The 253,042-nt window shown below is 42.9% G+C and overlaps 9 protein-coding genes and 1 long non-coding RNA gene across 20 annotated transcripts; 7 read left to right on the top strand and 3 right to left on the bottom strand.

Annotated features, from left to right (window-relative positions):
* Nucleotides 1–911: 911 nt before the first annotated feature.
* LOC114437358 (somatostatin receptor type 2) lies at nt 912–3,337 on the bottom strand. The gene has a single exon (XM_028408006.1). It carries the CDS (start codon nt 2,947–2,949, stop codon nt 1,930–1,932), a length of 1,020 nt encoding a protein of 339 aa, XP_028263807.1. The 5' UTR covers nt 2,950–3,337; the 3' UTR covers nt 912–1,929.
* A 4,045-nt stretch (nt 3,338–7,382) lies between these two features.
* Nucleotides 7,383–95,016, top strand: slc39a11 (solute carrier family 39, member 11). 2 transcript variants are annotated; one of them, XM_028408641.1, is made up of 10 exons: nt 7,383–7,463; nt 8,438–8,555; nt 8,867–8,905; nt 25,651–25,809; nt 62,650–62,791; nt 85,060–85,227; nt 92,563–92,632; nt 93,840–93,938; nt 94,022–94,180; nt 94,262–95,016. In XM_028408641.1, the coding sequence occupies exons 2-10, from the start codon at nt 8,448–8,450 to the stop codon at nt 94,338–94,340; spliced, it is 1,023 nt and encodes a 340-aa protein (XP_028264442.1). In that variant the 5' UTR covers nt 7,383–7,463; nt 8,438–8,447; the 3' UTR covers nt 94,341–95,016. The 2 variants fall into 2 exon arrangements, with proteins under 2 accessions (XP_028264442.1, XP_028264443.1); XM_028408642.1 differs by having other exon boundaries at nt 62,650–62,770.
* A 210-nt stretch (nt 95,017–95,226) lies between these two features.
* LOC114437761 (ankyrin repeat and SOCS box protein 12-like) lies at nt 95,227–97,015 on the bottom strand. 2 transcript variants are annotated; one of them, XM_028408644.1, is made up of 3 exons: nt 96,929–97,015; nt 95,655–96,422; nt 95,227–95,517 (listed from the first exon to the last, which is right to left on the bottom strand). In XM_028408644.1, the coding sequence occupies exons 2-3, from the start codon at nt 96,415–96,417 to the stop codon at nt 95,366–95,368; spliced, it is 915 nt and encodes a 304-aa protein (XP_028264445.1). In that variant the 5' UTR covers nt 96,418–96,422; nt 96,929–97,015; the 3' UTR covers nt 95,227–95,365. The 2 variants fall into 2 exon arrangements, with proteins under 2 accessions (XP_028264445.1, XP_028264444.1); XM_028408643.1 differs by having other exon boundaries at nt 95,655–96,425; nt 96,929–97,009.
* A 1,320-nt stretch (nt 97,016–98,335) lies between these two features.
* pkd1b (polycystic kidney disease 1b) lies at nt 98,336–115,638 on the top strand. Its single transcript, XM_028407857.1, is given in 40 exon segments — nt 98,336–98,460; nt 98,778–98,958; nt 99,038–99,189; nt 99,264–99,382; nt 99,565–99,712; nt 99,782–100,047; nt 100,119–100,847; nt 100,936–101,063; nt 101,169–101,321; nt 101,423–101,559; nt 101,839–105,470; nt 105,756–105,911; nt 105,986–106,268; nt 106,351–106,453; nt 106,641–106,769; nt 106,877–107,027; nt 107,193–107,330; nt 107,528–107,672; nt 107,748–108,428; nt 108,690–108,843; nt 109,021–109,186; nt 109,308–109,503; nt 109,585–109,752; nt 109,837–109,977; nt 110,056–110,266; nt 110,338–110,461; nt 110,735–110,878; nt 110,956–111,358; nt 111,439–111,541; nt 111,615–111,799; nt 112,052–112,254; nt 112,332–112,529; nt 112,607–112,761; nt 112,841–113,026; nt 113,187–113,361; nt 113,439–113,625; nt 113,848–114,018; nt 114,101–114,287; nt 114,528–114,639; nt 114,718–115,638. Coding segments are annotated over 40 exon segments (11,988 nt in total). The 5' UTR covers nt 98,336–98,357; the 3' UTR covers nt 115,603–115,638.
* Nucleotides 115,639–116,168: 530 nt separating this feature from the next.
* On the top strand, nt 116,169–118,386 carry LOC114437265 (pepsin A-like). Of its 2 annotated transcripts, XM_028407858.1 has the most exons (10): nt 116,169–116,261; nt 116,332–116,397; nt 116,585–116,735; nt 116,820–116,937; nt 117,032–117,150; nt 117,251–117,447; nt 117,532–117,648; nt 117,725–117,866; nt 117,971–118,069; nt 118,154–118,386. In XM_028407858.1, the coding sequence occupies exons 1-10, from the start codon at nt 116,203–116,205 to the stop codon at nt 118,289–118,291; spliced, it is 1,206 nt and encodes a 401-aa protein (XP_028263659.1). In that variant the 5' UTR covers nt 116,169–116,202; the 3' UTR covers nt 118,292–118,386. The 2 variants fall into 2 exon arrangements, with proteins under 2 accessions (XP_028263659.1, XP_028263660.1); XM_028407859.1 differs by lacking the exon at nt 116,332–116,397 and having other exon boundaries at nt 116,195–116,261.
* Nucleotides 118,387–119,345: 959 nt separating this feature from the next.
* LOC114437291 (PI-PLC X domain-containing protein 1-like) lies at nt 119,346–139,187 on the top strand. Of its 2 annotated transcripts, XM_028407905.1 has the most exons (7): nt 137,475–137,576; nt 137,662–137,781; nt 137,866–137,990; nt 138,064–138,195; nt 138,292–138,459; nt 138,549–138,732; nt 138,806–139,187. In XM_028407905.1, exons 2-7 carry the CDS (start codon nt 137,706–137,708, stop codon nt 139,039–139,041), a joined length of 921 nt encoding a protein of 306 aa, XP_028263706.1. In that variant the 5' UTR covers nt 137,475–137,576; nt 137,662–137,705; the 3' UTR covers nt 139,042–139,187. The 2 variants fall into 2 exon arrangements, with proteins under 2 accessions (XP_028263707.1, XP_028263706.1); XM_028407906.1 differs by lacking the exons at nt 137,475–137,576; nt 137,662–137,781 and adding an exon at nt 119,346–119,414.
* Nucleotides 124,211–130,922, bottom strand: LOC114437289 (zinc finger protein OZF-like). Of its 6 annotated transcripts, none has more exons than XM_028407900.1 (6): nt 130,613–130,922; nt 126,624–126,881; nt 126,248–126,433; nt 125,868–126,128; nt 125,252–125,673; nt 124,211–125,167 (listed from the first exon to the last, which is right to left on the bottom strand). In XM_028407900.1, the coding sequence occupies exons 1-6, from the start codon at nt 130,674–130,676 to the stop codon at nt 124,508–124,510; spliced, it is 1,851 nt and encodes a 616-aa protein (XP_028263701.1). In that variant the 5' UTR covers nt 130,677–130,922; the 3' UTR covers nt 124,211–124,507. The 6 variants fall into 6 exon arrangements, with proteins under 6 accessions (XP_028263701.1, XP_028263703.1, XP_028263700.1 ...); XM_028407902.1 differs by having other exon boundaries at nt 124,211–124,834; nt 125,084–125,673; XM_028407899.1 differs by having other exon boundaries at nt 124,211–125,673; nt 126,672–126,881.
* LOC114437290 (pepsin A-like) lies at nt 134,356–136,497 on the top strand. The gene is given in 11 exon segments (XM_028407904.1): nt 134,356–134,448; nt 134,519–134,584; nt 134,772–134,922; nt 135,007–135,105; nt 135,108–135,129; nt 135,220–135,338; nt 135,434–135,630; nt 135,715–135,831; nt 135,908–136,049; nt 136,162–136,260; nt 136,345–136,497. Coding segments are annotated over 11 exon segments (1,209 nt in total). The 5' UTR covers nt 134,356–134,389; the 3' UTR covers nt 136,483–136,497.
* Nucleotides 139,188–139,235: 48 nt separating the features above from the next.
* On the top strand, nt 139,236–167,425 carry spata20 (spermatogenesis associated 20). 2 transcript variants are annotated; one of them, XM_028407959.1, is made up of 16 exons: nt 139,236–139,540; nt 140,306–140,425; nt 140,507–140,571; nt 141,891–142,045; nt 142,132–142,275; nt 142,342–142,543; nt 142,639–142,769; nt 142,874–142,978; nt 143,325–143,399; nt 143,970–144,182; nt 144,392–144,584; nt 145,255–145,423; nt 149,495–149,703; nt 152,878–153,077; nt 155,027–155,107; nt 166,666–167,425. In XM_028407959.1, the coding sequence occupies exons 1-16, from the start codon at nt 139,338–139,340 to the stop codon at nt 166,858–166,860; spliced, it is 2,460 nt and encodes an 819-aa protein (XP_028263760.1). In that variant the 5' UTR covers nt 139,236–139,337; the 3' UTR covers nt 166,861–167,425. The 2 variants fall into 2 exon arrangements, with proteins under 2 accessions (XP_028263760.1, XP_028263761.1); XM_028407960.1 differs by lacking the exons at nt 155,027–155,107; nt 166,666–167,425 and having other exon boundaries at nt 152,883–153,055.
* Nucleotides 167,426–183,755: 16,330 nt separating this feature from the next.
* Nucleotides 183,756–186,061, top strand: LOC114437878 (uncharacterized). Its single transcript, XR_003670940.1, has 3 exons — nt 183,756–183,852; nt 184,084–184,264; nt 186,006–186,061. It is a non-coding gene; the product is annotated as an uncharacterized LOC114437878 (long non-coding RNA).
* Nucleotides 186,062–253,042: the final 66,981 nt, after the last annotated feature.

Below are 253,042 nucleotides of genomic sequence, written 5' to 3' on the forward strand. Positions count from 1 at the left end.
GATTTCCGAGTTAAATGACAGCTCTGTCAGGTGGCAGGCTACAGAATGAGATGAAGGAAATACTCTTCTTGCAAAAACAGATTTATTCCATTAAAAGATAACATTATGAGTAGCATTTGACTTCCACGATAGATGCAGTATGTTCTTGACTCATCATACAGACATTAGAAACACATACTAAATGCAATAAACAGTATTTATTTACAACATAAACAGACAGCACATGACATGCTAAGTATTTGTAATCCCAGCTGAGCAACATGTTTTGATTCACAACCTCAATAACAAAAAAATTGTGTAGTATAATTGGATTTCAGTGACTTTTGAAATCAGGCCCTCTCATCTGTGATGCACATTTTAACGTGATCCAATCAAAACAACAGAGATTGTCATTTTCCCCCCTCATGCATATTTACATCACTGATGCTCAGCATCCGTTCTGAGAACTCATCGTCTTCTGTGGATTGTTTGTGTGTCTTCAATGAAAAGAACAATGAAAGCCAGGTGAACACCTTCATCTGCAATGATTTATCATACAGCGCATATTTTATTACACGTCTCACTCTTGATCTTTTGTCTGAAAAGCAGCAAATTACAAGAACAATCAGATACTCTATGACCTCAAAACACAGAACCTCCATGTACATGTGTTCTTAAATAGGAACATTATTTATACCCAAAACCACTTTATTGCAGCCAAATATTATATTTTATTGACTGGTATTCAGTGGATTTTCTTTAATTAATTTAACATAATTATCTGGAAAAGTTTTTTTAATTGTTAAAAATTTTGTTTTTTTCTGAATTATTTCAGAAATTAATTTTTAAAATGATTTTTTAAAATTATTTAACAAGAATAAAACAAAATTATTTAAAAAAATAATGCATTCACTAACTGTCAGTAATAAAAGTTTTTTTTATGCCTAATGCCTCAAGCCCAAATAAAATTACAAATTAATCAAATGTAACATTGCAGTTATTATAGACTTCGAGCTTCTTGGGGGGAAATAAGAAGTGATTTGTTCTTCTAGTCTGGTTAATTAAAAAAAAAAAGAAATGTAGGTAAAAAGAAAAAATGTCAATTATGGAATGTAATACTGCAACAATGATCTACATGGTAGGTTTAAAAACATCAAACTCAGAGATAAAGGTGGAGTATTGGGTGGATATTAACAGACAGGTTGTAGCATGTTTGCATTACACACATATATATATATTTATATACACACAGGAATAATATACAGTTTATAAAGTAGAAGACTTGTTAGACTTTTCATTTCTTCATGTGCCTTTTGAATGTCAGAATCCAGCCTGCAGCACATGTGAGACATACCAAGGCGCGCCTCGCTTATCATGGCCACCCAAGCACAAACACAGTCGTCTGCTGGCCCTCCTGTGGTGGAAGCCGCTAATCCAGCTGTGAGACTTGCGGCAATGTTATTTGTAATGTGTTTACATTCAGCTGGAGGCATGTGCCCTGCACGATTCTGTTTGTCTCTCCACACTTCATCCCTCTTGTGCTGCATTTTATTAGGACAGGAGCTGCAGCGCAGCGCCCTCAGAGGTCTGAGACACATTATACAAACAGGTCTGAGTCACAGATGACGGAGACACGGTTATGGAAATCGTCTAAAGGAAATGGAGCTATGCTGTCTGATAAGTGTGTTTATTTAGCCTTTCTTATATTGTGGGAAAAGAAATTACAGCGTGCAAAGTGTTGTGTTCCCCCGCTGGGAGGTGAGAACAGACTTTTCAGACAGTCGGTACTCAAACAGTGAAGTGAAGTGTGTGTGATCAACAGAAGTGTGATGAAAAGCCAACTCTCTGTCAACACCTGCGACCGAGACAGGGATGAAGAGGGAGCATACACACGACCATGACAGCGAGGCTCAACAATCTCCAGGAAAATAAGTCCAAAGTAAAAATCACTTATGCCGGAATTGTGACATCCCGCTCGGCTGCATCATTCATGTCGTAGCGTTCTGTGTTGCACTGCATGCTGGGAGGCGACTTAGCGACGGGGCAGAGTAGGGTGTGGAAGTGCTTCCTGAAGGTGTCAGAGAGACAGGCGTAGAGGATGGGGTTAGCACAGCTCCACGAGTACGACAGCAGGACCATGAACTCAAACGCCCTGGCGAAGGTCAGAACCAGGCCGCTTTGATACAGCGAGCAGAAGTTGAAGGTGTAAAACGGCAGCCAGCAGACGCCGAACACGACAACCACGGCCACAACCATCTTGGTGACCTGCCGCTCCAGATGATGGCTCTCGTAGTTCGGCGTCGAGGTCCGGAGCCGCTGGGAGCGCAAGGTGACCAGCAGGGCCGCATATGAGGCCGTCATGACGGCGAAGGGCAAAGCGAAGCCCATGACGAAGGTGTAAGAGAGGACGCCGAGCCACCAGGCGTCGGAAACGATGTCCGGTATGCACAGACCTCGTTCTGCTGAGAAGTGGAGCGCCATTGGGAGAATGGTGAGAAGGGAGAAGAGCCACAGGAAGGACGAAACGATCTTAGCGCAGCGTGGCGTCCTCCAACGTGCAAACCTGAGCGGCTGGACCAGCGCCATGTAGCGATCGATGCTCATCACCGTCAGGCAGAAGACGCTGGTGAACTGGTTGATGCCGTCCAGCACCATGACCGCTTTGCACGCAACGTCCCCAAACATCCATTGATTCTGGAAGTTCTGGCTCGCTATGAAGGGGAGGCCGACCATGAAGAGTCCGTCGGCCAGCGCCAGGTTGAAGATGTACACAGTCGTGGAGGATGATAGTTTGTCCAGCTTTAAAATGGCGACGATGACGAGAGAGTTCCCGGCTAGCCCCACGATGCAAACCACCAGGTACAGGATGGCCATGGTGATGCCGAACCCATCGATATTGTCTTCAAAGTAAAAATGCTCGTCCACAAAGGTGTGATTGAAGTCAGAGTCTGATTTAAACGAGGCATCCATCCTGCCTGGACGACTGATCGATCGAAGCGAGAAGATGAAGATACAAAATCACAACTCAGAGGGAGACGATCGCTGCTCCTGTTTAAATTCCTTTGCAAGCAGCTCCACAGTCACCTCTTGGAAGTAAAACAAAAGTACTCCGAGGGAGTAAACAACTCAACCGAACAAACAAAAATCAAAGAGAGGTTTCAGGTTCACACTCCCCCCATCAGGTTAATCGCTTCTCATCTTCTGAAGAAAGAAAAAATCAAGTGTAAAAGTTTATTCCTTTGTGCCGTGCGCTTCTCTGATACCCACGTAAACACACACACACCCACACACACACACATATATATGTATACATATATTCACACACACACACACAGAGAAAGTGCAGGAGAGCCGCTCTGATGCCTGCCTGGCCGCTCTTTCTCCCTGGGAGCCCTTTTTATATCTCTTCCCCCCACAGTGTGTGAGGAGTGTGTCTGGCACTATGTGTGTGTGTGTGTGTGTGTGTGTGGGGAGAGGGGAGAGGGGTGGGAGACCCCCACCCCCATCCCCACCCTCCCACACACACACCTCCCACTCTTGTTCATCAGTCTCCAAAGTTTGTGATAAACTCCAGCTTGTTTCCTCTGCCATGATGAGGTTTCCAAGGTAAAGCCACTTTTTGTTTTTATAACTTTTCTCTGCCGCCCTCCTCCTCCTCCTCTTCTTCTTCTACCATTTTGTCTCCCCTCCTTCATAGTTTAGTGACAGAGAGGGGTCATACTACTAAACCTAAATAATAACACTCCAATCTCATGGCCTGGACCACCCACCTTTCCAGCACCAGACTGAATAAATCTGCCAACGTGGGGGAGAGAAGTCTTTTGTTTTTTGACATTTGACATCGGGATGCTGTTTTTGTTTCTCTCAATCATCCAAAAGAGGAGTGAAGGGAGGAAAGAAGAAGAAGAAGAAGAGGAAGAAGAAGAGGAAGAAGAGGTGGTGGCGGGGCAGATCGGGGATAAGTGATGACCTCCGTCCTGTTGCCATTCCGACACGCATAGCTGGAATACCCAGGGAACGTCCCCCCACCCCACCACCACCACCACCACCCCTCTGAAAATCCACCACCTACCGTCAACAAAGCTCAATCAAGACACTTTCTTTAAACCTTTGATTGTATCTAATTACAAAGATGCTTCTTTTGTGGCTCAGTTTTTAGATTTCCTCAGAGATCCCTGCATGCTCTGGCTTTTTAACTGCTTCCAATTAACCTGAGAAAAAAAATGTCTTTGTAGTCTAAACTCCCGATTATGTTGCGGCTTAACTTCCCCCCCGGGGAGCGACACATATGACGAAGCCCACCGCCGAACCCCGACCCTTGTAAAAAAAAAAAAAAAAAAAATCACTTGAAACACTTTGTTTTGTGGCGCTAAATTTGGAGACGCTTGACAGCTTCATATTTCACAGGCAGTATTTCACTGTGATGTTCACAGACGGACAGACGCTGGCGTCCATGTCCACGTGCTGCAGAATAGAAAGCCATTAAAGGGGATGGGATGTCAGGCTAAGGGCCTCTACTCTTCGCCCTCGGTCAGAAAAGAAGCTTTTAAGACATCCTCCTTTTCTCTGGTGTTACTTTTCCTCTCTTTGCAACATCTTGTGTGATTATGGTTAAGTGACAAGAAGATTTTTTTTACACCCATTGGCAGAAAAAGTGTGATTTTGAACTCTGCATTCATCCCCAGCACTCACGTGCTGCTCTGATTCTTCAAGATTCTTCTTCTGTGGAGATTAGATGACCCTGAGATTGTGACGACAACCCGACAACACAAAATGCAACATGTTCTGTATGCACATGAAATGAAATGTGTTTTTACCCTTTAAGATAAAACTAAACATGCCTATCGCCTTGTGCATAGCTTCACACTAACAGATGTTGCCATAGCAATAAACATGGAGGTTGGCTTGTAGTTCGTCAATGTATTACTCCGATTGGCTTAAATTAGCTTGATGTAATTAGCCAATCACCTTTAAGGTACTCTTTGAAATGTGATTGTCCTTTGTCAAAGGAATATTTTATCGCTATGTGTTAGCTAGCTAATGCAAACATAATCTTACTTGAAATCTTTCTTGAATTTTTCATATTCAGGGACATCTCCCTGTCGCCCCCTGCAGCTGATGGGTGTTCCCCCCTGCGGCTGTTGTTGGGGTTAGCTGTTCTTTCTCCAGCACATGTCCTTCCTCCTCAGCCAGAGCCTACTCAGGCAGCTCTTTGGCTTCCTTCTTTGGCTTCGCTCCAGGCAGTCCTGCGTCCATCAAAAAGCGTGTTGTTGACAGCCCCATGTCGCCACTTATGGAAGTCTTCCAGCCAGCCAGCCATCCGACACTCAGCAGCCAGCTCAGAGCCTTTTTTTTGCCCATAGGCGACCACGATCCACTGGTTTATTTTGTGTTCTTGCCTCTTATTTTCTGCATGGTCTATGTTAGCTCTGTGAACAGCCATGTTTGGTTTTGTTAGCACAGCGCTAGTAGTTTTTTTTTTTCAGACAGGTCAACATCCAACAGAACTATGCTGCTGCCAGTGCTAAAATAAGAAAACCCACCCCAACACAAAACCCATCTGCAGCCTGTATGCACTGTTTCATTAGAGGGCATTTTCAGTTTCACATCGAGTGCCGTGCTGCACCACAAAGCTGAGCCACCGAAGAAATCTAGAAACTCCACATGTCGTTAAATTGTTTGTATCAGGCTATTTTCATCCTCTCATTGTTTCCCAGCAACGCTGTCTATAAAGACTCACTCATGAGTAACAGCACAGTAAAGCAATTGCAGCACAGAAATGTAAAACATTTAAAGAACGTGTGTCTCAACAGCATCTGTGTTTCATTAACTACAGCAGTGGATGGATTTATTGTGTCTTTAACATCATCCCTGGTGGTTGTTATTTAAAAATAAAAAAAACAAAGCATCCGCAGCATGTATAACACGGCATTGTTTGCCGATGTGTTTCTCTTATCATCATGCAGAGCAGTTGAAAAATATGCAGCGTGATGGGGTGTTTGCAATGCAGGTGTTTTGAAGTTGCATTAGCATAAAACCGCAGGGATGGAAAACATCAGAAGTAAACATCAATATTTGATGTCAGTTCCTCGGAATCAAAGCTTCTTTCTTGAGCCGCCATTTTGCACATATACTGTATGTCCGATGGTTCTGGAACAGAGAGGCAGAAATACAGTGAAAACACTGATTTTAATGGGAACATCGTTACATTTACTGGTCTTACTCTCATCGTACGTGTAACATTTAGATAAGATATTGCGACTGCAGTTCCTCAAGTGGCCACTTGAGGCTGGATTTAAAAAAAAAAATCAGATATCAGATATGGAAAATGAATGCACTGAGCAAACATCCAGCTTTACAGACTTCCTAGGACACTATGTCTTTTCCTCCCTTTTGACCCTGTGTGACTCTGAAGCATTTTGATGTAATCAAGCATTATTTACTGGAAAGACAGCATTAGTCAACTTTCTGTGGAAACACAGAAACAAACAGACAAATAAGGAAAAGATGTTTGAAATGCATGAACGATGGCACAGCCTGACGGACAGGATCAAGTCGTCTTTTCCTTCCTGATTATTTCAAGATTCGTTATAAAAAAGAAAAGAAACAAAAGAATCTGCAACAAAAATTCATAATGTTCCTGATTTAGTCTGCAGGTCAAAGGTTAACTTTCTCTCAGGAATTCCTGCTGAGAGATAATTGACAGCAGCAATACCGGAAACTCCAACTACTGGGAAAAGAGAATTCCCCAGCGGCCTCCATGGAATCTGTTCCTGGTCAAAGTGCAGCAAAATATCCTCACATGTACACACACACACATGTGTATTCAAAGGTAAAATATGAAAATATCTTTAGTAGTGTGTTCATATGAAACATGTTCAGATCAGATGTTTTATGTGTTGATTTTTAGGGCTACATGGAGCATTTGGATCTCTTTTTTTTGCAGATGGATGCCCAGAAAATGGTCACAATTGAGCTCCTTCTTTCATTTATTGTAGAATTATGAGTTTGAGGGTGATAAAGAGAGGAAAATAATCACATTCCTGGACGGCCATCATCACCACTGTGGACTCAGAAATTGCCTCACACATTATCTAATACAATACACATTTTTATTTACCTCACAGTCTGAGAGAGAGAACTACATTAAAGTGTTAGATTTTAGGGTGAACTGTCCCTTTAATTGTGATCCTACCACTAAAAACACATTATTATGACTCAAAGGTTATAAAATGCTAATATTTGTTTTATATATCCTCACAAAAGTATTAAAACAACCACAAAAGTTGAGTGTTTGAGCAGGATTTTTTATGAATGAGCTCTGTGCAGCTGCCACTGCGCAGCTACTGCTGCTTCTGCCGGCTCTGCCGCTCAACGGGACTAACCAATAGGCTACGAGGAGAGGCGGGACTTCCGACGTCATAAACACGTGTACCGGGAAGCAGGAAGTAAATACAGAGAAGTCGAGGTGTCAGTGGAGACAAGTGAGTAAACCTCAAAACATCGATTCCGTTAGCGTATTAATGAAATTAAACTAAGCCGAATTAATTATTGATGTTTCCTAACACTGTAAATAGCTGTGTAGCGAAGTATGACGTTGTAATTTTAATACAGAACGATAAAGAATTAAACTTAGCCGGTTGGCTCTGGCTTGCTTACAGCTGGTGTATAGTTTTGCATTGTATGTTTATAATTACACGACCAGTTACAACACACAATGCAGCGCTGTTAAATTTACTTTACATTAAAGCATTTTGTGTGCGACAGCAATGAATGAAAATAAAACATAACGTAAGAAACACATAAACTTCTTACAAATTCTTCACTTGTTCCAGTTCATTATAAAAGCAGCTAGTAAATATTCCCATTGCTTAAATTAGTGTTAATTTAATGTGCTCATAAAATATGTCATTTGATGGCTGCATGAAGCAGTCTCCACAGTTTACACTCATAAATATTTCTAGTGGTTGCAGCTCATGTTTATTGTATGTGAATGTGTCGGGTTTCTGTTGAGCCTGCTTTGGAGTAAAGTCATGTATGTGTATGTGTGTATGTGGAAAACATAACGTAAATTGTGACCACTTTAGTTCCTTTACTCTACACTGAACTTTACAGATTATTTATTATCAATATACTGGATTACTTATGAGCCAATCAAAACTAGTCTGGCTACAGAGATGCATATCCAGGATGTCAAAATCCTGAGCAAACAGGATTTGACGCACAATAGCTTCGATGTGTGCAGAAACAAACACAGCGGGTGTGTGTCAGACAGGTAATATAAGGGCTTAAATGGACATGTATTGATCTGAGAAGAGTCAGCCTAAGTGCATTCACCATCTTGTCTTATTTGTTGACTTGTTATAGTCCTTCGTGGTGCGGATAATAACAAGATATTCTCTGCCAGCTCTTATATTGCAAAGGTGTTCAGTGATAACTTTGACTGTTGTTTACCCAGGTCTGGCACCATGCTGGAAGGCTATACCCCCGTGACCCAGGCCCTGCTGGGGACTCTGTTCACATGGGGTCTGACCGCTGCTGGAGCTGCCCTGGTGTTTGTCGTCTCCAGCCAACAGGTACTAGCTTTACCTCACTTTAGAAAACAATATCATGTCTGTATGCAAACATTAAGCTATGCTGGTTGTCTCCTTTGCTTGCTTAATAGGCAGATAGTGATGTCAATCTCAAACCCCTTCTATTGACAGAATACTTTAGCTGCACTAAATTGTGCATTTTTGTCCTCTGACCCTGTCGCTCATGGGCCATGTTGCAATTTTGCCAGTTAAGCCAGCCGTTTTGACTTCACCGACTGCTTCACTCTGGAGGTTTCAGGATATTGATTGGACTGACTTACACACAATCTCTCTTCTTATCTGCCCTTTTCCAGAAGCGCATCTTGGATGGAAGTTTAGGCTTTGCGGCTGGGGTGAGTTAGATTTTCTATTGAACTCACACACACAGGATTCAGGATTCCTTACAGACTTAGACAAAGTCTGACACTTCCACATGATTTTATATGAGTCTGAGATAAGTGTTCTCCCCTAAAGGACAAGTTGGCCTTATCATGTCTAAAGAGGTATTATGCTGTGATCAAAACACATCTACTAAACCTCACAATCTGACTCTTACAATTACATTTCCTGATTTCCTGGAGGGGAAGCAGCTCATAGCTGATATGTATCAAGTGTCTCAGTGGCAAATCTAAAAAAGTGACAGCACAGGGTGATGAGTGCTAAAATTATATATAAATTACTTGTAGGAGAGTTGCATAGCTGATGGAACTTTTCTTTTAAGAACTAAGTCATGAGATAAAAGTACTTTAAACCTTTCAGCTCCTATTTGGTCTCACTAATTTAAAAATATCTGTCTCTACCTCATACACTATTATGATCATGTGCTAGAATGTCCCCCTTTAACAAGTAATTAAAAACTTACTTGAATCCGTGCCTCCATATTTTGGCAAAAGCCACTGAACTATGCTTCTTGGCATCTCATTAGAACTTTGAATGCCTCTTTGTGAGTGAACACAAATCCCTCCCGGCACAGCAATAGAATAAAATTATTGCCCCAAGAGAAGATATGCAGGGAGTCCACCTCCAGTCCTGTCAAAACACTGATAACATTATTATTGTAGTCAAGGCTTGTGCTTATTAAAGCTATGGGTCAATGCATTTCTTAATTAAGTTCTCCAGTTATAATTGAAGGTGCGGTGTTGGATCAAAGTCCTCTGTGGTGGGGGGGTTGACTCCCTTTTGGCCTCAGGTGGCCACTTGTGGAACTGCAGTTTTTGGCATGTGCTGAGGTTGCAGCTTGAAAGCAGCTCTTTAAATTTACTGCAATAAACCCATGTGGTATTGATGCCTTTTTGTTCTGTCCTGGTGAAACCCAATTGCAATTCCTGCTCGTTGTTCCGAGCTTGTTGATCATTACAAACTTGTATATAAAAGAACAGATAAGGCTGATGCCAAATAACGATAAATTGTCCACACTCCTTTCAGGCGGATAATGGCAGGATTAATCTCAGCCGTTTCCTCCACCGTCTCCATTTTTTTATCCCGCTTTTATATACGCTGCTGTGCGTATACATTTAAATGATGCACAACACAGGAAGAAGTGTTTCCTGAATTTCTTTTTTTGATCTAAAAAACCTGCATTTTTTATCAGCATGGCCACTCAGCGAGAACACTGTGAATTATTGAAAGAAACTGGCAGAGTTTCTCCAACTTTACAGCCTCTTGTTGGCATTAAATGCCTTTTCAGTAATTTATTTTAATAAAAAAAATCAATTTTTCATACTGTCCCTTGCATTATGTATATATGGAAGCTTTTGGTCCTGTAGAAGTTAGGTCCTTTTTCTTACTTTTGTTATCATTCAGTTGGAGAGAGACAAAGTGCCGCCACTCAAAGTAGCCAAATTTAAGTCGTGTTTGTTGATCTGGTTGTCCCTTTAAGCAGGATTGCTGCTCCATTTGGCTTTTATATTGGACAAATTCAACTATTCAGCCACATCAGCTTCTGAGAAAAGAATTACTAGATGGAGCTGAGTAGAAATGGAAAAAGGATGAGACTAGATTGCTTCTCCCTTTTTTGTTACGTTCAAAGCAGAAGGGCCTGACCGGCCTTGGGATTACTCTTTGGCTGCAGATGGAGAGTGAAAGAGGGTCAAACAGATAGGGGGGAGTTTATAGAATGGAGGCAGATACAGTGGGAGGCATTGTTACATGCATTAAGTGATGGTAGGTTTTCACGGTGCACGGCAGCAGGAGCAGAAATACTTTTTTAAAATCCTTCTTTAAGCCATTTTCCTTCCCTGTTACTCCATCATATTGTTTCTTACATGGTGAGAAATGGTTAAGAAATAAAATGTATTTATTTTGTTTATGTACACACAGTAAGCTGCATGCAACGTCCTATAAGCTGTGGGATGCAGATTTTTGTGTCATCCCTTACTCGAAGTTGGAGTCTGAACCCTGCAGAGGATTTTACTATTTATCTATTTATATTGCTTGTTGTTTATCTTTGGTAATTGTCAACAAAGAAATTATGTTAGCATCATAATTCTACTGTTGGGTCTTAATGCTTGGAGCTTTGCAGCCGAATGAATAATTTTTCTGCACTGTTGGAGACATACCAATTATAGTTGGGTAAACCGATTCAGAATTGTTTATAACCCACTTTAGATTTAAATTGAAAAAAGCAGAACACCATTCAGAACAGATAGGATTTCCAGCAGCCCTGTTGGACAGAGGTATATTTATCAGCCTGCTGTTACGGCAGTTAAAAAACTCTCGAGATGACTCACAAAGACACTGTGCTGTGTGAGAGAATGTATAGCATTATTGTTGGTAAGATGAAAAGCAGGTGGAAAGACTATAACAGATAATGGTCTCTACTGTGATGAACAAGTAGATTTGATGAGACCTACGGAATGGAGAGGACTTTGTCACACAGCACTGAGCAGAGATAGAGGGCCGCTCTGACGCACTCGCCGCACTCTATATTTAAATATCTTTCGCACAGAATGGTGTTTGGACTGCTATGGTCAGTACTTTTTATGTCTGACCAGTAAAAAAAAAATCAATGCATGTGGAAGACTCAGTGGGTGTTTTAAAACCTGTTTTTACATCTCATGATTCAGACGCCATCCTGTTCCCGAGCTTTGCATCTGCCGACATGCCCCCAATCTAACACATGCACGCAGATTTAGATACAGATGGACACACACAAAGAGACCATCACGTCATGCTGTCACAGAACACAGCGTCTCTCAGCTGTTATTGTTGGCGAAGTGTCATCACAACTTTTCTTTGTTTCCATGTCTCTCTCTTTTTTTACTGTCGTCTCCCTTTATTCTTGGACACAAGTGTTAGAGAATGCAGTTACAGCCAGTGACGTTAATGGGCAACACTTAAAGCTAACCCTCTGTTTCTGTAAGTTAGCAACCAGAGCAATATAAATAAATGTCATTTTTCTATTCACGGCTCAGTTGATGTAACACAACAGTAACTCTGCTTCGTTCACTTCATCGTGGCAGACTCTTGTGAAGTACGTTCGCAGACTAATCATTTTCATTGGCTGGTAGGTTTTCACTGCTGTGTAAGAACGTCACACCGCCTGCTCCATTGGAACAAACTCCTGCCAGTGAACATAATCCGAGCACCGTTACTTTTCCTCCAGAAAGCATCAGGCCAACATCAACTACTTTTACAACTTAATATGTAGAAAGACAGGCTACTATGGGCGTTGGGCAGCCATTTTTTTTTTTTACTGTGTTTCTGGATACTGTGAGGGGGGAAAAAAACACCCTTTTATTTACAGTACAAGTGCCATAAATTCACAGTTACCATGCAAACATGTGACCTATCAGATAGAGCCACCATGGGATACACAGGCCATGCATTCACACACCATTTGGCCAATTAGATAAAACTGTCAGCTACTCTCTGAATAATTGGTGTCAGTGTGGTGGAGAAGGCGCTGCAGCAGCCGAGGGAGGAGAGAAGAGTGAGGAAAATATTGGCACCTTTCAGTGCAATATTGGAAAATGTTATTTTTACGTCACAGATGGTCCTCATATTGTCGCAAACCCCAAAATACACAATGCATGTAGGATTTAGCTCAGCATTATCTTTATTGATATTGTGGTATTGCCTGTTCTATGGAGAGACCTGACTGTCACCCCTACAACTAGCGTGTTCAATTAATGTGATCAAAAGCCATCGTGACCACAGGCACGGCACAGCATGGCACTGTTTTGGTAGGGAGAGGAGGGACAGCGATTGGCTGCTGTAACAAAGGACTTTTTAAACTGTTTGCCAATATTTCCCCACCAATCAGAGAATGGAACCTGCCAAGGAGTAACAGAAAACACACAATGTGCACCCCCTGCTGGCAGGGAGGGAGAACAAATCAATAAACATCAAAATGTTGATTACAAATTCAATTTGGATGGTGATCGCCCATAGCAACAGTCGGATCTGAGAGTCGGAATCCACTACTAAACCAGAGACTGATGGACCTATTTATTCTGTCTTAGATGGCGTCCTTCTCGAGTGTTTCGAGAAGTTTTGAAATTCACTCCCATATCTTGTCCTCATAAAGAAGTCATTGCACCGTGATATTTATGCCGTCCTTGTTTGATAATCAATCATTAACTCTGCATGCATTTTGGACATTTGTTGCCCTCTGTTCCAAAACCATATTTTGGATTTACAAATCTTTGGTCTAAAAATAAAACAGCAGGTGATAAAGAGCTTTCTCAGCCAGAAACGAAGCAATTACTTTCACAGTTGAGCTCAGTTACCTGTGGCTGTGGGAGCAAAATAAATATAGTTAACTTTAGTCTGGCCCCTCGATGTATTGAATGTGATCACAGACGGTATAGCTCCATCCATAGAAACTTTTTCTCACTTCCTGCAGTGAGGGACTCACAATTCGTGCCATTATTCTGGTTCCACCTGATTGAATGGCCTCCCGTATGGATGACGCTGAGCTTTTTTTATAATGCCGAAACACAGGAGAATGGTTTTTGTTATTCACAAAGCCCTGTGAAGGAGCGGGATTTGCCAGTAAACTGTGCTTTATTTAATTGCACCATGTGGGTTTTCTTAGCATATTATATTTTACAGAATTCAGCCCACTGCACTTCTGCAAAGCTCTGCAGTGGTTGTGTGTAATCAGTGCACAGACATAGAAAAGGAGCTTGAGGAATCTGCTTCAGGGGTGTATGTATGTGGACATTAGTGCATTTTCTATTGTGTCTTATGTGATTGAGCATCAGCATCCCGAGGGATGGCACATGCATGTTACGTGGTTTTGAATTGACAATTTGACAGGATAATTGTATTGTTTATTGATAGTGCACAGAATATTTAGCAGAGGGAAGTATTAGAAAAGCCTGTTTGCTGGTCTTAATCTTCTGGTGCTGCTAATCCTCCCAGGGAATTCAAATGAACCGTCTACCTTTTCACCACAAGGTTCTCTCTCACTGCATCGGACTGATTGAATTTACCAGTTAACATCACATGCTGCACATGAAGACTTTTTATATGTGAAGCAGGACGAGGGACATTCCAACAGTACAGAAACTAGTGTAGGATCATGCACACAGGGATGCTAAAGGGAAATCTGTTGCATGCACATACTGTAGGTGTGGTGTGGTGTGGTGGGAGGTGTGGATTACTGTGCTCTTAATGTAGTGGAGCTGACAAAGATGGAAGCTGCTTTGTGATCTTAGTTAATTTGGATACAAGACCTTAATGATAAATGGAAAACATATCGAACTGTTGTTGTTCAGGATGACCTGCAGTGTCTTTGTGCACATATACAAACATGTCCTCACTGAGAAGATTGACACAACTCTTACTTTTGCTGTTTTTGGCAGGCTACACTGCCTGACAGCACCTCTCCAGAAACACACATTGCTGAGACATGGACTGCAATGACTGGTCTGCTAACAGACCGTGACTGCTTGGTAACATGCCATGTCCTCCTTCACATTTTTAGCTGATAAACCAAGTGGATCACATTGAATTTGCTGGTACTAGAAATGCACAAATCATTTGTTTACCTAGTTTGTGTCTCTCAGAGGTTGGACAGGCACATTTTAATCTCCTCCATCATCTCTCTAATCTACACTGCAGTAAGTTCAGTTAAAGTGAGTGTGGTTCAACTTTAATCAGTTCCAATTCTGAACAGGATCTGATCAGTTTCAGTCTGTATGACAAAAAGTAAACAAACAGAAAATCCATACAGCAGCACAGAAATGTTAGCCGCTGGCTAAAACCTGCGTCTACAGGGACATAAAACTGCAACGGCCTCGGCTACAGCCAAAAATATGCATATAGGGACAACACAAAAGCATAAATCAAGCTAAACTTGTCATCTTATATGGAGCATTTTTCTTAATTTAAATAGTTTTGACAGTTTCTGCCTGAAATCTGGTATTTAAAGTTATAAGACGTAACACTTTATCATTATTTATTCTCCATTTTACAAAATATTTTTTTACATCCAAACATATTGCATCTTTAATCAGTTTCCAGGCATCGACACCCCTCGAATAATGGAGACCTGGAGCCTCTATGCCTCTCACTGAATTCTCAGCCAACCTTGCTGTCACGATCTGGTGTTTGTTTATGGTTTTGATTACTTGTTTTGGGTTTTTAGTTTAATCTGTGTTTAGTTATAGTTATTTTTCCTGTAGATCTGGGTCTTTGTTTAGTCTTGTTCTAGTTGTCTAGTCTTGTTTTGTGTTTCTAGTTGTCTAGTCTTGTTTTGTGTTTCTAGTTGTCTAGTCTTGTTTTGTGTTTCCTGTTTTACTTTGGTAGTCCTGTCCTCCCTGTGTATTGTCTTGAGTTTTGCTTCCTGTGTTTTCCCTCCTGGTTGATTACCTGCCCTGCCCTCATGTGTGTCACCTGTGTCTCGTTGTCTTCCCTGGTCCCTGTGTATTTAGTCTTTGTCTTCCCTGCACTCTCTGCCAGTTTGTCTTGTCGTCACCAAAGGGGATTGTGTTTAGTCTTGTCCTTGTCTCTGCCATGCCCTGCTACCGCCATGTGACCAGGTTATGCCATGCAATGCCTTTAGACCTTGTTTTTGCTATTTGTTAAACTTTGGACCTAGCCTAGCCTTGTTTTTGATCCTGTTCTTTCTGTGCTAAGTATGTTGTTTTTGCCTCACCTAGTTTTGCCACAAATAGTGTGATTTTTAGTTTGTTATTTTGTACTTTACCTTCGACCACGCAAAGTGTGATTTTTAGTTTGTTTTGTTTGCCCTCCTGGCATTTAAATAAAAGACTGCTTTTGAACATTTAAACCGCTCTGCGTCCTGCAACTGTGTCCTCATCCACCACAACTCCTGACACTTGCAGCCTTACAGCATCTGGAAAATTGGCACTGATCAAATTAGCATTCGGCGATAGAAACACTGCGCTTAATTTTAATTTATATCCCCACGAGCAAGAGCGGAGAGCTGTGAGAATGGCAGTATCCCGTAGCCTCTGGAGTCTGCTATCTGGCCTGTTAGACCTCTACTCCTCCTCCCATGACATTTGCTGAGTAATCTCTGTTCTCTTCTTTGTCAGCTTTGGATTACCTCTTTGCTCTCAAGGTTAACACCTTTACACCCACGTGGAGAAACCAGCTGGAAATTAACAAGCTGAGCGTGGGCTTGTGAGCAAAGGCTTCCCTTTTAAATTGTTTCTGAGGGGGAAATAGGGAGAGGTCATGTTCATTCACTAATACATTGACACGACCTTGTAGCTCTGCAGTTGGAGTGGCAGAGGTAAACACTTGGAACACTTTCTTTCTATTAATTTTTCAGTGCAAGGATCCAGACTTGAACTGCGGTACAGTTAAAACACTTGCCTGACTTTCCTTAGATACTGGGACCTTGTTAACATCTGATTCTGTCACGACTGCACAGCTCTCAGTACATCAGTTCACACCAAGCGGCAACCTTCGGGGCTCAAAGTTGAAGCCCATGCGGAAGTTTCCCATAGACTCCCATGTTAAAATGGCCGACTTCACAGCAGAAATTAACATGTTTACGGCCTGGTACAAAAAACCACTCTGGTCTCAGATGATAGGTTCTCTTCTAGTGTCAATTGTACGGGGGGTGAATTTTTTTACAACTCACTCGTTTCAATGGTATTCTGACTTAAAATTACGCATAATTATGGGCGTTGCCGCTTGAGTGACAGACAGTTGACGTATCACAACGTGAGTTTCCTACCACGATCGCCCGCCCCCCTAAACCCCGCTCGTGCTCCCCCCTTTTGTCCATATTTGGAGTTTTGGCGGACGTGACGCTGCGGACGTCATGGCGGCGGTCATCAACGTCCTGGAACCTCCCACCGAGCCTCAGAACGGCTCTTCAGAAACAAACGGGTGACGTCATGGAAGCTCTGTCCATAGTTTTTACTGTCAATGGTTCACACCTGTCTTTAGAATGTGTCTCCACATGTGTTTCAAGGACCACTTAAGTCACTTCTCCACTCTATATGGAAATAGATATCCACTCACACGTTTCAGAGACGTACATGTTAATTGGAGATTCTAAACTTTGCTGTAGGTGTGAGTTGATGGTCTCTTTGTTTTAGCCTTTCAGTAGACGTGCAGCCTGTCTAGAGTGTACCCCCGCTTCATGCCATTGACAGCTGGGATAGGCTCCAGCCTCGCTTTGACCCTCCACAGGACAAAGCAGATTAAAGGAATGAAAGGATGGATGGAAGTCCAGATGCGATGGTGGTGTTTTGCTTGAGGCATCAACACACTGTATGTGGCAAATCTGCTGGAAATTCTAAACATACTCCGTTTGAAACATTTTTTGTGGGCTTGCACTTGAGTACATAGAGTTCCTGCTTTACTGACCAGTTGAAATTGTGAAATTTTCAAGATCCAACGTAGTGAAGAAAATGCAGAAGTTGCCTCATGCTTGGTTTCATACACACTATGACAGGGCTCCTCTGCAGAAAGAACTCCACAAGGACACTCACCAAAAGCAGCTTACATGGCTCATGAACATGAATATTTCACTACTATTTCTCTTTACTGGGCAGCACAGTGGTGAAGTGGTGCCTCACAGCAAGAAGGTTGGGTTCAAATCTAGCTCTGTGCGTTCTTCCTGTGCCTGTATGGGATTTCTCCAGCTTCCTCCCACATACCATAAATGTGCCTGTTAGGTTAATTGTAGGTTTGAGCATGGATGGGTGTTTGTCTCTTTGTGTTAGCCCTGTCTGTGATAGACTGTCAGCCCTTCCAAGGGTGTACCCCCACCTCTTATCCCATTGACAGTCAGAAACTACTGTTGACAGCTGGGATAGGCTCCGGCCCCACTGTGACCCTGTACAACAGGATAAAGCGTGGTCGGGAGATGGATGGATTCATGTTTACATGCAAAGTGCAGGTGTGAACATGTTCTTAAGTCTCCTTCTTGTTGTGATTTGTGCTTTTTTACTGTGATTTTAAAAGTTTCCTCTCAATGTGAAATGAAAGCACGGATCACCGGGGTTTGGAAGTCTTCTTTGTCTCAAAAGATGGTGAAGAGGTAATTCACTTCTCAGTGAGAACACCTTTGCTTTCTTATTTCCCTCATTTATTTCCCTATGCTTCAGGGGTGTTAGTGTAGTTGGGATGCAGGAAAATATATTGGTTTCGATAAGTCTTTTACAAATCAGCGTTATGCTGTCACACAGCAATGACCTTGTTATTTTTTGGTGCAACTACAGGTCTTGAGTGTGGGATACTGTAGCACCGTGCTGTATATTTATTTCCCTCTTCTGCTCTGTCTCTAATACAGTATAATTCTTACAATGACAGGCGCGAATGAGGATTGGTAGCAGTATGCTTTTCAGCATGCACAGAGAGCAGCGCTTTATGTTGTCTGTAGGAACGTGTGCTATTTGATATTATCTCCACACAGGTGACGGTCGCCTCCTCGGGATTCTACAGGGTCAAATGGTACAAAACACTGTGTCAGATTGCTGTTTTTTAAAATGATTTATGCCCATATAAGTTCATTTGTTTAGCGAAATAAATTGAACTGAAATATGTACTTAAGTCTCCAGGGATCCGTTGACATTGCCGGTGGTGAGAGCACATTAATTACATGACAAATTACTGGATGTGCAGTGTAATGTAGAATTTGCCATCAGCATAAATTGACCTACACATTTTGTAGCTAATTTTTCAATTTATTGGGGCACTTAATACAACTACAGATATAAATGATTATATATTTATAACCAGTGGATGAATAAAGCCTGATGTCAGGCTATTTGTGGGAAAACAAAATACATAAGAATTGCTAAAGTTTGATCATTATGCTTTTATGCCACTGATTGCTTGTGAACTAATCAATACAGCACTGATTGTAAAATTAATGATAACTTGACTCTATGCAAAAATATGCATGATGTATTTTTAGCCTGGAGGCAGCCCATCCTCACCTGGAAAACTGCAGTAGTCTTCAAGAGTGGTTGAAACGACCTTTATTGTGTCTTCATGTAGTTTCATTTAGCACCACTAGCATGTCAGCTCATTAAACACTTCATTATCAGCCTCACAAAGAAGCAAGCATTGCCTTATAGTCTTTAAAGTCACTCCTGTTGTCCTCTTGCTTGTTTTTTTTTATTTATCAGTGAACTGGATTTGCATCGCTGAGTTTTAGTGTTTCATGTTCAGCTTGGTTTCCTGCCACCCGTGGAATCATTAAATGGCCTACACGAATGCATGTAGTTTTACAGTGCAATTACCTCAGATGAAATGGCTCCATTTACAGCTATTGACTAATACTGCTGTTCTGCTATCACCAGACAGATTTCCATTTAAAAAAAAAAACACACACACACACTTGCGTAAAAATGGTCTTAGTCCAGAAATAAGTTGGGAAAGATTAGCTGAGAGATGAGACAAATGGAGAGATGGATGCAGGAACCGAGGAAACAGATCGATTATGACTTGAAGAGGAAGATGAAGTGGGAGAGGGTGGATAGATGTGAATGTCATTAGCCGAGGCACAGAGGCAGATGGATGGGATAGAAGTGATGCCAGAAAGGGAAGGTGACTTGATCAGAGGGGATAGATAGAGATAGGTACTTTTTGCTTTGACAATATAGGCCATTGCTACAGAATGATGAAATTGGGAACATGTATATGATGAGAGGAAAATCTCAGCAAAGGCCGCTTGAGGCTCAATTTACACTAATCTCTATCTGGAAAGCTGCTAGCCTATAGACAGTAAAGTGATGTGAGATGAAAACATGCATGATAATCTGCTTCGTCCCCTAGTGTACACGACCGGCATATTAGCTTTAAGTACTTCACAGTGCCGGTTAATGCTCATTTGGTTCCCTGTGTAGGGCAGCTATCAAGTCCCTATCATATCAATCACACTATCTCCATTTGCCACAGGCAGCAATTAGATATGCCACTATAACCACTGAAGTTATTTAAGTAGCTGTGAGAACTTAAGCATTCAGGAGGCGATGATTTGTCCGCTGCTGATTTTTGAGTGTCCTCATTTTAAAAAATCTCTATTTTAAAGGCATTTTCGTGTAAAACGTTCAAGCCATAACACCACTCTATGACTCACTGGTATTTATTTTTTTTAATTGACATTCATTGCTCACATGGAACCACCAGCCCGGCGGGGTTATCGCTGATTGTTGCATTGATTATGCTGTTCCCAGATGATTACTCTATGGCAAGGCTAAAGCGCCGCATGGTGTCGAGAGCAGAGGCTTTAATGATGAGCGCATTGATTAAGCTGCTTCATGATATCAGGTTCTTTTTTCTTTGTAGCTATTCATTTATTATGCGGTAAAACGGGAAAAAAATGATCACCATGTGTGTCGATTCTTGGCCAGCTACCTTCCAACTCACATTACCACCTATAAAGATATAAAAGATATGCTTTTTTTATATAATTGTGTGTCAATTCTCTCCTGCTGGTTAAGATAGTCAAGTCTCAGCCACTGATTAAATATAATAAATAATAATGAAGTCATAAAAAAACATCTTCTGGAAACCATGAATGTCTCCACCTAATTTTCTTCCTACTACAATGCACTATAGTAAACTTATGACAATGGCATCATCATCAAAACCAGGTTATATCCTCTGGACACCACAAATCGTATTACATAATTGTGTTAATTCTCTCATATCAAAGAGTTTAAATCGAGGCAACTGGACTCAAGGATTGTTTCGCCACTCCCCCGAGTGGCTTCTTCAGTTGCAGGAACTCACATGCCTAAGATCCTGCAAGATCCACCCACAGAGGTCCTGAACACACAAAGATTCCCAACCAGTATAGTAGCAGAACTGAAGAAGCCACTTGGGGGAGTTGCGAAACGTCTTCAAAAATCCTTGAGTCCAGTTGCCTCGATTTAAACTCTTGTAAATGACTATGACCTGGATGAATGAGAGCATCCACAGATATAAGTCTCTTACTTGTCGATGTTTAGTCTTGACCCACCCATCAACTGCTTAAAGAGTACAAAAATATGGATGTATCCTCTGGCAACCATGAATGTCTGCATTAAATTGTATGATCATGAATATTTCTACATAATCCTGTGGAATTTGTTTAACATTTAACAGTTTAGTCAAGTCGGGAAATGCCAGCCAAGTCATTTGAACTCATTTTATGTTGAGCCCCCCCCCGATATACAAATGCAAATGCATGCATATGAGATGTATCCAGGACCGTACATAGGAAAACGGGGATACATTACCATCTAAAAGAAGATGCAAAACAGCTTAGGGTTTGGCCTTGAGTGAGATTAAAATAATAATAATTAGTTACTGGCATCAGTGTTAGACAGGTGTTTCAATAGCCCCGAGACTGTTGGATTCAGACTTAATAAGTGAGAGTGGAGACTGTGAAATAGACCTGGGGTTTGGCTGCTGCAAATGCAAATCAGAGAGGAACTTTAAAGTAGGGAAGACTTTGCTAATAGTGGAAGGAAAATAGGAAATCACAGAAAAGAAGAGAGCAGGTAGAAAAAAAAGTGGATTCATTGAAAATGACCTGGATGACTGAGAATCTTCATCAACACAGGTGGAATCCTTTTTCTGTTAGTTTAACATGATGTTCTTTTTGACACTGAAATCCTCTGCATTGTTGTACGTCATCAAACATCATCTCCAGCCAGACCTTCTGTGGCTGTATTGATCCATGTGATCTATACGTCAACAATGTTCTGTTATGGCCAGATATGATGCAAGTAGCTTAAAGGTAGGGTAGGAGATTTTATTCTGATGCGCTTTTTGTTAAATTAGTGTAACTTCTCTTTACAATCTGATAGTAACCAATTAGTTCAGCAGTTTCGCATTAAAACGAAGAATATGAATCATCTGTGGAAGCTATAAAATGCTAAAAACATCAGCCAATCCTCCGGGTGGACCCTGCACGGAGTATTGGCTGGTTGTCACTCTCTTCCTGCTCTGCGCGCTCCAGAGAGGTACGTGCATGATGGCCGAAGTCACAGGTAATGCGCGTCCATGTGATTGGGAGGCGTGGCTTCGAGGTGAGCTCCGAGAGAAAGGGGCGTGTGTTTACTTTCTAAATCTGGCTGACTCTCACTGAGTTTTCAAAATCTCCTAACCCTACCTTTAAACCTCAGGCATCATTACAGACACTTTTGTCCATTTAGGGCATTTTTTTTCCTCTTTACCTGGCAACAATTTTATACATGTTGGTGCATATGGCACAGTTTTTAGAATTCAAATTTTATTTTTTCTAATACATCAATGGAATACTGTGAAACAAATTTACTACCCTTTCATGTCATTAAGGACAAAAATGCCCACTTCCAAATAACTCATTTTTGTTCAATTCTTCCTAAAAATATTAGCATTATGCAATTGAATTGGCATTTAAAGGGTTAAAATCCTGATAATTACTCAGTATTTGATAGTTTTCATCAGGACTGAAGTTGATCAAAATAATTTGTACTGTTTTAATAGCAGTTTTTTTGTAGTTTAGAGCAGATTTATGCAGAAAAAGCAGAAAAAATATTAATCTGTTAAGTTTAATGGCGCGAAAGGGTAAATTAAAGTGAGGTCTGAGGGTAAAAATGCAAGTTACTGCAGGGGAGATGCCATCACAAGCTGCGTATTATTTCTATGCCATGGTATGACATGGTTTTTAGTTTGGTACTGGTATATCTGTTCCTATTGGAATTGTAGGCAATCATAATATTCATGATATAATATTCTACCACCATTCCTTCCTACTTCAAGCGTGTATATATTTCTTGTTCAGCTGTATGTGATGAAGCCCCGAACCTTTGAAGACAGCTGTTTAACATGTGATTTACCTGCAGCTGAGTCTGTGTGACAGCTCACCTGTCTGAGGTGAAGATTCATCATTCGATCCTGATAGCTTCATTTAAATTTAATTAGCGCTTCAACTGAAAAATCCCTCAAGGGAAGCAGAAACCTGAAGCCGTCCCAAATATACTGGAGAAGCCAGAACCTCTGTGTCATTCTATCAGTGAACAGAGCAGCACCTTAACAAAGCTGATGCCAGCTGACATGATAAACTGCTTCAAACACTACTCCATTGCAAATTTCTCAATTAGGGCCATTCTTGCAAAGAGATGTTTGTGAAGTGATTGTTTTTTTTTGTCATAATCAAAGTAAATCTATATTTTGAGAGCTCTAATTAGTTACACGAAAGCAAAATTAATTGTGTGTAATGATTGTAATTATTTTAAGTAAAATGGTGATTCAGTTTATTTCCATGGCTTCTTCCATTAGTCTGAAACATTTGTGTGGGATGTGGAAATGAAAATCATTTGGTTTGTTTTCTCATTAGCGGGTATACGAGGACTTGCTGGACTTTGGCTGAGACTTAATAACAAAGATCAGTGTCCAGCCTGCAGCCAGCTTACCAAAAAAAAAAAAGAAAGGGAAAAAAGGAAACTTGTTTGATGAGATATGAGGGTCGTATTGATCTTATTCCTGACTTGGAGGATGTTTGATGTAGGTCTTAGCCCTCTCTTGCTCTCCTTTTTGACATCAAACTGTGTCTCAAGTAACTTTTCAGTACATTTTTTGCACCAACGAGGCTTCAGCAGTGTGTCAGAGTCTCAGTCTGCGGCTCGGGTTGTTGCTTAATTAACATGTAGGCACATTGATTGAATTGGAATAAGAGTACACAATGTTCAACGGATTGCAGAACTTGATTGGCTGATGATAACAAATCTGAAAGCCAGCGTGGAAGTCAAATAAAAATAATACCCTTAATGTGATGATGGCTTTTACCTGCTATACATCCTGAAGCCTTCATGTAACAAACGGCAGCATCGACGAAGATAAAATGCAAAATAAACTGTGTGGAGATGTGAGTCAGGTAAAAATGAGTCATCGACTGTCACACTGTACACTCACTTTGGGAGTATTCAGATTCAGAGAAGGACATATTGTGAATAAACCCTGACATTTAACAGGCAGAGGCTGCAGGGACATTAAGCAGACAGGCAGGAAGGGATAAGTGAAGGAGGGGGAAAAAAAAAAGTCACACAAACGTCTTCCTTTGTGCCTTTTTTCATTGCATAAACCGGATTTTAAATTGGTCAAAAAACACAATGTGAACTGAGCCATTTCAATATCACAGCTGGACAACCGACATTTTGAAATGTCTACTTCACAACTCTTCTGCAGGCTGCACACAAGGTGGACTGGTGCAGAAAACCATGTGTCATGTGACTTTAATCAAGCCTTCTCTCTGACTTCCTGTTGATCCTTTGGTTACCATGAACACATAGAAATAAATGCTTTTCTTTTCAAAGCGTGGTCACATCGCTGTCCTCTCCTCTGTGCTTATTCCCCCGTGCAGCCAACTGGGGATTAAGTTTGAAAGCCAGGAGTATGTGGCGGTCATAGAAATGTCACTGTAGATCTGTGAACTTGAAAGCAGCACAAAACCACGCTGGAACAAACGGTTAAATATTCTACTGAAGAGCCTCACATACTGTAGAAAGAATGGCATCATTTCGGCTTGAAGTCATGTTATAAACTGTAAAACAGTAAGTTCCTTTTTCTGTGTACAAACAAATCAGCTGCAAAACTTTTGCTTGAATATATACAGGGCTGAGGAGACTTGATGTTAGCAGTGCATTACTTTCAAGTGCCGGAGCGGACTGAAGCCAATAACAATATGCTTCCATTACTTTTGATTGGCAGGCCTGACTGCAGGCTCGTGTTTTGTGTTTCCAGTGCTGTTATTGTGTCGGGGAGCCGCTGTGAGAACCCAAACAGAATAAAAATTGGCATGTGGCAGATTGCTCTGTGATAAACAATAGAGGCTGCAGACACTGCTTGCACGCATGTTGCTTGAAAAGACACAATGTGTTTGTATTCAGGGACAGAAAACAAATGGTTTAGATTACTGCACCATCGTCTGTCTGTTATCCCTCCTTGATAATAGATTCTTTCCTATTTCCTTGCCTCCTTCTTGGCTTACTCACTTAAACCTCTTCCCATGCTTTCCCATCTCTTGCATTTCTTCCTTCCTTCCCTCCTTCCTAGAGGGATCCTTCCTGACTTTATTATCCTGTTCCTGCTTTCCTGCCTTGCCTCCTTCCTGCCATCCTTCCTGATTCTTCCCCCTCTTATTTCCTTGCATCCTACATTGTCTCCTCCTGTTCTTCTCGCTTTTCTTCAATCATCTGTCTTACGTCCTTGATTCCTTTATTCCTTTCTCGCTTCATGGTTCATGGTTTCCTGCTCATCCTTTCATCCTTTTTAGCTTCTTTTGTCCTTTATCCCTTCTTTCCTCACTTCCTTTGTTCATTCCTACACATGCAGCCTCACAGGGTAAACTCTATATAGTTTAATAAAGCCACTGATACATGCAAATGGTATTAATACAACTTCTGTATGTGGGCTCATTTGTAATTTTCAAATTTCCAGTGACTTGTTTGGTAATAGTGTCATCTTTTAATATTGATAATTATGAAATATTGTGTTGATTAATTGCTGCGTCTAAGGTCAATCCATATAATAATGTTATGAATTATAAGGATCGTTATTGTTGTTTTGTTACACCAAATTTTAAAGCCTCATGTGTAAGACTGGATACTACATTGCTTGGTAACTGATGTGTGAGACAAATGGACTTTTGCTCTAAATGTCCTTCCCTTTTCCATCTTCCATTTCTCAGGTAATGTTGGCTGCTTCCTATTGGTCACTCCTGGCGCCGGCGATCGACATGGCGGAGGATTCGGGGAAGTACGGCTCGTTTGCCTTCGTGCCTGTGGCTATTGGATTCACGCTTGGAGCAGCGTTCGTGTTCTTTGCTGACTTGGCCATGCCCATGCTGGTAAGACCTCATGCAGCAGTCTGCAGTATAAATGTCTGAAGAAAAGAGCAGATAGATCTGTATGTGATTACACACTGGTGACATGAAGATTCGCCATGAAGGGGGGGGGGGGGTTTCTTTGTATTTTTTATGTAATAGACATTATGACAGCAGATGGAACAAAATGCCTTTCTACTCATAAAAGACTTACCTGTCACAGTGAGTACACAAAACCTCTGTCTGCCTCCTTTCAAGAAGTTTGCAGAAAAACTTACCCGAGCTGACTCATACAGTAGTTACACTGAAAAAGGTTTCTTTTGTTTGCTTGCACAGGTCTTTTGTGTGGCATAGATAATTGCATAGTTGCTCCTGAGAGCAACCGCTAGCTGATGAATACAAAACACACCAGAGGAAGTCTGGGACAAGTGCTAGTAATAATGTTTTTTGGAGCTAAAACAATACTTTTGTAGATGCAAACATTGGTATTTACATCATTTTAGTTTGTTTTTTTCAAGTATATCATAAGAGCAGTTTAATTTGTATAAACAAATTAGATAAATAGAGACATTTCATGAAGCTTGGGCCCATTTTCTGTCAAATTAGAAGCTTCCCTGTAAAGTCTGTACGTCCTTTAGAGAGCAGTCTGTAATTACAGGATCCTTTTTTTGAGACAGGAAACTGTCTGGGTAAGTTTTGGTTTCCCATGTGTGACTGTCACTTTAGCCCCCACGCACACAAAAAAATGAGTTGGTTAAAATTATTTAAATTTATTCTTGAAATGGAGATGAGTTTTACTTTTTGATGTATAGATGATTCCAAGACTCTGCTCCCAAAAGTCAGCAACTGTTTTTTTTTTTTTGGAGTCTTCTTGCTTCACAAAATTAGCATATGGCTATAGAACCATCATAATGAATATGAATGGCTGCCAGAAGCAAGAAGTATAAAGTTATTCTTGAGGATGTAAAATATTCAGTGATAAGTTGTTATTAATATCACATTTTAAAGGCTCATAGTAAGTAAGCCCAGATAATACATTGGTCTCTTACTGTTATTGGCTTATAGTTAGCATCAGTATTGTTATCAGGACAAAAGCTCTAACATAAAATGTTCATTTTAGTGGGCTAGACTGGAAGTGTGTCAGTCCGTACTGATGGTACTGAGAGGGACAGAAATGTGAGGCAGCCGCTGCAGTCAGAGCAGCAGAGAACAGCTGTTGCCTTAAGCTCCTGCAGTCACACCAGGACAGCAGCAATGACATGAACTACATATGAAAGAGCGGATGACTTTGTCGTCATGCGCGCTCATACAAGATGACACGCTCATGTACACACACACACACACACACACAATGGAAAGTGAAAGGTAGCACACACAAACAAGCTACTATATGTAATGTAAGCATGTTTTTTCAGGCTTGAAAAAAGCTGCACTGATTATTAAAATAGGCTGTCGGCTGAGCTGCAAGTGGCTTTAGGGACGTTTGGAATCAGTCCAGAACTCAGGTAGACTACTGTAACTGGTTCCACAAACCTAATGCAATGCACGGACATGGAACATTTGTCTACGATCCACTAAAACGGCCTGACTGTATTATAGACAGAATTCCTTCAGAGACAAACATGTGCCAAGTACCAAGCTTCAGTACTTCCTCTAGTTGCATAAACCCAGATCATTTTGAAACCTAGACATAGATGAAAGAAGATCATACAGTGATTGATGTTGTTTGGCATTTTGAATGTAGGATAGTCCACTGTCTCTCTGCACTCATTTCATTTGAATTTTTAGATTTAAGTTACACCTTGAAGTGATACTTATTTAGGCAAGAGGAGATGATGTAAAGTCTGGATTTGTGAATACAAATGTCCGACTTGTGACACCTGACATTAACCATTCTTTAACCTGCTGGCTCCTCATTATTATCTCCGCGTAGTTCATGTCTGGTGGATTGGCAGTGGATGCGTGAGTGGGTTTTAAGGTGTTCTCTGTGCATGAACAAAAATTAGATGATAATACTGCAGGAAAACAAATGAGAAATTTGGACCAAAGAGACTTGAGGGACTGGAACCCGAGACTTTTGCAGCTGAATCGGTCCTGTGATTGGATATCGTCAGGCAATGTGTTCTGTTAGCATAAACATTAGCATGTGTCATATCTTGAGGTTGTTTTATTGACCAAATATGGTGTTAATAGTTAATAGTGTAATAGTGTACATAGTTTACATAAATATGTCAAAATGTTGAATATTCAGACTTCTCAGATTAAAAGGATCTAAATGAATCAGAAAGCAGTTTAGCAGAATTAACAAAGCACTTGGAAGAACTTCGTCGTTTCATGTCTACCAGTCCCACAGGAGAAAAACACTCTCTGGCTTTGAAACAGAAAGTAAACACACACACAGCACTACAAGTCAGCATTAGATCCTTAAGATCTAATGCTGTAATACTTCCTCTTCTCCCACCTCACCAGGGGCTAATTTAGGGGTCAGCAGCCCGCGGCTCCGGAGCTGCATGTGGCTCTTTTATCCCTCTGTTGTGGCTCCTGAGGCGTATAAGAAAAAAATAAATAATGTAAATAAATAATGGCCATTTAATTTAATGCATTTCTCACAGATATGGATAGGATACACTGTGCAGTGCAGTTCAGGAAATCACATTAACCAAGTGAAAGAAATAATTAAACGACCTAATATTTTCAGAATATATATTTTAATATCGGACCCTAACTTTTGTGAAAATATAAAAATAGACTTTAAAATTTAGTGTTATCTTCACTTTAGTGGTCAAATGGGTTTTGTGGCTCCGAGTGTATTCTTTTAATGCTGAAGGTTGCTGACCCCTGGGCTAATTGGACAGCTGACCTCCCTGTCCTTAAAACACCCATAGTAGCACATCAACAACCTGCACTCTACTGGTCGTCTGAGGCAGGAGGAGATCTGTATCAGCAGTGATGGACAAGCAAGCCATATGGTGTCTGATATTTAAATGAAGATGTAGTAGAGGAGTTTGGGAATGGAAAGACAGGCATGCTGCCTCTGACAGAACATTTATATATAAATTCTACAGCCCTGCATCATCAAACTCTTGTTGCTTGATTACAGAGTTAGTGATTTGTTTAAAGTTTTATTCAAGTTACTCTGCTGCTGCTATTAAGTCCCAGAATGTGACAGGTGTAGACTCAAGAAGTGACTTTATAAATGGACCCAAAAGACATGGTGATATTATAAAAACCACCTGGCAACTCCAAGTCATCAAAGAAGCGCAGTGTGGCAGGTGGTTTGATGTCCTGTAATCATTTGTAAGATGTTGATGAAAGAAGATCAGACAGTGATTGATGTTTTTTGTACTTGATTAGTCTATTCCGGGGCGATGTTGCTCAAATAAAGAGTTTTTTTTTTCATTTTATGCTAGATTTAGTTATTTTGTTTTTCTTTTTGCCTTGTAAAAAAAAAAAAAAAAGCAAAATGTTTGCTAGAGTTTTTTCAGTAAATGAGTGATGACGCTGAGCTTTGATGTCAGCTGCCATTTTTGGAACACATCTTCAGTTCCAGGTTGTTTGTTCACAGACAGTCAAAGCTAGATTATGGACCTCCAGCTGTTTCAGAGCTCTTAGGGGTGTATGTTTTTCTTCTGCAAATGTGAAGAAGGGCTCTACTATCTTTCACCTTGACACTGGCACTTACCTTTCCTCTGTTATGTCTCCTGATAGTACCAATTGCTGTCCTACAGTACATATAAACGACTCCTGTTTTCTTGCCACATTACATCGTTTATGTCATTTCATGCCACTTTGATTCCTGATTTGTCTCCTCCTCGGCCCCTTGCAGCCCTCATTTCACCACATTTTCAACCCATTCTCCTTCTTCTTCTTCTTCTTCTTCTTCTGCCCTTTCTCCTGTGGCTGCCATGGTGACACTAGAGGAAATGCTGAGGCGGTGACAATAGCTAGCATGAAATCAACTGGGAACCAGTCTTCCAAACACACACACAGTGGGGGGCCATCAGTGTTTGTACAGCTGCTGGTACCACTTTTACTGGCTCCTCAACAAACACTGGACATGAATGAGAAGAACCATATAGGGAAGGGCAAGATGGACAGAGATGGGGGGGGGAGGGGTTGACAAGGAGAGAGGGATGACAGTGATAAGGCAACGGATTGACACAGGGGAAGGATGAGAGACAGAATAAAGAGAGCCAGTGAGGTTAGCAAGAGCAGGAGGAAGGAGCTAAAAGAATGCAACCAGAAAACCAAGACACTGTAACGGCTGCAGTTATTACCACTGTTATTTCCACTTTTCCTTCCACCCATGTCTGTATTGTACTCTTTTGTACAAACATAAGGGATACTTAACATTGGGGCAGATGTATGTTTTCTCTTCAAGCTCCAGTGGATAAGTAGTTTCTGTTCCACAAAAATGAAAGTATTATTTCCGCTCTTAAACCCTCTGCCTTCTCCTGCGTTTTGCTTTTCACATTTTGTTTTTGCTCTAACATATCAATTTTTGCCTGTGTGCTTCTACTCGGCCTTTAATGCCTGTTTTTATGGGCCAAAAATAACAGTAATTTGACACAAGAATCATTGTGACATGCACTACACAATAGGGTCAAACCAAAGAGCACAGGAAATATTGACTTATACAATATAAAGAGGAGTTTGGAGCGAAACATCCTCAAAAAATATACAGTAAATCCACTGGAAGGAAGGTAATGCATTACACTAAGGTACTTGGTTCATCAGAACAACAATAGTAGTGATACCTAAACCCAACCAAACTGGCTCAAACAAATACCAAAAGATAGATCTGCACTGATATACAGAGTCCATCCTTCAGGATGAAAAGAAGTTCAAATAGAGTGAGAAGCTTAAACTTTCCCAAACCTAGTTTTTGTCTTTTATTTGTCTCTCGGCTGAGGACAGAGGATGTGGGTGCAAGCTGTTGCAGGATTAAGTGGTTTTAGAGAACAAGAGTATTTTGTACCTTGGAAGGATAGATGTGTAGTGTAAGGGATGGTGGAGACAGCTAGAAGACTAATGACAGAGGACAGGCAAACCCTGTTCCATTTTCACTTATTGTTTCCAAACTCTCACTTGTGCTCCCTCAGATAATATGTGTGAAGATCTTGTTTGCATGTGTTTGCAGTGATACTCAAAATACGGTACTTCTTTCTCACCGTATTATCTTCTGTCTCCCACCCTTCTGGCCATCACCATAACAACATATAGTCATCAGGGGGATTAAAGGGTGGGCATTGCATCATGGTATACAGTATATCACCATTCCCTGTCCACAGTATACAGGAGGTTGAGTACTTAGCTGCAACAATGTGGTCAAAGCACAGCAAACACGTGACATCTTCAGTGTGTACTGTATCTGGGGTATTGCTGTCTTACTGGAAATACTGAGTGGGATTTTTAGTCATGGTTACAAAGAGTGAAAGACTCACTCACCCACAGGGACTCTGTAACTGGGACACTAAAACGGTAAAATAATGCCATGCTTTTTGGGGCTGATCCTCCAGGAAGGTCAACCAAACCTTACACTTGTAACATGGCAGCAAACAAATTGCACCTACAAAATATTGTGAACCTCAGTGCCACCAAGAAGAAGGCATAGCTCACATGTGGCTGTATATGCAGGAAAGGAGGGAAGGATGGGCCTGTTAATGCAGACTTTCTGTGGCTATATCTAGAGAAGATTGAAGCAAGGCATCTGTACTTGTAGAGTTTTCTTGAAAACGTTTCGCTGCTCATCCAAGCAGCTTCATCAGTTCTAACTGTTTGGTGGGGAAACATGGTTTATATGTGGTTGCGGACCTCAGTGGGTGGGTCTGGGTAAAAACTTACAAACAATGGCACTAATACCCCGTTCACACTGGGGAAATAAAGCGGGATTAGGGCCGCATCCAGATGTATCCAGATGGTTTTTTTCTGAGTTTGACCACCTCAAATTCGGCTGTATTGTTTGATTTCAATCCGGCTAGATCCACCTCTCGTAGGTGGATCTAGCCGGATTGGCTCAAATGTGGCTCAGGTGTGAATGCAAATGTGGCTAGCGATGTGATACTTCCAGTTAGCGATGTGCTACTTCCGGTTCACGGGAAAACCGCACGATGCATGCACACACGCGGTCCTACCGCGGCCTGAACGGACTCTGTATATTACAAGGCGCCACCTAGTGGTTTGGAGGACTGCAAACAAGCCGGATTAAGCCGGATCGAGTGCCGACACGCTTGTGCGATAGCCAGATTTGAAAATAGGTCTGAACATATCCAGCTTAAAGAATATCCAGATACAATCCTACTCTAGCTGGAATTACTTTCTCCAGTGTGAACGGGGCCTATATGTTTCCATAATTACCAGTGATGATCTGGCTGACCGGGCCAGGTGTGTCTAACGAATGGCTAACGACTATGAGACTGCCGGAGAGGGACTGGTTTACCGCCCTTTGTTCTTGCTGTGAGTATGTGCAAACTACCTTGGAATGGATGGAAGCACTGTGGCTATATCATTCTGTGATTTGTTGACATCTGCCAGAAACAGTGTAAAAGAACACATGTGTCAGATGAATGCGTACATAGCTTAAAATCCGTAGTTACTGTACGCAAAATGTCACTAAAATGTGTCATTGGTTGTTGGGCACATCGTCTCCTCTAGTGCTGCAGTAATAAAGTTTTTATTAGTCCCAACATGATCCAGCACGTCAGTTGCCGTTGTGTGCAAAGTAAACAAAAGAAAAAGTCAACAAACTCTAGAAATGTGTTTTTGTGGTGAGTGTCCTGATAAATTCTGCTTGTCCAGAGGACGTGAGGTAAGTGGTCACACACATACTGCCTCTGAAGGAGGTCTGAGTGATCTCAGATCTCTCTGGTACTTAGAGCTGCTGCCCACTTGCAATCAGATTATCAAACGTTAATCTTAGACAGGCCCTAATGAAGCTGCCAAGTTGTTGTTAGTGGATATAGTAGCACCCTGTGTGGCCACTTAAACTATTCCTTGGTTCTTTAAAAGTAGCTGAAGAAAGTTTTACAAGTTTTTAGTAGAGACCCAGTAGAATCAGACAGGCTTAAATATCCCTTGTTGTTCCCTCTCATGTCTGCTGTCAGACAATTCTTCAAATCAGCTTGTTCGCATAGGGTACTATGGTGTATAATGAGGTGAACACGGTCGTCAGGAGATTTGAAACCTCCTTTTAACCACCCTAAGCTGATTCTTGGAGCTGTGATTACCACTGTCTGTCTCAGACAAACAATAGAAGAAATTTGATTAAGCCGACCCTTTATTTCTTTTGAGGTTTTGTTTCTTTCTTCTATTCAGCTGTGTTTATTGCTCTCTTTGTCTTCTTGGGACACAACAAGATTGTTGGTTGTCTGGTTGGAAGTATTCCAAGATGGGTGCTTACAGAACGTGATAACACACCAGACAATATTTTAATATATTATGTCAGTTGCACAGTGAGTTAGATACAAGTATTTTTCTTTAGTACAGCTCTTATAATATATTATAAGATATATATATATATATATATAATTATTATATATATATTATATATATAATATATATAATATATTATATGTGTAACTGTACATGTAGGACTCCTTCATCTGAAAACATGACTTTTCTACATGGTCAGAGCAGTAGCTAGCCAGCTCTGTCAGCTCAAGAGTCAGTCGCATTGAACGGTCTTACCCCAGCATTTGGTTCATCGACTTCCTTAACATTCAGGACCAGAGCTGAGCCGAGTCGGAGCAATGAACAGAATCAAGTGGTGCTGCTCTGTCTGCTTTTTCCGTCAAACATTTCTACTTCCATCACAGCTGAAAATCACAGTGTGTTGTACCGACTGGCAGCTAAAAAAAATGAATTTTTGACACATCCTCAATCAGTCAGCTTCTTCTGTATCATGTTTTTACACTATGATTGCAACAAAAACAATAATGTCTATTGATTGTCAGACTGACAAACACAGCAATCAGTCTGGTGTAATGTGTTTAAAGGCCACCACACATCCACAAATGGAGGTCAAGGGGTGTCATTTTTTTATAGTTTATTTCAAAACAAAACCGCCATTCGCTCTCATACACAGTAGAGTCCAAAATCACTGACCCTGACATTCTTTAAAGATAGATAAATAACCACACAGTCATTCGGGGGGGGGGGGGTCTTATATCATTAATGCAATATCTTAACAAAAGACAAGTCTGACAACTCTGTGAGCTGAAGGGAGTCGTGCACCATCACCGCCTGGACTTACTCCGTCTCTCCCACACAGACTCCTCTTAACTCTCCTGTCGCCCATTAAAAAGTCAAATAGCTGACACTGGGACTCGTACGCTGTGATGGATAAGGCTGCCGAAACACACTACAGATGGATAATGTGTCTGACCTAAACCAAACGAAGCTTTGATAATGTGGCATTTGCAGTTTGATGAGCTCTGTTCTCCCACAAAGCCTTGTAGTATTATGAAGGCATGCATATTTAACGAGGGTGGCCCTGGTGGGAATGAAACTAATAATCCCTGCAGGATTAATATGGGAGCTGCGTAGCCTCTGCATCTTTGTCAATGCTACACAGGGTACAGAAGGTAAAATGAATGAGGGCATGCTTACATAACGTCAAAACAAAAGAACTGGCTACGGCTGCGTTGGCTTTTTATTTGACGGATTCTGATGGCTTGGCTCGTATCTGACTCATGTCTTGGTAAAATAAAATAAATTAAATTCAGCGTCATACAGAATCAAAGAGACCGGAATAAATAATTGATTGTTTTGTGCCCCTGTTTCTTTTGAAGACTGTAGCATTTGGTGGACTGTCCCCTTAAGAAAAAAAAAAAAAGCTCAAGGACCCGTGCTCTCATCAAAGAGATGGGGGTCAGCTGTTACTCGGTGACCACGGCCAAGATTAATCTCATGCACATGCAAAATCACTGTGCACTTCTGTTTTCATTGGCCAGGCTGTTGTGTAGTAGACTTATAACTAGATATGATCCGTAAACACCAGTACAGACATATTTGGCATCTGTAAGGACTCTCTCTCTCTCTTCTAGTGTTTCTTGGAATACAACCTCAGACATGGTGTTAAATAAACATCTATATATAGATATTTTTTTACACTAGCTTCCATGTCATGTGACCAAGTTATTCCAAATTTAAGCTGAATTCTACAGCCAAACAAGACACACCGATTTAATTGGATTTTTGGGCTACTAATATTTCTTTTTAAGAAGGATTGCAATTAAAATCTTAAATTCAATTTTAAATCTTTCATCCCATGTGATCACGTAGCAACAAAATTACATTTTCATAGAAATACCTATCATCTTTGTATACTTTTTAATGGAAAAATGCATATTTTGATAAGAAATATTTCAGACCTTGAAAAGACAAATAAGAAACACCTCTTTGAATTGGGGGCCTTCTTTTAATGGCTTCCATGACCAACGAACCCCACAGTACATCCACCATTTTTAACCAGCTGTCACATTGTGTCATTGTTTACCCATTCCAACATGTCTCGTGACATTATATGTGCTAATGCTTTGTGTGCTGCTGCTTCAAAAGCCACTTATCTGAGACATCATGTGACATGTGATCTTCGATCATCCCCTTTTTGCTTGTATGTGATGACCCCCCCCCCCCCCCCCCCCCCACTTGACCGCTCCCCCACCGACCGCTGGGCTGCTGGGTCCATAATGGATTTTATGTGTTTTTACTGTTTCTGACTAAGGCTAAGGCACTCAAATGCGTACACCTTTGTGTAATTCCATTATTAGTTAAATTAATGGCACCGATGTCAAACTGTTGAATGCACCTGCCACAAACCTGTTACCGCAAATATTCCAATTAATTACGAAGCGTTTTACAAAATCCAGCAGCATTTAAGTCTTATGCACACAGAAGTATTGAAGCACCTTGAAAGCCCCTCCTGAGTGTATTTATTTGGATTCTTTCTCAGGCCACATATTTCTTCTTCTTTGATTGGCCTTGGTGGCTTTCATCATCCCCCCCCCCCCCCCCCCCCCCCCCCCCCCCCCCCCTCCTTGTGTGTACGCTGTTCCATTCAGCGACGTCCTTTCTGCCTCTTGCTCTTTGATTCACTCTTCCACCTGCCTTTTTGAAGTGAAGCCAGCATAATTGCATCTGTGAGCATCATTGCACTCTGCTGCCCCTTAATACATCATCAGTGTCCCAACTTCCACCGGAGCACAGTGACCGTTTAATGAGTATGCCACATCTCGCTCTGCTCCGTCTAGTTGGTTTGTAATCTCCTCTCTGTTATGGAGATTTATGTTGGCTTGTGAATAAGTGATGTCTCCCTTATCTGAGGCGTCTGGCTGGGCTGTGGAGCTCCTCTGTGTCTGTTTATGTTTAATGAATGACGCTGGAGAAACACTGATATGCTATCTCGTCAGTGTTTTTTAATAAAAGGGGGATGCCAGATGTTCCTTAGAGACATTTTACGGCATCAGCAGTTTGACACTTTTCACTGTGGCTACGTGTCCATGAGGGAAATTGATTGTTGTTTTCATTTCTAAATGCAATGAAAATGTGTGTTTTGTTTTAAGGACAAATCAATCATTTTATTTTTGTCTTTTAAAAGCAACTCAAGGACCACGCTCGGCATGAGTCCTGTGAAATGCTGCTCGGGTTTTGATTGCCTGACCAAGAGAGCATTGTTTTTAGATGAATATAGATTTTTTTAAAGCCCATATTTGCATAATACAAAACAGAATCTGATATTATGCCAAAGGACTTTCTCATAGCGGTGCAGAGAATGACCGCTCAATGCTTCAGCCTGAGCCCCCACCCCACTCTCATCTCATCTCTACTGAGTGTTTTAGTGTTTTCCAGCTCATTGATTTGCTCCTCTTCTGGCTCTCACCAGCATCATTCCTGCCACAGCAGACAAGCACCCCCCCCAAAAAAAACTCTGCCTTAATACACAGGCTTTTAAATGAATCCAGAAGGTTCTCTCTCGGAAGCCATTGCTTGCAGGTGGAAAGAACAGCAACAAGTCTGACATTTGTAGCTATGAATCAGACATGCATTTAGAATATGTTATGTGCATTTGAACATTGAACACAGCTCCAGATATTTTTTGGAATTTTTCTTGCTTTTACTCTTTACAGCATCTGTTAAAGGCAAATCCTTGATATTTTAGGTCATTTATATTTGGCATTTTTACATTTTGAGATAATAAACCTCTGCTACATGGAAAATGGTGCGTTCAAGGACAGTTTTCAGTAGTTTCTAGTTTATTCTCACTCATATTTAAAAAAAAAAAAAAGCATGAATGTCAAAACTGCCAGTGTATGTGGGGCTTCGAAGGTTAATGACTCAACAGAAAAATTAACGAAATTAATTTTTGTTGCACAAACAACAAGCTACGATGCAACAGACACAAACGAGGATTTAAAGGCCAAGACTGTGTTGGAATAGATAAAGTCGGCTTTTTGCTTTAATGCCCTCTAGCTTGGGTTAATTTAGATTTGGCACCAGTATTTTTGCAAAAAGTCAGAGAAGAGACTGGCTGAATAAAATAAACCAACTACAGCCACGCATTGACTGCCTGCCTAGTCATGGTGAGATAATCCATTCATTATGTATGTGTGCATGTCCTGCCGTTCTTCCCCCGTTGCTGTGCCTCTATCGATCAGGTGAGCCCATGCCACTTCCTTTCCAGTGTTTCTATTCTGGGCTTAGTTTTCTCTCCACCTCTGCTTTTCTACTTCACTCCATCTTCTGAATGTCAAAAGGTTGCATGTAGTGTCCAATATGAACTTAAGTTGGAATATCAATATCAGATTTGTCAGATGCCATTTTGCATTTGACAAACACAAATGGAAACTGTTGTGTGTAACTAAATATATTTTCAGGGAAAGGGAGCTCTCTCTGTCTCTCTCTGTGTGTTTCTCTGTTTCTTTCTAAATCCTCTGTTTAGTTACGCAGCACGGTCGAACGCACAGTTACTCTTATTTCCCCTAATTTTCCCATAATGCTTAAGCCTTGTTTGTATCCACAGTGGAGGGTTCCTAGTATCGGTCCAAACATTTCAAATTGATCCCCCACTTGCAGGCAGTGTCCTCTAAAAGCACCACAAATTTACTGGAAAATGTTCACCAGTGTGCAATTTGATGAGCCCATCAAAGCCACAGGAAAAATCCCTGCTGCATCTCCACACAAGTACCCAGAACGAGATTCCAAAGTTATATAATATAGTATAGTTATATAACTCTTTCCCTAAAAACCTTTTTTTAAAACATGAAAACTGTAAATAAATGATACTAATAAGTGCTGGGATGATGGGTAGATGGTATCAGAAAATATCCCCAAAGATATTCTTATATTGTGACTTATCATTAGGAGGAATCTGAGAATAAATAAGTTGTTTGCAGTAACAAGATTCCATCAAATGATAATTACAATTCTGCACTCTTCTGCTGTGTCAGGGGGTACCCACACGATCCCCCACCTGCTACCTTACTCTGACTTTTGTGGCTGTTTTGGTCCCATGTTGGCTTTACGTCCATAAGTTCTGTTAACATAGACATAGCCGGGTGTTTTATCTGCTTTCTGCTATTTCCAAAGACTCTATATTGTAGAAAAAAAGACTACAAATGTGCCAGCAATGTAAGATCTTTGTGTGGAGTTCAGATGGCTGAGGAGACTGGAACATGAGCAGTGAAATGATTTCCTGTTCACACGAGGAAGAGAGGACCAAAGTGAAAACATATCAAAGAGCGTCCCGTGTTTCCATTTTTGTGTGTAGTCCACAGCCATGTGTTGCTGTGATCCAAAATTAGGTGCAGAAAGAAAGTACAGCATCTTTCGCTCTCAGTCTGTTTGTAATTAGCATCTGATTTTCAGTGCCAGCAGCTGATTACACCATCAGAATCAGCACCTGGCACTGCCTGTGCTCCAGGCTGATTACCAAACGTCGTAGAATCGCAGTTCGGTCACTCTGTATAAATCGTTGCAAGACAAAACTGTGGCTATGTCACATGCTCATTTTGTGTTTGAAAACTTTTCTGTTGCAGTCTTTATTCTAAGAAATATCAGTGTCTGGTAGAATGTGGTTGTGTCTTCTTTTAGAAAACAGCCGCTCTAATGAACTTGGATGGACTTGTGTGTCATTTTGAATTGATTCCTGTCATCACAGGAGCAAAAGAGGGATAGAAAGAGAATTCTCAAGCAGCTGATCATTATTCTGCAGTCAATGTCTGAGTCTGTGAAAGCATACCATCAATTTTACTGTGGTAAACACGTTTTCAGTCCCAGTAAAATAGTTCAAATAAGCAGGAAAGTGTTCAATCAGCCTGTTCTATAGAAGGGGACTTCATTAGCAAGTATTAAGTTAATTATCACAAAAAATGCTGATCACATCTAAACAGTGTCGGGCTCGGTACTTAAAAAATAACTAGTTATAGTTACTAGTTACTTCTCCCAAAAAGTAACTGAATAAGTAACTGAGGTAAATAAATATCAAAGAAAGTAACCACTCTTAACAAATGTTTAAATATGTTAAAAAAATGTTTATTAACTGTGTTCAATTATTTGTAATAAAACTGAATATTAAGTATATCAAATAATTGGCATTCAAGGACACTCGTAACAACAACTCATTTTAAACAACACTACTTTTGGATTCACTGGACTTGCCATAGCAGCATGTGTCACTTCTTCTTCGTTGGTGTGTATGCCCCACTCTGCCTCTGATTGGATGAAATTGTCCTACCTGGCTGAACTCATCACCATGTTAACCAGAGGGGGAAAATGTCGGTCTAAACGGTTGTTTAGCACAGAATGCATTTTCTTCCATGTGGCTGTAGTTATTGGTGAGTCTAGCACAAGTATTTTCCTTCAATTTATGGTTATGAGCCTTTGTAATAGTTGAGGCATTACCTGCAATATCTGTGTGATGTAGACCGGCTATATACACTCAACAAAAATATAAACGCAACACTTTTGTTTTTGCTCCCATGTTTCATGAGATGGACTTGAAGATCTAAACTTCATTCCAGATACACAATATTACCATTCCTCTCAAACATTGTTCACAAATCTGTCTAAATGTGTGATAGTGAGCACTTCTGCTTTGCTGAGATAATCCATCCCACCTCACAGGTGTGCCACATCAAGATGCTGATCTGACATCATGATTAGTGCACAGGTGTACCTCAAACTGCCCACAATAAAAGGCCACCCTGAAATGTGCAGTTTTGTCTCACAGCAAAATGCCACAGATGCCACAAGCATTGAGGGAGCGTGCAATTGGCATGCTGACAGCAGGAATGTCAACCAGATCTGTTGCTCGTGCATTGAATGTTCATTTCTCCACCATAAGCCATCTCCAAAGGCGTTTCAGAGAATATGGCAGTACATCCAACCGGCCTCACAACCGCAGACCACGAGTAACCACACCAGCCCAGGACCTCCACATCCAGCAGGTTCACCTCCGAGATCGTCTGAGACCAGCCACTCAGACAGCTGCTGAAACAATTGGTTTGCATAACCAAACAATTTCTGCACAAACTGTCAGAAACCGTCTCAGGGAAGCTCAACTGCATGCTCGTCGTCCTCATCGGGGTCTTAACCTGACTCCAGATCGTCGCCGTAACAGACTTGAGTGGGCAAATGCTCACATTCGATGGCGTCTAGCACGTTGGAGAGGTGTTCTCTTCACGGATGAATCTCGGTTTACATTGTTCAGGGCAGATGGCAGACAGCGTGTGTGGCGTCGTGTGGGTGAGCGCTTTGCTGATGTCAATGTTGTGGATCGAGTGGCCCATGGTGGTGGTGGGGTCATGGTATGGGCAGGCATCTGTTATGGACGAAGAACACAGGTGCATTTTATTGATGGCATTTTGAATGCACAGAGATACCGTGATGAGATCCTGAGGCCCATTGTTGTGCCATACATCCATGAACATCACCTCATGTTTCAGCAAGATAATGCACGGCCCCATGTTGCAAGGATCTGTACACAATTCTTGGAGCTGAAAATGTCCCAGTTCTTGCATGGCCAGCATACTCACCGGACATGTCACCCATTGAACATGTTTGGGATGTGCTTGACCGGCGTATATGACAGCGTGCACCAGTTCCCACTAATAGCCAGCAACTTCGCACAGCCATTGAAGAGGAGTGGACCAACATTCCACAGGCCACAATAGACAATCTGATAAACTCTATGCGAAGAAGATGTGTTGCACTGCATGAGGCAAATGGTGGTCACACCAGATACTGACTGGTTCTGAGTCCCCAGACCGCCAATAAAGCAGAAACAAAATGCACATTTCAGGGTGGCCTTTTATTGTGGGCAGTTTAAGGTACACCTGTGCACTAATCATGATGTCAGATCAGCATCTTGATGTGGCACACCTGTGAGGTGGGATGGATTATCTCAGCAAAGCAGAAGTGCTCACTATCACACATTTAGACAGATTTGTGAACAATGTTTGAGAGGAATGGTAATATTGTGTATCTGGAATGAAGTTTAGATCTTCAAGTCCATCTCATGAAACATGGGAGCAAAAACAAAAGTGTTGCGTTTATATTTTTGTTGAGTGTACATCTATTATATTCTATAGATGTACATTATTGTATGTTTACAAGTAAAACGTGATGTAAATTGACATAAGTGATTTTTGAATTAACTGAAGTGACATAAAAGTGAAATTTATAGTTTGGTTCAACAAAACATTAAAATTCCAAGTTCATTCAAAATTTCCAAAATTATTTAAATAAACCTTGTGGTTGCTGAGATATACTTTATTCATTTAGGGACATTTTCAAGCTGAGGCATTAAAAATAAGCTTGGGGTGGAAAGGGTTAAGGCATTGAAAGTGACTGTCACAAGTGTTTCTGACTGCCATGTTGAGAACTGATCTAAATATGGTACTTTTATCTTTAGGATTAGGTATTTAGTGACTGAAACTTTGGGAAAAAATCATGGTTAGAGATTGGCATGCTACAAGACAAAAGCATGATGATCCAAAAGAGGACATGAGCTAACAGAGCATCAAATGACCACCAGTCATTTGTTGTATCCCTTTAAGACATCAGATATCTTAGTTAAGTATGACGTCACGTACCAGATGCTATAATACACACCTGTGCAACTTATTTTAGCATTTTTGTATTGCATCCTAATCATCATCTCTTATTATTTACATGGTCCGCCTATGAATGAAAGCATAGAAACATAATTCAAGAGGATGGGTGAATGGTGCCTTCCAGGTGTGTAAGTATGCATCTGAAGCAGCACATGATGCTTAGTGAAATTTGTCCCGTCGCTATCAGGGTGAGAGGGTGCGTCAGACGGCGGATGATGCTCGACATTGCATTAGTAATGCCCCCTTTGTCTTGTGTTTTGGTGCGCTCACGTCATTGGACAGTGTCTGTCTGCTCCTGCTGAGAGAAAGAGTGACAGGCACAGAAAAAGAAGAGATGGAGGGAGAGCAAAAAAAACCAGATGGTTCCAGCTCATAAAGATCAGTTTTTACTTTCTGTTGCAACTTAATAAGCTCATTTTATCCCAACTTGTATGAATCTGTTAAAATCAGATTAAAATACCCCCCGGTGGCTCTGAGATATAATAAAATCTGCCAGTTTATTAAACTGCTGACACATATCTCCCTTTAATTACAATCCTTGCTTATTAGTGTGATAATATTACATATATATGTACTGAGAGACAGTGTTCTGTGGCATTGCTTGTAAGAGGAAACACAACAGGAAGCTGCCAGCTGTAGTTTCTGAGGGTGAGTGTTTTTTTTTTTTTTTTTTTGGTCTGGTCAAACGGAGCCAATTAAATCCATCCTGCCTTTTGTGTATTTGGAAAATGATGCATGTGGGCGTGTGGGAGCCGTGATTGGGTCACACCGGACAAAGCTATAGAGGAGAAATCAAAGCGGTAATGAGGCGCTTCACCTCCATTTGTGTGAATTGTGAATAAACATCTATTTCTATTGAAAAATAAAGCAATGTGTGCAGAAGGAACTCGAGGCTCTTACGTTATATGTTCTGGAGTCCAGCACATATTGACAATAAAGCTGACTTTGACCTGACTTTGAAATGTTGGCCTGGATTGCAATTGCTTTGGCACTGCAGGAATCCTCATTCTGTGGCCTAATCGTGTTGACAGACAAGATAAAAGGGGGATCGACTCAGTCATATCAGCTCAGATGTTACTCTGCTCAAGTCTGGTCTGTGTGGTGTATGAGCCAAAATGGTTGAAGTCAATCATGATGGCTGGGTATGCCATTCGGCCAGCTAACTGGGGACAGTATACATGTCCCCATCTTCATTTCTAATCTTGTTTGTTTCCCATCATGGTTTAACATGCATGGGGCAGTGCATCATCCCATTATTTGATGTCATTCAAAGGCCATGGAAGTTTACAATAGGAGCTAAGAGAGGTGTCCTTCCATACGTCCATTTTTTTTTTTTATGTTTTCTAGCACCTGTTTGGTTGGTTTAAAGCAACACAACATCATTGTTATGTTGTTTTGGACTTCAGTTGCCATAGTAACAATCCATCCAAACCTTGATGATGAAGATGAGGAATGAAGGTCCGACCACTGTTTGGCAATGGTATAACGGAGGCTGTTCCTGATACTTAGAAAATTCTTAGCTACTGAGTTGTCACAAAAGTGGCACTCGGTGTATGGGCTTGTTGTTGTCATTCAATTCTGCCTGAAATTATAAAAAATGGTTCACAAAATGCCAGAAAAACAACAGCAATACTCATATTTATTTTTAATAACATATATTGAAACAAAATAATAAATACAAGGCTACACTGAAGATACAGCATATAAATATATTTCTGATCAGACAGGCATAACAACATCTTACACACCCCTGACCTGTTTCCTCTTGCCTGTTTGTGTCAACAATTTTGCATATCCTGTTGGTCCAGTAACAGGGAAAAGGGAGAAGGGCTGGACACCAGCAATAAATCATTTAGATTCAGTGTACTACATGGGCAGATGTGCCAGCTATCAAGAAACTTCTCTAACCTTGCAACCTTAGCAGCCTTCACTGATAATGCGGATTATTTGGCCCCAGCAGGTGCCGGCGGTAACGCCTGATGATTGCATTGAATGCATCCGTGTTGCTGTGTGTCTGTGTACTCAAGCTGTAGTGTTTTCCCAGCAGTTAGCTCCTGACGGGCTTAGCAGGTAGCAAAGGTCCAGCGGAGCCCCATGATTCATGCAGCCCACAGCGGTTCTCCACCTCATTTATTCACCACATGGACACAGAGCTCAAGCTCTACACTGAATATCGCATGACAAAAAGGCACGCAAGCCACCGTGTGTGTGTGTGTGTGCGGGGGTGGGTGTGTTTTTCCTACTGCGCTGGCTGCCGTCCGGCTTACCTATGAATAATCATTCCCTTTTCAAATGTCACCTTCCAAACTCAGTGGCCCCAAGCGGATCACAGAGGAGGAGCTGCGGTGACTCTGTGTGTGTGTGTGTGTGTGTGTGAGCACGATCAGCACTAGTGGAAATTGTAATAAAGTGCGAGGGATCCGGGCTCCGAGCTGAAAACACTTGAGATATACAAATGAGACAGGCTTCTTAAGTATATGTACACATGTGTGTGTGTGTGATAGCATCTCCGTACCCTGCTTCTTACATCTATCTGTATTCACACTCACATCTTAGAGGGAACCATGTCGCCATGGAAACATCATTTAAAATCTATAGAGCGTCTCTGGTGTCAGACTCTAGATGCAAAGAATATGACCTTTCAATTCATCTGACCAATATAAAAACAATAGGTTCCTGTTAAGTAGTTTACACTGGAAAATGATGCAGTCCTCCAGGGGTTGTTCAAAACTGTGCCGGCGTGGAAGAATTGCATTAATTGTTTATTCCTAAACAGATGCATACTTGAATGAGCGATTCTCTGGCTCTATTAGTTTAAAAGGATAATTTGAGCAGTTAATTGCAGTTTTTTTGTGTGTTAAATTAAATATTTTAATACGTAATGTTTAATTTCAGGCTAAAATTAACAAATAATTTGTCTTGCTGTGATAAATTGTGACCTTTTTGACCATGAAGACAGATTCATAGGAAGCAATGATAAGAACATGTATGTATGTACATGTCAGGGTTCAGATTTCATTCTTTATCAGTGAAGTGCAACGTCCTTTGTTTGCAGGTTCGTCCTCTTGTCTCTGTACAAAGTGTACACTCTTGACACAATGGTTCCTGTGGAGGCTCAATTAGACAAAGTGTCTCATCATCCTCTTCATGTACAACAATACTCAGATTATTCCATAACCTTAAACCTTCAATGCTCTATTTATAATATATTTTATTCCTGCAATCATTAACTATGATAAAACACAGTAATAAAATGGTTATTGTAATGTCCACAATTATGGTATTATAACAAAAACTACAGAGAGGCACAATAATGGTACTACATTAGTGTCTGATTACAGAGATAACCACTGTTTTTAAGACAAAATTGCTGATAATGATCTCAGTCTCCAGTGAAGCTGCAACTTCAGAAGTGAAATATTAACCTAACAAGAGAAACTAAGTGCAAAAAGTTGCTGTAGAAGTCGATTATTCCCTGTTAATCAATAATATTTTTGCAGTAGGGACATCCTGATCTATTTTTTGTCCTTCAGGCACCAAACGGTGGATATCTGCTTATCAAATTATGCATCTTACACATACTTGTTAAGCTAAACATCGGCAAAAATGCGATGTTGTACAGCAGAGGAACAAAATCAGTCACTGAATGATCATTATCTGTCGTTATCAAGGCAAAAATAATGAATCATAGAGCACTTGAGAGGTGTAGAAGGTTATTAGGTTACCTTGAGTGAGAAACAGAAAGTTACCTAGATTGATACTCTTCTAATTTAAATGAACATAAGAAAACTGGCACAACAAGGTCAAGCCGAATGAAGTCCTGCAAATATAGAAAACATTGAGGAACAGAAAGCACTGAGACGGGTGGGTAATGAATGTGTTTAACACAAACAGGATCCTTTCAGTTCTTTCAGTAGTTGAAATAGGTCTCTTCAGAGCGGGAGTGAAAAAAAAGCATCCTTCTTAAAGAAAAGGCTTTAATACAAGCGATTACTGTAATTACAGGGAGCACTCGACTTCACTGATATATATTTTCTTCCAAACAGCTGATTTTTATTAAACCTAATGTCCCTGTATAAGGAAAATAGAAAAATAAACATTTCTGAATTGAATACATATTCTACTGTCATATAATAAATGCGTAATCTTTATCTCCAAGTAGTATTTTTCCGTTGACCCAATCATTTGACAGCCGTCTTGACTCTGGGTAACACTGAGTACTGTTAAGTGCTTCATTAGTTTGGAGGTGTCGGCAGACTTGACAGTCATTTTCCTGTCACCCAGCATCGTTGCTGTCTATTCAGTACTCTGCTTCGGCACAAACGTTTGCTTCCAGACAGCTGGGAGACTTAAGGCGCTCTGACGTCTGGACAGGATTGTCTCTCTCTCGCCCATAGCGAGCAGCTGCTTGGCTTAGGATGCACCACTTTAAGTATCAAAATTCAGCACCGAGAGCATGATGTTGCATAGCATTATCGCCGTGACTCAGCGGTTCACACACCGCAGGACAGAGATTTCCCGTCGTAGATAATGTCTGCAGCAGGTCGGCCTCACAGCCACGTCCGTGCACGCCCATGCTGATGCTCGCAGTTGATACTCTTAGCAGGGCTTTCATGGGAAGGTATTGTGAGATCAAAGCTGTCCTCAAGGCCTCCTTGCTTAGGGAATACTAACCCGTGCCCTTCTGCAAAACTCGTTATCTTTGATCAGACCGAATGGCCAGCGGGTTGCTGAGTGGCTTTGTCGAGTCACCAAAGGGACTCACAGAGGGCTTAGTCCAGGGACGATGACAAGCAGGTTTTTCAAGAGAGCGTGCTAGTGCTGATAAGACCGTGGTGTGCTGTGGAGGTATGAATGTTAGATACTTGTCCACACTGAGGGGCTTGCTAATATTTATCCACTTACATTCGTCTCTGGGTGTGAATCTCTTAATTCCTGAGCTGCTGGGGTGCAAGACTGCAATTTTTCAATTAAACATGGTGTTCACACACACTTCAGATGGAAATGAGCCATGTTACATGTGAGCTTCTGAACAAAATGTGATGCTAAATCCGTCCTTGCTCGTCCCACAATGGGGAAACTGTTGAAGTCCTGCACGTACGATTAGAAATGTACACCTGATATGAACATACAAATTCAGCTAAAAGGCCACTGATGGTAAGCATCAGCATATGCTGGTGATGCTTTGTAGGCCGTAATATTTCCATTACATTCTAAAGTTACCGATCCAGCTCTGTGCAGTCAAGCCCTGATCTCTTGTTCACATTTTTTCCTCCCTTGTTTTGCTTTTGCATTTGACATTTTCCACGCTGTCAGGCGTTCTTAAGATGTAATCAGACAAAACGATTCAACAAGAAAACAAGACAACATATTTTTACACTTACATGATACACAACCTCAGTTTGCTCTCATATCTTTGAAGATTTTTTTTAATATATTCCCTATAATTAAAAACCATGAAGACAAGAGAGGAAATGAGCATGAGGGCTCTGACAGAATGGGATCAACTTAGAAGAGGTGTATCTACCAGAGTGGAGATCTCTTGTGGCTCCCTCCCTAAAAAAAACATCCATTATACCAGGTTTATTACCACAGGGACAAACAGTTGCCTTTTTCGCCATGATTTCAGACGCTATTTAGGCAGATTAGAGCCACAAATCTTTATTTTAAGCTGAACCATCTCCAGACCAAGCACAGTATGTGTGGAATTTCCTCCAAAATGCAGCAACAATCCTCCGTCTTTAATCCTAATGGTGCTTCAGATTCCTCGCCGCTTTTCACAACGGTATCATTGTACCAGGTGTTTCATTTTCAGACAGCTAAAGTATATGAAATGGAACTAGCTGCGATGTAAAAGGAAATGGCAATAAAACAGAAAGAAAATGAGTTTTAGAGTCTTACGTGTTCATTAGAGCCTTATTGTAGATAAATAAAGCAGGATATTTGTGTATCTTCAAATCAAGGCACCTAAAAGCAGCAGACGAGTAGAGAAAGGAGCCTCTAAAATACGTGCTGTGTCACATATAAATGTGTAAAAGCTTTTTTTTCCTTCTGACATTTTTTATTGAAAAAGCACCTGTGGATAGCTATTATTCCTTTGTTTACTTTAGCCTTTAATTGACGTTGATCTTCCGATAAATCCACTGAGATTGTGTCAACAGTGTATTTATTTCTTAGCGTGGTGTTGCTCTTGTGGAAAGCATTTGTAATAGAAACACAGCCTGCATAAACTTGTCGACTGGCTGTGTTTCATTGTCGCTCAGTGGTTTGGCTGTCAGAGAGGATTTGTTCGGTTTCTGCCCAGCACTGATGGGTTTCTGCTTGTTCAAATATCAGTGACCGAGTTGTTGCCCTTTGTGTTTTCCCTCAAGAATATGACATGGATCATGGGCAGTTCTTCATTGAGTGAGACTGTTATAACTGTATTTTAATTGATGCATACTCAAAATAAGCCTGTGAGGTTGCTTTTGGTCAATAATACATCGCTCCAGATATCACACATATTTAATATTAATGCTAAGAGATCATAAGGATGTGCATAAGGATCATAAGGACTTTTACTAAAGAGTGCAAGGTACAAGTCCCCCTGACACCATGAGCTGCTTTGCTTTTACTCGCTATTTAGTTTCATTTTCGCTTTTGTTTTTTTTTTAATTGCGGCTAAATTTGACCTGAAAAATCAACTGATTAAGGTTAGGCATTACAAACAGGGTAAAGGGTAAATTTTCAGCTACCCTCGGGAAAACGTTATCAAGGACTGAAGTATCGACCTCATGTTACGTTTTCCTGGTGAGGACCTGGCATTCCGGGTTTATGCATCCTGTCTGTCTATTCTTTTCTTCATTTTCCGATTTCAGTTTGCTTAAACAATACACACACAACAAGGCAAACCACTTCGATCTGCAACAAGCCCGACCATTTTCAAGGCTACCACGTGTGATTCAAAGACAGTTAAGGTCTTAAGGTCTGGTGGTCTCTTACTGCAGGGCACATATTGTTTCCTTTTACCCAGACACTAAGTTCATATCTGTGTCTCCAAAGAGAGTTCACACTATCTTGGAGGGAGGAAAGGAAGACTGTCTACGGTTACAAAAGAGGCTTAACCTTATGATGGCATCTACACAGTTCTCTGTCAAAGGTCAGTCTTGTTGTCAGTGGAGACAGCAGAAACAAAATGATGCCTTTGTACAGAGAAAGCTGTGAAATGACCTATAATTTGTTTTAATATTCATAAAGAGAAACAGATTGAATGTCTGAGAAGAAAAGAATGTAGATAATTCCTCCACACTATTCAGAAATATGGCACCACCAGTTAATTATACTATTATGGGTAATTATATATATATATATATATATATATATATATAAGTGGATCAGTTTTCTACAAGCCACATTAAATTAATTGATATAAAAGAAAGTCAGTGATAATATAGTAATATAACAGGAAGGCAGAATGAGCTCCTGGGCTGTGGTGCATAGCTTCCACACTGCCCTACACTTTTAAATGCCCAGCAAAATGGAAGGTCAGAAGAAAAAAGAAAGGTCAAGGAGAATATAAAAAGACGCCTTTGCCTCAAATACAGTCAAATTCTGCAACACGCTCACCAGTAAAGGCCACTAAAACCTGTTTAACAGAGCTGAGACAGAGTGCTCACTGGAGGGACCCAGGTTCGAGTCCACTCTGGGCACTGTGCTGCAGCTCATCCCCCCTTTTCTTCCTCTCTGTCTTGACTCAAAAGGCCAAAAAAAGTGAGCCTTTTCCTCATCTGATCATGATTTGAAAGTGAAATTTGGATAAACTACCTAAAATGTCCTACTTTCATTTAGCGCACGCACACAAACACACACACACACACACACACACACACACACACACACACACACACACACTGACAGCTGTTTAAAAAGCCCCTCTGGCTCCTCTCTATCTTAAATGTTTGATCTTAGTTTTTCTCCGGGGCCTATTTGATCCCTGAGACATGTTTGACTTTTTTATCTGCATGTTTGCGTGTGAAAACACTCCTTTAGGGCTTAATTTCCGATACATCCTCCACTTTGAAATCCTGTCTTATCTTTTCTATAATAATACTATGAGCTGGGCCCTGATGGTGAAGGGGGACTGGGACTACTAGAGGTAGTCTTGAAGATAAGTAAATTCCTCACACAACAGGAGTGTCACTAGTGATTCTGTATAACAATCAATGCAGCAAGGTGACTTTTCTTTGGACTGTCGTGTTGTTGAATCCCCGAGTGTACTCTTCACTGCCTGGAACATAAGATGTAGCAGGCAGGAAGTTCAGAGGGAAACTTTCAAGACTCCACAGAGAAACTTCAGTAAAAAAAAAGTCTTGTTTTAGAAAGCTCAGGTTGCAGCAGGAAAAGGGATCTTTGAGGACTGTAAATGTCAGACTCCTCTTGTTTTTTATAATACGTGTGGGGCTTCAGTTCATAAAAAAAAAAAAAAAAATGTGGTATTTCTAAATGTGGTATTTTCAGTGCTTTGCTTGTTGTGTAAGATCCTCCATGCCTGTGCAGATTTGAAAACTCCAGTATGGTTCTCTGTTGGTACTGTGTTGTTGTGCTTTATGTTAAATGGACTACTTACTAAGACACCAAGAGGTTGCCCACCAGTGGCTGTATCTATGTAGTTAACCCTTTCACTACTACTAACTACTACTAACAGTTCACCTTCTTTTTTTAATGATTCTGTCAAAAAATGTTCTTTGTATTAGTTATTTTACCTGTTTTTCTTGACAGATGAAATATAACTTTCAAAAGCTGGCATATTAGTTATTATGTTATAAATGCTCAGAACAGTGTGTAAATATACTAGTGGTGAGATTGCAGACTGTAAACCAACCTGGTCAAATGCATAAAGAATTACTTGCATTTCCTGAAGAAAATGCAAGTTTGGTTGCCACAGCAAGTTTGTTTTTACCAAAAAACAAACTGCTGTCACTATGGTAACAGCAGAAATGGTTTCTCTATCTTGTACTTTGTAGGAGGAGTAGCATTTTGCAGAAGACATGGAAAATGTTTAATATCTTATTATTGACGGTTTCCCCAAATGTCCTGAATGAGCTGAATCTTTTTGGTTGCATGGCAACATCATGTAACATCAAGTAGCATCAGTCTGTCACCATGGTAACAGAAGAAGAGACCTCAAAAGTCCCCGGTCATTTGAATATTTGCAATTATTATTGACGGTTTGTCCTGAATGAGCTGAATCTTTTGATGTTTGAATGGTTTGAATCAGCCCAAGCATTCTGAAGATATGCTGAGCCAACCAAAGACATGGAAAATGTTTAATTTAATATTATAATGTTTGCAGTTATTATTGACGGTTTCCACACATGTCCTGAATGAGCTGAATCTTTTGATATTTGAATGGTTTGAATCGGCCCATGCATTCTGAAGATATGCTGAGCCAAAAAACGTACAGAAAAATAATAATAAAGAAAAGAAGAACAAGAGTTTGGTTGCTGGGCAACCAAACATAATAATAAAGAAAAGAAGAACAAGAGTTTGGTTGCTGGGCAACCAAACTAATAACAAGATAACAAAATTAAACTCAAACTATTTTACATCAACTCTCATCAACTTTCATAATCCGTTGAGATCTTTTCAATAGTGCTAACATAACCAGAGCTACGGTAGTTTTAAACAACGCATGTCAATTTCTGTTGCCGACGACAGCTCCGTTTTAGGGGGGTTGAGATGTTCGCCATGGAATCATGATTGTGTGTGATATCAAACTACAACCTCAAACCTTAACAAGTACATTTAATGCCACAACCTGATCACCAATGAAAACAAAAGTGAAGAAATGTTTTTGTAACGCTCTAAAAGCAATGCAATGGGTTTTAATGCTGAAAATGGCTCCTTGGCTCCCCCTGTGGTTCGCATGTGCAGTCCTGTTGGGTTTTTTGTTGCTCCTACCCACAATAGTGCTGGTACAGGTGCCATGAACGAGAAAGTGATGGTCCTGCAACCTCGTCTTCCTCGTTGATAGTCCAGACAACAGTTATTAGCGTTAGCTACTGAGGTGAACAACCGCCTGAAATTGTAGCTGTTAATGATTGGATAAAGAAAAGTCTTGATTAAAATGACAAAATAAAACTTAGTATTAGCATCCATAGAAATTGCTCAATAGACCCCTAAGTGGCAGTGTTAATTTTGGCAGCAATTTCTGATTTAGTTTTTATTTTAATCTTGTGACTAAAATGTCATTTGATTTTAGTCACATTTTAGTCATCAACATTTTTTAACTTTTAGTCTAGTTTTAGTCGACTAAATATATATTTTTTCATGAAATAATTAAGGTTTGATTGTGCAATAAAAACAGGCACATTTAAGTTGTGTTATTTGAAACAAACACCTCTTTATTTAATTGCTGTTACCTTTTCACAAAAGAACCAATAAACAGTGAGCTGCTCTCCCTGAATACACTGTTCAGTCATGACCTTCTTCATGAATACTCCATAACTACAGCAAAATACTTCAGTGACAACTTAGAAACAGTGCGCATGCTGTAAAACCATCAGCAGCAGTGTCTTCATTTATAGATTTTGTCACGTGTATCTTTGAACGGAAGTTAAGACGACTCGTCTGCAAATGTCGCTTCACGTTTGTGTTTTTCGCTCCACACGGTTTGCAAACCGTCTTGTTTGTCTTGACATCAAACGTGTCCGTGTGTCTGTTCTTCTCCTGTTTTGTGTTACCATGCATGAGTACGCCTTCTTCCAGCATCGCGGGGTAACGTCCTTACGCAGAGAGATCACTTCTGATTGGCTCTCTGCCGCCGTCTCCTGATTCGTCCCTCCCTTCCATAAACAAAACTTGCTCTGATTGGTCTCATTTTTATCAGCAAAAAAAGGTTGTTAACGAAAACCATGACGAAAATGATTCGTCAACAAATTTAACACTGCTAACTGGAAAGCTTTAGGTTTGCATAACATAGCCGAAGCTGGCATGTTTACAAATGAATGTGTAAGTAATGAAGGCGAATCCCTGTACCTCCTTACTAAACATAAATAGTGAATGAGTGGGAAAATAAAAACATATAGGAACCCCTGAAGACACAGCACGTGTTTATGTGTGGTTGGGATGCATGTACACATAAACAGATGATGACAGCGCATGTTTATGAGGCATAAACAGAAGGTCGAGCAGGATATTGGACCCTGAAGATTTGTTGCCGTGCTGCACAAACACACTTTCATTAATCATTCCAGCCGGCGTTTCAATAATTACCCCTGTCAGCCCGGCTCCTGGTGTGTATCTGTGGAAAAAAAAGGCTGCGCTTCCCTTGATTTCAGCGTTTTGACTTCTCTCGAGCTCTTCCTTCAGATCACTCCTACGTTCTCATTGCAATAAGCAGAAAGGCATTAGGTGGCAGATCAAAGATATGTAAGTGTTTCACAGAAGAGCAATTTGAAGAGAATGTTCTGACCTTGTATGCTTGCTTCTAATTTCCATTTTATATTTTTTAATATTTTTTCTCTGCTGGTTTATTAGCTGAAGGTTTTTTTTTACCCCCTTATTGAATTTTACATAATCCTGAATATTCATGTTTTACTACCACAATTAATTAACACCAATTTATGACCTTAAATGATATTACTACTCACCTATTAGCCAGACTGTTATATTTTGCTGCAAACCAGCAGCAATGTATTTATATTCAATTGTCTTCCCAGCAGAGCACAGATATTTTTAAGGTGGTCTGTAAAGAATTCTATTATATATATTATGTTTTTATCATGCAGGTTGGCTAGTGATGTGCAGCAAATGTCCGCTTTTGGGATAGATAGTGTTTTTTTAAATACTGGGAATTGTCTACTTTGTCATGTACTGCTTTGGTATTAAAGGTAAGGTAGGAGATTTTTGTTAAATTGGTGTAACTTCTCTTTACAATCCGATAGCAACCAATTAGTTCGGCAGTTTCGCATTAAAACGAAGAATATGAATCATCTGTGGAAGCTATAAAATGCTCAAAACATCAGCCAATCCTCCGGGTGGACCCTGCGCGGAGTATTGGCTGGTTGTCACTCTCTTCCTGCTCTGCGTGCACCAGAGAGGTACGTGCATGATGGCCGAAGTCACAGACCGCGGCTCGTCTTCAGGTAATGCGCGTCCATGTGATTGGGAGGCGTGGCTTCGGGGTGAGCTCTGAAATCTGGCTGACTCTCACTGAGTTTTCAAAATCTCCTACCCTACCTATAAGTTTAGTGTATTTGCAAACTTGCATCAATCCATCACATCATCCATCTTAGACAAGTTGCAGCTGAACCACAAATGATCTGATCCAGTTGGCATCCTAAGAGAAAGTACTGCTAGTTATTGGCTTGTTTGATGTGAAACAACAACTAACAGAGGCAGACAACAGCAGGAAGTGACTGTTCACCTTTCATGTGCATGCAAGAATAATCTATTGACAAGCTAACCTCGACTTGATAACCTGCAAAGATCCTCAGAGACTCTTGATTTCTGACCACATGATACAAAAAAACACCCTATTTAGTCAATGTGGTTGTGTTGGGTTTGGTGAAGCTCGTCTTGAAACACACAACTTCATATTAAACACATTTTATGGGACAAATTGGGATGAGTCCCTGTCCCCATGAACACATAAAGATGCAGATAAAGACATGCGTACCCATGTTTGATTTTCAAGGGCTGAAATATTGACCTCATGTCAGAATTTCCCACTTTTGTCAATTGAAGTTTCCAACAGTGGACCTCCCGGATGGTTCAGCGTTAAAAGCAAAACAAACTCCCAGAATTAGAACACCATGTTTCAATAGATTTGACAGAGAACATCTGTATGTATTTTGAATTCGGATCAGCCTTCAGGCTCAGCAGGCCCTCCTCGACTGTTGTTTTTTGTCATTACATGGACCTGAAACAACATACTCCCAACAAGACAATCCCCTGCTGCATCCATGCTTCTGATCTGAACCACACATTGAAGAATCTGTTTGAAAAAAATAATCTGGTATGCAGTGTAATGTTTGTGAGGGGGGAAAAATCAATAAAATAACAGGAGTCAAAGGTAGTTTTACTACAGGAAGGACTGACTTTCAGCCTTCTGTTTCAGAATAATAGCATCAGAAACAGCAGGGTTTTCTCTTTTGTTGTCTCAAGACAAATTGAAGAAAGTAAACTTGGTCACGAGGACCGACAGAAGTGTAGCTATAGTCAGGGACTTTTTTTTTAAATAAAATTACACCTTATCAATGTATTTTGGGTGTTTTGAAGAGCAGCCATTATGGAAGAACACATTTTATCTATGAGAGACTTCTAGGAAACCTTGAAAGCACCTCAGAGGAATTCCTGTAGAATCCTGGACTCCTGAGCTTAAGTCCACTGCATTGCATACAGGCATATGTTGTATTAGCATAATGTCATGTGTGGTGGATGTATTATTGATCACATGTGGCATGTTGTATGCTCATTTAGGTGATCAAAGTAATCTTACATACCATGATTTTCGGACTATAGGTCGCACCGGAGTATAACTCGCATACCCAGCCAAAGGATGAAAAAAAGTGCGACTTATAGTCCGAAAAATACGGTAGTAGTCTGAACAGTAGACAACTGGCAAATCGCCTGTTCTTTGGTTCTTTTTTTAGTTATTGTTCCTTTAAGAATCACCTTTTGAAATGATCTGAAAGTGAGTCTTTTGAGAGTGAAACAGACTCTGGAATTTCACTGTAACCTTACAAAGCTAGTGGTGTTTCTCACGTCTCCGGGCTTTTTCACAGTGTTTAACAGGATGTCCGTTTGACATCATAATCATAATTATCACCATCCATACTCAACAGGATCCACACCTTATTACACACACAAATACTGTGTGTGTGTGTGTGTGTAGTAAGCTGTGTGTGTGTTAAGCTGTGTGTTATTCATGTCAAACCTCCAGTCTCTACCAGTTTAAAAGCTCATTAATTAAGAGCTCGGTGCCAGACCAGATGACTTCATCTCATGTGACAGGATGTCAGCCCACATGCACACACAATACACACTGTTCTAGGGCATCATCTGTTCATGTGCTGATCAATAATGACATGTCAATATTTTGTGTACGTGGTCCTTTTAACGATGACAAAACGGGTAGTGCTTCATCAGGACTGAATCCGTTGATCTCGTTATACTAATGTGAGTAAATGCCTGTGTGATGCATATGTGTGCACAGCTTTAGTATAGTTAAAATTTCATTTTTGAAAGCGCTGTAAAAAAAAATAGACAGTAACACAGTGCAATGTAAAGTGAGAGTGCAGAAAAATGTCACTTTGCAGCCTTGCAGATACAAACATTACTGTAAATACATAAAGAGATAAAATGGAGAGCCAGCTTTTAGAGCAGTATTAATTAAAAAAAGGAGTAGTGGATATAGTTTACAGTGTGCCAGTGTGCCCAAAAGGTTACTAAGATAGGGATAAGCAGCTCGCTGAGGCAGAAAAGACAGTCATTATAATCCTGGTTTTACCAGGGCCCAGTGAGGAGAAGCAAACATGGGAGGAAGACGATTTTTGTCTGCAGCATTTTGGAGTCTAGACCAACCTGGAGATGACAAATCTGTGGCATAATTAAACACACAGTGCAACATATTATCCAAATTAGATTAAAAATAAAACACTGAATATCCTGACTTTAGATGAGGCTATGATGTGCAGCCAGGGTTTGTAGTGGGTTCCACTGTCCCTCCTACTACTAAAAATAATGACTTGCATTGTGCAACATCCCAGGTTGTAGTGCTGTGGGCCCTCAGCCATGTTCAAATGGGTGTATTTTAAGTTTAAGTTAAGGACAATTGAGGAGAAGTCATTAGTCTTTAGACATGGCTGTCTGTAGCTGCAGTATCAGTCAGGGTCTCTCTGTAGTCTGTTTTGTTGATGCCTAGAACAATGTGGTTAGCAACATATAATCCATATTATCCAGCTTGTGCAGCTTGTTACAACACTCCCGATGAGCAGATAAAATGGAGAGGGGGTGTGTGTGTGTGTAGTGCGCTGCCCGTTGGCTTAATCTCTGCACTTTCTCACCATTCCTCCTCTCTATCAAAGGAGATCCACACACAGTCACTCAAGCATTGAGCTGCAGGAGAGAGTAATTTATCCTCCTCGTCTGGACGCTAACTGCTCCGTCTTTGTCTTAATGATATTTCAAACCATCCTGCAAAAGCTCACAACTCAATTTCAAGAGATTTACTTTGCTCTTTGGAGAAAAGCTAAATGGGGTGCACAGATATGTTGAAGTCGTATGAAACAACTTTGCCTGGTCTCCTGATATTATCATGCATTTATATATAATAATGTTGTAGAAAAAAAAGGCCATCCTTCCTTTTGATTATTTCTAAATGTCAGCTGTTCAGTCTGGGTAGAAAAGGCCGCTGAGCGGCCGTGTCTCTGCGGGCCGGCGTCGTCGGCTAAAAGGTCCACCCGTGAAGAGGGTGACACTGCGACTGGTAATTTAGAGGAAACAGAGCAGTGGTCTCTATTTATTAAGATGCAAATGAATTTATTAAAAAAAAGGCAAATGAAAGAGCGGGAATGCATTACAGCTGTCTGGTGGTAATACACGTGTGATATGGGGTGCATTTATTTTTAATAGCTTGTGTGAATGAAGAGGTTAATTACAGTGTAGAAGCCTCAGCTAATGACAGTTCTGCTGACCTCTCCGTCAGCTGAAAGGTGAACGTTTGAATCAGAGGGAGCTTTCTTTAGTCGCCAGCAGTCAGAATTAGTACAAAAGTTGGGTTTGAAAAGGGCAATCACACAGTGTGCTGTGGGGTAGTTAAAACAACTCAAATTAATGTAGGACTTTGAAACCAGGTGCCACATTCACAGGTGGGGAGCATCAGTCTGTGTGATCCTAGATGTAAGTTAATTTTTATTCTTTTTAAATCCTGGGTAGCCATGTTGGACGTTCTCAGCTGAACACAGGTGTTTACAGCTCCAAGCATAGACCTACATTTTGGCAAATTATCCATGATTAGATGTAGTTAATTTGTTGCTCTGCACCTGGATGGAGGTGTGTGTGTGTGTGTGCGTTCCTCTTTAAAAACAGAATCATTACAGAGAGGAAAGGCGCTTGTAAATAAACTGTGCGACATGTCTGCTCCTGAGAAATCACTCACGCTCCAGCTTTGGCACAGAATGAAACACATCAACATCAGATAGTTGGTGCACTTTCATCCCGAGTCCTGCTGCACATGTACATGAGGATGGAGCAGGCTCCTCACAAGTCAATGAGGAGTAGGCGGCTTCATCAGGCCAAGCTGCTAAATGTGATACAGCAAACCACACGTACCTTCTATTAAATATACTGTACATACATCTCAACCAGTCCTCTGCGTTACCACACTGTTAAAATGTTGTATTATATCATCAGTGAAGTATCAGTTGTGCCAAGATAATAGAAAAATCACACAGTTTGTTAAAAGAGCTGCCAGTAAAAATGCTTTAATTATAAGCCAGTGAGCCCCCACTAACACCACCACCACAAACACCACCACCACCACTAGCTGGGACGGTGTCCAAAACCAAGATCTGATATAAGTAGAGACAGGATACACAGACAATTTATTTATTGTTTGTAGTTTCTTTTTTTATATTTATTGTTGAATTGATTCAATATTTCAAATTTAAATATCCATTTGTGAACTAAGTAAAAATGGCAAAATGAGTTTATCTTTTGAGCAGGTTGGTTGGACAAAACAAAAATAAACTAGTTGCTACCTTAGCTTAGCTATTAGCTAGCCAGCCCATCTAGTGGTTGAAAGCGGTATTACACAAGGGTGCGATCCGCAGACAACTGTTTAGACTGCTAACATTAAAAGATGTTTTAATGTTAGCACTACATAGGGAGCTAATGTTCAGCTCCATAACAGTTATTTCTTCACAAACATATGAACATACAGTTCTGTTATTTCGTGACACGATGGTTCGGTGACTCATTTTTATTTTCTCCTCTTCTAAGGATTTATGCTCTTGGTTAATAATCACAAATTGGCATTTGGCTTTCTGTCATATCAAGCCGTGTCTTCAAACATGCTAATCCTAGCCTGTGTTGTGCACCTGCACATTTTGAAGTAAGGTGATCAAATGGTTTTTATCTTCAAGACAATAGAGCAGAAACATAGACAGAGACAGAGAGAAAGAGGGCGAGGGATGAACAGGACTGGACTGTCACTGCTGGAAGTGTATTTTAATAGTGAGACTAGACCTGCTGATGAGAGTATATCATGGGTCATCACCAAAGGCCAGAGTAGGTTAATAACATCCTCCCAAGACGGTGCAGGAACTGTTCTGTCACGCAGCACACACACACACACACACACACACACACACTTTTTCAGCTGAACACACACTTACTCAAACATGCCCACACACATATCACACAGTACATGGTGACAATTTGCACATAGATAAGAGACATTCTGGAGATTCTGCTCATACCATGCATACAAATGATCATTAAAGGAAGGACGTTATTATTAATTGAAATATTATTTTACAGATATATTTCAGATCAGATCAGTCTGGATGCACATTAACCCATTCTACAATGTGGTCACTTGGATAAAATGACCACATTTGTGCCTGGTGCAGGTGGCTGCAGTCAGTGTTTTCAGCCTAACAGTGAGACAGAAACATCCCTAAATGTCATGCACCAGCTCACTCATTAGTTCCTAAGCAAACTTCCTCCTTTCTTTTTTTCTTTTTTTTTTTTTTCTGGGCTGCATCCCACTCACACGCCTCATTGCCTCTGGCGTAAGTAATAACCTCAGAACAAGAAAGACAAATACGGATTGAATTGATTTCATAGCTTAGAGGAAAATGTTTCCATGACAATGTTTTTCTTTGTTTTTCCAGCTTTATGCCTCTTCTTATTAAAAAAAAAACATTGATTGTATTTTTTTTTCTTATAGGGGCCATTCATCAGTTTTTTTTTTATGTGCGATCGTGTTCAATCAGCTGTTTAAAGGGAAAGACTTCAGGAATTTCAGCCTGTCACTGATCGCCACCAGCCATATAATGCAGCTGCGACCTTGGTCACAGTATTTTCCCTGTGATATGCTTTGGCTGGTAAAATGAGTCAAGCTTTAAAAAGTCTTTAAACGCCTCCACTGTCAGCAGAACCTGTGACATCACAGTAGAGCTGCAACGATAAGTCGAGTACTCAAGTAATATTTGAGGGCAAAGTGTATCGACAAATAATTTAGTAGTTGGTGACTCGTTAGTGACGCCATCCCATGGCATGCAACCGTAACACATTTGCAGCAGAGAATGATTCTCTGGCTTGTGGGGTAGTGGGACAATTGGTGTTTTGGGTGCAAGAGGTCCTGGGTTCGAAACCCGGATGAGCCGTTTGTAGCTCGGTGTGGAGCAAGTGTTAAGATTTGGCAGTAATTTTGGGTAGATGTGGGAATGGGTGAGCACACACACACACACACACACACACACTTTTAAAGCATGAGGGTTTCGGCTCTAGGCATGGAGGTGGTTGCAGATAAAGCAATGACAAATTAGCGGTCCAAAGTAGTCGTCCACTATTGAAATAGTCATTAGTTGGAGCTGTACTTATGCGAAAATTACGACATATACGTGTAATCTGATTACTCGTAAGAATCGCAAAAATAATCGGTGACTATTTGATTATCAAAATACTCTTTTGTGGCAGCCCTACATCACATGTTCCCGTAAGGACACGAATCACCCACTGATCTGTATTTTGATACATTCAGACATTTAAGGATCAAATCATGTACAACTTGTAGCAGATGGAGGTCCAACAACAAATGAATGTGATATTTCCACACTGCTTTCCATACATTTGTCTGGTCTCCCAGACAAACACCTCCTGACAGTCACCCATTATGTTCTTGTGAGTAAATTTTTGTTGTGCTATTTTAGGAATTTTAAGTGCAGGCGTGACAACGGCGTGAAACGGTCTGCGTTTTTACAGGCAGCGTTTGATGTTTCGAAGTGTTTTTCTGGGAATTGGCAGGATTCACATATGGTTTTATTCTAGCGGTGGATCATACTTTAACACATGGAACTCTCCAGGAGGAAAAAATAAAAACAGCTTTTGTGCTCAGATCCCCCTGAAGGTGTTAAAGCTGAGCAACACACACACACACTTTGATTTTTAAATGTATTGCACCACGGTCGCAGTATAAATCTCTGTTGCAGCCGTTTCAGTAGTAATCAAGAATATTGACCTTGAACCTTTTAGGCATATTTGAACAGAAAACTAAAGCTAAAATGTACAATATACATTATCGATTGCCGTCCACTTCTGAGAGCTTGTGGTAGTAAGAAAACACTGGAGTGCAGTCCATCCACTCCAAAGTTTTCACAACACTCTACCTGCTGTTAAACCAGCCGTTTTTCTTGTTTCCGTCCCTTACATTTAGACATTACTCATCTAATGGTTTGCTAATGAATGTGTGGTCTGTTTTCATCAGAATGGATGGATGCAGCTAAATCAATCTATTTGTCAGGTTTAGACATTTGTCTGACGTTTTTATGTTTTTTTTTTTTTTACCTTTAATTGGTTTTCTGTTTAAGTAAGTTTTGTTTTGGAATAAATGGAAATTTAATGGCGGTATGTTATAATTAAACATGCACCAAAGTCGACAAAGAGCACCTTCTAGCAACGAAAAACAAACAGTTGCAAGCAAAGCAATTTAGAGCGCTCATTACTTATGCAAAGTAATTTCCCTGTCCTGTCAGGCTGTCTCCTCCTGTTAGTCTTCTTTTGCAGGAAGACGCTGTTCTAAATTAGTTCCTTCCACTTTTAAGCAATTAAACATCGGCTCTGTTCACAAACACAGATGATGTAAGTAGGTTTCCGTGGCAACGTCCCATCAATCAAGAACAAGCTGAATAAGATGTTTTTAAACAAACAAAATTAAAAAACGATGACTGATAAATGTCAAGTAGGATTGACTGAATGGGAGCTGGCTGTGAAAGCAGAGTGGAGCCACACCAGCAGATAACATTTACCTCTATTAACCTGCACCATTTAATTAAACATAGCTGGCTGCAGATACTATGCAGTATATCAAATAAAATAAAAAAATCCTCAGATCAGGGTCAGCCGGGGTGTTAAGAAGGGATTTAAATTTTATTAATCAGCTAACACAAATGAAGACAGCATGGCGCCTCTTGGGAAATGCTCTTTAGGATTTTCTAATCAAAGATCGGCCACCCCGGTTGACCCTTTTGCTAATAGAGTTCAGCCGTTTAGCCTCTGTTTTGGTACCTTTCACACTTACTGCAAGGCACATCATCCTCCTTTCTGCCTGCCCAGTGAGACATAAGAAGATGAGATGTTTACCATCTGACCAACCTATGCTTTGATGCAAGTCTCCTAGTCTATCGTTGGATCCGAACACCATTTCTGAATCATCGAATGTTCCTGCATGACTGCATGCACCTGTTAATAAATAGCCTTTTTGTTTTCTTTGTGGGGTGTTGAGAGTATTTAGGCCCCACATTGAGTGTTTTGTGTGATTATCCATTGTTTAATTGGTGTGTTTCCATTTAATAGCTCAGCTAAATCAACAGACTAATGAAACAGTTGAGCGATGACCTGTGGGCATACGGCAACGCTCGCTGTGTTTTCTGCCTTATTAAATAGCATTTGGTTGGCAGGCTTACAACACATTCAAAAAAAAAAACACAGACAGAAGTAGTCCCTGCGACGTTTTGATCTTTACTGCCCCCTTTGTTTTTTTCAGGGTGTTGGTTCTGACCCCCACACGGCCCTGGCTCTTCCCCCTGACGTCAAGATGGCCAAGGAGAAAGCAGAGGAACCCTCGTTCCAGTTTTTGGACTCTGATGAGATGACCATCAGGATAGGTAGAGCTGGACCTCTCTCAGGCAAGCCTCCCTTCATATACCCACAGTTTGTGCATGCAGGTGCAGCGACTGTAGTCTCATTTCTCTGCACTGCTATCAGTGCAGAATGAAGGACTACATTTTACCTGAAGCTTCTATGATGGCTATCTGTTCACTGTTGGGATTTTCTCCTATCTGGTAAACCTCACAGCCTGTCTTCCTTCGAGTGGTGTTTGTGTCTGGATAACTCTTGGGAAATTATTCAGGGTTCCTCAATCTAACCTATCCCTCAACCAATCCCTCACACAGAATCAACCTTTAAGTCACGTACATGTTGTACAACACGTCTCCACACTACACAAGACTGTTTAATTTACCTTTTTCTAGTGTGTACGTCAGGAAACAAATGGGATTTTTATTGTGACGGAAATGAACACACAGCTCCTCTGCCATCAAATAACAGCTTAATGAGCAATTACACACAAAATGCATAACCATCTTCATAAGCACAGCAAAGTGCAAAATCATGAAACAAATGAATGCACCAAAACAAATCAGGTAAAATGGGAAATAGGTTGTAAACATAGGCCACGAAAAGGTTTTAGATACGACACTAATTCATGCATCTCTGTGGCCATTAAATACAATTCCTACTAGAACAAACAGTGACTGATATCAAGACATTACAGGCCTCTGTCTGACCTGAAAGGAATAAGGATAATGAGACGTCCTTTATCATCATTATGCTCAAAGGGCACGTTTCATGTGTCAGTGAGGAAATGCAAGAAAATAATGTAACAACTTTGATTTCAGCCAACAATTGAGCCACATAGTCTGGTTTTAAAGGTAGGGTAGGAGATTTTGAAAACTCAGTGAGAGTCAGCCAGATTTCGAAAGTAAACACATGCCCCTTTCTCTCGGAGCTCACCCCGAAGCCACGCCTCCCAATCACATGGACGTGCATTACCTGAAGACGAGCTGCGGTCTGTGACTTCGGCCATCATGCACGTACCTCTCTGGTGCGCGCAGAGCAGGAAGAGAGTGACAACCAGCCAATACTCCGTGCAGGGTCCACCTGGAGGATTGGCTGATGTTTTTAGTGTTTTATAGCTTCCACAGATGATTAATATTCTTCGTTTTAATGTGAAACTGCCGAACTAATCGGTTGCTATTTGATTGTAAAGAGACTTACACTAATTTAACAAAAAGTGCATCAGAATGAAATCTCCTACCCTAGCTTTAACATCTAAACAAAGATGCATTAGCCATCTGTGTCATCACCAATGTTTAGGTGGAGCATGAGTGGGCAGCAGGAAGCCTGTGACCGGACACAGTGTTCACCTATAGCTCTATAACTTTAAGCCATAATAATATTTAAATATGTTTGATGAAAATTAACCCAGATTTTCTATTTATTTAAGTTGTACATCCGGTATCCTCATTAAGAAAATGTGACATTAGTTTGAAAAAAGAACATGCACGTATCTCTAAGTGTTAATGGGGTGAGGACATGTTGTTGAGATCTTTTAGGATTGATTCATTTTTGGAATCAGCCTCAAGTGGTCATGCAAGGAACTGCAAATCTATCGTCCATTTATTTATTTATTTATTTCGAAACAATTTTAGTTTTACCTTATCTAGTTTTTGGCGGGTATATTTACACCAAACCCTGATCACACATGGGCATTTATACTGAGTATCCTATGCGTGAAGTCACACAGCATTTACTGGATCTCTATCATCAACTCCAACTTTTGTATCTGCTGGGATGCAGACTAAAACAATGTAGCAGCTTTATCGTGAAACCAACACATATCTCTATTACACATTTTATGTGTGAGACCTGTCTGCCTTATGGTTGGCTTCTCTTTAGCCACTCCAGTAATGGTTGCTAAAGAGAACAGTATAATTCTCACATCTCCAGTATTCTAACACCTTATTTTACTTACATGCACAACAAAACCCGCAATCTCTATCAATTTGCATCTCCCCTGGAGTATCCCATCAGTGGCTAATTAACAATAGGAACAATAGGAAGAGGAAAGAAATGTCAGTGCCAGCAGGCATTGATTTTTTTTCTTCTCACACATATTTCCATTTAATTATAAGAAAAAACAAGTATGTCTATGTCTGAGACAGTTTTATATGGAGGGCACGCTGTAACCTGCATGTTTACGCGTTGGTTCTAATTATGTAAAGTGGCAGACCTTTCTTACTGCAGATATTTTGACATGTCGCAGCAGAGCATGCGTCAGTGGAACTAATATCATTAGGGTGATAATAAGGGGGTCCGGAAAGAAACCATTTGAGATATCTGTCTTTTGAGACTTCAGCTGAAATGGAATGCTGCCATTATTAATAATCTTAATCACACGACTGGGTAAATGCTGTCTGTTCAGATAAACTTAAGCAAGGCTCGTTAATCAAAAATAGCCGTAGAGTTATATTTGAGACTGCGTGTGTGCACATCTGAGTCAGTTTATCTGACTCACCACCCCTCCTCTTCATTTCCATTATTGTCACAGTGACCTCACATTTACACTGAGATTTTAAAAGGAGGACGATATACATGTGTCTGGTTTTAAATCTCAGGGGGGAGACGGTGCCGTCGCTGATGTACACACTGCTGTTAGATCTGGAGCCAATGCTGTGAAAACTCCTGCATGGCTGTGATGTTATTTTCAGGGACCTATCTGTCAGAGGGTGCTCAACTGGAAAACAAGCTAAAGAAAGAAGGCTTTTGAAACAACTCATGACTGTTCTCAGACAAAAAAAAAGCAAACTTTGGGCAGAAGCTGCAACTACTAATATGTCTACTCATTTACTCTTTCTGACTGCTGTTGTTTTACTGTCATATCTGTGAGTTTAGCTCAGTTCATTGCATCCCTGCAACCAGCCTGAGGTCATCAGCCAGCCAGGCAGAACGGTAAACACAAAGGAACATATACACTGTATATATATATATATGGTCGATGTGATTCCAGTGCTCTCTACTCGTTGCATAATTCAGTGCATGTTCGACCAAGTTCATTAAGTGGCTTAATCATCAAAATAGAGCGAATACTTCTTCTGAGATGGTTAAATTGCCGCACTGCTGGGAGCAGGGTTATTCAGAGGCTCAAGCAGAACAGCATAGGGTAAACTGACCCTAATTAGTCTTAATATTATGTATGTGATAAGCAAAAGTGTATGATTTCTATTTCATCACAACCCTTTAGCTATTTAAAAAAAAAAAGGTTATGTGAGGTCGCTTGGGTGTTAATTTCACCACTGCAGAGCAGGGCTGGCTCCGACAACAAACATGTAACCCTGATTAATAATGCAGCATGAAAAACTATTGCCTATGTAAATTAGGGTTGTGTTAGGGTAGAACATAGACAGAATATATGCATGGACGAAGCTTCTGAAGTGCCCGTTGTAGACAATCCCCTAGAGGCTGTGGGGTGAACTGCAATTTTCATGCCTCAACCACGGAGGTTGCAGCTTGGTTTTTAGAAGGACCCTATCGTGGAGACACTTTAATAAAATACAACAGGGACTGCCTGTTCAGACAGGAGCCACTTCACACAGGAGCTCATTGTTATAGTGGGTCTGTGTGGGCTTTTTGTCCAATGTGAAAAATAACTTGAGTGTTTTTTTTGTTGTTTTTTTTGTCTAGCCAAGCAATGACAATGAAAGCGATAGAAAAGAAATAGCACAAAATAAAGGTAAATAGCATGGGAATATGAAGAACTAAGGGTCCCACGTGGGAGTCAGACTCCTTGGCAATATGGAGCCCTTTCAGTCAGGCTCCCTGACCTGTCTGGCCTGCAAAGAAAACAGCCACCAGAAAAGCAATAAAAGGCAGTAGAGCTGTACCTGCTAACCCTGTTAGCTGTCAGGTCACCCACACACACAGGGCAAAAAGGGGAGACATTATATGATGACATGATCAGTGACACCAATATTAAGGTAATTATCATATCATTTATTTTCACAAACGACAGCAAGGGGAGAAAATCTGCTCCCTCGACTACAACCCGCCGACATATGCTCCTGCTGCAAACACTGATTCCTGTTTCAAAGTGGATCACAACAGTAATAGTATCTCATCATGTCAGCATTATAGCCTCGGGGCACACACTGGGCTGAATTCTCTCCGCCTCACCTCGTCGGAGAGAGAGGATTGTGATAAAAAGTTATGAATGCTGCTTATATAAAGCTCGGTGTGGATGCTCTCAAGGCCTGTGCTGGAATAGGATATAAGTGTTAGTGAACATGTTACAGCGGCGGTCCTGTCCTTCACCACACCATCCACTTTTTTATGCAACATTAATTTTCCTTTATGAATAGGAACCCACACTGGAATCTATAATTTCATTTTAGTATCCCACACACACACAGAGTATTCCACCTTCATCTCTCAGGATCTCAGTTACTTTTTAGAGATGTTTCTCCTTTAAATTATTCTCCATGATTGGTGGTGGCTGGTCTCTCTTTTCAATCTAAAATTTAATTTTGTGGCTGTTTCCTCTTGTTTTCACCTTCATCTTGAGTCAAATCTAGTGTCTTTATTCAAGTGTCCTCTCAGTTTCCTCTCTGAAGCCGCAGCAGTCGCAGTTTTTTTTTTTCCTCCAGCCATCACAGAAGCTCAATCCGGTCTTTCAGATGTGTGGTATATGAATGTGGATGGTATGTATTGCCATTTTTACTCTATTCTAATCTCCTAAGAAGGATGATGAAAGCTACTTAGAACATTTATTACTAATATTTCTTAAATTAAGACCCTGTTTCCACATACAGGTTATCTGTAAAAACAAAGAGTTTGCGGCAGTCTGCGCGTCAGTTCGTGCAACCTTTTTTGTGTAGTACGGCTGCCAGAGCAGGCTGTAGTCTAGTGATGGAAGCAATCCAGGTAGCGTTTGCATTTCTGTTGTTGTAAGCACTTTTTACGTGTTTGCATTTACAGCTCCTCTTACTATGTAGAGGAGCAGAGACATGTTAGATCTCCAGGTTCAGCAACTTTGGAACAACTTCTGACACAAAGAGCCAGACTGCGTCGATGAGGCTTCTGATTGGCTTGCACGGCTTTCTCCTTCTTCCTACACTGCCACCCACAGGCCTGGTGTAGTCATGATGGCTCTTGGGAGCGTTGAAAATGATGATGTGTGCACGATGTTATTTTGGAAAACAGAGGGAAGGAAATGTTCATTTTTCAAAATGAACATTTCAATACTATGTGTAAACGTAGCCTCAAGCAAAATATGGACATGTTTGTCCAGAAGCAGGTTTGTAAATAATCATTTCAGCCATTTACCTCCATTCATTAGTGCACCCTTTAGGTGAATTGCAGCCAAATTTGGAAAAATTGCATTATTAGGTGGCTTTCTGGTATACATTACAACTGAGGCCAGAGCTGTTTCAAAACCTCAAAAAGGATATGGCAGTGATAAATCCTATAGTCAGTAAATATTGTAAGGCCTTGGTATAGATTTTGAAGTCAGTGAAGGCTTTGATTTGCAAAAGCCAAAAAGTGTGTCTTTAAATCTTTTGACAGGCAGGTGAGTGTGTAATGAGTCATCCCATGAGTTTGCAAAAATTAACAAAACTTCAGACTTCAGTGATTAAAATAAAACATGCAATCTGCTAAAAGGTGATCCTGTGACATAAATACTGAGAGGGTCTAATTATGTAAGTGGATGCAGATGTGCAGGTGGGCGGGAATAATCAGCTGATTGACTGTGAGAGGCAGGTGGGAGTGGCTCGGTCAGACATAACAGCAGGGGGGTGAAGCGAATGGAAAAAAATCCAGGTGGAGCAGTAAAGGAATGGATTTGAATGGAGAAGCTGCTAAAAGCTCCGTTCATTTGTTCCGTCCCAGTAAAGCACTTGTGATGATTTGATCGAGATATAGTTCATCATGACGGCAACATGTGGCAAATTAACGATGCACGTGCTATAAACAGGCACGGCTGTGTGTACCGGAGGTGGCACGGTGGATACAACTTACCTGTCAGCAGGTTTGTCTGCATGTTTAGGAGGCTTTTCTTGAACACATTCTTCATACCTGCTCTGATTAGACAATCTGTGCAAAGCGATGATGGATGTTTAATAGATCAGTTCCTCGCCTCCTGCTGCTCTCCAGGTATTTGAAGTGACATGTTCCCACTCAGCTATGCATGTATTCACATGCACACAAACTATTCAGGTTCCCTCACATGGTTAATGCACTGCATTCTAAATGATTCAGTCAGCATTAGGCGCAATCAAATAGGTCCTCACGGAGTTCTGTTTATTTAACTCTTCATAATGAATTCTGGAACATGCTAGAAAATGGCAAATGGGATTAGATCTGAATTTCTCATATGTTCAGAGTGCCTTGCTAAAATGTGAACCTCTGTACTCTCGGTGTGCCCACTAATTATTCTTGCTCTTTAAAATATATCTTACAAGCCTCAGGGGAAATGCAGCAGCCAGCTACATTACCTATCTTTTATAATGAGGAGGAGGAAGTGATGCCATAGCTGTGATCAAAAGGAAGACCTAATGCATATTACCAGCCACATCAACCGTCTGTACATTAGATTTTATGGAACTACCCTGACGTTGCTTTAGGATTTAAAGGCAGAGTCATGCTAAATTCATACATCCATGTAGGTGAGTAGGGTTTAAGGGCACGGAGAGATGCGCAGTGTTCTTAAAATGACCATAAACAAGCTGTAACAGCAGAACTCCGGTGCTTTTAAAGCTTGCTAGCCTGCTGCACACACAGTTTTTTGCTTTATTTTCCTGAGGGAGAGATGATAATGTTGGGCTTGAATTTCTTTTAATGGAGACATTTTCTTTTATTAGATAATACTCGTAATCAGGGATGTTACACCAGCAGTTGTCTAGCAGGCGGTTTTCAGTTATTAGTGGCATCACACACAGACGTCTGATTGAGAAGTTCAAGATTGAGTTGATGATGTGTCAAGGCTTTTCCTCTCCTCTGTATTTAGACTCTCACAGAGGATTTTAGGATGGTGCTACTTCTTCTCGTCCTCAGGACTTCAGACTGCTACATCTTTTATTAAAGGGGAAATGGTACAAAAATCTCAAGTCTTTAAAAATGCAATGTGTAGCGTTGCTGTTCACACGTCTAATTCTTCCCTGCAGTTTTCTATCATTTTTGCATCCTGCCTCAATCAGCAGGGTGCGACTACAGAAGGGCACACAGCTACATAGTCATGCTATCTCGACAGATATCAGAAGCAGTACCAGGGATACGCAGTCAGTTGTGCTTCAAGAGGCACACTTCTTTTCTCAAGAGTTGTTATGAAAAGGATTCATCAGCTGCTTTCGCCAAAAGCCTCTGCTTCTCTAATCTCTGTTTCTCCTGCCGGTGTTTCTCCTACAGCTCATAGCTTTTTGATGAGGGACACTAATGCATCATCGTCTTCTGTTAAGCCTTCAGACGAAAGCAGGAGGAAGGTTTGATGAAGGTGACAGAGAAATTGATGCTTCCTGTAGAGTGAGATCAAAGGGGTAAACACTCAAAACTCTGTGACTGAGCTTATATTTCAGCACATGTGCATCTCTCCTCCTGTATTATTTACGCCGCTCATCTTCTGTCTGCCTCTCTCAGGCTGTTGCACATAGATTTTAAAAAGCAGCAGATGATTGTCTGTTTTTTTTTTCAGCCTACTGCCCCCCTTTTTTTTTTTTTGCAGTGTGTCAATCTTTGAGAAGTTCGGTAGGGATGGAAACTGCATCGGTTAATTAGGTATAGAAATCTGTGTGTCTTCATGTCTTCATAGTTCCTCCTTGCTCAGCAGCTTATTTGGCAGCCACTGAATCAGCAGGCTGCCCAACGTTAAAACGCCCGCGGCTCCACCATTTTTTTTTTTCTTGCTGATTGATTTAATCTTTTTTTTTTTTCCTTTTTTTTTTTTTTTTTACATAAACCTTTCCACATATAGATGCACAACTCAAATGTGAAACCGCTCTCATAATAAGTCTCTTTGATAATAACTAGAGGCATTTTCATTATTGATAATTGTTGGGGAAGCCAAGCTGATGGGAAAAAAACAGAGTGATGTTATCATGAAGCAATTTTCCAAGCCTTATATTTGTATATGTATTTTACATTTTTCATTAACATCATACATCCAGGGGTAATTAGTACCATATATGTGCAGCTTAGATATGCATCTTTTTCGTTAATTATCTGTGCATTCTTATCGGCTATAATTTGATTAACATCACCCTGATGCTGCCCGCCCTGTTTATCGGTAATTCCTCCACACTTGGAGCTGTTTGGCATTTACCGAGGCAGTAAAACACACAGGGGCTTGTACACTTGCTGACATTTGAGAAGCCTCATATTGAATATTTCCTACCCTCACACAACTAATTCATGCCATTAGCCTGTTAATTACAAGCAGTATTGATATGAAAGAAAAAAAAAATGTTTGTTAAATAAACAACATTAATATCTATTGACTGTGAAACATGGCCAAGCCTCCACCAGTCCAATAAGTCGACTGTGCTCAGAGGCTACATAGCTGTTCATTTGTTTCTAATGAAATTTTGTCTACATTTATCCAAATGGGTGTGGAGTGCACCAGCAGTCAGTCGCCATGTTGGGCTTCTTTAGTAAAATGTCTTGACAGCTGTTGAACAGATTGTTGTTAAAATATGGGCGAGTAGTGATACTGCAAGTGGAGCCAGGTTATAGTCAGATGCATGGAGATCTATGGGGATTGACTCACAGTTGGTGCCAGCCCCAAGTGGCCACTTGAGGGACTGCAGGCCATTAATAATTTGACCTTTGTTTTAAGTTAGATAGCATGCACACGATTTGGCTTTCAAATTCCCTAAAATGTAGCAAACACCCTGTTCAATAGTAATTCATGCATCCTTTCCAGTCTGTGTGTGTTTCTCTGCTCACTAATTGCATCTTTTTAGCACAGCTAGAGTGTGAGATTAAGAGGAAAACAGACATGGAGGCAGATGGACAGGCAGTAGTGTGCTGTACTCTCAACACTTCCCAAGCCCTTTTTGGAAAATAACTCTAATAACAAATTTAAATGGTCCGGCCAAATCTGCTGTTTACTACAGTTTCTGGAAGCCGTAGACAACATGCAGCAGGTGCTGAGCTGGTTTTTCTTTCCATCTTTACTAGTTCCTGATGAAAGACTTCATCATAAACAAAAATGAGCAGGGAGTCCATAGACGTAGTATAAAGAAGCAAACCCACATCACATCTCTTCTTGCTTTTCTGACCATTCAACACCCAGTGCAAGAATATATATTTTTCTAGACTTCAGTAAACAAAATGTACTTAACCACTAAACCAATATCCTCCACTTAAAATTGATACAAGAGGTTCTTCCTGTACCACACATTTTTGTTGATACAAAAAACAGAACAGACAGAGCCGCACATGAAAGGAAGTGAAGTGCAGTGACCACACATCTCTGGATTCTTCTTCTCCTCCTCCTCACATTGAGTCTCAGGGTTCACAGTTGAACTCCAAGGACCTGTGTGGCCGGGTGGTTCTGTAATTGTTGGAGGGGTAGCGTTGGGCGTGCGTCTAGGTGGGATGAAGTGGTCATGCTCAGAGAGTCCCTGGTCTTCGTCTCTCAGATATTCTGTTCCAGTAATGATGTTGGAGGCTCTCAGACATATTGTTCCCTCCAGTATGGATACATGCATTTGGTTGAAGTAGCAGTCCATTTCTTTCACTTCTGTGACTCTTTCTGGGTCCAAACCTTAAGCCTAACGAGCTCACACAGGCACTCTAAGGACTCCTCATCTCTGTTGTCCAGGAGTCTGTTCATACAGTGCTGAACCGCGGTGTCATTGTTGAATCTACATTTGAAGACTTCTGAAATGAAGTTGATGTTGTTTTTCTCCCTTTGGAAGAATTGCTTTGCAGCATTCTTACTAATAATACGTTGCTATGTAAACACACTGCTGTGATTACCTTAGGCTGATCAAGGCTATATTCAGAAAAACCCATGACAGAACACAGATTTCTGGACTATGTGGATCTCACAACATGTCAACACCATCATCACACTGTAGTGTTTAAACTGCATGAACGGCAGTTGTGTTGACTTTGTTGTTGACTGAGACTCACAACATGCAATTATTTTCTCTCCAGGCTGCGCCTGTGAACTCCACCATCACTGCACCTTCTCACCACTCCTGGCTGTCGCCTTTCATCCGAACTCTCCTGAGGTTTTTTTTGTGTAAATGGCAAGCTAACACTAACAACTCCCGTGGATATAATGCATGTAAATGTTGTCCTTGCCTGCACTCCTTTGGGATGTAGCTCCTTCAACACCAAGCGCACATACTCCATCCCCAGAGGTGTGTGTGTTCCAAGTTTTGTGAGAACTCTTAGGATCCTACAAAAGTGCATACAGCATTTTTTTCTCTCTCCATGTCCCTTATGTGGGTCTGCATCAGTACACTTCACTAACAAAAAAAATTGGTTTGTACACTTCAAAGACTGCAGTGTGAAGCAAGGACAAGGCACAGTGGACAGAGAGGGAATTTGAATTTAGAGTTTGAGGTGAACTTGTAAGAACTGTTGGTGAGTGTGTGGCTGTGCTGAAGGACTTATGGTGTGATGTTCTACTCTTGGTGCACAAATTATATGGAAATCACATTCTCCTTGCACCTTCACCTCAATCCCGTCTTCTCCACTCTGAAATACTGACAGAACTGAACTGGACTGAGAATCCTGCTGATGTCAACATCATGGTCTTGAGACCAAGTGCAAAAATGGACAGATGGATAGAATTGATTCAGTCTCTGAGATATAAACACCAATTTCATGGTATACATTGTATTATCCAGATTTTTAATCTGCTCTCTCAGAGTATTAAAAATCATTGATCAGGTTATGTTTGACGAGATAACAGCAAATGTGTAGGATTGCTATTGATGGCAGAGATGTCTCCAAGGAGAAGGTGTCATTTTGAAGCCTAATTGGATCAATAGCCCTCAGTGTGAGCTGTCACACACACTGTCTCTGTCTGACTGCCGCCGCTGCTTACTCGATTCGTTTTAATGAGTAACGACATTTTTCTTCAGTTTATCTGTGGTACACTTCATTTTATTTTTCTGTGTGTGTGTGTGCGTATGCATGGACTCCTGTGATATCAGGGTCAAACAGTTGCCTGGCAACAATGGGCAATGAACGCATTGAAGTCTAGCAGTTTACCCCCCCCCCCCAACATCTCTCCATCACTCACTGCTTCCACGATCTTGTCTCTCCGAACCCTCTGTGTTCTAGTAATGTTTGAAGTCACTTACTGCGGCTGTATAGGAATTCTAACATTAAACACTTCTAGTGTTAGTTACATATGAACAATCAAGATTTCCTGTATCTGTTGACATTGAGGTTGTTGTTGTTGTTGTTTTGCACAGATGTTCCTCTTTTCTGAGCAGGAAAGCTTGTCAAGGTGATGCAGCATTGAAGGCACATGAAACAAAACCTTTTGTGTGACTTGAAAGAGGGCATCGGTTAATGAAAACAAGATGAGATGGAGCGTGAAGGATGCTTTTAATGACATTCGTTTTTATAGCTATCATTATACATAGCACGACCACTGAGATTTTCAGCTAGCCTCTTGAGCTTAATAATGAGAAATAGGAGCTGCAAAACCATCAAAACCCATTATGAGTGGTTGTCGAGTGGTCTGTTTTTTTTTTTTTTTTTTTGCTTTTTTTTTGGGTATTGCACCCAAAACATCTAAATCACACACTGGGTCTGTCTCAGTCCAGGGGCTGCTTCCTTAAAAGAATACAAAACTGGAACTATGAATTGTTAAACAAGACAGTCTGGACAACCGAGGATTTATTACTTATGTCACCAGCTGTCACAAAGCTGGACTACTGTCGACAGCTGCAGTCGATACTCACATTTAAAACTTTCCTCTTCAGCTTCCTGCAGGCACACAATAAATCATGGGCAACTAAGCATTCAGTAGGTGGATCCATTGTGATGACAGAAAGGCTGGAACTACAAATTAAGACAGCCTTGTTGCGGTCTTGCAATGCGTTCTGTCTTCTTATGCAGCTTTTGGCCCCTATAGGGAATATGTTGCATCCTCTGCGTATAGTGTAAGCACCCATACAAAGAAACAACTCCAGAAACAACCAGAACATTCTGCAGAAGTGTTCATCAAGTGGTTAAAGGGCTTAGGAAAGCCCCTTATGAGCAGTGTCTTTATTCCATGTCTAACATTCAGCCCAATGGGAAACGTTAACTGGTCCGTTGTGTAAAGACCATAGAGGAGCCAGTGTTTCTCTGTAGAGCCCATTTCACAGAGAGGCAGTGTGACGCAAACCAACCAGGCCGGACATTAACCAGACTTCCATCCCACCCGAGGCAATTTAATGCTCAAATTGAGGCTTTCTGTGAAAATCGCAGGTAATTGTCCTGATAGTATTAGCACAGAAGCATCGTCATTATCACAGATAACGCCTCCCATTGTGCTTTTGGGCAAAGATACTGCATAGATGTGTATCACAGGGCAACACTGAGTGATGCCTGGACCTGATTGTAGGACCTGATTTTCTAGTTTTCGTTTTCGTTTTTTTTTTTCCATTTCTTCAATACCATGTCTGACTATACCCTAAAACAATGTCCTGGTTATATAAATATAAATATATGTAGTATTTTTAACTTTTAATTCCTCAAAACAAGACAACAAACAGATCTGACCCCAGCACTAAGACCCTGTCTAAGACCTGATAGAAGACTTTGTACTGTGACTGGAAAGCGTGCAGCTGTTGCTAATGACATTTAATGATGTTCCACTTAGGTGTGCCAGTAAGCCATTTCAGTGTGCCAGCGTGCACAATACCAGCTGGCACACCTGAATGGAATGCAGCCATTAGCTACACCTGCGTTTGCCAAAGGAACACGTACATCATCCAATTAGCCTAGCACGGACACGCAAACTGACATAATGTCCTCCAATGCGGCGGGTCTTATTCCGTCTTTCATGGTGTCCTCATGGTGTACATAGAATGAGATTATTTCTGAAAGCTAATGTGCTTTAATTGCATAAATGGTACTCGGTTGTGTCCACAGTGAGCCATGACTTTATGGGAAAGTGAGAGCAGCGACAACAATAGTAGTAACAACAAGTTTGGATTTAAGGTAGGACATAAGGACAGTATTGTCCTCATTGTGTCAGAATATTTACTTTGGATACCAAGATGGAGAGCATGGGACACAAAAGATGCGGAAAAAGTTTGAATCTGGGACAATTCGTGACCCCACAGTGAACAAACAGCCCTTCAGAAACAGCACTGGCCAAGCTTTGTCCAGCTGCTGTCCCCGTCACTGGATTGATGTAGCGGTGCTTTGTCTTCACAGTAATCAGTAGATTTTCATGCCAGGCTGAAATAATTTGTGGGCGCTGCTTTATTGGCTGTTCTGTTGGACAGTTAATCAGTACAGTGAGTGATCTTTGTCTGTGGCTGTTTCTCATGTTCGCCTCTCTCTCTCTCTCTCTCTCTCTCTCCAGGTCCTACAGTGTATTTCCAAGTTACTGTGACCTTTTCTGACCTTTTGACTGTTTGTTGGTGATGGTAGAAATCAGATCTTATCCGTACACACACCGTAAGAGAATCAACATGTATCGCACGCTCTGCTTTCCCCCTCCATTATCTTCTCCTTCAGTGTCCTCTACCTTCCTTTCCATCACCTCCTACATCACCTAATTCCTAATTTTTCTACCTCATCTGTCCTTGCTTCCACCTATTTGCTATACATTTTCTGTGAATTTCATTAATACCTCTCTTTGAATCCTTCTGACCCGTCCCTCTGAGGTCATTCATGACTGACGAAATCTGCACCAGCACCATGTAAAGGACCATTAGCTTCTCTGCCGTTGATAATGTCAGCAATCAAAGCTTTCCACCGCCTGCCTAACTATAATAAATGGAGGTTGTCAAAAAAATCCCACTGTGATTCATTTTCCAACACATCCTTCCTTTTTACCTCTTTCATGCAGGTGTTAGTGTCTGAATAATACTGTAGTTTTATAGTAAAACTGCTGGCAGCACCACGGAATAAATGTGCGGTCTGACCGTTCCGGTGGTTTGGACATTGCAGGTGAGAAAGCTCGATGAGGACTGACCTTAAACATGACTCCTGTGCCCCAGAGGCCGGCAGCAGAAACGCTCTGATTACACTGGGCAGCTCCCAGGTAGCAGTTAGTGGGTGGCTGGCATTACTGTTTAAAAGTGAAGTCATGACTGGATGTGAAAAAAATTCTGACCTGACCCACTGTAGTGTACTTTTTTTTTTTTTTGATTCAGTGTTTCAGGCTTTCAGTGCTCAATGTCAAGGTAGCTGCAGCCTTTGTAACTGTACTAAAGTTATAATCAGCGGTATGATGATTCAGCCGCCGTTGCTAATGACTACTCATGAAAGATGACAGGTGTGAGTGTAAGCTTTGTGCATGTGTAGGATCTGCTGTGGTAAGGACGCGTGTGTGAGAGAGCACGTACACATAGCAGGAATGCACATGGATGGATGCTTTCTAGTTTTTAAATATAATAGGAACTATGTGGAGCTGTATATATGAGTTTCACTGATTTCTTGCACAGTGATTGGACACCTGCTCAATACATCTATTGTGATTGCTGTAAGGGCTTTACAAGCTATTAGAAGTGGTGCTATTGTTGCCTGCGTTCTGTGGTTGTCTATATCCCATAGGCCAAGGATGTGTCGTCAACAGTATTCACTCTCTACTCACTTCCTGTGGGCAGCTGGAGCGTCACTGTATGATATAATCAGTAGAAGGAATCCTTCTATTCCTGATAAAGGGACATGCTGCTAGTGTGATGAAGAGGTGAGTTCAAAGTCCAAGATGACAGTGTGTGCCCCTTTTTGGGACGCTAAAAACTGGTTTAAAACGTGCTGTAGCACCCCCTACTGGCAAGGGGTAATCGCAAAGAAAATGGTTGTATTTTAATTGGTTAAACTGCAATGTTGTCATATATATCAATTAAATTTTTGGGAATAAAAGGTGGATATAACACTAGAGTTGCCAAAGCTCAAGGTTGTTAGTGACTGAGTTATATTTTACCTCTTTACCGTGTCTCAAAAAAAGATACTCTCTCTGTGTGAAATGGGTCTGGACTTTCTCTCCCCTTCAGATCCCCCTTAATAGAAACCCTATCCTACCAATCATATCCCCCCCTGGAAATCCAACTCGAGTCCACAGAGACCAGACCAAATCTTTGTATAGAAGAGAAAATGAATTAGGATGGCTGGATAGGCTACAAAAACACAGCAAATTCTAAAATTGGTCTAAAATGTTAACCATTAACACAAGCATTGATGTTCCATGGTACGTGATATGATGTATTGCTGTTCCTCCAACACAGTACTCCTGGCACTACAGTCACTTGATTGAAATTCAAGCCAACATAATGATTTATCTGTTATCTGTCATATGTATAATATATAATATATATCTCAGCCAATAAATAGTACCAATAAATAATACTTGAAGATTTACAAAGGGTGTGAAAAAAAATCAAGCAACATGCATTTTGTTAATCTGTGGAATCTTCACCTTTTCTGCACTGATATCCAAAACTTGTTTTTTTTTGTAAGTCTCAGCTGCAGAACCTTTGCAATCAATCATTCCTGCCAGCTTTGTCACTGAAAAAAGATTTCTAATCTTCTCCTGTGAACCAGACGTGCCCTGCTGCTCAGATCAATACTCACAAAAACGTCATGTGCATTTCACTAAGACGGGCCCCTACAGTGACCCCCATGTCTGTTTTCAGCACATTGTCCACGCTCTGAAAGTTATCCTAGAATGGGGAACTGTCAAAGTAATCATTGTACAGACAAAAGAACCACAGTTTTCTGAATGATGCATTTTGATTCTGATCATTAAAGCAGCTTGAAAATGTCAATGAAGGAGAATAGAATAATGGTCGTGGCACCATAGGGAATCCATCATGCCCTCTTTCAAAAACCACTTGTGTGTTTTAACGCAAATTATTGCATGCAACAAAAACAAGGGAAATATTTAATGTAGACATGTCAGTATATCGGTATTTAAAATGGCAAAACCCGAGCTGCGTAGGTGGAGCATGATGCAGATGAAGGTGAGGAGGTAGAGGAGGTGGATGATCACCGATGAGCACTGGAGTGGAAAAAAAGAAAGAATGATTTTAGGGTCAGCAGGCCAGTGGTGAAGAGGAGGGGTGAAGAGGTCTTATTTAGAAGTTCTTAAGGTAGAAATCACAATCAAAATGGACAGACAGAAGCAGCAGAAGACAGGGGGGACAGCGCAGATCTGAAATCTGATTGCCAGGCTGCAGGGCAGAGCTGCGAGAGAGAGAGAGAGAGGTGAAGAGACTGAGTCAGAGAGTGTGGGTGGAAGACAGAGGAAGACGACGGGAAAGGAAAAAGTGGAGATGAAGGCAGGTGTGTGTGGATACAAGGTGCTGGCAATAAATGACAAAAGTTCAGAATAAGCTGTGTGTATTCTGTGGCTATTGTTACCTTCATAGAGAGTGTGAGCAAGTCCACACGAGAGACTTCCTCTAATCACCTCAATGAAGTGTTTCCACCCACTTGTCACTCACAGTAATAGGCTGCTCTGCTGGGAATGAAATGTGTGTGTGTCCAAAGTCATGGATAGGGAGAGGTTTTTTTTTTTTCTTTCACCAGATCACATTGATGACACTCTGTCAAGGCACATTTGAATTTGTGGCTCTATTAACATGACCCGTGAAGACAAGGTTCACACACCCTGTGGTTTTTAAGGAACTAATTATCAGATGAATCACACTTTTTTCCTGTTATTTATCCTTGTCTGGTCGGGACAAGCAGTAATAATTATTTAAGGCTGGCTTGAATTTTTTTTTGGCTCAGGATCCATGGTTGATAGCTACAATATGTGTCTGTAGCTAATGACAGATTAGCTGCAGTTAAATCAGGCTGTTGCCATGTTTTTATTTTGCTGTTTGCAGTGGTTAGCCTTATAGTGAGAAGGTTCCCGGTAATAATCTGGCTGCCTGGTACATCCTTCTCTTGTCTGCATGGAAACTCCAGCTTCCTCCCAATTATCAAAGGGTATCCATGTTAGGAGCATGTTAATAGGGTCTCTAAACTGGACCCAGTGTGTAAGTAAGCCCTGTGAGAGATCGTCTCCGAGCCTCCCTGTGACCCTGCAGTACAGGGTTGGTTGAGGAAATGGATGGATGTTGGTCGTTAACTCAAGAATTTTATCTAGGAAACAAAGAATCTTTTGTTGAATCATTTTTTTCCACTTTATTACTTTAGCTCTTACATCAGATTTACACCGGACACGTAATATCCAGCACGTTTTGGTCATGACATTAGTTCACACAGTGTAGCATACCCACGCTTATGTTACAAGCTCCCGTGAGATTCACAACATCACGTAGTAATCTACCTGTTTACCTGATGGTTAATGTCCTCTCTACATGTATCAGGCTGGGTTACAGAGCACATTACTAAAACCTCTATTTACTCCATAAACACACGTACATACACAGTCCACTCTGAAAGCAGCTGCTGCTTCTCTTCCTGCCTTTTCCTTTCTGATGTGTATGTCTGTATAAAAAGCATGTGATATCATATGAAATGATGTTTCTCTGCTTCCAACATAAATCTCTCCTCGTACATGGCTGTGTTTCTCTGCCAGTTGAGATGTTAAATCAGCGAGAGTTCATTCTTACAGCATTTTCTCCCCTGGTGTTCTGGTGCCTCATTGACTTAAATGAAAGTGTTCAACAGCGGCTGACGCTACGCTTACATTACACGGCCGGTGTAAATTTCGGGGTGAGTACCTGAAGTACCTGGGTAGGCTTTGGAAAAGCCTTTACAACCATCCTCCACCATTTCTCTTAACAAAAGTGTGTTTAAACCCTTATTTTAAAAAATTCAGTCACCTCTGTTGGGTGTCCTGATGAGGACAGATTCACGGAGCACGCTAGAGCTAAGCGAAGTCTTTTTTTAATTTGTTGAATACTGTCAGACTTAAGTAAACTTAAAAGTGTACAAAATAAAATTTCACATGTGGTTTGAAGGAAAGCTGATCATTAAAAGCACCCTGTCAAGAATTAAAAGGCTTTTCCACATTGTATAAACAGCTCAGCAGTAAATCATGCTAATTATGCAGGGCCCCGGCTAAATAAATTAATGTGTTTTATTGCTGTATGCAAAAACAAAGGCCCCTCAGAGCACCTCTAAACATTGTTTGATGCTTTTGATATTAAAAGCTGGTGCACACTAAAAGGAGAAGCAGAAATCATAATTAATCTCTACTGACGGGTGTTGGCCTCCTATAGACCCACGCTTCTGGATATCTGCTCCCTGCTGGTTCTCAACTTGCATCCTGTTAGAAAACACACTTTAAGCAGCAAACAGCAAATCCAAAGAAATCAATGATTAATCTTTAATCCCTATAGAAGAGTCTGAATAGTATCATTCATCAGGAGAAGGTCAAACGCTGGTCAGATGTGTTTACTGCACTTACTACCCTCCTAAATTAGGCTGACCTTGGACAATAATGGACCAACAGATACACAACACCATTTATTTCTGCACTTCTGAAAGGAGTGAAAAATAATAATGCTGTCCTAAAAGCATCTTGCGACCTGTCCTTTCCTCTCTAAGCTTTACACTTGACCTGTGCATTTAAAAAAAACTGTTTGCAGTACAGTAAACAGTCAATTGTGCAACAATGTGTTTTTGCTATTTCACCCAGAAGCTCAGCAAACCTTTAATGATGCCCCAGCAAAACCGCTTCCCCTCATTAAGTCAGGTCAACCAAAGTGGAATTTCAAAAAAGGAAACAAACAATGTCAGAGACTGAGTCAATGAACTACACAAAATTTTAAATGTGTCACTGGGCAGAAAGAAGGAAGAAAATGCGAGGATTTCTTCTTTCAGCCGACAAATGAGCATGATTACATCCCCTCAGACGTACATCTGATGACACTCAGCTGTGTTTTTGTTAGGCTTGTATGAATCCTCACTGTGAGAATAATCTGATTATACCAGCATGTATCCAAATCCTGACAAATTTCTCTGTGCCATAGAGCCCCATTAGAATCCAGCAGTCCAGGTCCCCTCTCATGTAATCAAAGCAGCTAAGGGCTTCTGGCAGTAACTCTGCAGGTTGATGACATGAGGGTTGTGGCTTCCGTGTTGACTTATAGTGGCAACACTTTGAACTCGACATGTTCCTCGAACTACTCCAAACCTTCTTTCCAGATATAATGCTTAAAAGAGGGCTTTGCAATGGAGAGGTGTTTATGTGCTGATGATAAGGACGGTCAAAGAAGCATCATATAACTTCCAGAACCATGGCCATAGGCACCATTGAGAGGCTTCGTGCAGAAAGTTCTGTGAAGCTAGTTGATGCGATGATTATATGTGCTCATCTATACACAGTGTTACAGTATGGGTGGTCAGTGGAGCCAAAAAGGATGTAGAGTTTACTTACAGAAAGTCCTCTGACGTTTAATGACCCAGAGTGTTGTCTATGACCAGACAGATCTTGATGAATCTTTGGGCGGTTATTCATTCCTAGCCTAGCTACATGCAGTGTATGTAGTGTGCACCATTGGTGTGTAAATGTGTGTGTTTATGTGTGCGCAAAAAGGGTAACTGTGAAGTAATGTAAACACATTGAGTACCTATGAGTAGGTAGAAAAGTGCTACATAGGTACAGATAAGTACAATTTCTAGAACTCTAGAACTGCTAAAAACGTAGCTACAGCCATGGCTCAAACTCAAGGTTTCCATGGTTTGTTTCGACCACTGCTTCTATTGGGGATTTGTCCTCCCCAGCTGTACAGCATGCTCATCCTCTTCATGTTCTTCAGCAAGTTGTTTACGTCTGGCTTGCATTCCAGTGGAGCTGAGAGTACTTCTTATTTCCATTCCATGTCCAAAAATGAGTGTCCTTGTGGAAAGCAGGCTTCTGTATGGAGACAGTGATGAATAGTTTACAGAAATACATCTGTGTATGTTCTCTGCAGCCAAGTTTCTTTACATCATCAGCTGGCGTGTAGTACTCCAGAACTGTTTATCCACCTTTCGGCCTATGTGTTCCTCCATCTGTCACTTCTGTTTTGGTTGTAGATGGAAGATTGTAAACAGCTTAATTTTTGTCCCAGTATGCAACGCTGGAAAAAGATGGGGCTCAGGCTGTTTGTCTTTGGTTCTGGAGTCATACTGTGGGGGTTGGATTTTATAAGAGCTTTGAAGAATAAAGAAAAGAAATGTGTGTTGACAAAGGTTTTGCTATAGTTGATGTAGGGCGAAAATGCTTCAGCGTAATTATAGCTTCAGGAGGCCTTTTCATGAAATCAGCTTTATAATGCACCCTACCTGACACCTTATTATGTACACATGTATTTGTATTCATACATACAACAGATATACATGATTCTGTGCATGAAGGAACAAACCTAAGCTGATGTAGGCTTGTTTGATGTGCAGAGACAGGAAGTCAAAATTAATTATTAATTTATTAATTATGAAACAGTGGTTAGAGTGCAGTGTAGAAACATAGGTAAGAGCACAGAGGCAGAAACTATGTCAACATTTTAAACATGTACTTATACTACAGTGCCTTCACAAGCCTCTGTAATGACTGATGTTAACTCCATGTGATAGTTACATTTACGCTCGGTCAAACACACCACATCAAGTCTGAGTGAGCAGGAAGTCTTTTACTGACAGTCCACGTGATGCGGCGAGCTAGACAGGTGTTTCAATGTCATGGGGCTGCATCCTCGGAAGGGTGCATTTGAGGACCGATTGGATTGGACAGATTCCACAAACTGAACTTTGCAGTTGCGGTGAGAGGAGATGCTCCTTAGGCACAAAGGAGGATCTCTCATTTATCAATGCTGGGTTCATCTTTGTTGTTGTTGTGCATATGAAAAATAAATTATCGTTAATAATATTGCTTTGTTTTAGACATTAAGTTAACAGGACAGTTCTTTACAGTAGAATGGATGGAAAGACCTACAACAATTGTCGCTGCAGTGGACACAACAATGATCTCTTTTATATGAGGTCATGTCCACACTGCCGTGTAATGGTTTGGGAAGTTAAATTGGAGTGAAATGGATGAATGTTTGGGTTTTTTTTTCTGTCAGTCTGCTGACTGAGGTTATAACCGGAGCACCCCGAGCAAAAGTCCAGATCAGTCTGACCTTTACAGGCCAGATAATTCCAATTTACAGCCGCCTTCGTGACCAAAACGAGACACTTGGAACGCACTAATAGAGGTCAATTGCTTGCGTTGCAGAATGTATGTGAGGCAGAGAGACGAATGGACGAGGGAGGTGGTGGTAAAAAGAAGTGTAGAGACTGAGAATGTGAGTGTGTGTGTGAGTAAAGTAACAACCACTTAAACATTTTTTAAGTGATTATTTTAAAAATAATGGCACATTCAGTCAGATATTTATATGTATTTATATTTTAATGTGTCCACCAACATGTAATTTATTTGTAACCTCCAGCAGAGGGGTCGTGATAACAAGCTTGTCTTGGACTATTAACCTTTGGTTTCATGACGCAGGGATGGATGCTTAGAGGGCACTCGTGTCATGGCAGAGTTGTCAGGCTGTGTGTTTACACACTCCACAAGGACCAGGGCTTAGAACCTATACTGCAGCCAGCCAACAAGGGGACATATGAGATATTTGGGTCTCACATTTGGGGAGCTGTCATATCATCTATCTTTATGTACAGTCTATGAATGTTCTGTGACATTTTGACTTGATTTGTCTTTGGAGCTCTTCATTGGTTTGTAAACAGCAGGTCAGCAGATCAAATGAGGGTTTTGAGGGTGGGACAGGTCGGCTAGCACAGTCTTTCGCTTCTATCTGTTCACAGAAACTTTTTCATTGTGTTACAGAATATTTCAGTGATTGGAAAAGCACCATTACTCCGAGCGTGACTGGCAGTGTCGAGGGTTTTGTGTACATTTCCTTATGACATTCAGGATAAAATAATCGCTAATTAGCATTTGAAAGAATGTAGTTAACCTGATTATTGTAGCCCAAATGCATCACCTTCGTATCACCTTTTCCTGAATGCATCCGTGTGTTCTCGCCGAATGCTGCTCTCTTTGTCATGCAATTGTTACCAACTGGAGGCTGCCCAGTTTAACAGCAGTCGGCTCTGCAGGGTCACTGAGCCACAAAGGGCTTAATTAAATGTTTTTAGACGCCAGGGTTATGAATAACAATCCTGCATCCATTTACGAGCATCTGTGCATAAATGTCTCTGTCGTTTCTCCTCACAGACAAAATCGAGAACGGAGACGTGTACCAGAGGAGGAGAGGACCCCACACGGCCAACTCTGATGGACAGGAAACGGAAAGTAAACAACAGGAAGGGGCTGGACGGACAGGCAGCAGCTGGCGACGGATTCTTCTCCTCATCCTCGCCATCACCATTCACAACATCCCAGGTGAGGAGGAGTCATAGGACATAATGTTTAGGTGCAGCACTAAAAATATACTAAACTGAATGAACTACAAGGTACAATATCTTAAACCAATCAGATCGCTTGTCATGATCACCGCTTAAGATTATTGATGTGCCTGAAACGCACCACTTAGCTGCATGTTTTCCTCTTGAGCTAACACTTACTCACTCTGTGATGGAATGAGAGGTCTAAAAACAGAATCACAGCCTCTTCTGCCCTCTTCTCATTGGTGTAGACAGTCGCATAAATATTGTAAATGACCTCAAGGTGACGCAGAACAATAAAAGCACAAGGCTTAAGTTGCTATGGAAACATGTGAAACTAGGTCTGCAACAGCAAAGGTAGCAGAGAAATCCCACCGCTAATAACAAGCCCAAACGAGCGCTGCATAGCAGACGTGTCATGATTTAACCCCAAAGAAAGTTTGTGGAGATGAGTGCAGAGGGCGCGGGAGTTAAATCACTGCAGGGATAATAAGGATGAGGTTAATGTGAGGCGGAACAGTAAAACATGACGGCACACACTGCAGAATTTACAAATCCTGCCCTAAATCTTGTTTACACGCCCGGGCCGCTCGAATGCAAATACCACTTTTATTCCTCGCTTCCAGAGGATTGTTTGAATATTTATGATGAAAAAAATCCCATCAAATAGACAGGTTTCCTCCTGAAATTGCCTTTGAATTATTTAACACTACACGGAGGTCAGCAAGTCCCGTTTCTGCAAATTCTAATTAGACGAATCACCTGTCAATAAAACATCAAAAATGACACCCTGGGAAAAGCAGCATTCAGTATTTGGTGTCTCTTTTATCTTTTAGCTCCACCAAACCATCAAAAAAAGATTCACATGAATACATACGAAGTTTAATAGTATCTTTAGAGATGTGCGTATGGATCCTGCTGCTGTTGGATGCTGGATATAGTGTAGAGACCGCTGCTACTCTCTATCATCGTCTCAGTCTCTGAACAGATTTTGTGGAGTGAAAAGTGTTCAGCCCTCAGTCTGTGTTAATACAGCAAATGTCAAGTACAAACAAGGCCGCATGCAGCACACTGGCAGGTGAATTTCTAATGCAACATAGGGGTAGTGTTCAATATTTAAAGTTCAGCAAATACAATTGAAGTTTTGGCCGTTACATCTCAGCAGTGCAGGAAAAGCTGATATGAAAATCAATGGCTGCCATGTTGATTCAATAACAGTCTGTGCATGGCTGTAAAAATATGCATTTTGATTGATTTGTGTATATAAACATGGACAACACGAGAGCTGTCCAGCAGTGAGACCAAAACAGCCTAATCGCCCCCTGGTGGTTGGTTGCAGTATAGGTCATAAACCCCACCTCTCCCATGTTAGTGGAGGGTATGCACTTCCCCGTTCAACCACTACTCTACAGAATCTACCTCTTATATTGCGTCTATGGTTGTGAGCCCATATAGGTGCCTTGATTAGACGATTATTCGCGGGTCGTTTCTGCCGCCCGCAGTCTGTGAAATGCTGCCATAAAACTTCTGCAGTGCTGTGCTGAGACATCTCTCCTCTGCTTTTTTTTTGACCACTCAATTAAGATTTCATGAGCCTTCCCACATTTGACTTTACAAGGAAATTACTGCATTATTTACTCTGATGGATTCAGTGTTGAAAAATAGAAAGCAGAACATTGAGATGGAGACAGTTAACGATTCGCTCACATTAAAGCGCAGCTCACATAATTAATGAGAAAACGACACCTCATTTGTCGGAATGATTTTCTGCGTCAGACCTGATTGATTTCCATTTGTTCAATCAGTACCAGCAGTATTATATTCCGAGCGTGCAGCAATTGTTTTGCTCCATAAATTATAGATATGAAGCAAATTAGGGACACATGTAGTTTACAGAAGGAGAATCTATCATGGCGGCTGTTAGTGACAGGCTGCTGGGGGCGGAGGCTGGGTCAATGCTCTGTGCATTCACCTTAGCTCCATGAAGTGTGAATGCATAATAATAATAATAATAATAATAACATATGTATATGTAAAATTATTACTGTGATAGCCAGAAAAATGATGTAGAAGCTTGTCGATAATTTATTTGAATTTTTCTTAAGCTAAAGTGGGAGCTTCCCGCTCTGATAGCAAGCAAATGTGGCCCACGTCCAGCATTGATACGGCGCTGGTGGCCTTCATCTGGCCCTGATGAAATGGAGGTGCGCCTCTAGTGGTTCACATGTGGAATAGCATATGTGGCTAAAATCTCAGATTTAATGTGGGCCTCTTTTAGCTAAGACAGTGGTTCTCAGTGATTTGCTGCCATGTTATGGTATGCATAAAACAGACACAGGTCTTTCCTCATTTCCGACCGTATTCATGGTAAACCCGAAGGCTACGTAGGCTTCGTCGTGTTTCCTGGTCTTTTTTTATGCCGGTTATCGTCACTTTCCTTGACTCTAACGCCTCATCTGTTTTTCTTTTCGTTTCTTTCAAAAACTTCTCCATCTCTACATACACAGGTGCACCTTTGTGCTTCTTCTAGTCTACTGACACTGCTGCCACCTAGTGACTGGAGGCTTGTTTATCGTTCAAGCATGAATAAAGACATTAATACTATAGGTCCCCCTGCCTCTCACCCCCAACCCCCCCCCCGGCACCTCACCACACCCCCCACTATTTGAGAACTACTAGACTAAGATGTGGCATACTTAGCAAACTGCACAACCTGCCTGTGAGTCTAAAGTGGCCCAGTTGCTGTTTATGTGGTTGATTTAGGTGAGGATGTGGATGTGTTCTGGCATACTTGGCTAAGATATTGCTAAGCCCTTGAGTGCCGTCCTTTCATGCCATAAGTGGGCCAGATGAGAGCGCTGAAGTGAGCCAGATTTGGTCCACAACAATTTCGCTATCTGAGTGCTCGTATAGACAGACAGATTGATATATAGATAGACACTTTTTTTTAAAGTGGGGGGGCTTTAGAAAGCACTGGCTCCACATCCATATGCATATGCACATTTTGTAATAAGAGGGACCAGTTTGAAGTGCTTCTTCACCGAGTAATCATGTCATCTAACTGCTGCAAAACACGGACTCTGGATTAGTCATTTGACATAAAAATGTAGGTTCGATGCACATATTGAACAGTAATGTGCTGTGTTGTTCTATGCTCAATAATACCCCCCATTTAGTGCGAGCCTTTTTACCACAGTGTGTGATAAGTGCACTTATTCTTGACACCCGTCTGTCCCTGGGATAACGAGGCCCTCGGCCTGGAGGCTGAGGCTTCCACTTGAACCACACAAACAGCAGCTGCATAACGACACGTACTGATCTTCAAAGAGGCTCTGAACGCTGCGGAGACAGAGCCGGAGATTGATGGCCGTCTTTTTTTTCTCCCACCATTAGTGCTTATTCCTGTTATTTTGATGGCTGGAGTGAAGTCACTGGCAGTTACTGCTGGCTGCTTGGGTGACAGTAAAAAAAGAAAAGGAAAAGGTAGTAATCTGTGTGCTGCTGGACGGTTTCATTAAATTGCACACAACCTTGAAAACTATATAGTGTGTTTGTATCGGAGAATATCCAATAGACATGACTCTCTTTGTTGCAATCAATGCGGTGAAGTAGCATTTAAAAACACAAAGATTAAGTGAATCACATTGATTAACTCTTTCAATGACACCTTTCAAAGAGATGGAGATGTTATGCAACCTGGAGAAATGGAAACGTGTAAGAATATATGTGAAGTCTGGGGCATAAAGAGCAGGTTTTGCATGTTTTTTGTTCAGCAGCTACCAAAAATGGCTTAAGCATGAATTGGGGACCAATGCATGGGTACATGGGGGTCCGACTGAGCGCACAGAGAGAGTTTAAGTCCAGTTGTGTCCTTGATGGACACATGGTTGGAATGGGAGGCAGGTCTTCAGTGTCAGTCACTAACACTGGGTTGGTGTTGTAACCATGGTAACTAAGACTCTAGCCATGTTGTTTACTAAATTCTCTGAGTGAGCAGGAAGTGAAACTAATTCTCAACCTAACTTAATAGCAAAATCAGGGTGTGACTTTGACTTCAATGACCAGTTTCGGTCCCTTCTTTGTTGGTTTTAGAGTCATTCAAAACATATATGACATGTTGTTGTTTTTGTGTCGCGGGGGATTAAGGCATAGTTTACATCAAACTGATTTCTTCTGATTGAAATGCGACCATGCTAGGTCCAGTGAAGCAGGGATTAAAGGACAGTGTTACTGTGGTGTGTGGTTGAAAAAGCAAAAAGAAAGTGCAGTGATGGTAGGCTCAGTGGAGAAAGGAGTGTCAAGAGATAAAGGGAAGGTGCAATGGAAACGACTGGCTGCCATGACAATGGCCCGTCAGCAGCAGCCACTTAAAAGAGCATAGAACATAAAGCAGGAACCGAATGGGATGGGCACACACACACACACACACACACACAATTTATATCCAGACACTAGCACAAGATTCAAAGTTTTCTCCAAGGACCAAAGCAAGGACAGAAAGGCACACAGTATAATATATATTAGAATTAAGAGCCCATGCCTTGCTACATTAATTCATGGGATAACCTTGTTTTTAGCATTAACACTTTGTACATCCCTAAATTTAGTCAACTGCACCTCAACTTTAAAGGCCAAAAAGAGCAACATTGGGTGCTGCAGGATGCCTTCACTGCTTATTAATATCATGAACTGTATGCAAATATGGACCATCTGTGACATCATCACCTGTAGGGTTTTGAAGAGCTGTCTTGAGTCTCTGTTTGTTGCCATGTTGGCAGCATCAAAGTCCCGATACAGGCAAAGAGTCGGAGCAGGAGTTTTTAATTGACTCACTTTTGGAGCCAGCCCTCCAGTGGTCACAAGAGGATCTGCACTTCAAACCTACTCCAGCATTTCCATCTGCATGGTCTGGTTCTGCCTTTCTGTGAATCCTCTTTGCTCACTGTTCCTGGACGTGGCTTCTCTTTCCATCTTCGGCCTGTGCATGTCCCCGAGCAGCCTGTCCTCACCAGGAAAAAAGCTCAATATTCGATATTGATCCATTTTTCAGAACCTGTGTGCATGTTTCTCTGGTGGCGGCGACTCATCACAGTGGTAGCAGAAAGCAGTTTGGGGTGTCAGGGGGCTTGAACCCTGGACGTTTGAGGCTGTGTTGGTCCCATGGTTGGACGACATCAGGCATATTAACCATGTGTTGTATCTGGTGGATGTATTAACACTCAAATGTAGCATTTTTTTGTGAGGTGTTCCTTGAAGGTCGGCTGATCCCTGAACTTTTTTCTGCTATTCCATAAATGTGACTGCATGTTTTTTTCTAATTACTAATTAAAAGTGTTTTCTCTGTATTGTAACGATCCACGTGACGTGCAATCAGCTGTCAGCAAAACCCTTACAAAAGTGAGCCTCCTGAGGGGAGGGCTGACAGATGTGTGGGTGTTTAGTGCTCCCCTGCTTACCCTGCTCTCTGTTTTGGAGGGGAAAACAAAAAAAGACACTTCCATCTCAGCGGACTCGCAAAACTCCCCCCTAACCTCCGGCTCACATTTCCAACTGCGCAGCAGGGCTACTGGTGTGCAGTTGTTGTCGGAAAACACTTATTCTTGAGCCAAAAGAGAAGATAATACAACTGTTTTTCTCAGTATTGAATGACGATAATGATTATTTAATGCAACAATCAGAAATCAGAAACATTTTATTAAGTAATTTCCCTCCTGGGATTAATAAAATATTTGGATTATTGCAATAATCTGTCTTTTAAGGTTGAACATGATGATTTTCTATGATACAGACTTCTCACTCCTGCACTAGCCGTGCATCCACACAGAACCTCTCACAGCTTATGTTTTATTAAACCTCCACTGAAGGTTTTTGGTGCACACACCTTCTGCCGACTCTGTGTCACGTCAGACACTTCCAGCGGATTGAGACGGATCGTAGCGCAGACCCACAGTGCACCTGAAGGAGCCTTTTTCCTCTATAGTTTCTCTCTGTAATGGGTCGACGGGAGGTTTATTAGCGCCGCTGTGAAATGTTATGCAGTGGGAATGACAGGTGTTAGATGATGATGAAGCAGGACTGGTCTACTCCTGATCTGCTTTACCTGTGTGCCGTGCTGCGTCTCTCTTTCTCTTCACTTCACAGTTATTTTTGTCACCTGTGGACACTCCAGATGGAAAAACAGATCAGTGGCTTTTGAAGGGTTCGTGCCCGAAATGGGAGATGGAAACACATCCTGAGCATTAATCTCACGTATTCAAAGTAAAAGAAGGAGACAGACGACTGACAGACTCTCTCTTGTTTCCCATGATGTGCAAAATACTGACAAAATGGTTCCTCAGTCCTCTGAAGTGTAGGACAATTACAGTAATCTTATATAGTAAACAACTGGCAAGCTGCACTTGTTTTACTTTATTGCAACCGTCTTATCTGCTTCTGATAGATAAGACTGCTTCTGATACTGAGTTGATTGGCATTCAAAAGATTCGCTTCACTTTAAGTGGAAACCAGTGAAGCTTTGACAGCAAGCGTGCAGTAGATCTTTGCACGGTTGGCAGCACACTTAGTCGCTCCTGATGGGCAGACCAGCGCTCACATTGAGAAAAGTGCTGTTATATGGACACCATTTCAAGGTGAATTATCTGTCACTGTATGTCCATTTTTTAACATTGAAATAACGTCTTTTGAGAGTGCAAACCTTATGAAAAATCAGTGTCAAAAACGACCCAACTTTTTTCTATTATATAGTGGAAGTCATGAAATGGCGCTCGTGTCTCACCTGAGATGGAGATAAAAGACCACCGACCACCAAGGAGTGTTTGAATCTGTAGAAAAAGCTCAATCTAGAAGCTATCCCAGCAGGACCAGAGTCAGAGGAACTCACGTCATTAAAATGAATCAATACACACATTTTTATTCAGATGCTTATTTGTGACTCTGCAGCCAACCTGTGCTCAGTGATGTGTTTTCATTTCCGGCCACAGAGGGACACTAAAATATGAATTAGCACGCTTTAGTATTAGTAATAACCCTGCTGGTGTTTGAAGTAGACACAGGGATCTTTTTATTTTTTTTGTGGTATGAAATTCTACGCATCATCTACACACACACAGCAGATTCACTCTGTGACCTTTTCACTTTCACTTTTCACTGGTGTGTACTTTAAGTACACGTGACAGGCATGACAAATGAGACAAATGGGACATCAGAGCAGAGGGATGGTTCTCGGGGTGTGCGGAGCATGCAGAGGAGGACCGGCTCTGTAGTTATACTGAGCTCTTCTCTCTCATAGTAGACAAATTAACAAATGTTACCTTGTGTTTTTTTTTACTTGCAGAGGGTTTGGCTGTAGGAGTCGGTTTTGGAGCTATAGGAAAGACTTCATCTGCTACTTTTGAGAGCGCCAGGTAAGACCGACACAGAGGTAAACATGACACAAGACATCTTTATCTGTTAATGTATGTACTGAATATTAAATAAAACATAAGTGGACCTGACTGACATCCACACTATACACCTTTATAGTGACTACAGTGATACAGTTATTGATAATGACTCCAAGATACACAAACTATGGAGCATCTACGTGCCTCACCAGATATCATGGCATCTTTACCTGGAAATGAATCCAGTCAAATAATGAAGGACAAATTACATGAATAAACATCCCAGCTGGATGCGCAGGTATCATTCCCAGGTATCATGAGGCTCAGCGGCTAACAAAATCCTAGTGCTGTTGTATTCTGCTGACACCTAGTGGCTAAATCATTACACTGCAGGTGACACATACTTATCCATGGATTACAATCAGAATCAGAATTACTTTATTTATCCCCGAGGGGAAATTCTTTTTTGTTACAGACAAATAGAAATTAAATAAAATGAATAAATTGAAATATGAAATTGAAATATATAATAAATATCTAAACACCTAGATAGCATTTAAATCCCTGAGGTGTATCTAAAGAAGAACATATTTACTACTGTATAAAAACCTTTACATAGTAAAGAGCATGACATGAATGTACCAGTATGAATGTACAGTGTCTGAGTGACTGTTACAGTTCAGAGTTCAGTAGTTTGATTGAGACAGGCAGGAATGACTTCCTGTGTCTCTCAGTGGTGCATCATGGGAGTCGGAGTCTGTTGCTGAACGAGCTCCTGTAGCTGGTCAGCACAGTGTGGAGCGGGTGAGAGGGACAGTCCAATACGGTCTTTATTTTAGGACAACATCCTCCTCTGACACACCTCTGTCAGAGAGTCCAGGTCCTCTCCCACAACATGGCCGCCTTCCTGATGGTCCTGTTCATTCTGCATGGATGTCTTAGAAAGAAAATGAGATTTACAGCACCATGGATAAGCCCTCCAATGTGAGGACTTTAAGCTGCTATTAGTCCTGTGAGCTGGGTACTAAGATTAGTTCAGACCCTGCTCAGAAAGAAGAAATGTTAAACTACATGAAACATATGGTGCATAAAGAGCACAACAACAACAGTTCTACTGGTGGTTATATCTGAATGTTGGCATGGAGTCCTGGCTGAAGATTCTTTGAAAATCAGCTGCTGATATTTTTGCTTAGTAGATCCTGACTCTTCTTTGTTTGTGTCCCTACAGAAATCTGGCCATTGGTATAGGCATCCAGAATTTCCCAGAGGGCTTGGCGGTGAGCCTGCCGCTCCGGGGTTCAGGGGTATCAACGTGGACCGCATTCTGGTAGGAAGAGACGCGTTCGTTTCTAAAGACAGTCAGGAAGCTGAAGCACTCATTAACACGTACTTTGACATTTCCCCCCTCAGGTATGGTCAGCTGAGCGGGATGGTGGAACCTGTAGCTGGGGTGCTCGGCGCCCTCGCCATTGTTTTGGCAGAACCTCTGTTACCATATGCGCTGGCGTTCGCTGCAGGAGCCATGGTCTATGTGGTGGTGGATGACATCATACCTGAAGCTCAAGTCAGGTGAGAGATGAAAGAAAGAAAGACATTGAGGACATATCGATTGTTTTTCCTGCTAACTTCCTGTTTTTGTCTGGTTGCCAGTGGAAACGGGAAGCTTGCATCCTGGACCTCCATCCTGGGCTTTGTTGTGATGATGTCATTAGACGTAGGGCTGGGCTGAGGCCGCCATGGCAACCAGCAGACCCTCAGTGGCCGTGTTGCCACAGTGATGCTGACCTCAGTTTGTAAAAGGGACCAAATGAAGTGTGTTTTTTTTTTCAAACACATTTTGATAACTTGAAGTTCATTGATAAACTATTTTCTAAAAAAAACAGGAAGTTGGTACTTGAATATTTTTTGTAATTAACATGCTAGCAGTGATTCAGTAAGACATGTTTGACAGCGTCCAAAATCTTAATCAAAGTCTATATTTATGCACATTTTTGTCTGATTTCAGAACTGGTGAATGTTTACTTGCAGCTTTTTGGGGTTTTCTTTTTCTTAGCGAAACAAAAAATGATCAATTGAACATTTTTAGTAAATAAATGATTATATTTTGCTTCCTGTAATTCTGCAAAGCAACAAGGCATGACGTTGTCATGGTGTGCTCATTCCAAACGTGACTTTCTGAAGCTACATCTGTATAACAAACTTTTATTAACATGTTGATTTTATTCAGATTTCCTTTACTTGTATCTAATATATATATATATATATTGCTTCCAAAAGGTTGTGCCTTTTTCTACCTTCAGGTACAGAATCCTGCCCTCTGCAGGTTGGTCTGAGGAATCACATGTTGATGTAATTATTTAAGGCTGAATGATGTGAATTATTTATATAATTAAACAACAAAATGATTTTTTGATTTTTTTTCCTCAATATGTTGTAACAAATGTAAGAGCTGTACTTTCTTTTTATTTTTAAACTTTAGGTTTTTTTAACCTTTCATAAGAGCAAACATCTCTTCTCAAATAAATAACTTGTGATATCTGAGCTAGGAGCTAAAGGAAATCCTTTCTTCAGACCCACAGCTCCGGGGTAAGTACTAAGAATAAATCAGAACAAACTACTTATTCACACATTTAATCTTCTGACTGAAGACAGAACAGCACACAGACAAATGTTAGTTAAAAATAAAAAGACAGAAAAAATGGTTCAGAGTCCTCAAATGACAGTGAAGCTGAAATAAAATAAACATTTTCTCATCTACAGGACAGTGACCGGGACTGGTTTGTATTGCAGGAAGTTTTTCAGACTTGTTGGCATCTCCAGCTGCTCGATGCAGTGGATCTTGTTGATCTTTTTGAGGTATTGTCTCACTGCAAGACGGCACTGTGAAGTCAAGGCTTTTGGATTTCCTGGAAGTGACAGGGAGACAAAATATTACTACATATTTCAAACACTCACAGCAATACTTTTAAGCTCCAATGACTATGAGGATAAAATGCATTTCTGCTCTTTAACCCTAACCCTGAAACTGCAGGTTTTCCCGTACCTCTTTCCTGCAGAAGCAGCTCCACGGCTTCGTTCTGCTTCGTGGACTTCTCGATGATCAGTGTGGGGAGGTAGACGTTCGCTCCGAAGTCGATCAGAAGCTGGATGTACTCCACGCCACAGCCGTGCCTCAGGCACATCTCCAGCACAGTTTTGGGCTGCTTGACAGAACTGAGCAGCTTTGCGTCTGTGCAGTTGTAATCCGGGTCGGCCCCGTACAGGAGCAGCAGTTTGAAACACTCCATGTGTCCGTAAACAGCAGCCAGGTACAGCGGCCCGCTGGACACCCTAGCGCTGGACGTCCAGAGTAGGACCTTGGAACGGGTGTTGACCTCCGCGCCGTGTTTCAGCAGCTGCTTCAGTATCTCAGCGTCACCCTCCCGTGCAGCAGTGAGGACGGGGGAGCAGTTGTTGGCCGAATCACCGTTGGGGTTGGCGCCAGCTCTGAGCAGACTCAAAACACACTCCAGGTATTTTAGCCGCACAGCCGCAAACAGAGGCGTCTGCGCCTTGACGTCCACGCAGTCCACCAGGGCGCCATGGGCCAGCAGGACCTTCAGACAGCTGAGGTGGCCTTTAGACACTGCGGCGTGCAGAGGCGTGCCTGCGATGCCCCAGCCACCTCTGCAGTTGATGACCTTCTTGTAGATTTCTTGGCAGAGCATCTCATCAAGGAGTCTGTCATTGTTTTGTAACACTGCCTGTCTGAGTTCCAAGATTTCACAGCTTCTTTCTTCTTCTTCTGAAGTTTTTAGTTGGAGCATAGAACCTGCTGGAAGGATGGAGAAACATTAGCTACACAGGAAAGCTATTTGCTGTTGCTACAGCCTCATTTCCTGACCTTTTAAAAACTTTAATCAACTCTTAGCACATCCTTCGGCTCCTGATTAGCCTCTGTTTACATACATGAGGATGCAGAAAACCGGTATATTTCATGCTAGCTCCTTCGCCACCAAATCCAATTGAAAGTATTTACAATTCTGTCTTTTCGAAAGGAAAAAAATAGAAGAATTATCGCGACGTATTTTTTTACACCGCATAAATGTCGACCTTACTGTAGTAGCTGCTTATCCCATCTCATCATAACACACAAATAAAATGTCCCCTAACTGGGCTACTGTGCAGATGACACCACGGATCATTTCGGTAACACTTAGCTAAACTAGCTACTGTATTCGGTTCGATAATAAACGCACAGACTCGTCCTTGTGTTTAAACAAGTTGCGGAAGCTAAAAAATAATCATATCTGTTGTGTTTTCTTGGTGTTTTATTACCTAAGATGTGTCACCATCAGCTGTCTCCACCGTCTTCTTCTTCTTCATCCTGTTTCTTCTTCTTCTTCTTCTTCTTCTTCCTCTTTGTGATTGTGCGCAGGCGCATTGCTGCCCCTAGTGGTGAAGCCCATGCAGGAAGTTATTTATTATTAGAAAGTATGTTATTTACTACGACAAAATATTAATAATATTAGAAAACCTTATTTATCACTATTTTATTCTAAGAAAATAATATTTATTATCGGACAAAAATACATTATTTATGTATTTATTTATTTTTAAATAAGAAAGGAAAGAAAATCTTAACACTGGTCTGCATGGTGTCTTTTTCTAACATTGTCCTGAGGTCCACCTGATAAAAACAAAATATAATCATAAATAATATCCCAATTTTTAAATAAAAATATATTAGGCCACACATTTCAGTAAATGAGTGAGTGAGATTGCAGGTTTGGCCCCGGAATCAATGACGGCCTGTTTATTTGAAGGAGGCCTGGAGGCTCAGACACACCGCTGTGCACAGCAGCCACCGGCTTCTTGTTTGGATTCAGTTGGTATAATTAATGCTATTTTCGCATTGTTTGTAAGTGTAGCAGCCTTACGTTTTTTTTTTTTTTTTAGTTCACAGCAGTTCACTACAGTGTGAGGGACTTTGTGTGCTCTCACATGACCGAGATGTGTGTTTCACAGGTTTGATTTTTCAGCAGTCTTTAATAAATAACCCTAAATCAAATTCAAGCCTTGTAAGTACTGCAAATGAAATCAGAATTCAGAAGTGCCCTTATTGTTCAAAAGCCTAGTCTAATAAAGTGCAGTGAAATCAGCTCTCAGAGGAAAAAAATACTCACACAAAGAATAGGACAGTACAATTGTTTCCATGGCGACCGACTTGACAATACAGAGTTACGGCCTCCTTATCACTGCATTCAACTTTATCTGCCTCCTCTCCAGGCAACCCCAGATGGCATCCTCTGGTTCCAAACTTCTCCTCTGTTTCTTTGCATGTGCGTCACAGAGCCTTTGTTTGGTCTTGGTGTCGGTGCAGGCTGTGGACACAATGCAGGAGGAAGAACTTTAAGAGAAAAAAAAAAAACAATTTGCACCAAAAAAAAAAACACTGACAGCCCTCCTCTGTGTCAGAGGCTGCCTCCTGCCTGCTTCCAGTGAGTGTCAGAGGTTTTACAACATGTTAATGAGCAGTGCTGGCCTCCTCTGTCCACTCCGCTTCTATGGCTGTTGCTGAGAGACAAAGTACAAGTCACCCAGGCGCTCACAGAGAGCGGAGAAGAGGCCTTTAAAACAACGACACCACCATAACTCATAGTGTGCCTGAGGGGAGGAGGTGTTAGTGGAGGGAGGATCACTGAGGAAAGGGGTTTGGCGCTGGTAAATGCAGTGCAGAGAGTGCAACTGATGTCTCCGGTGCTGTATGGGAGAGTGTGAGTTCCTCTGCAGGATGACGGGCAGGTTTGCATCCCGACCAGAGGCGCTGATCTGGATGTTCTGTCTGGTTTGCATGAGCACAGCCGGAGGTGAGACGATTTGTTGATGTTTGTGAGTTGCTCCTCAAAACTCTGCTTTAAAAAAACTTTTCTGATGTCACGCAAGTGGAGAGGAGGTTATCCTGCAGATCGAGGCTTTAAAACTCTAAAAACATGTATTTCTGTCCTTTAAATCTGACACTGTTTTCAAATATAATGTTACGTGGGAAATTTGTATTGTCACTGATGTTCAGCTCAGATTTCCTGCTTAAAGCAGCAGGCGACCATCAACATATCAGGAGAAATATGAGAGTGTGTGTGATCACACTTTAATGATAATGGATAATGGAATTGTTGCTGCTTTCCAGAGGACGTTCCCTGTCCAACAGGAGGTCAGATCCACCTGTCCAGTCTGCGATGCTATTGGCTCTCTGAGATGTCATCATCGTGGTTTCAGGCGCAGGATTCCTGCAGAGAGACCCGAGGAGGAGTTCTAGCGTCTGCCGACAGCCCCGAGCTGCAAAGTTTTATCTTCCACTCCTTTCCACTGTGAGTCCTGTGGACGATGTCTTTACACATTTATATCGCCTGTTTGTCTGTTTGTGCTGATGTTTCTGTTTTTGTTCAGCAAAAACACACAGTGGGTGTGGCTACAGGGGTCTGGAGGAGAAGCACCTGACCAGAGGGGGTGTGCACAGATGGCCTTGGGGACACCAGGAAGGTGGAGGAAGGCTCAGTGTGCGGGCCACTATCGCTTCATCTGTGAAAGAGAAGTAACAGGTGAGACTTAGAAACACAAGCTCACAGGAAAATACACAAAAAACTACAATAGATCATTTCACTCTTTGCTGCAGAGTATTTACCATCGATAGACAGATACCTCACCGGACTGGTTCTCATGACTGGTGTGTACACTGACACCCGGATTCACCCTCTCCCCAGTGTCCCAGATGTTGGACAGCGGACAGTGGAGGTCAGTTAAGGCAGAAACTGTGATTCTTAACCTAAGAAGGGGACAAAGGGCCGTCTTAAAAATCAACAATGTGACTTAAAAAAGAGAAATTTGGTTGCTTGGTTTGTAGATATTTGTGAGTGCATTGAAATACAATTGATGCGTGTTTTATTCTGACTCCCCTGACCCCCCCCCCCCAACAGGTGCAGCTTTTCCCCGGCTTGTGGTTCAGCCATGCAGGTCAGTTAGTATCAGTAGAACTGGTGGTCCAGCCGAGTCCTGTGCCCTTCCTGGCCCGCGTCCAGATCCTTCGGCCATACTGCAGCCCCAACCACCACTTGGTGCCCCCAGGTACTGATCGGCAGTTAAAAGCAATGATCCTGTTGCTTCATCTCATAATCCCTAATCTTTACTTGTCAGGTTGCAGCTCTCTGCTTAATCCGTTCAGCTGCTGCTCAGCGGTGCCGCTGTGCAACACCACAGGAGGCTGCAGCTCAGGACAGTACTGGTGCCATCTGCTGGAGGCCTGCGTACCCACCACCAGTCCCTGCAGCACCTATGACCCTGCGGCGGGTGGCCGTGGCTTCGCTTCACCACCCAGGTACCTCGCACTGCCACCCTTCTACCACCTGGTGGCAGACTTTCCTCTGAGGATAAGTCCTACATCTGAACTGCAGCAGATAAGCGTGAGTTGGCTTCTGTTGAGTGTTTGCAGCCATCATGGAGAGAACTGCTGTTTATTTTCTCTCTGCAACAGGTGACTCTTCCGAAACGAGCCGTCATGGTGTACCCTGATGATATTGTGGCTGTACAACACACTCTGGACTCCGGAGCATTTCTGCACTGCCTAAACACTGAAGCCTCTCTTTACTCCCCCTGGCGCCAGAGCTACCTGTCCGTCAGAGGCACAGAGTGGGGAGGCTGGTGGGAAGGAGGCTTCACTTCACTCCCTCCAGGAAGTACGTGGGTGGATGGGGTGCTGTGTGACCTCCGGGTGCTCTATGTGGACACGCTTCCCAGAGCCACCGACGATGTCTTTGACAGTGCTCACACAGAGACGACCACAGCTCCTCCTAATCCCAGCCAGGGATCCAAATTCAGACTTCATGTCATCCACCCACTTCCAGATCAGAAAAACCAGATTCACATCCAAACCAACGTCCCGACTCTCATAGTCATCAAGGCCTTGTTTGCAGAGGCAGCCAGGAGCTGGTGGTCAGCCCCGGTGCTCCAGAATGAAGTCCCCTTTCTGCCGTCTTGCCCCGAGGAGGCGGCTCTGTCTTCACTTGACTGTGAGAACCAGGAGGGCTGGTTCTCCTCTGTGACTTTGGTGTCGTCCTCAGTGGGGGTGCAGATGTTGAACGTCAGCACGAAGGATGCAGACAGCTTTCAGAGTGTGAGCGTGAAAGTGTGTGTCTACGAGGCGGTGACGGGCCTGAGTGTGGAGCCGCACGGATGCCTGAGGATGCTCACAGACACATCGCTGGTAAGAACGCTAAAAAGAAGCAAACATCCATCACCATCAGGGTTAATGACATTCCCATGAGTTGCTTCCACATTGTTTTACTCTGTAGTCATTCACAGCCAAAGTGGAGAGCGGCTCCTCTGTAAAATTCACATGGGTAGTTGATAACCTGGAAAAGTTCACCTATGAAGGTGAAACTTACAGTGTAACATTCAAGAAGCCTGCCGAGTACAAGCTGCAGGTGAGACACTAAAACCCTGTTTTATTGCAATAATTCAACTTTATTTTGAGTATTAAAACCAGTAACCCCCCCTCCTAGGTGACAGCATCCAACCCTGTGAGCTCTCAAAGCCGCCAAATCCTTCTGACGGCTGATGAAGTGACACCACTGGCTGAGCCGGAGTTCCTGTTGGTCAGAGAGGCTGCAGCTGTGGATGCTACCCATCTCTACACAGTGAGGGTCAAAGTGGATGCCTCTCTTCCTGTCACCTTTAGGTAAGAGACTCATGTGTCTTATTGTATTGTTAAAAAAACACACACAACAAAAACAAGCTGGAATCTGGAACAGGCTTTACGTTGTGCTCCATGTTCTGTAGATGGGACTTTGGGGACGGCAGCAGCAGTGTTATCCACACCCTATCAGCTCCATGTCAGACCACAGAGAGGCATGTGGAGAGACGAGAGAAGCAGGTGTATGTCCAGGATTCAGTAAATCACACCTATTCTATCCCAGGTAAAAAAAATGCTGTGCATAATTGTTCTGTTTATATTTTACTGTTGCCTAAAGCAAAAAATAGTCAAATATATGGATTTAGTAGAGACAGAAAAAAGAGAGAGGCTGCTGCAGAAAAACCTGCATTCTACCCCATGACCAGCAGGTGGCGCCTCGAATATTTACCCTACTGGTAGTCTAGTCATTTGTCTAGTGACGAAAAAGACAAGAGAGAGAGACAACCACAGCTGATGGCTCTCTTTTTAACGTTTTCTGTCTTTGTGTTTTTGCTCACTCCAGAGGACTACACGCTTCATGTTCGAGTCTCCAATCAACATGACAACACTGATGCATCCATGAAGATAAACGTCCGCCCTCGGTTAACCAGCCTCATTATTTCCCCCTCCACTCCGGTGCCTCTTGTCATGCAGACTTTCCATTTGGAAGCTTCCACTGAACCCTCCACCTTTGGGGTTTGGTACACTTGGGACTTTGGCGACGGTTTCAGCGCTGTCCATAGCACCCATGAGAAAGTTAGCCATGGTTTTAGATCTGCAGGACTTTATAACATCACTGTTTGTGCCAACAACACTCTGACTTCCCTGACAGCCTGGCTCATGGTGGTAGTTATGGAAGAAATCTCTGGATTAACTGTCACCTACAGCGGACCAACTGAAGTAGGCTCGGCTGCTGATTTAGTGGCTAAGGTTGCCACTGGTACTGGTCTTATGTGGGATTTTGACTTTGGTGACGGCTCACTGCTGAAAAACCTTACAGATGGTGCCATCTCTCACATCTATGAGTCTCCAGGGAGCTATAAAGTAGACATAACGGCCTCTAATTCTGTCAGCCAGGCTCATGAGGCTATCAGCATTGAGGTCTATAGATTAACTGTTAGTGGGGTTCTCCCTGCAGAATGCATCATTAGTGGGAAGGACACACAGTTCACCGCTCTTGTGAATGGAAACATCCTCAGTCTGACCTTCCATTGGCTCTTTGGAGATGGCTCACCTTTAGCTGTAGTAACAGGACAGCCAACAGCCATGCATTCATTCCTGCACCATGGGATCTTCCATGTTAATCTGACTGTGTTCAGCTCTGTAACATCTGTGTCACTTAGTGCACGTGTCTGTGTTGAAAGTACAATCGCTGACGTTGAGGTGCAGCCATCGCAGGGTGTAGTAGCAGTTGATGAAGAGATGTGCATCAAAGTATTTGTTTCCCCTGAACAAGTGTCAGGTTATGAATTTAAGTGGTTCAGTAACTCTTCTGGTGTTTCTGCCACCTCTCAGAAATGTTTTGTCTTCAGAGAAGAAGGAGTTAAAGAGGTGTCCGTGATGGCAGCTAACAAAGTCAGCAACAGAACCGCCAAAGCTTACATCACTGTCCAAAAACCTGTGAGCCACCTCCACGTGTCGCACCACAGCCACGGCGACACACTGACAGTCAACACATTAGCGTCATTTTGGGTTGCCAGTTGTGTTGGCAGCAACGTATCTGTGCTTTGGGACTTTGGAGACGGGTCTCCTGTGGAGCAGAAGCAGAACGTGTCGCACGTCTTCCTCTCCGCAGGTCGATTCACAGTCACGGCTACAGCTTTTAATGCCGTCAGCCGCGACTCCACATCCCTCACAGTGAACGTTTTACTTCCTGTTTCAGATCTTTCGCTTCACACTGACCAGCCTAATGCTGCAGTAGGAGAGGAAGCTCTAATCACAGCAGTCAGTAGCACAATCAGCAGCACTAACTACTATTGGACGGTGGAAGGCTTAACAACAACAAAACAAGGAACTTATCAGTTTAGATTTATTTTCCCTAAACCAGGAGTTTATCAGGTGAAAGTCATAGCACAGAACCTAGTGAGTAGAAGAGAAGCAGCTATTTTAATTGAGGCATATGAACGAATCGACAATCTGCAGATTGAATGGTTAAAAAGGGAGAAATATGTACGGACGCATGAGAAGCTGCTGTTTATTGGTTCAGTCTCCAAAGGCTCCAACATCACTTATCACTGGCTACTCACACAGAGTGGAGCACACCAGCAAATCGAAGGCGACAGAAAGCTTTTTCATGTGTTAGTTAAAACTCCTGGTGATATTTTAGTTCAGCTTAGAGCCTCAAATGTCCTGGGTGATGCTACCAGCAGTGTTTCTTTAGTGGCAGTAGAAAGTGTAACAACTGCACACATAGAAGCACAATCAAGCATTCTGCCTTTGGGGAAACCAGTGAATATATCTGTGTTTGTTGATGCTGGCTCGGACCTGCGGTACAGCTGGTATGTGGGTACTGATATATCACCCCTGCAGACGCATGTGCCCTTTCTGCTCCATGTGTTCACAAGTCTGGGTCCTTGTCTTGTTAGAGTTTCAGTTCAGAATGTTGTCAGCCAAAGTGAAGACACCAAACTCTTTCTAGTTCAGGAAGAGGTCCAAGACGTTGACTTTGAAATCAACACCAGGAAACATCCATTCTACGTCAATGCGAGTGCTGCTCTGTCCTTTCATGGCTTCATCCATCGGGGAAGTGACCTGCACTGGGACTGGAACATCCAAACTGCCAGAGAGAACCTTTATACCTCCACCAATCAGAGCTTTATCTACACATTCCCACGCACAGATATCTACTGGGTCTTTCTGAATGTCTCCAATGGGTTCAGCTGGCAGACCATTTCACACAGCGTCACAGTTCAAGATCCAATTGAAGGTCTTCTCCTGAACATAAGCAAGTCTTCTTCATGCACTGAGGACCATGTTTCGTTTATTCCGACAGTCTCCAAAGGAAGCAATGTCAGCTTTGTTATCACATTCCAAAACAAAGACTGGATTCAAAGTGAGGATTTTGTCAAAGGTGACTTCATTACAACAAACCTTCCTGCTGGGAGACACACAGTCACAGTGGAAGCTTGGAACCGGGTCAGCAGTGCAGAAACATCTGAAAGCATCCTAGTTACTGAGCGTGTTCAAGGTTTACGGCTTGTAAACTGTTGCTCCACAACTCTTGAGGCTCAGAAAAGAATTCACTTCAAGGCAGAAGTTCAACGTGGGTTTCCGGTCAACTACACCTGGACGTTTAAGTCGGTGGGTTCTGGGCCCATGTGGCTTACAGGACAAGAAGTGATCTTTACTCCACCAGAGAGTGGGTTATTGTTTGTCAGTGTGCTCGCCAGCAATGGAGTCTGCTCCCAGACTGTACATGAGACTGCCACAGTTGAATGGCCCCTTCAGAACATCAAACTTCTCTGTCATTCGCAGAGAATATTTGTCGGACATGCCGTCAAGTTTTCTGCAACCGCAAATGCAGGAAGTAGGGTCAGATACCTCTGGGGCTTTGGGGATTCTGCTGAAGAGTTTGTGACAGATTCAAATGCTGTCAGTCACACATACTCTCACGCCGGGAAATACAGTGTTGCTGTCAAAGTTGTCAACAATGTCAGCCAGGTGTCTGTGCAACTACTCATAGTAGTGGAGGAGCTCCAGTGTTCCAGCCCACAGGCCTCCCTGATCCAGAGCCAGTCCTCTGTCTTTAGGTCCAGACCAAGTTTTTTTGAAGCAAGTGTGGACATTAAGTGTTCTGCCTACAAGACTACTTATCTGTGGGAGATATTCAGAGACTCGTGTCGTAATAGTAGCATCACGGATGTGTCTGTTTCTCTGAGAAGTCAGGAGGATGCAGCATCACCCTTCCTCTTACTACCAAAGCATACACTTGACGTAGGAAGCTACTGCCTGGTTTTCACAGTTTCATTCCAGGGAACCCCTCTGTTCATCCAGCTGAAGGCCAACGTCACTGTGGTCCACTCCCCATTAGTTGCTGTAATCAAGGGAGGCTCCCACAGACTCTGGCCCAGCCTCAGGGACCTTGTCCTGGATGGCTCTGAGTCATATGACCCTGACATGGAGCCAGGAGCAGAGGATACACTGCAGTACCACTGGGCCTACAGGACAGAGGTAAAAGGGTAGAAATGATCTTAAGCAGTAAAATTAATTCTGTTTGACACATTTCTCAAAGTGCTTCTTGTGTTTTTAGAACTCCACACAGTCCTTCGGGAGTACCAGCAGTAAGATGGGTATACTCAGCACGCAGCTGCGCCCAGGCACAGTCTACATTTTCACCCTCACTGTGTATAAGGAAGGAAGGACACCCTCCTCCGTCAACCAGACGGTATCAAGCCATCTCTTTTAAACAGTTCCTCTTGCACCAGCAGCTTCCACTCATAGCTCTGTCTCTTCCAGGTAACTGTGAGTGATTCTCCAGTGCTTCCTGTGACGGTGGAATGCAGATCCTGCTCCGTCCTCTCCTCCACTTACAACACCAGTTATACCATCCCTGTTGTCCTTGCTGGACAATGTAGAGAGTGTGATGATCAAGCTCGGGTAATCACATCATTCTGAATCATGACAAACAGACACACAAAGACAGCAAGACATTCAGTATGTCCTCCATGCAGTATAAATGGACAGCCGAGGACCAGAGCGGCCTGACTCTTCACCTCGATGAGGACGCCACCTCTACAGGGAGGCATTCTGCCATCTTGGTGCTGCGTTCAGGTGCCCTGCAGCCAGGGTGGAGTTATACATTTACCCTCAGTGTATCCCAGCCTGATCGTGGGCAGTGGGGCAGCGCTAGCCTGATGATATATCCAAACAATCCACCTCACGGCGGCCTCTGTGATCTGAGTCCAGAGTATGATTTACGCTTCCTGGAGACAATGGTCACCTACAACTGTTCAGGTATGATCAAAGGTGTTATGAGCCTCCTTTAAATTACATTTTTTAATTATTATATTTGAAAAAGTTTTGTTGATTTTGACAGGATGGCAAGATAATGAAAGCGTATCCTCTCAGCTGATCTACACCCTCCAGGTTGCACCATGCCAGCCCCTTAGCACTGTGTGCCCTTTGCTTACTCTTTACAGGTACATATCTGCTTCATAGTTAATTACTGACAAAGTGCAATCACAACATTCAGAAATTGAGGACTGTGTGGCCTTAAGTCACTATTTTAGCCCATTTTCTTGAGGTCCAAGCTGTTCAGCTAATGCTAAACAAGTGTATAAATGTCAGAAGGTCACTCATTTCAATTAATTTGCAATTATTCCCAAGGGGGACTCGGTCTACATTCAGCAGCCCAGTACCAATGGGGAGTCCTGGCCAACAAAAAAACACATCTGTTATCACAGTTATTCTACTGGTAGAGGACCAGCAGGGGGCAAAAGTCACTGCTCTAAATAGGTAAGAAGGAAAAAACACAATTATGTTTCTGTTTTTTAAGCACAGTGTACTTTAAAGTCGGAAAAAATATTTTTAACTCACACAGTCGCCATTCTTGTATTATTCAGAACACTGACAGTTGAAAATCCTGCAAAGAAAGAAACTGAGAGTCAGTGGCTCAAAAACAAAAGCCAAACAGAGCTTTGGGCTTTGGTCCAACATGGCAACCCTCAGGAGATCATCCCTTATTCCATCGCCCTCACCAGCAAACTCAATCAGGTAGCGTCTTTGTTGTATTTTTACATTCCAGCGCAATAAATGATCCTTGAAACTCACTGTAATTAAGAATAATTATCTGTAATTGTCACAACGTAACTGAACATTAAGAGGATAATGAATGTGACATTTGCACTATTGCAATATGAGTGGTTCCCTCATTAACAGATGGAGTTTGGATGGAGTGCGGAGGAACTCGTGCACAGGAGGGAGATTCGGGAAAATGTGACCCAAGCTCTGGCCTCTCTCCCGGTGTCGTCATTGCTGGACGTTGATCAGATCAGCTCAGCGCTGTCACTGTCTACAGTAAGAAAACACAACACTCACTCTTAGAGCGAGATTATTTCAAATATAAAATCAAAAGTTTGACCTGGATTTTGACGTGACATTGCCAGCAGCTTAAATAAGCTCATAGACTGGAAGGATGGAGAAAAAAACCTGCCTGGGTTTGCAGGTATCAAATACAAAATGACATCTTTCCCTTCTTTTTTTCCCCCTCCCAGTCTGTTCCTCGTGAGTTGGTGTGTGAGAGCTGCCATGAGAAAGTTCTGGAAGCTGTTGGGAAAATGATCCATGTCATAGAGGAACAGATGATCCCTGTTGTTTGGCCAGCTGTTGACACAGGAAGAAACATCCTCAATGTCATAGGTGCTTGGCCATCCCCTGCATGTTAACACTTATGTACTGGAGGTGTGATTCACCAAACGTTCTCTGTGTTCCTAGGTAGGACCTTGGCTGCCATGTCTGAGTCACTCAGTGCTTCCACTTCTCACCCAGCCTACTCAAGCACCCTGCAGGCAGCTTCAGTAACCGCCATGTCGGCACTGGACCAGGCTGGTGCTCTAATGCGCACCCTGATGCACTCGCGTGTTGGTGGCGAGGCGCCACTTTCACTCTCCAATGACTATATCAACACAGTTGGTTTCCAAGGAGATCCCGCTGACCTCCTCTGCACCCAGGACCAGATCTCTTCCTCTCTGTCAACAGCTGATGAATTCAAATGTCAGTTTCACATCCCTGCTTCCCTCACGGCTCACCTGAAGACTCAGACGTCTGAGGTGGTGCAGGTGCTGTTTGGTGTGGATGGAGCACTGCATTCTAACCATTTGGTGACTGCAGCTAACCCTCCGATCTCCACCTCTGTGGTTGCCATGGAACTCAGCACTCCTGAAGGTCAGCCCATACCCGTCCAGAACCTGGGCCCTGAGCAAGCCATACGGGTCACCCTGCCCAACAATCACCCTGTAGATCAGGGTGATCGGAGTGGAGATGTAGCTGGGACTGGGACATGTCTTACTGTAACCCTCCCCACTGAAGGACAGGTGAACTTCACAATAAAAGCCCTGGATGACGTGGATGTAAATGCAGGTTTATACATCTCATTCAACTTCAGCCTGGCTCCAGGTAGGTATACATTAATAATAGACTGTAGCTTTCTGTTTCAAAAAATTATGCCTTATTATTAATTAACCTTCTTATATATATATATATATATATATATATATATATATATATATATATATATATATATATATATATATATATATATATATGTATGTATATATATGTGTGTGTGTGGGTATGTGAGATATATCTGTGATTGTCTGCTTGAATTATACATTTAAAAGTTTTCAAGCTATATTATGCTGTGTTATGTATCTCTAGGGGCGACTCCAGTGAGTCAGGGACATGTCAAGGCTGGAGTGAGCTCTGCAGTGCCAGGGGCTAATGCATCCCATGATTCCCTGGTGAGAGAGTGGGCTCTCACCCTCTCTGCTCTGATAAACTCCTCAGAGGAAACCATCTTTCTGTCTCCCCTGTGAGTCACAGCTCATCTCCAGAGATCTGATTGCCCATTTTGATGAACACATAAATGATGATTCTTATTTTTTAACAGTTTAAACGGGACAGACAGGCCTCTCTCTGTCGATCTGACCTCATCTCTTGGTGGTGGCGGCGGTGGTGGTCCTGTTCGTGTGACAGTCTGTGTTTTCAGCTCTCTCTGCCAGTACTACAGCATGAAGGAGAAGCGTTGGAGCAGCGAAGGTCTCCGGCCACTGGAGGGCAGCACACTCCATTCAGTGCACTGTCTAACCCAGCATCTCACCATGTTTGGAGCCAGTTTGTTTGTTCATCCTGGGGCTGTTGTCTTGCTGCCACCAGTATGTGAATACACAATGAATTACAATGATTTTTGGAAGGATTTTTATCAGAACACACAAATAATATCCTCTCAGAAGGACAGTCAAAACTCTCTTTTTGTTCCTTTTGCTATGTGTGCAGTCAGAAGGACACATGCAGAACGTGGTAGCAGGGATTGTGTGTGCCGTCCTGGTTCTGATTCACCTCCTGGTGGGGCTCATCAACCACAAATTGGACCACTTGGACAGCTTAAGAGTGAGCCAAGTCCCTCTGTGCGGCCGTCCAGGGCTGTACCACTACAGAGTGCTGGTCAAGACTGGCTGGAGGCCAGGAGCAGGTCTGCTGAGGACAAATTAAGATTTGAAGTTTGATTTTAACAGTCAGCAGGGATGATTAATACTGTGATACGACCCATCAGGCACCACAGCACATGTTGGCATCAGCCTATATGGTGTGAACAAGAGCGGCTCTCGCCATCTGCAGAGAGATGGAGCTTTTCAGCGTGGCAACCTGGACCAGTTTCATGTGGAGACAGATGACAACCTGGGAGAAGTTTGGAAAATTCGCATCTGGCATGACAACACAGGTAAACATACAAGATCACGCTACTACCCAGATATGTCTGCACCTGTTACCTGGTACCTGAATGTTGCATCCACATGTGTTGTAGGTTTGGACCCATCGTGGTACATTCAGCATGTGGTGGTGTGGGACCCCCAGACGGACCACATGTTCTTCTTCCTACTGGAAGACTGGCTCTCTGTGGAGAATCAGAAAAATGGCACAGTGGAGAAAGAGGTTCTAGCATCATGTAAGTCTATACTTCCACCTCACACACACACACACACATTATGTCATTAAAAAGATATCTGTGTTTAATCCTCCCAAGGTCCAGAGGAGCTCGCACAGTTCCGACGGGTCCTCACCTCCCAGCTAGTATTCGGGATGATGGAGCGCCACCTGTGGCTGTCGCTGTGGCAGCGTCCCGGTCACAGCTGTTTCACAAGGGGTCAAAGGGTCACATGCAGCGCCCTCCTGCTGCACCTCTACCTGGCACTGGGAGCTCTGTGGTACGGAGCTGTTGGCGCTGAAGGGCACAGGTGAGGTGAATTAATATTTTACTCAGCAGGACTGACAGGATGAAACTGATGTGTGTTCTCTTTTTCATAAGCGGGCCCGTGTCCACCCATCTGCTGGTGAACATGGAGATGGTTGCCGTGGGGATGACCGTTGCTTTGCTAGCGTTTCCTCTCCAGTGTTTTCTCTGTTTCCTGTTTAGGAAACTTCACAGTCAGGTTAGTAATGCTTGTTATTTTTACAAGTTGCTTGTAAACAATTAAACAATTAATAAAGTATTTCTGATTCTGAGAAGACATAAGATGATGGAGTTTGTCCTCTCTCTTGTCCTTTGTTCTTGGCCGTACCTTCTGATTAGAGGTCGAGTTGGTTCCCAGCTGTATTTGTCAAACAGTCTTATCTGAGTATGGAAACAAGACAAGTGTTCCACATTTATCTGAATGTGCAGCTGTACTGCTGCAGGTATGTGTTTATGTGTGGCTGTAACCTAGGTAACCATGGACATGTCAGTTCCCCCGTCTCCTGTGTGTCACTCTGTGGAAATGGACGTCTACCTCGGCCAACCACAGCTCTCCGGACCTTCCTTCCTGTCTCTTCCTGATTCCTCCGGCCCAGTCCGAGACAGTCCTACATCGGTGAGAAGACACACACACACACTTGTACATGTCCTGTCTTGGAATCACATTCCCAGTGATCCTCTGATTATCTTTAGCTCCTGGAAAGCAAGGCATTAGACTCCAGCCTCTTGGACTTCTGGGCTGCCTCTGGCTTGGCGCCCCAGACAGATGGAGAATGTCCAGATGAGGGGGTGGTAGCATGGCCTTCCTGCGACAGCCTCCTCAATCTAGGCTCCATCCCCATCAAGACAGCCGTGAACCTCTCTAAGACTTCACCCAATCAGGTCCCTGCACGCCAGCTGAAGAGAAAGAAGGCCTTGATGCAGCTCCACCTGACCTCACCTGTGACCCCTGTTTCTCCCGGCACCAGTCTTTCTTCCCCTTGCACACCCTTAGAAGACGTTTCTTGTTCTGAAAAGCACTTAAACTCTCTCATCATGAACCCCAGTCCGGTGCAAGTTCACACCCACAATCTGACAACACTTCTAACTCTCTCTGGTGAGAAGTCAGAATGTTCCCCTTTACATGATTATCGTTAAAGATGTAGTCTGATTGTATGTGTTGTTGTTTGGCTCCAGAGGAGAATCTTCTAATGTCCATAGCAGCAGCACAAGATGTAACCAACAGCAACTCAGACAGTGGCTGGGACTCTCCTCGTACCACGTCCTCATTCTCAACCATGTAAGGACTCCCTCCATCCACTTTTTGTTTTGCAGAAAATGTACTGTATTACTGCAATTTTCTACAGTTTTAGGTGGAGCAACTCCTGCAGCAGCTGGTTGGAGCAGAGTGAGGATAAATCCCTGCCTCGTGATAGGTCAGATCATGGAGCAGGTCTCCACAGGTGTCCCTCTGTGCTGTCCGTAGACTCAGTGGCAAGCACCTTCCTGCCGAGCCCTTCGCCTGACTCGACACGCTCGTCATCTACAACACGTATAGGTACCAAGCCAGCAGCTCAAAGCCATGTTACATCCACCGTACATTTAACATGTCCAACAAATCCAGGTTATTCCTCAGTCACACATATTTCATACCCATTACATGCTGTATAACTGTATTTTTAAGGTTTTGATTCAACCTTCATTCAGAGATAAGCTACTCAACAATCTCACTGACTGTGGGGAGAAAAACATCCAGTCAGTATTTGGTGTCTTTGTAGGGAGAGTTGTTTCTGAAGTGTGTGTTCTCCAGGTGTTGCTCGAGGTCAGCCCGGCTGGATGCTGCCTCCCTGGGCCCTGTGTGTGATTTACCCGCTGGTGGCTCTGCTGCTGGGAGCCTGCCTGGCAGTTGTGGGACTCTATGCAAGTTTCTTCTCCAGAACAGTCCTCCTCATGTGGCTGGTGTCGGCTCTTTCTGCTTTTCTCACCTCTGCTCTGCTGCTGGAACCCCTCAAGGTAAACATGTTCTCTAATTAACTCGCTGTCTTTAATCGATAATCAGTCATATGTACATCTTCCCCTTCCTTCCTCAGGTGTGTGTGCAGGCATTGATCTACACAGTACTGTGGAGGCTGGTGGATCCAGAGGTGGAGGAGCAGCTGGCTCGGGAAGCCAGTGTGGTAAGATCATTCGGGGAGAACAGCGGGAAGGTTCGACCGCCCTGCGGATACGGACTGCTGCAGGCGAAAGAGGAGGCCCGAAAAGTTCGAGCTTTACGGTCACTCATGAGGGTAAGAATCCAACAAAGTGAAAACATCTCACATCCTTAAAAGCATCTTATTTTTATGCTTTCATTGTGTCTCTGAAGCACTGTGTGTGCCAGCTGCTGTTCCTGTTGCTGGTCCTGATGGTCAACTACCAGGACAGAGCAGAAAAAGTGCAGGGCCGACTGCTGTACTCCACCATCAGACGACACCTTCACACAGCACCCTCGGGACTTCCTAACCTCACCTCACTGAGAGAGTAAGAATCAGCTTCCTGCTGTCCTATCCTTTCACATACTTCACATAAAATGAGTCTTTCCTCCTCTCTCTTCATCCAGCTGGTCAGATACAGAGCAGTGGATCAACCACAGCTTGGTGCCGCACCTCCATCACAACCCCACCTTGGTGCTTGTAGGGCTGCCACAGCTGCAGTGCACACATGCACTCGGTGGTCGGGCAGTTTACATTCTGGGAAACAACAGTGAATCAACACGCCGAGTCCTAGAAAATAGGGACAAGAAACAGTGAGTGGATTTGTTAGAGACATGCTGAGTGTGTCTTTTCATTCATACTTTCAATCTTTTACTTATTTAAAAATAATGAGGCACGTCACCCCATTAAAACATGCCAAAAAAACTAATTGTGTAGACAAATGGAATAATTCACACATTTTTTTCATCCTAGGTTAAAAAGTCTATCTATAGACTTCACCCAGTACCACAGAGAGTCCAGTTTATTCATGTGTGTGTCTGTACAACTAGAGTGGGTTCAGACACAAGGAGTCACTCCTTCCCTCTCCATCCATCCCCTCCTCATCCCTCCATCCTCCTCAGGACTGAACCTCCAGAAGGTCCTAATGGTAACAAACCTATTTCAAACAAATTTCATAAAGAATCATGCACAACATTCACTAATTTCTCTGACTTTATGCTACAGATTTTTCTCCTCGTCTCTGCTCTGCTCATGCTGTTTGGCGAGCTGTGGTCTATGGCCACTGAGCGTGCTCAGTATCTGCGTCAGTGTCATCACTGGTTCCAGCTCCTCTTGGCCTTGTTGTCACTGGTGACAGCTGTGCTACAGCTCCACTTCCTGTCTCTTGCATCTTTATGTGTTTCCAAGGTAAGTTCCAAGCTAAGTTTGACAACTACACAACAGCTCAATAGTGTTTCATTCTGACTAACTGTGCATCATTTAGCTGCGGTCCCAACCAGACAGCTTTATAGACTTCCATGATGCTGCCCTGCTGACACAGAAGTCTTCTCAGTGCGCCGCCGTCCTGCTCACTTTCCTCGTCCTCAAGGTCAGTGAGGGCTCATTATCAATATTTTGGAACATTGGTGCACAGATTTTAGTGACGCATTTACATTGCTGTGTATTCCAGCTGCTTGGAACCTTAAGGTTTGTGAGGAGGTGGGTGGTGATAGGTAAAATCCTGCAGAGAGCCTGGAGGGAGCTGACAGCTCTGGCTCTTCTTCTACTGCTGCTGCTGCTCATCTGTGCTCACCTTGGAAATATGGTATGAGCAAAAAAAAAACTACATCTAGAAATTTCATATTCATTGTTTGATAAGCTTTGTTTTCAGCTGTTTTTCAGGTCAGTGGAAGGTTTCCTGTCAGTGCATCAGAGCAGCGTGTCAGTTCTGTCTGTCATGCGTGGCCGGATGGTGCTGAGAAGACTCTGCAGGGTGCACCCAGTCCTTGGCCCTCTCTATGGGCTGCTGGTGATGGGTGGGGGTGTTTGGCTGTTGGCTAGACTCTGTGGAGCTGCTCTCATCCGCACATACAGGTACAAACTTTTCCTATACTTTAGCAGTATGGCCACATTTGGTGAAACCATATTTTGTAATACCAACACAATTTTGGGGGCTAAAACTCAGTCCTGATGGTTCCAACATGGGCCAGTGTACTCTGTGTTGATGGCTGTACTGTACCCTTACCCTGAGTTTGCTTCATCCTCCTGTGACCCTCAAGTGTAAGCGGGTCATTTCCCAGTTGCATTATATAGCTTTCTGTTTGTGTTCTAAAGGGCGGAGCAGGCTGAGTTGTTTCATCCAACCATCGAACCACAAGACTATGAGATGGTGGAGTTCTTCATCAAGAGGCTCAAGCTTTGGATGGGACTCACCAAAGCTAAACAGGTAAATTAGTTGTGAAGAAATTCACTGGATGGATTGAATAAATCAGCCTAATTCTCCACATTTCTGTCCCCCTTCTAGTTCAGACACAGGGTGAAGTTTGAAGGCATGGACCTCCCTCCGTCCAGGTTCTCACGGGAATCCTGTCTCTCCACTCTATCATCCGCACTCCATTCCTCCAGCTCCCCATCCCCGTCTTCTTCATTCTCATCCCCTCGCCCGCTGTCCTCGGCTCTCTCGGTTAGGTCCGAGGATTCATCAGTATCTGAGCGAGGATTGGAGGGCCAGTCCTACCTGGACAACCTGCTGCCCTGCGTCACTGCTCTGCTGTCTCGTTTTGATCGGGTCAACCAGATAACAGAGGACGTTCATAGCCTGGAAATTAAACTAGAGGAAGCTCAGGCTAGGAGAAGGAAGATGTGGTTAAATAACAAGGAGAAAAGTAAAGAAGAGGTGGGAACGCTGAAGGAAGCAGATGAAGGAAAGGTAACAGGAGATGTTAAACAAAGGAGGACCGGTTTTCTTTACCCCAGGCCACGAGTCTCCCTTCCATCTTCATTTTCTTTCACTCCCTCCACTCTTCAGTTCTCTGCTGCGTCTATCTTTCCCCGTACACACAGCTCGTACTCTGAGTCTGAATCTGTACCACTCCACCTTCATCCATCCAGCGACACGGCATCTTCTGAGGCAGCCATGTCTTCATCTGGACCATGCAGTTTCCATGCATGTTCTCCAGGGTTTAACTGGTTACCCAGAAGAAGAGCATGGCATTCTGGGAGTTCACATTCAGCTGACGCTGTTCAGAGGGCCTTCCAGGTCTCAGCAGTGGCTGCATGCCAGAATGGAGAAGAAAACTTTGCATTTAAGAACACCAGACCCAGAAGTGAAGAAGGTGCAAGGAGGCAAATCAGTGACGGGGTTCCAGTAAAGAGGAAGGCCTGGATCTCTGAAGGACCAGAGACTTGATATCTGGTCAGGCAGAAAAGAGACTGAACATTTACTATATCACACGAGTTGTTACTTTTTTCTTCTAGGTTTCATTTAGGCTCAGATTCCTTCAAAATAAAAGTCCTAGAAGCTCCAAATATTGACCTTCAATAGGAAGTACTGTGACACAAGCTTTCTCTGCTGCCGATATTTGCACACAGTATCTGTACAGTGCAAAAAGAGACACTGTAGAAATCATTTTTTCATTATTATTCCTATAAACAGGCTGAAAATGCTGTGCGAGTATTGTGTGTGTATATACTGGATGTGTTTAGTTTATGTGATAACAGATACTTGTTATACTTCAAAACCTGAATATAAGTTCCAAGGTCATGTCATAGACATTTTGTGATGACATACAGCTCTGGTTTAGTTTTGTGTCATGCCACATACTGCTTAAGATTAAACAATAAAGGGAAACAATGGAAAAAAAGCAGGTATCAAGACTATTATATCATTTTTCTCTAAACATTTGTGCTTGACATTGTCTGAAGGTCAACGTCTTATCTTTCTTATCATCTCTGTTGGAACTTGAATGTGTGCCTTACCTTATCACTGCATCGTGGTAAATGTCAGTCCATGTGTATAAAAGAGGATGGAAGCCTCTCTGTGGGCACCCGGGTTGTTGGAGTCAGTAGGTAAGTCCACCATATGGAGGAGTTGTGTTTGTTGCTCTGTTCTATTGTAGTTCATTATCCTTCCCTGCAGAGCTGAAAACATGAAGTGGGCCGTTGTTATTTGTGCCATGGTGGCACTGTCTGAGTGCCTCGTCCAGTAAGTCAACCAGACACACATGTCTATACTTTTGTGATTGCTTCTTCTACCTACTTCATTAGACCTCACTTACACTGGAATTGCCAGGTCCTTTAAAATGACAGTGAGAGTTTTCAGATGAACAGACCTCTCACCAGCCACAGATAAAGAAAGACATTCCACATTGCACCCTTTTGTTGACTCTTAGTGTCCCTCTGGAGAAGGTTAAAACTGCCAGGGAGGTCCTAGAGGAGCAGGGACTGTGGGAGCAGTTCAGGCTTAAGTTCCCCTACAACCCCATGGCCAAGTTTGACCACCGCTTTGCTGTGGGTGACGAGCCCATGACGAACGATGCCGACGTGAGTAAAAGCAGCTGATTGAACGTCCAGATGAACAGACCTTCCTCAGAATGTGTGATGAGTTAATCCTGTCTTCACCTCCAGCTGGCTTACTATGGAATCATCTCTATTGGAACTCCTCCTCAGTCCTTTAAGGTCATCTTTGACACCGGCTCATCTAACCTGTGGGTGCCTTCCATCTACTGCAGCAGTGCAGCCTGCAGTATGTAACGCTATGCAACCTGGACACATTTATTAGGAGCATAGTGCTCCAACAGAAACTTCATCTTTAATATAAAACATGCTTTTTTTTCTAGACAACCATGATAGGTTCAACCCTACCAGGAGCAGCACCTACAGACAGGATGGCAGTTCTCTCAGCATCCAATATGGCACCGGCAGCATGACAGGTTTCCTTGGATACGACACCGTGACGGTGAGAAATACAAACATGCAGAATCACACAAAAAAAACAAATAGTTCTGGTCACTGATTTAATTAATAAATGCATGGACTGTCTTGACATTTGGTTTCAGGTGGGTGGCCTTGCAGTGAAGAATCAGATCTTTGGTTTGAGCCAGTCTGAGGCTGCCTTCATGCAGTACATGCGTGCCGATGGTATCCTTGGCCTGGCCTACCCTCGCCTATCAGCATCTGGTGCCACACCCGTCTTCGACAACATGATGACGGAGGGGCTGGTGAACCAGGACCTCTTCTCTGTGTACCTCAGCTCGTAAGGACAGATGTGACCTTGTAGCATCAGTCTCTGTTTGAAGACTGAGGCTAAACATCTGTTTGCTGTTGCGTTCCTCTGCAGTAACTCCCAGCAAGGCAGTGTGGTGACCTTCGGCGGCGTCGACCCCAACCACTACTATGGTTCCATCACCTGGATTCCACTCTCAAATGAGCTGTACTGGCAGATCACAGTGGACAGGTAAATCCACAACCTCACGTTAACGTTTTGTAAAGGTCCAGATCCATCCTGACGGGTACTGCACTGTGTCTTCCAGTGTGACTGTCAATGGCCAGGTTGTGGCTTGCGATGGCGGTTGCCAGGCGATTGTGGATACCGGAACCTCTCTGATTGTTGGATCACAGAGCGATATCAACAACATCAATGCCAGGGTGGGCGCTAGTAGCCAGAACGGTGACGTAAGTGCTAAAACAAATGAAAAGTTTAACTGCATGCTAAAGATGCAGCTAGCCCCTCTAGCTAGCTATGTGCAACTAAAAGCTGCTTTGCATCACTTCCTCAGTTTGTTGTGAACTGCAACAGCATTAACCAAATGCCTGACGTGACCTTCCACATTCACGGACAACAATTCAGTCTCCCAGCCTCTGCCTACGTCCGTCAGGTATGTGTTCGCTTTCAGGATGAGGATTTCCTTGCCTCATTTTTAATTCCCCTCTGAAATACATCTCCTAACTCTCTCCTTTAGTCCCAATACTATGGCTGCCGCACCGGCTTCAGCGCTGGAGGCGACAGTCTGTGGATCCTGGGTGACGTCTTCATCAGACAGTACTATTCTGTCTTCAACAGAGCCCAGAACATGGTCGGCCTGGCCAAGGCTAGATAATCGACCTGAGGTCACCAAGAGTAGTGCAAATGTAGGATTTCCAACCTTGTACTACTGTAGTCTACTGTAGATCCAATAAAATGAGTTAAACTGTACAATTGTTGTCAGCTGCTCCATCAACTTGCACCTCACACATGGGTCTATAATGTATAAGAGAATTATAAACATGAAACGTATATGGTAAAACATTGCAAATATAGTTTAAAATGCATGCACACACTCATTAAATGAACAAATGTTGCTCATAACCAGACTGACCTTACTGTCAGCCCGCGGGTTTAGCATTTTTGACTAAATATTCTGTGGAATATGGTGTAGCCCAGCTTGTATCTGTTGGGCTGGATGTACAGATGCAACACAAGTTTTACCGTAATGTCAAATCAAAGTGCACACTCCTGGTAGATCACTCTGGAACACACACGCCATGTTTAGAGGCTTCCTACTACTTCCAGTTGCATTCAGTATAATGCAAGCTTGCATCTTTTCCTAACTATTCTTACCCACAATTCTTTGCACAGAAGATGCATCATGTGACTGGGATGCAAAGTAATTGCCTGTAAGGAAACAAAAGCAGAACTCTACATGCTAATGCAGGAAAGCAGAATTACAGAGATTGAAATGCAGCTTATAAATTCTGAAGAAGTTACCATTTTGACAGCAATGATGGAGTTTTTGCTGCTAATTTCTGGATGCCCCATCACTTCCTTGCATGTTTACCTCATAGTGAACAGAGACACATTCTTCTTCTGTGTATTACAAGCATCAACAATTAAAAAACAGCAAATCTTTAACCTCATATTATTTAAAATTAATGTGTTTTCTGGCACACTTGTAGGTACACGGATGTTTCACCCGAGCATATCAAGTTCATTTTAACCAATCCAGGCTGACATGTTTTCAGATATTCCCAAACAATGGTCCTCCTGATAACAAAAACTGTAAGACGATATCTTTTTTTTGTTTGGTTTTTACCAGCACTTCCTCATTTAGCACAGTCCTGCCATGAATACTGTAGCCTCTTAATGTGCAGTCAAAGACTGTGGTGAACTGTGAGGTTCAGCTGTGACCATATCAGTTCCGTGTCGACAAATCTGAGGTAACAAAAGGCGGTTTGATGATCAGGGTAAGTGGTGTTTGTCTAAACCTATGACCTTTTTGTGTGTGTTCCTTTGTGTGTGCAGAGACAATTTTACATGCAATTAAGGTGTGTCTGAAAGCAGAAGTCATGAGCAACAGTAACACAAGAGGAAGGCCTGGATCTCTGAAGGACCAGAGACTTGATATCTGGTCAGGCAGAAAAGAGACTGAACATTTACTATATCACACGAGTTGTTACTTTTTACTACCTTCTAGGTTTCATTTAGGCCCAGATTCCTTCAAAATAAAAGTCCTAGAAGCTCCAAATATTGTCCTTCAATAGGAAGTACTGTGACACAAGCTTTCTCTGCTGCCAATATTTGCACACAGTATCTGTACAGTGCAAAAAGAGACAACAGGAAAGTTACAACCAAACTTTCCTGCTACCAGTAGGTGGCGCTATGACCGTATCATCCTATTAGCATATATGTCTGATCAGACTCAGGTCCATAGCAGTAGTGTAAGATTTTGTCCACATTGCATGAAGTATATGGGTAGTACTGCATAAAATAGAGCGAGTTCCGTTGCAATGGCGAATGGTCAACTTTGAGGCCACACCGTTTTGTAAGAGTTTTGGAATGCGTCTATTCCCCATAGTGTCCTGAGTGGACACAGTGACTTTCAGCTCAATCCGATGAAGTATGCGAGGCGTGAAAAGTTTTTCAGCAGGGTCACACATCGCCAAAAATGGCTACACACTTTCAAATGGTGGACTTCCTGTTGGGTTTGGAGGGGGGTTCCAAGAGACTTTTTTGTGCGTCTTGAGGTGATACATATGTGTGCCAATTTTCATAATCCTGTGTCAAACCGACCAGAGGGGCTATGCGTTGGGGGCGCTATAGAGCCATTTTCCTATGTGCTTTTCAAATGTCAGAAAATTTCTAAATTTTTCGGGCGAATGAATTTTTCTACCAAGTTTGGTGAGTTTTTGGGCATGTTAAGGCCCCCAAAAATGCGATCTAAGGGGGGGAAAGAAAAAAAATTAAAGCTGCAAGCAGCATTGCGGGCCCTCGCGCACCTTGCGATCCGCGGGGCCATCGCAGTCTTCTCTCCTATGCTCTCGTCTCCTATACTCTCCTGTCCTATGCTCTCCTCCTCTCATTTCCACAGATATACAACGAACACATGTTTACAACCAAACTTTCCTGCTACCAGTAGGTGGCGCTATGACCGTATCATCCTATTAGCATATATATCTGTTCAGACTCGGGTCCATAGCAGTGCTGTAAGATTTTGTCCACATTGCATAAAGTATATGGGTAGTACTGCATAAAACACAGCGAGTTCCTTTGTAATGGCAAATGGTCAACTTTGAGGCCACGCCCCCACCACACCGTCAGACTTTTGTAAGAGTGTTGGAATGCGTCTATTCCCTATGGTGTCCTGAGTGGACACGGTGAATTTCAGCTCAATTCGATGAAGTATGTGAGGCGTGAAAAGTTTTGAAGCAGGGTCGCAAATAGGCAAAAAATGGCCACAAAAGTCAAAATGAGGGAATTCCTGTTGGGTTTGGAGCGGGGGTCCAAGAGACTTTTTTGTGCGTCTTGGGGTGATACACATGTGCGCTAATTTTCATGATCCTGTGTCAAACTGGCCAGTGGGTCTACGCGTTAGGGCAAAAAAATACAGGGAGTTCCTTTGTCATGGCGACTGGTCAACTTTGAGGCCACGCCCCCACCACACCGTCAGACTTTTGTAAGAGTTTTGGAATGCGTCTATTCCCTATCGTGTCCTGAGTTGACACAGTGAGTTTTAGCTCAATTGGATGAAGTATAAGAGGCGTGAAAAGTTTTGTAGCAGGGTCACAAATCGCCAAAAATTAACAGAAATTTCAAAATGGTGGACTTCCTGTTGGGTTTGGAGGGGGGGTCCAAGAGACTTTTTTGTGCATCTTGGGGTGATACACATGTGTGCCAATTTTCATGAGCCTCCCCAAAACAGGCCACAGGGGCATGAAGAAAAACCTATGAAAACAACAACATTTTGTGATCATTCCGAAAACCTTCACTGGACCCGGACGTCTTAGGAAACTACAGACCGATCTCCAACCTCACCTTTATCTCCAAAATACTCGAAAGAGCTGTTGTAAGTCAGCTAAATGAGCACCTGCATAGGAACAGTCTGCTTGATGCTTTCCAGTCTGGATTCAGAGCCCATCACAGCACAGAAACAGCACAGCAAAAGTCACCAATGACCTCTTCATGGCATCGGACCGTGGACTCATCTCTGTACTCGTTCTACTGGATCTCAGTGCTGCCTTTGACACAGTAGATCATCGCATCCTGCTACACAGATTAGAACACGAGATCAGGATTACAGGAACAGCACTGCGCTGGTTTAAATCATATTTATCTGACAGATTTCACTTTGTTCATGCTAACGATGTTTCTTCCACAGGTACAAGGGTTAATCACGGTGTTCCACAGGGTTCTGTGCTCGGACCGATCCTGTTCACCCTCTACATGCTCCCTCTAGGAAACATCATGCAGAAGCACAGCATAAACTTTCATTGTTATGCTGATGATACCCAGCTGTATTTATCCATGAAACCTGAAGAAACGGAGCCGCTAGTCAGACTACAGGCGTGTCTAAAGGACATAAGGGACTGGATGTCCTCCAACTTTTTACTATTAAACTCGGACAAGACTGAGGTCATTGTTTTTGGACCTAAACATCTCAGAACTAGTTTATCAGATAATACTTTCTCTCTGGATGGAATTACTATGGCCTCCACTACGACTGTGAGGAACCTTGGAGTCATCTTTATCCAAGACATGTCGTTTGTCTCTCATATTAAGCAGGTCTCCAAGACCGCTTTCTTTCACCTGCGTAATATTACTAAGATCAGGAGCATCCTCTGTCAGAGTGATGCTGAAAAGCTCATCCATGCTTTTGTCACTTCAAGACTGGACTACCGCAACTCTTTATTGTCAGGATGTCCACATTACTCCATCAACAGTCTGCAGCTGATCCAGAATGCAGCAGCTAGAGTTCTGACAGGAAGCAGCCAAAGGGATCATATCTCTCCTGTCCTAGCATCTCTTCATTGGCTCCCAGTGGACTCAAGAATACACTTCAAGATCCTTCTTCTAACCTACAAGGCTCTTCATGGACTTGCTCCATTGTATCTGCAGGACCTGATTGTACCATATGTTCCTAATAGGACACTCAGATCTCTGAGTGCAGGTTTACTTGTAGTTCCTAGGATTCATAAAAGTAGAATGGGAGGACACTCAGGCACCACTATTATGGAACCAGTTACCAATCTGGGTCCGAGAGACTGACACTGCCTCCACCTTTAAGACTAGACTTAAAACTTTTCTGTTTAGTAAGGCTTACAGTTAGCCTTAGACCTAGTGTGTAGCATAGCTATGCTGCACTAGGCCTACGTTGTCAGGGGGCACAAACATGATCCACCGAGCAGTTTCCCTCTCACCCTCTGACCTCACCTTTTCTCTCCTTAGTCTGGCTCACACTGGTCTCAAGACCTGCATGCTGACCTGCAGTCCGGCCCCTGAAGTCTCTCTTGCCCTACGTTGTCGGGGGGCACAAACATGATCCACTGACCAGTTTCCAACTCACCCTCTGACCTCTCCTCTACTCTCCTTAATCTGGCTCATACTGGGTAATATCGTAGCATAATCTGTGTTTACTGTCTTCCTCGTAGTTCTGTGCCTCACTCTCGCTCTCTCTCTTTGCAGGTCTCAAGACATGCATACTGACCTGCAGTCTGGCCCCTGATCTCTCCTGTGCTCATCGACTTCACTAGCCCCTGCTGCTCATCTTTGCTACCAAATTACTATTACTACTTATGGACTGACGATATATATAGATATCCATTACAATATAATCACTGTTTCTTCTTGCTGTCATGTTTGCTCTGTACTGTATCATGTTTGCTCCTCTCTCTCTCTCTCTCCTTCATCGTCTCTCTCTCTCTCTCTCTCTCTCTCTCTCTCCCCTTCATCCTCTCTGACTAGCAGCAGGACTGGTTCCCCCTTAAGCTGACGGGTCCTGCTCAAGGTTTCTTCCTCTTAAAAGGGAGTTTTTCCTTGCCACAGTGCTCTTAGGGGGGTTCCTGTGAAGCACTGACCTGCTTACCTGTAGCACGGGTGCCCCTCAGGGGACTGTCCTGGCCCCCTTCCTTTTCACCCTCTACACGTCGGACTTCAGACACAACACTGACGGCTGTGTGCTGCAGAAGTTCTCTGATGACACTGCGATTGTTGGTCTCATCAGTGATGACGATGACGCGGAGTACAGACTGACGCAGAACTTTGTGGACTGGTGTCAGCGAAACCACCTCCTGATCAATGCAGGGAAAACCAAGGAGATGGTGGTGGATAATAATGGCCTCAGATTCTGCAGTCTACAGTGTGGACTCTCCAGTCCGGCATACAGCTTGCTAAATCCTAAATCCTGCTAGGGCTGCAACTAATGACTATTTCAACACGGTCCGCGACAATTATTTTTTCGAGTGTTTTGTGTGGTTATGTTTGATATTTTACTGTGTAAGATTTGAGACTAACTGGGTGAATTTGCTGTGAGTGTAGCCCATAAATCGTTTAAAGACATTGCTAGAGAAATGTTCATTTCATTCATTCATTTTCTACACGGCACACAACCGACCCGCTCCCCACATCGGATGTTTAGTTACGTTAGGTCTGGAAATTATTCTTAAAACATTTCCCAAGATCCCAAGTTTTGCAAGAGACATGCGGGTTCTTATGTGGACAGTTAAAGCACGTTTCGACTGAAACAATTCTCACACCATTACACTGGTTACATCAAAACTAAGTGTTTTTTTTTATTGGTTTTAGACATAAACACATAATTTAAAAAACACAATTTAACATGGCAGATCTCAGTCACAGCTGTCAGTTCACATTCAATAGTATTCATAAAGAAACCATATACCTAACAGTGCTGAAAGTAAATGCAAACATACACTTTTTACACGTTTTAGTCCATAAATGCAGAATGTGTGTATTTTGTATGCATTTGGTCATTCTTCAAGGAAACCCTCCCAAGAAACTTCTCCACACAAATGGTTCACCTGTTTTGCAAACATACGGCTTCTTATGTGTGTGTCATCATGTGACGACTACCACAGAAACTGTCACTGAGATGTTTGTTACCTGTGTGGGTTCTTATGTGGGAAGTTAAATGATCTCTTCGACTAAAACATTTCCCACATGTTTTGCAAGAAAATGGCTTCTCACCTGTGTGGATTCTCTTGTGGACATTTAAATGATTAATTTTCCTAAAATATTTCCCACATGTTTCGCAAGAAAATTGCTTCTCACCTGTGTGGATTCTCATGTGGTCAGCTAAATTACCTTTTGTAATAAAACATTTCCCACATGTTTTGCAAGAGAATGGCTTCTCACCTGTGTGGGTTCTCATGTGGACAGTTAAAAGACGATTATGACTAAAATATTTCCCACATGTTACACAAAAAAATAGCTTCTCACCCGTGTGGATTCTCATGTGGACAGTTAAAGTATCTTTTCGCCTAAAACATTTCCCACACGTTTTGCAAGAAAATGGCTTCTCTGTATGGGTTCTCATGTGGACAGTTAAATCACCTTTTTGATTAAAACATTTCCCACATGTTTCGCAACGAAATGGCTTCTCACCTGTGTGGGTTCTCATGTGGGCAGTTAAATCACGATTTTGACTGAAATATTTCCCACATGTTTTGCAAGAAATAGGATTCTCACCTCTATGGGTTCTCATGTGGACAGTTAAAAGACGATTATGACTAAAATATTTCCCACATGTTACACAAAAAAATGGCTTCTCACCCGTGTGGATTGTCATGTGGACAGTTAAAGTATCTTTTCGACTAAAACATTTCCCACATGTTTCACAAGAAAATGGCTTCTCACCTGTGTGGGTTCTCTGGTGTGTATAAAGTTTCCTCTGACATGTAAAGAATTTTCCACAAGACTTACATTTTAGACTCTTCTTTCCTGGAGAGCTGTGAGAGAGAACCACATCACAGCTTGGATCAGGTTTAATATGGTTACTTTCATTAGCAGCAGTCACAAAAAGTGGGTCAGATTCCTCATTCAACACATGCTGCGCTCCTTCGTGCCAGATGTAGACTCCCTGCTGTTCCTCTTTAACCTGTGGAGGTTCTGGTTCCTCCTGGTCCAGAATGGAGTTCTTCTTCTGGTTATAGAGCTGCTGGTCAGCTAGAATTAGCTCTTCCTCCTTACAAATGTGTTGTTGAGGGAGAACTGGAGGGACAAATGGACACAAAGACTGAGATGATGGAAACATCTAAAACCTTGAACAACCAAATGAATTAATGCATCATTAAAATACCAACAGAAAATATCATAATCATTCAGGTTCTGACAAAGAGAAAAACAAAACTTTTAATGTTAAGTTCTGACTGATATGGAAAATTAACATTTTAGAGACATTTTACCTTGAGGAGTGTTGTGAGAGAGAACCATGTCATAGTTGGGTTCTGGTCCTTCATAAGTAGCAGTTACTATAGAGGGATCAGTCTCCTCTTTCAGTACATGCTGCTCTCCTATATGACTGATGTAGACTCTCTGGTGTTCCTCTTTAACCTGTGGAGGTTCTGGTTCCTCCTGGTCCAGAATGGAGTTCTTCTTCTGGTTATAGAGCTGCTGGTCAGCTAGAATTAGCTCTTCCTCCTTACAAATGTGTTGTTGAGTGAGATCTGGAGGATTAAAGGAAACAAGAAAACAGAATGTGATGATCAGAAAATACGTTCTAGTTTAAAACAATTGCAGCCTCCATGAGTCACTGGATTCACTGCTTGTTTGTAGTTTCACATACCTGTTCTGTGTAAATTTATCTCAGGTGTCAGGATAATGTTTAGCAGTGGGTCCTCTTCTGGGATCTCTTCTTTAAATTGGATTACAGTCGGTTCAAAGTGGTCCAGACTGGTACTTTTTTCCTGGTTACAGAGCTGCTGGTCAGACAGGATCTCTTCCTCCTTACAGTCATGTTGTTGAGGGAGAACTGGAGGGACAAACGGACACAAAGACTGAGATGATGGAAACATCTAAAACCTTGAACAACCAAATGAATTAATGCAACATTAAAATACCAACAGAAAATATCATAATCAGGTTATGACAAAGAGAGAAAAAAAACTTTTAATGTTAAGTTCTGACTGATATGGAAAATTAACATTTTAGAGACATTTTACCTTGAGGAGTGTTGTGAGAGAGAACCATGTCATAGTTGGGTTCTGGTCCTTCATAAGTAGCAGTTACGATAGAGGGATCAGTCTCCTCTTTCAGTACATGCTGCTCTCCTATATGACTGATGCAGACTTCCTGCTGTTCCTCTTTAACCTGTAGAGGTTCTGGTTCCTCCTGGTCCAGAATGGAGTTCTTCTTCTGGTTACAGAGTTGCTGGTCAGCCAGCACATCCTCCCCCTGTAAATTGTGTTGTTGAGGGAGATCTGCATGTCAAAGGGACAGAAGAAAACAGAGAGTTTATGTGATCTCCATAATAGTAGCTCATTTGTCAAAAACTGAACCTCAATGATTCATTCAGGTCATTTCCTTTTAAAAGCTTGAAGCAAGACAACTGCACTTGTTAGAGTTTCTTGAAGATGTTTAGCTGCTCCTACATCTGCTTCAAGCCTTTGAACAGTTCAGCACCTTTTAATACTAAAACTAATGATACACTTAAATCTAATAATATTAGAGCCTTTATTTAGGTATTTATTCAGAAGTTGTGACTGTCAGTACTGCTTTTAATCAAACTCCACATCTACAGTCCACAGCAGCTCTCATTAACCCTTCAGAGTGCTGAAGTGAAAAATGAACACACCTTTACTGTCACATAATGTTAGTTTTTAATTAGTTAACAGCACAAACATTAATCTAGTTAATCTCTCCTGTTTAAGACTGCATGGTCTGTGTTAGCTCCTAAATATACACGTTGTGCTTCTGACCGCAACATAAATCTGTTCATATTATTTGTCTTATAGAAATATAGTATACATAAAAATTTTACCATTAAAGAATTGTGATATATTTTTGCCATATCGCCCACCCCTAACATATATATAGTCATTATTGATTTATTAGTTTACACATCATATCCAGATCATAACTGTGTTTAAGGTTACCTTTCTATAGAACAGGTCTATTGTTCTTTTATTAAACAAACTAGACAACATAAGAACCTAACCTTATGTTATTTGTCTTATTTCTTTCTCTGCATGGCCATGCACAATTCACTGCTGCTGTCTACACACAGCGCCCGATGCACATACTGAAGGATTTTTAATTTTGTTTTATTGAAGAATGCTATAAAATACAAAAAACTGCTGTGCTTGAAAGTATTAGATGAATTATTATTGTCAGAGAGAGAGAGAGAGAGAGAGAGAGACCTTTTGACCTTCTGATAAGCGTTACACCTCAAGTGTCTATTAATTTTGGGACCACATATTGTACACACCTCATTAAAGAACTCAGGGAGGAGACCAGATAACAATCAGGGGATCGCCTCAACGGTACACACACACACACACACACACACACACACAGACAGGCAAGTGTGCGCATCAGGCCGCTGCACAGACACAAACGCTTAAGCTGGACAAACGAAGGTGCTGCACACAGATGTCCGCACACAAACACATGCAGATACGTGTGAGTACAGGTGAGCACACTCAGCAGATAGAGAGCCTGTTGTTTTGCTCACTGTTGTTGTTGTTCACATGCTAGTTGAATAGACTGAACTCCATTGACTACGCTAAGCTAACGGTAGTGATGCCGGTTCTATGCTATTTGTTTTTTTCTTTCAATAAGTGAAGCAGCTCTTCGTAGTTTACTAGCAACACAGTAAATATATGGCCACAGGGCTATCTCCCAGGACTGTTGAAACTTCCAAAACCTTTGGCTTGGGGTCCTTCACAGCAACACGTTCTACTGCAACAATAACACAGGGCTGCCCACGGATGTGCCTGAATTTAAATCAGTGGGGATTCTGGCTTATGCATATATGTTTTTTAAAAAGAAATAGTGCCATGTGGCGATCTCAAAGTGCCATGCCTGGCTGTTTTAGTGGTATGTGTCGATCTGTGGCTCACATGCCTCTGTTTTTAAGCAACATGCCATTTTGTTGGGGGAAGTTTTGGTGCGTTTAGTGCCCATTTTGGACTTTATCGCTTAGACAGTCTGCTCTTATCTGTCCTTCAAGGAGTGCAGACGTGTTTCTGACTGCTCCCACTCTGCTCTGCTGTGTTCTCTCTTGTCCTGTCCTGAGATTTTTGTGTCTTTTTATTCCCTGAACACCCTGCTTTGCTATCCTTGGGATGCCCTGAAGGGACATTTGCTGGTGGATATGTCCGTGATTCCTGGGAAACCTGGCGTCTGGTATGTCTCCAGCCACTGACTCTAGAAGATGTGGAGGATGTATTCATCTATTGGACATTGGTAGTAGGCATACTTCTGAATTGCGTGGGAGCTGTCCTGCTGTACCGAAAAGTTGGAAAAGCCGCTGCTGGCAAATTGGCACTACCGCTAAGCGTGGACACAAAACAAGACCCTGGGCTCATGGGACCTCGGAACTCAGAATTACATCAGAAGATGGACCGGATGGAAGGGCTGATCTGCAACATTTCAGCCCGCTCCGGAGAGGTGGACAACATCGGAAGACAGTCCGACCATTTGAGAATCTCAATGGAAGGAATATCTGTCAAGCTGGAAGAGATGTCGAAGGTCCTCCATGCACCTGCAAGGGATGAATGAGCACTGAGGCCGGACTGACCGATTGATCACTGATCTGGGCAAATTAATCACAGATCAAAAATTGTTGTTATGATTTTGGTTGATTTTCTGTCTGTCCCTCTCCCCACCCTCCCTCTCCCGGCCCTGAAGTATAGCCCAGCAGCTGTGCTCCTATCTGACTCCTGTGCAACTCCTATCTCCCATCAAGGACAACTGGTGAACTGCCTGTAAACATCTCGGCGGTCTCAGTCATACTATCGCACACACTTCTCATGGAACTAACGCACATACATTTCCCTCCCTACTGTGGAACTATATAAGGTTACCTACGCACTGACATGATATAGAGCACATATGTACTCGATTGTATATGCTTACACTCAGAGAAAAAGGGAGTGTTTCACTCTCTGCACACACACACACACCCTTACAGAGAGTTAGGGAGGATGTTTACATTCCTGGAGCCCTTTTGTTGTGGTGAAGGCGGACTTAAGATAAATCATCCAACAGAGGAGGGATACAGAGTGTTTCACAGTCATAAATAACAGTATTATAATTGGTAGGTGGGAATAACAGGGCAACATGTCCCAATATGGTAATACCAACGAAGGTCTTGAAAAACTGTTTATCTATTATGCAAATGTACGAGCCTGTGTCCAAGGAGGGGCAGAACACTTATGGAGGGGAGTGAAGCAGACTGAAAGGCCTGAGTTCACTGAGTGTTCTCCCTTTGCAAAGGCGAAACTATACACCAAGTGTATTGTCTTTCACTCAATGTTCTGATTACAGAAGACAGAGTCTGACAATCCGGGGTGACCGGGGAAGGTCACGACACTACCCCTCCCTTTCTTCTTCTCGTCTCCCTTTCTTCTCGACATGCCACTGTCAGTCCGTGGCATGTCGCTGTCGGTCAGTGGCATGCCGCTCACAGACAGCGTCATGCCACTGTCTGTGTCTGTAAGCGGCATGAAAACAAGGAGCTGCACATAACTAAAACAGCAACAGTGATTGCTACGTACACCGAGTGATACAACGCGCTAGAGCAAAGATTGTCAAACTGATAAGGTCCAAAACGGGCATTAAATGGCACCAAAACATCCCCAAAACTGTGGCATGGAGCAACGAAGCGGCGCATACCACTAAAACACCCAGCACTGACACATCGGTACAAACGCCATATGAGTGGTACATATCGAGCAGATTGTCTAAGCGATAAAGTCTAAAATGGGCACTAAACGCCACCAAAACTTCCCCCAACAAAATGGCATGTTGCTTAAAAACAGAGGCATGTGAGCCACAGATCGCCACATACCACTAAAACAGCCAGGCATGGCACTGTGAGATCGCCACATACCACTTCAGCAAGCGAGGCATGCCAAATGCCACTTTGGGATCTCGCCCTTACTGTTCGGAGACGTTGTTGTTACGTGACATTGTCATGTTTACATACCTATTCTGTGTAACTTTATCTCAGGTTTCAGGAGGATATCCAGCAGTTTGCGCTGACGGTCCATCTCTTCCTCGTACTGGACGATAGTTTGTTCAAACACTCCCAATATTTCAGCAGCAGTTCGCCGCTCGCTGATTTAAAAAAAAAAATCAGAAACTTAACAGCAGCCGTTCAGATGTGACAATATACTAACAGCGAAACAATTCTGTTGAACTAACGACCATTACTACTTCTACTTCTTCTTCAGCTTTAGCTTTTTTAGCTGTAGCTAGTGTTCGTCTTTGGCTGTGTCTCAATTCAGGGTCTGCATCCTTCGGAGTGCGCATTTTAAGGCCGCTTACGTCACAAAGCTGCGCGAAGGCTGTCCCAATTCGCCAAAAGTCGAAGGGTCCTTCAAATGCGTCCTCCAAATGCGTCCTCCTTTTGCCTGAATTTGGAGGACGCATCGCTACCATCCTTCGTGGCCTTAAATATCCCACAATGCTTTGCGGGCCTACTTTTTGTCCAATAGTACGATGACGGACCAAGCGAGCGGCAGCGGCAGGAGTGCCGAATTCACATTTAAATGTAAGTAAAGAGCAGTAGTTCGAGAGTTTTAAAATGCTAGTAGTGACAGTGGCATTAAAAAAATGAGTTTTATATTTACAAACATGACGTCCTGTTGATACGAGGCGCTGTAAACTAAACGTTTTGATTGAATGGTTGTTTCTGGACTGTGTACTGTAGTATAAAGTATAGTTCACGTGAGGAGCAATATTATCGTTATTATATCAAACGGTCATTCTGCCTGTTGGCATTTTGTTGTAGGAGGAGCAGAGAGAAACAGAAGAAACCTGACAATTGATAACGGAGGAGATGAGACTGGAGAGGGAGGAAGAGAGAGAGAGAGAGAGAGGGAGGGAGAGAGAGATAGAGAGAGAGAGGGAGGGAGAGAGAGAGGGGGAGAGCAGAGAAAGAACGGACAGACCTCAGCTCATTGAGAGGATGGTGGACAGCAGTGATTTTATGTTCTGTGTTATTTAAATGTTACTTATTAAATTAAAGGATGATATTAAATCGTTCTTGTCTCTGTGTTCTTAAACTCTTCTAACCTTGTTACATATGTGTTTTCACCTATTTATAATTTAAGTAAACTTTTGAACAACTTCTCAGTGACCACAGTAAATCATTTATTGTGTGTGTGTTGTGTTATGTACAATATTTACAAAGACACAGTTTGAACATTTCTAACTATTTACCAGTGGGCATTATGAAAATGTGCAGTTTATTATTTATAAAAGATCAGCAGAAAATACTATTCACAAAGAACATATATATAAATGTTTGGCTGAGCAGGAGTCCTTGGTGCTGCTGGACTGGACGATGCCACGGTGAAGACCTTGGAGTCCTCTGGCTGTGAGTGGGACATCATCTGGGGGAGGGGGGTGCCTGTCTCCTCTGTCCACCACATCGTCCATCAGGGTTTGCAGAGCGGACGATCGGCGGCTGCCATGTTACTAAAGATGTTTTTAAAAAGGGCAAAAATAAAAATAATAACTTCCACAGAGCGGCTTCCAACGCAGCTTAAAATATGAAAAGCTATAAAATATGTATCCTCACCCTCCAAAGGTGATGATGGTCAGTACACCTCCTCCAGGACAGACAGCTGGTCCTGCAGGGAGCCCCACTCTCCTCCACCCAGCAGTAATTCTCTGGTGTAGTGACAGACCTGATGCTTAATGACATATTAAAGCAGTGGTTTCAGGGTTATTTGCAGGGTTCGTACACATTTAGCTATTTATTTAAAGTATTAAAATTACAAACAGACCCTGTATCAAGTCTTACAATTGAATCAAATATAAATTACATTTAATCATATTTGTCTACTGGTTATATATCTAGCGTTTGCTCAGTAACCGGTATATTAATTATGATCAATAATATGGTTAAACAGCAGCTTACCGTCACCTCCCCACTGCGCTCTCCCAGCCTGAAGAAAATGAGCCGTCACCGGTTTTGCTGCCGCTGGAGCCGCCTCTCCCCTTCCTCCAACAACAAATAAATATATTAAAATATTCCAAATGTCTAAATCCACACTGTTGTCCCGTTTGTTGTCTAGTCCGTGTTGTGTCGCTGTCGCTGCTTTTGTTTTTCCCGGGGCAAAATTTATGACGTCGCGCCACAATCAGGAAGTGCTTTGAAGGCCAGACCGTCCCATTTACCAACGGTGGAGGATCCTCCGGAGGATCCTCAGGAGGACGCGGCCTCCTGAGACCGCGTAGGCTGCGTCCTCCGAAGGATGCAGACCCTGAATTGGGACACAGCCGTAGTTTTCCCTCTTCCCCCTCCTTCCTTCTTTTCTTCTTCCTCAGTTTATTGGCGGTTGGCAGCCACCTTGTAAGGCGCATTACCGCCACCTACCGGACTGGAGTGTTACAGCAGCAGAACAAATCATAAGAATGCAGTGTACTATTAAAGCTGCAAGCAGCATTGCGGGCCCTCGCACACCTTGCGATCCGCGGGGCCATCGGAGTCTTCTCTCCTATGCTCTCGTCTCCTATACTCTCCTGTCCTATGCTCTCCTCCTCTCATTTACACATATATACAACGAACACATGTTTACAACCAAACTTTCCTGCTACCAGTAGGTGGCGCTATAACCGTATCATCCTATTAACATATATGTCTGTTCAGACTCGGGTCCATAGCAGTACTGTAAGATTTTGTCCACATTGCATAAAGTATATGGGTAGTACTGCATAAAACACAGCGAGTTCCTTTGTAATGGCAAATGGTCAACTTTGAGGCCACACCCCCACCACACGGTAATACTTTTGAAAGAGTGTTGGAATGCGTTTATTCCCTATGGTGTCCTGAGTAACACAGTGAATTACAGCTCAATTGCATGAAGTATGCGAGGCGTGAAAAGTTTTATAGCAGGGTCAGAAATCGGCAAAAATTTAAAAAAAAAATCAAAATGGTGGACTTCCTGTTGGGTTTGGAGGGGGGGTCCAAGAGACTTTTTTGTGCGTCTTGGGGTGATACACATGTGTGCTAATTTCCATGATCCTGTGTCAAACTGGCCAGCGGGGCTAAGCGTTAGGGCAAAAAATACAGGGAGTTCCTTTGTAATGGCGAATGGTCAACTTTGAGGCCACGCCCCCACCACACCGTCAGACTTTTGTAAGAGTTTTGGAATGCGTCTATTCCCTATCGTGTCCTGAGTTGACACAGTGAGTTTTAGTTCAATTGGATGAAGTATGCGAGGCGTGAAATGTTTTGTAGCAGCGTCACAAATCGCCAAAAATTAACAGAAATTTCAAAATGGCGGACTTCCTGTTGGGTTTGGAGGGGGGGTCCAAGAGACTTTTTTGTGCGTCTTGAGGTGATACATATGTGTGCGAATTTTCATAATCCTGTGTCAAACCGACCAGCGGGGCTATGCGTTGGGGGCGCTATAGAGCCATTTTCCTATGTGCACTTCAAAACTCAGCAAATTTCAAAATTTTTCGGGCGAATGAATTTTTCTACCAAGTTTGGTGAGTTTTTGAGCATGTTAGGGCCCCCAAAAATGCAATCTCGGGGGGGGGGGGGGGGATAATAGTCCTAAGGGTTTCAATTGGGCTCTTGCACCATTCGGTGCTCGGGCCCTAAAAAGCAGGTATCAAGACTATGATATCATTTTTCTCTAAACATTTGTGCTTGACATGAAGGTCAACGTCTTATCTTTCTTATCATCTCTGTTGGAACTTGAATGTGTGCCTTACCTTATCACTGCATCGTGGTAAATGTCAGTCCATGTGTATAAAAGAGGATGGAAGCCTCTCTGTGGGCACCCGGGTTGTTGGAGTCAGTAGGTAAGTCCACCATATGGAGGAGTTGTGTTTGTTGCTCTGTTCTATTGTAATTCATTATCCTTCCCTGCAGAGCTGAAAACATGAAGTGGGCCGTTGTTATTTGTGCCATGGTGGCACTGTCTGAGTGCCTCGTCCAGTAAGTCAACCAGACACACGTGTCTATACTTTTGTGATTGCTTCTTCTACCTACTTCATTAGACCTCACTTACACTGGAATTGCCAGGTCCTTTAAAATGACAGTGAGAGTTTTCAGATGAACAGACCTCTCACCAGCCACAGATAAAGAAAGACATTCCACATTGCACCCTTTTGTTGACTCTTAGTGTCCCTCTGGAGAAGGTTAAAACTGCCAGGGAGGTCCTAGAGGAGCAGGGACTGTGGGAGCAGTTCAGGCTTAAGTACCCCTTCAACCCCATGGCCAAGTTTGACCACCGCTTTGCTGTGGGTGACGAGTCCATGACGAACGATGCCGACGTGAGTAAAAGCAGCTGATTGAACGTCCAGATGAACAGACCTTCCTCAGAATGTGTGATGAGTTAATCCTGTCTTCACCTCCAGCTGGCTTACTATGGAATCATCTCTATTGGAACTCCTCCTCAGTCCTTTAAGGTCATCTTTGACACCGGCTCGTCTAACCTGTTGGTGCCTTCCATCTACTGCACTGCAGCAGTGCAGCCTGCAGTATGTAACGCTATGCAACCTGGACACATTTATTAGGAGCATAGTGCTCCAACAGAAACTTCATCTTTAATATAAAACATTTTTTTCTAGACAACCATGATAGGTTCAACCCTACCAAGAGCAGCACCTACAGACAGGATGGCAGTTCTCTCAGCATCCAATATGGCCCCGGCAGCATGACCGGTGTCCTTGGCTACGACACCGTGACGGTGAGAAATACAAACATGCAGAATCACACACAAAAAAGGTCTGGTCACTGATTTAATTAATAAATGCATGGACTGTCTTGACATTTGGTTATCAGGTGGGTGGCCTTGCAGTGAAGAATCAGATCTTTGGTTTGAGCCAGTCTGAGGCTGCATTCATGCAGTACATGCGTGCCGATGGTATCCTTGGCCTGGCCTACCCTCGCCTATCAGCATCCGGTGCCACACCCGTCTTCGACAACATGATGACGGAGGGGCTGGTGAACCAGGACCTCTTCTCTGTGTACCTCAGCTCGTAAGGACAGATGTGACCTTGTAGCATCAGTCTCTGTTTGAAGACTGAGGCTAAACATCTATTTGCTGTTGCGTTCCTCTGCAGTAACTCCCAGCAAGGCAGTGTGGTGACCTTCGGCGGCGTCGACCCCAACCACTACTATGGTTCCATCACCTGGATTCCACTCTCAAATGAGCTGTACTGACAGATCACAGTGGACAGGTAAATCCACAACCTCACGTTAACGTTTTATAAAGGTCCAGATCCATCCTGACGGGTACTGCACTGTGTCTTCCAGTGTGACTGTCAACGGCCAGGTTGTGGCTTGCGATGGCGGTTGCCAGGCGATTGTGGATACCGGAACCTCTCTGATTGTTGGATCACAGAGCGACATCAACAACATCAACGCCAGGGTGGGCGCTAGTAGCCAGAATGGTGACGTAAGTGCTAAAACAAATGAAAAGTTATGAAGTTTAACTGCATGCTAAAGATGCAGCTAGCCCCTCTAGCTAGCTATGTGCAACTAAAAGCTGCTTTGCATCACTTCCTCAGTTTGTTGTGAACTGCAACAGCATTAACCAAATGCCTGACGTGACCTTCCACATTCACGGACAACAATTCCGTCTCCCAGCCTCTGCCTACGTCCGTCAGGTATGTGTTCGCTTTCAGGATGAGGATTTCCTTGCCTCATTTTTAATTCCCCTCTGAAATACATCTCCTAACTCTCTCCTTTAGTCCCAATACTATGGCTGCCGCACCGGCTTCAGCGCTGGAGGCGACAGTCTGTGGATCCTGGGTGACGTCTTCATCAGACAGTACTATTCTGTCTTCAACAGAGCCCAGAACATGGTCGGCCTGGCCAAGGCCAGATAATCGACCTGAGGTCACCTAGAGTAGTGCAAATGTAGGATTTCCAACCTTGTACTACTGTAGTCTACTGTAGATCCAATAAAATGAGTTAAACTGTACAATTGGTGTCAGCTGCTCCATCAACTTGCACCTCACACATGGGTCTATAATGTATAAGAGAATTATAAACATGAAACGTATATGGTAAAACATTGCAAATATAGTTTAAAATGCATGCACACACTCATTAAATGAACAAATGTTGCTCATAACCAGACTGACCTTACTGTCAGCCCGCGGGTTTAGCATTTTTGACTAAATATTCTGTGGAATATGGTGTAGCCCAGCTTGTATCTGTTGGGCTGGATGTACAGATGCAACACAAGTTTTACCATAATGTCAAATCAAAGTGCACACTCCTGGTAGATCACTCTGGAACACACACGCCATGTTTAGAGGCTTCCTACTACTTCCAGTTGCATTCGGTATAATGCAAGCTTGCATCTTTTCCTAACTATTCTTACCCACAATTCTTTGCACATAAGATGCATCATGTGACTGGGATGCAACGTAATTGCCTGTAAGGAAACAAAAGCAGAACTCTACATGCTAATGCAGGAAAGCAGAATTACAGAGATTGAAATGCAGCTTATAAATTCTGAAGAAGTTACCATTTTGACAGCAATGATGGAGTTTTTGCTGCTAATTTCTGGATGCCTCATCACTTCCTTGCATGTTTACCTCATGGTGAACAGTGACACATTCTTCTTCTGTGTATTACAAGCATCAACAATGAAAAAACAGAAAATCTTTAACCTCATTATTTAAAATTAATGTGTTTTCTGGCACACTTGTAGGTACACGGATGTTTCACCAGAGCATATCAAGTTCATTTTAACCAATCCAGGCTGACATGTTTTCAGATATTCCCAAACAATGGTCCTCCTGATAACAAAAACTGTAAGACGATATCTTTTTTTTGTTTGGTTTTTACCAGCACTTCCTCATTTAGCACAGTCCTGCCATGAATACTGTAGCCTCTTAATGTGCAGTCAAAGACTGTGGTGAACTGTGAGGTTCAGCTGTGACCATATCAGTTCCGTGTCGACAAATCTGAGGTAACAAAAGGCGGTTTGATGATTAGGGTAAGTGGTGTTTGTCTAAACCTATGACCTTTTTGTGTGTGTTCCTTTGTGTGTGCAGAGACAATTTTACACGCAATTAAGGTGTTTCTGGAAGCAGAAGTCATGAGCAACAGTGACTGGATGTCGCAACTACCAGCTGAACTTCACACCGTTCCTCTCTTTAATCTAGCCATACCAGGTAGTAGGTGATACTTCTGCTTTCATTATAGTGCTATTGTTAGAAACATGCCACAGTAGTGTGTGTGTTTTTTTTTATCCTTAGGAAGCCATGACTCCATGAGTTACGATTTGGACATCCACTCCTCCATAGTAGAGCCTGACATACTGAAAAAATTCAGCAAGCTTTACTTTATGCGTAAAGTAGTGCGCAAATGGGCCGTCACTCAGGTAAGCAGAGTTCAACATGTCATGTGTGTCCTGTAAGAAACAGAGAGAGGACTGGTGTTGGCTTTTAACACAGGAAGAAACCATCACAAAGCAACTGGACGCAGGAGTTCGCTATTTTGACCTGAGGATCGCTCGCAAGCCAAACGACAGCAATCCCACAAGGCTTTACTTTTACCACGGGCTGTATACACGGACTGATGTGGAGGTAAACATGGACACGTCATGATCAGGAGTTGGGTATAAATAATGCTTTCAAAATCAATTAAGCATGATTGATAACTATTTCTACCACTGTGGTCAGACTGTTCTTCAGGAAATACATGACTGGGCGTTGCTACACCCCAAAGAGATCCTGATCCTGGCTTTATCCCACTTTAAGGGATTCACCACAACCACTGAAGAAAGCCTGCACACACACCTTATCCACTTCATCAAGACCTTGTTTGGAGACAAACTTGTCTCAATATCTGTAAAGTGCACATTGTCTTTTTCCCATTAAAATCAAACATACAGCAGATCCTCTTTTCACTTTCACAGCAATTCTTTGTCTCACAACAGAGCACCCCCACCCTGGAGCTGTGCTGGGAGCGAGGCAACAACATCATCATTTCATATGACTATCAAGCCGCTCAGGATCCTGAGATATGGGGGAATATAACCTATTGCTACGGCAACAGCATGAATCCTGCAGATGTTGAGAGAAAACTCTCTGACTTTTTGGAAAAGGAAAGGCCTTCAGAATGTGAGTTTTCTCTCCCTGCAGTCAGTAATAATAATAATGTTCAGACTAATTATTCCACCTGCACCACCTGCAGGTTTCTTTGTATGTGGCTTGAACCTGACACTGCCTGAGAACGCCGGGGTCCTCAAGTACATCCTTTGCGCTTGTGACACCCTCGCCAAAGTCATATGGAGGAGTCTTCCTGAGCTGATTCGGTGGCTGAAACAGGAGGGTGGAAAAACACCTCAACTTGTGAACATCGTGGCCTCAGATTTGGTGACTCGTGGAAACTTTGTCTCAACAGTGGTCAAGCTCAATGAAAAAATATAATGAAAATGTGCTGTTTGTAAATAGGAATCTCTACTCTACTGTTTATTTCTTTTCACCCAAAATCTTACATTAAATCTATACAATTTGAGGTCCTAAGTAAAAAATAAAATATAATGTAAAGTTAATTAATTTCTTGCTCTCTTGTTAATGCCCCTGTCTGTAGTGCGCCTGCGCCATCATGTGTCTAATGACTGTATTACAATAAAGCGTTCATGAAAGTTTGGACTAGTCTATGTAAACAAAGTAGCTAGTAGCTAGTTAGCTTGCTAAAGAGACACCATTATTGGTGGATTAGGATGCTAAGACTAGCATGGCGTCGGTCGGCGTCCAAAAGTAGCCGTGCTGAGCCTGCACGCCTTTTAGCTGCAGTGTTTCAGGGAGCCGAGGGTCCGCAGTACAACTCATACCGTGATAGTCGGGGTTTCAGACACATTCCCCACCCACCACCACCAAGCGACAGGTCCCCGTTCCTCCATCCCCAGCCGGCCTACCACCTCAGGTAAAAAGCTACCGTAGCTAATTTTGTGGCTAACGCTAGCTATGCGTTAACGTTGCTTTGACACGGTACAGCAAGCACACCTGAGTTAGCAACAGAAATCGTTGCATGTTAAAATAAGGTACATGCTGTGTTGTTGTTGTTGGTGGTGGGACGGCAGGAAAGAGTGTTAGCATGCTAATGACAAACCTCCATCACAAAAAGGTACATTTTTGAGTCTTTAACGTTATTTATTGTCAACAAGGATATATCAGTAGATGCTGTCACCTAGCAAAAGTGCAAAGGACACGTTTTAAACTTGGGCATAACTCATTGAGCTACCAAGCAGCAATTATTCGCAGTATTTTGTCAGATTTTTAAAAGTGTAACCGCACGTTCGCTGTCTGCTAACAGTACTAGCACGCCTAGCTTTTGAGAACTAATGTCAAAAATCACACGGATGCGTGAATTTTAAGTTAAAGCTAGTTTGCCCGATTTCGAAGAAATAAACCAATACACCAAAAACCGGTCGGGGTTGTTGTTCTAGTTTTTAACTAGGCTTATAATCCAGGTTATAGTAAAATAGGGTGTATCCGAATGGAGTTCGCCATGACGGCCAGCTGGCTAGTAGCTGCCTTTACAGCACAACTAGCTAATAGTGTGAGACGATTTATTTGTATTTAGGCTGCGTAAATGAATGAGGAAGATGTTGTCAAACATACATGAGTGTCTCATGTATGTTTGACAACATCTTCCTATGTTTGTGAATTTGCCATGTTGTGAATCCAGTCCAGCAGTCTATAGGAGCATGGCATCAGGAGGGGAAGATGCTCCTCACAGACACACCAACAGGTTGTCCAAGGAGAGGTCCCCCTACCTGCTACAACATGCACACAACCCCGTGGACTGGTGAGTGTCTCAGGTCTCCAGATTGTCACTTATTCTGGGAGCTGATATGGTGATCCGTGGTTTACTCCCATTATTATGTAGGTATCCATGGGGACAGGAAGCTTTTGACAAAGCAAAAAAGGAAGACAAACCTATCTTTTTATCAGGTAAGGCTCACTTTTAAGTTCAGTAGCTCTCATATTTCTTTGTAGTACACTTTAGAGCAGGGGTGGGCAATTATTTTTTTGCGAGGGCCACATAGACTTCCATTAGAAAAGCAAAGGGCCACAAAAACATACAAAAACATCTGAAGCTGAAGGTTTTTATTTCACTATATGAAGTCAACACTGACCTCATATATCAGCCTGTTCTTGTTTTGTAAAATGACATTTTCTGGTAAAATAAAGGTTAAAATAAATAATGTGATATAACCACATAAATACATAATACAAATAGCATAAATACTATAATCAGATATATGGAACTATTAAAGGCAACTAACTGATTAATAAAACAGCTTTTGATGTTATTATTCATATGTGACTATTGTCATATGACGTAGTTTATCTCAACCGCAACCGCGTTTCACCTTAAATCACCTATAATGTTTGCTGCGTTACCAGCTCTGTCTGTGCTGAGTTAGGGTGCGCGATGTTCCATTATCAAGAACGTTGGTCGTCTTCTCTGTGAACATATCCGCGCTTATGTGTGTACGTGTGTGTGAACGCGGACGGGAGGAGAGAGAGAGTTGCGCGGAGTTGAATGAATGGAAAGATAGCGATATTATAAAGTCGCATTGGCGGAAAAAAGGCTCAGAATCAGTGTGTGGCGGAGGGTGTTGATGATGTGAACTGGTCTGTGTGTTTACTGCTCTCTCCTCTGTCCTCTGTGTGTGTCCAGGTCCACTCTGAGTGTTGCTGGTTGTATGTTGAAAAACACTCCCGCACAGTGCAGAGCAGCACAGATGATGTAAAGATATTTTTACAGAAGAAAACCATTAGAGTTAAAACTAATTTTAAAAACAATCCCAAAGCTCTTAAAGTTGGACAAGGTCTGAGCTTTTTAAGAGCAGATGACGATGTCGGCTGCAGCTCCGCGGTAACATCTGAATGCGCTGTGGCGTTTCTTCTCGCTTTACCGTACATTTCAGCATAGTCGCGCACCATTTTTAAAGTACACAGCGCGACCGTGTCTCTCCAAAGAGTAGATGGGATGAAGCAGCACAGCAGCGTGGAAGAGACAAGGAGGGTTGGAAAGACGTTACCGGTAATGCCGTGCTGACAGCTGACTCTTGATGCCTTCTTTTTTTTTTTATTGTGTGTACGAGTCCGCGGCCGCATTGAAGACGCAAGCGGGCCGGATGTGGCCCGCGGGCCGTACTTTGCCCAGGTCTGCTTTAGAGCATGCATATGTATTGGAAGTATTTAATTTGGTGTCATTTGGGTGAGGAAAATAGGTCACTTATTTATTTTTCTCTGACCACCAGTGGGCTACTCAACATGCCACTGGTGCCATGTTATGGAGAGAGAGTCTTTTGAGGATGAGGAAATCGGTAAAATACTTAGTGACAACTTTGTCTGCATCAAACTGGACAGAGAAGAGAGACCTGATGTGGACAAGGTGTACATGACCTTTGTACAGGTGTGTGTACATTTTCACAAACATGCTTCTTTCCCAAAATTATCTACTCATGGTGCATGACTTTTTGTTTTGGGGTTGGTCTACAGGCGACAAGTGGAGGTGGAGGTTGGCCTATGAGCGTGTGGTTGACGCCTGACCTTCGTCCATTCATCGGAGGCACCTACTTCCCTCCCAAAGACAACAGAGGAAGACCTGGGTTCAAGACAGTCCTCATCAGAATCATGGAACAGGTAGTAAGACATTGCTGAGATGCACACATGCATACAAAGTTGTGGTCTACGATTGATTTTCCTCAGTGGCAGAATAATCGTCCTGCTCTGGAGTCTAACGGGGAGAGGATCCTTGACGCTCTGAAGAAAGGCACGGCCGTCACTGCAAACCCAGGAGAAAGTCCTCCACTGGCTCCAGATGTGGCTAATCGCTGCTTCCAGCAGTTGGCCCATTCCTATGAGGAGGAGTACGGAGGCTTTAGGGACGCTCCAAAGTTCCCCACACCAGGTAGAAACATTGCATCAGATTCTGTAACCCAACACTGACCTGCTGTTCTGTAATGACTCTTGTTTGTCTCTGTCCTTCAACCTCCTCCTCCTCAGTGAATCTGATGTTCCTTATGTCCTACTGGTCGGTAAATCGTTCCACCACAGAGGGGGTCGAGGCTCTCCAGATGGCCCTGCACACGCTCCGTATGATGGCACTGGGAGGCATCCATGACCATGTGGCACAGGTTCATATCAGAGATCTGAATGTTCTCAAGTGACTGACAAGTATTTAAAATGGCTTTAAACTGCATCAGTAAGTTGATCGTTTTTAACGGTTTGTATTTCTCAGGGTTTTCACCGTTACTCTACAGATTCTTCCTGGCATGTTCCTCACTTTGAAAAGATGCTGTACGACCAGGCTCAGCTGGCTGTAGCCTACATCACAGCTTCTCAGGTGTGTGCATGATTGTGACAGTTTGCTGTGTTTTTAGTATCGCTGTCTCTCTTAACCAAATGTTTTGTAGACTTAGAGTCTTAAGTGTCATAGTTTCTAAGTTACTGGGCTGGCCTGTTTTTTTGTGTGTGGACAGAGAGTTAAAACACAAAACCTAATTAGGACACAAACATATAATATACATGCACTCGTATGCGCTCGTGTTTAATGAGGATGTAGAGGCTACCGCAGCATTCTTACTGGGTACTGCAGGGAACACCCTACAGATAAATCACATGTCTCTTTTAAGGTTATGTTAAGGTTGAATCATGACTCCTAAGCAGGTGTGTTCTGTGTATCTCTGCAGGTATCAGGTGAGCAGTTCTTTGCAGATGTGGCTAAGGACATACTGCTCTACGTCTCCAGAGACCTGAGTGACAAGGTGAATCATCTACAGCCTTAATACTGCGATTTCTGTGTGTCGCTGCATGTGCTTGATAAGCAAGATGATGACAATCGATGAAGCATTATGTGTGTGTGCACTGATACGTCCTCCGGGGCGAAGGGGTGGGACCCCACTGACAAAAGTACCCTCTTAAAACCCTTGCTCTCCTCGAAGGGTCAACCCTTTTTTTTTTCCTGTTGATTAATGAGGCGACAGTAGCGAGCGGGGCACACAATTAAAAGCGCACTGGTAGTAATCATTATATTCTCCAAGATTTATTATGTAATTACAGGCTAATGAATTAATGCCGCAAAGGTAATTTTCTACGGACTTCATGCTTTTTTAGTGTTACAGTGGGTGGGATCTTCCCTTAGTGATACTTCCTAAGTTCCCATCATGACTGTTCAGGTTATTAGAGAAGGCTTACATAACATTGTTCTGATCATAGTTAGGGACAAAGAGAGGGGCTGAGACTGGTTAAAAATGAAAATGAATCTTTACTATTTTGTCAGAAGTCAGTTGCATGCATCTTTTGTACACACATCTCCTTTCCATCTCCATCACCAGTCAGGGGGCGTCTACAGTGCAGAGGATGCGGACTCTGTCCCGGCAAACGGGGGGCCAGAGAAGCGAGAAGGGGCTTTCTGCGTGTGGACAGCATCGGAGATTCGGGAGCTCTTGCCTGATGTGGTGGAGGGCGCCACTGGAGCTGCCACACAGGGGGACATCTTTATGCATCATTATGGGGTGAAGGAGCAAGGCAATGTTGCTCCAGAACAGGTACTTAAAATGTCATTGTGCGTAATGTCACACAATTATTTCACTTTAAAAACTATAAGCAGATGAATTTGAAAAATAACATATAGAGCAATTAGACGTAACTTCACTGTGTTAAAATCCACCCATTAAGACATTAACATGACATCTGTTGCAGTCGCTATGGGTCACTCTATGAACAGCCTCTTATCGCCTGTACTTTATGCCGCCAGGACCCCCATGGGGAGCTGCAGGGCCAGAATGTGCTGATCGTGCGTTATTCGGTGGAGTTAACAGCTGCTCGCTTTGGCATCAGTGTCGAAAAAGTCAACGAGCTCCTGTCCTCAGCCCGAGCCAAAATGGCAGACGTGAGGAAGAATAGGCCACGCCCACATCTGGACACAAAGATGTTGGCCTCCTGGAACGGTAAAATATGACTCCATTGTTCTTTTTTTAAAATACATAAACTCAGTATAAATATATACACACACACACATCTGCATCATGAAAATGTGTGTAGATGATTATATACACCTGTCATTTTGCATTAGTACGATGCCAGTTTGGACACTCCTTCCCATTGTTTGTCAGGCACATAGTATCCGATGTGATTAATTACAAGAGCACACACTTGCACAAACACATACGTACACCCACAAACGTTGCTGTCAGGATGCTCTGACAAGACAGAGTGTGTTAGTAAGGTAATGAGGCTCAGCGATCCCGAGAACTTTCCAATTAGACCGAGACTCTCTTTCTCCTCTCTAATGAAGAAACCCCTCTATTAATCACCTGTCCTCAGCTGCAGCACTTTGAAGACCAGGCTGTGCACTCCATGGGCTTTGATACACTACATGAAAGAGGAGACATGCAGGGAGAGAGGGGAGGAAGGAGTAGATGTGGAGAGGGACAGGAGAAGGTATATGAGGAGAGAACAGGGAAACTTCAAAGAGCAGGAAAAATAACTAGTGGCACTGCTACACACTGGTGGCTCAGTGGAGAGGGAACATGATGTTTTTAAGGTGTCACTTTATGCCTAATCACCCCCCCATCCTAATCTCCACCAACATCATCACTGCTTCTCCCTCCCCGTCAGGCCTGATGCTGTCGGCTTACGCTCGCGTCGGAGCCGTCTTGGGGGACAGGGCCTTGCTGGACAGAGCAGTGGAGGCAGGCAACTTCCTAATGGAGCACCTGTGGGATGCTGAGCGGCAGACTATCCTCCGATCTTGTTACCGTGGAGACCAGATGGAGGTGCAACAGATGTAAGAAAAAGAGTTTCGAGGCAAAAATGACAGTGTTAGTGATGTTAGTTCATGTCCAAAATCAGAACCAATCAAGAACAGAGGCAAAAATATGGAGGAGAGAAATATGGACTCTGCAGGGATGACTAGCTGTTTATATTCAAACAGGAAACCAGGATATCTGGATAAATCAGCTTACACAGACAAATCAGAGAGCACCTTCACATGCACACTTCTGTAACCTGGTTACATGCAGCAGGTCAGTAATCTGATTTCTTCTCCTGCCTCTCTCAAAATGTGTATTTAAATCAAGGTTAACCCTATTGCAAGTGGATTATAGATGCCTGTTGACTGAAATGAGGAAATGCTCCGGCGAAAATGTGGCGAAAAAACTTAAGTGGAGCCTTACCCGGATTTACACCCACACAACATCAAGTTACACCAGGAGCGTTTCAGAAGCGCAGCGTTGTGTAGCGCTGCCTTCACACTCTCGTGAGATTCACAAAGTCACGTAGTAATCTGCCTGTTTATCTGATGGTTAATGTCCTCTCTATGTGTCAGGCAGGGTTACAGAGCAGTTTCTGAAAACTCAGTTTACTCCCTCAACACACAGGGCAGCTCCTCACCTTCCCCTCTGAGAACAGCTGCTGCTTCTCTCCCTGCCTTTTCCTTTCTGATGTCGTCCTTATAAAAGCATGTTCTATCATAGAAAATGCTGTTCCTCTACTTTTAAAACTGAATCTCTCCTCGTACATGGCTGTGGCTGTTTCTCTGCCGGTAGCAAAGTTAAATCAGTGAGAGTTCAGTCTGACAGCGTTTTATTTTGAAAATCCACCGGAAACTCATTTATTCTGGTGCTTGACTTCCTGTCTGCTCGATGTAGTTGGTGCAAATAGACGCGTCTTGGGCGCAACACATCTCCAAAATAGAACTGCCACGTGTCACTCGCGGAACAGGGCTCAGCAACGCTTTTCTAAAACACGCTGCTTTGCGGCCGGTGTAAATACTCTCATTGACTATAATGGAAGCGTTTCACAGCGCTTGACGCCGCGCTGCAGTTGCGCTACACTTTCGTGTCCGGCATAAAATCGGGTTTATATTAATAGTATAAATATCTCAAAATATGATCCGATCTTTGTTATCATTGGTGTTATGGGCTGGAAAAATGTGTCGTAATCTGCTTTTTACCTCAGACTTGCAAGTTAGAGACACACAAAGGCACGCAAGATGAAATGTTACTATCTAACCTAATTTAAAAACAGGTCATTCAAAAGGCTGTATATGTTCTGAAATTGTATAAGTTGGAAGGGATTGTCATTTTGAGTCAGTGCATTAGGCCAGTGATGTGTTTGAAGCATCGGAGCATACAGCAAAACACAAATACAAAGTCTCTTGTTGATTCTGCAGCACCACTCCAGGTGTCCCCGTTCTGTTGGCTAGCCCTGTGCCCTACTTAACTGTGAATGAGTGAGTGTGAAATGCTGCCGAATCAGCAGAAAAATTATGCCAGGGGTCCCACAACATGCATGATGAAATGCATTCAGTTTTCAACACATGCAAAAACAGACACACACGCTGGCCTTGTTCCACAGCCTTTGTTTCATTCATAATCGTCCAGTCCAGGGTAGTGTCGACTCGGCACCCTCAGTGAGAATGCTTACCAAGGCCCTTTTCTTCAGGCCTGGTTTAGTTTCCATACATGGGTAAGTCACTCAGTCATGCCAGACACATATGGACCGTGGGCTAAATTACCAGGAGGAATGGCTGTGTGCTGAAACCAACTGGGTTAATAGGCTGTGGAAATATCGAGGAGCTGGTGCCATAGATTTTTCTGTGGTCCTCACCTGGCACCGAATGATTGTCTAAACAAGTGTCTTTAGGGATCAGAGGGAAGCATGAGAATGGGCACACTGTGACAGTGGGAAGTACTGTCCCTAGTGGATCAGCAGTAGTTGATGTATCAACATGTTTGGTTGCTATTTTTTTGTGTGTGTGATTTGTTTGTGATTCAAAAGCATTTGTGAGGTCAGCCTGCAGTTTATCTGCACCAAACAGTAAAGAGAACGACCTTCCTCAGACCTTTTCTGCCGGGATGGAAGCCCAGTTTTCACTTGATAAGGAGCCATTGTTTGATGCTCAGATTTTACACACAATAATAAGCGTGCATTTGGAGGATGTTGTGTGTATGTTGTGAGTTGATTGGGGGGGGGGGGGGAAAGATGCACTAGATAAAGAATGAGGTGTCACTACATGGGCTGTCTGCAATTAGAGAAATATGGCCATGTGAGATGAAGTGTCTCTAGGTTATCCCAGGAAAACAAACACCAGCTCCATGTTCTCATTAATGAGTCATACAGGGAAATCTTTCTACATGTCGTACGGTTTCCTTTCTTTCTCTCCCATACCCATTATTTTTCCTGGATATCAAAATGCTTAAACAGTCCCTTCTGTATCACAAGGCAAACATACTAAATTAGTCTCTCGAACATAAAGGTCACTACTGTTGTAAAAATGATGGGACTCAATGTGTTTACGTGACCCATATCGCCCCTAACGTTTTCTACCATCTAAGGCTTATTCAGGGGGAAGTGAAAGGAGCTGCAGTGTCATAGGCCCATTATGTAGCTATTATTATTATTAAATTGTCTCCCTGTGCAGTGATACGGTAGACTGACAAGGTGTTTTATCGTAGCTCTGAGGGGAATGACTCATTTAACGCACCCTGTTGAAGGTGTGAATGGAAAGGCTGTTGAGTTTTCTTGAAAGGCTTTTACATTTTTGTGTTTGTGTGTCACTGAGGTCCTCTTGAGGTCTTGTCACAGGCTGTCATACCCGCGGCTGGAGTCGCCTCAGCTGGATGACATGTTGCTGTGTAACTGACAGTGACTGGACTTGGCTGTGATTGCGTTACTGTGGGAAAAACAAGGTTGTTGTTTTGTTGTTTTTTAACCAAAATGTGAAAAAAAGTCTGAATGATTGAAAATGCTTTTGCAGAGCGGTCGATAATGTGCTGTGTCTGTTGCTCAGTGGCGGCTGCTCAGCTCAATTTTAGCCATCAGCTCACTATTGAACTGAGGTTATATTTCAAGTAAACCAATGAAATGTGCTTACACCATCCGATTCCATCATAGCAACGCTGTCGGGACATCAGGACAGATATCGGTGTCCTGATAAGGTTAACCAGGATGGTGACCATGCTATCATGCCCTGCCCTGTTCAGTGTCTCCTTTTGACTCATGTGCCGACCTCTGTCTGTCTGGGGACGATAGGCAGAGATAGGACTCCTCAGCTCTCCATGACCCCCTTAAACTTATGCACTTCGTCTCGTCGAAAGCCTCCTCTTGACCACCAGCCACCAGCTATCTGGCCTCCTGTCACCGTCCGTCCCCCAGCACTCACTCAGAGTGCCATTGTGACAATTGAAGAGGGAAAGCTTAGGTTGGTATAACAGAGGAATTTAGAGTCGGAGGTGTCGGCAGAGTTTGGTGACTAAACACCAAAGTTGGAAAAGGGAAAGTCTTGAACAATAAATCACATTACACATCAATGGGAGGAGAATGGGTTGTAAATTGAGACAGACAAAAGACTTGCAAACTAAAAAGGATTTTAAAAAAAAAGAAAAAATAGTAGAAGTTACCTCAGCACTTGAGAAAAAGAGGAAGCCCATTGATCCTAAGAGGAAGGATGGTATATCTGTAATAAGATTTGTCTTATTGTCAGACTTTAGACTCCAGAGCTTATGTGTACACAGCTGTGTGTGCATGCATGAATTTCCCTTTACAACAGAGAAAGCTGATGAATAATTATACATGGAGAAGAAATGCCTCAGGGCGAGACTAAACTCTGCCTGCCATGTGTGTCGTAATGTACTGTCCCAAATTGTCCATCTTTAAAGACACATCCTCTGGATTTCTATACCGCCTTGACAGAAACCACGTTTTCATCTTTTTCAGGAATTCTAAACACACATTTTCCGTGTAAAGATAAGGGAAGAAGAAATTGAACTAGTTTATCTCATCTCAGTGTTCCTACTATCAATAAATAATGAAAACATGTCCTTATTCGCAGTCTTCTTCTCCCTCTTCTCTGCAGATCTCCACCTATCTGTGGCTTCCTGGATGACTACGCCTTCATTATCTGTGGCTTGTTGGACCTGTATGAGGCCACGCTGCAGGCGGAGTGGCTGCGGTGGGCTGAGGAGCTGCAGCTCAGGCAGGATGAGCTGTTCTGGGATAATCACGGTGGAGGTTACTTCTGCAGTGATCCCAGTGATGGCACTGTACTGCTGCAGCTGAAAGAGGGTGAGGGATGAATGCATCTCCATCTCTGTTTTTGCCTTATCATGTGACAAGTGCCCTCGCTTTAAGCAGTGAATGTGGTGAATGTTGACTTAAATTTATAATTTGTTTTTGGTCAAATTTTGTGTGTTTTTATAGAAAGAATGAGAAAAAATGCCACAAAATTTGATTCCTATCAGGACGGGTTGGCCTCCCCAGTGTTAGCGAATGATCACATCCAGGCTAACAGCAGTTTGAGTGAACATCCTGTGATGTATACAGGAAGCAATGGGGTCAGTCGACATGGGTAAAAGGCGCAGGCTGGAATCGAACCACTGACCCCACTGACTCCACACTTTGATGACTTTTATGACTCCTCAGTCATAAAAAATCATGTGTTTAGGCTATGGTGCCCTGAGGCTTCAGACAGACAGGAAAGAATTGATGGAAAGGTGAAGGATTAATCATCCTCCTGCAGATATCTGTGGCTTAGACAGAGGAATGAATCCACAGTTGGAGGCCTGAAGACTACCGGTATATGGAATTATCAGCAAAATTTGACAACAGTGACCGGAGAGAACAGAAGAAGCCAGAATGGCTTGCTTTAATTTATATGAAGAGGGAAGAGTTAATGGATAGGTGTAATCAGTCATTTATCTGTTCATCCATCATCCCACTGTTTCTCACACGCCTCTATCCTTTACCTTATCGATTGATCCAGAGCTTAACAAGATGGAAGCTCTTGCTGTAATATCCCTGTCAGCTTCACTGCATTGCAACACTTAAACCATAAGAGAGAAGTCAGATAAAGGGGAGTAGAGGAATATTGACTCCCTCCCTATCTAGCTTCACTTCCCTCACTCATTCCAGCTGAACCTCTCCACCATGAAACCACTCAAAGACTGACGCCCTGATTCTTCTTCGTCTACTTTGATCAGTAGACCTGTCAAACATGTCTCGATTCTGTCTCTCAGTCCATCTGCTTCTGACAGATTGAAGCAGCAGCAGCAACACAGTGTACAGTGGGAATCTGCAATTAACTTTCTGCCTCATCTCGTCCTCCTTATAAAGTATTTATAATTTAATCAATGTTTTAATACCCTTGCCTGCTTGATGAGTTACTTACTTACCACATAAACAAATAGCCACAAATAAATCTGTGGATGCTCTCATTCATCCAGGTCATAGTCATTTGCGTTAAATCATTTACAATTTAGTGTAAAGTTCCAAATCTGTGGATAAAGGAGGACTTTGTATTTATTTTTTCCGCCTTCAAAGAACTGAAGGGATATAAATATAAATGGGCCTGACCTTGATGTGCACTCCAGCCTTTCTTCAGCTGCCAGTCCACTCCTCTAACTGATGGCTGCTGGCAGGTCAGACAAACTGACACCTTGTAGACATGCAGACACTTACCTTTGATCTGTCAGACTTTCCAGTTTGGATCCAGTTGCTCACTTCTCATTGTTGCTTCTGTCAGCAACCCTCTATTTTATTTGCCTTTGTCTCCAATTTTTATATTTCTAATCCTTATATGCACTTGTTAGCCTGTGTAATGTTGTTATAAGGTAGTTCTTCATATGGTCGACTTTTGAGTGGCTGGTTTTTATGTGTAAACAATCAACCACAACAACCAATTCAAACTGTGATTTGTATCTGTTAGATTGTCAGTTTTAATGTTCTGAGTGCCACAGCTCTCAGCAGTTTATGTTTTACCTACAAAATAATGACACACACAAACTTGTGCGCCTCTAACAGATGGCTCTGTACAAGTAGTTCAGACAGGTGTGAGATAGAAAAAAGCTAATAGTTATTCTTGTTACGAGCTGTTGACAAATCAGAGATGATGGCTTCGTGTGAGCTTGGGGGTGGTGGTGGTGGGACTGAATGTGCCCAAATACTGTCACACCTGGATCTTTGTGTGTGTGTGTGTGTGTATGTTGATCGGAGCTGACGTGTGAAAGGTTTCTCATCTGAGAGGATTGACGGTGCCATTATGGTAGCGACGCTGCGTAGGGTTGAAGCCCATTAGTGACGCTACAGCCGCTGCACTGTGGACGCCTATCCTAGCAGCGCTGCCTGTCACTGAAAGACGGATTACCCCCACCACACTGCCACTCTACATCTTACAGCCCTGCCAGACTCCCCCGTGTGTGTTTTTGAGGAGTAAGGTTAAAATCAAGCACAGTATCTGACTTTATTTAAAAGAAACAGTTGTTAACATCTTGATATTGATTTACATATTGAAACGTCATTGTTTGGACTGGGTTTGCTGCTGTTGCTTTGTATATTTGTGTGTGTGTTTGGCAGCTGTTCAGTCACAGCTTTATGTATGTATGTATGTGACCTCTTTTCATCGAGTTCTTTAAGAGGAGAGATATGGGAATTGTGGAAAGCAACTGCCTCGCTCAACCTCTGTGTGTGTGTGTGTGTGTGTGTGTGTGTGTGGACGTATGTGTGTGTTTGTGTTGTGGTGTAATTTACTCGCCATGGGGCTCAGGGAGAGCTGAAACATACCTCAGGATAAAATCGAATTATTTCTGCAATTCTGTCACGGATGGGTGTTCACATACATCTCTATGTGATTGTTAATGCATGGCTGTCAGGAAAAAAAATATTCTAGATGCATGGTACAATATAGTTTGCTTTGTGTTAATGGATTTTTGTTGGGTGGTCTTTGCTATTTTTAGTTTCTGATGTAACATTTCAATTTTAAGAAAGAAGAGTAACTTGCTGAGAAGCAGGCATGAATCAAGGTCGTAGGTTATGAGAAGACCCCCCCCCCCACACCAGGCTCCCACAGGACACTAATGAAAGATAAGAACCAATCACCTAACAGAGCTTTGTCATGAGGTCATCTGTTAGTTCCATCACATCACACCGCAAAGTGACTCTGAGGTGGTTGTGAACAGAAGGTGCACAGAGACATTGGAGACAATACTGTTGAAGCTCAAATGAAGGATCTTTACACAAAGATTATCTCCCAGCTGTGGAGTTTCCTTGCGGCATTTAGCCTCTTTGAGCGTCAAACGGTGATAATCTGCCTTCTTCTGTTCTCTCACACTCTAAAAAAAGACATTAATCAGTGACCAGAAGTGGCCGTTACATTGGCCTCCAATGTGAAACCTCCTAAACCTCTTTTTTTCTTGAAGCTTGACCCCTTGCAGATAAAAACTTGTCTTTTTGTGTGTGTCTCAGATCAGGACGGAGCAGAGCCTGGTGCTAATTCTGTGTCGGCGTCCAATCTCCTGCGTCTGTCCCACTACACAGGAAGACAGGAGTGGCTTCAGAAGTCCCAGCAGCTGCTGGCAGCATTTTCTGACCGCCTGACCAAGGTTCCCATCGCCCTGCCTGAGATGGTCCGGGCTCTTATGGCCCAGCAATACACACTTAAACAGGTTACTCCCACACTTATACACACATGTTCATCTTTTGTAGCTAGTTTTGTGGCCATCAGTTACAGTAGTTTGTATGTTATTGTCTCATCATTTGTGCATCTACTTTTGCTAAGGCCTAGTTTTCTGCTGTGGGCTCTAAAAGCCTGCTTTTTTTCTTGGGCAGTGGGTGTGTTTACTTTGCTCAAACTCATTCTGGTGTCGGCCTACTGAAAACAAGTGTTTCTGCTTGCATGACAAATTGTGCAAAAACTGAAGAAAACAATGCACAGCGCCAGAACAAAAGCCAAGCAAGACGCTGCTTAAACAATGAACATCTCTATATTGACTCACCTCTATTATCAGTAACTGTGCAGGGAAACAAAAAATGCATCATTGCAAACTTTACTATACTACAGCAGAACACAAGAACACAGAGATATCCTCTAACTGTCATTATATACAGTGGGCTTTTGCCTACAAAGTTTCATGTTGACATTTTGATTAACACAATAGTTCCACTAATTTGTGTGCAAATGGTGACAGATGCCGAAGTAACAGAATGTCTTCATTTGGAAAAAAAAACAAAAAGAGTTCATGGAAGACAGCTGTACACCTTTGTCCTGCTTTGCGATCTTAACACGCAGCCATACTGAGCTGTACACATTGTGCATCCTTTGCAGGCTTTGTGACTCAACTAAGCAGCCTGTGTTTGACAGCCTGTCTTCAACACATAAATAAATCTACTCACAAAGATTGAAAAGATGGAGAGCAGAGCTGTAAAATCTATTGTGTACAACAATACAGTAGAGTACAAAAACATCAGCACAATGTGGCACTACTCAACTCAACCAACCTTTTCCTTTTAGACGTACTTTTTAACTATGTAATCGTCAATATTATGGCAAGATTTTACCGTTTTTAACCCTAAAACAAGGGGGGTGGTCATTCTGTGTTTTTGGTGTGGACTGGGCAAGGGCATGTACGTTGGTTCCGCTGTGAGGGCCATGTTTTGCCGAAGTCTGCATGATAGATATTATATATATATAATGATTTTAACATGTATTAATTTATTTTTAAGCGCTAATGTGTGAGTTGAGTTGTGAATTAGACTTATCTCAGTTAACTGTTACAGTCTGTGGACTGATTTATTATTGTCATTTTTCTGAATCTCAGCCTATATGCTGGTTTCTTAATTGTTGGCATAACATGCACAAAATATACAGTAGTAATATAGACATGGAGTGTGAGCTCACAGCAGGTAACCTCCATGGCTTAAAAAGCTGCAGTTCCTCCAGTGGCCACTTGAGGCTGGCTGTAAAAGTGAGGTAATCACCCAGCCGTAAAGAAACTTCTGTGTGTCGGGTCTCCTAAAGCAAGTAGTTAATGTGGTGATCCATTTTTTTTGTTTTTACCTCTAAGTCATCTGAGGACGCAGGCTCTGTCTCAGCTCTCTCCTTACAAGTGCATTTAATCCCTGAACACACAGACTCCTCCAAATCTTTTACCCTGTTTTTAACGGCCCCTCATGCATTTAATGGGTTATTTGAGCTGTTCAGCCACAGTTACATAATCGGTTTTGAAATATTAACACCCTCAGTTTAGCCTGGAACCAGGATACCAGTAAAGCATTGCAGGAAAGTTTCTTGGTCACCCTAAGACAAGTTGAAAGCCTGAGCTGTACAAATCAAAAGAACAGAGACAGAGGTAGTAACAGAGGGTTACTTAGCTCCCAGTCTGTCTTACATGACCTGCAGAGGATGAGTCAGGGCAGCAGGCCGTGGGTAACAAGCTCAGGAGGGAGGCAGGACAAGGTGGTCCCAGAGAAAACACCTGCCTCCCTTGTTACTGCTACAAATACACTTCTGACCTGTGTCACCCTTCCCCTCTTATTCACACTCTTTCATCCATTATCTCTCTCTCTCTTCCCTTTTTTCTTTTCACCCTCCTCCACTTTTATTTATTTTGTTTAGATTGTGATCTGTGGCCAGAGGGACGCCCCTGACACCACAAGTCTTGTAGCAGCAGTCAACTCCCTCTTCCTTCCATATAAGGTAACGATTCCACATCCTGCGTCTTTGTGTGAAAATGATGCATCATCTTGACAAACGTGTCATTGGTCCCTAAAGCAACCACGCAGAAGCAAAGATCAAGTTGCAGCAGTGTAGACGCGCAATGATTTACTAACCAACATCAGTACCTCTATAGAAACAGCAGATTTGTGGTAACCTTTGAGACACATAAACACACACACACACAGAGATACAGAGTCAGACCGATCTAGAACAGCGCCTGAGGTGTTGGCTGGTTTTAGTGTGGTTCTCTAAAGGTCAGCCCGAGCTCCTCTCCTCTCCTCTTCTCAGTGTAATCACTTCCCAGCTATCTCTTTTTAGGCTTAAGTTAACCTTAAAAAGCCCCTTTCTGACATCTGAATGCCTGCTGGGTCTAAATCTTTAACTGTTGGTCAGATTCTTACTGCGTGCTTCTGAGAGTCTTGATGCTAGTCCTGACACAGGCTGTTTGTGAAGAACTAGACAGCTGTCAGTCTGAGTCAGACTAAAATACACTATGGATGGCTAACACGACTGCTTCTGATGGCCACATTCCTCAGTGCTTTCAGCCTAAAATATTTTTATTCTAAATGGTCAAACAGCTATCATTATTATTATTGTTATTATGATTACTGCCACAGAAAGCAACAGCATGTTTTAATGTGAGAAATATGTGAAGCTAATGGCAAATATTAACACATTCTTACAGCAGAAGTCACTAGACTATTGTGCATTCATTTTTTGGCCCGGCTACACATTAAGAATAACTGCAGAATTGCCTGTTGTGAGTGAATTTAGGCAACGTACTGGCTGATTTAGTATGGTTATGACAACTTTGTTTTCATTAGCAATTGACCTGTGGGATATTTCCATTTTTACTGAGGAAGCAGGTGCAGCGCAATTAATGTTTCATGGAGGATGGTTGTGCTGTTGTTCCGGTTCTTTGAACCCATATACGTTTAATTCAGTGCACAAATGAGCCGAAATGTGGGAACAAATTAAACGGAACATAAAACACAGCCTCAGTGTGTGTGTGTGTATATATATATATGTATTCTTTCCCTCTGTGGGCACTCCAGGGTTCCATAAATAAGTGAATTCGACACAACACACACGGACAGACAGCTTCTTTGCTCTAAATGTATAGGACTGCTCACTGAGTTGTGTTCATTCGACCAGCTTCTAACCAAAATTAGAGCACTAAATTAAAACAGCTATTGTCCAACAACACACTCCATCTTTCCCTCTTCGTTTTCACACTACACACACACACGCAGCCTTTTGAAATATAGATGAGTTGTGCAGCATCAGTTGGTGGCTGCAGTATCATCAGGTCATTTGGGAAGCCTGCAGAGACACATGGACCAAGACCGAGCCAGATAAAGCCATTATCACAATAGCTCTAATAGTAATAGTAATCACAAGGAATTGTCTGCTGGGGTGTTGATGTAGTTTGTTAGTCTACGTTGTGTGTTCAGCCTCCTGACACTTGCAGTTATGTTAAAACTCCCTTGTGTTTGTATAAGTTTGTTTAGTCTAATTAACACGATACAAATATGTAAATCATGCACTAAATGCGAACAAATACAGCTTCAGTCTGACTGATGGTGTTGCCCTGTGTCTCCTAACGACGGCAATGATGAAGGCGCAACAATTAAAGTGCTTCAAGGGCCACATACAGTGAGGGATGAGAGAGGAGATAATGTCCAAAGGACCACACTGGTCATTACTACTGAGACCAATAAGTGATAATAAATTATTGAATAAGTAAAAGAGAGTTTAGTGGTAAAATGGAGCCAAACTTACTTTTTTATACATAAGATAAAGTCTTTAACTGTATTTATTCCAGTTAATGTTAATATAGAACACTATAAAATGTCTGTCGCAGCAAAAAAAGGACTCGGATTTTGTTCTAATGAGTTGTTCATTTGAGCCTCAGAGTGAGCCGAAGGGGCAAAGTAATATGTAAGAGTGTGAGCAGGCAAGTGTGTGTTGCCAGATGTTGTGAGAACAGCCGGCCATTAGTAGCAGTAGCAGCTAACTTGGCCGGCGCAGCACTTAAAACACACACACATGCACTCATTCTTGGCCGCGAAACACCTTCCTCCCAGAGGAATGGCACCGCTGCCTGTAGCAGATGTGAATCACACACACACACACTCACAAACACACACACACTTGCCACAAGCATATACTAAAGACGGCAACAGATGCAATACATAACCATATTCTTATACATATGCAGATCACAACACATGCGTAAACACAAGATGGCTCATGTTATAAACACACACAAAGAGTGATCACATAGTATCACTCATTATAATTGTGCAATTAATTGTGCAGTGTGTCATTTCCAGCAAGAATTGATCAGCAGATTTTATCAGTATTGTAATTGATTAGAGAATCAGGATTTGTGCGTCCATACAGACTAGTCTGTATTAAGTCATTTCAGCCCTGGTAATAATATTATATAGCACATTATATAATATATAGTGTAATCTGAACATGGCCGTATTGATGCAGCTTATGTTAGAGGGACATAAACCTGCTACTTTAAATCGTTTTACTTTAGCACCTCTTGTGGATGTAGATAAATCTCAAGGGGTTGAGCTGTCTTTATTTAAGGGCTTTGTAAATTGTGATTTCTCTTAAAAGATAAAATGATCAAATAAGCGATGAATCTTAGGTAGTAAATTAGCACTAACTCAAGAGGAACAGCAGAACATATATGAATGGTTAGATAATGCATAAGATTAACTGGATGAAAACCAATTAGACTGTAGGAGAAGGGGAATCCGTATGAGACATAAAGGATAAAGTGTGTGTGATGGAGTCAAGGGGGTGAATTATGAAAGCATTAAGAGTGGGAAGAGATTGAAGGATGTTAAATAAGATAATCAGAAGAAGAAGGAGTAAGAAGATTGTCCTCCACGTTACATTAGGTACCAGTGAGCAGGGGGACATGTCTAATTTATATCCTCGCCTGTTTTCCTAGTTTTAGGACGGCAAAAACTAATGAAAAAACATGCACACTCAGATCTTCACTTCATTTAATTTATTTACTATTTTAAATTGCTACAAGCATGCGTGTTTCGCAGTTCACCCCGACGCTCCTCCACACTTTTTTGCTTGTTGGAATCAATTACGGCCCTCAGTCACACGAAACAGCGCTCTTGATTGTAATTGCTGCAATAAATTGTGGTTAATTTTTCTATTGCACAGAAATATGGCTTGATTAGAGCTGGGTCGAGGTTTGTTGATTGTGGAGGTTCTGAAATTGTGAGAGGGCGGGAGTTAGAACACAAATAAGAGATGCAGTCTTTCTAGCAATTAGTCCTCTCCCCACACACACACACACACACTTCCTCTTGCCTACTCTTTTGGCCCGTGTGTGTTATGTGCTTCCTATCATGTGGAATCTATATGCATCTGTCCTCTCTGTCTCCCTCTTATGGAAGTGTAAATTAGTATGAACCAGTCAGGTGTAGTAGTGTCAACAACAGGCTGTTACTCCTTTTTGATGAATGATGGTGAGAAGAAGCAACACTACAACTACACTACAGCTGCCTGTTTAAGGATCCTGGTCATGCTCTCACTGTCTTACACTCATCAACATCTAACATTAAGATTTAGCATATTTTTATGAAGTTTATGTGGGTGGTCGTTCATGGGTTAAGTAATGGTTTAAAGCAGCGGTCCCCAACCTTTTTTGCACCACGGACCGGTATCATGTAAAACAATACTTTCACGGACCGGCACAGAAAAAAAGTGCATAAAGAGACAACTTACTCTTATGCTTAATTAGTGGGAGCCTTTGAGCTTTCTCAGCAATGAGGCGGTCCCATCTAGGGATAATGGGAGACATGACACCCGAAGTGTGTTTCTTATGTCCAGTCCACTCCGTAATTTTGTTTTGGCCGTCATTAATTGCTTCAGTCGTTCTTGTTCATGATTTCTTCCATGGCTTGTCTTTTAATGCAGGGTGCTCGGTCTCGCAGTTTTGAAGGCTTCGTAGCCTCATTTGCGAGTCTGTCGCCACATCACTCAGAGCGGACTTGGTGTGTGAGAATCACCTGTTGCAATAAATCCGTATTTTAAATAGGACTCCTGATATAGTCTTTTAAATGCAGGTTTCTTTTTCTTTGAAGGGGTAGGCTCCTCTTCTTCTGTCTCCTCGTTAGGCCTTTTCCCCTTTCCGAAGAAGCTCTCCAAAGACGTTTGTTTTTTATTCATTTTTGCTGACCGAGACAAGCGTCTGGGCAGGTGCTTAAAGGCACAGGCGGATGAATCTGATCGATTTATAAATGAAACAGCTTTCAGACTCAGATAATGAATAATATATGTTTTGCTCAGTCTTTCTGTGCGGCCCGGTACCAAATGACCCACGGACCGGTACCGGTCCCCGGCCCGGTGGTTGGGGACCACTGGTTTAAAGCACAATAATTCCCATTGTTTGTAGTCTGTCTATTAATCAGTCTCTGTGCTAAAAACTATCCAAATATAATTTACACTAGAATCAGACTGTAAAGGAGGGTGTGTTTTTCCCCCTGGGAGTGTATTAAATTATGGAAATAGAGTGATAGGGTCTTGTATCCAGGGAGAAGTGTCTGTGGGGTGGTGTTGTGGAGGACTGCGAAAGATGCTGCGGACGAGGAAGAGCTCAAAGTATTACAGGGATTTTGAAGGATTTTGAAAACAAGATGTAAGAATTCCTGGATGGAGATAACTGGAAGTAGACATGTTTCCCATTTTACCTGCCCTTCTAGAGAGAAGTGCAAGCCAGTGCGGAAGAGAGGATAGAAGAAAGAAGAAAGAAGAAACATGGCCTTTTAAGAGGAGAGAGAGCCTCTAACAAGACCTAAGAGACATGAGGAAGAGTTAGTCAGGGTGACATGGGGTACAATCCGAGCGAAGGATGAAAGGAGACGAGTGGAGATAAAGAGTCTAACTAGAACTGGTAACAACACAGTGCAGAGGAGGCTTAGAGCTCCGCAGTCTCACGGTCCACCTCAGTGATCTCTGAGCTCCCTTGCTTCAGTCTGCTGCCTTGTTTGCCCCCCCTTCCCTCCATCCACCCATCAAAGCTCCTCGCAAGACTGCATGTGTGTGTATTAGACTGTATTTAGCATTTCGTGCAAAGAATTGATTCTTCTGTTCTCTGTTAATGACCCGCTAAGCTCAATAACCAGCCAGAGAGCAGAACCCAGGTTGATTGACAGCTGTGGGAAAGGTCCCAGATGGTCCATGTTGTAGAGAAGACTGCAGTGCATTCACATCAGCCTCTTATTTCCCTGGTCTTTTGCACAGCATAATGCTTCAAAATTCACTTTAACATAATCCTTTATACTAATTCATTCTTCCTAGAAATGTTACATGCTCCCCCATCTTCCCCACATCTTTCTATCTAGTAATTCCTCCATAAAGCAGTGGGGGAGGTGCATGTTCACAGGATCCAGCAGGGAGTGGACAGCTGTAGTGTTGTTGTTTGAGATATAATCCTCTGCCCGTGGTTGTATCTTGTCTGCTGCAACTCTCCATGCTTATCCATATCTCAGCTCGGTAAATAAAACCCACGCCGAACAGATAAGATGCCTGCGAGTGTGCGTGCGTGTGTGTCTGCGCTCATGCGTTTGTGCGCACCGCACAGTTGGAGATGCCCACGTGTTTGCCTCACTCTGACACTCTGTCTTTACAGGCTGCTCATGTTTTTTCTCTCGATGAAATCAGGGATGTTGTGGGGGGGGGTTAAAGTTTTCTTTAGTCATTGTTTTATTTGCGCTTTGACACAAAGTTTATTTTAGTACATGTTGAATTATTGATTGGATGTGGATTAAATTCCCGGTACTGTATCCACGAGATTAACATGTTTTTTGACAACTGAGTTTCCTCATCATAATAATAATAATAATAATAAACACTGAAAAACATTTTAAAACAAAAACTTGTTTGAAACTTTCATGTAAACTTAAAAAAAAAAAAAAAAAAAACAACGGAGCAGTTTCTGTGGCCATGAATAGTTGGAAGCACTTTACATCTTATTGGCAGTCAAAAGAAGAAAAGCAGTTCTGAGCATTTTGTTCATTCACAACGCCAAGACTCAGTTTGCATTCACACATTCTGAAGGACTCTTGTTGAATCACATTCTGCATCAACTTTTCAGTTTTGTTTCAGGCTTTATTTTTATCGTCATTACTGCTCTTATTCTTTCCATGAGAGTTTATCTCTGCCGTCTTCGTCATTTGGAGCCCTCTGAAGGGTGCAGAAAAGTTTTTGTAATCCTGACAGCTACATGAACACAGTTGTCTATACACATTAAAGGTAGGGTGGGAGATTTTATTCTGATGCACTTTTTGTTAAATTAGTGTAACTTCTCTTTACAATCCGATAGCAACCGATTAGTTCGGCAGTTTCGCATTAAAACGAAGAATATTGATCATCTGTGGAAGCTATAAAACACTAAAAACATCAGCCAATCCTCCGGGTGGACCCTGCACGGAGTATTGGCTGGTTGTCACTCTCTTCCTGCTCTGTGTGCACCAGCGAGGTACGTGCATGATGGCCGAAGTCACAGACCGCAGCTCGTCTTCAGGTAATGTGTGTCCATGTGATTGGGAGGTGTGGTGATTCTCACTGAGTTTTCAAAATCTCCTACCCTACCTTTAATTCATGTCATATTAGTTTGATTGAATGTTTAAACCTGATACCGACTATTGATCCTTTGTAGGTTTTTAATACCATTTATACACAGACAGTGGAAATACTGAGGTTTATACTGTGTAAATGTCTGACCTGAGTTTAATAACAAAAGACCTGTGTTTCTTTTATTCAGTTATTTTTATTTCATATATTTTGATGTCCTGGTATAATGCTAAGCTAAGCAGCAACATCTCGTTATCATTGCTATATAAAGGTGGTTGTAATTGATGATGAAGCAGTGACTTTGTTACAAGCATGCAAAGTCATATAGAAGAGATGACGGCTCAAAATTTAGTTTGCTTCATCATCATCCCGCAGATTTGACCACATCAGAGAGGGAAACTTAACTGTGAGTTTGCCGCCTTGACGCATGAAACGTTACATTATGTAAAGCTGAGTTGTGGTAGTGCCAAAGATTCTAATCAGCCAACACCGAGTCAAACACACATAAATCTGAGCTAAAGATGAATTCATTAGCAGTTTTCTTCTGCAGATATGGAGGATGTCTTTTGAACTGTTGTACATTTCCTCCTGGCACAAATGTTTCCCTGTCTCTCTTCTTTTCACCCTTCTCAGTTATTTCTTCTTACTCCCACTGTATAATGAAGCATCGCTTACTTTGGTGCATCGGAATGCGCTATCATTAAAAGACAGCATATGTCTGTGTACATATACATTATTGTAGCATGAAATGAGATGTGGGCTAGTGCACAGATGATTCCCTCCACAGTGTGATGTAACAGCCCTTATGCTGTAGCTGGGAAAGCTTTTACACATGACTTAAGACTCCGTTTCTTCTCCACACAGAGGCTGTCGTTTACTGCTTCCTGTGATGAAGGAAGCAAAATTTTGGATCTTATTTCCGCTGTATGACTGAGAGTTAATGAAACACCTTCGGTGGAGTCCAGCAGTCTTTAATCTCACACATACAGATAATTGCTAGTGGTTCTCAGGGGTCAATACAGTTCACCTGCCTTTCAGCAGAGTGACCCTGACTGTAAAGTTATAACCTGAAATAGAAGACAAGGTCTCAGACAGTGGAGTAACAGCTCTTACTTTCTCCACAGGCTCTACACAAGGTTCAAATCCAGGTTCTGATTGGTCATTTTTTGGCTGGGTTGTTGTGCTGATGGAAATCTCAGTGTCAGTTTTTTCTGAAGTGCATCAGAAGATTTATGCATAACTATTACATCTGGGACATTTCAAGACACCTGTCCTTGTCCTTGCAATGTTCACATGTCAGATTTGATCATCTCCGACTTACGGCATTAACGAATTAGAATTCCCTTTCATCTTAAACGCAGCATAAGCTGATGAAGTGCGTCGTAGGTGTCAGGGCCCCGATTGAAGAGACGGGCTGTTAATTTTGCTCAGACACCAAGGCGTCTCCACATCTCACTGCAGACACTGTTGATTTAGTGAAGAGGGGCTTGTAGAAACTGTCAGCAGCTGCAAACTGATACCCAGCGGGACAGAGGACAGAGCACTCTGACACCAACGGGCACATCTAGCACTTATTCTGTCTCAAACAAAGGAGTGTGCATGAGCCTGCATTTGGTTTACAAATTAAAATGGCATAAAAACAGAACTTTTGACATTTAAATCTAACCCATTTGACCTCCTCGTGCTCAAAAGCAGCAGTGTATAGTACTATTTTGGTGTTTATTTCACAGGGTTAAACTGGGGTGCAATAACATTTATTTAGTCACACGTATTTATGCACAATTGGCGGTACAGATGACATTTTTCAAAACATTCTGCTGGATCACATGGTAAAATTACATAAGTTAATTTGCATTAAGTGTCCAGTCAATGTCAGAATCACACTGGATGTGCATTGTTGTTAACGCAGCACTTTAATAGAGCCTACTAAAGAATCAGCCTAGCTTTCACTGCTATGGCTGCAGAGTAAACACAGCTGCTCTTTCTCTGTAAATAAAAAAGGTTGTCTGCACAATTTTAAACTTGCACTTTTAGTCTAAAAGGCCTGTAATCTGTCCCAGGTGATACACAGAGCTGAGATCCAGCGATTGCAATGCAGGTGCTTAGTGTCTCTTTCAAGCCATTCAGTAAAACCTTACACTCGTTTGTATATAAAAAATGTTGCCAAAGATGAGTATTGTTTCGGCAAATAATCTGTCACAAAAATTCTTCATCCATCTTCTCTAAAGAAACAAGCATCCTGAAGGATAAATACCAAGTGTTGACTGGCAGGTATGTGATTACTAACAACAAGGCGGATTTAGCTCAGTGCTGCTTACTGAAATCTTACTGATCTTCCTCAATCTGCCTGACTCCTTCCCTCCTTCTGACCGTTTCCTTCTTCTTTCTGGCACACGCTTCTCTCTCTCTCTCCCCTGGTGCAAATTCAGGCGAATGAATGAAGCTGATGGTAAACTTTGTGCCAACGGATGACTGATAATATGCGCCGCACACGTGGCCCTGCTGCACCGACCACCGTGAATATGTGTGTCTGTTTCTGTCCTGGGGCGGCAGTCCAGATGCCAGGTTGTTATGATGACTGAGCAGGTCCCTTTGTGTGTGTGTGTGTGTGTGTGTGCTACGTGTATATATGTGTGTGTGTATAGGACAAAACAACAGCGAGAGGGATGTAAATCTCCTCACGCTTGGCTGCACACAGTGCCTTCACCGGCACCATCATCACTCTTCCTCAGGTATGACAGCGGCTCTTAAAAGTGTGTGTTCATTGTGCGACTGACAGAGGTTGGCCCCTAAGTCGTGTGCATGCTAGTTTGGCTGGTTAAAATGGCTCTTGAAGCTGTGTGTGTGTGTTTGTGAGTTACTGTCAGCACAGGTACACTGCGTTCTCTTTTAGTGTCTGAGCTCGGCTGGTTTGGCAGAGTGAGAGGAAGAGTGGGAGGGAGCTGTCAGTGTGGGGACATTTAACGGGTGGGAGCTGTGTCTGTGAGTGTGTTTGTTTCAGGGTTGCCCAGTACGAGGGGATTAACCCTGTGGGAGTTTGACTGTGCTCTCATGTGTAGCCAAGTGTGGTGTCTGCTACAGCTTCACACACACACATTTTTCGGTACACAGATTACAAGACCACACACTTTACATTCAGTTCATCACACTCACATTCACACATAATCTGTCTGCCTGTCTCTCCCTGTTGCTCTCTTCCTCCATCACTCACTCACACACAGACTGGTCCTATGCAGTCCCCAGGGGTCAGTGCAGATAGTGTTGTTGTGACACAGACAGACTACAGCGTGACCTTTAAGTTGAGGACGCGTGGCTGGATGTGGTCTGGGCCCACGGAGGGTCTGCGCGAAGCTGACAAGCGAAAAGAAAAGACAAGACTGAGGGAAAGGTTCGGCTTGGCAGGGAAATCCTTCTCCAGTCTCCATGGCAACGGTCACACCAGTATGACCACGTTCCTCCTCTCCAGTCTTCCCCTGTTTGTGTGTTTTTAAAGTCTAAAAACGCTTCTGTGGTGCACTGTGTGAAGCCAGAGCTCGTACAGAAACACTTACAGAAGCTCTGAGTTTCATCTAACAGGTGTGCCAGCTTCACTTTTGAGACAAGATGAGAGAGTAGTTCATCCTCCCCTAAGGAGCAATTTTATTTACCACACATCACATCTGGTAATAGAAATACAAATATCCTATCACTGCAGAGGCGGTTTTCATCGTCAGTGTAACCCATTGATAGTTTCTTTGCATTAGAAGTGCAGATGGCTGCCGGCACAAATGACCGTCTAAATGGTCGAGTGAGGCACTTGGGGGCGACCGTTGAGTGAGAACATGAGGCTCATTGAGACAGGATGGAGAGGATACAAACAGTTCTGCTCTTGGGCCTGCTGGCTGGCAGGAGAGGAGTGTCTCTTCAGATGGACGTCTTTGTCTACTGGCCAACAAAAGACTGTAGGTTGAAGTTTGAAATCATTATATTTCATCTGAACTGCTCTACTCCTGGTTCAGCTAGGAGTATGGTGATGCATCTAGTGGGAAAAAAAAATAAAATAAAACTGCTGTAAAATTGGGTGGAGGGCATGTGCCACGTAGTTGTGCTAACTCTGGAGAGCTCCAGGCTTGTGTTACGCCACAAAAACACAGATTTCCACTGTTCCATTATTCATGTACAATAAATATAGTATCTACATAGCCTTCACCAAATATTTGATATCTTCTGTATATCATTGTGTGTATAATTCCAGTCGGTGCCTGCTGTCATCGGCGTTTGTGTAGCCTGTGATGCATCCTGATACACCCTCAGTCTATTATGTGCCAATAGACATGTCAGTCTTCTCACTAAGCTCAACCTGACACGAAAATACATCACTGGACTCACTTTTCCCCTCCCCTTATCGTATTTGTCTGTGCTCGCTGTTTATGTTGTCATTTCTTGCTCTGTTGTGGACCAAAGGTGGTGCCGGGCCAGGAGGAAATGACATGTGTTTGACAGGAAGCCGCCTTAGGGACGGACTGGGCAGCCCTCTTTAACTTCGCTCTGCTGCACATCCATGACCACACACATGCACCAGCATGAGGAGAAACAAAGACAGACGGCTGTTTGTATTCTATATATTTTTTTTATTTTTATTTTTTTTTTTTACCTTGAGCCACTTCACACGCTTATCAATATTTTTGGATATTTCTATTATTTGCTTGGGCAACACTGACGTCTATTTGAGAGCCACTCAAGCTGCAGGCGGTACACGTGAACCACATCCGTCCACGCACACAGTCGTCTGTTTTGGGCAATGGCGGCCGCTGACCCGTGCTAAGATTTAGACCTGGTTATTATATATAAAATGTAAGAGTAATGGAATTGTATTATATGCATTTGTGTCATCCTCATCAAATATCATTGATTCCTTGTTTTTTGGCTCGTCCTGACAGGTCTTGATGCTCAACGATGAAAACGCAGACAGTTTTCTTCCCCAGCGCCTGCCTGTCCTCTCCTCCATGTCCCAGCTGGGTGGTGTTGCTACAGCCTACGTCTGCCAGGACTTCGCCTGTTCCCTGCCTGTCACCGACCCCCAGGAGCTACGCCGACTGCTCCTGGACGGGACCACGGACGCGCAGCCCGAATGAAACGAAGGCTGAGACTGACGACAAAGTCCACGGAAACAATAGCCTAGCTTATTTGGTCATTTTTGGCTAGTGAGATTGGTTGTCTTTGGTAGGTAGGTACCAAAAAAGGTTGTCCACCCATCAGCCGTTCCCTGTTCGTGATGCCAGCATATTATTATTTATTCGCAGGACCAGCTAAGTATTACCTCAAACATCAGCTCCAGATTTCAGACAGCTGATAAGTGCAGCCATATTGAAATTCAGGTGTATAGTGTCCTTATGAGGAAACACGCACAGCAAAAATATGTAGCACTTCTGACTGACTGTAGCTTGCTTGGATGAATTGTATTTTGCAGATGAAGCGAGCTGCCTCGTTGACCCCCCCCCCCCCCCTCTTGCCCTGTGTTCCTCCTTCACATCACATGGATCTGACAGTGGAGGCCTGCATGTGTTTGAGAGTAGGGTTTGCAGGTTAGTGCGTGACCTTTTTTGTACATTTTATGTATTTGTCGTACCCGTCTCTTATCTCAGATTCATCACATAAGGATTCTTCACCGCTGCTGCAGATGCATTAGTTTTGAGGCTTCAGGAATACAAAGCATGTATACGCACAATCCTGAACAATAAATGTGATTCTGTTGTAAATTTTGGTGCCCACTGGTTTCTTTTTTGGAAGCATTTGGACCGTTTAACACTTTTACAATTTGTGTTTCTTTTCTAGAGTGAAAGTGACAAATTCTGTGATGTGTTCTTTCTTCTTTGTGCAAGTCAAACCAAGATGGGAGTGAGTGTGTCCCAGCAGTCAGCCTTTTGCTTCTGCTGTACTATGAATACTCATCATACAGAGAGAAACCCACTATTGTGTGTATTTTTTTCTCCCCCCCCCCCCCTTGCACAGGGGCCGGTGCTGAGAAAAAAAAACAAAAAACAAGATGGAAGGAGAAATACAGCAAACGTGAAGTTTCCATCGGGACGTGGTGGCGGCAGTGGTGGCTTTGCCTCACCTGAGAGGTGGAATGAATCGCAGTGTCAACCACCAACAGCAACACCTACACCATCTGCACTTGTTTACTTTAGTTTCTATCTCTCTCTCTCTCTCTTTTTCTACTTATCTCAGCCAGTTCTCCCCCTCCTCTTCCTTTCAGATCTGGCGAAGGCCTTGTCGCCTCAAGAACGAGGGAAGTCATTTTGGCAGGCGGCTGCTTCTGTGGAAGAACAAGAAATTGCCAAGAGAGGAAAACAGGGTGAGGAGGAGGAATATGAGAGATACACAGTAGGATAGGAGAAAAGGAGAGCAATCACTGTCCCATTTAAACTCTAGAGGGTCCAAACCTCACTTTTCTCAACCTGTCAGATTGGGAACTGTCATCCTTCTTCTGGGCTCCTTTTCATGTCTTTCCATCAAATGCTTTTGCAGTCTTATCTCCACTTTCCTCCCTCGGTGTCTCAGCCTATCATCTTGCACCAGGTTGGGACCCCTCTATCTTTGGTTGAACACACACTCTTGTCTGTCTCTGCAGTGCTGTAGCTCTGTAAGCGCGGTGGAACCGCTGCTTCCTCATTAAGTCAGTCCTTTCATCCCTTATACACGCACGCACATACATACATACATACACGCACATCATTTGTTATCCCCCCCCCTCCCTTCTTGAATTCCATCACTCTGCTCATTATTGTCCTCCGCTAATTGTTTTGATGAGCTGCACAAGCTAAATTTTAATTAGCACTGAGATTGGTGGTTGACCCTAGGAAACCTGTCGGCCCCGCTAATTACGAGGCTGTGATCCATGTGCCGCAGATCTGAAGAGATACTAACAAAAAACATCTGTATAATAAACATAGCGCCTGTACATAAACAGTGAAACGGAGGATGTCATGCAGCTGTAACATCATCCAAGACAAAGGCATAAAAGGCATGTTAATTAAATACACGGAATTTGTGGTTTAAAGTCTAGGAAAAGCTCTAGTTACCATTTCAGCAGACTAAAGTATGTGTCCTTGTACACATTACCATAAAAAAGGTCAGAGATGTAGCTTGGAGCCTTTGATGTGACGCGATTAAGAGAGTTTTAGAACCGTCTTCTGATAGCAATGGGCAGCCATTAAAGGGATGCTATTATTGCAGTAATGGGTGCCCTCTTCCAACGTTTTGAGTTAAAAACCTTGAAGCTGAATATCAATTTAATGCTTTTTTTTATTAAGTGCAGGGTGAAGAGTATTGTAATAATGAAGATGGGATACAATTAAAACTTTTACAGGTCCTTTCTTAACTGTCTCATACAGAGATAGAGTACCTCATCTTATTTTTGATTGTTTCAGGGCAGTATCACACGCAGACCGACACCAGGTTTATTGTGAAAGGACAGAAGATTAAATCAATGCATTAGTCAAAGATAAGGCTGGAAGGCTTGGGTTACAGTTCCATCATGATTGAATCCTCCACTTGTGATCAAGAAGAACTCAAATACCCCACTAGAAGAGAGCAGTGTGGTGCTTAAAAAGTTTAGAAGGACAGTGAGCATATCCATGAGGTCCTTCAGTATGAAGTGTAGGCCATAAAGTGCTCAAAAGTCACAGCAGCTGTTTGAAAAAGACTTTGCAGTCAGAGTCAGATGCATATTCAAAATCAGAATCAGAAATACTTTATTGATCCCAGGGGGAAATTGCTTTCATTCCAGGTGCTCCATGTATACTAAAAAAAAACAGGTTAGAAATATAAAATAAGGTAAAGTAGTAAGAGTAAAATAAAAATAAAACCTAAACATTAATAAACATTCAAGAATAATCCAGGCAAGTGAAGACTGATAGTCATATATAATACAACACAAGACAGTGTGTTAGATTGTCTGATCTCAGAGGGAGGAGTTGTACAGTTTGATGGCCACAGGAAGGAATGACCTCCTGTGGCGCTCAGTGGTGCATTTAGGAGGGATCAGTCTGGCACTGAAAGTCCTCCTGCACCTCAGCAGCACATGGTGGAGAGGATGGAAGCTGTTCTCCAGGATCCCCTGCAGCTTAGACAGCATCCTTCTGTCTGATACTGCTGCCAGGGAATCCAGCTCCACCCCCACAACATCACCGGCCCTTCTGATCAGTAGGACAGGGGAAAACAGCTACAGCTAAAAACTATGGTAGATTCAGCCCTGCTACAGCCAAAGGAAGGGGGGTTCCTGCTTATTCTAGCTCAGGTGGCACAAGGCAGTGGCCAAAAATATATTAAGGATCATACAGAGACTGAGAAGAAGTCCAGGAAGGAGCTAAAGACCCAACAAGCCAACTGAAGAAAGAGGAGTACCAGAGCTCCTTTCTGCATTGAAGGAGATTGAAAAGCAGTTTGAAATTTAGTGGTTAAAGCAGCAGAAACGTTAGCCCACCTTCAGGAGGAACCTCAAGCAGACTGCAAGAGAGACAAAAGGTCATCATGAGTTCCTACAGAGAGATCTCAAGGGTAGTACAGCGAGTTACCCAAGGGATAACAAAATGTTGTGCCCTGTTTAGAACAAGGAAACTGGTATCTGCACCACTGGAGCCGGGCCTGGAAGCAGGGCTCACTCTGAACAGTCACAAGGCTCCGGTGTTATCTCAGAGTTTAGCATCGGCAATTAACAAACTTAATTCACAGCACAAACCGAAAACAATACCGCGCCATTGTCCAAAAGAAGATCCCCTGACAGTCCACCAGAAGGGGGACGGGACTTTGCCTGTTTTTATGTGCAGCAATCAGTCTTGGATGAAAGGAAGTTTCTGCAGTGGAAGCCTGTCTAACTGTGTGTGTGTTGTTGTCTTGCTATCAGATGTGGCTGCTGTGCTTCAGTCTGTAGGATAATGAGGCCACAGGGGGGCTGAGAACAGTGACACGCTAACTTGCAGAGAAGAGGAAGTGAAGACATGGCTGCCTTTATTCTGCTCCTCTGTCACTGAACTCCAAAACCAGACGCGTCTTAAGATTACACTGCTTGAACTGTTTCAGAAAAAAACTTTTTTTTTACTTTAAGAACTTGAGTGTGTATGTTTATGTGAAAACTGAGGTATTTAATCTCCACAGTGAGGTGTGTGTGTGTGTGTGTGTGTGTGTGTGAGTCGGAGTAGGTATCCCACCCCTGGCGCCTGTCTGATAAGCCCCAGAAACTCCCAGAGAAAATCAATACTTCTGCTCATCAGCCCAGGTTGGTACCTTATTGATTACACACAGGTGACCCAACACAAACGCACACAAAACGGGGTTAAAAAGCGGTCCTGGGAGTCCCTGTGTGCTGCACTTCCACAGTGTAGGTAGTGCTGTTGATATGGTTGCATAGTTGTTAGATAATTTGTGCATGTTTTAAAACAACACATTTCTGGATACAGTAATGAAACGTACACTACCGTTAAAAAGTTTGGGGTCACTTGGAAATGTCTTTATTTTTTTATAGAAACATTTTTTCAGTGAAGATAACATTACAAGTACTCAGACATACAGTCTAGACATTGTTAATGTGGTAAATGACTATTCTAATAAAAGGCTGATTTTTAATGGAATATATACAAAGGTATACAGAGGACTTTTCCAGCAGCCATAACTCCTGTGTTCTAATGGTACATTGTGTTAAAAAGGCTAATTGATTATTAGAAAACTCCTGTGAAATGATGTTAGCACAGCAGAACTGTTATGCTGATCAGAGAAGCTGTAGAACTAGGCCTGGTGAGCCCAAATCTTTGAACGGTAGTGTGTGGCATAATGCATCACGAACAGTATTGCATGTATTTTTTTTGCAATATTGCTTGACATGTTCACAAAGGTCACCCTATCACAGGTCATCTTTCACCTTGTTTTACTGGGATTTGCTCCAATTTCTCTGAATGCATTAATGTTCCTGAAGATGTCCTTTCTTGGTTTTATAGACTGTAGTTGTGAAGCCTCAATTTTTGGTATTATGGCCATACTCAGCTTGTTTTTGTTTTTTTCCATTTATCTGGAAGACTATTTTTGACCATAATTGGAGTGCTGGAGAGGAGTGAAGTGTGGATGACCATGTTCTTTTTGCAACCACTGGAGTAGCCTCCTGCTGGCCATTAGAAAGCAGCTTGTAGCATCAACAACAGGCTGATTTAAAAAAAAAAAACTGTCAGTTGTGCGTTGTAAAACCAAAATGCTAGTTCCAAAAACACCAGAAGCATCTCCTTGTAACTAATCACACCTAATTCTTAGAAGTACCTAAATCTCCACTGAGGAACATACAAAGTGTGGTTTCTAAGAATTCCCACAGACACGTTGGAATCATTGATTAGAACACTGGTGTGGAAGGTGGTGATGGAGGTGAAGAAACAGCTGTCTGTTCACATTACTCATCACCTTCTCCTTCTTAGCAGGAGGGATAAATCCACACATCACGCAGTACTTTAAAACACCGATCTTTATCCGCCCTTTCCTGCTCTCTCTCTCTCTCTCTCTCTGTGTGACATTTTAGCCACCACTGTATGTACGTGACAGATTCGGGTAGGCAGGAGTGCTGGATCATGGCACAGACTATATCAAATGCAGCAGCGTGTCAGAAGCAGTCATGAGCAGCAGAGTGCATCCAGCCGGGCCAGCTGACGGCCACGGTGGAGGTGGAGAGGTAATAGAGTTGTAGATGGGGAAATACTGTATTTGATATTAATAGTATGAGCATGCACCATTTTGTATGAGAAAATGGGATCTTGATGAAAACTCCTTGATGAAAAAATTGCTAAATATACTTAATAAATAAGCATAATTACTGCTGGCTAATGGAAGCTCTGTCAACTTTCCCCCTCTCAGCTCTATGTGCAGGTGGTGGTATGTACGTGGACAGACTGAGTGAAAAGATAAGATGGAGTGAGGAGGAATAAAGAGTCAACAGGTCAGTTTTTTTGTTAAGAGCAGCACAGCCAGAGGAAACACTATATGAATTTTTATTGCTGCACCTTCCATTATTATGGTTTTAGTGCTGTGTAGAGTCCTGGCTGGCTTCCTCTGGAGGTGTGGAGATTCAGTAACTTATTTTATTGCTCCCATTCAGTCACTTTGTGTGAATGTTATCACCGCCCTTCTGTTGTGTTGCCTTTTTCCAGCTGCTACACTGCACCATAAAGCTGCCCGGTAGACATAAACTACAGCTCCAGTACAGATATTATTAAACAAAGTGAGCAACATTCCTTTTCCCTCATGAGAGACATTGAAAAAAAAAAAAAAAACATGGTAGATCCTTTACACTGGTCTATAAAATAATGTATGAGGCCTCGTATTTCTCAGACAGGTGCATTTTTTAGCAGCTCCTGCCTGCATCTCACCGCATTGAATTCATGTGCACTTACTACTCAGCTGTTCTAATGTACCAATAAGACAGAAGTCCTTATTTTGTAGTCTAAGCCATTGTCAGTATCATTGTTATGAGAAAACTTCTTACCGTGTAAAAATAATACATTATTTGATTATTATTTGATTAAGTTTCACATTATTTTAAGACCCTGATTAATCTTTTTTAGGAGCTAATTTAATATTTTGAGATCCCAACTCATCATCTATGTCTAAGAAAAAATCCCATCACGTTACCACAGAAACTGTAATCAAGGGTCAATGTCATTATGTGATTGTATTGTTTGTATGTACCGCAATCTGCAAATTTATTTTCGAGAGCCAAAAGGGCGCCTTGAACGGTCGCCCTGGTGCTTTTAGTGCACTCTTGCACTAGACACTAAGGCATATTCCTAGTAATATGTTTTTCACTTACATGGCAATAAACTTGATTCTGATTCTGATTCTGATCCTTATGAGAAACTAGTCAATAACGTGATTTGATTTCATGTTATTTTAAAATCGTAATTGAGCATTATGAGAAACATAGTCATTGTTTTTAAAGGTAGGGTAGGAGATTTTGAAAACTCAGTGAGAGTCAGCCAGATTTTGAAAGTAAACACACGCCCCTTTCTCTCGGAGCTTAACCCGAAGCCACGCCTCCCAATCACATGGACGCGCATTACCTGAAGACGAGCTGTGACTTCGGCCATCATGCACGTACCTCTCTGATGCGCGCAGAGCAGTAAGAGAGCAGCCAACTCTCCGAGCAGGGGCGCAGAGCAGGATTGGCTGATGTTTTTAGTGTTTTATAGCTTCCACAGATGATTCATATTCTTCGTTTTAATGCGAAACTGCCGAACTAATTGGTTGCTATTGGATTGTAAAGAAGTTACACTAACTTAACAAAAAGTCCATCAGAATGAAATCTCCTACCCTACCTTTAAGATCCTAACTCTTCATTATGAAGAGTAACATGTTATTTTCAGATCCTAATCCTCTCTGTCATCATTATTATTATTTTAGGGAGATAATGCATTGATCATTTTAGATGTTTATTCATCAGTCTCAAGAAGGAATGGGCAAATTTCCCATTCTGATTTTAGATATAGGCTCTTCTAGAGATTTTAGATATAGGCTCTTCTAGAGCTGCCACTAGTACATATACTCCAATGTTTCCATCATGAGTCTGTGCACCTTAAGAGGTTTTTAGAAGCAAATGTGACACATGTGAGGTCATATGCATTCTGTCTGCATAGTATTGGGTTTCTTCAAGGTCATTCAGCTGGAGTAACTCGATCGTCATCAGACGGCTCCTGGCAATCACAGCCAGCCCACTTTAATTAGAGCTTCTATTGATTAGACTTTGCTCCTATTGAAAACCTAAGTTAACAGTGTTTTAGGCACGATGCTTTCACGATGAGGTGAGAAATAAAGGAGAGTGGTAACAGAACTAATCAGTGTTTTTACAATCGCAACAGAGTGACCACACACCCTCCATCTCCCCCTCACACCTGCGCTTCCCATAGATTTATCATGTGTTGCCAGGCCCCAGTTTGTGCGCTGTGCAGGGAGGTAACTAGAGCGATGGAGGCTGAAGGGGTACGGGGCAACTAGTTCATCATGTTAGCCTAGTTAGATGAAAGCCAAAAGAAGGAGATGCTCATTAAATCCTTCTATCCCCTCTGCCCAGCTCCACTGTTCCCAGTATTCTTCTTCCCTGTTACTCAGTGCCACAGTTTTGCATCATGCTTGGCGAGGGAAATATATAAGCCGTTACGCAAGACAGGCGGGTAATTATACACTGCCTGCTGCTCATCATCAGATTGGAATCGCTGTCAATACTGGTGAAAGGTAGAATCTGTCATCATTGATGCTGTGTGGTCATTATTGCTTTGGCTTTCGTTGAACCAAACTGTCATGGGCTTGTGCTTGGGTCATTTCCCAGGCATTAAAGTGAGGGTTAACGAGAGTGCAGAGTCAGTGTTATGCTTCTTATGACTGTGGCAGCTTTAGTGCCATCTTTTACCAGAGAGCCTCACTTTTACCTGATAAATGTTTGTCCCTGCAGCAAGCAGAGGTGAGCGAGGTGAAGTCGGCGCTTGCATCTTTGGCACACACACACACACACAACCTCTAAGTATCCATGCCCGTCTTCATAGGCGAGCCCTTGACATTTACCCGACATTTGCTGACATTTGTGGACACATGTAAACTGCAGGGTTTGAGAGTTTATCAAAAACGGAAGGAGGGTACTGATGGGCAAATGTCACCAGGCTCCAGCCATCTGTTACTATGGCCCTAGCATTGAAATGAAGTGAGCTGCTTGTCACTTCTGCTGTGCCATGGCTCAGAGACCAGGGGGGTTGCTTTAGAGGGCAGTCTCTGGCTTCACTGACACAATAAACCGTCCCACATCACAGCAATTAACTTCTACTATGTCCTAGATTTAAGCAACAGCCATAACTTAACATAAAGTTGACCTTATGGTGATCTGCGCCCTATTGCGCCCGTGTTAGGATGGTTGGATGGCAGGATGGTGGCTATAACTGTAGTCCAGTTTTGTATTTAGTGCATCAAGAATGTTGTTAACATCAGTTTGTGTTTATTCTTTGCACATTGAACACATTTATAGGACAAAACGTTACTGTTTTTGGCTCGCATGGTGACAAGTCCCACCTCCAATTAAACATTAGGCATGCAGCGTGGACGTCGCTAGCCATATTTTAGGGGGGCTTCAGGCTTTCCGTGGAGCTATCCGCCATGTCTGTGGCTTTTAAACAGCCTGTACTAATCTATGGGCAAGTAATTGGACCATCAAGCTAAAATATCCAATTGTAGAGCCTTGTGCCTCTGATGTGGTGTATCAAAGATGTCTTCTGAAGACAAGAGAAGTATCTCCACTAACTAGCTGAGTCGTCTACACGGCTGAAAAGCGGCTCTGGGTGCAATAATAGACGCGTAGCGGTGTTATCTCAGCCGGAAAGTGCGTTGTTCTGCATACCCCTGTTATACACTGTTATTTCTTACTGGAAACGTTTAATTTGACTTATTAGCATTAATATGTTTTGTTACGCTAACCCGAAAGTTACGTCGAAGACGAACAGGGGAGATATCGCTCTCAGATGCTCAAACGTCCATGAAAGGACCACAGGGCAGCATCTCCAAGGCTTGAAAAGAACAACCCCAGCTGAATGGGTACTGTTGTTGAGTAGTGACGTTGATCTCTTGTGTTTTTTATTAATCGTAAGACAGATATTTTTTTTGGGCATAAATGAAGAAGACAAAACATGCGAATAATAAATAAAATGAATGGAAATCACACAGATGCTGATTAATAAATCACAATACAACTTCCTTGAAGACAAAGATTTTCTAAATTTGTCGAGGAGTTTTAAACATCTGTGACCACAGGGAGTCACTGATTGTTATCTTTCCCATTGAAGACAATTTTAATGATTCTTTTGAGGTTGTGGTGACTCGTTTGTGGACCATGGAGTGGCTTTTGTTAGTTGTGGCTAATGTTGCTTGTGGCAAAATTGATACAAGCGAAACTCACTCTGCGTGGCAGGGTTAAATAAGATTGGATTGTGTGACTGCTGGACCTTGAAAAGCAAAGCAAAACAGCACAACCACATTCTGCTTAAGTAAGGAGGACCGACAGATGGAAGGGGGCAGGAAGTTATTACATATTCAGCTGAACCCTCTAAAGGACTTTCTGCAATATGTAGGGGTATATTACGTTTACGTGTGTGCTCACATGTGGCCTGCCATCATTTTTTACTTTTGATTGTGGAAGTAATTTAATTGTAGAGAAGTTAATGTACCATAGCCTTTCATGCAAGACCCATACAAGATTCCTTATCAGCAAATCCGAATCACCTCAAAGCAGCATTCCTTTTAAAGGTTCCTCCTACACTGTCAGTGAAATTGCAACCAGCTAAGCCTCCCTGATGGAAGCGATATTAAGAGATTTTGTATGACAGATGCCGAGACAGACCATTATTGTTAGCATATGGTGCTTCATGATTCAGCCCTGCTCTTAACTGTGTGAAAGACCAATATAGCATTCCAGAAACAGCCTCACACCTACTCAACAAAGGAAGCATTAAATCTCAGATATGGTGCCAAGAAGACAACAACAGTTAGACAAGGGACATATCATTGTTTCTCTTTTGCCATACTTGCAGCGTAGATGTTAGACAATCTGTCCTCACCAGGAAAAGGACAGCCATGGTTGAACGTTGTGCTGATTTATTTTGCAGGTCAGGTGTTCATAACATTTATGGACAGAATGTCTCGGCGCAGCCAAGGGGTGGTGGTGGTGGGGGGGGCCACAGGACCACATCCCTGCTTATTGATGATGTGGCCCTGCTGACCTCATCAAGCCGACACCTCCAGCTCCAACTGGAGTGGTTTGCACCTGAGTGTAAAGCAGCAGGGAGGCCATGGTCCTAAGCCGGACTCATTCTGGGTCTTGTTCAGAAGTAATGGAAAAAGGGAGCAGGAGTGTGACGGTGGATTTTTGTGGTGTTGGTGGTGTTAAGCTGCTGCACATTCGTGTTGAGAGAAGCTAGTTGAGGTGGATTGGCCACCTGGTTAGGATGTCCTCTGGACTCCTACCTGGCAAGGTCCTGAGGTAGACCCAGGAAAATGTGGAGGAATTATATATCTCATCTGACCTGGGAACGCCTTGGTATCCCCCTGAATGAGCTGGAGGGGGTGTCTAGGGAAAATGAGGCCTGGTTTCCCAGCTTAGGCTGCTGGCCACATGATGTGACCCAAGATAAACGGAAAAAATCAATGGATGGGTGGATGGTGTTTGCACAGCAATTTACCCTCTTGTCATACAACCTCCCGTCATTTATCACCACGCTAGCCAAAAAATGGCAGATGGGAAAGGTTTGCATTGATTTACTTTTACTAACAAATGAAGGCAAACCAGCATGCTAAACTTATTGGTGTGAATTTGTAGTTGAATGAAAGAATGGCTGTCAGGTAAACTAAAACAATATACCGGTAATAGAATATTCGATCGCACAGCAGCCCTTTGAGTGCCTTTCATCACTATGAGTACAAATAATTTGAGCAGCTTTGGTCGGTCTTTGCTGGAAGAGGTGGTCTTGCACTGAGCAGAATGTAAACAAACAGGTCCTGATTAAATCTGAACCCGTCTATGATTCACTGCATTAATTTTAAGCTCATACATACACGGATAACAATTTTGATATTCCGGGAGCAGCGTGCGGTGGTATTGATGATTTGATTACTGCTGCATTTCTATTGACTGGCTGTCGCGCTGTGCGACTGAAGCGGCCTCAGTAATAAGAAGACACACACTGCAGCTTATATAGATAAATTCATTGCTGTGGGGTTCACTGGAGGATTGTTCAGCAGCATCAACAGGATGCAATAATTCAGACTTTATTGAAAAGATCTGTTCGACTGTATTTTAGAAGAATGTGCTGCTGTGTGGTTACCAGGCTGTTTGCGTATAGAGAAGAAATGTTGTAGGGTAGGACAGTTTGGAAGGGGCAGCTGATAGGTCTCAGTATTGGGACTACGTACCTTGAAGGCCACATTTAGAGCACATATGGCCAAACAATGCAGGCAACAGGGGTGTCCTTCATGATGCCACATGTCCCAAGATTCATTGCACACTGGTCACAGACCATAGTCATAGTCCAGTCTTATTTGAAAATGTGTGACCATGTCTACGGACTCGACAGCTGAATCAAGACACAACTCCAAAAGCACCTCAAATATTAAACAATTTCCAGAAAAAGATACATTTAGCAGGAAGAAATGTGCAAAAATAAGACACATTTGAACCAGAAGTGTCCTTTAAATCCATGTGAGTGAGTGAGTGAGTGGGTGTTTTTGTAGTTCCACCAAGTTCCACAAACCTTTAATTTCACCCATAACTCATTACATAATATCTGCATTATTTAATGACAGAACCAAGGCTTAAACCTCTGCAGGCCTGTCACATCTGCATGCTACTTCACAGGCCTCCCGAAATAAGATTGATAAAGTGGAAGTGGAATTCCTTTTTGATGAGACATCTAAACTCCAAACAGTGCTGTGACCACAGAGAACATGGATAAAAGCTGCAGATCATTTTTCTTCTGGACATGTTGCAGCAGAGAGTGAACACTTGCGTGGCTTCTCGCTATTGTGGCCGTAACTCTCTCCAGACTGAAAAAAAAAGAACAGGCCGAAGGCCAGCACCAAATTGTGGATACACACACACACACACACACACACACCCACCCATTCCTGTCTACCTCTCTGTCAGGTTAATGAAGTGTGACCATTTTGACAGGAGAGACCCGCTCGCCGAGAAGTAGGTTGCACCCTTTATATTTCCAGAGAAAACACACACACACACAGACACACACATCCAGAATTACATTTATATCTGATGATGTCTGTACTGTATATGTGTGTTTCAGACCTCGGTTTTCAGTGGCTTATGGAAATGTTCTCCCACCTACGATACCACATCTGTTCCCCTGGTACCACTCCCCTCCTTCCCTCTGATCTGTGTCCAGATGACATTCCTGCCTAGTCAGCCTCATCGCTGTCCCATGATGAATGAGACAGCCTCATTTACATATTAAACGGCTGGAGATGGAGACGAAGGAACGAGAGGAAGCCCAGATGAACTCTGGACGTCTGCCTGAACTCTGTAAGACACCTTTTTATGAAACGAGTTTTCAATGGGGAAACAGAATAATGCGTTATTAAGATGACAGTTTACGTATGGCCACTTTTTATTTGTGAAAAAAAGATTCGACCGACAAATAGTTTATCTTTGGTGATACTGAGAAGTTGATGTCTTGAGGTTGGTCTCTTACCTCTTATAGCTCAAATGGAAGACAGCAAACACACTGGTTTGAATCTGGCTTGGACCTTTCTACGTTCTCCCTGTGCCCAGTTGTTAGACAAGATAGACAGCCTCTCCAGGGTGTTCTCCACCTCTCATCAACTGACAGCTGGGATAGGCTCCAGCCCCCCTTGAACCTCTGTAGAACAAAACAAAAAACTTTTAGGAGAATTTTTTTTCCAATCCATAAAAATTTAGTAGATCTAAAATAAATTCAAAAAATCTGTCTGCAAATTTCAGCTTTAAGATTCTCACAGACACACATTTGGAAGACACGGCTCATTTCCACAGCTGGAAACAGTCATATGCACTAAAAATGGCTCATATACTGTATACTTTTGGGAGGGAGTTTCAGCTTCTTTGCTTATGTGGGACAGATGTGGCTAATGCATGCTGGTTTCAGGGTAAGGACTATTTGTAATTGGGCCGTCTACACAGAATACGCAGCAAGACGGTTTCTGAGTTTTTGAGTGACCGACTTTTGTAGCATGTGGGCCACATGTGGGGATGTGCAACAAAGTGGTTTGAGGGTGTGATGGCAGCACAAAATGAACACTACACAAATGCCTCTATGCTCTGATGTGATGCTTTGGTGCAGACAAAGAGGAAAATCAAATTGCATGCTAAGAGTAGTTAGTGCTAAGCAGACTTTTGCTAACTATTTTATTTTACCACAAGGAGGCAGTATTTTTTAAACACACATTTTACAAATTGCTCCTTTAACTTAAGGATTCTGTTTAGAGTTCATACTTTCCACTAAATCAAATTAGGTAAGAAAGTAAGAAATCCGACATGGCAATAAGAAGAAGCTAATCGACTGTGATGGCGACACATATGGAAATTCAGTCACTTAGGAATGTTTACGTGACTAAAAACAGAAAGGGAAGCCTTCTTTCCCTCTCTCCTTCACTGTTTCTTCCTCACACACACACACACACATGCCTGCCTAACTCCTAGACATTTTCGTCATTCCAGTAATTCAAAACACCCAGCCGAGCCATCACGCAAATGGAAATATTGATCTCCACACCAGTCGCTGATTTCAGATGAGGGAACAGGCTTGAGACAAATGTGAGGGGCCCCGTTCTTTTCTTTAATTCTCACTGGGGTCGCATATACATTCAAAGGGGCTGCCTGTTCTTTCTGACAAGCGGGATGGAAGACACAACCACTGGGCATTGGCTGGGAAGCCTTTCAATCATGTGCTGGATGTAAACACCTTCATCTGTTTTCCTTGCTTTCGTTAGGGGAAAGTCCACAGCGTCAACAAAACGTTGTGTTTTGTGTTGCAGACGTATTGTGTGTCTGTGTGTATTCATGTATCTGCTTAGCTCTGTGAGTGGACATGTGACAGGCAGGTGAACAGACTGCCTGTCAGATCCAATTGACAGGTAGCAGCTGTAGATTATTTCTCAGGTCAAAGGTTTGGAACACACACACACACACACACACACACACACACAGTGTCAGGGCATCCCATTAGTGCTGTCCCGGTAATGAAGGAATCAAACAATTCAAAGAAAACTGGATGATGGGGAAGTCACAAGAGTTTGGCTATAAAAGTTTTAATGGATGACAGGAGGTCAAAAAAGTCAGTTTTTCTTCTATAAATACAAAAAATAAGATGCGTGGTAAAAGTGTGTGTGTGTGTGTTCATCAATATATTTCCCCTGTGGGTATGATCGATCGCTGTGATCTCTTTTCCTTTTCCTGTGTGAACAGGCACATCAAGCTTTTAACCCACATAGCCAGACTGCAGCCGTAGCTGAGAGGTTGACACTTGCACTGTGATTTCTCACACTGCCTATCTGACGCCAGCAGCAGTTGGCCGGCTGAGGACAAGACTGCTGCATTATGTAATGCTCTGATCAGAAGAGTTTACACATGCCAATAACATTTACATATGAGTCAGGTTTCTCTAGCAACTTATTGTTCGGTGTTATTTATGCAGAAAAATTGTCTCAACAACAACAGATTGTCGTGACGTTTGTAGTCTCTATAAACATACAGAATCTTGGACTAACCAATAATGGAGACTCTACACTTTACATAAAAAAAAAGGTTTTCTTGTTAGCAGCATCTGAGTTTGTCTGAACTCCTTGTTAATCCAAATACAGGCAAGGAGGTGGAAATAAGATGGGCTGTTGAGGAAGCGGGAGCTTTGCCTTCTACAGTTGATGCAATATTTACTTAAAGTAACTTTAATTTAGTAATTTTTTGTCACAAACAATGGAACTAATTGAGTTGAAATGGTTACTTCTGCTGTAAAGTTGGTCTTTTTAACATGAAGGTCTATGTGATTTGACTCATTTTTGGAGCTAGCCCTTAGAGGCTGAGAAGAGAACTGCAGTTTTTGACACATGGGCATCATTTCTCAGCCCTGGTGGTTGTCGCTTGGTGGCCGGCTGGTAAATATGGAATATGTGACTAGGTCATTCAGAGAGCAGTCATTCGCCTTGAAGCGGTGCCTCAATCGTCATGTTCCCCCTCACAGTGCATTGACCCTGTTGATATCTCCATCATCGCGCTAAGCATCTGTAAGTCCTGTCATTGTCATTTGCAAGAATCTCTGCTGTGACTTGATAGACAGAGCAGAACCTGTGTGTAAACAATTACAGTGTGTGATGATACAAAACAGGTGATGCTCTGAGCGGGGTCCCAACATAGTACTGCCTTACCCCAGGGACAGCAGCTCGTCCTGGGATGACACTCCAAGACCCTCCTCCTCCCAGCGGGGTCTTGGATCTCTGTGGAAGCCCACGCGACAGAGCTGGAGGACGCTCAAAGAGGAGCAGGAGATGAAAGGGGAAGCGCTGAGGGCCCCTTCTCTCTCTCTCTCTCTCTCTCTCGTCTCAACTTTTTTCCTCTGTTCTGTGTCTGTTTTGTCATGTTGCAATAGCAACTTTGTGCTTGGAATTTCAAAAAAAGATGCAATTTTAATTAGGCTCAGAGAGGGGGAAGGAATCAAAGGGAAAACAAAAGCAGAGTGTGGAATTCCTGTCTCAGCACCGATCTATTAGTCATAGTGGTACAGCCCTGCCAGACTACTTCTTGTGTTCAAGTGTGGCCTTAATCCTCTCCATCCCATTGCTACATCTTCTCCTGCAACCATCCTTATCACTCCTCCATCTCTTCTCATTTTCTTCTGTTTACCCTTCCTCTCCCTTTGCATCTTCCCACCTTCCTCACATCTTCCTTTCCTCACTCACCACCCACCTCTTGTTTCTCTTCTCATTTTCTCTCTGCCTCTTATTTTGGCGGGTCCCATCCTCTTCTTCATCTTCCTCTTGCCCCTCTATTCTCATCTCTTTTCTCTCCCCCCCCCCCCCCCCCCCCCCCCCCCCCCCTCCATGTCATTACAGGCATATCATTTATGAAGTGTTGAAAATGTTCCTCTCTGCTGCACTGCTCTGTAACCAAGGTTACCAACATGTGAATCAGTATCACTGAAATCACGTGCGATTTAGGTGGGCAAGCAAGAAATGGAAAACCTTCATAGTTTCAGCTTTGTGTAGTCTGAAGTCTTGTGTTTAACATTTTTCAATTAGGAGTGAGTTTTTGTTTCTAAATGACTGATATTGTTGTTGACCCTCTTCGGGCTCCCATAACACGCCCACACACACGCAACGACACACCACATGAGTCACACGCTGCATTGTATTACTGTATTGTTTGGATTGCATGTGGGCTAAAATAAACTGACACGCTCATTTTCTTCTATTTATCATTCAGCAAATAAATAGAAAAGTGAGACCAGAGGCGGTCACCTCTTGTCCCTCACTGCCAGCCTTCTCCGCCAGATAGGGCCAACCCTGCGAGTTGGTGACTGGTAAGTATCCAACCTAAACCTATATCTGAAGGAACAGCTTGTAGCATTAACACAACCTATCACATCTTGTACAGTAAAAAGCTAGCATAAGACTTGCCAACTTTAGCAAATCACTATACTTGAACAAACTGAAAACATGTATCCATTAAGACACTTTTTAGGTGCTGTTAAGTAATTTTTTTGCTTTCTTCCAACATTAATCATGCAAAATGTATCAACTCCTGACTCCAGTTGGTATCTTCTCACCTAAATCCTGCCAAGAAAGTGAAAAACCCAACATGGCTCTATGTAAAATGGCACATTTGGTCGATAGTGCACCCGTCAGATATGACACATGGATGCCTTCCTGCTAATGAAACATATTGCCATACATCATCTCAATATGGGACAGATCAAGCCGCAAATGTCTGAGGTAGGTGGGTATCCAAGGTGGAAGACCGGTTGTTTGTGTCCCCCTTACACCACAATTTGTTCTGTTTTCTCCTGCGGTAGGTTTCCTTTTTAATTGCAGCTATGGTCAACGTTAAGCATTAAAAAAAGGGTCAGGGGCTAGGTAGAGATCATCTTAACATATACACATTCCTAACTCTAAAGACATTTTACAGAGAAAAGCATTCCCATTGTGCAGTGTCCATTTTCAGCTGCCGAATCCCCTGCCCCTCTGAACACATCACACACAACACACCAATGAAATATGCTCATATGTTCCATTTTTAAGGACTTCATTGACCTCATGTGATGTTTACTGGTTGGGAGGGCCTTGGAAAAATGTCCATCTCCACGTGCTGCATGACTTGAATGTATGGTAAAGTCAGAAAATGTGCAGTTTGTAATGAAACTGTTAAATATGAGACTGTAAATCATAACTAATGTTTCATCATAAGTAAAGAACCTTTGTAGAGCTGGTCCAGCATGCTACCTTATACTTATGGGGGCTGGGAAAGTTCGCCACACTGGCAATTATGCGTCTGTATTTTGAGTGTGAGGATGACCTACGGTAACGTCATCCTCACTCAATATGTCTTGACATATAAAACTCCTCGCTCTCAAAGACCCTTGTGGGTTTATTGTGTTTCTTCTTCAATGGTTCAATGATCTCATGTGTTTTTGCTGACTGACAGATGGGCCTTCCAATCCGAGCGTGTAATGTAACCCTTAATGAATTTCACAACATATTGGACACTTTAACAGGGACTTTGACATCTGTATCAACCAAGCATACACACACACTGCTGTCGAGCCCTTCACTACAGCCTTAATTTGACAAGCCTGGTATGTGTAAATCATCAATCAAAGCCAGTCAAATCCAATGAAACCCCGCCCACATTGTCCTGTTAAGGCAGATGAAGTCGTGATTTATTGAAATCATCAGCTTTAGGACATAACAAGATAATCCTTATTGAACTATTTTTATTGTCCTGTATCAAAATATAACAATTTGCCATCTCTGTTTACAGACAAGTTCATAATGTTGGCGCTACAAAGTGGAATGTGTTTGTCTCAAAAACCACAAACTGAATATGCAAATAAAAGCAATCACATTCAACTCAAGGTGATTTTTTGTGATTAAAAGGAGCCAGCTGAGCAGATTCCAACAACATTTCCATTTTGGCTTGTTGATGTGTCCCCACTTGTTTTATCACAACAAAATACAGCATATGAAATGTAACCATTTGTTCTACCAGAGTTCTCTCTGCTGCAGTAGTGAGGACGCTCTGCGGAAAAACACACTGAGTATTCTTTGAGTATTTGTAGCTGCTGAGAGGATAGTAAAAACAAACATGCAGAAATACAACCATTAAAATGGCCTTTGGGAGCTGCAACAAATGATTGTTCAAAAGTGATATTGATCTCATAATCCCTCATTCACTTTCCTGCAGTAGAAGCTTGTGGTGTGTCACATTAAGCCTTGCATCAACGTTAAAAAAGAAGCAGATGTTTGCTCCAGATTCCTTTTTTGGTTGCGTTCTACTGCATGTAATCCAGCGTGCGTCTGTGAGTGATCTGGGTTTACCAGATAAAGTATCGAATGATCAGACATCATGCTGTCCTGTAGTGCAAAGGGTTAACTAAGTAAGAGCAACACTGGACCAAAGACAAGGGATGACTCAATGATCTATATTGTAATTACCTCCTCTTATTCTTCCTCCTAGAAACTGCAGGCCCCACCAGTAATAATCAGCCATTATCAGGTATCGGATAATTCAACAGGAAGCGGTTTATGGTTACATAAAAAAATAGAGGTCAGAGATGCCAGAGATGAGACGGATTCGTCTTTCTAAGATACGTCATCCCTGATGTCTGCAAAGGATAATGTGACCAGAAAGATCAATGAGGTTTGTCAGAAATGTATTAAAAGTTATTAAAATGATCAGGAAACAGAAGCTGTAGAGACATAATCACAGTGAGGCTGAGCCTTCAGCACCTACTTGACACCATCTGACTTATAGGTGTTCAGGACAGTGTTGGTTAAGTGGCTGAATTGGCCTAAAATATGTAAAAGTAAAGTGCCCATCGTGTCTGAAAGCAAAAAGTTTCATCTGCCAAGGGGAGTTAATTTAACCATTACCCTCATTTACTGATATTTATACTATCAAATATGATAGATTGTGTTACTTCTTATGTACAATTGAATATATATGGATTGGGGGATGGGGACCAGGACATTTTAATTTCAGTGATACTGCAGTTAAGGGACTAAAATATTGGTAAAGGAGATGCTAATTAGGAGGGAAAAATCATCAGGGATCATCCTCAGGGAAGCACGAGTGATTATATTTTATGACAGGATGTTGCTCTTGTTTGTTTTTATTTGTCATAGTTGTTTCCCCCAGGCGCCTTCCCAGTGAGGTGTTCCAGGCATGTCCATCTGGGAGGAAGCTCCAGAACAGACCCAGGACACCCTGGAAGGATTATATCTTTCGGCAGGCCTGGGAAACCCCTCAGTATCTTCCCAGGAGGAGCCTGAAGTGAGTGGATGGATGGATGGATGGATGGATGGACGGACGGATGGACGGATGGATGGATGGATGTTATAGCTAACTGGCCAGCACAGATCTCTAATTTTATCAAACTCCTGATCTATCCTCTGTGAATCGCGCATGTATGTACAGATGCTGTAAGGATGAAATTTTTGTTTATGGTGACATTGAAGATTAAATGTTAAGTGTTGGTGTCAGATAAGTTGGACTTGATCAAACTGGGGGATTTGCTTATTGACAAATCCGTCCCCCCAGAGCTCCTCCGGAGGGTTTGGCTAATGAAAACAGCATTGATGCACCACAAGCACATTAGCTTCTAAGACATTGCCAGTCAAATATGTTTACATGTTCTTCCTTTGTGCACTTAGATCAGAGTCCTCCCTGTGAGTCATGTCACTGGGTTCCTCCTCCTCCTCCTCTCTCCTCCTCTTAAGTGTAAGGATTTCTCTGTCAGTGTCATTAGTCTGTCATTACAGTCAGCCAAAGGTGAGCGGTGATCAATGAGTTGTTTGACTGTGCAAACAGGGCTGCTGGTCAGGAGGCCTGTGGTGCAGCAGGTTTTTTTTTGTGAGTGAGATCACTCACTGTGATAAATTGGGGTCTTAGCTGGAAGTGGCCTGAACTAACAAACATCATTCATCAACCACTCATAATAACTCGCTTTGGGAAGTGTTCACAGCTCACTCACCAATTCTTTATTCCATTATGAATAATAAATGCATAACTATATTGCTTATTATTAATGCATGCTGTGTTTATACTAACCTAGTACCTGCTCTTAATTGTGGTGTACTTTTTGATCTTATGTATTCAGAACACGGCCTCGTTCCTGCCTAATAAGTACAAGCAGCGCTGGATCAATAAGCTTCGATGGCTACTCTGTTAAGAAAGTACACAATAACGTAATCAGTCCTAACAAGGTGTATTGACAGAGGCTGTAAGGAGTCACACATACTTTTTCTGTCTCCTCCTCCTCTGTTTTTTTTAGCTCATGTGTGATCCTCAGTAAACAGCCAGGGTGATTAGTATCTGCTGCCGCACTCAGGCTGCGGTGGATGCTATGGAAATCATTGATTTGCTTCTGCTTCTCAGATCAATGATCAAATACAGTAATGAAAATAATAAAGCATGCTGCTGCTGTGTAGTGAATAATATGCAGACACTGTGGGTGTGCATGTTGTAGAACTTAAAAAAGAAATACAGATGGAAGGCGCAGCTGTGTAATTAACTTCAGTGTACAACTGTCTACTCTTCCTCAGGCTGTATTATTCTCTAAAACTGTCATAGTGTGTGTGTGTGTGAGTGAGAGAGAGAGCGAGAGAGAGAGCGCCTGGGGAAACATCTTCCCCTAGTGGCCACCAGCATACATGTCGGAGCACTCCTCCAGGGCCCAGCTTCTCCAGATCTGGCAACTTCATTTGAAAAATATATAATATCATAATTTACCTATTTTATGCATATTTTTAATGTTTCTCAGGACATTGCTCGGAGCCGTAAGGCCCCCCTTTGTCCATTGCGCATAGTTATAACTCCATAACAATTTTTCTAAAAATGCATTTTAAATTCATTTTAGTGGAATTTGATCCATTTTGCTGCTGGACTGTGCCATCAAGTGTATTGCCTATCTCTCTCGCTCTGTATATATGTATTCTCAGTCACATTGCGCAGTGTGAGAACTTCCCCCCCTCTCTTCAAAACACCCCCCTTCGCCAATAAACCTCTGCACCAATCAGCCAGCAATCCTCCTAGATGCCATCACTCCCTTGGTTCTCATTGGTTGACAGCTGACATTAAGATTCCAGCTGTTTCACCCACTCCCCAACCCCCCCCCCCCCCTCCCACCGTACAACTTCAACTGACACCCAGCCCCAACCAGTGAGGAGGGAGCTCCAACTCAGGCTGCGCTGCCATTGGCGCAAAGCGGGCGCTCATTGGAGGGGGGCGGGCGGGGGAGCGAGAAGTTAGGATCCCCCACATCCAGCTGTGTGAGCTTCGCTGATGGACGGACCCAAGCGAATACAGTCCGGGAGGAGACAAGAGTGAGAGTGTGAGAGCAGGAGCGCCCGGTCTTTCTTATGTGCAACAATGGAGCGGGGGAGGTGTTTGTGATTATTAAGAAAAAATATCAAAGCTTGTCTCTCTGGCGCCTCAGCGACAGGATGCGCAGCAGCATCATGGATCTTAAATAAAACACTGATGCGGGATATGCGCTGAAAGAAAAACGCCTGTGGATGCAACGAAAAGTGTTGGATTTTTTAATTTGTGGGAAAACATCAGAGGAAACGCGGGGAAGCGATCCGAGCTCCGCTTTTTTCAGGGTTTGCCCATCAGCTCTGTGGAGGAGGAAGGAAACATAAGAGAAGTTTTTTTTTAGCGCCACGTAAATATTTAGTAGGCAAAACTCTCACTGCTACGATTTAATTTCTACCTGTGGATGGTTATGAAGTGTTGGTGAGCCCACCCCTCCTCCTCCCCTGGAGAGGCTTTTGGACACCGGAGACCAGGGCCTGGGCGCACCGTGTCGGCGGCAGCGCACCACCTGGAAACTATACGCTCCGTTAGACGCACCAAAGCTCCGAGCCCCTCTCCTCTCCTCTCCTTCTCTCTCCCACTGGTCCCCTCTTCCTCTCGCTTTATCTCTTCCCTCCTCGTCTCTTCTTACCAACCGGGCTTCTTTTTTTTCTTCTTCAGGCTGGTGTGGACTTTACAGCCACGACAAAAACTGATCATGCGATGACTGAGCGCGCTTTGGGCACATCTACCGAGTCCATTACAGGTAATAAATCCAACAGAAAGATGCTCCCTTCACTCTTTTTTTTTTAGACCAAAACTGTCGGGGATCACTTGTAAAAAAAAAAATGGACGTGTTGTTGGTAGACGAGTGATGCGGCTGAAGTTTGTGGGCATCGCAGGCTGTTGTTGCAGGATTTTGGCTTTGTTTTTGATGAAGAGGAATGCGAGCCTCTCTTGAATTTTGGGAGCCTCATTAAGAGCTCCATTCTGTTCTCCATCAAATCCACCAAGACCCTCCAGTTTTATGTAATATTTATTCTTAAACAGTTGAGTGCAGTCAGTTTCGATGATGTGTGCGCATTTTCCATTAAATAACCATCACCACCACCACGTATCTATTCCATACTGTTGCTCTCCTTCCAATATGTAGATTTAATTGCGAGCAGCATATGTGCAGCGGGGTGTTTTTGCAAACTTGGTAGATTTTCTGTTAAAAAAATCATCCTCAGCAGGTTTCATATTTTTCTGAATTTTAACAGTGCGCTCATTACGCGCTCCGCTCTGCATACTGCAGACCGTGCCAGCGCTGTTTTCTGTGTCTAATCATGTGTGTGTGTGTGTGTGTGTGTGATTGCTTATTGATTGCAGGTGGTGAATGATGGCAGAGGATGGGGGAAATCTCTCCGGGGTCCCCGACACCAGGGGCTCGGAGGGTCGCTCCTCTCTGCCGAGGACTTTCATTCGGCTCAACGACCTGTCCGGGCTCGGGACAGGAGGCGGGGAATGTGGCGAGGCGGCGGCGGCGGTGGTGGAGCCGGCGTCCCCGGCCCCCACGGCCCCCCCGGCCCCTGATGGGATCTCTACAAACGGGGAGGACGCGTCAGCGAGCGGCGGGGAGACTCTACCGTACCCCACCCTGGCGCCGGTGGTCTTCTTCTACCTGAAACAAACCACTCGGCCTCGGAGCTGGTGTCTCAAAATGGTCTGCAATCCATATCCTTTCCTATTTTTTTATTTGGTAACCTGGAGTCTGCTCATGCGCACATGCGCGCTTCCACCAGGTAAGATAAACCTGCCGACCTCTAAGGCTGTCCAGTGACCACGTGGCCTCCTACGCGCTTTCTGTAGTGTCTGTGGCTCTCTGGACACCTGATGTGTGTGTGTGTGTGTGCGCGCTCTGATTCCTCTCTCTTGATTATTCATAACGAGTGTGAGAGCTGGAAATCCATTGACCTCACATGACTCAGCTTACTGTGAGCTTTTGCGTGTTATAATTAGTTTATTGATACACACCTGGAGTGGCTGTTTATTGAGTGGGTCACCTCTCTGCTGGGGGTGAATAGCAGTGGAGTCTATTCAAGTCACAGAGCCTTATTGAATCATTCCTGCCACTGAAGTGTATTATTGATTCATAAGGGAGATTACTTTCTGCCTCTCAGTGTGTGCCACTGTGTTTGGGCAACATTTGTCTGTGTGTGTGTCTGTGTGTGTGAGGTCTCGGTGGCTGGATGCTAGGTTCTCTGTGTCTGTTTGTGTGTTTTAATGTCGTTCAGATCGCTCTCTCTCCTCCTTCCTTCCCTGTCTGCCTCCCCTCCTACGCCTCCTCTGTCCTCCTTCCTTCCATCCATCCCTTCTGCCTTGTCTGTTGCTTCACATCCTAACGCCACCCTCCTCCTCCTCTTCCTCCTCCTCCTCTTTCCTCATCTGTCACTGTTTTAATTGAGATGTCCTCCTCTTCCCCTCAGAAACGTCTTGTTACATTTTTTTTAATGTTTTCTTTTTTTTAATGCCACCTTCTACATCTCTTCCTGTCGTCTTTATTTTATTTTTTTTGTTCCTGGCTCAGTCTCCCAGCGATCACAGCTGATTTCCATGTCTGTAAATGTCAGATCTTTAAAAAGGTCTTACAAATAGACTTTTTTAGCAGCAGGGGCACATGAGTCCCCTGTGGTTCCACAGGGAACAAAGGCGATCCTTGATACTGTTATCCAAGTCAGGGGTTCTCAAACATTCTCTTCACGGATCCCCACCTACTGAGACAGCCACATTTGGGCAGCACATTCCTATTTGATACAAAATAGACTCTAATTGTTGTGACATTAAATTATATTACAGATTAATATATATACAGAGTGAAACTAGTTAGCTGGGATGATCTCAGCGTATCTTAACTTCATCCCTAAGATTTGTGTCATTATTGGATCTGAAGGTGCGGTGGTTTGCAGGACTTTGGAGTTCATCACTTGTATGGATTGAAAAGGCTGCTGGGTAAATGGCCATGACATTGTGTGTGTGTTTGTACAGGTAATGTGAATTTGTACCGATTTAGGAAAAGGTCATTGCTTTTGTAATGCGTTGTAACGTTACCGAGATCGATGCGTCCCTGTGTGTGTGTGTCTACACACTGATGTATCTGTATTTTTAACTCTTCCTCTCTTGATCCGTGGCCCTCCTCTGCCTCTCCACACTGTGTCTCTCTCTCTGCTCTCTGGTTCGAGAACTAATCCTGCAGTAGTCGCTCTCGCTCCTGCTATAAATACATCCAAAGCGCAGCAGCAGCAGCAGCAGCAGCAGCAGGAGCAGCAGCCAGCTCCAATGCACAGAGACCGCTCTCTCTGTCTGAAGTTTGTAGACCAACAACACAGGAAAGCCCGACTGATCTCAGGGCCAGAATCTATTCTAAACAGGCATATCCTTGGTAAGCCCTCGGCCTCAGGCAGCCCGCGGCCATTTCCAACAGTCTGAAGTAATTAGGACCCCTGGATGCTCGCTGAGGTATTTAGGGTCTAATTGAAGACCCCTGGGGTGCACGCTCTGAGTGATGTTTTGCCCAGCACATTGCCTGTGTGAAATTCCCTCTGCTGGTTTTGCTAATGAATCCTGCAGAATCTGTGTATGATAGAAAGTGAGAGCTTTTGTGTTGTGAGCATGCTTGTTTAAGCAGCACACACACACACACACACACACACACTTCCACAGGACTCCCGTAGGTGTCTCCTCTTTGGCGGGGAGCTGTATGTCGTGCCAAGATGAGGAGGAGGAGGAGGAGGAGGAGGGGAAGTTTGGTAACTCGCCCAGTGCTCTCTATCCTTTGCTCACACTGATTTAAGCAGAGGATTACACGGCCCAGAACAGTAAGAGGAGGGGAGGACACCTGGCCAAGCTAGGTGTTTGTCATCAGGTCGAAATAGCATCATTGGAAGGCAGTGAAACCGCTTGCACTCAGGGGAGTGGAGGGATTTTTGCAAAATAATGCTACTGGTGTTCCTTCTGTTTCACTCGCTCGCTCCGCATATCTGCAAAGCAGCCGCTCACATTTGTTGCTCGTCGCTCCGACACGTCTGTCAAATAATAGAAGCTGAAGCGAACACTTACTTAATCAGCAGAAAATGTCTCCTGCCCTTCACACCGCCTGTTCTCCCCCTCCCTGTCCTCCTCTTCTTCTTCTTCTCTTTCTTTCGGACCCCTCACTATTCTTTTTCCTCCTCTGGAGTTAAAACCCTCTTGTTTGGCTGGAGAGCCAGGAGGGAGGTGTGTATGTGTGTGTATGTGTGTGTGTGCCATCTTTGCCGGCCTCCAAAACCAGCAAAGGAAGAAAAAAAAAATGAAGAGAAAATAAAATCTAAAAAAACGGAGCTGGGGAGCCGAGTGGGATTTCAGACAGCATTTTTTAAGAGGTGAAAAAGTAGGCCTGTACCCGCCAAAAACTTCACTTTCATATTTTTTTATCCCCCCAACCCGCCTTCAAGCTCCACGGAGAATTCCACACGTTTCCATCTCACCGTGATCTTCTGAACTCTTATCATAGATGTGTGAGATCATGTGTCTACATTTCAAAGCATTTTTTTCTCCGTATGAACTGGTATGTTCTCTGTGTTTCACTGCGAGGCTGACATGAATGCACTGCACAGGATCGCTTATTGATGAAGTATTCAGTTACTTCACCACGCAAATCCTTTTTACTTTAGTCTGTGATGAGCAGAGAAGAGACACAAACCCAACTAAAACCTGAAATTACTCCTCAAATAAAGCAAAGAAATCAACAACAACAAACCTCCACCATCTGGTGGAGAAGCTATCAAACTCCTTTTACTGCATTTTAGCTTCCTTTAATCACTTTATTGTGTCTAATCTGTGATTATTTCATTTATTTGACTTGTTTTATTCTTTTTATTTCTCTATGTGAAGCACTTTTTGACACTTAGCTGTATAAATGAAGCTTTTCATGCTTTGTTTACCAATTAGCTGGTAGTTGTTGTTGTGCGCTTTGACGGGGGTTATCAGAGGTTGTTTACTGAATTAAAAAAACACTGCCTGCTGGTAGTGAGGCAAAGAAAGCTGATGGAAACCAAAACACTGAGCTAAAAGACGCTACAATGCTCCATAGAAATGCAGTTAGTTAATATTCTGAGTTTATTCTCTCAAAGGCATTCTGGGAAATGTAGGAACTAATATTGGCTCAAGCAAGCATCCCGTCCCGACTCTTTTTGGCATGAAGAGTCGTTCCGTTTTGAAGATGAAAACTTAAGTGGAAGAACAAACACTTACATAACTGCAAACCAAAACACTCTAATGAGAGCAGAGTTAAAAACGTTCAGCTCTGTAGCTGGTATTTATGTAGGCGTGTGCATGTGGGTGTAGAGCTTTGTTAGTGTGCCTGAAAATCTTTGTTACATTCAGAATTTAACGTTAGTTGGGATTATTCGCTGTTAGTCACTGCCCTCGGCTTCAGGAAGTGAAGGAAACGAGTGAGCGTGTATTATATCCCTATTCAAATATCAATACAGCACAATATTTAGCAGAATAATTGCGATGATGTTTTGTTGTTCGGTCCTCCTGTGTGTATGTGTGTGTGTGTGTGCTGTAATCTGAAACATCTCTCATGCAGGGTTGTTCGACAGATCTTTGAGCATAATGTTTTGAATGCAATCCAAACACTGAGTCACTGAAAACAGTAATAGATCAGTTTACTGGCCACGACACAGCATACAGTACGTGTGTGAAATTCAGTGATTCAGCCACCACCGCGCCGAAAGTGCCAATTATTGATGAATAACAGAGGTGACAATCAGAGAGAGAGAGGGAGCGAGGGAGCGAGGCCGAGCTCAGACTGCAGCAAGGTGTGAGCAGACGCCTCAGTATGAGTTCTCTTCTTAATGAGGAGCTTTGTTTAAGCTGTTAAACACAGTGAAAAACCTACTTTATGCCCAGATTTCGCTGATTGCTACCCGTGAAGCTTTCCCGTGCTGCACATGTGGTGGAGGCACAGAAAGAAATCGTTACGTTTTGAAAATACATTTGCAGCTACTTGTAGCTAATGGATGCTTCATCAGAGACATCAAGGCATCAACTACAAACAACTACAAAAAACTGCACCTTATGTCTTTTTGAAGTCTGTTTCAGTGTGTGTATTGTTTCCCACAGTGTGTGTGTGTGTGTGTGTGTGTGTAAACCTCTCCATGTCCAGGGTACCTGTGGCTTTCTGCCAGTGTTTTGGTTTTATTTAATTTTATTTTGAGTGTATGAAGCAGACAAACGGACATAATTAGTGGATTTAAAGAGAAAAAACGAAGGCAGAGTAGTGAACATCCGTCTCAGTGGAAGTCTGCACACTGATGTGGCCGTTCTTCGGTAACCTTCTGGCCTGGTTACCCCAGCACATGTAAACGCACCAAGTGTGTGTTTGTGGCCGGCAGCTGCCTGCGTGCATGCATGCTGATACACACCCAGTGAGCCTCTGACCACAGTGATCCAGGGGCAGACCACAAACCTAGCTGGGAGTGATCTGTCTCTGTGTTTTTGGTGTTGCCTTCCCTCTCTTGTCAGACATGTGCTGCTCTCCTCCAGCCCTGTGATTCCGGTGGCCTAGTTAACAAATTAATGTGAATCCTGTAAAAACCACAGGCTAACTCCACAATGGAAGAAAAAAAAAAGGATGACAGGAGGTAGTGAAATCCAGAGGGAGGGATGGAGTTTACAGATGTGCTGTCTTCAGCGCTGTAAAAATCACTTAACTGTGTGTGTGTGTGTGTGTGTGTGTGTGTGTGTGTGTGCGTGCCTGCGTCTCAGTCTCATAATAACTTTTGTTTTTCTCGCCTCCGGCTGCAGTATCTCTCCTTCTCATATCGCCTGCCTGTTTCAGAAACACAGTCACGTGTGTGTGTGTGTGTGCAGATTTGTCACTGATTTTCAATCAATGTATTTGTACAGGGAGAACAATAAGTGCAGATAAATCCCAGCAGTTAATTACTGCTGCTTCAGAAAACAGCTTGTCATGATTAAGATGTGTGAAGCAAAAAAAAACAAAAGACAAGCGCCTCTGTCACTGTCATCTGCAGTCAATCTTCAGGGAGCAGCGGTTTGCTGAGATGGATGGTCTGGTTGTTGGTTAGCTGGTTGGATTGCTGTGTGGGTAAAACAGTTGTTTGAATGGCCTGTGAGCTGACTAGTATGTTGATTTGCTCGATTGGTGGTTGTTTTACTGACTGATTGATTGATTGATTGATTGATTTGGTTACCTAGCTGATTATTTGGTCTGATAGCTGGCAGCAGGGCAACAGCTACTGTCTCTACCTGGTCTATAAAAGGGCAGAACTTTTGTTTTCAGCCACTTTTAGGCGTGTGTGTAGACGCCAGGACTTCCTGGTTAGGGCTGCAGCAGCTGACCAGACTTGTCACCTTATAGTTGCTGGTCAGTTTTTTTTTTTTTTGCTTTATTAATCAGTTTCTTTTCATTTTCTATGATTTTTAAATAATTCCAGGTTTTGCTTCAAGTTATAAACATACTACATACATACTACATTCAGTTCATAGACATTGACGAGTTGTGGCTGGTGGAACCGTTTGGGTCGCTCTGTGTGTTAGTTAGCTTGCAGCTGAACAGACAGATCAGCCTACAGCTCCAGTTGACCCACATGAACCTGCCTGTAGTGGTTGGTTCAATATTCTACTTATACTGTATGCCTGGTGAGGCTCAGTAGAACTGAATGGACTGTGCTGGCACCATCTCCATATACATTATGAAGGTGGAAGTCTAATAATACTACACTTGCTAAGGTGTGAGTGTGGTGTACAGACTGAAGTTGTCATACTTTCTTTCTTCCTCCTCGGCCTACCTCTCCACTGGGCTGCTCTCTGAGGCGGCTGTAAGTTTATGTAGGACTGAGTCCAGGATTTTCCTACCAGCTTTTTCTCATTAGGGTATTGTAGAAGACTCAAGCTCGTCTGCACAGAACGGCAGCAGAAGGGGGGGTCAGGGATTCAGAAGAAAGACAGGGTATACATACAGACAAGCGATGCGCTTACTCTCACACCTGAGTGGAGTTATCTTTAAATATCTTCCTTTCGTCTTCACCTCTCTGCTATCTCCTCCTCCTCTCTCTCCATCTCACCACCTGCTTCACTCATCATATACTTTTCCTGTTTTTAGATGTATACTGGCTTTCTCAAACCCTCTTCTCCTGTTGTGCGATGCTGTTTTGTGTGTTTTTTTTCTCAGACACATTGATAAGTTGTTGAGCAGCGCAGCAGGGGATGCCATGTCTGATAGAAGTGCCCTTTTTAGGTCGTGTTACTAAAGGACTCGGGTGGCGTTGACACACTCCAGACCTTACCGCTGGCCTTATCTCTCCCAGCAACACACACACACACACAGCTCACTTCCTGAGACACAAACAGTGCACTGTCAAAAGGTTGTGAATTGCCAGTATTGTCAGTAATTCACACACACACGCAGACGGAATCATTCTTGTCAATTTCTGCACTTTTTTTGGTCTCCCGCTCCACCTCTCTCCTCCTCCCTCTCTGCCTCTGTATCCATATCTCAATCGCTCTCTGTCACATCATCAGGACACTAATCAGGCTTTTCCCGCAGCAGGACCGGGGCGTCTGGTGAAGGAGCGAGAGGGAGGGGGGAAAAAAGAGAGATGTCTTATTATAGATAACAAACGAGGGATATAAATACCTCTGGGGTCGGGAAGCTTACATAAGAGTCATGATATGTCCGTTGGCCTCTGAGCCAGGCCTGTCTGCATGGTGTGCGTATCAGCCTCTGTGTGGCCTGTCTACGGCCCCAATAAAACACTCCCATTAATGTAAATGCATTATATCACACAACATAAGCCAGATTCACTCAGTTAGAGCTCTGATTCAGTGCCGTGCCTGAAGCTTCGCTACGCAGTGAGCCTGGTTGGCTCCAAGCTACAAACTAGGGCTGGGCGATATTGCCTCAAATTAAAACGAATGTGATTAATTGACGCTTTGTCCTCGATCATCGGTTATTGCCCGATGCCAAAAAAACGGTGTAGGTGTGTGTGTCGGGACGCCGAAGTTTCGAACCCGGGACCTGTTGCTCCCAAGCCACCGATAATCCCGCTGCACCACAAAACACGCAATTAATTGGTGCGCGTTGCTTTGCATCGGTTACTGGGCATAAATGTCAGTTTCAATTTATTTTTGGTTAAAACTACAAACTTTACCAGCGTGTGTGTCACCCTGGAGGTCCTAACGGTTTTTAGTCCCCTTTGCAGTGTAAGTAATTAAGAGCTGCAGTTCCTTATGTGGCCACTTGAGGCTGGCTAAAAAAAAACAGTCCCCATGTTTATGCCCAGCTTTACAGCAAAACAAGAGATTCAAGATGGCAACAGCATACAAAGGTTAGCATGTCAGGCTAACTAGCTTACTGCATCCAGCTTTCACTTTGAAGGCCAATGTACATTTCATCCTTCAAAGGAAAGGACCTCAGGGGATTGATACATTTTGCGTAGTACCTCGCTGTGTTTACACTTCAGTAACCTCAGGCTAACATGTTATTACTACTATTTTATATGCAGTCACAACCTCCAGCCTGGAATACAAGAACTGTGCTGTGTTTTTCAGAGCTGCAACCAATAATAACTGTTGACTGCTGTGGAGCTACAGCATTGCTACACTAATACAAGCCAAGCAGTATTTTTTTAAGACTAGTGGGGCCTCAGGTCTATAATGCAAGTGAATTACATTTTTAATATACAATAGGAGCCATGTTAGGTGTGCTCTTTGTTGGCTCGTGCCATATAAAAATAGGTGTGTGTATGTGTGTCATGTGCATCCTTACCTTTGTCATACTGTAATTACTCCGTTTTTCTTCAGTGCCCTTTTATTGCAGTCGGGTTTGTGCAGGCACTGACATGACAATAGACTCACACACACACACATACTATCGGGCTGTCTCTCCTCGGTGCTTTGCCCAAATCACTGTGACATTTACAGTTTCGCAGCCATTAGAGCTTAATGTCCCAGGGGCGACTGTGTGATCGCTGCTCCAGAATCAGATCACAGCGTTTTGTAAGTGTGCCGAGCGCCTCTCCGTCCTCTCCGGCGCTACACCTGCACTGGGATCAGCTGAGGAGGGAATGGGATCAAGTCCCAAGAGCCAGGAGCTTATCAGATTCAATCTGGTCACAAGGTCAGGTGAAGCAGGTGTAATCTGTCAGGCTGGCACACAGACATGGTCACAGATCCTTGTTAAATCAAACAGCTGGGTTTCATTGCTGAATTCTATCACAGTAGAAAACTTGGAATTTGTTTGCGTTGCTAATTAGCAGGCTTGTTTTTGTGTCATCTGAACTATTTTAAGCATGAGTTTCATGACAAAGCACAGGTGAAAGCAATAGAATTAATCATGGCTGCACTTTAAAGTGTTCCACTTTAAGGCCATGATATTGAGTGTGCTGGCTTATACTGGCAGGGCTGACTGGTGCACTTAAATAGAACACGGCCATTATCATGTTATTAGTTACACCTGTGCTTCACTCACTGTGACAAATCAAATTAAAGCTATTTACATTTATGGAATTCATCTCACTTTTAACTAAACATACATTTTTTAATGGATTTTTCAAATTTTTAAATTGTTTTTAATAAACATGAACATTTAAAGTTGATTTCAAATAGGTTAAAAAGACTGTAATGTAATTCTGTAAAGTATTATTCAACAGTCATTTAAACAGACTGAAGTGTGCCTCCTAAGGTTAAACAATAAATACAGTATTGAGACTTAAGTAACTCCTAAAGTTCAATGTGATTTAGAACAAATGATCAAACTTTAATGGGAATCATATTTAAGGAAAAACGGACCTGCTGCTGTCACTGCGTGCCTGCGTTTTGGTAACGTCATTAGCTTCTGTCTGCATCTGATGTACACACAGGTGCACAGAAGTCCTCATGCGGCCCTCCCACTGCACACATGCACACACAGGTTTAGAAGAGCTACTGACGGCAGAAACAGCAGCAAACCTGAACATAACAAGCTGGTAATGTTTAGAGAGGTGGGCACGTACATGCTCTTAGGATGATGATACATACGTATTGCACGTATGTATCACCCTTCCACAGCCCTTCCACTGTGGCACACACACAGGCTCAGAAGACGCTTCGCGCTGACGGCAGAAACAGCACCAAGCATAAACGTGGAGTTCGTTTTAGGGACCAGTTCCTCTGTTCACCCCTACTAAACAGTAGCTGCTAAGTTGTCTTTTAAGTATTGAGTGTATCTTTTTAGCTTCTTTTTACACTGGTGTTGCTAAAAAACAGCTGCTTTTTGTGGTAGGAAATGTGGTGAAGCTGAATCAGCAGCACTGTGCGTTTGTGGTTATGTAAACTAAATATTGATCAGACAGTTGCTCATATTACCATCAGCAAGCGCTGCCCGTGACCTCTTTCGCATTACACGTAGTAATCTGACCTCATTTTAATGTAAAAATATCGACGTCTGCTCTTTTTAATGCCGTGAGTCATGATGTCCGTTCTAAAAGGTCAGCGTGCTCTCTGCTCGTACTGATGTTTGGACACAGTAATAAACGGAATCTATACATCCTGAAAGCCCGGCAGCTCTCACAGACACACACAGACACACAAACAACAACAGCAGCTTAACAGAAAATCCCCAAAAAGTCTACAATACTTCATACATCCCACACAGATATGAATGATACCTGAATGCAAACAGCACCACCCTCTTCCTCCATCACACATATTGCATTCTCAGGCTCCTTCATAAATGTGACAATATCATTTCAGTGAGAAAAATGCACACGCTCCACCCGAGGGTGCACACCATCCCACATGCAAGGAGGAGGAAGACGGCGGATCTGCTTCTCCTCTTGATTAATATTTTTTCTTAGTCACCACTGTATCATCTTCCCTCACCCCCCAACACACAGCTGGATCAGGCACCCAGGGAGGTCTGCCTGCACTGGTGTGTGTGTGTGTGTGTGTGTATGCAGTCATCTCATACATACAGTTTACAGATGTAGAGTGAGAGGGAAACCCTGTCTGCTCCCTGGAGATGTGTGTGTGTGTGTGTGTGTCTGGTTACTGTTGTATGTTACTGACATGAAACAAGCTGTATTGTTTGTGCACCATGTAATCCCGTGCCAGCGTGTTCATCTGTATTTATGCGTTGCGTAAAGTGTGTGTGTGTGGTGGCATAGTGGCGCATGCAGTCAATCTGAGGGTGTGTACTGTACTTTCTGATGCACACGCATATTTAGTGTATACACAGAGAGCGCGGGGAGGGGAGCCTCAGCACTCGTGGTTTCAGTGTCCCTCGTTAACTTGCTCTGTTCAGGATTTCCTACAAGATGTGGCTACAAAACCAGTTCCAGACCTCTCTGTCTCTCTCTCTCTCTCTCTTTTCCTCGTCTCTTTGTCTTTTGAGAGAGAGAGAGAGAGGTCTGCTTCTAATTTAAAGTGCTCCCTGGCTGTCCTCCTCTGGGTCCTAGCTTCCTTCTGTGTCGAGGCAGGCCGCCAAGCTGCCTCTTTTTTTTTTTTTAAGAACAACACAAATTAAATTCAGCTTGTGGCTCACAGGGGAGACCTGCTTGTTTGCCTTCTTATTATTCTTTTTCGTGTGAAAGCTGCTCTTCCTTGATGCAACACCATGTAACTTGTTGTCTTTTATTGGGGATCATAATGTGTATATTGACGGCGGGTATCATCTCCTGCCTCTGTGTCATATTGCTTTATCAATACACTGTATAATTTGCTAGAATCATAAGAATAGTTTTAATTATAAGCTGATGAAGAGTTTTGGCAGACGTGAGTGTATGAACATATGAAGGTGATTCATCATATTGATTTTAAAGTCAGATATTGCCATCAAGATTGATTAACATTATATAGTCCCAGTGCGAGCACCAGAGTAGCAGTCGTCTTTTTCCGACAAGCTGAGTGAAGGAGAAACTCGAGCCGCGGGCTGAGGTGGGCGAGTCGCCACACAAGCAAGAAGCTGGTGGTCTAAAATGGCACCCAGCTGTCACTCAAAGCTGCCATGCCCATAATTATGCAGAGGTTGTGGTTAAAGGATAAGATTCTGCTTCACATCAGGGGTTAAATTTGTTATGACGCCGTACACTGATTGCTCAGAGTTGCTGTGAAATGCTGCTCCTTGATGCTCAGCTCTCTTCGGTTTGCTATTTAATCCAGGATGCTTGTCATTATTGTCTTTGCTCCTGAGTAAATCTGCAGAAACTCAGATTCTTCCTTCAGCGGGCTCTGTGACAGGACACGAACACCAGGTCAGATAGATGAACATGTGTGCAGATAATGAACACGCTGAGTCTGCTCTCCTGATGCTAATGCAGGAGCAGCCAGGGGAGGGTTCGCAATAAAGTTCAGCAGGGAAGATGACGGACTGAGCTGCAGCATATTAATCCCACCACTGTTTACCTTGACTTGTTGGTGCTGACGTGCTTCCGTGCACTGTGTGGCATTTGTTTCTACCCATGTGTCGGGATATTTTCATCCATCACGCTCCTCTTCATTCGTTTTTCCACTTCCAGCCTCTACAGCTCTGCTTTGAATGAACATTTCTGAAGCAGATTGAGAGTTGTGCAGGAAAAAACCCATAGTTCAGCTTTTTTTTTAGCCTACTGGTGGAAAAAAATGATGTTTCTGGCGAATCTTGACACCTGAGGAAAACAGTTTAAGTGAGAGTGGGAGAAACAATGGGCTGAAAGCGAGAGAGGAGGAGATGAACAGTGGGCAGACGACCATTTATGTAAATGGAATATTGGAGTTGTTCTTCCTGGGGCCTAATTTCTGATCGGCCGGTTTGGTTCAGCGGAGCAGCTCATTCGGTCATTTCTCTATTAGAGAAGCTTATCTCTCAGCCAGGCCTCTGCTGTACCCTCACAAACCCAGCTGGCTGGGATCGTTGTTCCGAGCCGGGCTAATGATAACGCTGACTGACCACGGACGATCAATGTCTGTGTGTGTTTGCATAATTGAGAAACCTAACCCCCCCATCGTCCAGGCCTAATTAGACATGTTACATATCATCTCTTGAGAGTAGGAAGGATTTTGTAACCACAAGAGGAACCACCTCGGACACCTGATCTCATCATCCCTGAACTAAACATGATCCTTTGACCTTGGCATAATGACCTGCTGACCTGACCACATGACACCTGCAGGCTGGAAGGGTCCTTGGTGTCAGTATGCAGCAATGCACCAACAGATGGCATTTGTAATTGCATGCTAAAATACCTTTAATGCCCGGTTTATACTGTGCGATTTTTATCAATCTTATAAGACCATTGCATGACACACTATGCGACGTGAATGTAATTTTGGTACGACGTTAAGTTCGATGCGTGCAGATTGTATGATGACCATTTACTGAATCGCAGGCGATCGCAGGTTGCGACGTATGTCAACATGCGTGGAGGAGGAAGACGTGGATGTGGAGACAGTCATCCTAAATTTCTGACACTGCTAGAATTTTATCTCAGCTTGTCTTTGTTAGCAGGACCCTGACAACGGCCGTCGTGGAACCTGCCTCACAGTGCGACGTAAGACCATCGATTTACCGCCACGACCAAAGAAATCTCCACGATTCTCCTCCTACGATGATCGTCTTTCGTCTGCGACAGCCCAGAGTCGAACAGTGTAAACCGGGCATAAGAGGTGGAACATCTCATGTATGTGGAGCTTCAGATACCTCAGCCCATAAAGTTACAGTAATTAATGAAACACATCTATTTTCTATTGATTATTATCAAAAACGAGTGTGCCAAACACTTTGGACCTGCTAGCTACACCGGCTAAAGTTCCACAAATAGCTCCACAACAGCATTGTTGGAGAAATAACACCACTGTGAAGTGAAATGCAGGCAATGGCTTCAGATTAGCATAAAGCCTGCACTATAGGGACGCACAGTATTGTTGACGAGACATCAGTATCAGCAGATAAATTGAAGTATTGGTGTTCTTACTGTATGCTTCAGGGCCTGCAGTGCTTTTGTTTAGTGGCTTCTCTGGGGTCCTGCAAGGGGGGGGGGGCAGCATAATGAGTAATTGTTCAATTTCCCCATACTTCAATTAACTCCAAATTATCCTGTTTAATGAGTATAAGAATGGCTATTGTAGTCATAAGTTCCCCTCCCACCGCTATTATCTCCCCATATACAGCCCAGAGAGCAACACACATTTTCCCATACGAGTGTTTCCCCGGGGGCAAACGTCTACGAAGCGGCAGTCTGCAATGTATGTCTATTTTGGGGTGGAGAAGAAGTGGGCTCGTGATCGGAGCAGAGCTTTTTTTCTGATCTACAGAGCAGCTGGGAAAATGTGGGTGGTGGAGACAAAATGGGAAACGCTCAGTCTCTCCTACCTCGTTGATGCAGTCTGGATGGTTAGACCATGAAACAGCTCAATCAACATTTATAACCTCCGGTTAAGATTTTTTTTTTTTTTACGTAACGGCCATGATATATGTCTTCTCCCCACGCCTGGCTGTCTGACTGTGATAACATACGAAGAGCCAGACCATGGCCTCTCATTCGCTGTAAAAAGCCGCCGTCGAGTTCGGAACATATTGTGCTGGCGTTGTACATAAGTTTGGGAACAGCGGTGTGTCATTGGAGATTAGGCTGCAGCTCCGTTTTCTTTTTTTTTTTCTTTTTTTTAGCTGTAATGAGCTGACAGACTGATGAGTGAGACTGAAACGTCTGGGCACATACAAGTACTCTTATAAATCAGGCCCAGTTCTGAATTATTCAGTACATCTTTACCCCAAGGAGATGGAGAGGGTGGGGGTAAAAAAAAAAAAAGAGATACAGTACGAACACAAGGGAAGATAAAGGAATGAGGAGGAGATGAAAGAGTGGAGGGGAAGGGAGAGCTGCTTTTATGAATCTGATTGGTTCAGATGGTTCATCCAATCACCTGCAAAAGATTTTTTGAAGGTTTCCAACTCTGACTTTGCAGATGGGTCTCTGACAAACCATCTGGTGTCCAATTCTAGCTTGTCATGCTAACTCTTGAGACTACAAAATGTGAACAAACATGGACGCCTCAACCCACCTGCCCCACCCTCAACTTTTTGTGTAGCTTGGCTGCTGACTGCTACATCACTTCCTCCTTTTGAACCCAGATCATCTTCATATCTAGCCATAAATCATGTCTGAGAATAAAATGATTGAAGCAGCACTTTTAGTTTTAAGGCTTGGTCCATGTCCCATTGACTAATATGGATGCACCATCCTGTGGTCATGTGAGTAATTTGTCACGTATGAGAGACGTTTGCCTGCTTACCTCGGTCTGTTTTCACTCATGGCCTTATACCTAATCAACCAAAGTACTGGTCCAGTTCTGGGCACACCTTTTTTCCCCTTTGCTGATGGCCTTTAATTCTCTTATTATTTATTTTTTAACCTCACTCACCCTCCACTGGCTTTCCCCTCCATCTTTCTGGTATGCTACCTTCCATTCTCAGCCAGGGTTGCTATGGTGATGTGTGTTTTTTTTTTATATATACTGGGAGCCTTCTTCTTCATGGTGTTTCTTTTGTTGTTTGTTTCTGACTGGCTGTTTTTCCTATGCAGAGGATGCAGCCATTGTTTCGCCTCAGATGTTTAGCTGTTGTTTGTGTATTTATTATTTTCTTGAAAGATCCGGTGGGTGGATGTGGGTGGATGTAGGAAGGACAGGTATCTCTTCCTCTCTTTTATTTAATACTCTTTTCCCTGCATCGCTGTGCCTACTTTACTCCCTTCCTTCACCCTTTCCAGGTCTTCCTCGCTCCACATCTGTCCATCTCAACTCTCCTCCATCCATCCACCGCTCCCTGACACCAGCTTCCTCTTATTGAAGGCGCGTGTGTGTGTGTGTGTGAAATGCACAAAAGTGTACAAGCACTCCCTCTCTCTCTCTTTGTTGGTGCAGCCTGCAGTCCTGCGGGGAGCCTGGGAGGAGAAGCGAGGGGGGAGAAAAGGGGAGGATGCATTTTAAGAGAGTGAAAAGGAGGAGAGGGAAACCCCGTCTGGGGAAGAGATGTGGGAAACAAGATTTGGCACAGAGAAGCTGAAATGAGCTGAAGTGAGCTGAGTCATAAGAGATGAGATTAAGATGAAACTTAGTTGTTCCCTTTGGGGAGATTTGGTTGCTGGCAGCGGCACAATTAATTTTACAGCAACAGAATAAATATAATCACAATCACAGATGCCGGGGATAAACCGTACAATAAAATAAAGAGAAGGAAATGTAGAAAATAGGTTTTGTTATTGATTTTTATGAGAATATTAATACACAACCAGAGTTAATAACCTGACTCCAGTGAACAATTGTACACTTTAACAATGGCACATTTAGCTCTTAGCGTACCGTTAGCTATTCAGGCTAATATTGATTCATAATTTGTTGTATATTGTCTTTAAGGTGAAGCTTAGTGTTCAAGATTGACGTAAAGGCCGTTTCCTCTCGAGCACTCTCTGCCTGCATCTGATTGGACGATGGCTCCCAGCTCATTTCAAACCATCCCAACATGGTGGCACGGCTGTAAAATTTAGCTAAGTAGTTGATTTTAGATCTCTTCATTTTGGATTGACAGTGATAGTTTAAAGGTTTTGTGGAGTTGCATCCAGTCCTCAGCTTTATGCTAATAAGGAGCCGCCACAGCTCTTGTCATAGACTATGCTAACATACAAACCATATTTCAACTGATGTCCGAATTCATGTTACAGCAATATTCTGAAAAACGTGTACACTGGTAGTGAGAACACTTGCATGATGTCGGCACATGATTCTCCTGCAACAATCTAAGGTGTGTGTTTATGTGTGTTATTGCATGCATCTATTCTTCATCATTGTTTAATGACAACCCTCACTCTCGTTCACATGCTCAAAGTTTGCAGATGAGAACTCAGTTGTTAGTGTTAGCGTCTTATTTATGCTAATAATATAGCAGAGTATTGGTGTGATGGTCTCCATCCAGGACTGGTAGGAAAGCCTCTGTGGCACCATTAAGCTACATGAAGCCACATAGAGGTATATAGCTAGTAAATCCTATCAGTGTGTGCAAGATCATATAGTTGAGTCTTTGTGCAAAGCAAACTTGCAAAAAGGGACTAAGGAACATTACATTATAGAAGCAGAAGCTGTGAGAAGTAGGCACCGGACTACTACAGACATCTATATATATAATATTTAGGACATACTGACAGAAACATGTCAGAAAAGTTTCTAGACTTTGTAATTGCATCTTATTCTCTGGATCGAACTGTTTGCACATTTGGTTGGTGCCGTCTTAAAAGCCAGCCTTCAGTTCCCCCCGTGTGCCTGATCTCTCTCTGCTCACTGTGTTTATATCGGCTGCTGCAGACAGCTGAACAACATGAAAGGCCTTTGCCCAGCAGACGAACACATGCACGCACCCACGCCGGCACGTGTACATAAACACACACACACAGAAAAACCGGCCGGTCTTCACAGAGCTTCTGATCAAAGCCTCCTGTGAGGTGTTGGGATGTCTTCTCTGATTCAAACACAGACTGTGCAGGTGAAAGGATGGAGCCTTTAGGTGATGCTAGCGGGTCTGCGTGTTACTGCACACGTGTGTTTGTGTGAGATTACATGTGAGTGTCCTACAGGAGTCCATTCAGCAACACTTAACACCTTTAGACCCCCTAAGAGGCCTGAGTCAGCAACATCACTGTCAGTGAGGTCGGGGTGTATTAAGGCGTGTGTGTGTGTGTGTGTGTGGGTGGACAGTGAGGCAACGGTTTCATGAAACATGCATGTCGTCATGCAAACGCAGGAATGATTGAGGACATGTTCAGAACATGTGTGTAGGGTTGCTGTACAATTTTCTTCTTTTTGGTTTAGTTATGGCCTCCCACACACACACACACACACATGCACAGCATAACAGCAGCAACAGACGCTGCAGCATCTGTTTTGGCGTAAATGATGGTCCATGAGAGACGGATAAAACGAAGATAGAGATGGATGAGAGGAGCTCCGCGGTAAATGAACGGGAGGATTTGTGTTAAATGGATGGCTACACTGTGATTTTAACAAATTAGTCTTGCAGGGGAATGCAGCCTGTCTGCTAGGAGGTTCAGGAAAGCCAAAGATTAGCAACAAAAACTCACATTTTTTGACGATGAAGTAGGATGTGAGTGTGTGTGTGCAGGGCCCGGTATACTGTAATTATTATAGAGGCGGATCTGCAACATGCCTCCTTTGGTTGAATGGAAATATTGTTGGTTGAAAGTGAATGGAATTTCATTTTCACTTACTGTGATCTCTACATTATGTGTGTGTGTGTGTGTGTGTGTGTGTGTGTGTAGGATGGATGGCCTGTGTGAGGCGATGTCATCATTTACTGCCTCTGAAAATCTGACACAGCCCTGCTGTCCCACTGACGAAGCGGCCAGTACTATTCTGTATGGATGAGTAACAATCCACCCCTGTGTGTGTGTGTGTGTGTGTGTTGGGGGGGGCATATTGGAGAGAGAGAGAGTGTCCACATGCACGCCTTGTCTTTATACCCCCTTCCTCCCTTGCGTATTGAAGGAGTGTGTCCATGAGGCAGGTTTGCCTTGCTAAGTATACCTGAGGGAGCTCTGCACTGTGCAGCTTCGCTTTATCATCACTGACATTCTACTATATGAGGAGCGTGTGTGTGTGTGTGTGTGTGTGTGTGTGCGTGCGCATCAACAGCAGACGGCCTTGGTCGACCCCTAACACACTCTCTTGGCTCAGCGTTCAACGCTGCTGTTGAGACACAGCCATTCATCACACTTACACACCAGTGTTGTACACTTTCCTCTATATAAACATATAAAGATACACTCACAGGCACTTGTTACATTAGAGTGTAACGTAAAAAGTACATAAAGTACATAAACAGACACTCACATACAAGTTTTTTAAAAGCTCATACTGATATCAGATTTTAAGTTTTTGATTGCTAATCAAAGCTCGTTTTGGAGTCTGAATAAGTAACTTCCTGCGTTACATACCGCACAAAAATGAAAACCAGCATAGATGTAACTGTTAGGGACAAACTAAAACAGTTTACCAGCAATAATAAGGTCTTATTTCCCACTCATTTATGAAGGCTTTGGGAAGCGGTCCAGCGCTGGAAAACAAAAATCCAGTTTGCCTGCAAACGATTATAGAAGCAAATATATTTTGCAGGGAAGCTAATATGACTGGAGCGAGGTTACATTTAAACTGAGTGCGATTTATACATTCGTGGCCTAAGGTAGAAGGAGGTGAGCTCTCATTATGTTCACATGCAATTCAGTTCACCCTCGAGACTCCTCCCTCTTCCTCAAGATGAAGAATGAGCTCACTGGTAGCCATTTTGACAGTGATGATGATGCCATGTGTGGACAATGAGTCCAAAATGCTGACTAATAATAATAATAATAATAAAATAATTCACAGGGAAAATAACCACGGTCTAGTACTGAGAAGCAAAGCGTACAGGTGAATGAGAGGACAATAGATACAGCACTTTGGAGGGAAGTAGAATGGAAGGTAAAAGAGAGAGGAGCGCTTTAAGAGGTGGTTGCTGCTGGTAGCTCACCGCTGCTCTGTGTAAAACAATAAAAGCCGATTCATGTCTACATTCCTCAGCTGGTTGTAAAAACTTCTCTCTCTCTTTTAAACGAGGGCTCTGCCAGTCGCTCTCCCTTCATAGGCCTCTTCTGTTTTTTTTTTGTTTTTTTATACTCCTCTTTTCTTTAGACCACTTTACACACACAATCTGATCGAATCATATCCTAACGTCAGGAAATACCTCTAAACCCAGAACGGTTCTCTGATAAAGTGTGTGTGTGTGTGTGTGTGTTAATGTTTCGCTTCGTGTACGTGTGTCGATATCGGTTTGATGCACTGCAATACGTGAAATTCAGGAGAGCAGGATCGTTGTCCGGAGTGAGAGACGTCGAGCGGTTTCTGGCCGTGTTGCAATAATAACAAGTCATTTTGGTGTTTCCTTGGCTGGAGGGCAGAGCGGATCTAATCAGCGCTCATTTCAGCTTCATTCATGGCCCGGACTGACTCGCTTCACATTCCTCATCTCTCCACTAGCATGAGACTCCCGTCGCGGTGTTGGCTGCAGCTTCACAATTTGATAGCAGCAGCTATTAAAGTCATATCCCTGCACAGGATTATAACTGGCTGAGGCTGGGGATGGAAGAATTTTATGAGCTTTTCTGCAGGTTGTTGCATAACGTTGCAGGACTTGCATGCGCACACGTTGGTGCATACAGTATCTGTAGTGTGTTACGCTAACAAACCATGCTAGCTCTCTGTCAGATTTTGAATCCACCGCTGTCTTGCCTTCGAGTTGTCGCTCTTCTTGAGAGATTTCTGAGCCTGTGTAGTGGTGAAGGGTAACCATGGTAACCAAAAAAATAGCAGGGAAGATTGTTGCAAATCCAGGTTATGATGTGCATTTTGTGGTCTTTCAGCAGGATATTAAAATTCAAATCCTGCTGTATGCTCTGCACATTTTGCAGCACTCAGATTTAATCTGATTGGTCATTATTAGGTGTTAGTTCACCTGTGAAAGGTGTGATAGAAAAGATGCTTCCTAACACCACGTTACCCAGCAACATACAGCTATTTGTAGGATATCCAGCGTTATGGTGATCTTATAGCAGAGCATCACAGCTGACTTTACTCTCTATTTTTCCACACCGCACCAAAAGAAATATGTTCAATCTGGATATATTGTCCTCTGCCGTGCCTCATGCATCCAGCCCTGCAGAAGATGATTGTGTGCTTTCAGTCAGGCACACAGAGAAAAGAAGCGAAAATGATTCCATCTTGAGTGTGAACTTCAACTGTGTTATCAAATACATGCAGTGTGATAGTGAGGAGCCAGGTTTGCAGAGTCTTGGCTGTTGCTGCATCCAGGATGCCTGGATACACTTCCTGGTTGACTGGTGGGGGGGTGGTGGCTGCGCTTTGTCTGAGGGCAGCTCTGCATTAGATCACCCTGCTTTTATTACCAGAGTAAAGCATCGCCTGCTCTGTGTGTGTGTGTGTATGAACTGTATATGCATGCTTATGTTTCTATGGCCATCTCTCTCCCTCTCTCTCTCTCCCTTATGACCAGCCTTAAATCACTGTCTGTCTGTATTCTCATTCTTCCCACTCTCATCTCACTTTCTGCATTTCCTCTGCCCATCCTTCATTCCCTCTTCCCCCTCTCATCCCTCCTCTCTTTCCCTTTCTGTGGTTCCCTGGCTCTGCAGGAATTTTTCCCCAAGCTCCAGTCCACTAATCAACTCCCTCCTGAGTCAGTCCCTTCTCTTTTCTCCCTCACCTCTTTCCCCTCTTTTCTGTAGCTCTATATATATTTGATGTGCTTCACTTCCTAATTTTCTTCCCCTCCCAGTCCACCTCCTGTACCCGCTCCCTCTGATTTTCTCTCATTATGTCAGTGTTATCTGGTGATTTGTTCCCTCCCAGTCCTCCCACTCTCTCCCTGTCCTCATCCTTTCTCCTCTTCTCTGTTGCCTGTGTGTCTTTTATGGGAACTGGTGGGAGGCTGCGGTGGTCCATCTTGAGTTATAGTTTGTTTTGATGTGCTGGTATAGCTAGAGATAGAGGTTTGAAGGACTGGAGCGCTGGGAGAGGAGGGTTGAAAAACCACAGAAGAGGAAGATGAAGACAGGAATAGATAAATATGGCCGGAGAAGAAACAAGAGAGAGAGAGAGAGAGAACAGACAAAAGGAGAAGAGGAGGCGGCTCACTTCATAACGCCCGGTGTTACATTCACATTCACGGTCAACCCTGAGGACCACGGGTCTGAGTGTAATAAAGTCAAGTTAACCTCCAAAAATGCACTCACTGCATGGACAGAGGAGGAGAGAGAGGCAGTGCCCTGTGTTGGGGAGACAGGGGAAAAACCCCCGAAAGGTCCCTGTGTGGCGTGAGAACCATGTTAAAGCTACAGATGGTAGCCTGTGAGGACGACAGAGCACAGGGCTCGTCTGAAGGTTTAGAGGGAATAAATCGATGCTTGAACATGAACTGATCTGACTGACTCTGATCACTGAATGTCAGTGTTGGGAAGTAACGGATTACATGTACGTATTTAGAATACAAAATATGAGTAACTGTATTCCGTTACAGTTACACTCTAAAGAGATGGTAATCAGAATACAGTTACATTGTTGAAATCAGTGGATTACACAACGGTACTTTAAGTGTTTATTCACTCTGCTGGATGAAACAAGTCACGTAAAAAAACGTTGTCTTCTTACAACAAAGATCTTGTTTATGGCAGATGTCTGACTCTGTTTATCACTTTTCTCATTGTGTGGTCATATACGTGTGTATGACGGTGAATAGTCATTGGAGTGAGAGCTCTTACCGTCAATACAACATCTTTGAGCAAAGCTGAAATTTTTGGTTCAGCAAACTGGACAGAAAGCTGCAGCTGCAGGGGACAGGGAGGACAGGGAGGACAGAGCAGCCGGACTGATGGGGGGTCAGAGTCTGAGGATGAGGATGAAGCGCTGCGTGCTTAATGCTCCTCAGTCATGATGTTAGCGTCACTTGAAGAAGTGAACTATTTAGCTGTTAGCGGCTGATTAACATTTAAGTAGAAACGAGTCTCTTGCAGTCACCTTTTTTTGGTACGGTTTCTCTAAATTGAATAACTAATAACACTGAATGCAGTCAGCTGGAACAGTCTTGACAGGTTTTATTGAATGTTTTGTAGCATCCTTTGTAGTAAACAGGGACTGATTGCTGCATTCAGTCACTTAAAATGCAATTGTGTGAGTAATCCAAGTATTCAGAATACGTTACTCAGACTGAGTAATGTAACGGAATACATTACAAATTATGTTTTAGGGCATGTAATCTGTATTCTGTAACTGAATACTTTTTAAAAGTATTCTTCCCAACACTTATGAATGTGTTGCTGGAACTCATACAGTTTCACCATGTTTTTGGCTATTTTGTGCACACACATCAAGACTGGCTCTGAGGCCCATCTGATAAATGTGTGTCAAGTGTTCATTGCCCTGTTTTTGCTCCATTTTTGGTCTCTAGCTAAGAAAAATCTGCATTTTTAGACAAATAAGTCACTATGATGAAGAGCTATAGCTTCTATATCCGATGCTAGGAGATGCTACAGGAGCACTGTGTCAGCACAATTTGTTGACTTAGCCATCCAAGAGGCATTTGTGGTGCTATAACAACTCATCCATAAAGCTGTCTCGTCCCTCCTTTCATACATACACAGTGTGTGCAGTAGAACAGAGGTCGTGTGTTAGCAGTTCAAACCCTGACCTCTCCCTACGTCTTTAGATGAACTTCATCCACTACTCCTTGTTAGCGTTTGAGTCACTAACTTCATTTAGCTTTTTATTGGCATAATATGCTTCCCTTGGATCAGATTGGTTAATTAATACAAGCGCTGATAGCTTCAACATTTTGGCATCAAAAGTTTTGGAGCCATTACCGGTAAGCGGTTAGTCAGCCAAGAACAAAAATCTGGCTTCACTTTGTGCATTTTATAATATCATTTTTTTTACTTAGAACATTATGGTATGAACTCTGTCCTTTCAGCTTTTTGAGGCAATAAAACATGATTTCCAACTTTCCTTATTAATTAGCTCAGTATGTTTTCCTTTGAGAAACCATGCAGCTCTCTGTGATTTAGTTCTACAATGGACATTAAATACTCTTCCTTTTTCCCTGCTTTCCTCTGGCCCGCGAAGTCGCTCCCCTCCTCTTGGTGTTAACCCCTTCTCTTCTCTCTCTCTCTCTCCCGGGTCCTGGGCTGGTATGTGACCTCTCTCTCTCTCTTTACCACTGCTGCGTCTTTCTTACGTTTTCATAGCCCATGTTTCAGCGATTTGCACCATCTCTCATGATCAAAGCGGAAGTTCTCTCACATTCGTGTCCCTCTGAGGGTCAGTTGAATCGCAGCCACTTTCTGTTTCATCTTCTGATCCTCCCACCTCCTCTCCATTCTGTCTTGACTGTTCGGCTCTGCTGTTTGTCAGTGATTCCTTTACGCCGATGACTTTTCCTTCGACAGCTTTTTTTCACTCTTTTTCCCGCTCTTCGCCGGCTCTGTCTTCAGTCAGTCAGCTGAGTAAACAGGGACACAGTATATCTAGATTTTTTGACGTCAGAGAGCCGTCCCACAACCTCTATCATCTGCCTCCGAGGTTACGGGGGTCATTATTTCTGGTTTACCCCCGGGGACCTCTGAGAAGTGACTGGCGAAGCTGCGGCCCGCCGGGAAAAAAAGCCCCCCCCCCCCCCCCCCCCCCCAAAAAAAAAACAACAAGCTAAACAGTTTTTAAATAAAGTTGCTGCGCCTGTGAGGTGCCTGTCCTGCTCTGCTCAGGCATGTGGAGCGGAGCAGGACACGCTGAATCTGAAGCCAGAAAGAAAGAATCGGAACAGTCAGACTGCAGCTGATGTGACGGCGCTGACACAGAAATCTGTGATCTGATACGACTCGATGTAGGAAAGTTGAGCGCTGTCTTTGAACAGCGCCATCAGGAGTACTCAGAGACATTTGCGTGGACAGCTTGATTTATAACCTCAGAGACTCTGCTTATAGAAAAGAGATTTATTCATCCTGTAGAAGCCTCACTTGATAGAAAGTTCCCACATTGTTCTTTTCTTTAGTCACAAACTGCACAAGAGATGAAGAAGACAAACGACGTCCTGTCCTATTACTGTTGCCACGAAGTGATTTTAAAGCCCTTAATGCGTTTGTTTTCTGCTGGTGTGAAATCTGAACTTCTCCTCTGACTGTAAAGGCACATAAATATTAGCTACAGAGTTTATGTGGTCATGTGAGCAGAAAAAGGGAAGTGTCACAGGGTGGATGTTCGTTTCTCAACAATGACATCGCATCAGGTCTATGAAGATTGACTCATTTTCGGAGCTAGCCCCCTAGTGGCAACCTGGAGGAACTGCTGTTTAGTTTTAAATCAGCCTTTGTGGCTGTCATATATTGTCACAAAAAGTGGAGGTAAAACCTCCGCTTCTCCGCTACAGGCCAGCCCAAAGTTGACGAAACAATGTCAGCCACCACCCCATGTGTTTGTATATTGTAGTCTGTTGGTGTTCGTTTCCAGAAAAGAAAGAGTTTAGAGTGGAGGATGCAGCCTCTGGTTGGGCTTCTGAGGGCAGCTTAGATGCTACGTTGACTCATAAAATTGTATTCTGCAGATTTGCTTTCCCCACAAATGGTTAGCATGCTAACTTCACTGCATCTTTATACAACAGTCAGAGCATCTGCCCTCTAGCTGCTTCTAGTCGTCGCGGTCTCATTGCAGTGCCGTGTCTTGGCTGCTGCTGCTGCTGCTGCTGCTGCCGTTTATCTCCTCCTAATCAGCCTCAGCTTCAGCCCTTCAGTCCCAGACACACACACCCCTCCGTCCACACTTGAGAGAATCCGCAACAGCCCTGATAACATACACTCTCTTAACATACGTGCACACGTGTTCTTATATTCATGCACAAACACAGCACACAAATATGCACATACACTATAAAATCTTAAAATCTATAAATGTAAAAACACACACATGCATGTGCAGCGATGCCAACCACACACATGCATGATGAGTTGCCAAGAGAGGCTGAGAGAGGCTAATAAACTAACCAGCTGCTATCTGAACAAGAGTGTGTCTGTCTGTGTGTGTGTGTGTGTGTGCGATAAGTGAAGTGGAGTAGAAGTTCAGTCCTAATCAGTGGCCGTCCTCCTCCTCTAATGGCTCTCTTCACTGTCCACATCGTCACAACAAACACACACACACACACACCCTCTCCACAATGCCAGACAGACCTGCACTGGACAGATATGCACATTCATGCATGCACATATCATAAGCACCATCATTACGAACATAGTGACGTTTAAACACTTAAAATCAGTTTGAGGCGCAATTCACTGTGTGTATACATCACAGAGGGCAATTTAAACTGATTTATATTCCACAGGTGGTTATTTTGTGTCTATATTATTATACACAAAATTTTGACACAAACTGAAATTTATGGGACTTCTTTGGCTCTAAACACTTTAAAGTTCGTTATTCCGGCAAGATTTCTGTTGGAACTACAGCTCCCATCATGCTTTGGTGATGCAAATAGAGAGTGCTAAGCGTTGCCATCAAGTATTAGAAGTGCTATATGTAAAAAGAGGAAAAAAAAGATTATGTGTAAGTTTTCTTTACAGCCTCCATTGTGTGCATGTCTAAAAAATAAGCAGCCTAAACTCACCTGATGAACAACAAGACAACAACACACCAGCAGTTATTCAGGTTCCTTCCAGTGTTTACATTGATGGAGAGGAGATTCTGCAGGGTGAAAACAGAATTAGATCATCTCTAAAGCAAACCCAAACTGTAACAATAACAGAACTATCATTGCCAAAACTATTTCCTACACACAGACACACACGCACACGTATACGTGCGCTCACATCCACGCTCATCAGTGTGGGAATGTTTGTGCCAGCAGCGAGCGTCTTGTGCTGTGTTGATGTTGTGATTACAGGGGGTGTTTAAGGTTGAGGATGACTCATCTGACACACACACACACACACACACACACACACAAAACGTACACACAGCGCGCACCCACAGTAATCTAGATAAAGATCATCACTCACTCGCCCTCTCCTTCCTCCCTCTCCTCCTCTGACAATGCTTACAGCTCACCAGGATTTATACTCACCGTTTCACGGAGTTAAACATCTTTATATAAACGCTTTCATCCTTAACGCTGCTCGGGGAGGGAAACGTTACAGTAATAGGACACAGTCGAATTAATTGAAATCATTATCAGAGCCAGTTTTAAAGTGGTATCTATCTATATATGCGTTTCATTACGACTCATCGAGGGCACAGCAGACCTGGGTTGGTGCGCCGTCCTGTTTCTGTCCCCACACATCCGCCTTGTTTGACTTTCGCTCCGGAGAGCGACATTATTCACAGACATGCCTAAACTCTGTCAGATGACCATGCCTGGGAGGATTTATGTCTCCGTGTATTTCCATTTTTTTCGAAGGCTCTTGTTATGCTCTGCTCTCTCAAATTTAGAGTTGTTTCTCATCTTTGTAAGCTTTATGCTCAACTACGTCCATCCATCCATCAACCGGACCCGCTTCGTCCTGCAGAGCAGGGTCACGGGGCTACATTTTAAAGCTGTATTAGGCATACTTTGTCCAAAACATATCTATAAATACTAAAGCTCTAGCTTGCCAGATTTGCCAGGTTTCTGTTGCCAGTTTGCTGAACAGCTGAGATTTGACAGATACCATAAACTGTATATAAAGATGGACGACATGAAGGGTCCCCCGTTCACACTGGGGAAATCAATCTGGCTAGAGCGGGGTTCGGGCTGTATCCGGATTCTGAGTCTGAACAATGCGAATCCAGATATATCCAGATTGATTTCAATCCACCTCGCGGAGGTGGATCTAGCTGGATTGGCTCAAATGTGGCTCAGGTCTGAACACAAATCCTCCTAGCGACGTCATACTTCCGGTTCATGGGGATTTTCCACAGGGCTACAAAGGAATAAACTGCTTTTTGAACTGAAAAAAATGAAAGAACGAGCGACACAGGACAAAAAAAAAAAAAACGCATGCACACACGCGGTCCTACCACGGCCTGAACGGACTCTGTGTTTTACAAGGCGCCAACTAGTGGTTTGGAGGACAACAAACAAGCCGGGTTAAGCTGGATTGAGCGTGGGCACGTGTGTGTGATAGCCAGATTTGAAAATAGGTCTGAACGTATCCAGCTTAAAGGCTATCTGGATTCAATCCTACTCTTGATTGGATTGGTTGCAGCATAGGTAATAATTCCCGCCTACACGACCCAACTAAAAACTAAAAGTATAAGCAATTTTTTTAGTAGCTAGTTTTTATCATGCTGATCTGTGTTGAAATGCCCTTCTTTATCGGTATGCTTATCTTTAATTTGTTATTGTTGGCTTAAAAAGGGGGAAGTAGTGCCGGCAGCCAAGCTACACAGAAAGAATGCTCGACAGACTCTGACTCCAAAATGATGTCTGTAACCTGGCCTTACAGAGGTGGAACTACATCATCCACCTTTATAGACGGTCTATGGCTGACACCAGAAACAATGGTGCAAAACAGGCTCAAAGATGCTCTGTAAACACGAGGGACTCTGCAGAAATGTATCAATATACTAGACTTACTCAATGTAAGCTTCATGTCACAGAATGATGCAGCTTAAGACAGAACCCTGAATTGATTATTCAAAGCTTGTAGCATTTTCTGCCATATTATCAGCATGAAAGAGTCAATAGAAGCTGCAGATTTGGCCCCTGTCCCAGTGCTGTTCCCCTCTGCTGCAGCTGAAAGTGCAGCCCTGCAGGTCCAGCCGACGTCACCATGAAGTGCCTGATCGCTTGTGTTGCTCTTTAGATGCAAACATGCAAGGAGAGGCCGTGTGGAGGAACCAAGGACGGTGGACGGGGTGAAAGGCATCACAGCAGACAGATGGAGGAAATGCGCCACCGAGTCCCAAACAGTGGGAAAGTCCTGAGGGAGAGATTTGTTCTGCACTCCTCTGCTACGCTCCACCGTCCTCTCTTTTTCTCACTCCTTCCCTGTCAACTTTTACCCCCCCCCCAAACCCTGTTTGACTTCCCTGGCCGCTTTGTGATTTGTTTCTCCTCTTGCTATCTGTTGCTATTCTCAGAGGCTACACGGCTGGACGGTGTGTATACACTAGCCTCGAGTGCGGCATCACATCAACACTGTTGTGTGTGTGTGTGGTGGGCAGAGGACTGGTGTGTGGGGGGGGTCTTTGAGGAACAGAGGCTGGCTTCACTCCACATTCACAAGACAATTTTACTATCTACTTGTTGACAAAAACTCTTAAGACACCCTGGGAATAAATCCAAGTCTCACTCCAGTGTCTGTCCCGCAAAGTGAACGTCATTTTTCAGCGTGAAAAGCAAAAACAGCTCGGAGCAGTAATCTTCCTGTCTGTCTGGTGGCAGCCATTTTAGAGCGTCCTCTCTTCATGGTGGCATTGTGGTGCAGTCCCCAGTTGATTAACATGTTGTCGGTAGCTGTGGCCGTGTCACCCCCCCCCCTCTCTCGCTCTCTCTGCAAAGCCACTGTGCAAAGACAAGACACCAAGTTGTGTAATATATGACTTTGGAGACTTTGGAGATCTGTTGGAGCGCGGAACTTTATTGCATGTTGTGAATACTGTGCATATGGTTCTGATTTTAGCTACTCCCCCCACCCCCAAGCCAACCACACACATGCAGGGATGCAAAACAAAATGCACACAAACACAGAAAGCTACAGAGATGCTGAGCAGCACATATACAGGCAGACCGCCGGACTCACTGATCCCTGGCCTTTGGCTCCCTGACCTCACTCTGCTTTATTCCTGATGGCTGTTCTTGCAGTTAATTGCCAGTCATGGTCAGCGTGCCCCTTATCGAGCGGCCCTGATTATATATATCCTGTGCTGGTCATGGGCTCATTACTTTAATAGGCCTGCACTGACAACTATACATTACAGCCGAGGATCTAAATGCTCCCGCTGATGACTTTTGACACATCTTAGTTGCTGTAATTCAAACTCAAAGGAGGACCACGGTAGACCGAGGCTCGCTGTGGTCCACAGGAACTACACATGTTATTGTCTATTATAGAACATGTTATGCTGGAGATGAAAGATCAATCATTGATTTATCAGCAGTTGTTAATGAACAGTTGTGCAACATCTGGAATTATGTAGGTCAGTTCACTCAATCATATCTGCTCATCCAGATTGTTTTGATTTGAGATTAATATATACCTTTTCTCCAATATAATAAAACGGAACACTTGTGTGAGTAGTTGGATTTTGGACCTATTTTTCTACCCGGCAACCGTATCACTGCACAAAAGGCAACTATTTACAATGACTGTCATAATAAATGACTGCTGTCATGCTTTAGTGGGAGGATATTAATGTATTTTTATCCAAGTGAGAAGTCTCTGGTTTGTTTGTGGTCTGTTGTTGGCAGCAACACAAATGTGCAACTAAGAAGGAAGCACTAGCACTATAACTTCTATGATGAACTGCATTTTTTCCCCATGCTCATGCTCATGGATGCATGCATTTCCATTGGCCAGCTGTGTCTCCATCATGGTGTTAGCTTGAGCTTTGCGTGCTGCAGTATCAGACAGTGTTAGCATTGGTTAATAATGGGCTTCAGAGTGCTGTGGTGTGCATGTTGTGTCCACATCAGGTTAGCTAAAATGGTTATGTACAGAGATACACTCAACAAAAATATAAACGCAACACTTTTGTTTTTGCTCCCATGTTTCATGAGATGGACTTGAAGATCTAAACTTCATTCCAGATACACAATATTACCATTCCTCTCAAACATTGTTCACAAATCTGTCTAAATGTGTGATAGTGAGCACTTCTGCTTTGCTGAGATAATCCATCCCACCTCACAGGTGTGCCACATCAAGATGCTGATCTGACATCATGATTAGTGCACAGGTGTACCTCAAACTGCCCACAATAAAAGGCCACCCTGAAATGTGCATTTTTGTCTCACAGCAAAATGCCACAGATGCCACAAGCATTGAGGGAGCGTGCAATTGGCATGCTGACAGCAGGAATGTCAACCAGATCTGTTGCTCGTGCATTGAATGTTCATTTATTGAGATCATTTATTGAAATATACCCATATACATCTGCTTCCTGCATCGAAACCGAGTATCGACATTGGATGTAGCTGTGTGTGTGATAGAGGGATATTGGTGAGCATCATGAAACTGGCTTTGTGGAAGGGAGAAATATATTGTATACATATACAAGTTCTCCTCTTAACCTGAAACAAATGCATGTTTTCATGGTTTGACGAACATTTCTGTCCTCCGGGTTGAGTGATTGTATGAGAACATCCTCTGGCTCCGACTCAAGGAGTTCCAGTGACGGTGCTGAAAGATGGAAACATGAAGCAGGCATCAAAATATGAAAAGAAAAAAAATGGTGGAAGGACACAGCAAGCCCAAGCTGTGCATGTATGTACCGACGCGTTGCCCACCCAAACTGTTCACAGAGAGAGAGAGAGAGAGAGAGATTCAGACGATGGTAAAAGCACCGTGTTCACAGTGTCCACTGCCAAGCAACAAACACTTCACACAAAACAAAATCCTCAACTCGTACAGCAGCTGTCGTGAGAAAGAGGAGCAAATGGCACACACACAGAGACACACACAGTTACACACACTGTCAGCTGTGCAGTTTGACAACTTTCACCAACTTGTATAAAAGTGTCCCTGAAACCACTGTACATTAATCATTTACATGATCATAACTCCTGCCTATAGTTTTACAGACGTTTCTGTGTGACAGCTTTTAGGTTTAAGTGCTGAAGCAAGAACCCTTATACACACCTTAACGGTAGGGTAGGAGATTTTGAAAACTCAGTGAGAGTCAGCTAGATTTCGAAAGTAAACACACGCCCCTTTCTCTCGGAGCTCACCCCGAAGCCACGCCTCCCAATCACATGGACGCGCATTACCTGAAGACGAGCTGCGGTCTGTGACTTCGGACATCATGCACATACCTCTCTGGTGCGCGCAGAGCAGGAAGAGAATGACAACCAGCCAATACTCCGTGCAGGGTCCACCCGGAGGATTGGCTGATGTTTTTAGTGTTTTATAGCTTCTACAGATGATTCATATTCTTCGTTTTAATGCGAAACTGCCGAACTTATTGGTTGCTATCGGATTGTAAAGAGAAGTTACACTAATTTAACAAAAAGTGCATCAGAATGAAATCTCCTACCCTATCTGTTCACACTAGGGTAATCAATCCGGCTAGAGCGGGATTTGGGCCATATCTGGATATATATCCGGATAGATTTCGATCCACCTCTTGGAGGATTGGCTTAAATCTGGCTCAGGTCTGAACGCAAATCTGGCTAGCGAATCCCGCTAGCGACGTGATACTTCCGGTTCACGAGGACATAGCCAGTTTTGAAAATAGGTCTGAACGTATCCAGTTTAAAGGCTATCCTGATTCAATCGTACTCTAGCTGGATTGAACTGAGGTCATCGTATGCTGTATTACTCTTCTAAATTAACTTTATGTTTCTAAGGTTACTCAGTTTTTAGCTTAAAAATAATAATAATAATAAAAGGATAAATAGTTTTATTTTGTGGAAACAATTGGTTAAAAGTATTTGATAAATGGTTAAAATACACATCAAGTCATCAGTTAGCATAAAATGAAGAATAAATGCAAAAAGTTTGCTAAAAAATTATGCGAGGAACTTAACTTGTACGTGTGAGAAAAAACTCATCAAACCGTCTCGCCGGCTGAGGAGAAAGTTCAGATGTCTGCAGAATACTTAGCGGCACTTCTTTGAAAACAACAGTGGGAGGTAACTAGGTCAACAATACAAACACCCCACTTCATGAATTATGCACGTCTGCTGCTCATATTTAAAAGGAAGTTTTGGTTTACTCGACACCTGATTACCCACACAGGGGCCGAGTTATTGGCAGGGGAAGCTGTCGCTGAGCTCCTTTTACTGACGTCTCAAACGACAACACTTCTGTAGAGGATGGATTTTTCACGCTGGCTGTCAGATATCAAACAGTCAATACAATCTCCTTAGGATATCACAACACTTCTTTCAAGAGAATGAAAAGTCTTTACTGTCCCGCAAGCATAAAAAGATCAATTTAATAGTTCCGTGTCCACATGTTGGTGGTTTGTTTGTGTCTGTTCCTCTCGTGATGGATGCAGAGGCTCTGACCTGTGAGCTGAACCGTGGAGTCTAATATTGAACACAGCCGAAGCTTGATGCATAATGCATAAAGCCGGTCATATTCGGACTGTTTTTCTACTGTGTGCTTGCTTTTTTTTCACAACCGTTTGTTTACTTGGGGATTGGGATTTAAGCTACAACGCTGCCTTCAGATAATAACACGTTGTGCCTGTTAACACCAGAGAAGTCTTTAGATGGGAATCTGTCGCGCAGCATGTTGAGTATCACAAAACAAATGTATTTTCTACGTCTGCTGATTTCCTGATATCACAGCCTAACCTGACTTGTTCATGCCAGCTCACTTTAATTTCATTTACATTTGACATCTACAAGCTTCTCCACCTTTTCTTCAGCTGTGATGGTGACAAGTACCTTCCCAAGGGGCACATCTGCTTGCACTACAGTCATACGAATAGTTAAATATGGATGCTTATTGCCTCCTGGTATCATTTTCCAGGTGACGTCCACCCATCCCTGTTGTTATCCATCTAACCACCATCTTTTTTTGATGGAACAACCTGTTGACACTCATGAGGGCACATGATTCGATGATACTTGGCTCTTATATAAAAGGATAAAAGGGTTAATATCTTGGTAAGAAATCATAATGCTACAGAAAAAATGTTTGCTAAAATAGGTAGCTAATTGTTACAGTTGTGATTTATCATTTTTTGGACATAGTTTGTGGAGATGAATGGGTTAATAAATAGAATAAATAGTTAGCTTGTTGGCTAAATGTAGCTCAAACTAATGCTAAGCTAGCTAGCCGAATGAAAAATGCAGAATCAAGACAACAGACCTTGACTCAAGAAAATGCGTTAGAAAAAAGTGGGATTGTTTTGACCCCTGAGCATATTTACAATAGGAAAATATATGATTTTAAGACTCAGTATGCTAAAATAAATGATTGTATAAATGCATATTATTCCCTGTGGGAGGCCGCTGAATGCAGGACATTGTTTTGGATTTAGAAAAACATGCACAAGCGGTTTTGCCGGGGTGGGTGGCGCCGGTTGTGTTGTTGTATTTGTTTGCATTTGTTAGCCGACGGGGGTTGAAGGGGGGAAATCAGATGAATAAATAGCTGCTGTGTGTTCATACAGTAGAAGCCGTGGCGGCAGGCAAAGCCACGGACTGTGGCTGTCAATGGAGGAGTTTTTATTCAAAAAAGCTGTGAGAGAGTCAGCCGGCTGCAGGAAAATAAATAAATAAAAACATCACCCCCCCACCCCACCCTCCTCATCCTCAGGTTCTTCAGCTCTCCACATTCAGGAGCACTCTGCATATTTTAGCATGTATATGAATATCATGATTTTTAATGGCTCTAATTGGCTATTGCTCATCGTGCTGGAGTGGGTTTTAATCTTTTGTGTGTCAGGGTCTCGGCTCACTTGCTGAACCAAAACAAGTGAATCAGTGCTTGCCTCCGTTTAACTCGTCCGCGCTCATCCACCACCTCTCCTCTGTGTGCAGCGTGAAAGCTGCGTTCAAATTGGCAAGAGTGGAAATTATATGAATTACCTGCCTGAGAGAGCGAGAGTCAAAAAGCTAACGGCAGCACATTGTCAAAAGTCTTTTTTTTCTCTGCCGGTCACTATAAACTATATAACCTTAGCCTTTTTTCCGCTTTTTCTGTTCACTTCAAGCCACAAAATTTGACAACATTAATCATGTTAATTCCTTCATGTTTAGATCCTAAAACATTGTTATTGTTTATGCTAAATGGTCTTTGTTCTGTAGCTAGTTTGCTTCATACTCTGTATATAAAGTCTATTGAACTTGCTGTAACTAGTGTTTCTGATGAGGTTTCAGTATAGTGTGGAGGGTTAAGGGTTAAAGTCTCCATCTTGGCAGCACTTGACTCCACCTTACTGCCGGTTGATCCAAATTTGAGCAGATTGGGAGGCGAGGTGGGCGGGGAATGTGTTTTATTAGTCCTGATGAAAAGTTGAGCACTTTAACATGATGTTTATGTGGGTTGACTCTCTTTTAGGGCCAGCCTCCAGTGGTCATTCGAGGAACTGCAGCTGTTTGCATTAGCTTTATTTGACTCACGTTGCGACCATGCTAGTTCTCCATGTCCTCTGTTACAAAAACATTCATAACAAAAATGATGCTGGGGCACTAAACAAGGGCACAGACCTGTTCACACAGTGAAACTTTTTTGTAATTAGCATGTAGCCGATGAAGCCAATTAGGTGCTGAAGGTTTGATCGCAGCTTGGCTGATGCAGGTGGCTGTTTCTTGACTCAATCCCAAAAGTTAGACGGTGTAAAAATACAGAAACACCTGCCAATTATATGTATGGCCACTCATACTGTTGGTAAATCCAGGACGAGCCTCAGCCTTCCTGTTTATTAAAAAAAAAAGTTTGAGATAAGTTTCAGACCATTCAGTTAAAGACTGACGTTATTGCTACTGATGAGTGTGGTCTTGGCTGCCTTTAGATCATGTACCTACATCATGTACCTGTGAGTGTGAAGCTCAGGTGTAGCTGTGGAAGTGAGACCATTAGCATGATCACACCATGACATGAGCTGCTTTCCTTTGGGGGCATATCAAGTGTTCTTGTTCTTCAAACAACAGGAGTGACCATGGTAGAAAAAAAAAACTTTAGCCTTGAGTTACTTTTTACAACACAATCATCCCAAAAGCAGCAACTGTACAGCAGCTGTACGATCAATGAGGGGCTCTCTAATGAATTTGTTCCCTTGACGATACTCCACCTGCACTCTCCTCACTTTGTTTTCTTCCTTTTTTTCCTCTCAATATTAGTTTAGTCTTTCTTTTCTGACCTCCAGTTCTGTGTTGAGTCTGCGCCCAATTTACTCTGAGAGATCAATAATTCATCTTCGCCTCACCTCGGAGTTGAAATAGATGAACAGAAAGTGGTGGCTTCTAGAAAAATGGCTGGGTGCAGACGCCACTGATCCGTCTCTGTTAATCATTCGACACTTCAATAACCTGTTGGATCGGGGTCAGAGGATGCCATTTGTGTCACACTCGCAGCCCGTCTGCTATGAATTATGGGACGAAGCGGCGGGTCGTGTTACATCACGGCTGTGAGGTATGTCTCTGTGTGTGTGACATACGCTCGGTTGGATCCAGGAAGTACTTTATGTGCTCGAACCCGAGATTACACGACAGCGGCTTCATCGAAAAAGACGAAATGATCCCAGGCTTCGCTCGTCATGCCTCAGCGGCGGAGTTTTATGCAAATCCAACTGGGATAGAGCACAGAGCTGCAGCTAGTTATTTCTGTTCTAAGAACGCATTATCCAAAGTGATGAGGACGGTTTCTGAGGTCGCTCCTGCTGGAAAATACTCAAGACGCCTGCGAGTGTGTGTGCGAATGTGTGTGTGTGTGTGTGCGTGCGCGCGGACGTACGCACCCTCCCCCCCGATAAAAGTCTCTGTTCTCTTCTAATTGCTGCTTCCCAAAAAGCTGCTCGCTGACAGTTTTACACAGAGTTTGACAAAAGCAGCGAGAAGAAGGGAGGAAGTGAGGTATGAAGAGGGTGAGGAGAAAGAAAGGAGGTTGGGAGGGTGGGTGGTTGTAGAGAGATGAAATAAAAAAAAAAAGAAAAAAAAAGACGTTGAATGGTGGATAGAGTTTTCTTTCAGGGAAGTGCTGCCAGCTGCAGTTTTCACTTGAATTTTAATGCCTTCACATCGCCTTCAGTGTCAGGAGCACTGCAGTGCCCACTCTGTTTTTATGCATTCAATATTAATCCCAACATTTTTATACGCAAGCCTCCTCTAACACCGCCCTGCTGGGTTTTACACCACTACACACTGGTGTTGATCGAGCACACATAGAGATATCGTTTCTTATCTGGCACCAAGGTGGGACACCTGACTTGCTCCAGCACGTCTGCTGGTTCATGGTTGGTCCATCAGGGTCACAGTAGCAACAGGTGGGAGCTGAGACGCTAGCTCCTCTAGCTCCTCTTGGGTTAGTGATCCACAATCACATCCTAACCAGGTGCCATAACAATCTCAAATGGCTCTTCTTAAAGGTAGGGTAGGAGATTTTTAAAAACTCAGTGAGAGTCAGCCAGATTTCGAAAGTAAACACACGCCCCTTTCTCTCGGAGCTCACCCCGAGGCCACACTTCCCAATCACATGGACACGCATTACCTGAAGACGAGCTGCGGTCTGTGACTTCGGCCATCATTAACGTACCTCTCTGGTGCACGCAGACCAGGAAGAGAGTGACAACCAGCCAATACTCCGCTCAGGGTCGTCCCGGAGGATTTAATGCGAAACTGCCGAACTAATTGGATGCTATCGGATTGTAAAGAGAAGTTACACTAACTTAACAAAAAGTGCATCAGAATCAAATCTCCTACCCTACCTTTAAGAAAGAAGAGTTCCTTCTTTGAGCCGCTCCTGGATTTTTGAACTATCAGAGAGAAACCACTGATATTTCCAGACCACAGGTGATGGTGAAGACGTAGACCAACTGATAAATTGAGCTTCGTCTTCCGGCTCAGCTCCATCATCACAGAAGCTTTAACCACTACCATCCTTTGGACTTTGACCTCATTTGAAGGTGCTAATCCTCAATCCAGTCACCTCATACTCAATCATACAAACATTGGGTTAAACGTCTCTCCACGAGGCACCTTTATATGGAAGCAGCTGGCAAAGTTTTGGAGGCAAACTCCAAGCTACTCGGCTTGGGCTGGTATTCCAGCAGTGAATTCCACTTTTCCCTCACTTTGTCACACATAAACAGAATATATCTGTCTATAATGACACATATGGTTGTTTAACTGAGACGATGGAGCCAGATGAAACGCATTGATTCATGAAAACAGGTCTTTTTTTGATTGGCCAGCGTTCATCGATGCAGTCCCAGGCTGAGGCCGAGCTGGCGACGCTCCCACCTGCAGACTCCCACTCTGTGTAAATACCCTCCAAAAAACTAGTTAGGGGAACAAAACAGAGCAGTGAGTGAGTAATGGGATTTGTGGGTGGTTTATTTTCTGTGTATATTTGCATGCATAGTTTTATTGAAAGAACAAACAGTACTAAGGAAAGCACCATTACTGCGGTTTATGAATCGTATACTGATCTTCATTTCAAGCCTCAGTAACTAAAGACAGACTTCTTGGGTTTTTTTTTTATTTTATGTCAGAATGCACTTTTTAATGGATTTCCTATCCGGTACATGCACTAACATGCCAATGCCTTTAAACACGGAGCCACATGTGTTTTAATGATTTTTGTTTTCTTCATCATTAAGCGTTTTAGGGACAAATTGTGTCGTTTCGCATGCACACAAACTGACTGATATATGTGTGCGGTTTTTCAAGACGGCACCCGACTGGCCGGCGTGTGATGGGTGCAGATAATATGGTATTTAGCTCGCCATTGTGTGTGTGGATGGATATGTCAGTTGTGAGAATGCGTGCATTCATAGTTGCAGGAAAGGATTTTATTATCACAAGCTCACCTGTCAAAAAAAATGAGGAGGAGGGGGTAAAAGAAGAGCTGTAAACGAGGAGGAGGAGGAGGAGGAAGGTGGTGCTCTGCTGCAGTGGCTGGTGACTGATTACAAATTATCTTAATTGTCTTCACTCCCCTGAGATGCATTAGGCCGTCGTGTAAACAGCTGCACAGGGAAGGGTCGCTGTTCCCTCCCTCTCATCCTCACCCCCCTCCCCTCCATCTATAGTTTATATTCTGTGTTTACTGGTTCTTATCGCCTTCTCCTACATCTGTTTGTGAGCGGGCTTGTGTACAAATGTCATAAAGGTCTGTGTGTTTGATGGTTACATGCAGTGACAGCTTCACCCAGTTCGACCGCGTGTCCACTACCATCACACCCACGGGCTGGAGGACAAACCAATAATTAAACGGCTGGGTAGAAAGAAACAAACTCTTTATTTTAGTTGAGTCTAATTGTAATACTCGTGTCTGTGTGTGTGTGTGTGTGCTTCTTAGGTAGGATTATGACTCAATGGTGAGTGTTCACCTCGCATTAAGGAAGCTCGCTGCCTGGGCCTGGGTCTGCCCCGGGTTTTCTAAATATGACCACCTCTGACTCCAAAATAAAATACTAAGATGGCGACCAGGAAGCAAAGAAATCAGGGCTTCAAAACACTGACCACCGACACCAGCTGGACCACCGCCGGCAGCTTTATGTCTGACTCGCCCATGTTTCATGCTTTCTGTTCACATCCTCCCTCTGTGTTGGGATTTTTTGTAATGTGGTCATGTATTACATGGATCCTGAAAAAAAATTTAAAATGTAAAGATTTCACAATTTAGGATGTAAGGCGTATTTGTTTTAAGAAGAAGACAGAAGAATCAAAAGATTACACAGTAATCCGAACGTTTACAAAAAACAACACACAAACAAGGAGCTTCTTTGCCTTTCGGTGCTTTTATTTTGAAAAACGACCAGGTTCTCTGCGACCGCCCTGCTTCTGACACCCTGCGTGGTCCGTCTTGCTGCAGACCGGGCGTATCTGTAGCACAGTGTGGGGGTCATTTCTGAGTCTATGCTGTGGCATGCATTGATTTGAGATGCAACAGCTGCAGGAATACAGATGTTCATTCCAGCTTCACTTTCATAAAGTACATTTCTGTAAAAACAATATAAACACCTCCTCTGAGTAGTCCACTCAAGACACGTGTTTATATTGACGTGACTGCGGTGCAGGTCAGTGTGATGGTCACGCATGCATGCGCTGACGGCAGAACTCCGGATCATGGTGTCGGTGAATGGCATGGTGTGATTGGCAGGCAGCGGTTTGTGGAAGGCGAGCAGAGCGTAGCTGCCTGTGTTGGTTTGGTTTGATTTAGCTCAAACTGTTTTCCTATGAATGTTTTATGTGCTGCTTTTTATGCACTCCGCACTCTTTGTGTCCTGCTCGATGTATGATTGTCATGCTTTCCATCTTTTTCGCATTAGCATTATGGCTCTGACCGTATGACGAGACGGTCGGACGCTGCCAAGTTTGCGGCTGCAGTTTGTGAACGTGTGTGTGTGTGTGTACACGTCAGTATCAATGTGTTTTATTCCTGAAGTTTGATTGCCCATATTTGTGGCTTTATAGATGATCTCAGCATTGCGTGCTTTGTGGGATTGTGTTGATGTTGGATGTGTGTACGTGTGTGTGGGTGTGTGGGTGTTTGGCATGAGGCAGGTTTGTGGGGCCAGCGTGTTGTGGTGTAGCATGGCCTTCCTCCAAAGCCCTGTGGCTGTTGAACTTTTATGGAGAGTCAAGCGCTGCATAGACCTTTCAGTCTACCCGGTACGCACGCACACACACACACACACACACACACACACACACACACACACACACACACACACCAGCAACAGCAGCCTAGCCTTCATTAGAAGCGCCACCAGTAGCCAAGCCTGCAGCTTGACACTTCAAAGAGCTCCCTCTCTCTCTCCCTCTCTCTGTCTCTCGTGCTCATTTTCTCATTTCTTTTCCAGCCCTGTCCTTCTGTAGATTTCTGTATAATTCCTCTTTCTTCTGCCACTTTCACTGCTTATTTTCACTTGGTTAAACCTGAGAAAGGACACACTTTGCTGTGTGTGATCTTGAAAACTTTGTGGAGAGCAGAAGCTGCAGTCACTGTTTGCACAAAAAAAAAAACGTTTTTTTACTACTTAACAGACAAAACAATCAATCGAGGGCATAGATGAATCCATAATGATGATTTCCAGTGCACAGACAGGACCTGCTGTCTGTTTGAAGTGTTGCTGTTATATACAAATGTCCCCAGAATGTTCACAGAAACAACTGACTCACAGATCACTCCACCAAGCCTCGATATCGACCTGTATGAGCAGCATGCCACGAGCAATCTCACCAAGCAGCAGTAAACTGATAAGTATGCTGCCTGAGGTGGAGCTGTTTAGAGCTCCAATGCACTGGGCATGTGTTCAAGGAGTGGTTCAGCATTTTTGGGGTGATTTGCATGGTTTAGCTTAGCATAGCATGACAGTGGGAGCCTGCAAGTTGGGAAGTAAAAAGGAGTTTTTGGCCTACAGTAGGTAGTCTCTGCCATCTTTGTAGAAGTCTTGGACCTCCAGAAAGTGTCCCAGAGCAGCCACAATGTGATCCTCCTCTTAGCCTGTGGTTGGATTAGCCAGGAGTTATAGACTGCCAAGATATAGATTATAGCCCGAGCTCCAAAACCTCCTCATGGATCCACCTCAAACCTGGCAGGTTTTCTATTTCTCTTAAAGGTAGGGTAGGAGATTTTGAAAACTCAGTGAGAGTCAGCCAGATTTCGCAAGTAAACACACGCCCCTTTCTCTCGGAGCTCACCCCGAAGCCACGCCTCCCAATCACATGGACTCGCATTACCTGAAGACGAGCTGCGGTCTGTGACTTCGGCCATCATGCACGTACCTCTCTGGTGCGCACAGAGCAGGAAGAGAGTGACAACCAGCCAATACTCCGTGCAGGGTCCACCCTGAGGATTGGCTGATGTTTTTAGCGTTTTATAGCTTCCACAGATGATTCATATTCTTCGTTTTAATGTGAAACTGCCGAACTAATCGGTTGCTATCGGATTGTAAAGAGAAGTTACACTAATTTAACAAAAAGTGCATCAGAATGAAATCTCCTACCCTACCTTTAATCATAATCAGAATCAATACTTTATTAATCCCAGATCATGGCGTGGTCCCTGCCTGTAGGTGACATTCACCTCTTCATAGTGTTGCCACTGTGTCCTTGTTGACCCTGGTCAAGCCCTTGATGTAGACTTTTTTAGACATTAGCAAGTTTCAAAAACACTTTTTTTGAAACTTCTTTCAGTGCCAAAGGTGGCGAATATTAACCATTACTTTGGTAAATGATCTGTTTTGGAGTTCTTGTGGTCATAGCAGGACAGAGAACTGCTGCGTCATGGTTTTTTTTTATAATCTTTCTTGCGTCTTTGTGTTGGTTTTTTACACTTTGTGCAAACCACACAGTGACTATCAACGCCACATATCACGTCCTGAGGGATGCAGTGCAGTAACTGAGCCCTACTTGGCTGAAGTCCAGATCCTCAATATCGATTGTTCCTCGTGTAGATTGTTCCCGAAGAAATACGACCCCACAGAGGCGCCGTTCCACCGAGGAGGAGCGTCGGTGCATGATGACCGCTGGCGTGTGCAGCGTACAGCGGGCTTTTCTGATGGATCTCTGTGACTCAGTGATGATTCACAGTTGTGTATGGTAAGGAGCCTGGCAAAAAACAGCAGTGATGTACTGCAGTTGGTTCGGTAATGTTTTTCTGGGCAGAACCGAGGAGCTTGCATGTATTAAAAGAATGTGTTTCTTACAAAATAAGTCTCCTCGTCCCCGTGATGCTGCTTCAGTGTTTCGCCATGTGCTCTCCAGCTGTGTGTATTCACTTCACAGCATCTCCCAGACCAGAGGCAGAAACTATGTCAGGCTTTGACTCAGGGAGACCCCAGATGAGTGTGTCTGCCTGTGTGTGTGTGTGTATCTAATAGAGGGTAACCCTGTGACACACTTTGTTCTTTCATTACAGGAAGCATTACTGGCTTATTTTCTTTTTAGCCTCTTTACCCCTTCTTACCCGGTTCTCTCTTCTTGCTCATCACTCGTGTGGCAAACTTTTGGGTGTTTTAATGTGCTAATTGTGCAGAATATTTCCTCAATTGTGTCTACGTGAGCAAAAAAAAAAAAAAAAAAAAAGGAGGAGAAAATGGCTTCCAATTAGCTCAACTTTGAAACTTTGGCCACCATTCCCCCCCCCGTTTTTTTTTTTTTTTCAAGAACGTTCCCCCTTGCAGCCCCCAGCTTTTAGGAGTGGGTGTGTGTGTGTGTGTCGTGAGCTTGAGGGTCTGGCACTAAGTTGGCCAATTAAAATCAGTGCCGGCAGCAAAGGACCAATGGGAGCAGGGCGCCAATGCACTTCCCCACCGTCGACGTGGTAACAAAAACCAGATGCAGTCACGCAGTGTGTGTGTATGTGTGTGTGTGTGTGCGCTAAAGTCTACTGTATGTGTTTTTGTGAATGCCTCTTTGCTGATACACACTTTCTGCTTGTGCATGTAATGAACATCTTTACCTTTTTGGAAAGAGGCTTGCAGAGCTAGCAGTTTTCTTTATGTGAGAACTGAAGGGTGTAACAAAAAGTGCCGGATAACACACGCACACACACACACACACACACACACACACACACACACACACACACACACACACACACACACACCACACGAAAGAGAAAGAAAAAGAAAGAGACGTATCCCCTCTTCCCTCCCAAAGCTGTCCTAAAAGCACAATAGCCTCTCCTGCTGTGGTTGTATTCACTGATTGTACTGAACTCATGCAAAGAGTCAGTTCTGACATTCATTGTCAGGAGAAATCATCCTGCTTTCATCTGAAAGTGTGATGGCTTTGAAGGCTAACATTATGCACTCTCCCATCTTGTTATTACTTTCTTTGGAGTTCTCCATATTTCCTTCTTTCCTCGCAGTTAGATCCTTTTGAAGTCTGACTGAATAGAGAGCTGAATTCTGAAGTGTCATGTTGCATCTTTCTTCTGCAGTATGGGGAATCCTAAAGAGGCCAGACTTCTGTGTGTTTTAACCCTTAAAGGGCGCAGTGACGCTGTGAGTCAGTCTACACACGTGACATCAACATACTGTTGGAAACTTGCTAAGTCAGAGCCAGCGGCCGCTGAGGAGCGGGTAAACTGCTTAAATCCAGCTGCCAATCATACACTACAGCTGCTCCTCGTCATGGCGACGCTTAAGCTCAGCTTCTAAGTAGGGCTGCAACTAATGACTATTAATCAGTAGTGAACTTATAGTCGACGACTTTAGCTCGCTAATTTGTCGTTGATTCATCCGCTTCTGTGCTCCAACGTCAATGTAAAAAGCTGAAGATCTTGGGCTGAAGCCCTGGGCTCATGCTTTGCTTGTGTGTGTCTGTCCGTAAGCACATTACGGTTGACTCTACACGGTCCTCATACAGTCCAACTGGCTTTTCCTTTGCACCAAACGGCTCATCCTGGTTTCGAACCCAGGACCTCTTGCACCCAAAGCGCCTACATACCATGCGATGACGTCACTAACAACCCATTGACTACTAAATTAACAAGTCAACAAATTTTGCCACTGACTATTAGTCTAATAGTCATTGCAGCCCTACTTCAAGTTCACCTTGCTGGCTGCTAGCACTGGTTACTACCTACAGTTATTGTTGTGAAGTTGATACAGTTTAATTAAAATTAAAATTAATTAATTAAAAATATTAGTTAATATAATGTTTTGTGTCTTTCTTAGGATTGACCACAGAGTCACTTCTCTACTCTATGTTTTATGCTTTGACAAGCTGGGAGAACGTACTCAATCCTGTGCTTTAGATTTTATATAAACAAAACGGACAGCCATGATTAATTTGAGATTACACTCAGCCTTTGTCAAGCAGTGCTTTTTTTTCCTTTTTTTGGGGGTCCCATCCTTCACGTTTCTTTTCTCTTGGCCGTCTCGCTGCTTTTTAGCTCTGCTGAGAATGAATTGGACGTCTGGAGAAAATATCTGACTTCCCTTCCAGACTTGCAATTTGGACCAAGATGGTGTCTGGAGACTGGGGTGCTTTGGGAAAGATTAAACACTCTCTCACTCTCTTGCTCTCTCTCTGTCTCACACACACACAGCAGCTGCATGCTATATGATTGATCTCAGGATCCCACAGAGCATATGAAGTTGATATAATGTGGATCTGTGTGTGTTTGCTGGCTTCTTTGTCTCTATTGGCTCCAAAACAAATCTGACAACAAAATCGACCGGTGATAATCACCTTGTATGATTTGTTTTCTTTTGTGAAGTGCAAATTTTTCACCAAAATCGCTCGTCTGGTTTAGACGCTCTGACCGATGGTGACAGATTACACTCGGTGATCAATGGGTCGGGAGTCTTTAGTCAGAGGTTTCATGGAAATCAGCCGCGACCTCTCTCATGATAGCCGGGAGAAGATGTGCAGAGGGGATGATGCAGAGAGCGATGAAGAGAAAGAGACAGGCGTTGAAAAGGACGGAGAAGGATGAATGGAGACAGAGATGGAAAGTGACACTCAGAGAAAGGAGTGGAGGGGCGTCAAACTTTGTGATTCGATACAGAGACGATCACTCGTGACCTGAGAGAGAGTGAAAATCGTATTTATTTGCAGTATTATTGCTCTCTGGGAAATCATGTCATCCTAACTTTTATTTGCTTTCCCTCACTTGTGGGATTGTCTCACATTTGCGTCTCCACCTGTCCAGTTGTCCAGCTCATATAGGAGTGGTGGTGGCCATCTGTCCATTACGTTACAGTAGATTAGATATCGATCTCTGGGTGCCGTAATTCCATCATGGTACATAATATGATATTGACCCAGCATCAGCCATTTCAAATATTTGTGTGTCTGCTTGTCTGAAGGAATGAAGGACTGTAACATTGAGATTATATGTCCCTCTTTTGCTACCAGTCAGAGTGTGTGTTCGTCTCATGTTAGCATCTTCGACTTTTGATGGTGAACAGTTTAAAAGAAGCTGCTTAGCTGTGTAGTGGCGCCTTTACTCCGATTTATGCAAACCTTGTGATGGAGTCCGTCTGTGAGGTGCATTATTGAGTCTCTATATTATATTAAAATAACTGCCTGAAGCCCAGAACAGGCAGATTTACCTTTATTTTTTTTGCTTCCATCATTCTAGAGAAACATTATTGTGTTCTGTATTTCCTTCATCAGTTACATATTCAAACCACATGTGTCAAGAATGCGTTGAAAGTATTGAGACCTGCCAGGATCGTCCTCTTCCATTAAACACCTCACAGCCCATCAGATGTATCTGTTAAAAGCATTGACAGTGAAAACTATGGACAGAGCTTCCGTGACGTCACCCGTTTGTTTCTGAATAGCTGTTTTGAGGCTTGGTGGGAGGCTCCGGGACGCTTCGACCGCCGCCATGTTGGCAGCGTCACAGTCCGTTAAAACTCCAAATACAGACAAAGACGGGGAGCACGAGCGGAGTTGAGAGGGTCGGGCGATTGTGGAACCAGGAAACTCGCACTGTGATGCGGCAACCTCCTGTCACTCAAATTTTAATTTTTAAAAAATTCACCCCCATACAATTGACACTAGAAGGGAACCTATTATTTGAGACCAGAGTGGTTTTTTTGTACCAGACTGTAAACATTTTAACATGGGAGTCAATGGGAAATGACTCGCTTCTGGAGCCAACCCCCAGTGGTTGCGGTGTAAACTACAAGTTTTGACACTTCCGCATGAGCTTCAAGGCTGAGCCCCGAAGGTTGCTGCTTGGTTAATACATAAAACGTGTCTAGATGTGCACAAATGGCCCTAACCTGAAAATGATCACCATCTGTGAAATCAATAAACTTCAATGAACGGCTATGTTTTTACTTTAATTCATCCTTACAACCTTCTGTTTGTGTGTTTATGCTCCTATATATCTTTTCATATACTCTTAACAGCCCATCTTTATTGGAAAACTGTCGGTGGTGCTAAGGTGTGATGGCACACTGTGAAAACAGCATGTGTTATTTTGTTTTTCTTTACCTAACTGGGTGGATTTGTTGCCTAAATCCAACAAAATAGTGACCCAAATAAGGTCAGTGTCACCCAGATGATTCTGTCATAAATGTATGAGGAGGTTTTGTACCAAAATGTAGGTCCAACCTCCATTACCTCCTCAGTAATGGGACAGGACGGCTGTGGGTGTATTAAAATCAAAAGTTTCCAGCAGCTGAAAGAAACTCTTGATGGTTTTAAGCTGATTTAAAACACAAATACAAGAAAAAAAAAACAGCCACATCCACTGTTCTCCTTTCAGCTTGTTAGCCAGGATGGTTTCAGAGTTTCCGACAGACCTGATGGTAAATCCCAAAGCTTTCTGGGAATCCTCTGTTAATTAGGATTCACCTTGTGCGTAGAATCTGGCGTGGCGCTGTGGAAACAAACGCTGGTTGAGCTCATGGAACAGAGTAGAGTTTGAGTCTCTAAGCACGTTTCATCCCTGCAGTGGAAGAGCAGCGTACGCCTGGAGGCCCCCGCGGCTGCCTCCGCATCGCCGCTCCCAGGTAGCTGCCCACACACATTCACTGTTTCTGTGTAGAAAAAGGATCCGATTGTAAATGTTGGCAGGCAGCGAGTTCCATCAAACGCTTGTAATCCATGAGCCTTTCAGTTTGGCTGCAGCTCTGATGTGGTATGAAAGAGTTATTGATCAGACATGGATGCATGCTGCTAATTTAATGGACTGATGGCGAGGTGATAAGTGGAGAGATGTGTACGAATGGATAATGGAGGCTGAGGAAATACATCGCATTCATATCCTAAAATAGCCAAAGTTACATGGAACTGTGCAGATCAATGACGTTCTTCCTCTGAGTGAAGGGATTCAAGGATTAGAAACCAGGACTTTCTCTTCTTCTTCTTAGCCAAAGACAGACGGAGAGATGGAGTGTGTGATAGAGTGATATAAAGTCCCAGAGGAGAAAAAGTGGACCGGCAGTTTAATGAGGAGCCTGGTTCAAATGCAAATGGGAATTGATCAGCTTTGCCGACATGTCAGGAGATACTTAGCTCTGTGTGTGTGTGTGCACGTGGCCATGAATATTATCTTTTGTCCATCTTGTGGTCAATACACTTCCATCTTCTTTCTTTATAAGTGATCTAATGATGCTTTTGTCTTCTTGTTGTCTGTAGTCCTTGTTGTTGCTTCAACAACAAGGACTACAGAGTGAGAGTTATCTTTGTCATCTCATGTTAGCACTGTGGCTCCTCGGGGGACCCTGTGTGACATTTAGGAAAGGTGATGGATCAGGCCGCCTGTTGATCGATCTGATACATTGTGCCACTGCACGTAAACGGACGTCTCTCCGCCCTGGGTCATGACCGAGATGTCAGAATAGAGTGTTTTGTCTGTGAGAAGAGCATTGATGAAGGTAATTATGCAGGTAATTGGATGTACACAGCTATTGAAAAACACACATCGCAGCTTCTAAAACGCACAAAGTGTCCGTTTATTTTACAGCAAACTAAAAAATAACAGTCCACAATCTCACAGCTTCAGTAAACGGCAGCATGGCCTTTAAATGATTGGTAAAAATTTGCCTTTATAAGACATCATCCCACCGCTCAGTTAAACCTTGTCCCTTCTTTTTCTCCTCCTCAAAGACAAGAGCCCTTTAAAAGTTAACAAAGTGGCCTTCAGCTCTCATTTGCGGACGGATCACTCATTAGGAGCTCCATTAGTGTCTTGTGTTGTGTGATCCCTGTGAATTAGCTGCAATCAAGCCGTCTTACTGATGCTAATCTGAAACAACTTAACGGGGTTAGCCTAGCTGCTGCCGGTACTCCAATTAAGAGCCGTGTGAGTCACTTAAACAGGCCTCGTTTTTACACACTGCAATTCAGAAGATGATTGCTGGGGGTTTTCCTGTTACTCCTATAGGCTACTGTCTGATTTTATGAGGTTTGATACACACAAAAATCATATATTATCATTATTTTATCATCAATTTATTTAAAAAGAGCTTGCTCAGCTCTGCCAAAAGGTGACAAAATCACCAAACAGCACCTCATTGTTGCACACTCACATACAAATATGGAGGATATCAGAGGATTTCCTAGCCCAAAAAACCATTACTTTACTGCTGTAACCGCTGGTTTTTCCCAGCAGTCATTCTTTAAAGCTTTAACATAGCTGGTCTGATTCTCTTTCTGTGCTAAGCTAACTGTTTTTGACCCTTTTCCCACCTTGAACTAGCCTCTGAGCAGTAAAGTTCTTCAGGACATTTCCTGTCATCATGGTGTTTGGTCCTCATGAGGACAAAAACACAAATTTCCAAATAACAATGTGATGCTGCAGTTATTTCACCCTGTCGTAGGACATTAATGGCTATTAGCCCACCACTGGTATTTACTCAGCACCCATTAGAGCTGATTGTTAGCCTATGTGGCTAATTAGCATTCCCCAGCTGGCTCCAATACTATGTTATTATGGCTCTCTTATCCAGCAAGCTGATAGGCTAGCAAATGTATCTGTAATGTGCATCTAACCCGCTGACTTCCATGTTCGGCTCCATGGCTATTAGCAGCGTCACTAATGATGTTTCACAAAAGCTCGGACACTTTGTGATTTCTACTCACGCCAGTCTCTTAGCATCAGAAGCCACAGATTCTCTCTCTACGTCTGTTTTCAATGCATCATTAGGGAGAAAGCATAAAAAACCCAGGTGTCCTGCACCACCCAAAAAGCACCTCTGATGGTGGTCAGAGCTATTGTTGGCCGCATTAACAGGTGTCTGCGCCGCATGTCTCCGATCCCGAAGCTGTGAAACAGATCAAACTAATGCAAATCCAGCAGGTGGTAGACCGTTTGGATAATAACACGCATGCAGAGAATAGATGCGTGATGGAAAACACCTGGATTAAAGTGGTTCCACTCTCTTTGACACAGAGAATCCACCAAAAGAGTCGTTACAGAATGACCCCAGCAGCAGATGATCCCACCATCACCTGATAGTGAAACATAGAATATCGGCGCTCTAATTACGTCGTCGTCTCTCCCCTCCGCTCTTACTTTCTGTGTGAAAAGCCACATTGTTTGTGCCGTGTTCACACCTGGGAAGCCATCGGCCACTTCACACAGTGCAGCTCTGGTACCTGAGAGATCCAACCGCTCCTCGTGGTTCCCATTTATTACCCCCGCTCCACTGTTCACTGATAAGCCTCACCACTCTATCTTCCGATCTTTTACTTCACACTGCTCTCACTCACACCCTTTGGCTGCTTTTTCACAGAGTAGAATCCCCCTTTATTTATTTATTTTCCCAGGATATTGTTGTTTTATGATGGTGTTCGCTGTGTTTGAACGCTACATTTGGCTCTTTTGACAAAAGCACCCTTGGTTTATGGGTGCAAAATAAAAGTATATGAAGAGATAGTTTATGGGTGCAAAATAAAAGTATATGAAGAGATAGCAGCAGCTAGTGATGCTGATGCTACATAAGATAAGACTGCACTGCATGCGTTCCTGTGAATCCCATTGTGTTTATAGGTAATCTGATGTGAAGATGGATAAAAAGTGAAAATGAGATGCACTGTTGCAAGATTAAATATGATGAAAATCTTTGGGCTAAATATCAGGTTGATGCTACTGGGGGTTTGCTCCACTTTCTTCTCAGGTACGCGGTGTCTTATGCACTCAAACTTTATTGATCTTTGGGTTTTGCCTCATTTTGTGTGTGAAATATTCGTCTTCAAACAGCTCACCCGCTGGCGCCTGCAGGTGACGTTCACTTATTATTGCCTTCCAGTAAGCACAGGACTAAATTATGTAGAACACCAACATTTTTTAAGTAAGTAAGTAGAATAGTAGCTCACAGCGTAGGCACTGATTTAAATTTTAAATCAGGCTGATTTGAGCATGGTAGTAGAAAAGTGTTCTCCTCTGCAGTCCATGAATAGACCTGTTGTCACCTAAAAAAATGGCGGAGAAGCTTGTTGCAGATGATCATGGTGACTGGATATAAAAGACACATGACACAAGTCTAGATGTGTTGCTATTTAGTTGCTAACAGTGCATTGTGTGTGCCACAAAGTGTGTGTGTGTGTAGCTACAAGCTTGTGCAACAAGGACACTGTGGCCCCGTTCACACTGGAGAAAGTTAATCCAGCTAGAGTAGGATTGTATCTGGATAGTCTTTAAGCTGGATACGTTCAGACCTATTTTCAAATTTAACTATCACACAAGTGTCCGCATGTTTGTAGTCCTCCAAACCACTAGGTGGCACCTCGTAATGTACAGAGTCCGTTCAGGCCGCGGTAGGACTGTGTGTGCGTATGCGTTTTTTTGTCCCATGTCGCTCGTTCCTTAGTTTTTTCGGTTTAAAAAACAGTTTATTCCTTTGTAGCCCTGTGGAAAATAAACTCGGGGCAAAGCTGTCATAGTTCGACGGTTGTTTACATACGGCTTTTGTACAGGACACGGACACTTTCCCTGTGAACCCGAAGTATCACGCCGCTAGCCAGATTCGCTAGCTGCATTTACATTCAGACCTGAGCCACATTTGAGCTAATCCGGCTAAATCCACCTCTGAGAGGTGGATTGTAATCAAGCTGGATACAGCCGGATTGGCGGTGTTCACACTCAAGATATATCCAGATACGGCCCGAATCCTGCTCTAGCCGGATTGATTTCCCCAGTGTGAACTGGACTGAAAATGTTCTGTTTAGTTTGAGTCGTTTCCATGCTACACTAGTAAATTTCATTTTCCAATTTGTGAGTTATGTTTTGGTGTGTGTGCCAGAAATCAGTGCAAACCAGAGACATCTTAAAAAAGAAAAATGAAGGCTTTGACTCCCTGCTTTGCTCCTTCTTCAGCCTCCTCCTGTCCGTTGCTGTGTTGTGAGGCTCCCTTCGTGTTTGTTTCCCATTGTTTGGATTTTCCTCCATCGCTGATCCCTTTCCCGGCTCTCTCCTCTCCTCTCCATCCATCTTTCTTTCCATCGGCTTCTTTTTTCCCCTGGCGCTTGCTGGTGTTCCCTCATTACAGGGGCTTGCCGATGGCTACTTCCCACTGCAGCAGTCTGTGAGGGATTAGATGTGTGTGCACGTCTAACTGGGTGTGTATTAGATTTTGTTGTTGTTGTTGTTGTTATTGCTGAGCTGGCAGACTTACATTACTTTCAGACCGTCTGATTTTACCCTCATGTAAGTCGATGTATTTATCAGAGATTTGAAAGGAAGAGTCTTGTTTCAGATAAATACCATCATTTAACTAAGAGTGTACAACTCTGTGTGACTTAAGTAATGTCAAATCCCTTCACAAAGGGCTTTCCAATCAGTTAAATTGAGAAGCCAATCCAAGTCTTAAAGGCACGCCATTGGTCAAACATCCAATTTTCAGACACATGATATTCCTGCTGTGTGTGTGTGTGTGTGTGTGTAATCACAGCCATATGTGTGCACATTCCTGTACTGTACATAACATCAACACACTCACAGCTCATGATGCCCAAACACACACACACACAAAATAATGCTGATTCCATCGCCATAGTAACCGGACCCAGGCCAATAAGACGGCGCTGCCTTCTCGGGAGTATAAACATTTTCTTCGTCGTCATGGAAACACGGACAGTGTTTGCATGCCATGTATTTGCTCTCATTTTTATGCCGCTCTGATTGCGTGTTGTTGTGACCTTCTCTGCGTTGCCTGAAGGGGCGTGAGATAGAGCCGGGGAAGGTCTGAGCACCAGCAAACGATTTACGGCGCTCACAGTGTGGTGCGCTGTTTAAGGTGGAGGAATGCTGCACGTGTTTTGTGGACTTGTGGAGGTTGTGGTTTGGATGATGGAGCATAGGTCTAAGGGGTAGGGAGAGGTTATTTAGGGTTGCTGTTCAATAACTGTTTGTTCTCGTTTTGGCATTTGCCGCACGCTTTTAACTTTATGACAAAGACATTACCACTACAGTAGGCGAACGCTGTCAGAAGGAGCTTATAAGCTTGAAGATTTAAATTTGCTGTTGTTGCATTTCGAAGCCCTTCTTAGAAATTGCCATTTCTTCTTCTTCCTTTACTTTTTTTCCCCCTTTCTGATGTCGGAGGGGGCCAACAACAACACAGACCTGGATTTTTATAAAGCTACAGAGAAAGTTTTGAGTCATCCAGCACTTAATATCCACAAGGCATTCTTTGAGATTGGCAAAGCTTCCAGAGTCAGTGGGGTTTATGGGCTCTTTCTCTCTCTTAAACACACTCCTTGCTTACCTCGCTCTCCCTTTCTGAGAAGCAGTTGGAGCCTATAGCCATGGCTTATTTGCTTTGTATAATGGGCTGCTTCAGTGCCAGAGGATTGGCTTTGCTGGGAGGAGAGACCGAAGGAAAGGAGAAATCAAGGGAATCAAGGGAGGGAGACAAAGCAGAGTCGATGCTGTTGAGGGCCTATGGTTTCCCAGGTCTCTATTGTAATGACTGTGTGTGTGTGTGTGTGTAGTGGTCACAAGTGGCAGCCAAGTGGAGATTGGGGAATACTTTAAGTGCACCGAGAACCAGACAAAACTCAGAACACACCAGACGTTACAGCACCCTTACTGCACCACTCATTACACACTGCTGGACGCCCAGTAAGTGTGTGAATACATGTGTTGCTTGCATTGTAGGGATGAAAAATCACAGTACGAAAGGAAGAGGCTGCTAAACCAGTAAGATTTAGTCCGATTTATTATCTGGTAAGCAGACATTGAAGAGAAGGTCTGGCTAGGTCTGGTTTTAGCCTGCCCCCAAAGTCTTGTACACATCCTTATCTGTCTGTTGCACTATGAAAACAAATTCTCTAACATCCCTCTGCGGAGCCTGTTGGAGTCAGATTTATCCCATGCATTGTCTGATGAGCAGACATTGAAGAGCTGGCTGGCCAGGTCTGTTTCCTCCTTGCATTGTTGCATCCACATCTCTCTGTTAAACTGGGAACAGAAAACATGCAATATTCTCTACCATCCGTCAGTGGAGCCAGTTGGAGTCAGGTTTATCCAGGTTATTGTCTGGTGAGCAGACAAGTCAGCTGGTTATCCCAGCTGTCTTGCAGGTTTAGGTTTAGGTGAAAGAAGTTTAACCCTCCTAAAACAGAGCTGCCGCCGGAGACAGAAATTGACATGCGCTGTTCAAAATATCGTAGCTCTGGTTGTGTTAGAACTATTGAAAAAAATCTCAACGGATTCTGAAAGCTGAGAAACGTCTCTTTCGATCGCTATTACATTTATTATGGTAATGACTAGGGCTGTGTATTGGCAAGAATCTGGTGATACGATACATTTCACGATACACATGCCATGATACAATATGATATACGATATATTCCGATACCGTAACAAAGACGGTGTATATTGTGAGATATATATATATGTATATATATATATATATATATATATGTATATGTATATGTATATGTATATATATGTATATGTATATATATGTATATGTATATATATGTATATGTATATGTATATATATGTATATGTATATATATGTATATATATATATATATATATATATATATATATGTATATATATCGGAATCGGAATATATCGTATATCATATTGTATCATATTGTATCATGGCATGTGTATCGTGAAATGTATCGTATCACCAGATTCTTGCCAATACACAGCCCTAGTCATTACCATAATAAATGTAATAGCGATCGAAAGAGACGTTTCTCAGCTTTCAGAATCCGTTGAGATTTTTTTCAATAGTTCTAACACAAGCTTTCCATACTCTTAAATATATATATATATTTAAGAGTATGGAAAGCTTTCCATACTCTTAAATATATATATATATTTAAGAGTATGGAAAGCTTGTTTGAAGTGAGTTTGAGTGTGCACCACAAAAGTTAGATGTTGAAATTAATGTTTGCTCATAAATAATTAATAAAAAAAAATCGATTTGGCCACAACATAAATCGATACCATTATCTCCAAATAAAATATCGCGATATAAGAATCAATTTTTTCTTACACCCCTAGTAATGACCACATTGTGTGTGTGCCAGGGGCAGGAGTTTTGTGGTTGATGTAAATTTTTGTAATTTCTTGTTGTCTCGTCTTGTTGCTGCACATTTATAGTTGTTTATGAAGAGAAATTTGATTAAAAATTCTCTGTTTTTTTTACTTTTCTTGTTATTACACACTGTTCTGAGCATTTCTAACATAATAACAAACATGTGGCAGCTTTTGAAAGTTATATTTCATCTGTCAAGAGAAACAGAAAAAAGAAATACATTAATCAACATTTTCTGACAGAATCATTAAAACAAAAGAAGGTGAAAGGGTTAAAGGGTTCCGAGTCCCATCCTTGCAATAATCCCCAAAAATACACTAGACATTTTTCAGGCCCTTACTGTGAAACTCTTCCTTGGCTCGGTTTCCTTGCTGATGGATGCAGAGGTGCGTGGCTGTAACAGGCCTTTGCTGTGGGGGGAAATCCTATGTTTTGCATGAAAATTGGTTAAAAGTCCAAAAATAGTGCCTGAGACGAGCCTTTCTCCCTACCCATCTGCTTTTATGACATCTCATCTAAACCCAAATGTAACTTCCCTGCTCTGCTTATCTTATGTATGTGGCAATGTGCCTACAACTAAATTTAATATCTCTCTCAACATTTGAATTGTATTTTACTAGAAGTAATGAATAAAAACTTCTCCGCCATCTCTCTCCAGCGGCCTCCAACAGTCTCCTCATGATTCACCAGCCAATCAACAGGCACCATCACTTCACAGAAATGCTGCTGTTGGTGATTTAAAGACAGAAAAATCAAATACACTTTTATTTCTTCCTCATCCCGAACACGACGCGAGGAGAAGAAGAAGAAGAAGAAGACAGCCAGAACAGCCTGTTCTGGCTGTCTTCTTTAAAAAGCCGCAGACGGAGGAATCAGAGCGAGACTGCTGAACGTACAGAGGTGTGACTTATCAAAGAAAGCATCATTCCTGTTAGGATCAGTCACAGCCTTTGTCAGGTTTAATAAAGGAAGTTGAGGAAACTAGGGTAGGAGCAGAGTATAAAACCACAGCTAAAAAGTAGCACAGATGTGCTTCTTGACTATGATTAAACAGTGCATGCTAAGGTGCTATCACATGTGTGCGTGTTCGCGTGTGTTCCCACTGTTAGCACTGATTGCTAATTAGCCTTTTCCACTAAATATGGTCTGTATTCCTCACATGTGAATAACCCTAAGAAAGCTTTCATATGTGCCCATTGTGTGTGTGTGTGTGTGTGTGTGTGTGTGCAGACTGGAAGGGTAGCGTGCCTCCGCTAACTAACTTCCTCATTATTAGCCCCTGTTCTGTTCCGGGGCCAGATTAGCTGCATTGATAAATCTGACCTTCTGTTAATCACGCTGATTTTGGCGCAGCGCCGCATTTTTCCTCAAATCGTAATTTCCCCCTCTATTTGCATACCTGTGGTGCGGCCGTTCTTTTTCACTTCCACTTTTATTTTGTGTATTTTTGTCCCTTTGTTCTCTCCATCTCATGCTAGCTGACCTTGCTCACCTGTCGATGCTGTACGAGGTGTGTTTTCCTCTTTCTCTCCCTGAGGGATTAAAGGCCTATTTGTTGGCGGTGGCATTTAAATGGATTTTCCCAAGGCGCTTGTATATGTGTGTGTATGTGTGTGTGTGTTTGCATTCATTGCTAATTCCACTGAATGGGTTGAGGCCTCTAAATAGCTTTGCTTGTGAATGAAATGGCAGCGATGGCAGCCTCCAGACTGCGATAGACTGAGAGAGAGAGAGGTAGAGCGAGGGAGAGAGAGAGAGATGGAGTCAGTGCTTAATTAATGAGAAACTCCAGCGAACTGAAACACTGCCTGACCTCTGCCCTTGATTTATACACACAGACGCACTCGCTGCTGTCACACAGACCAGTTGCACCATCATTTTTGGGGTGAGATCACACTCTCTCAGCCTGGTAAGGATTAAAACATCACATGGTCTTCAGATCAATTATTCAGCCCTCATTTCTACATCTCGGCCTCGCTTCATTTTTTATTCTCTCGCTTTTTTTCATCCCGACTCACCAAGAACTGGACATGAGATACGACTTGTGTGCTCTTAACACACACACACACACACACACACACATTGGAGTGATCTGTAGGAGGTCACCCTCCACTTCAAACATCTAATATTTCCTTTCTGAATATTTCTGCTCCCCTGGGCTGTTGAAGCTATCAATACTGCTCAGAAACACATATACTGTATAGCCAAACACCTGTACACACACACACACACACACACACACTAGTCAATTAGGATGACGGATATGGTGCGGTATGCTGTCTGACGGACACATCTCCTAATTCAGAGTCTTGAGAGCACTTCCTGGCCGCAGGTGTTTCTGTGTGTGTCAGAGAGAGAGAGAGGATATGTGTGTTTGAATGTTAGCGTGTGCCTATATTGTTCTCTCTGTATGTGAATAACATCAACTACAAAAGATAAAACATGAAGATATGAATGTTCAAAAGCCCAAATTGTCTTTGTTTGGAGGGGGAGAGGAGAATCCTGTCACTGTGGGCTCATTTTTCAATAGGAAACATGCTAATTAGTGAAGAACTTGCTGCTTTTTTTGTCTTCACTCCAGTCACTCTGCAGAATTTTTATGTTTTGCTTAATGGTGGAAACTGTTTATTTTTGGTAAATATTTATTTATTTGAGAAAATCATGGTTTTTATTTGGCTGTATTTTTTTTTTTTTACTGTTGATGCCAGTTAAAGATATGAATTAAAACCCATAAATTTTTTATCAAATCATCATGCTACATCTGCCTGATAATATAACGACACAGCTTTCCCCTCACTTACACTGCTGAACGCAATAACATAATAACATAATTCATCTCCATCAGCCTTCATGCGTGAACGGCAAAGTAGTGTAATTGCCGCTGAAGATGGCCGTGACGCCGGGCCGCAGAGGTTTCAGCACTGTGTAGAGGCGCGCTGGAGGTGACTCTGCCTCTACGAAGCTGCTGATGTGACAGCCTGAGACGAGCGCAAAGCAAAGCAGCTTCTGGCTGAGCAAATGATGAACATCCTCAAACTATACTGCAAAAATTAGCATAGTGGGAAGCAGGGATGAGAGCTACTGTACCGGCGTGAAGCGTACTGTTGTGTGCCTCCTCACTGACTGTGCTGGAGAAGGTGATATTTCCTAAAATTGCGTCACTGTGCCAGCTCCTACAGTAGTGTGAAATCTCTCCCACTCCCTTTTATTCCCTCTTTCTTTCCTCTTGCTTGGCCTCCTGATATTTAACAGGATGGTCGGGACGCACTGTATTTCCGGCTCTCCTGCTGGTTTAGCTGCGGTCATGCTCATCCTTTTTTTTCGGACACCCGTGACCTGCAGCCTGTCAGTATGAAATCTGTTGTGGATTGTGCTCTTAAGATGACAAGAAAGCCTTCACAGATGGTTTGGGATTAAAAATGTGGATGGCTTTGCAGACTTCCTTCAAAGTTCTGCTCCGTCGCTGCGACATCTCTGCCCCGTCACCTCGGCTACAGATAGCACAGCAATAGAGATGTGACTTCACAGTACTTCCCAATAAAAAGCCTGCGTTGCTAAGCAACTCACAGTCCGCAGTGGCAAGATACAGGGGTGTTTCCTGGCTGATGAGAGAGATGTGTGTGTGTGTGTGTTTGCATCTTGTCCTTAACGCATACACATATTATATGTAAAACTATTACTGAGCCAGCACTTCAGGAGAGGCTGTGTATGTTCGTTTTGGATGTTGTCTGGATATTGACGAGGCGCCCAGATGGTGAAGTCAGCCTTTTCTTACATAAAAATTGATCTGCTCATATAATCCCTCCTAAAGACTCCCCTTTGTTTCGGTGTACTGAAGAAGGCATCCATATTCATGAGAAACAAAGTTTCAATGGACGGCATCTTGACATGAGGGATGGATTTATCAATAATGTAAGCTGGTAAAAGTTTAATGGCGTTTGCTGTCGCCCATGCCCCCCCCCCCCCCCCCAGGAAATGGTTAGGTCAGATATCTAACCTCCGACCCCCGACCCCCCCCCCAACACACACGCAGATGTGCTTTGTAGAAACACTAAACTGATGTGTACGCTCCATCTTCCTTCACCTGTCATTCCTTCCCTGCCTGTCAGGTCTCTCTCTCTCCCACATGCTTTCACATATTCCTCTTTTTCTGTCTTACACACACACACACACCCTTCTCACCGTCTCTCTCTCTCTCTCCCATCCATCCTCCCCACTCAGCTCTCCCCTCTCATATGGTAGGCACTGATACAGCCGGCCTAACAATGTGCCGCTATTTCCCCTTCAACCTCCTTAACTCCCCGCCTTCTGACTCAGGGCTGCTGATAAGCCACGTCAGCAAGCGTCTGGGATATGCAGCGTTACACCGGCAGGATTTTTCACGCCACAAGACGAGATGCTCGGCTGCGTTTCACCCACATTTACAAGTTTCAATGCTAATTTTAGCTGCTAGAATGTACAACATATTAGATCAAAACCAGAAGTTACATTTTTATGAGCTCATAAGCAGCTCTAAATATTTGTCCATCTTATAATAAACCATGTGAATGCATGAACACCTGCACATTTATGCACAATGACAGTGACGAATTGCAAATTACAAAGGCTGCAGCAGTCGGCTTCAATATTTCATGAACATCCTTCCTCTTTCTTTCTTTTTTTTTTATTTTATTCTGACATGTTCAGCAGACTTCTTCCAAAAAAAAAAAAAAAAGAGGTTTTATTTTTGTCTGTCTCCTCCCAGAAAATAGTTGGGGTAAGACAGAGCAGACAGGAGAGGGAGACGGAAGTGATCAGAGAGGAAAAAACACGGCTTTGAAGGGTTGTGGAGAAAGAAAGGATTGATGGGACGTAAAGGTGAGGCGTCTGCGGCAGCGGCTGTCTCTGAACACAGCAGAACCTCGCTGCCTACCTTCCTGTTTTACTCACCTTCACACCCTCACAGCAGCTGCACTTTTTTGGCTTTGTAAAGTTTGCTCTCGGGAGAAAAAGGTGTTGCACTCCTGAGGAAACAAAAGACAAAAAAAAAAAAAAAAGAGGGCGGATGTCATGAGTGGCAGAAGATTTCAATGTCAGCCTGAGAGCGGACATTTTTTAATCATGTCCCTGGTGACAAAATGGCTCCTGTAAAAAATTGTTATAGGGAATAGTCGTCAGATGTTGTCTTTCAACTCGGGAGGTCAGATCAGAGCACTCTTAAAGGGACAGCACCCTCTAAAAAATGTCGACCAATGGTGACCGGGTCGTGCTTTTGTGTTCACTGTTGCAGGCCTTTGTCGTTTTTGAACTTCACTGTTTCAGTCGAGACGCCTGTGCTCTGTAAGAATCCTCCTCACTTTGATCTAAATTTCTTTCATGATAATAATTGGGAAGTCTTTGAGCCAGAATTTCAGCAGGTTGCATCAAGCGGGCTCGGTTACATATACTGTACAAAGTAAGCAATATTCATACTGTTTTAACTGGAGCTTATACATGTTTGTGAATTCCAGTGAGGACTTTGGTGAAGGGTGGAGTGGCCTTGGAGTCTTCTGGGATTATGAAATAGGTAGAAATTAAATGTATTTCTGGTGACGGCCTTATGAAAACTAGCCGGACAATAGAGCTCCACATTTAAATGCTGTGAGTGTGCCTCAGGAAAGATGGTAGTTCTCTTGTTGGGTGGCATTAATCCAACACAGAAGACAATGCAATGCAATCAGCAGGTATACCGTATTTTCCGAACTGTAGGTCGCACCGGAGTATAAGTCGCACCAGCCAAAAAATGCGTAATGAAGTCGCACCAGCGGGCCAGCATAAATCTACATTTTTAGCATAACGTTGCCTCCTGAATTCCTCGTAATTAGCGACATATCGACCACACGCGTCACCTATGCTCAGAATGCAAAGTGTGGACAAGCTGGAGGTGGAAGAGAACCGTCAGGAGAGGGACAGACGTCAGGACACAAGGATAACTAACTGTATATTTTTTCATATATAAGTCGCACTTGGGTATAAGTCGCATACCCAGCCAAAGGATGAAAAAAAAGTGCGACTTAAAGTCTGGAAAATACAGTAATAGTTCCCAAATATTCCCTTTTTCCCCACTCCTCAGTCATATTTCCTGTATTTGCATTGTGTTGATTTGTTGATCTCAGTCTTTACTTCTTTATGATTATATGTGCATAAACACCAACTAACACAAAGTGTCCTTTATCAAAAGCATCACCTAAGCTTATGGAATACACGTTAGCAGGACATTCAGACTCCAGAACTGATGCAGTGCAGCTCATTTATTCCTTCAGTGAAAGTTAAGGGCTGTGTGCTGAGCAGAGCTGAGCCGAGACGGATGCAGAACCACGTCCTGTTCGAGTTATAGTAAACACAATGAAGAATATCTATTCAGAGAGGCACGTCTGTATTGATCGTCCTCAGACTCTGTGTGTGTGTGTGTGTGTGTGTGTGTGTGTGCGGCTCATCTCATCCTGCTGAGGATTCATTTCCCTGCTCTCATGAAAGAAATAAAAGCTGCAGAGAAGTTGATGAGATGAGTTGAAACTTTTTGTGCTCTTCTGTGAATCTCTCACCTTCACTCTGCTCTCTGTCTGTACAACAACACACACACACACACACGTTTGTTGTTTTGTGTCCTGGTGTCAGATCATTAGTGGACACAATCAGCGGTGTGATGAAGGGGAAGACGCCAGGCTTGCTGTTTATTGTTTTCCTTTCATTAAGCGAGAAGAAAGGGACTTTAAATATGTGTGAGGGAGAGGAAAGGCTGAGGAGAACCCAGGAGAGCTGAACACAGAATACTTTTTGAGGTGTTGATGAGTTTGATAATGTTCCCTCTCAGATGAAAGCACAGTGTGTGTTTGTGTGTGTGTGTGTGTGTGTGAAGCTTCTTGCCTTCAGAGTTTTGACAGAGCATATCCCTGTGTATCTTTCCTCTAATTGAATCCATCCCTCAGGGCGTCACCACTTGTTTATATGCTGACACCATGAAGGTGTGTGTGTGTGTGTGTGTGTGTGTGTTCACACTGAAGGCAGAACACCGCAAACACACTGTCCTTATTGTTTAATTATAGCCCACCAGCTGGAAGAAGCAGAGGAAGAGAAGGAGGCCAGGAGAGGAAGAGTTATTGATTAAATTAGGCAGATTATTCATATTTAATGTTTTGCTTTGTCTCTGTCGCACTCTCTGCAGACTCTGCCATCTCCCTGACGCCTTTCTGTTGATAAATCCTCTTCATTCTCCTGCAGGACCACCAGTGAACCATGTGTTTTATACTGACAGCGTTTGAAGTGCGACAGTAAAACCTGCCTGTAATCAGAGACTGATGCATCAGGTTGGTGTATTATTAGCATTAGCATTAGCCACTGTCGCAACAAGTTGGCGGGAGTGGTGAAGAAATGCAATTTGGTACCGTTGGCATATAGTTTAATCTTATTATCATATTTTAATAAAGAGTGCATGCGCAAAGAACATATGGACATTTATTTTTTTATATTATATATAATATTAACTCACTTTTAAAGCTGTGTTCGGCCTCCAGCTGACTCCAGCTGCTGAACAAGCCACAGGGTTTGGTCTTCTTATATCTCACTCTGCAGCTTGTGCCACTCTCGCTAACTTTGTTACTGAACACCACAAAGTCTTAAAGTAAAGGTGTGCTTTTAGTGCTGCACATTTTGTGTCAGCAGGGGTTTGATGCCTCATTTTAAAAGTTACCTGATCTGACTTTAGGTCAGTCAGTTGTCAGTTTCTCAGTTTGCCCAACTCCCCAAACCCCAGCCTGTCCGTGCGTATGTGTTGATTTATGATTTATGTAGTAACTGCAGCAAAATAACTGGAGAAAAACAAACCAAGTACAGAAGTTCTGGGGAGACCACTGGACCATCTTTTAACCGGCATTCTGTGGACTTACACAAGCACTGAAAACACTTCATGTATAACTTATCCCGCCTTCTATTCTTCATTCCACATGAATGTTTAACAGATATCTTATCTTTATGTGGCTCACAGCTTCCACTCTCTCCTCTCTGTCACTGCTCAGAACATCTTTGAACTCCAGACAGCTTACAGAACCTCAGAAATAATTGGCCTGCCTACATGTAATTTGACAGACCTTCATATTAGAGCAGTTGAAGGTAGGGTAGGAGATTTTGAAAACTCAGTGAGAGTCAGCCAGATTTCGAAAGTAAACACACGCCCCTTTCTCTCGGAGCTCACCCCGAAGCCACGCCTCCCGATCGCATGGACGCGCATTACCTGAAGACGAGCTGCAGTCTGTGACTTCGGCCATCATACACGTACCTCTCTGGTGCACGCAGAGCAGGAAGAGAGTGACAACCAGCCAATACTCCGCGCAGGGTCCACCCGGAGGATTGGCTGATGTTTTAGTGTTTTATAGCTTCCACAGATGATTCATATTCTTCGTTTTTATGCGAAACTGCCGAACTAATCGGTTGCTATTGGATTGTAAAGAGAAGTTACACTAATTTAACAAAAAGTGCATCAGAATGAAATCTCCTACCCTACCTCTAAGATAATCGACACCACTGCTGGTTCTCCTGACTGCAGCCAGCAGAGTATACTTTTTCTTATATAAACCAAACACTACTTGCACCCATATGTCCATTTACACCCAGAAAGGGATCACTCCACATGGTTATTAAACCAATAATGTAATAGCTTAGTTCAGTTTTGCCACCTGGTAACCTCCGCTCCAGACCGGAGGTGGCTAACTTCTCACATATGTGTCTGCTTTTTGTCTGATGCTCGGTGGATCTCCGATGAGACTGAACTGCAGGGACACAG

This window comes from Parambassis ranga, chromosome 6 (assembly GCF_900634625.1).
Source record: "Parambassis ranga chromosome 6, fParRan2.1, whole genome shotgun sequence".
Classification (NCBI taxonomy): Eukaryota; Metazoa; Chordata; class Actinopteri; family Ambassidae; genus Parambassis; species Parambassis ranga.

Coding starts and splice junctions, on each gene's coding strand:
- LOC114437358 (XM_028408006.1), bottom strand. CDS start 2,949: ATGGATGCCTCGTTTAAATCAGACTCTGACTTCAATCACACCTTTGTG.
- slc39a11 (XM_028408641.1), top strand. CDS start 8,448: ATGCTGGAAGGCTATACCCCCGTGACCCAGGCCCTGCTGGGGACTCTG. Junction 85,228..92,562: donor CACCATTCACAACATCCCAG/GTGAGGAGGAGT, acceptor TTTTACTTGCAG/AGGGTTTGGCTGTAGGAGTC. Junction 93,939..94,021: donor TCAACGTGGACCGCATTCTG/GTAGGAAGAGAC, acceptor TTCCCCCCTCAG/GTATGGTCAGCTGAGCGGGA.
- LOC114437761 (XM_028408644.1), bottom strand. CDS start 96,417: ATGCTCCAACTAAAAACTTCAGAAGAAGAAGAAAGAAGCTGTGAAATC. Junction 95,518..95,654: donor GCTGCTTCTGCAGGAAAGAG/GTACGGGAAAAC, acceptor TGTCACTTCCAG/GAAATCCAAAAGCCTTGACT.
- LOC114437265 (XM_028407858.1), top strand. CDS start 116,203: ATGTGTATAAAAGAGGATGGAAGCCTCTCTGTGGGCACCCGGGTTGTT. Junction 117,151..117,250: donor TTGGATACGACACCGTGACG/GTGAGAAATACA, acceptor ATTTGGTTTCAG/GTGGGTGGCCTTGCAGTGAA. Junction 117,448..117,531: donor TTCTCTGTGTACCTCAGCTC/GTAAGGACAGAT, acceptor GTTCCTCTGCAG/TAACTCCCAGCAAGGCAGTG.
- LOC114437289 (XM_028407897.1), bottom strand. CDS start 130,676: ATGGACCGTCAGCGCAAACTGCTGGATATCCTCCTGAAACCTGAGATA. Junction 126,434..126,623: donor CTCTCACAACACTCCTCAAG/GTAAAATGTCTC, acceptor TTGTCCCTCCAG/TTCTCCCTCAACAACATGAC. Junction 125,674..125,867: donor CTCTCACAACACTCCTCAAG/GTAAAATGTCTC, acceptor TTGTCCCTCCAG/TTCTCCCTCAACAACACATT.
- LOC114437291 (XM_028407905.1), top strand. CDS start 137,706: ATGAGCAACAGTGACTGGATGTCGCAACTACCAGCTGAACTTCACACC. Junction 138,196..138,291: donor ATACACGGACTGATGTGGAG/GTAAACATGGAC, acceptor CACTGTGGTCAG/ACTGTTCTTCAGGAAATACA. Junction 138,733..138,805: donor AAAGGAAAGGCCTTCAGAAT/GTGAGTTTTCTC, acceptor CACCACCTGCAG/GTTTCTTTGTATGTGGCTTG.
- spata20 (XM_028407959.1), top strand. CDS start 139,338: ATGCTAAGACTAGCATGGCGTCGGTCGGCGTCCAAAAGTAGCCGTGCT. Junction 142,770..142,873: donor TCCATGACCATGTGGCACAG/GTTCATATCAGA, acceptor TGTATTTCTCAG/GGTTTTCACCGTTACTCTAC. Junction 144,183..144,391: donor GCAATGTTGCTCCAGAACAG/GTACTTAAAATG, acceptor TTATGCCGCCAG/GACCCCCATGGGGAGCTGCA.